This window comes from Falco peregrinus, chromosome 3 (assembly GCF_023634155.1).
Source record: "Falco peregrinus isolate bFalPer1 chromosome 3, bFalPer1.pri, whole genome shotgun sequence".
NCBI lineage: Eukaryota > Metazoa > Chordata > Aves > Falconiformes > Falconidae > Falco > Falco peregrinus.
This window is the reverse complement of record NC_073723.1, coordinates 44,444,257-44,732,614: the sequence shown is the minus strand read 5'-3', so window position 1 is coordinate 44,732,614 and position 288,358 is coordinate 44,444,257. Positions and strand designations below refer to the sequence as shown.

The following is a 288,358-nucleotide window of genomic DNA, read 5'->3' as shown; positions in this document are numbered from 1 at the left end:
CGGATCTCAGCCTGGAACAAGTAAAATATTTCACATGTATTTTTGGGCTCTAAAACTATGACAATTGTAAAATAAAATGTTGTTTTGAAAGAGGGAATGAGAGAAAGAGAAAGAATGAAAGTCGAGCAAGAACAAGAGAGAAAGTGAAAGAGGAAGAGCGGGAGAGAGAGAAACAGGGAGAAACAGAAAAGGAAGAGAAATATTTTCAAATTAAAAAAATGTTCAAAACGAGGTGTTTTAATCCATTCATTCAAGGTATTTTTGAGTTGGGTAATTTATTAAAAGGTACTGTCTCACTGTTTGGTTTTATTGAATCAGCATTTTTTTCCTTTAAAAAATATTTTAAAATTCTAAACGCATTGCTATACAAATAACCCTCTGTCCTTCTTTGAAATGTTCCTTCAGTCATTATGAAAAACTTGAATAATAAGATAGACCACAGTATGTCGGTAACATCGTAAGCTTACAGGAACAGAAAATCAGGGTATGTTAATGGCTTTGTTAACATTGCTGGAAATAAATTCTCTAAATCAAAGGATTCAAAAGCTTTTATCTTTATTAATTTTTCTGATTTTAAGCAAAGAGATAAGGAAAAGGCAAAGATAATTTCTTTATAGATTTTATGGACTGATAGAAGAACATTTAGCAAGGTTTATGCAGTTCTGGTAACTGCAGGCAAAGAATCACAGCTCCTGGATATTTATGATTAAATGCATGTCAGAGCTCAGATATACTGTTTTTGTCTGCATGGTGATTTGCACACAGGCATATACAGATTCAAAAATATGGATAAATAAATACACCCCAGGTACTAACTCTATTAACATTAATCCATTTTCAAACAACTAGCAGTCCATAAAGGCATGTTACATCATGTTACAAGCTTCAGCAATACATATCCTTCATATAATAAAAATGTTTTTGTTTTCCCTCAATTTTGGAGATGGAGCAAGCATTGGCATTGAAGAAATGTCACCAAAGGATGCAAAAGTTTGAGGAAATCCTAAATACAGGAAAACAAGAGATTAGAAGTGAAAATGTCTGACTGTTTTTGCCATCTTAAGCTACAAACACTGCTGCTTTTCCAGATATAACAAATGAGCCTGCAAGATGAAGGCTATTCTATGGCTCATGTGTGGATGTGAAGGAGCAAAGATGAAAGACTACACAAGCTTATCTGCATGGAAACTGCAAAGGTGCCTGGAATATTAGGGGAATACAGAAGCTGAGTATTTATTAGGAAGATTGCAACTGGTCCTGATTAGAAATGAGGACTGAGATCCTGTACAAAGTTAAATGAAGAGAAATAATTCTGCCACGTCAGAAATCTATACCACAATATGGAGAAGCACAGAAAGGAGACAAATAGTTCAGAGAGCAACAGAACTGTGAAAATTACATACAACTTGTTTTGGTTTTTTTTTAATTTATAATGCATTTTCTTCAGTTGCACATGTTCGTTCTTTTACGTTCAGCTTAAGACATTTATGCAAGCAAGTTTCTTTTCAGCAAACAGCATTTTGTGGGAAACCACAAAAATTGCTAGATTCCTCTGTCTCCACATACATGTTTTTGTTCAATTTATTCAAGTACTCATCCTTTCAGAAAGTAAGAACAATCCTGTCCAGCAAGCAAGAATCACAGACAGGTCTCAAGTGAATAAGGAATGCCTTTGAAGAGCCTTTTTCTGCTGAAAACTGAAACATCTGCTGAGCATGTCAAAAGTTGTGCCTTTTGGAATCCTGACTGCAGTGTATCTCTTCTTTGAACCACATGAGGTAGGATGAAGGGCAGAGGAGATGATGCGCGGGGATAAACCTTGAGCTCTGGGACTGCAATTTCAGCGCAGTCTGCTCTGAAGGAGGGGATATGAGAGGCTGCTAAAGAACAGGAAGGCAAATCCTTCCATCTGTTTACGTACATCCAGATCTGGAACTTGGAAAGACCAATAAAGAAGGACAGCACTAGCTGAATCCAGGCAGGAAAAGGCAATGATGACTCCTGTGGACCCATACAAATGTGAGAGATAAATCAGAACAGCCTTATCAATGAAAGAGAAAAATGGATGATCTTTTGAAATACTTCTGAAAATCCCTAAAGAATAAGCAGTAGAAAGTTGGCTTTGAATCTCCTAGAATTATACAGAAACATTACATGATTGTGTTACATAAACACTCATTAATTAATGTAACACAAATCAATGGAATGCACAACAGTATTGCATATGTTCCCCATCCAAAATTCCATGTTTCCACATTGTGTTTCAGAGTTTACATCCTATAGCATGTGATTTCCTACATTTTCCTTAATTTTAGAAACTGTCCTACTAGCAACCAGCTGACAACAACAAGGTGGGGATTTAACCATCAACATTGTTCAGTGTCAGGAGAAGAGTTGTGTGACATGAACCTTCTGCCCCTGGGTGAGATGGGCTGGAGCTGAAACGCCCGAGTTGCACACAGAGTTGCTGTGCCCCCTGCACCTGCTGAGAGCCGACATGTTTAGAAAGCGATTGCAACGGTAGGGAGGGATTAGCAGATATCACGCTAACAGATCATGTTTTCTGAAAGTTCTGGATTAAAAAAAACCTAAGGAAAGCTGGAGAGGTTCTGGAGAGCTGATTTAGCTCTTACTTTTTCTATTTGCTAACAGTGAGAGAAAATCTAATGAAATAGGTAGTCTTAACAGGGCCAAAAATTGTCTGAGCTCTCCCAAGCAAGCAGCTTTATGAAAACAAAGCCCTGAAAAATGCACAGCAAGAACTAAGAATATGACCAAGATGAATCAAGAAAACTGTCAAAAGTCTTCTATATTCTGGCTTCTGATTATGAATTATTTAAAAGTGTCTGGAAAACACCATCTCTTATTGGAAAAATCTGCATCTCTAAAGAGATCACAGCTTTGTGGACAGGACCCTAATTTATTATTTCAATATACCATCTCAGGGGTGCCCAGGTACTGAAACAAGAAAAAGTAATTTTAAGTTTATCTACCCAATTGTTTTTTTCCTTCAAATACGATGCAATAGGCTTAACCACCCTTCCTCCAGACAGTGCCCAGGAAGGTTTGTGAAGACAGCACAGCGCAGGGGGCCTGCAGAACCACACCAGCACCCTCAGACACAGCAACTGCAAGAAAACTGGCATTTAAATTCAACAATATTTATAATCTTCCATCTTATGGCTGGTTCTCACCATGGAAAACTCCAGGGACAGTAACTTGCTGGTAAGCCTGGATTGCAGTGCTGGTACTCAGTCTAGGCTTTAGTGACTACCTATGTAAAGCTCTCTAGACCTGCCTACCTTGGCAGGAGTGGATCAGCATATGTATATATATGTTGCACAGCCCTTCAGCAGGTTGTGTCCCCAGTGCCAGGATTTGGGAAGCACTAGTACAGCTTATTTAACTTCCAGCTAAAGTTTCTCAGTTGCTGGTATAAGAAAGCTGTGGTCGCTGCACTGCAGTAATGGTTATTACAGACACTCTTTCATTGGAAGTGTCTAAGAAGAAACCAGGCACGTATTTCTGCAGGACAAGCACTGGGGTAGAGGAGCAACATCACAAAAATTACATTTTCAGGATCTAATTCCCATGATTCTCTCCACTGCTTTCTACTGCTTATATGATGCAACTCTGTTCATAGAAAAGTAGGGACAGTAGGGACTGCTTAATCAGGACAATCTCATGTATGGGCAATTATCCAAAGCCACATGTTTTCTAAATTCCGTGTGGGCAGAGATGGAGCTTAAGAGCTCTGTAGGGATCAGAGCTGCTAACGAACTTCTAAGGAGAGCTCTGGGGACTGGGATGTGCATAACGAGAAAATATGGATATTCAGTGTGAAGAAGTCTCCCAATCTACTTTAGCACTAGGATAAATTGGGTAGCCTGTGATTTTTCCCTTTTTTCTTATTAGTGTGGCTGAAAGTGGTTCAGAAAGGTGAGACGGAAAATTTGTTCAAGCTTGCTGTTGGGAGGTACTATCCTATAGCCAAATTTACCTGTCGGCTCCCACCTCTTCAGGCTACAGCATCATGTCTGCAGGCTACATGCTTATCTATTCCCATGTGTTACATTTGGACATCATACACGTATATAGTGTATATATATATGTACACGTGTGTGTATATATACACACACATGCATTTATAACACATCTACTAAAACAAAGGAGGTTAAAGAAGCTTTAAAATACTGGGTTTACAAAAGAAGAAGAGAAAAAAATTCCAGAATACTTCATTTATGGTTTGGTTTTTTTTCTGTTGGTCCTTCATCTAAGTAAAAGTGCTTCCTGTAACTTACTAAAACCTGAAGACATTCTTGATATTTACCTTTAGTTCTAATGCAGTTCCTTTGTTACTGAATCAGTTCAGAAAAACATCTCTGTTCAGGAAAGTATTTAAACGTACACTTAAGTACATTCTTAAAGGTAAGCAACTTTTTGAATCAGGCTATAATTTAAAGTAGTATTAATAAATATTCCTTAATAAACAATTCCATTTGATACATACACGTGCACAATGCAGTGCTGCTCTCATATTCTTTCACATTTCTCTGTTTTTACCTCTAAGATGACAAATGGTAGGATATAGAAAGACGGCTTCATGGTTTTGAAAGTAAAGACTTAAGATGGCTTTTAAGAGCCTCATTTTCAGAAGCACACCACTTCAGAAAATTGGGTTCACAATCTGAGCACCCTACATCAGTAATCTTTTCTGAAAGCTTGACATCTCTTCTAGGCAAATCATTATATCCATAGCAGCATACAACCCAACTTCCAGTTTGCCGCTGCAGTTTTGTAACAATTGATTGCATGGTGAGTAGTTATTGGAATTGATCACAACCAGTATGTGCATACGAGCATGCGCACATCTGCATGTGTGTGCATGTACAGGGTACCGGGTACAAACCAGTGTTTCCCATGCAAAGTGTCCTCCCTTCCCTCAAGGCTCAGTCAGACAAGGCTCCATGAGTGTATAAGCAAAGATTTTCCTAACACACTCTCCACCACTTATTTTCCTTTTCTGCAAAAAGCATGTGTGTTAAATTCAAGAATGGAATAAATTCTGTGACCAAGTGCTTCAGCAGTGGTACAGCGGAGGGGCTGCAGAAACAGTCCGGTCCATGGCCAGTGCAGCAAGGGAGGAGGACTGTCCACCAGCCTCACAGGCTGATTCCTACCCCAGTGATACCAGGTGTGTTCCAGAACAGTGCTAGATACTCTCTTTCTGACAGTGGCAGGGTGAAAGCATTTCCACTTTCTCCACCAACAGTCCCAGCCATACGTGCCCTCTGTCCCACTGCTCTCTCAGCTCTGGAGCTGCAGTGAGAAGTTCTGTTTGAGGGCCCACACATAATTTGCAGGGCTCTTATGAAACCCAGGCATTTCCTTCTACAGTCCAGCAAATACTACTGCAACAAGTTGTACTTGCACAAGGACAAAAGCACAAGGAAGGAACAAACAACAGGGAACAGTGTAAGGGGATGGGGGGAAAGCAACACTGTCACTGAGAAAAGGCACATAGGACTGAGAATAGTCACATAGGAATTAAGGCTTCTCCTCTCAAAAAGGTGACAGGGTCAATAGCCCAGCTGAATTGCATCTGCACCAATGCACACAGCATGGGCAACAAACAGGAGGAGCTGGAAGCCATCGTGCAGCAGGAAAACTGTGATATAGTTGCCATCACAGAAACATAGTGGGATGACTCGCACAACTGGAGTGCTGCAGTAGATGGCTAAAAACTCTTTGTAAGGGACAGGCAAAGGAAAGGCAGTGTGGTCACCCTGTATGTTAGGGACTGTTTTGATAGCGTAGGGCTTAATGGTGGTGATGGTAAGGTTGAATGTCTATGGGTAAGAATCAGGGGAAAGGCCAACAAGGCAGATAGCAGGGTGGGAGTCTGTTACAGACCTCCCAACCAGGGTGAAGAGGCAGGTGAAATACACTATAAGCAGCTGGGGGAAGTCTCGTGATTGTAAGCTATTGTTCTCATGGGAGACTTCAACTTACCAGCTGTCTGCTGGAAATACAATACAGCAGAGAGGAAACAGTCTAGGAGGTTCCTGGAGCGTGCGGAAGATAACTTCCTGACACCGCTGGTGAGGAAGCCAACTAGGGAAGGCACCCTGGTGGGCCTGCTGTTTGCAACCAGGGAAGGACTTGTGGGCGATGTGGTGGTTGGAGGCTGTCACGGGCACAGCAATCACGAAATGATAGAGGTTTTGATTCTTGGGGAAGTAAGGAGGGGAGTCAGCAGAATGGCTGCCTTGGACTTCTGGAGGGCAGGCTTTGGCCTGGTCAGGAGCCTGGCTGACAGGGTCTCTTGGGAGGCAGTCCTGGAGGGCAGAGGAGTCCAGTGAGGCTGGGCATTCTTCAAGAAGGATATCTTAAAGGTGCAGGAGCGGGCCGTCCCCACGTGCCAAAAGTCAAGCCAGCAGGGAAAAAGACTGGCCTGGCTGAACAGAGAGCTTTGGCTGGAACTCAAGGAAAAAAGGAGAGATTACAACCTTTGGAGGAAGGGGCAGGCAACTCAGGAGGACTGCAAGGGTGTTGTGAGGTTATGCTGGGAGAAAATTCAAAGGGCAGAAGCCCAACTAGAACTTAGTCTGGCTGCTGCCGTAAAAGACAATAAACAGTGTTTCTATAAATACATTAGCAATACAAGGAAGAGGACTAAGGAAAATCTCTATCCTTTATTGGATGCAGGGGGAAAAACATAGTAACAATGAATCAGGAAAAGGCTGAGGTACTTAATATCTTCTTTGTCTTTAATAGTAATACCAGTTGTTCTCTAGGTACCCAGACCCCTGAGCCGGAAGACAGGGATGAGGAGCAGAACGAAGCCCCTCATAATCCAAGGAGAAATGGTTAGTGACCTGCTACACCACTTAGGCACACACAATTCTATGGGGCCAGATGGAATCCACCCAAGCATACTGAGGGAGCTGGCAGAAGTGCTCACCAAGCCACTGTCCATCATCTATCAGCAGTTCTGGCTAACCAGGGAGGTCCCACCTGGCTGGAGGCTGGAAAATGTGACACCCATCTGCAGGAAGGGCTAGAAGGAGGATTTGGGGATCTACAAGCCTGTGAGCTCTCTGTGCCAGGGAATGTTATGGAGCAGATCATCCTGAGCACAATCACGTGGCAAGTGCAGGACAACCAGGTGATCAGGCCCAGCCCACACGGGTTTATGAAAGGCAGGTCCTGCTTGACTCACCTGATCTCCTTCCATGACAAGGTGACCTGCTTAGTGGATGAGAACAGGCTGTGGATGTTGTCTACCTGAACTTTAATAAAGTCTTTGATATTTCCCACAGCATTCTCATGAAGAAACTGGCTGAGCTCATGGCTTGGACTGGTGTACTCTTTGCTGGGTTAAAAGCTGGCTGGGTGGCTGGGCCCAGAGAGTGGTAGAGTTAAATCCCGTTGGTGGCCAGTCATAAGTGGTGTTCCCCAGGGCTCAGTACTGGGGCCAGTCCTGTTTAACATTGTTATCAACGATCTGGATGAAGGTATTGAGTGCACCCTCAGTAAATTTGCAGACAACACCAAGCTGGGTGGGAGTGTTGATCTGCTTGAGGGCAGGAGGCCCTGCAGAGGGATCTGGACAGGCTGGACCGATGGGCCGAGGCTGAGTGTGTGAGGTTCAACAAGGCTCAGTGCCGGGTCCTGCACTTGGGTCACACCAACCCCACGCAGCGCTACAGGCTGGGGCAGAGCGGCTGGGAAGCTGCCCAGAGGAAAAGGACCTGGGGGTGCTGGTCGACAGCCGGCTGGACGTGAGCCAGCAGTGTGCCCAGGTGGCCAGGAAGGCCAACAGCCCCCTGGCTTGTGTCAGAAACCGTGTGGCCAGCAGGACCAGGGCAGTGACCGTCCCCCTGCACTCGTGAGGCTGCACCTTGAATGCTGTGTTCAGTTTTCGGTCCCTCACCTAAAGAGGGACATTGAGGTGCTGGAGCGTGTCCAGAGATGGGCCACAAAGCTGGTGAAGGGCCTGGAGCACAAGTGTTATGAGGAGCGGCTGAGGGAACTGGGGGTGTTTAGCCTGAAGAAAAGGAGACTTGGCAGGGGACCTTATCCCTCTCTACAGCTACCTGAAATGAGGTTGTAGCAGGGTGGGTGTTGGTCTCTTTTCCCAAGTAACAAGCGATCGGACAAGAGGAAATGGCCTCAAGTTGTGCCAGGGAAGGCTTAGATTGGATATTAGGAAAAATTTCTTCACCAAAAGGGTTGTCAAGCATTGGTACAGGCTGCCCAGGGAAGTGGTCAAGCCACCACCCCTGGAGGTGTTCAAAAAATGTGTGGATGTGGCACTTAGGGACATGGCTTAGTGGTGAACTTGGTAGTGCTAGGTTGACAGCTGGACTTGATGATCTTCAAGGTCTTTTCCAGCCTAAACAATTCTATGACTTTATATTAATGCTTGATAACTGGTCACACTTTACAATGGCCCAGGAACTGTCTGGAAGTTTTGAAGTAGCACAATTTAACAAATGCCCTGAAGAACAGCTTAGTTCAGAAGTGCTCAGACAAAAACAAATCTCTAAATGCATTTGATATGTCAATCTAACCACGTCTACTTGCCCCACAAAAGGGATTTATCCTTTCTTTAGATTTTTAGCTGTATAATGGCAGTGGTGATCTTAGGGACATCCCTAGTCAACTTCAAAATTCCCCATTTGGTATAAATATGCTAGCTTAATAAAATGGGACTGGCCAGAAAACAAGGTGTTTTTTTTAAAAAAAGCACTAAGATTTCCAAATTCATGTTTGTTTCATAACAGAGGAAAAAAATGACACTTCTCATACATTATTGTGGGGAGCAGGGAGTGAGCCACCATATATACACACACCCAGGAGAGCGCCTTACTTCTGCCAAGGCTTGCTGCTACAGTCTTAAACCCAACACAGACTTTCTCCTCTCTGAAGTTAAAAAAGAAACATGCCATTGCAAGCCATGGTTAGTTTGATGTTGCAGCTACTCACATAGTCTCCCCCACTATGAGGACAGCATTTGGCAAGTCCTTGTCTCTTGAGAAATCACATTCAGTTTGTAGCACTGCCACAAAAGTAGACTGGAAACACAGCCCTTCTACTAACACACCAATGAAAATCCCAAGCTAAAAATGTTAAAGATGATGTCGATCCAAAATTCCTTCTACACACACAAAACGTAAAATTGCCGTAAAGACTGCTCTTCATTACAGTTCCATTAAATGGGCTGTCACAATAAATAAGCAAATTTCTTCTTAGAACCACAGCACACAGTTCCAGTTAGAATAATGCAGGTGTGACTTACATTGGGCAGATTTTCCAGCCTGGTATCAAAACTATAAATCATGTCATGTCTAACAAGAATCCTGTAACATTATAATTTAGGCAAACATAGATATTGTTACAAGGAATGCAGATTGGTTTTAAATTGTCTTTGTTACCCAGAAGAAAGTTTGTACTGATGTACTTGCACACATCTCTACTGGCTTCAGTCAAATCTGCAGCAAGATGTAAGCAAGATAAAGGCCATCTGGAACAACAGGAGCTAACCAAAGCCCTGCTTTTAGACCATGGGTCTACTCCCTACTTCTTTTCTTTTTTTTTTTCTGGTCTCAGACAGACAGGAAAATGCAATATTCCTCTCTTATCTTCATGAGAGGAGCCTCTGAGCTGGATTTAAGGTCCTCAATCAAAATCAAAGAATACTCTTGCCTCAGAGATGTTATTCAGCTTTATAGTGATACTGGCAAACCTCCCCAGATGAGGACATCAGAGCCAGAGATTTAGCTATCCCTCATATCAACGATGTCTAGATAATCTCATACAAAACCACTAAAATCTCTCTATCAGATATGGTGAGAACACACAGGTTCACAGGCACTACAAATTTACAGTGGTTATGCACTGGGCCTGCTTGCATTCTTTGGAGCATAGTTTTTTGAGAAGAAAAAGTGAGACAGCCTGCCTTCTGCCATGGTGCTGTTATCGGTATCATTTACAGGCCAATAAAATTTCAGCAGCACTTACACACTTACATTACCCTTATGTTCCCCATATTGACACCTTGCTTTTGTGCATATGAATGCATGCCTAGGTTCTTGTTTGCAATTAGCTCATAGAACACATATAGACTGTGATGCCTTATAGAGCATCAGCTCCACACTGGCTACTGATGAGAAACACTGCTTTCCAGCCCACCCCCTGAGGGTCCCGCAGTTTACCATAGCGTGTGTCAATAGGATAACAATGCCAATGTTTGCTATAAAAAAATGGAAAATCATCCATAGCACAGCCTAAGCACACATTGTAACTGCTCTTTTTTATCTCGGTCGTGGAAGGTCCTCAAGGTCACAGTCACTCCCTGCTAAGCACTGCATACATGGGCTACACTCATGGACCTCTTGACTGCTAACCTGAGATGAAAAAACTGACACATACTGAAGTTGTGAGGAGCTGAAGGAAATTATGGTAAGTAGCAATCACAGCCCAGAACACTCGTAATCCTTGTAAGGTTTCTTGGAGACATCTTGGAGCCATCTTGCTTGTGCATCTGAGGAACAAGTCTTCTAGATCAGTGGGATTTTGGTGCAGGAGGCTAAGTGGAGCAGATAATGTGGTCTTGTAGCTCAGTGACTTCTCATTCCTTCTTGATTAAACCAATCCACTTCCAGTCCTCCTTTCCTCACTTCCTCTGGCTTCCACCTGTTGACTTGTGATTCAAAGAAGTACTTGGGCATCTAACTGTATGTGTGGGAAACTCCTGGGTGTAATATCCTCAGGATATGCTAGTTGCTATTTTTAAGACTAAAAGCGAAGCAAACCCACCCTTTAAAACAAACAAACAAACAAAAAAACCCAAACGAACAACCAAAACCAAACAGAAAAATAAAACAAAACCCAGGATTCAATCCAGCACACCCAAGTTTCTATAGGGCTGGGATTACAGAATCTTAGCTGTAGGAAACCAGTGACAATCAGGCAGAAACTGAACTTGCAACTCCTTTCCTTACAACTCCAAAGTGGTTACCCCATGTAATTTAGCTTGACAAGCCCCACATTTGTTAACTTTAATGACTCCTTGCATGGCTTATCCTTTCTCGGAGAGAAAAAAGAGGGGTGATGGAGATGGAGTTGGCAGCAGAATGGAGAGCCAGGAAGTCTTTCACGGGCCAATACCCTAGGACAAACCATCACATTGCAGAGAGCACTATGGACATGAGCTTCTAAGGCACTTTATAAGGAACCTAGAGCAGAGGGAGGTGCTTTACTTTAAAGGGTGAAAGAAAAACAACTAATGCACTTACTGTAAAATTAGAACAAATTAAAAATGCTTAGTGTCATAACTTGCAGGATGATTGTGAAACCATCATTCCTGAGAGGTAAAGGGAACACCCTCCACTCAGTTCTGTAGTTTACCATCATTGGCATGACAGGACAGACATATCAATCTTCCTTAGACTTGGTTCCCTACAAGGAACAATTTCTCCATCTACCTACCTGTTGGGGATGAACCTCCTCCCAGAGGTGCCTGTCTCTCTTTATCCACTCTAGAGGAGGTCCCGCTATGGCTGAATGGTTTCTAGGCAGCTCAGGTCTGGAAAGGTGGACCCCTGGTTTCCCTAACCCCATTCCCAGGGCCACATCCAGGTGTAAAAAATGCAAGATTCAGCACCATTATGCTGGGCACAAACATAGAAAGAAACACTTTTGATTCCAGGGCCAGAGGCTTAACAGATCTTCCAGCCCAATTTCTAAGCTGACAGTGCTGTCTTTGCGGCTTTAATGACTTTTATGGAGATGCAGTCTCTGCAGCTACTGATAGGACAAAAACAATTTTCTTGGTCTTGCATTCACAGCACTTCCTTTAGAGGTATTATGTCTTTTCCTGGTTTAAACAAATAAAATAGTATTTGGGCTATATGCTTCAGATGATTAAAACACATTCACTTGTGGTACTGCTTATTCCTGCAACAGGGAGTGAATTTTTTGGATTATGCACATAGCTAAAACCCCATAAATTTTGTCATTCATAACCATAAACAGCATGGCAAGCTTGCAAAAGCTATTACGTTTCAGTTACACAAGTGTGTTAAATTACTCAGTCAAACTCAGTCAACTGACATCTGGTATGAACTATAAATTGCTCTCAAAATTCTTTTAGAAAGATTATTATATTATTATTAATTTGCTGTGTATGTCAAAGCGTATCACACACACAGCAATCCTGAAATTAATTAGCATCTTTAAGGATCACACTGAAAAGGCCCACAAAGCCAGCAGAAATAATCTCCAAGATAGTAGCAGGTTAAGCAGTGCTGGCACTTGCCTTCAACTTCTTTCCTTCAATCCATCTTTAAAAATAAAACACAAGAAACTTTTTTTAAAACAATCCTTGTCACATAACGTTAGCTATTACAAATTAGGCTCAAAGACTAAGATTTCATTTGCAATTTATATTCACTAGAAACAAAGCATTTAGAAAAATGACAGTATTTTTTACTCATTTTCTAGCAATTCAGAGCTACCCCGATAAGATACCCAGTCAAATAAAGGAGCACTGAGAACAAGTTAACTATTTAAGCATAATTTTGAACACAGGGCTCTCTTCTGGGTTTTCTGAGGTCCTTCAAAATAGCTAGACAGGAAAGTTGAGTAATATTTCAATAAAACTATCATTCAATAAAATTTCATTCAATACAATTTCAAATAAAATCATTCACAGCATAAAAAACAAGGTTAAATTCAACAATGTTTTATGAACATGCTTATTTTTCAGCACATCAGTAGTCCTGCAGAAATGTTGTTGAAACTTTTTTTTAACTGCTTATTATAATTTTTTCCATAAAAACAGAATGACATTTCACTCAAAGCCCCTTAGCTGAAAGATCAAGAGTAAAAAAATCAGACACTTGAAGAAGTTTGACTATACCAGAGTCACAGTTGTCTGGGAAGTCTCATTGCACCCTCCTTGTGGCATTGGCAGCACAGTCACAGAAATATTACATGAAATACTTTTCCCAGCCGTGACTGCAGCAGACAGCTCAGACAGCAGGAGTGAAAGTAATTCAGCAAACCCAGATTTGGTGGTCCTTACTTCCAGGATTTTGGATTTTGCAAATTACCTCAATGTGTTTAGCATTGTTTCTGGGATATGTTCTAGAAAGGAAGCACTGGATGTCCACTCACCAAGTTATTGGATGCTTCACAGCATTTACCATCCATCTCTACACACTACTGAGTACAACTTTCCATGAATAGAGAAAACATAACCTTTAAATAAATGAAGGATTATTAACTCTCTTCTACCTAGCAACTAAAAATTTCATCTCCAGAAATATCATATTTGAGGCCTTACTATAACATAAAAAAAAAAATCAGAGTTAGTAAGCAATGTCAGCTTGCAGAATGAAAGCACCGCCATTGCCAAGATCGCTGTACTTTGAGGTTGTTTTTCAGAGGAAGAGGGAAGAGAACTAATTTCTCAACGGCTTTACACAGTCTTTGCTCTGTTTTTAAAAGATAAATGGTGACAAGGTTGAGACTGCAGTGATAAAAGCCTTCAAAACTGGCACAGCTCAGCATAACTCATGCAGAAACACCTGCCTGGGTCTGCAGAAAGCCTGAGACCATGCCATAAAAGTGAACCAACCAAGAAAAAAAAAAGTATTTACTTCCTGAACCTCTTCTCCAAACAGCCAGTAGTGCAAAATACAAGTGGTACAGTCAACAAGATGCCCACATTGCCTCTGTGATATGGAAACCAGGAGCCTTTCATCACTACTAGGTTTATCCATACCACTTACTTGAGGCAAATGCAGGTTATCTAAATCGGAGACATTGTTTCCCATCTGGGTCACTATCTTTCTCAGCTGACACTACAGTGAATTTAGGCTATGTTGAAATCAACAAATATCACAGCCTGGTAGGAATTGCTCCATACAGTGAAACAGTTGGAGCCAAGAGCATCCACACTGAAAGTCTGGGTGGGGGTTCTTCAGGCTAGTCCTTAATCTTCGCCGGGGGTCTGCATGCCTTAACAGTTGTAGTAGGTAATGTGTGTTTGGTGTTTGAGTGTGTCTTCTGTGCTTCTTGCACATGGATTTCTTTATCTCATCCCAAAGAAAACCGGTTCATGTGCTCTGAGATCACCCTGTGGCATGTACCAAAACATGCTAAGGTCACACCATCGCTCCCGATCCAAACTGTAATGCTGGCACAGGGGCTGCTGTCACAGACTGTCAGAAGTCCAGGAGCGAACAAGGAAACATTTTGCCAATATGAACATACTCTTTGACTTTCAACCTTACATCCTCTGAATCATACGTAAATAAACTGGCTAACGCAGCCTAAATCAGCCGTCGTCCTCACCCTTCTGCTGGATACATAGGGGAATGAAGGCCCATTTCATTCTTCCGCAGGTTTTTGATACACTACCCTACAGTCCACCACAGACGTGCACTCGGAAGCAGCACACCAGTTTTCAGATGGTGCCGTTGTAAGGTATTGATGCCACAAGCCAGGTTGGCAGTGGGTGTAGCTGCCTGCTCCGACTGGGTGCAAGATGGGGCTCAAAGGACTCACTTACGATGCAATATTTTCTACCTGAAAAAGCGGGTGAGAGACCTTTCTGCGAATATATTCAGTGTTGGCCGAAACTGAAAACTTTGCTCTCACACAATTCCAGCTCTGGCCTGCCCTGCGAGGTGGGCTCGCTCCAGGCTCGGTGGGCTCCCGGCTCGGTCTCCCAGCGCCGTTCTGGGAGGAGGCAGGCGGGAGGCAGGCGGGGGGGCAGGCGCCACGTGCAGCCGGCAGCCCCCGGCCCGGCCGCGGTCCCTGTCCCCCAGCGCGACGGTGCGACCCCGGCGCGGCCGAGCGGGGCGGCGGGAGGGGAACGGCCGCTGCCCGCCGGCTCCAGCCCGCTCGCCCGCCCCGGCGCTGCCCCCCCGCCCCGCGCCGCCAGCCCCGCTCCCAGCCCGGTCGCCTGGTGCCATCTAGTGACCGGTGCAGGGACCGGCGCGGCCCCCGCCGCTCCCCCCGCGGCCCGGCCCCGCACGTCCCCGCGGCTACTGCGGGAGGGAAACCGGTACAACGGCACGCCACAATGAGGCGGCGAAGCAGACACGTAGGTAAAAACACAAAAATTAAAAGAAAGGCCCCAAATCTACCTTCATCTCCCTGCAAACGCAGATGCGAACGTGCCCCAGGAGCTAGGTGGCGGGGTGGAGAGCACAGCAGCCCGGTACCACGTTCAGCTGCTAGATAACGTGATTAGTTAGCAGCCCCAGAAACGCCCCAGCACCAAGGCTGATCAGACTCAAGAACAATAGCAAATCAAAAATTTTACAAATTACAAATCAACATGGCCCAGGATTGAAGCACGGGATACTTCACACAGTGGTGCAGGTGCAGGCAAGGGCAGCAGTGGGTTCCTGTTTATACAGCTCTGGCTATGCCAGTTAGGGTCTCATAGAGACAACCTGTCCAAGACAAGTTTTTCTTACTGGAGTTCATGAACACTTTCGTGGTATGCTGAGTGACACGGTAGCCAAAGTACAATCAATCAAAATATCCAAAACCTATGAGTAAAGCATCTGATGTTAGCCTAGCAGTAATGTGACATTAACTGGGGGGGTGGGTGTTGTTTATCAACTGTCTGGCTTTTTATGCCTATAGGATTTACATTTTCAAGCCCACAATTCAAATGTTTACTGACTCTTAAGTGAAGTGTTTGATTCTTATATATTCAAGTGATGTCGGGCACCGGGGCTTTGTAAAAGGGGATAAAAAATCCCTTCACAATCACAAAATCAGAAGAGTTTGTAATACTTAGTTTGACTTAAAAGATCAGGACTAGGGCAATCAAGTCAGCATGCCCTTTTATAGGAGTTTAAAATTATCCATCCATGGCCCCACACATTCAGGAAAGCCTTTCAACTCGTTCTTGCATAAGTATCAAAATAGTCACACTTCACAGCAGTTTTCAATGAAGTTTACAGCATTTCTCTATTTGTCTGACTGTCAGCAGGCAGTATTCACCCATCAGCAGGCAAATACATTAAAAGAAGGCAAAATTAGAGAGTCGTGGAGAACTGAGAACTCGGCAGCTGTTTCCCCTTGAATTATCTACTTAGGAGTCCCTTCTCTGCATGCTTGACATGGGAACAAAAGAGGCTGCCGTCCCTCCTCCCAGCCGTGGCTGACAACCTATGACAGACTATCTGGCAAGCTGCAGATCCATTACTGGCTTACTGGGAAGGCTCAGGAGACTTCTATGATGCCACTTTCAGGCAGGGCCCTACACCTGCTAAAAGGCTGATAATTCCCATTCGGGCCTCTTGGTGAAATGCCCTCTTGGGGTTTCTGTATGTTTTATTTAGTATTTTCACGTCAAGTTGCTCAAGTGACTGTACAAGGACATGAAGCATGTCTCTGTCTCTTGAGGGACACATCTCCTGAGATCACCATTCAGGGCCCTTCAAGCTGTTCTGTCTTTCATATATAGCTCATCTCTCAGCTGGTGATGAAGGGTAACCTCTTTTGGCACTTTCTTCATCTGATCTGGACAACCCTGGAGTACGCATGAGTTAGCTTCCTGCAGCTCTACAGCCTGATTGACACTTTGTTGCATCAACTGGATCCTCCCCTCGAGATATGAAAGCCTTGTCACATGTTGACAGACCCTATTGTTCCACAGAGTAACCTGGATTTTATTCTGAAAAAGATGCTTTGTCTTGGCCAATATAATTAACGTGAGCAATGGCCTTTCTGGGTGAAACTCTAACATTTCAAGTTTTTCTGAAGTTGCAAAGGCATCAAAAGTAATTTTCAGTTCTTAGCTTTGAAACTGGAAGAATATCTATTTATGTGAAATTTTATTTTGTTGCTTGAAAACCCACTTTGCAAGAACATAAAGAAATGTAGACCGAGCTCTAATCATTACGGCTACTCAAGGATGACCATTAACTTGAGAAGATGAGGGAACAACACAAAGTGTGAAAACACTCATCACTAGGAACCAGAGAAGATTACAGAGTTCATGGAAATCACCAATTATTCAAAAAAAGAAGTCAAACTAGGACTGTTTTTTCACTTTTAACTATCTGACAGGCTTGCATTGCAGAAAATAAAGGCGTATTTTGCATGGTATAGTTCACTTGGCCCAGTGACGGCATTTGGCCTCTGCAGCAGAAATGACATAGTTTGACATGCAGTAGGAGCACAAGACATCTTCCCTGGCTGCCCACAGGATGACAGTGCTGGTCATGCAGATAGCCAAGAACCTGACAGTAAAACAACTGCAAAGAGCCACTACCCGGCAAAGTTGGGCTACTGTTGTATTCACAGCTGAACAGCAGATAGAATAGCAAGTGATGTGCCAGAAAATAAGGGTTCTGCTTCTCCAGAGGTACTTACACCTAGAAGAGCACAGAAAAATCAGAAAAGAGCAAAGCAAACTAAGCAGACAGCCTACACGATCATCCAAGAGAGGTACACTCAGGTGAATGGCTTTAAGTGCAACTACATAGCTACACAAAACCCCTGTATGTTAATGTTAGTTCCCTGAGCTTTTTTAATTACTATTTTAGAGGGTTTCAACCTTGCCACCAGGGGTTCAGAAGGATAAGTCAAGTATCTAGGCTCAAGTTTCCAGAAATATTTCTGATTTTATTTACTCAGTTTTTAGGGGTTCCTGTACGAGGACCTGATAAGGTCTTCAGCACCATTGGACTCAACAGAAAAAAGACTGGAGTAAAAAAAATTACTGTGGAGATATACATACACACACACACACACACATATATATATACAGCCACCATCACAGATGACTGAAGTTATTTGTGCCCACAATTACCTCAGCATTAGACTCTGCTAGGAAGAATCAGTGGTAATGTTTAAACATCCTGAAACACAGAGTCCCAGCAAATGAGCCTACTTAAAAACTTGTTCTACAGAATTCAAGCCCAGGTGATAGATGATAAATAAAAAGCAGATAATCCCAAACTACCAGCAGCCAGGGAGGGCTGAAGTTCCCCTCCAGCTTGTGCTCTGTACCATTCTCCTCTAATGGTTCACCCCAGAGACATCTTGCCTTCTTTCTACCTTTCTTTTGTGTGTGTTCTTCATGTTCAGATGAAATGTCAGTCTTCTATTTTAAGACACATTTTATGTGAGATGAACCTTTCAGTTAACTACACAACATTTGAACAGGCAGACTCTAAGAGGATTCCAGCTTCTTGTCCTAGATGCCCTCCCCCCCACCACCTTATTTAATCAAGCCTGTAAAAAGAAAGTTCACAATGTGATAACTATGTTCATTTTGGTCACACCCCACCCAGCCATATGCTGTTGTTTTTTAGCACACATGGAATTTTTGCATGCTAGCAATATGTTGGAGCTTTTTGGGTTTTAAGTGCTGAAATTAAATTACTTCTGGTGTGAAAACTAAAACCACCTCCAGCAACATGCAAGAATTTCTGAAGTTGTTGCAGATTCCACAATATTTTGGGTGTGGAACAGAGGAGGTGTACTTCTTTCCTGCTTTCCTAAATCAGTTTACAACACAGAGATACTTCAGCTAACTCGCTTAGGACAGATCTATACAGCACACTGCAGTGTGGCATGAACATGGTGCAGCTTTAGGAATAATTAGTCCTGTTGAAGGCAAGCAGACAAAGACAAAGCAGTAACATAGCAACATTTTGCTCAAGATTGGTTGATTAAAACATGCAAGCAGAAAACATGGACAGCTACAAGTTGTTTATTCAAATCTCCTGAATTCCTTGTTTGTTTTGCATAAAAAAGGTAATGCATGATGAAAGCATTAAAAGAAAATCTGTGGTTTTCAGTGAATCAGCTAGAGTTTAAACACATCCTTACGTTTTTCAACGAAGGAGGAAACGGAACTAGTGCTGCAGTTCACTCCTTCAGATGCCAAGTTTTCAGTATGCAAAGCCATTCATAAGTCGTTGCTTATTGCAAAGTGACTGCTGTATGTAGCTTAAATATAATAATTTCTCTTTAAACTTGAAACCTATAGAATGACGGTTAAGTATTTTTGTAAATGTATTTTGCATAATTTGATAACAGAAAAAAACCCTCTGAATTATGGTGCTGTTTCTGCTGGGCTGGTATCTATTTGCTACATATAAAATATATCTGATTGTTCCATTTAAAATTTTTAAACAGTCAGTTGCACCATGTTCAACTTACTATTTATAGCTCCAATTACGCGTATCCAAGAATCTTATAATCTTTACTGTACTTATCTACATACCACCACGGAGATGTATTTAACAAGTACTCTAGGACAGAAAAAGAAACACAAAAAAGGGCTTTGTTTCCTGAGTGGATTAAGTCTGGACCAATCTTTCCTCCAGGTAAAAGACACATTTCAGTAGGAGGCAACCACAGAGCTCAGCTTCTAACACACATAAAAAAAAGATTTTGTCCCACAAGGCTGCAGTTCCTCACCTTTGAGTCCACCCATTTCGAGCTGAGCAGGAACATCTCTCTACTTCTGCCACCTCAGCTCCTCCTTTCTTCCTTCTCCATCTTGGATTACCACCACCACCAAAAAGCACACCTTGATACTGCCACCGAAAAAGACATGAAACATTTCCCCAGCCTCTCCCAGCTGAAAGCCAGCTAACCTACTCCCCCTGCCTGAGTCCTCTCCAAATAATGGGCTGCTCTATGAAATACAGATTTCTATCTCAGTGAAATTTGGATTTCTGCTTCTTCCTTGCTTCTCTCCCTGTCCTGCTGGGTACACAAGACCCAACATCTCTTCCTTCCATCTCTTCACCACGTGAGACCTGCAGCAAGCTAGGAGGTTGCTTTATTTCTCATTTGCTTAGGTTGTGATGCTGCCTCTCTTCCCTTCAGACCACTTCTTCTACCTCCTTCTAGCTTTATACACCTAAAAGCATCTGAGATTTGTCATAGCAGTACTCTTGACTGAGCCAAAACCTGGGGTTGTCCTGTACTATCCTTCCAACACCAGCCATGACCAAGCTGAGCCACGGGCCTCATGAACAAGGTTCCCCCTCTGCTCACAAACGCAACAGAGCTCGCCTCAAGAGCCAGCCAGATTGCAAGGAGTCAGAATCAGTGTCATTAATTATAGTTCTTCCTGAGTTTTTATGAATTACCATCACTATATTTCTGTTTATTGAAAAAGTTTGTTGTCTTCGAATTTGGAAATACTTGCACTTCAGTGACAGTGGAATTAAGAATTATTTCCAGTCAAATTTCCGGTTGCCGTATTGAGTCAAAAAACACAGAATCATTCGCAGGTCATAGACAAATCATTAACTGAAAAAAATAAAAGGAAAGGAAGAAAAAGAATTGTGTCTTTTGGGAGCTATTCACTGACAGTGCTTAGGGTGGGTAAGGGAAAGTATCATTTCCACCAGCTCTGAAAAATGCAATATGCTCCAGGTAAAACTTCTATCACCCTCTGTGGAGTGTGATTTTTTTTTTTTAAGAAGGCAAATAAACACTCTCCTCCCCCAAAACAAACCTTAAATCAAAGCTTCCTCCCAGAAGCTCAGATATTTCTTGTTTAAGCTCTAATCACACACAGCTGTGTATTTTTTAGCCGAAAGACTCACACCAGCTTCCTTTAGTATTCCCCCAGCATCGTGAACCAGCAGGCATCAGTATGCAGCTCTGGGCAGGTTGGTAACACCTGCTTAGGAGGGTCAGGAAAATTGTGCACCCTCTTCCACTTCCAGGAAAACCCAAGCATGGGTCTAAAGTGTTTTGCAGACCCTGAAACATTATTTTATTGGATTCTAAATATAAATGTTTATTATGATTTGTAGTTTCAAGCAAGCAGCATTCTGCATTGGCGTGTTGTGGAGCCAAAGGAAGGCCCACTGACGATATGGCATGATATCTTTCCTCCATTTGAATGTTCAGAATTACCTTTGGACAATTAGACATAAGACTATATTTCCTAAATTTGCATAAAATGAGAATCACACAGATGGACAACACATGCTTCCCATAAGTCCAGTGTGAAAATTACTCTATCACTTGTCGTTGTACCCAATCTTTCCACATTTCTGGCAATTCACATCTTAAACAAACAAGAATTGTGACAAGCAAAACAGATGGTCTCTCCTCCTCCTTTCTAAAAAGTTCCAAAGGCACATTTCCCAAAATTCTTGCTTTATAATGGTGCTGTTCTACTTGTCACAGCAGTTTTGAAAGAACTTTCAGTAATACACAAATAGCAGACCTAAGCCTCTTTTACACCAAGGTCCTTGAAAACCTGCCTGTGAGTATACAAAGGATCTGCACAGGGAATGAGCTAAAGCCCCCAAATCTTCTAGGTGAATTCAAAGAGATTTTAGTCGGGCCATTTAAAGCAGGATTGCTATTCAAAGGCTAAAAGGCAGATTCTGTTTCCATCTCCATTTATAAACTAGACTATTAATCAGTGTTTGGTGCCACCTCCTTATTCAGCATGTGGGAGCTTTACCAAACCTACATATTTGCTAAGGAAAAAATGTCCTGTAACAAAGGGCGCTCCTACAGCAGCACATGAGCCTCTTCATTGGGAGCATTCACAGTGGATATACAGCCAAGAATGTCTTTGCCTCCCATCATGGCCTTACAGCATATCAGCCTTCTCATTTCTCTTTTATCTCCGCTCCATGTGGTCTTCTGCTCAAATGTGCCAACTATGGCTACAGGTATCCACCTCCTATGCAGCAGGATCTGTGCAGTGTTTAGAAGGATTGGACGTGGAGATGTGGACCACTACATGGCAGTAACTTACGAATGAGCTGATGATGGGCAATGTCAGTGTGAAGAAATCTTTGAGGAACCCGTGAACAAAGCCCTCAAAAAAGAATGAAAGGTAAGCAAGAGCAATACAAGCGAGGCTGCAAAAATATGACCAAGAGCATAACCTGTTCTGTCTCTAAGCAACACAGTCTGAAATAGCAACCCCATACTTCACAAGAAACAAGTATTAATAAACAATACAGTTATCATGCCAGTAACCTCCTTAGCCTCTGCAACCATTCACGAGCTTCTCTCACTTTATACAACTGTGTGTGTTTTGTAAGCGTCCACATTAATCAGACTTACAAGGGAAGCTGCAGCCATATCTTTTCATTGCTCCACATGAGCAAGCAGGAGTAAGAAGTCCTTGGTGAGGGTATTGCTGAAGGAATAGTAAGTGTGCATCCCATCAGAAAATGAGATACCAGCCTAGCTCTCCTCTTGTTGCGTATGTGCTCCCACCACTAGCCTATCATAGAAAAGGTGAGGCAGCACTACTGCTGTCTTGAAAGCAAGCAATTCTTGTCAGCTGCATTTTGGGAGAAGCCCGATACCATCAGAGCATATCAGGTGGCATCTGAAAACACCTGCTTAAGGAGTCCTTCAGCCAAGTTAGAGGAGGAAAATCTATTTACTAAACACTAAGGTGACAGAGAGCCTGTGGCAGCCCTCGCCACACAGAGAGAGGCAGCTCCAGGACCCACTAGGTAGCAGGTTGGCAGGTGGTTTTTTTCCAGACTCCATTTGGGGCTCATGTGCCTCAGGGGCCGTTTAGGTGTCCCACTTTGGCTCTAAGCCTTGTTTACAGGTGGGGTATTTAACCCTCTGCCCAGGAAATAAAGGGAGGGCTACATATTCTGTATTATCCTGCAAGCTTGCACCCTTCCTATGTCAAACTTGGATGTGTGTTTTTCTCAGTAAAAGTTTTACACATAAATTCAGATGCTTCTGGGTATTGACAGCAAACAGTAGAAAAGCTTACCTAACAGAACAGTGATAGTGAAAGTTTTCTGGTAGCTGTGCACCACCTAAATCATTGAAGTTATCTCCATAATTAACTGACTGGGTGGCACCTAAGGCTGATTTGCTGGTTGAAAAGAGAGAATGCAGAGACTCTTACTAATGACCAGGATCTGCCACTCTCACTTACACTGAATATCATTTCACTGCCTAAACTACCTCTTCAGTTTTAGTTGACCAAGTCAAGACATCGTTAAATTAGGTTGAGCAGTAATTTATGCCAAAAAGTACTCCCACTGGTACCGCTGGACTATTTCTGGAATAAATTGCTATTCATGTTTATCCCTGCTATTGCTCTCTTCCCCTAAACAACAGAGAACACAGCATGGTCATTTCATACTAAAATGTGTAACACAGACAAGAACTTCTTTCTGAAGTGTTTATAAACTTATATCCAGAGACTGAAGTCTTCTATTTGACCATAAATATACAACATGTAACCACAGGTTTTCCCGTTCCATCTACCCTGGCAATATGTTTTGATCCCAGTTCAAAGCAATCACTTCTGAAGCAAAAAGCTCATTCAAGTTTCTATATCCCCGTCTCGTTGGAGTCTCTGTTTTACACGTCAAAACTACATCTATGCTGCGGAGTCAGACCAAACCCTGCTTCAGCTGCATTTAAAACTAGATGAGGCATCTCTGTAGCCCTTACACGCAAATAACAGATAACTTATAAGACAGGCAATTATTCTAAATATGAACAATGATTTTTTTCTGATGAGACGTCACAAACGGACCTGGACTGCAAAGTGAGGGAACAATAAAAAACCTGTTAGTGAATAGTACACATAATGTATAGGCTGAGCATTTCTTTCCAGGGACATGTATCCCTCTGTTATCATCATATCTGCACAAGCAGAAGTGCAACTACTCCACACAGCTGAAAGGCAGCTATACACAACTTCTGCTTCTCAACAAATACTTTTGAAGTGGAAGATTGAAGGCAAAAAGCAAGGAAATTTCTGGGAACACCTGTGCCATTTGCCATGTTACCTTCTGGTGACCAAACCTGCTGATGCAAGAGCACCCTGCCTAACTTGAAAGGCTTGTGTCCCTCCTGATAAGCGTGCAGGAATCTGCCTGGTTTGAGAGACCCGAGGGCATTGTACAGAGAAGAAACAGCACAGGCCAAGTTCTTTAAAGCTAATCACCACAGTCTGGCAAATGTTTGGCATGCAGCCACCCCCAGCAGCCATTCAAAAATGCCAGGTGGCTCCATCTTGCCAGCGAGATAATTTGGCAGAGATTTTGAAATGAAGCAATTCAAAGTGAAAATCATCTGCCCTTTCCAAACAGAACTGTCTCAAACACTTGATTAGATTTCAATCCAAAATAGATATTTTTCTGTTCAAATTAACCGACTGCAAAATAAGCCATTTATATCTTAGCCTGTCTGGCTGATTGTGGCTCATAACGACTTTCTGGTATTTTTGCACATTACCTTTGCTCAGGCATGGGCTCTATTATGGAAACTGGCAGGGTATGTTGTAAATGAGAATTATATTTTGGTAATCTCAGTAAGTAGGAACTTCATATTAATAAAAACTCTTCTGAGCCACAATGCACAGCTGCCTGCAGCTTCTTGCCACATGGCATCTCATCTTCAGGAGCAAGGCTTACTAGTAGAAAAAAACGAATCCCGTCTGCTAAATGTGAGCAGAGGTAGTTGAGAGCCTGTAACCGGATTTATTTTTATCTATAAAATATTGAATAGTCAAAACTGAACCTGAGCTAGTTTTTTATAAATTTTCTGATCTCAGAAAGATTTCTGATCTTGAAAAACAATTATCTTAATTTTGTGCGTTTTAGTGTCAAATAATTTTATTCCCAAGTTGAAGACAACTTTTTTGTTTGGGAATTTGATTTTATTTACACCTCAAAAAAATTAAAGGTTTTAAAAAATCAAATCAAGCATATTTTAGTTGACCTGATTTTAACTGCCTTTGTTTGTTTTTATGGGTTGGTTTGTTGACCAACTGAATTTTAAAATGTACAACTTTTCACTCCATTTCAAACTGTGAAAAAAATCATAAGATGAGAAAACATTTTGCTAGACTGATCTCAATAAGGGCATTGTGAAGAGATGCAGAGTTTTTTCTCTAGAGGAAATGGTCTTGGAGGAAAATGTAGCTCTGATCCACAAGTTCTAAAACTCCTCTACTAGAGGGAAGCTCAGCTGGAACTCAGAGCTATTCAGGGTACCAGGTGTGGAGGGAGGAGGGCTTAGGCTGGACACTTCTAGATTTCGTGCATCAACCCCCTTTCCTGGGACTCTGATGATGTGACTGAGACACAGTGTCCCATGTCCAGGGTCCACTGACCCAAAACGTTATGCCATTTGACAGAAGAAATGATTTTGCTGTTTCCTGGATGTTAGCTAGTTACACAGCAAAGAAAATACTCCCAAAGACAAAAAGCTTGTCCAGGAAGCAGAAATTGTAACACTTCAAACTGCTGGTAAGTGAAAATTGAAAAGACATGCAAACCTGACAGTGTTTAAGAGGAGTAATGACAGGATTCTATATAGTCCTTGCCCAACTCTGTAACTTAAATATACAAGAAGATCTCTCAGGACTTTTAAAATTGCCACCATAGCTCTAGACCCTGTTAATTACTACGTGCCCCAAAATTTCCAATTAAAAATACAGGAAGTCAAATAAAACACGTAAGAGAACACGCTCAGGATAAATCAGTTCTTCTTCCAGCAGACAGCTGCCTGGACTGTAAGAGGCCAGTTGCTCCGCTCCTACATCCAGCATCCACTGTAAGGTACTAAATATCCTCTGCTAGCAGTGGCTGGGTGTTAGAAGGCATGCAGCTTACCCCACAGTACAGTACCCCTCTCAGTGCCCAACCTAACAGAATTTGCTGGAGGCTGCCAGCCCATCGGTGACCCAGGTCACCTCATTGCCTGCTGACTTGGTGCTTGGGCACCTCTGAGTGTGCTCCGCTGCCCACAGGACATGCCAGAAGAGCCTGGAGGGCATGCATGGTATTCAGGAGGGCTATCAAAAATGACAGGGAGGAGATATAAAATCCCCTCTGGGGATCCCCCAAGATGTCCAACCACCATTGGCACTCCAGACACCAAGCTTATTTCAAAGACGGTGCAATCACCCTTCCTATCCCCTTGTACCTTCACAGCTCCCCTGCACGAGGCTCCTTGCAAGCCCTCATGTCCAGGGTAGTTCACTTCTAGTCCTGGCCACTTTTTCTCTTCCCTAAGAAGTTTTCTGCACATTCGTGGAACTTGGCCTCCTGTCTTTGCCAGAGAGGCCCTGGGAGGAAAAAATTGCAGGATTGTGACTGCAGGGCTCATCCTCCTGCCCCTTATGCTGGGTCACTCCTCCCTCCTTGGGACTCAGTCATTCGCACCATTATCACCTACCTTCTTACATCACCCATCAGTGATGCCACTATGCATGCCTATGTGAGACAGTCACCCAAGTAGGTTAGACAGAATAAGCACTATCTTTTTCTTCCTGCCTTTTCAAATGCAGACATTTCAGAGCTGTAGGACAAGGCAGAGGGGACTGCAAGGCAGATTTCATGCATGCTTTTCCTACACCATTCGCTGACCTTCTGTGTAACATCAGAAGCAGCCACTTAGTTCCTCTACTCAGCTACCTACCTGCAAATCAAGGGATAACCATACCTAGAGGATTCACTACAGTCTGAACATCATTAGGCATAATATTACAAGGATGCTTTTTGTAGCTATTATAAGGAGCCTTTTGTAGTCCATAATACCAAAATATCAGAGATCTACATGGCTTTTCCCATGTTACAGGGCAAAAAGTATAATCATCTCAACCCCATCATGGTTTTCACAGTTACTGTAAGACTGAAAAAACATCTTCATAGGTGTTTAAAGGCCAGCAGGGAGCTCTCTAGGCTTGTCCTCTTGAATAACAGTTTGTAAAGTTTTTTCATAGCGATTCCTTCACCAAACTCACTCATCCATGGTTTAGATGTAGCAATTTTCATCCTTTTTGACTTGCGCTTTTTAAGGAGAGGTGTTAACTTCTGTCAGGCCTCCAGGCAACAAAGCTGCCTTTTTAAGCTTTCCTTTGAGATCTCTTAGAAAGGGTCCACAGAGACCAACAGCCTCCTGATTAAATTGATTAGAGCTTATTGTGTTCACTGCTTCAACTACTTGCATACCTGTCTCCAAAGAGCTATCTCTGCTCACACAGACACAGACAAACCTGCAGAGAGCAGCAGAACTTCTAGCCAGATGTGATGGTTAAGGGATTGGGGGAGCAGGGGAAGATTTTCCCCACCACCGGTTTAAGTGTGCCACCCTCTGGACAGCGGTCTGAATCGTCTCTTCCAGACCACCAAAATCTTGAGATAAAGTTCAGTGGGGCCCAGTAGGTTGCAGACCTGAAACAAAAGCCCACTGCATCTGTGTAATACTGAGTCCTGTTTAGCCCAACCCAGAGCAAAATGCAAGTTTTCTGTTATTAGCTCTATAGCCCATTGCTGAAAACAGATGTGATCCTGTGACATCAAGCATTGCAATTTGTTTTCAGATATTAAAAGTCTATGTAATCTGCTTCCACCCTTGGACTACTGCTCTTCTTTCCGTTGTACCTGTTGCAACCAGAGACGTGAACTGCAGCACCACCGAAATCAGAAGATGTGCTAACAGGCAAGACTTTTGCTGTTAAGGCCTTGTTCCTTTCTAATTAATTTTTTTATTTCTCAATTCATTATTTTGTCCATTTTAAGGTTTACATTTTGCCTCAGATCCCTGCTTTGTCTCAAAGAGAAAGAAGCTAGATAGTGCTGTGCAACAGAGGGTCAATCTCTTTGTGGGGGACGGCACAGAGTATTTTGGACTCTATACCTTGCACTAAGCAGCAAGTCTTTTACAAAGAGTACCAAGGCAAAATGCAAACTGTCTTACAGAGCAGGAAGCCACAAAAACACCCGAATAAAGCAAGCACATGGAGCCTCCAGATGGGCTGCAGACTACATGGAAAACCCTTCTCACCAGGGAGACAAACCTGTACTCCAGCATCATTTTTCTCTGTCCTCTCCTACTAGCTTGAAGCCCTGCAACCCATAAACCCAGCAGATCAATTTAAAGTTTTACTACTTAATAGTACCTATAGTCATATTTAAAAATAGTAAACCAGTGTTCCCAGGCCAGGTCAGACTATTCCTTCTTGAGTGAAAACTCTAGGTTTTGTTATTAGATCCTCATCATGGCATCTTCCTGAAACTTCTTGGAAGCAATGTGCCTTGGTGGGCAATTTTATAAGTGATTGGACTACAAGGGACAGAAATGTGATGGAAATGCTGCATAAACCAGGTTAAAATTGAAAGCCTGCATTTCTAAAAGTGACTTATCTAGCATTTGATAGATGGGGAGAATAAGAAAGGAAGAGACATCCCTACCGAAGAGAGCATTGTCAGAAACATTTGTTATCACTGGACAGTAAGTTGACCAAACACCCTGTTCTTAGGAAAGCATAAGTTGTCTTCTCACTTAGGCTGTGAGTTTAAAAACTGTGTTAAAAGAAAACTAAAATTAGAAAATCCAACCACTCAGTACTTTACAATAGGAAAAGAGCTGCCTGTCCAAATTTCCTCTGTCTATAAGCATTGTGAGATTAAATATTCTGTTGTATGACACAGAGTACATACTGTGACGTGGCCACAGCATCATATCCCAGGCTCATCCACTGTGCAAAATAGCTAACGTGCAAGCTCTTATTCAACCTTTCTGTGTACCTTCTTTTGAGGGATGGTTCAGGCATTATCTGCAGTGCCACAGCCTGATGTTTTATCAAGTATAAAGTTATTCCTTACCTCCTGGAAGTTTTTGCGATGATGTCATTTTACAACTGATCCACAGCCATTAGGAATATGTCTAACCAGTATGCCCCAGAGATGAGAGCAAGGATGCTTCACAGCAGGGAAGCTGAGCCACAGGGATATTTGGGTCCAGTTTAGTTGATTGCCCTTCAGGTGTTTTTCCAAAGTTTTTAACATATTACAACTTCATGTGGCATAGAAACCTAGAACAATTTTTGTATACGTAAGTCCTGCAGCATAATGTCTGAGCTCTGGAGCAGAGATCGAGATCGCACCTAGCTGTCTGAGACATTCCTGAAATGATCTTACAGACAAACCATTTAGTGGCCATTACTACAGAATTCACACCCACTAGTGACTTAAGATTGCACGGACAATGCTGATTCAGGTATTTTCCCACAGTAAGCTTCATCGCACAGAACTGTATTTTTCCTTCTGCATGAGTTGAAGCAAAACTGAGGGTTTCACATCCACTGTAGCCACAGCTAACAACCATGTCCCCCACCCCTGCACCCCTCATACCTGCCCTGTGTCACCTCCCTGTGTCTCCCTCTGCTCCTAGCCATAGTCATCATCTCTTTGCTGCAGGCTAGCTAAGATTTTCAGGCCCTACCAGCTCTTCCAAAGAGTTTTTTCCAGCCTCTGCCTTTCTACCATTTCTTTTGCAACCCAGTGTGACAGATCCCTGTGTTTATCACGCAGACACACTGAGGGGAAGCACCGAGAGCAAGACCAAGTGTGTAAGTTCAGCAGCTATGACCGCCTGAAAGCCAGAGACTCACAATGAAAAGCATCAGAGAATCTGAAGCAGCCAATATTGTTAACAGCTCTCTCTTTAATGGGTGCAGTGGTGGCTGACACAACTGTGTCTTTTCATTTTAACACAAAGATGACAATTATAATTTCATTGTTACTAAGCATTTGCCTCAGTTATACCTTAGGACAATGGGTTCCCCATGGTAGCAACAATAGCACCATAAGGTCTGGTCTGTGCTTCAAATACTAGCAATGATTAAAAGTTCAGAGAAAAAGGAAACAAAATATGCTAGCAAAGAAGTTATTGCTTGTTTAAAATGTGCCTCCACCAAGAAAGCCCACAAAGCTCCCACCAAGCCTTTCTGGCACAGAGGCATACCCTTACCACACTACAGAGACAGCAAGCAGTGCAGGGTTTCCTCATCTCACAGTCCTGGGTAACAAACCCCAGATAATCCTGAGAAGTAGCTTGTGTTCGTGTCTATCCTCTGCTTTTGAGGAAGAGCAAACAACACATAACAGCTGCACCAAGAACAGGATCTGAACTGCCCGCATAACTTCTTAGCAGTACAATACAACTCTCTTCTGTGCCATGCCACATATAAACCACATCGCAAGGCACTTCCCTGTAGCATGTGTTGTAAAGCTCTCTTTTTAGCAAGCTCGAATTTCTTGTCTTTTGGCCTCAGTGATGGAATTTCACCTATTAAATAATGGGGATCTTTTCCTGGTTAAAGCAGGGCCAGGAAGATCTGCTGTAATTTTGTTAACACTGTGCTGCAGAGGGAAAGGGATGAGATGAAAAGGCTGAACTATGTCAAAGATTATTCAGTGTCTGACACTCAGTGGTCAAAATCCAGTACTGCAGTTACAACCGGGCTACAGAAATCCGTGCCGCCTCAGAAGTAACCCAGTTCAAAAGTGAGCCCAGTCAACACACCAATAGAAATATTAGAGAACACGTCATCTGCCATTTTAATATTTTATTAGCATACGGTTTAAAGCTATGGGATCAACACAGCAAGAATTAAAACCAGGGTTTCAATTAAAGGCAACTGAACCTGAATAGAAGGCACAAAACTCAAACACTGTAATTTAATTATTTCTGAATTAATGAAATAATTTCTGTCTGAATAAATTATTGAGAACAGATTTTTTTTTGCACGTTTTTGTGTCTTGAAAAACACCAGTCACATTACTGGCATGTTTTAACAAAACTCAGTGGTGATTTAAGCCTACTATTTGGGGAAATTTTAGAAAAGAGTACTAAAATGTGAATTTATTCCCTCCAAAAAATATCTACATGCAATGTCTGAAGTAATCTTAATGCAAAATAAGCCATTACATAAAAATAAATAGATACAACTAAGAATTACTTATAAAGTTCACAAAGATATTTAACTTGCTGCAAGAGAAATCAGAATGCTGTAGTATAGTACTGCAAGATAGGCAGTGAAATCTTTTGTAGCATAACACAATGAAAAAGAATATTCTAAGACAGAATACAAAGATGTCCCCAAAAGGCCTCTCACTGCATGGCATCAGAGAAGTTTAGACTTTGCTTTGCATCCACAGACCTATGTTCAAGCCAGACTGGTGCTGAAGCCCAGCTAGAGGTGGCAGGGTTGAAAACATCGTCTTCTGAGGGAATCAGCTACATTGCTGCACTAGCTACAAAAAGTGGTGTGACCAAACCACCTAGCCTAGTGAGTAACCTTGGCTGATGGGGCAGGTATCAGAAATACAGGTTTAATCCTGCAGATTCAAGGACTCTTAAGAACTACTCCAACAAAATAGCAGCACAGATCATGAGATAGTCCATACCCTCTAGTGTTACATTTCCTGTAGGGGATATAAGTTATCCAAGAAAAAAAAGATGAAAAATATATTGTAACTGAAAACAGGAGTTTTAGGTAAATTCCTGTAAAATCTGTTTGCATAGCAAGAAACAGGGTTTGGCCAGAGGTGTGTAATGTTGTCCAGGAGAGATATTCTAATAAAGCCATAGGAGATGTCAAACAGGAACTCAAAGTCAGAGATAAATTGGTCATTCACTCCTTGAATTTATGAACTGGAATATTCTGGATTACCTTCAGAGCACTGATGGCTTGGTTTTGAATCCCAGCCACGTATGCCAGAAATAAATCTGTGTATCTTTTCAAAAGTCATGTTTCTTTGCACAACAGGAACTTTTCTGTCTCTGAAATCAAGCTGGTCATGCATGGCATCTTCAGCAAAAACAAATACACTATCTTTAGACCAAAACATTTTGCAAACATGTCTTGTTCTAAATAAAAGGGACTGTGCAACCTGGCTGTTAGAGATCATAGGATGTTCCTTTCTTCAGACAAGAAGCCTCACACTCACAGGCCCTGGTCCTCCTGGGAGACTTTAATTGCACCATTATCTGTTGGAAGGGCAACACAGCAGGGCACAAGCAATCCAAGAGGTTTCTGGAAGGCATTGATGATAACTTCTTAGAACAGGTGATCAAAGAGCCAACAAGGGGACGTGCTCTGCGGCACCTCATACTTACAAACAAGAAAGAGCTTACAGGGGATGTGAAGGTTGGGAGCAGCCTTAGATGTAGTGATCATGGGATGGTGGAGTTCAGGATCCTGAGAGGAGGGAGCAAAGCAAATTAGCAAGTTTCCCAGTCCTGGACCTCAGGAGAGCAAGCTTAGACCTTTTCAGGGAACTGCTTGGAAGAATCCCATGGGATAAAGCTCTGAGGAAAATACAGGTGCAGGAGAGCTTGTTGATTTTTGGGGACCACCACCTACAAGATCAGGAATGTTCTATTCCCATTGTCAGGAGGTCAAGCAAAGGTGGCAGAAGGCCTGTATGGAGGAACAAGGAGTTTGTGATTAAACTCAGATTTAAAAAGGAAACATAAAGAGGTGAAAGCACAGTCTGGTTAAGCAGGAGGAATATAGAGATACCCCATGTGATGGGCTGAGAAAGCTGAAGATCAACTGGAGTTGAATCTGAGGAGTGGCGTGAAGAGCAACAGTAAATGTTTCTACAAGTACAGTAACAGCAAAAGGAAGACTAGGAAAAATGTAGGCCTGCTGCTGAAAGGGGCAAGGAACCTAGTGACAAAGGACATGGAAAAGGCCAAGGTACTGAATGCTTTCTTTGCCTCAGTCTTTACCAGTAAGACTGGCCTTCAGGAATCCCAGGCCCATGACTGAATGTCTGGAGCAAGGTAGACTTACCCTCTGTAGAGAAGGATCAGGTTAGGGAATATTTAAACAAACTGGAACTTACATAATGGTTGCGTGGGACCTGGCAGGATGCCCAGTGCTGAGGGAGCTGGCTGATGTCATTACAAGGCCATTCTCAATTATCTTTTGAAGGTCAAGGTGGTCAGGGAGATTCCTGAGGACTGGATGTTGCTCCTGTCTTCAAGAAGGGCAAGAAGGAGGATCTGAGGAACTACAGCCAGTCAGCCTCACCTCAATCCTAGGAAGGTGATGGCACAACTAATCCTGAAGTCATTTCCAAACACTAGAAGGACAAGAAAGTGATTGGGAGTTGTCAGCATGGATTTACAAAGGGAGAATCCTACTTAACTAACCTGATGGAATTCTACGAGATGACTGGCTCAGTGGATGAGGGAAGAGCAGTGCATGGTGTTTGTCTTGACTTTAATAAGGCTTTTGACACAACATCTCCCATGACAACCTTGTTGTCAAACTGATGAAGTACAAGCTAGGTAAGCAGACAGTGAGATGGACTGAAAACTGGCTGGACTGCCAGGCTCAAAGAGGGATCTGCAGCACAAAGTCCAGCTGGGGACCAGTCACAAGTGGTGTACCCCAGGGGTTAATACTGGGTCCAGTCCTGTAACATCTTCATTAATGACTTGGACATTGAGACAGAGTGCACCTTCAGCAAATTTGCAGATGATGTAAAACTGGGAGGAATGGCTCTGCATTAGGAAAAGCATTGCCAGCAGGTTGAGGGAAGTAATCCTTCCTCTTTAGTCTGCCCTGGTGAGACACATCTCAAGTGCTGGGACTGGGTTTGGACTCCCCTCTGCAAGAGTCTGGGGAAGGGCCACGTATTAGATTTGTATAACAAGGCTGTAGAAAGGGGGCTACAAGGTTAGCTTCTGTGAGAAGCTGCTAGAAGCTTCCCCTATGTCTGATAAGGCCAATGCCAGCCGGCTCCAAGACCTTCAACCTCAACCACTCTGTGATTCTGTGAAATGTGTGGCTTTGACTTCACTCTGGCAATGGACTTCCACACAATCCTGTTGCTTCTACAATCCTTGAAAGGCACTTAGTCAAGGCCAGCACAAACAAAAGTTACAAGAGATGCTGGAAAAAGAATTGATCTTCTTAGCCCAGGAACCCTAAAGGATAGATACCACCGGGGAAAAAAAGAAAAAAAACCCCAACAGTTTCTTGAGAAGCTTTAGGTATTTGCAGCATCCTGAAGAGAAGATTCAGTGCACAAAAGTTAGGCTTTCCTTGAAACATGCTATAAAGTATCTTTATCTTCACTTTATCTTATGAAGTGTCTATGTAAAAAGCTTAAGTAGTCCCGAAGTCAGTCACCCCAGGTGAATCAGGCAATGCACAAATAATGATAAGCCAAATATTTTTCTGAAAATGTCACTGTTATGAATAATAACTCAGTACCACTGAAAGGATGAGTGAGACAATTTCTTGACAGAAAACAATGTTTATCGTTAACCCCTCATTAGGCATGATGAGACCATGAGCAGCAAGACGAAAATCCTCATTAATGTTCAAACAACGTATCTCTGTTGTTTTTAGCTTTTCAGTATACCTACAGCATAAAAAGGGGGAGGTTTATGGTAAAAGTTTTTCTTTTGATGAATGACCTGCAATTGTTGTAAGTGCTGCGTATCCTCAAGCTCTGACTGTCGTACTATTCTACAACGTGCTGTATGTAAGGAACAGATGTAAGAAAAGCATTTACAAGGAAAGCTTTACAAATATTTTAGAGAATTTTCAATGTCTTCTGAGAACTATTTGTTGTAATTTTTTGTATATGAATTCAGGTTCTTACCTTTAGAAATCTATCTATTCAAGTAGAGTAATAACATTTTTTTAAAAGGGCTTAAAGTCTGCTCCTTTAAAAATAACAAGTGATGAAAAATGATGTGGTTTTTTGTATTTTTTGTATGTGAAGTCAGGTTCTTACCTTTAGAAATCTATTCAAGTACAGTAATATTTTTTTTAAAAAAAGGCTTAAAGTCTATACCTTAAAAATAGCAAGTGATAAAAAAATCATAACTTCAAATGTCATTAGGTAGGATCAGGTAAAGCTTTTCTTTTCTTTGTAAACTTTTTTGATAAATCAGAGGTGTTCATGAAAAATCAGAAGCCAATGCCTAGGTACTTTGAACAAGAGAAAAACAATCAAAGAAAATGCAAAATTAATATATCTGCCAAAACAGGACAGAAAAGATGGGGTTTTTTCCCCCCCAGTTTTCATCTCAGATCTCTCTAAGCACAAAAACCTGACATCAGGCATCCTGTGGTAACACTAATATCTTTTTGCTCATGATATAGCATCATGTAGTCTCAGATATAGCGTTGGGTCTCAGGCCTAGGGACTAATATGGACCTCTAACTCTCAGTCCTGGGGAGTATAATTTTGAAGAGAAGATTTAATATTTTGAGGAAAGAAAAAGAATCTGTAACTATTTCAATAGGGATCTTCCTGTATTCTTATCAAAGCAGTTGGATCATTGGCTAGGGAAAGGTAAGATGATGAAAAAGAACACCACTTTGCAGCATGTCCTGTTCCCGCGTACTTATATGTTAAAATCAGACATACATACATGCCTTAACACACACGTATATGTATTATATTCCATGTATCCAACAGCACAAAAACAATCTTCCTCTGCATTAGGAGTTAAAATGCGCTTTGCAAATCAGCCTTCCAGCAACTGAAAATAATGTGACTGAAGCTACAGCTAGACCCCTAGTTACCAGCTTCTGTGTCAAGAAAATCAAGGCTGCTAAGCTCTGCCGTGGTATCATGGGAATATGTTTGGAGGATGCTGTTTCACCAGTAGCTTTTCAGCTTGAACTGACATTTCTCACTATTCATACCCATCAATGTCAAAAATTCTATCAGGTTTTACAGCAAAGTTTCTACATTTGCCTTAAAGGGTGTCAGCCAGCCTATGCTCTGCGCAGTTAGACGGGCTCGGTGGGCAGCAGGACTCCCAGCTGCGCTGAAATGCAGTCTGCACAAACACTCGTGCTAGACACCTAACCATCCTGACAGCAGCTATGCTCAGAGGAGGGCACACTTTTCCCCACACAGCTGATGCTTTCCCTCCCTGTTACTGTGATGGCTTTTCGCTGGAAGTAGGAGTTAGTGTTACTATGATAGAGTGTTTTTGCTTGAGTTTGTTGTAAGGTGTTTAATAGTAAGCACAGGGTTGAGTGAATGTGTCATATGCCAGACTCTGTACACATTGAGCAGAAGAGAGGGAAGCTGAGCATTCAAGCTGTTTTCAAAGTGTGTTCCCTGATGATTATGGGGGGATTGACTGGTTGCATCACCTCGCTTCATCTCACCTCATCTCACCTTATCTCATCTCACCTTATCTCATCTCATCTTGACCTTGTTTTGAATTCAGTCCTCTGGAAGATAGATTCTGAAGACAGGAAACACAAAGGTAAAATTAAGATCCCAAACATTTTTCAGATTGGGTCCTATAAATAAAAAAGCATCCTTGTTTTACACCCTAAAAGCGATACTCATTTAAAACAGCTCATGATAGAAAGGATTTCAGGGCATTTCTAAGTTCTAATGTTTTTTGTAAGTATCCACATATCTCATCTCTACTTGGATAGTGACAGATGCTTCGCTTTTTTGTAAGTATCTTTTGGAAGTATATCATTGTACACCACAATCTGATAATGAAAACACTATATAGGTCCCAAAAGGGCAAGGCATTTTGAGCTTGTACCCTTAAGTGGGCATAATTGGGGTGATGACCATTCCAAGATTTCAAACTGAAACTTTAGTACTGATAACACTAAACTTCAAACCCCTGAAAAACTACCTACAAAGTTCAAGTTGATCTCCAGGTAATGAAAAGCAACAGCTAACTCCAACCTGAATTCTTTATAACAAAACTCAGTTCCATCACTCAGAAGAGGCACATTTGACCATTTGTGTATCCGAGGATGCTTAAACAAGATCCCAAACATGAGATATACTTCTAACACTGCTCCAGACAGAAACTTTGCTTTTATCTCCATGCATGAAACTTCCAGTCAGTTGAGTCCTGTAGCATTCCACTTACCACAAACATCTGGATCAGTTAGATAACAACTAGACCTTTCCCTGATACAGAGAAGAATAAAGTATATAAGACCTCTACCATGGTTAATCAGAGAAAGGGAAATAAACGGTTTTCATCCTATAATTAGAAGCAGACTAACTCCAAAGAAATTAGGAAAAGGGAGCAATTAATGTGATGAACATGCAAGATTATTTTGCTTAGAAACTATCCATCTAGTCACCATGTAACAGGAAATTAATTTTCCACATTTTTTCAAGGTAAAAAATTATCTGACAGAAACAAATAGGAAAGTGGAAGATCCTACTATCAGTTTGGAAAACTTGGGGGCAAATGTGTCATTTTTGCTCCTTCACCTCCTTCAGGAATAAAAAGAAGAGGAATTTAGTCAAGATGAAGGAACATGTTCAGCTATACTCAATCCAAGGCTGCTGAGAAGTAGATCTCAAACTGCAACTGAAATACAAATTTCAACACAGCATCTTCCACAAGTCTTATACAAACTGGGGAGTCTTCGCAGTATATATTGCGGCTGTTAAAAATCACAGCACACTCTTCAAGAACTAGTTTATTGTGCATGTTCCCCAGTTTCTCTGGTGTTAGCACTGGTGGTGTTGAACTCCACCATTCAAAGAACCCAACAAAAAGCCACAGAGCACACAAGCTTGAGGGCTTCAGAGGATGGCCTGCATGCATAAGAAGATATACGCAGTATGGCTGGAAAAGGAAATTCAGGGGTTTCTTTCTGTCTTATTTTTGTGACTCCAGCATGAGAGGAGCAAGATTTTCATACAGGAAGAATTAAGAGGTGAAAGTGATCTCTTCCATCTTTATTTGTAGCATACTTCTCTCTTTCCACTCCTTCCTAATGCTACAGATTTACAGTGCCAATAAAAGCAACAAATGACCTGAATTTACCTTCAAATCCCAGGAAACTTGAACAGCCTGTATCCACTGAAATAGCACTGTTATTGCAACAGCTTTGGATAATAAACTCCTAACTGGACTGACAGAAGTCTAGTCTTTGTTGAATACCTTCTCTAATCATCTCAATACAGAACAAGCTGTTTACTTTAATGTTTTTTTTCTTGAAACACAACAAGACTTCATTGTTGGAATTACTGCATAAATAAGGAGCTGAGAAATAGTCACTAGTGAACATTATTCATGGATGTCGAGGTCCTAAATGATTCAGACTCTGATTCACTCACATCCTCAATAATTATCACCACAAAAGGGAACACATCTTAAAGAACAGGATGTGAAATTCATGTTCTGAAGAATTTGTAAAACAAAAGCTCTACAGATTTTTTTCAAGTTCACTATGAATTGTTGCTGACTTCTAATAGCTCAATCAGGAGCCTTTCATTTTTAAACAGCCATGGTACATGGATTTTTTTTTCATGATAAAAAGACAAAAGAATGGTTAGGTAACTTGAAACTTTTAGAATTGCTTTAGGTCAGTTTAGATCCATTAATGACATGCTTCTGCTTTCATGAGAATATATGGGGTTTAAATCGCTGGATTATTTTGTAGAAAGATGAGCAACTCTGTCTACATCCATAAGAGTCTTCACTCAGCACTGAGCCAAAGCCTTTGGGAGAATTACTCTAAAATTATTTGGAACATCTCTTTGAAAATCAGGAGTCAGTTTTGCCTTCTCTTCTCGATTTTAATGAGTCCTATAAGAGAATTTAAAAATATCTTTTGAAACTCTCTAACACGAACCTAGAGAGCAGCAAATCTGAGATTTGGGTTAGGTAACTGACCAATATTTCTGTCCTCAGACATGGCAAAGATGTTCTACAAATATTAGCTCAAGAGTTCTTTGGAAGTCTCAGATATTTGAACAAACATTGTGTGTTGTAGTCTTATCTCAGAATCCCTGACTTCATTAATTGACTGTACCATTGCTTCTCTTCTCGATTTTAATGAGTCCTATAAGAGAATTTAAAAATATCTTTTGAAACTCTCTAACACGAACCTAGAGAGCAGCAAATCTGAGATTTGGGTTAGGTAACTGACCAATATTTCTGTCCTCAGACATGGCAAAGATGTTCTACAAATATTAGCTCAAGAGTTCTTTGGAAGTCTCAGATATTTGAACAAACATTGTGTGTTGTAGTCTTATCTCAGAATCCCTGACTTCATTAATTGACTGTACCATGTGGCATTATGTTTCTTTGCCACTTGGTGTTTTTCTACCTTTGGTTTTCAGTCATGCAATCAAGAGTATTTTCAACACCAGGTGATCTAAATCAATGACACAGCAAAAGGTAATTTAAGAAAATTGTTTGTATGAACTTTGATGAATATTCCTGAATAACAAATACGGTTGTGCAGAGGAAAATCAGGGCATGAACCATTCTGGGCAAAGAAAGGGGCTAACATTTTGGCAAATGCTATCAGGTAACATTTATTCAGTTTTAACTTTGGTATGCATTTGAACCTTTGAATGCCTATAAAATCTGAAAATGTTTTCTCAATGTGCTTGAGGTATACCCAGGTGTAATGGAGTGATGCTATAATTAAGATTTTCCTCATAGCTATAAGATATTAATCAGAATAATGAAGTCATCATCTAGTATTTTTTGATATTTTCCTGGATCACCAGGAAAACAGCAACAAGTAATTTTATTTACTTCTTGTAAAATGCTTTGAGCAGCAGGTTGGACTAGATGGCCTCCAGGTGTCCTTTCCAACCCGCATGATACTCTGATTCTCTTTCCAGAGAAATCATGAGGTATGTAATAGCGTAAATCATGCACCTGGATCAACATTTGCATAGAAACCTTATGTGTTCTTCCCTAGGTTTAATGATGTTCTACCTGATTTGCACAGGTTGTATAATCATAGAAAATAGGGCTAAAAGAAGAAGGTGCGTGTAGTCTGTGTCCCTCCATCTAGTCCATGATAATCATTTCATTATAAGGCTGGCATCTATAATAATTCAATAATGCAAGTTCTGTTAGTGCCATAGGACTCCAAATGGTCAATTAAAAAGAAAGTTTATTCCATGTAGAAAATATATCTATTTAATTTCATACATTTGACAGTATATATCTTGATTATGAAAAGCTCAGGATGATACAAGTTTCATTTATTCACTAAAGATTATTCCCTAGGAACTGTCCTATCATCATTCAAGAGCAATAACGCTACAGCTACTTTCATTGAGTAGATAGTGATTTCTGATGACTGAAAAGCTGCTGGTTTTGAGTGGGTTTGGTTTGTTGAGTTGTTTTTGCTTGGAAAATATATTCAAAACAGAGGACAGAAAATACATGTCATGATAAGCAATGAGGCAAGAGAGCAAGAATACATAAGGCTGAAGTGCAGGAAATGGAGAAGACGACAGTTGCAATGGTTCAGGGGAGAAAAGTGTTAAGGGAAAACAAGTGATGAATAATGAGTCTCAGATAAAATAGGGTTGTGAAACATTTAAACCAATAGATGTGAAAAAGACCGTGCTAAACCTTTGGCAAGGCATCCAGTCATTCCAGTATGTCTAATCATCAGATAAAAATTCATAATAGTCTTATACAGGTATATGATTTCTATAATTTATTTCAGTAAAAAGTTTTTGACAGCTTTGGGTTTAGCCCCAGGGTTTGGGTTGGGTTTTTTTAGGTTTTCTAGAGCTGGCACATCACTGGGACAATGGATCCTTTCTGAGTGCATCTGCATGTTTTAACATTGTGTTCAGATGCAGGCAGATGTCATCTGTCATCCTGCTGTCTATCAAGGCAGACAACACACAGGAAGATGTGATAAGCTCAAAAATTACAGAGTGAACAGTATTGCTCAGCTTCAGTTCTTCACCAAAAACATAAGCTATCTCTTCCTCCTGTTTTAGCTCCCTATTATTGATCCAAGGAATCTTTGTTTTGTATGAAACACACAAATGTGTTGAATTTGAAAGCTATTCTAAATAGCTATTCTGCTTCTAAACTTCTTGGTCTCATCACATGTTGAAAATAAAATGTATACTGTCTGCAGCCACTTCTCCAGGGATTAGAGAAAAAAATAAACATTCAGAGAACGCGGGAGACTTCTCTGAAAATCATGTCAACTTTTTCATGGGTATTTTTAAATTCAATTCAGATTCATTGTTTTGAAAAATCTTAATTTTGTTTGCACATAACTGTTGCCTTTATGTACACTTCTATTTTAAACAAAACTGCAATGGCTCAATAGCCATAAGGTTTAACAGATTCCTAACAAGAATTTACACGTCGTGTATTTTTATCCAAAATTCCCAATCTGAGTACATCCAGAAAAGATGCACATTGGCCAAGTTTCCCAAACCAGAATCGCAGACCTGAATGTTATTCTAAAGTTAGATCACCACACTATATTTACTACCCAGATCTTGTCTTCTTCTCTGTCTTCCTATTCTAAGGTAGTCAAACAGCAATTCCAAATCTAAACTGTTAGTAAGGAAAGTACAGAATTTACATCCAATACCACAGTTCAGTTCCTCTTCATGTAACATCAGAGATTTGCACCTAGAAAATGTGGACTCAGAAAAATGTGAAGATTTTGACTGTGAAGGATCTTCAGCATCAAATATTGAGCCTTGAGTGAGTTGCACATGCCTTTAGAGACTATGGAAGAACTGGACTTATGCTATTTGCTCAGTTCATGTATATGGAGTATTTTATTCAAGTTGTTTGAGATTGGTTTTACCACGGTGAACTGTGCCACAAAGTGACACAAAAGAAGGTCAGTAAGCAAAAAGAAAGAGAAACAGAACTGAACAAGACACTAATCCATGTTCTCCTATGAAAACTACATTTAAACTACACCTGTCTACAATCATATGACCATCTCTGTTGTTCCTGAACATTCACACATCCCATTTTGTCAGTAAAATAGCAGCAAATAAGAGCTTCCTCTGGTTTTCACATCTGTCTCGGACCAGGGCAGGAAGGGTTGCTTTTCCCTCCCCACCACTGCCCAGGACCATCTCCACACAAGCAAATTGTTCTGCCTCTCTGAACAGGTACAGAACTTGGACTGTCAAGTTTTCTTCCACCAGTTTCTTCAGCTGACAGTCTTTCACCTATGATTCAGCCTCCAGCAGATGAATTCAGATTTGTCTGTAACCTACCTCCCAATTTATACTGTCTGTTGTGTTTAAAAAAAACCAAACAACAACAACAAAAAAAAAAAGAATTTGAGGTAAAGTTTTTGGAAGGGAGCTGTATGGCAGGACAGCTGATGCTACCGTTGTTACTCTCCATGTGACGGTTTCTGCCTCGCTCAGCCTTACATCATTTTCTTTCACTAAGCTGCACCTAACAATTACTTTTGGTGTCTGTTGCAGAGCTGTCAGCCCCACATTAGCTGTCAGGAGGCTGAATTTCACTCTGTCTGTGCCTCATCCCCACAGTCCTGACTGACAGGTGTCCTGCCGTGTGCCCATCTGACTGCCCCAGCACACCGCCAGCCCACTTCCCTGCGGACCAGGCTCACACTCTGTAGGGTTTAAGCCGTGCTCCCTCCCAGGACTGCCCAGTAATGGGAAAATGCAGGATGCAGTGGGGGTCAGCTGCATGGAGAAGGATGGAGCAGCACAAGCTGCTGACAGAGAATCTTCTTCCACCCCTAGACCTCTCGGTACTGTCTCCCCCATTCCACCCCATGGCACTCCTTCCCAGGATTAAACCCACTTGCTACCTCAGCTGTGCTAACCAGCAGCTTCTCTCGCTGGCAATGCTTGTCCCGAAAGCAGCCCTGCCTCTGGGGCACACGGAGCAGAGGGACTTGGCTGCTTCTGCAGCACGGGTCGACGAACTGAAATAACGTCACTGCAGCAAGGGAAGCCCCAGCCATCTGAAGCTCACAGAACCCAAAACTTCAGAGCAGAAACAGCCATTCTTTTCATTACTTGCTTCTTTTCAAGCTAGGCCCTTCCTGCTCTGAATCCCTGTACCTTTTCGCAGCTCGGCACTGGCTCACTCTCACCCTTTTTTTCCCCTTTTGCTCTGTCACCTGAGGCACGCGCTGCTGCACAGCACTGCCTGGGTGCTTCAGACCTACAGCCCAAGCTGCAGAAGGGAATTAACGGGACACGTGCTCCCCCCGAGCCTGTGGGTGACAGACACACACAGCACCATCCCATGGGCCGTATCAGCACGCAGGATGTTCCTCAGGGAAGGGGGGAAGGAAGCCTCACCCACACAGTGCCGCTGCTTTCCTGCCTGAGGAGCTCTTGCACCCAAGGGACCGCATCCAGCACATGTAAGGGATGCCACACATCCAACCAGAGGTGCACAGAGCTCACCTTTGTCCCTTGCACACACTGGCAGCCTGATGCTGCGTGGACAAAGCACCCGGCCGTGCCTTCCTCTCTGCATTATCTTGAAGATGTATATCACAGTGACACAACAGAATATATTTTTTAGAAATAATTTCAGCTTTTAAAGAGATCCAGTATTAAATGTGCAATGACACCACAACAAACAGGATACTCTTAATAAATTTATGTTGTTAATAGTTAAGTATTTTCCAGTAACTACTTGTGGTATAGTCCAGTTCTTTGAAAAACACTGACTAGTTTGGTCTTTGAGATGAAACAATCTTCTTTTGCAACTCTGCAGAAAATGTATGTGGACTCCAAGTACTTCTTTGCACATAAAATCTTCAGTGTCAAGTCCAGCTACATGTATCAAAAAAACCCTCCACACATTATTGACTTCTTGTGCAGATGACAGACCCAAAATGACCCTGCCAAGCCATACTACCTGTGCGACTGAAGTGACTCCTGACGATCACAAGAAACGTGTGTTTCTCTCTATTTTTCACAAGCAGGTTTCATTTGGCTGCTAACCAGCCACAAAGTGAGATATTAAAAAAAATTAGCCAAATAAAATGACATAACAATGCTGCCAGCTTCTCCTTTGTTTATATCTACTATAATCTGAAGCCAAGATGTGAAAAGGTTTTTTCTCCTTTTCTTTGTATATAAAAGTATATACATACACATACACAGATACACACACTTTATTTAAAGACTGTAAAATATCAGATTATTTCTACAAGCTGATCATTAAGTACTTAAAAAGAAAAAAATATAAAAGAATAAATTTATCTTCCACAGCACAGCTGAATTAAATGATATGGACAGGTCCTTCTCTAAGCCCCTCAACCTCTTTGCCTTATCCAACATTAACCTTAGAATTGTTTCCCAAAAGCAGCTCAGCTGTTATGAAAAAAAGTCATAATACTGTATTTCCAGATGTAATTTTGATGCAATTATTTCCGTAGTTGCTTGAAATAGCAGGAGAGGGCCCATTTTCAACATTTAGTTACATTTGCTCATGACTTTCCTAAGAAAAGAATGACAGCAGCAATAAAAATCATATTGGTATTAAATGCTTTCATTGTTTGGATCTTTTTATCCCTTTCAACTGAGAGAAGCAAGGCTAAAGTTGGGAAAAACATTGAAGAAAGCAAGATGTTTTTTCTTCATTTCTTTTTCTGGTGTATGTGAGTGGGTGTGCAAATTACTTCTCACTCTTCCTTAAACTACATTTTTCTTCTCTCCTCTAAATGCAATGGGGAAAACATTAAAACAACTGATGGAAGGGGAGATATCAAATTACATTTTTTTTAAAGTTAAACAAGATTCATATTTGACTTCACAAAATCTACAATGCAGTAGGGATGGAGACAGTTCAGACATGGGACAAGGATGGGACAAGCCATGGCTGGGCAGGCATGATCAGATCCGAATGGCTTTGCCACCCTGGGTCACGCCACTTCATGGGGACAGTACCATCATGCCGGTTCAGAATTAGAAAAAAGGCCCAGACTTGCCAGCTGCGGTCAATACTCTGGCTCTGGTACAAGAGGGTGACAAGCAGAAAAGGCACAACAATGCCCTGGTGGGGTAGCAGGAGAAGAACCTAAAGATGCTGAGAGATCCATACTTGATCTACAAGTGAAGGGCTGTTTGATTATTTTCACCTTAAAAGAAAATGCCTGCAATGGAAAATGCTCTGAGCCCTCCAGGAATGCCCCTGGAGTTTTTGAAAAGAAACCAAACCACCTAACATACAACCAATCTGCAGCAGACCTTTGGTGAATAAAACACTTTTGGCGAGAACTGGTGCTTGTCTGGGCAGCTGAGCTACTGCTGACAGTGAGGTGGAAGTGATTGTCAGTCCATGCCACTTTTCCAGCTCTTGTTCATCTTAATATCTGGCTTTGACAGTGCTCTGCACAGGAGGTAAGCTGTTATCCCATTGCTGGAGGTGGGGAAACCAAAGCGTGGGCATAGATCAGCAATGGGCCTTCACCACGCTCACTGTGCAGCTGTGGTTAAGATGGGAACAGACAAGAAGTTACAGACTCCAAATCCAGCTCATTATCTACAGCTTCACACTTCCTTAAAAGGAATTTGATCTTACGCATCATTTTGAAGGGAAGGATTGGGATTTGCTGAACCCACTGCTCACAGTTCTGAAAAGCAATGAAAAGCATGAGCCAGAAGTGTACTGTCCCAGATGAGGCAGATTCCCAATTAAATTGAAAGAGAAGTAATATTTTAGGAAATGTAGATAAATATCCATGCATATGTAAAATGCATATTACATAATATGTACACAACAGATATAATTATATACAAGGCTGGCATCACATATAATGCATTACATATAGTGTATATAATGTAAGAGGCTAAATATGTTTGTCAGTGAGCTAGGTGAAAAAAAAGGTTTAAATAATTGTTAGGGGTTTATTCTCCAACTAATCTGTGAATACGTGCAGAGGCAAAACACAGTGATCGGGGTGTCTGAGCACAGCCAGCGATGCTTGTAAGACCCAAAACATATGCTAAGCTCAGCAGTGTGGATTACAGAAAACAGACCCTGAAGAAAGATGTCTGAAGATAACACGTTGCAGGGGGTTCAGTTCGATGTTAGAGAAAAGAATCACTTGGGTGTACAGGTGGGAATAACGAAGAGGCACAACAATGCTGTGTGCAGGCCTGGAGGGAGGGCTCCCGAGAAGCAGAGGCACAAGATATCTCTGGCCAACCCAATGTTCACAGTGGGAAGAAAGAAACACCACCACACAGGTACAACACTTTGCCTAGTCTGCTGGGTCATGCTACTACTGAGATACTGCTGTGTGAATCTAAAGGACCAAAAGCCAGAGCATCCTGTTGCTTCCACTGGTAGCTTCCCTGGTGCCCAGTCAGGGTGTCTGTAGAAAGGTAGCTGACCCCATAGCCCCTCTGCACCAGAATAATAGACATGGTGGTAGAAATTGGAAAAAAAAAAAAAAAAAAAAAAAGCAGAGGGTTTGGAGAAAAGTTATAGGACTGACTAATAGTTCCTAACACATGTTATTCCTTACATGAATTAAGTCTAGTGTGGCCATGTGCAGACAGGCTTGTGAGACCAAAATGCTGGTCTGGTGTTTCTAGCCATGTTAACCTGGGCTCTTGAAGCTCACTTTTCCACTCTTACCAGTTTAAAACAACAAAAAAAATAATCTTTGAAGCTTTGAGGCAGCAGTGCCCATAGCAGCTGTGTCAGACGGATCCAGAGCAGAACTGGGCAGAACAGAAAAAAAAGGACAGAACAATCTGAAGAGAGCAAAGGATGTATTTTTCTGAAAAAACCTTCATATAAACTTGCATTACCTTACTCTTAAGCTGCCCAATAAAAAAAGTTTACTGAACAACTCCAGGCTAAAATCATAGTACCAAGAGCTGCAGTCCTCAGTCTTGACATGTTAGAAAGAGAAGTACTACCTCCAGATCTTTCTCCAGACTGAGTGGCTTCATGCAAAGTGGAGCACGAAGCTGTGGCCAAAAGATGTGACTTCTAACAAAGGTCTTCTGAGGGTGAACCTGCAACAGCAGCACTTCCCTGGGGCTCTGCAGCTGCCCTCCCACTTGGTGAGCCTGACCACCAAGACCCATAGGGCCACTGACCCACAGCCCCAGGAAGCCGGGGCACCAGGCACCCCGAGCCACAGCTGGAGCAGGGCTACCATGCAATATTGCGAACCACCAAGGTGTAGGGCAAGCCTGAGGAAAACAAAACAGGATCTAGAAACATGTGTCTCCATGGCAAGATCGGACAGGTCTGTAAATTAATCATTGTAACTCACCATCTGGGTGAGGTCTGAACTTTGCTAAGTATTTCATTGCTTATTAGAAGAGGTCAGAAAAGGAGGGGAGCATTCAGTAGGAGTGACAGTTCATGTTAGTTCCAGAAGTGACTTGCATTTGGGAGTTACCATTAGTTTTTTGCCTCAGCTAAGTGTGAGCAGAGTCCCCAGAGTGGTCTGGTTGCTCTGAGACACTAAATCAAGACTAGGTGTTTGTTTGTTTGTTTGTTTTTAAAGGGGCCAACCAGATGCTGGGTGAAATTCTGGGCTGGCCAGAGAAACTGATCCTGAAGATCTCCTGGTGCCCCATGTCCTCTCCTTCCCGACCTTGGCCTCTGGAGTTACATTCCAGTCCTCTCCCAGTACAGAAGGAGCAGGACTTCTGTCCAGCAGCTTCCAAAGGCAAGGACACGTCCTTTTCTCCAACTGATGAGATGGGTCTGGACTTCGGCACCAGGCACTGAAAAGCCTTTGTGTATGGAGTGGGAAATGGGGTGGGGAGAAATGCAGCTCTGCAACCTCTCATTCCCCTCCCCACCAAAGTCACAGAAGAGGACAGTGCCCTTCTGTTTGCTCCCAGAGAACTGGGCAGGAAAATGCCTCTCAGACACTCTGACCTGTGCTTTTCAGGTGGTCTGCTTCATGATGGGTTGCTTAAATTCTTTGGAAGAGGACTTCAAACAGCAACTCAGGTACCAAGCTTATTTTTCTTCTCTGCCTTCAACCTGCCAAGGACCTTTGTTAATTATAATTTTGTTTGGAGTTTCAAGTAAGGTCGAGACTACAGGCAACTCTTTTCCAGAGTTCATCCCCTCCCCATGCCACCTTCTCACCAAGCCGTGGCCTTTAGAGAATAAATGCAGAGGTTTTCAACAGAGAATGGAAAGAATGAGGCTACAACTGTGTAAGCATCAGGAATACTTTGTAATTCCTGTGTAGCTTTAAAATAGCAGGAAAAAAGGAGTGCAAGAAGGTAATTTAGAAAATCAGCTAGCTATCCTGCAAACACCTCATAAGGCTGCATAGCTAACATGCACTGGAAGAGGTAATATACAGCATATGCCAGAATTTCCTAATCTCAGTCTGGCTCCACAGTATTAGTCCTATTTATAGGCTGCAAAATGAGAATAGACCAGAGTGATTGTTTAGTCTGATATTCTGTGTAAAAGAGACTTTAACATTCTCCTACATTAATTCTTGATTCAAGTCCAAGAGTCAATTTAGCTAGTCCATTAGTTTTCCACCTTTTACAATTTGCATACTCTTAAACTTTCCAAGAGGTTTGAAGATGGTGTATGAGGATTTCAGGCCCGCTGACAATCAGCTTGCACTTCATAGTTGCCTTTCTTATATCATTTCAGAGTAACCCCTGGACCACAGGTGCTCACAAACACAAAAAAGCACATATACTTTTCAAAAAGCATCCACTCTTAATTTTAAGTAAATCAGAGTTCTTAATTGAGGAAGAAGGAGCCCACCCCACTCCCCCCCCAGTACTAAGTAATAAATTACCCTAATGTATAAAAGCTCACCATTTGTCATCTGAATTTCTCTGGTTTCAGCTTCCAGATAGCGTACACTGTGTCTGTTTGCCAGCTAGGCTGAAAAGACCTCCATTACTGTGCTCCTGTCCTGATGTGGGCTCTCAGAGAGTGATCACGTTGCCCTTTTGCCTTCCCCCTTGATAAGTTAAATGGATTAAGCTTCACCCAGCCACACTACAGGGTATATTTCCCCACCCATTAATCATTCCACATTATAATGTAAACAAACCCAAAAGATATTAAATACATTCTTTGTATTTCTCTGTTCATACTTATGTCACTGCCTAGTTTAAAAGACAATTTCATCTGACTAAGTTATAGATCATTAAGCTGAAAAAAAGTTTGCCCGTTACTGCTGTTTTACCATCTTGCCCCATCTTGTCTCATTAGCAGGAACTGATTGAGCATGAAGGTGTTCTCTGGCTGTCAGTAGATAAAGTAGATGCTCTTGGCTTTCATCTGTTCTGAATTCTCCTTGTCTCATTATCTTCACAAGGTCAGATTCTTTGACACCGGGACTGCTTGCTTAGCACTCCATTCTGGTAATTACTTGCCTGGCAACCTTAACCATAAGTAGATTGCATGTATATGGCAGCAATGAAAGTATCAGCATACAGGCCAACAGCCATATATCCATATAACACAAATACCATTAGAAATGTGTTCATTCTACTGATGTAATTGTTATGCTTCTGTATTATTGTACTGCTGCAAGCACGATGTACACATTAAAATGCACAGTTTATATTACAGCACTAAAACTGAAGTTGCAGTTCAGCTCTTTTAGGCCCAGTCCCTTTTTTCCACAAAACTTCCAAATGGCTTATTCAGAAAAGGCTAAGCTGCACTTCACCGAATCTTCTTTTACCCCGTGTTACAAAGACATACTCAACTCCTGAAATTATAAAGTCCATAGAAGAGTTTGGGAAGTTCAGAAGGGTGACATCTATTGCTGGTGCAAAGACTATGCCCACACCAGTGCACAGTCTACTGCAGAATAAATGCTTCCCCTTCAATCTGTTATGATAAAGCAAAAACTGCAGCCTACGATGGATGCCTCTTACAGCTCTCCTTCTTTTTTCCATTTTATGTTCACGAAATTACTTCCTCTATGACAAACCTATACAGTTTATCAACATTAGTCAAATTATATTTGAGCCACTTACTTCTGCAAAGTTGTTACAATAATATATATGTTGTTTATGTTCTGAGAAAATCCATGAAAAGGATAAAAATTTGAATGCTTCCTATTTTGGCAGAATGCCTAAATAAAAATACCTTCATACCACTGCAGTTAAACCAGATTTAAACATATTTCTTGTGCTAATGCAGTTCATCCACTGATCACCTCATTCTTCTTAATGTGTCAGCAATATTCAGATTTATGACAAAGCTTTCAAATCACCTATTCAATGTGATTTCAGAGGTGGTGGAGTATCTAAATAAAAATCTGTCCATGAGACACTGGTGGTAGGTATCACATTGCACTTACATCGGGCAATTTATTGATGGTGGTCACATCATCCACATTTCACAGATAGAAAAACTGGTGCCCTGAGGAATTCAATGAGTTGACATTAATCGTACAGCAGGTTAGAAATAAAAATTAGACCTGCTGCCTCCCAGTTTTGTAATCTAATCAGTCTAGCTTGTTTTATTCTGACCCTTTTGATAGGCACAGCCCCAAGCTCAGGTTCAAACCCACAGACCCCTCTTTTCTGCCAGGAAACCCTGGGTTTGCTTCCAATGCTCTCTGCAGATCACAGCCCTGCCTCCAGGCTCAAAGCATTTTCTATCACTCTCTTCCCTGCTTACCACCTGCAGTCACCAAAAATCCATCCTCAACTTGTAGCAATCTTCAGTAACGGGGATCTTTCCTGAAACAGAAGTCATGCCCTCTTCCCACTCAGTTCAAAAGCCCGTTGCAAGGCAGCTGAGGACACTGTCCCAAATGACCCCACAGAAATCCATGTTTCTTCCCTTATGGCCCTTTATTCTCTAAATGAGGCTCTTCTTAATTTACGAGTATAGAGGTATCTATAGGAGCTGAGTCTGTTGGCTGTCAATATACAATCTGTAGCTTTTTATCATACCTCTGCCTTTTGTCTCAAAATATCTCCCAGTTCACTTTAGCACAATAAGAATCAGGATCAGCCTTAACACCTGAAGCCTCAGCTGCATTCAGCAGAACACCCTTCGGGATGCAAGGTGGCATTCACTGGAACATGGTCTATCTAAAGGCAGCATGTGTCCTGCATCCCCACGATCTGGTCCACCCTTTAGTGGATGCACCGGTGCTGTAGAGCACAAGGTGCATATTTGTGGCACAGAGCACTGCCTCCTGTCATGGACTGAAAATATTTAATTGCCCATTACATATTCACAGGGACACTAACACATTTAAGGAAATTTTTGGTCTTGTGCCTGTTTGTGCAGCTTTTAGTATCTAAATAGGTAGGTTTTAATGTCATCAAAGAGAAAAGACTTTACTATTCCCATCATCACTTAATACTAAAAAGATGAAAAATGTTACATAGTAATGTTGGGACAAGAAGTGAACTGTGGCAGAGGAAAAGTGTCTGCCTGTCTTCCATTTCACCAGGAAAAGCAGCTCATTGTATCCACTGATAGGTTTCACTGGGTGTCACAGAGCTCTCTCTCTCTACTGTTACTTCTCGTCCTAGCACTACAGATCTTGGTAAAAGTCTTTCTCCGTCTTTCTTATAAACCCCCATTAACTACTGAAAGACTGCAATAAGGTGTCCCCAGAGCCTTCTTTTCTCCAGGCCAAACAACCCCAACTCTCTCAGCCTGTCTTCATAGAAGAGGTGCTCCACCCCTCTGATAATTTTTGTGACCCTTCTCTGGACCTGCTCCAACAAGGCCATGTCTTCCTTGTGCTGGGGACCCCAAAGCTGAACACAGTACTCCAGGTGGGGTCTCACCACTGTGCAGTAGAGTGGGACAGTCACCTCCTTTGACCTGCTGGCATGCTTCTATTTATGCAGCCCAGGACACAACTGGCTTTCTGGGCTGCAAGTGCACAGTGCCTGCTCATATCTAATTTTTCATCTACCAATGTACCCAAGTCCTTCCTCACAGGGCTGTTCTCAATCTATTCATCCTTCAGCCTAAATTGACATTGGGGATTGCCCTGACCCAGGGGCAAGGTTTTGCACTTGGCCTTCTTGAACTTCATGAAGCTTACAAGGGCCAGCTCCTCCAGCCAGTCAAGGTACTTCTGAATGGCATCCCTTCCCTCAAGCATATCACCTTCACTACTCAACTTGGTACCATCGGCAAACTTGTGGAGGGCGCACTCAGTCCCACTATGTCACTAATAAAGTTATTGAAAAATACTCATCCCAGCATGCACCCCTGAAGGACACCACTTGTAACTGATCTCCATTTGGACATTGAGCCATTGACTGTATACTCTTTGTATGTAGCCATCCAGCCAATTCCTTATCCACTGAATAGTCCATCCACCAAACCCATTTCTCTCGAATTTAGTGACAAGTATGTTGTATGGGACTATGTCAAAGGCCTTACAGAAGTCAAGATGTTCATATTTAATTTAGAACTGTGCAAGATTCCCTGCTGACAGGCAATGAGGTAACAAAATCTGCTGCTTTCTGCCTCTCAGTCCTTTTAGCCCACGTCCTGTCTTGGTGCTTTTCCTGAACTACAATCTCTGCAGTGGTACTGCTTTCCGCTCACTTTGGGAAGTTCATAGTGTCTTTCCAAACACATATACTTTCACAGATCGGGAAATATTAAACAAAGCCAGGGAACAAGTACAGTCTGACAACACCAACACAGCTTTCCTCTCAACAGCACCAACACAGCTTTTCTCTCATTTCTTAACCCAGTTTTAGGAAAGACAATAGTCAAGTCCATGTTCTAGTCCAGCTCTTATTTCTAAGGCAGGCCAAAACCTCAGGAAGCTAGCTATGATGTAGATACTCATCAGCAAGTAATGGAATATCAACAACTGTGGTCTTTGACCCAAAGAAAAATTATAAGTTATTCACCTGTATGGGTTTTGAATTAATTCATACTAAAATTATTGTCACAAACAATGGAGTCACAGATTTACAGAGGAAGAAATACATGATCAGGCCCCATAGTGGGGACTTTACACCTCTTGAGCTCACTGATTAGCCCTTGTCTCCCATTCCCCTTTGGGAAGTTGAGATCATTCATATTCGTAGTGCAGTGCTGAGCTTGAATGGATCATTGGTCATTCAAGGAGAGGAAGACAAGTCTTGATGAACCTTAGTGCTGTAGTCCTAAATATCACCACAAGCTTTTCTGTGAGAAAAATCTCTATGGTCAAATAGAGGGTTTTTTTCCTGATCTGAAATTAAAACTGTAAATGTACATACTGTGAAAGAAAATTGTAAAAATATATTTCATAAAAAAATACATATTTCAGTCAAATATTTTCTTTGAGATAAAGGAATAGTACTCTTTCATCAGCTGAACTCTTGGCTATTTCCCGGAAAGTCAAACATCCCAATGAGTTCAGTGTCCAAGTCCTACCCAACCCCAAACCAGAGAGCATTAAGAACTAATGTGCTTGCAGGCTTTCTTCACCACTGCATCACATGAAGACTGAGGCTGTGAAGAAGATGATTTGCTCTAAGTCCAGTGACAGAAACACCAGAAACCCTGAAGTCATGTCTTATGTGAAAATTATGTCCCAGAATCCTGCTGCAGGGACAAGATGTCAGCCACAGCAAGAGGTGCAGACCCCAGGACCTCTCAGTCTGATGCTTGCTCCCTCACCAGCTATGGTAAGGTTTGGTGATTGGGCTGCCCTAATGTTGCAAACCCTGGAAGCCCTGGGCTTTTCAACTCCATGGTAATCTAAGCAGTAAGACTGCCACAAAAATTCAGCCCAGGCTTCCATGCAGTTGGAGCAAAAACCGCTGATGTCACCAAAAGCAAATTGTTTCCATGAAATGCTTCATGGAGGTGGGATTTTCCAGCAAAATCTTGTTCTAGTTAGAAATCTGCTACCAGCTCTGCCCTGGAACTGTTGAAGTCAGTGGGATTTGTGCAACATGCTCAATAACACATTGAGTTCAGTGGAAGTTTGTCTCAATAAAAACAAAGTGTATCCAAAGAGATTGTACTAACCTTACTCGTAGCGGTTAAAACTTAGCTCCTGCAAAGAGTATCCACATTAGCCTCATGCACCACCAAAGTCCCACCTAGGACATTTTGTCAGATGTAAGTGATGCATGAGTCCTCTGGTGGCATTCTGCACAAGGGTCAGTTCATCCCACATAACATTGATAAAGTGTGGCCCTGTATCCCTAAGTTTAACCTAGAACTGCAGATCCAGCTATCTCAGCAGATTCCTTAGATGCTGCCTCTGCAGCATGTTAAGAGTTTCCCACCAGTATTAAAACCATTGACCCAGCCCAGGTTGTTTTATTTCCTCATTTACCCAGGGAGAAAGACTCTGATATTTTTTTATTTTTTGTGAAGGACAATATATGACAAGTCTTACTGGGTCTTCTTCAATGTAAACAGGCAATAATTCTTAAGGTCAAATAAACCAGGACACAAGTACGGATTCTCAGGAATGAATAATTAATAGGGATATACAAAATGTCAGAACTCAAGTTTCTAGGATTTGCTAAAACACAGACAAATTGGAATCTGCCAAAACCAAATTGTGTTTAATAACCCTTAAAGACGTGATCCCTGAAGCATCCTGCAGTACTCAAGTCTCCCCTTGTCCAACTTCTTTCATCTTCATTTACACCAGACAAAGACTAGTGAAAATAATGTTTGAACTTTAAGTAATAAAATCAGTTATAAAATCACTTACTTTATCACACATTAAATGCTTTTCCCCACTCTGGCTTTTTTTAACCTTCCTGACTACTTTTAGTGACTGCAGTTTCTAGCAGCACAGAACCACTCTCTGCTAAAGTAGCCCAGTGCCACGGGGGTAGTGCCTTGCAGGTGCAAAAAGAAGCACGTCTTGCTGCGGGCATTTCGGGCGAGCGGGAGTCAGATTCAAATACTCACAGAGTTCAAGATCTGATCCGTTTATTGTACAAACCAGGTAGACTTTTATAAGGCATTCTATAAGCGTGCAATAATGTGGTTGGCTATTTTACAAGCGTATAATAATATGATTGGTTAACAATTGTTTACTGGGAAGATTTCTGTTTCTGCTTGTTCTGGCATGTAGGCTCCTTTCTGCGGTTTCCCAGCTCCTCTTATCACGTCCCGTTGGCCTTGGTTTTGAGCAAACATCTGCAATTTGCTCCTTTTTCTTCATCCCACTGTTCTGGCCGTAACCTCGTCTTATTTCTTCAGTATTTTTCCACTTGCTTCAGAGTTCAGTATAATCATTCAATACAGCAAGAGCCCCAACACCGTCTCTTGCCGTCTGCTCACCAAGGTGATGCCAAACCTTGTGACTGTAGATCACGCAACACTGAGCCCCAGCTACCAAGCCAGAGATGTGAGATAATATATAGGTTCTGGCTAGCTCAGGTAGATTATAGTTGACTCAGAGCAAGGGCAGTGTGGGGTCATATATAGATAGACCTTATGGGCGAAATCACAAACTAGTGTATAACTCTTGGTTTATGCCTCTTATGTCCATCTTTAAACCTGTGATGTCAGTCTGACATTGGTATCAGTCCAACTTTATCATCAGTCCATAAAAACTGAACCACTGCTGAATTATGTACAGTGCCAAATTAGTCTCACTGAAAGTTCAGAATCAGGCCATCTACGAATAATGAAACAAAGGGACAACGTTAAATTGTTGCTATTTATTCCATACTGGACTTCTGGGGACTTCTTGGTCAGATCTATATATCAACCCTTCAACTTAGAGCTCTAAAACCAGAAGATCCCATGGAATTATGGAGTATGAAGTCGCAGGCAGTCAATCTGGATGTGTCCAAACTGAAACCAAGAAATAATGAGGGCAGGACTGTTCAGAAGAGAAACCACACATTTGAAGTCATGTGCTTTCAGGAGGAGAAAAAAACCTACATCACAAGGATGCTGCAAGAAATTTTTTGAGTTGTCATTGACTCTTCAATGTATGCAATTCACCCAGACAGTGCATTTAGGCATCTCTGTTGTACACATTGCATTCAAGGAAAAGCCATTTTCTCATGAACGTCACTTGGCATATGCTTGGGAAATATTTGCAGTACACATCAGCATTAACACAAAGAATTAGTAATTGCCTCAACACAGAATCATTCAGAATACAGAAACATGCCAAACATTCAGAATATCTGAATTCTAAGATGTTTCTCAGCACATGACACTCTTAGTTGATTAGCTGGGCAAATTCTACAGAATTTACCCCGTATTTTTATTGAAGTGGCATAAGTAACAGAGAGGATTCAAGCAGCACCCTGGACACCAAAATCTCTTCTTGCCATGAACAGACACAGTTGGTCAGCCAAACAGCCAGCCAGCCCGTCGATCACATATACAACCTATTTATATATATATAGACAGGAGCATCCTTAGACCTTGAACTGCAAAATTGGAAGCTCCCAGGCAGAAAGCTCAATGAAATCCTTGGAGATTGGCCAAGAAACAGAGCAGTAGCTGCTGGTATTCACTGTCCAATGTCCCACTTCTGCAATGTGGACTATAATTGCCCCCAGAAATGTCCCCAGCACCGTTTATTTCAGTTCAAAGATTAACTGAAAGTTGAGGAGAAACATAAAGAAGCATGAGAGGTGAGGCTGGCGGGCAGAGTACTAACACCTAAGAAGAACGTGCTTAAGAGACACAGTGCTTCTCCATCAGGCTCTCTAGGGTCTATACTAACAAATAAAGCAAGTTTCAGGGCCAAGGCTGAAGCCCAGGATCACTCGCTGTATTGGCACGCTCCCTGGCGCAGTCTGGCCTGTGCCACACAGCAGCTGCCTGCGCTGCCCAGGCACGGCTCAGCGCACAGCAGGTGCCAGGGCGCACGCCCGGGCGGGTGGGTTGCATGGAGCCACCCCGTTTCAAGGGGGACAAGAGTTTAGGCATGTGGAAGTGAATGTATCACGTTGCTTGACCTCAATGCCAGAAGCCTGTCCTGGACTTTTTTTCAGTAGCAGCAAAAGCATGGCGTAGTCAAGCTTTTGCCAAAAGATGCGGGGGGGTTCCACATCCTTCTGTTTGCTCTTGCATGTTAAATTGGCTTGAACTCCCACACTCTGCAGCGGCTGTATGTGCAGTGACAAGTCAGCTGTATCACTCAGAGACCTCTCCATACATAATCTGGACCCCCAGCAGAATCTTTATCCTCAGGTTTCAACAGATAGTTCCAGCAGTTTCTCATTAGCTCCTCTCAGATAGGTGAGGCTTTAGACCCATATTTCATGTTCAGCAGTTTCACGTTTTTGAAGCAAGAAATTCCTCCTCTCCTTTTTCTTGTTCAGGGTCTAGTTTCATACCTTCTATACTTCAGGTAGAAAACAAGGAATGCAGTATTTCCTCTTTTCCTGGTCATTCAAAATTATATAGAAACTTGTGCTCCAAACTGAAAAATTTTGATATAAATATATAAGACTTTCACTTCACATCATAGATTACATGATTTCATTTTTTTACCTAACTCAGGTAATCCTTTTCTGTGTTCTACACTTGATTGATTATCTTGACAAAGGAAACAAACATATTGGAATAACACAACAGTAAACTTCTTCCATACTTGTCCCAGTCAATGCTCTTTGATGCAGTTACACTGGTCAGAGATCTTGCAAGGCTGCTAAATTTCAGATATGGATAATTTTTTTTTTCCAGATGCGTGAGCAATACAAAGAAACAGACTATGTTTAACTTCACCAAATGACAAAAAGTCTAAAGAAAAACAATTGTCTCCCCCCCCCAGATTTTGTATCTTTAACTATTTATGTCTGGATATCATTGCTTCTATAAGCATTCAGTCCTAGTTAAATTCCTAGTCTCAACAACATCCCATTATGAGGAATTCTACCTTCTGTTACCTTTTATTATTATTGAACCTTTCACTTCTCAGATTCACAGAATAGACCCCAATTTCTAAATCTATCCTTGCCTTTCTAAACTGGCTGTCACCATATTTATCATGGAAACTGTCAGTATTAAGGTTGGGAGCAGTCAGATCATCACCCCAAAGACAGTCATGTTTTCTGTGCACCCTCCCAAACTATGAGGGTTTAAAGAATGTTTAGAGATGCAGAATATGGGATGAGTCTGTGACTGGAACTTTGCTCAGCCTGAACCACAGCCTAACAAGCTGCTTAGGGATTAGCCAATTTCCAGTTTGGTGGCTGGGCTAGTCCTAATCACTGCCAGCTATGCCCATGGGGGCATTAGCATTTCCCAGGCAGCTGCAGGTCTGGTCTCCTAGGAGGAAGCTCAGCACTCCTCCCTGGTAGATCTAAGCTATAGGAAGCCCTAGGGGAAAAGAGACAGAGAAGATTTGAATCTGAATGGGACCCATGGAAGCCCTAAGCAAGGGGGAGCATCAGAAACCATGCTTACTTCCCAAGTCAGGGCTTTTGTCCCACTGGTACCTGGAGGCAGAGGTGTGCACAGTACTACATGGGTTCAGGAAAGCACCCACAGCTTCAGTGCTGAATAAAAAGATGGGGAAAGATCTTTTATATCTGACCCTGCAGACTAAACATGACTTGTTTCGCTTCTTTTCACCTGTGACTTTATAATGGTCAGTTGCATCATTTTATTTCAGTTTTTGCAAGCCTTTTAACCCCACTTGATTTTCAGCATAGCCAACAAAGCACCATGGGCTAGCAATCCTATAGGAGTAGCAAACCTTAAAACCAAGCTAAAACCCTCTCTAAGTACTGTTTATTTAATTTAACTAATTATTATAACAGAAAACAACTTTGCTTAGTTGTTTAAAGCCCTTTGAGAGCTGGGAATGCCTGCTTCTTTATGGAAGAACTGATCACTAGCAGCAGCCTGGAAAGCTTCCAGACAGTAGCAAGAATTAGTGAGGAGGAAACATGTGATAAGAATGGGCCACAGATGTGAAAGCTCACTCCCTCACTTTGGTGTGCTGATCAATTAAAGGTAGTTAGCAGTTTCCTGACTGGTGTTGTCTTGAACATCTGCAGACCACAAATGCAGCTGCTTCCCATCTTCTGCCTCCCTTAGAACCACCAAGCTGCTGCTGCTGCTTTATGCAAAGATCAGTCATCAAAATGGGCGTAGCATCAACCACCTTGGTCTGAACAGAGTTTTTAAGAATCAGTAACCTGTGTGTTGAAAATATATTGGCCAAAAGCAGCTTCTAAATTGAATATTTTGACAATTACATTTTATATCTAAGTCATTCATTCATTGTCGATACACTAAACCAGAAGGAATGTCATCACCTGTAAAGGTGCAAGCAGACAGATGACCCAAGAGTGTTGTGCTTTTGGGAGGTTGATGAACCACTTTTTAAGGCACTATGAGAACTAAATTATCAGTAAGTAGAAAAGCATCTGAATCACGCACACAGTTTTCACAGTTGCTGGAAGGCATTATATTACTGCCGCCTGTCTTTGTAGTAATGTCAGCCCTATGTGTAAAGAGGGTAGTGAGAGATCTGTTCCCTGGCTCAAAGCACATACAGTGCAATACCATATGCTCCCATCAGAAGTAACTGTGGGTGCTCACAACTAATCAAGATCAATCTCTCAATTAGGCAGATCATAGAGTTCAAACACAAAGGAAAAGTGGTAGCTCCCAGTGATGCACTTACTCTCTTAGCCATGTTGTTTCTGTGCTGGATTATTGCTGAAAGGCTTTGGTGGAAAAAAAATGTGTTTCAAGGAGGAGGTGTCACAATATGTCATTTATAAACAGTGAATTATATTGCATCATACACATTTATAATACATCCACGTGGACAGGTGCAGATGCATGCAGGCTGCTTGGTCGGTGCTTTCAGATGGCTGGACATAAGCCAGCTCTAGTCTCGAAGCTGTTTAGACACAAACCGGTAATATACACAGCCTGTCACCAGGCCTTATTGACTTGAGCACAGTGCAATGCTAACACAGTTATACAGACCAGAAATGGCTCATGTCTGGCCAGCTTAGAGGATGAGATGACAAATCCCACAGCTACAGCCACCCTCAGAATGGTGCACCCATAGATTTCCCTGAACTCCACCGAGTCGTTAAGATGCCAGCACCTGTGATACAGCCAGTGAAAGGGGCATTTTCCAGCTCAGACAGAATTTAAAATAAAGTCTGTGGTGTGGGAATAAATATCTATATGGGTCTTATCTCTGAGGTTTTGGGGCATAAATATCTATAAAGGTCTTATCTCCCTTAGAGGTTTGTCTTGAATTTTTACAATGTTCATAGATATGCTGATAGAAAAAAAAAAATATCAGTGTTGCATGTCTTTCAAGCATATGGCTCTCCTTAGAGCCAGCAAGGCTTTTGTATGAAAAATGAATATGAAATCTGGGCAAGATTTTAGTATACCAAAGCAAATTTCCTCCAACGCTATGTACAACAAATAAAAAGAGAAAAGAAAACGTGGAAAATCCATAAGGCAATCAAGCTACCAGTGAGCTTAACTCAGGTCCACAGGCTACCTCAAAGAAAAGATACAAAACAAATGAACAAACAAACAAAAATCCTCCTTTGAGATCATGCCAGTCAGCTGGCCAGAAAAAAATGCCAAAGCAACAGTCTACTGGTGCCATCTGGCTACTTTTCTCCCTCCGATGGCTCCCTGCCATATTCCTGACCAGGATATTGGAAGAACCAGATATAGGCCACATCCAAAAAAATCCTCACAGGTTTTATACTGGGCCCAGTGGATGCTGGAACAGGTTTCTGGGAGTCAATGTTATATAAATGTCACGCAGTGCGAACATGCCTGAAACAACTAATAGCTGAGAACCAATCTTACTGTGTTAAAGTCACACTGGGGCTTTACAGCAGTAAAAGCAGCCCCATGTTTAGACACTTCAGGTTTACAGGGTGCAGCATGTAGAAGCACACTGGGTTTTCTCCTCTGCGGCTACTTTTCATTTCAAACTTCCCTTTCAGATCTGAAATGGGGCTGTTGCCTTGAAGAAGATGAGATTTGGGGTCACTTTGCCAGAAACTAATCTTTACCTAAGTTGAAGAAAGCCAGGTTGTGGTTATCAGACAGTTGTATTTATTTTGCTTGATATAAATGTAATCTAGGGATTGAAAGCAAAACACTACATATTCAGAAGATAATTCACAGTTTTAGATATCAACTGAAAATCAAAATATGCACCATTTGCAGTCAGCAACATTCGTGAACCACATGTATGGGGTATGTACAGCTGGTGTAGAATTTAATTTGAATGCTATTTATGTGCTATGCATGCTGCATATAAAGCAGACTGTCAACTGTTCACTTCCAAAAAAGGAAATAAAAGATACAAAAATTCAACCTACAAATCCTAGGAGCTTCAAGTTTTCAAAACAAGAACAATGGTCAGAATAAGGTTTATATCTGTCTTAAATTTTACAGGTTTTTGCCAGTTTAACAGAACCTTTCACTCATTTGGTGTATTTCTCTAAAACACAGTGCAGTTTACAATTGTTTATGTGTGGTTATAAATTCATCTCTCTCTAAGGCATAGGAATGACCCCTGCTTAGTGAATATATATTCCTTGGATTTTTTCCAGCTTCTGATATTTTAATACAAGTAATTTATATCTGAAATAATTTTAGTGCTTTTAAAAATTGTGAGATTGCTAGATTTTTAAGAGAGAAATGTTGGTTATTCATACAACATATACAGTACAGGCCTTTGCAGTGCAAGTATCCTGACGCTGCCCTAATAAATAAGCGAAACACAGGACCTTCGGTTGGAGACTTGCAAAATTTACTTCATGTTCATTTGATCTGAATTAACAGTACAGAAAACTGCAATCCATTATCTGAAAAGCTAGCTCAGAATAACCTAGGAAGAACTGATGCAATTCACTTTGATTTCAAAAAAAGATATGAATAAACCCCGAACTTTCCTTTCCTCCAGTCTCTTTCCCTTTTACCTTCCCTGTAAGTACCAATGGAAGTTAGCCCTACACAGAGCCAATACCAGGGTCACCACTACTGAAAGTAATGATACAGATAGTAACAGAAATATGTGGAAAGGCCTCTGTTTAATCTAAAAGACATTGGATGACCTCCTTTAGAGACCTATACAGAGCTTGACAATAATTATAATAATACAGAGCTATGCAATAATAAATTTCATTAGTGTCAGATGTGCTACATCTGTGCCAGTAAATAAAATAAATCATGGCCATTTGATGACCCTCGGAGCAAATGGAATAGCACCGTTTGCATCTATGTGCCCAAACTCTTCTCCATCCAAAATGAGGTGGCCCACCCACACTGCCTATTGAGAGTCCTTTCCACCTGGCAAGAGAAGCTAGACATTCTGTGCAAGGAATCACGTCCCATGTAGTGACCTCAAGGTGAGAAGGATGTCTGAAGCAATATAATCCCTCCATTGTCCCATGATATTCAAGGAAGTGAGCATCTTTTCCACCACCACTGACAGTGGATATTCAATAAAGTAACAAAGGTATGGGACTAATTTAAGCTGGAATAACAAGGTGTTCAGCTACACTTCAGCTATCAAACACCCCTGTCCTGCTTTGAAGATCATTCTAAAATGATTCCTTTTATGTCTAAAACATCCTAGATGACAAAATGTCCCTCATTTGCAAAAACCATGTTATGATCTGGAAAGTAAAGAATTTTAAGTTGATTTTAAGGAAATTCTGCTTTGGCACAAACACAAATAAAATATGCATTTATAACCCAGAAACTGAAAATTGTTGAATCTTGGCCTTTCTTTCCTCTCAAATATTCTAAGAACTGTACATTCATTTTGTAAAACTCCACAGGAATTCACACTCACTGAAGAAGATGAGTAGCAGAGTAAAGACTGCCCTTCAGGAGAGCAGACTTCAGCTTATTCAGGCATCTTACAGGTAGGATCCCATGGGAAGCAGCTCTGAAGGGTAAAGGAGTTCATGAAAGCTAGCAGGTCTTTGGGGACAGCATCCTCCAAGAACAAGAACAGTTCATGCCAATACTCAGGAAGAAAACAAGTAGATGTACTAGGATACAGGCTTGGCTAAACAGGGAACACACAACAGAGCTCCAATGCAAAAAGGCAGTATATGAGAGCTGGAATCTGGGACAAGCTACAAAGGAGAAATGTATAAATGTTGCCTGAGCATGTAGGGATGATGTTAGAAAAAACAAAGCTCATCTAAAGTTGACCTTTACAAGGGTTGTCAAGGGCAACAAGAAGAGCTTCTACCACTGTGTTAGCAGTAGCAAGTGGTTGAATAAGGAAAATGTGAGTCAGTTCCTGAGTGGAGCCAGTGATCTAGTGACAGTGGACACAGAGAAGACAGAGGTACTCAATGCCTTTTCTCTTTCAGCCTCCCCCAACAAATGAAGTCTTCCAAGCCTCCTTGCTTAGAAAGTTTGAAGAGGAGAACTACCAGCGGTGGTTGAGGATCCAGTCAGGGATTATTTAAAAACTACATGACTCATAGAAGTCTATGGGACTGATTAAGCTGCGTCCAAGGGTGCTGAGAGACCTGGTCAATGTCCTTGCAAGGCAACTCTCTATAATTTTTTCTATCTGTTGTGGAAGCTGGAAGAGATCCGTGACTTCTAGAGAAAGGCAAGTGTTACGTCCATCCTCAGAAAATGCCAAAACAGACATCCACGAAACTACAGGCCAGTCAGCTCACTTCGGTCCCTGGGAAAATCTTGGAGGACGTTTCTGGACACATGAAGAAGAAGATGATGACTGGGAACAGTCAGCATGGATTTACTAAAGTCCTTATGCCCAACACATCTGATCATATTTCACAATTAAATGACTGGTGTGGTGATCAATGTGAGAGCAGTGGATGTCATGTACCTCAATTTTAGCAAGGCTTTTGAAACTGTCTCCTGCAGTATTCTTACATCCAGGTTAGGATGTTTTGGTCTGGAAAGCAGACAAGTAGATGCATGAAAATGGTTGGGCTGGTTAATGACTTGAACTCCACCTGGAGGCTAGTTACAAGCTGAATACTGCAGGATCTGTACTGTTCTGTTTAAGAATTTTATCAATGGCCTGGAGGAGGCAACATAATGCACTCTCATCTTGTTTGCAGATGATACTAAACTGGTGATTGTCCATATGCCCAAGAGCAAGGCCAGCATCCAAACTGACCTAGATAGACTGGAGGAATAGGCCAACAAGAACTTCATGGCATTTAATAAGGACAAAGGTCAAGTCCTGCACCTGGGAAGGAAGAACCCATTGCAGTGATACAGGTTGGAGATGCACTGGATGTGGAGCAGCTCTGCTGGAAAGGACGCCGAGGTTTTGGTAGATGGCAAGATGAACACAAACCTGCAGCGTGCCCTGGCAGACAAAAAGGCCAACAGCTTCCAGGACTGTATCAACAGCAGCAAGGCTAATACATCAAGGGGAGTGATTATCCCCCTTTGCTCAGCACTCCTTAGATGACATGTCGAGTACTGTCTCCAGTTTTGCCCCTCCTGGTTCAAGGAAGACATTTATTAAATGGAGCGAGTTCAGCAGCAAGGCCAGAAGCATGATCAGTTCTCCTGTGAAAAGAAGCCAAGGGACCTGCGCTTGTTCAGTCTGGAGAAGAGAGCATTTCACAGCAGCCTTCCAAGACCTACAAGGAGGTCCTCGAGAAGAGGGATCCAGGCCTTTACATGTGTGTGTGACTGTAGAGCTTGAGCAGGAGTTTGGACTGCAAGTCTGAATTATTCTGTGATTCTATGATTCTATTTTGCCATCAGTATTGATTTAAGATCTATCCATTATTATTTAATATTAATGTATGTATGTGTAGGGCAAGATTATCCCTGCAGGGTGGACAGAAAACTTGGCAATCCTTTGAATATGTATCTCATAATTTCTTTCCACAGAAAGACATACCCTCCCAAAATACAGTGAGCTTCCTTCTCACTTCTTGGCTAGAAGTATTTTACAGTTTCTCTATCCCTTTTTCACAGCAGCCTTCATAGGCTAGGCTTCAGAAGTTTATACACAGGTGTGTTTTTTCTGCACTGTCATTCCAGGTTGGCTGATGTCCCTCCAGATTGCACTGAGCAAATGGGGGATTTTGTCAGCACACAAAGGGCGCATTCTCAATTTTTTAAAACTTTGGAGGTTTAGGGTGGAAGAGGATCACTGAACACACAAAGCATGTGTTTCTCTCTGCTGTGAATTGATTCTCACCTTCCTCACCCATAGAGTTTAAGTCCTTGGAATAACCAACAAAGAGGTATGGTAGGAATAGTAAGGACATGTTACTATTCACCCAGTGCACAGGATTAGGGAAACATCTGGATGGCTGCACCCAGCACTGAGACCTATACTTGAAAAAAGGATGCTGATTAGGATACAGACTGAAAAAGATTCAGAAAACGGTTACAATCCATGGTCTGGAAAACCTGCCTCACAGTGAGAAAATAACACGACTCAGTATGGTTTCTCTAAGAAGATAGTAGAGCTCCAAGAGCCAGGGAAAGATTTCTGTCAGTAAGAAATCTGTTCTGTCAAGTAGGCAAAGGCATAACAAACAGGAGGAGTTAGAAGTCTGTGTGCAGTTACAGGGCTCTGATCTCTGGGATCATGCAGGCATGGTGGGATGGTGCACATGGCCAGAGTGCTGCAAAGGAATGATACAGGCTCTTCAGATAGGGCAGACCAGGAAGATAGGGAGAGGGGTTGCCCCTTATGTGACAGAGAAGCTGGACTACATGGAGCTCAGCCTTGGGACAGGTCAGAGCTAGTTGAGAGCTTAGGTCACAATTAGCAGGCAGACCGACATGGGTGCCATCGGTATCCACTACAGGGCACCTGGTGACAGAGGACACAAAAAAGGCCAGGGTGCTCAATGTTGCCTTTAGCTCAGTCTTTATCAGTAAAACCAGTCTTCAGGAATCCCAGGTCCCTTCTACAAGAGTAAAAATCTGGAGTAAGGAAGGCTTAGTTAGTCTCGGTGCAGGAGGACCCAGTTAGGGAGCACTTAAACAAATAGAATATACACAATGAGTCCTGGGAGAACCGGCTGATTTCATCACAAGATCACTCTTATTATCTTTGTAAGGTCTTGGTGACTGGAGGGAATTTCCTGAAGAATGGAAGCAAGAAAATATCATTCCTATCTTCAAGAAGGGCAAGAAGGAAAGAGCTGAGGAACTACGGGCCAGTCAGCCTCACCTCAGTCACTGCAAAGATGATGATGAAAATCCACCTGGACACCATTTCCAAATAAGAAAGTAATTGGGAGTAGTTAGCATAGATTTATGAAGGGGAAATGTTTAACAAGCCTGGTGGCCTTCTATAATGAGATGTCTGGCTTGGTGGATAAGGGGAGAGCAGGTGATGTCGTTTACCCTGACTTTAGTAAGGCTTTTGATACAGTCTCCCATAACATCATCACAGGCAAGCTGACAAAGTACAAGTTAGATAAATGCACGGTGAGATGGATTGAAAACTGAGTAAACAACTGGGCCCAGAGAGTTGTGATCAGCAGCACAGAGTTCATATTGGTATAATTAGTGGTATACCACAGGGTTCAACACTGGTGCCAGTACTGTTTAGCCTCTTCGTTAATGACCTGAACACCAGGACAGAGTGCACCTCAGCAAGTTCACAGATGCAAAACTGGGAGGAATGTCTGACGCATCAGAGTGCTACCCTTCAGAGGGACCTGGACAGGCTCAAGAATTGGGCAAAGGGGAACTTTGTGAAGCTCAACAGGGGGAAATGCCACACCTTGTACCAAGGGAGGAATAACCCCAGGCACCAGTACATGCTGGGGGGCAACCAGCAGGAAAGCAGCTCTGCAGAGAAGGACCTTGGGGTCCTGGTGGACAGCAAGCTGACTGTGAGCTTGTGCACCAGTGCAGCAACAAAAGCTAACAGTACCCTGGGCTGCATTAGGAAGAGTGTTACCAGTGGGTTGAGGAAGATGACTTTCCTCCACTCAGCACTGGTGAGGCACATGTGTGGCAATGTCTGGTTCTGGGTTCCACAATACAGGAGAGAGATGGACTTACTGGAGTGAGTCTAGTGCAGGGCCACAAAGAGGTTAAGGGACTAGAGCATCTCTTGTGTGAGGAGAGGCTGAAAGAGCTAGGACTGCTCAGCATGGAGAAGAGAAAGCTCAGAGGGGTTCTTACCAACATTTATAAGTATCTGATGGAAAGAAAAGGTTGCCAGACTCTTCTCAGTAGTGCCCACAGACAGGACAAGGAGGCAGTGAGCATAAACTAAAACCAGAAAATTCCATCCGAACATGAAAAACCACTTTTTACTATGAGGCTGGTCAAACACTGGAGTAGCTTGTCCAGAGAGGTTGTGGAGTCTCCATCTGTGGAGCTATTCAAAAGACAACTGGAAATGGTCCTGGGCAACCTGCTATAACAGACGCTGCTTGAGCAGGGGGTTTGGACCTGATGACCTCCAGAGGTCCTTTCCAACCTCAACCATTCTGTGCTTCTGTGAAGTTCCAATAGCTGGCAACTGGCACTGAATACATTGCATTTAGAACTTGTGTAAAGTGTTAATGGTGAGGGTAATTAGACTTTGATGAAATTTTTCAGACTTTCAGATAGCTTCTCATCAGCTGAAGCTTCTGAATCAAGAGAAAATGTCTGCTTGAAAAAGCTGCTCCAGCTCATGCAGGTATTAGACATTATTTATAACAAGAACAGAAAAAAAATTCTGCAGTCTAAGTCAGGCAAAAAGTTAGATCAAAATGGGCAACCTCTAATCAATGTCAGGCTGCTTGTCTTTGCTTCTTGCACTGAACCTGCTCCAGCATCCTCACAGACAGACCTAGATTAAATTATTGTAATGGTGTTTCCTGATTTTAAAATCTGTGAGTAGTTGAACACCAGTTCTCTGGTCTGCAATGCATATTTAAATATAAGTTTTAGCATATTTGAAGTGCACATGCAAATTCCTGTAGATATAGCAGGTGCATTTAAATGGATGTGAATTCCCTGTCAAAATGTAGATGAGGGTTATGTTGTAAGAAATCCTGTGTACAAGAATTTCAGAAGAGTTGATAAAGAAACTCACTGCTTTCTATAATCTGTGAAATACTGGAAAAGTTCACGATGACTAAAAGGTAATATCATGCCTACATCTTAAACAAAATTACTGAGTTGATTGTAAATCTGTCAGCTTGACAAAGAAAGAAGGCTGGGTTTATTAAGGGAAAAAATTACCAATGAGCTGAACGCTGTTCCAAACACAATTCTGGGGCTGCTGAAACCTTTGGATACATAAACAGGGAAATGTCAAGTAGAAGAAAAGAGACTGATGTTCAGGCTCAGCATTCAAGTGGCCAGTCAGGAACTGACCCCCTGAACGAGTGCAGCTGGAGCATGGTGTCCATGCTGCTCACTGCTCAGGAAGGCAGCTAACAGTACGGAAGGGGTTCAGAAATGAATCCGAGAGAGTCACTGAGAGGTGTTTTATCATGATAAACTTAAGGAACTGACTTTAACAAGCGTGAAGTTGGCAGCTTGGTTACATTAGTAAAAGCAAGCTTCAGCCTAACTTAGGAAGCTATAACAATGCTATGCCAAGGAGCTGAAACCAGCCAGATTCAAACCAGGAGGCAGTTGCATGTTTTTAACAGTGAGAACAGCTATCGTTGCAACAATTTCTCTAAGGTCATTGTGCATTAACATAGGAAACTGGAACATTAAAATTTTCTTTCCCATAGACATGACCTAGTTTAAACAAATTAATTCAGTGCAGTCTTATGCATTACACAGGAGGCCCTATTACATGCTTGCAGTGGTTCCTTTGGGCCTTTTAATTGTAATCTGTACTTTATGACTCCCCTGCCCTCTTCTAGACTGTTGTGTACATGTAAATGCTGCTCACACCAGTTCACATGCCTGCAACAGTTACAGTAAGATGAATTGCACACTCCCTCCATGGCACTGTAACCCACATGTTTTATGCTTCAGCATTTGACTTTGGCCCAAAGAAAGAGAGAACAGCTGTTGTTTAGACTCATTAAGAGCCAAGGAGCCCAGCAGAGGTCTGTTCCACGCATTGCCTGTGTGTGAGCGGATCGGTACAGCACTACGGGAGCACAACCCAACAATCGTTTCCAAAAGGCATGTGCCAGTACCATCTCACGACTCACTTCCCCACACCTTCCCTCAGCAGGACCATCACCATCGTCATTGCTTTCCTATGGTTAACACAGCAAAGACCTGAAAATACTTGTAAATTAACTATTAACAGAATTGGTGCTGAATTAAAGACACGTATTTGTCATTTGGACCTCTGGGTCTACTCTGACACAGCCTTTTCCTGACTGCACCATATTTTGGGACTCAGTCAACTCTACCTGCTGGTTGTTGCCTGAAAATGTCTTGTGCAAAACAATTGACTTAATGCCTCTTGTCTGCTCTCCTCTTGGCAGAGCATGTGTCCATCTGGAGTTACAACCTCCTATGACCACCAGGCTACCTCTCATGACACAACCGATATCCTCACAGATATGCAGACTTTTTATCAGGTGATGGCAGCTCCAAGGGTGTTCTCGTTTTGCCTTATCTCCCTCTTTTATTTTTGCAATTATCAATATCTCTGGGTTGTCCCCACAAGCAAAATTCTAAGGTCATGTCAACCCTGTTTCATTGGCACCATTCTGTAACAGAAGCACTATACATAGGCAGAAGTTAACTCTGTCACCCTTTTTTTATTCAATGGGTATGTTATTATTTGTCATAGTTTCCAACAAATGGACTGAAAAAAAAGGAAACTAAAAGTTGCTTAGCTACACCTGCACTTTACTGCAAAGTGCTAAACCCATGTCCACGCAGTTGGGACTGTGTGACTCTGAACTGTGCCTGCTGTTTCAGACAGACCAGCAAAAATTACCTGAAATACCAATATCTCCTGTTTAATTGTAGCAAGGCTGTCTCAGGGATATGAGAACAGGGAGGACAGGGAGGTTTCTCAAACATTTCAGTGAATAGCCTATGTCAAGTTTGGTCTAAAGGGATAAATCTTCCCTGCACCAGCTGTGTCACCTATGGGGATAGTTAGTCTTTCTGTCCTTTTGCTTTAATTGATCTGTATGTTTTGTATAAATGATAATCCTTAACAGTGTTTGAACACTCACCATTTCTTTGCAGCCTTTATAACATCCCTTTCACGTTTCTCTTGGATTTCCAGTTCCCAGACTATTTCTTCTTATTTTTTTTATAAACCTTTTCCTGCAACTGCTTAAGAATCATGACACAGGCTGAAATAAAATCCTGTGAAATAAGTATTGTGAATATTGTGAAATAAAATCCTGCCTGTTCTGGTCCCTTCCTTCAACTGACAATATTTTTTGGAAATATGCTGTTCTGTCTACCCTATGCTAATATCCTTCTTTTTTTCTTCCAGGGTTTCATTCCAGCAGCAGTTCTGGCAGCTGTTGTCCACCTTTCATTTGAAATTGGATGGATTTCTGTTTTTCTCACAGCATAGCATAAACATGATCTAGCACTAGACTTCGTTACATTGCATTTCTATTAACTACCAAACCTCACTGAGGTTTGTATTCAATCTGCAGCTTCACTGATTTGGAGCTGAAAGAAAAATTTCTGTAATCCCAAGGTAGAAGCTGCCAGGCCCTCCTTAGTGATGGGAGTAAATAATATATGGTCAGTCTCTGACCATAAAGGTCTTTACCATTGATTGGCAAGGTAAAAAAATTTAAATCCAAGGGCTGAAACCAATGACTTTGAGTCTGTGTTTGTCCTTAAAATTTGCTAACCCCCTGTACTAACTGGTTTGGCCAGTTCAGTGGGACAAACTTTCCTTCACCATTTGACATCCCAGGGAAATTGTGCAGCCTTCACTTCTCAGCTGAAATGGTCCCAGTGATGAAGGTTTAAGTTTTTTGCTATATCTGCACTCCCAAATAAAGGGGGTGGGGAACAGTCCCTAGTCCCCAAGGCAAAGTGGCACAAACTGATGGATACCCGCATTGCTAAGGCCAGACTCCTCTTCAGCAGGCTGGCAGGGTGTGTACTAGCAACTAAACAGTGTGCACAGCCCGTGCTCAGGCTCACTCTCGGCCTTTTGTTTTCCTTTTCCTAAGTGTGGTCTACCAGCTGAATCTCTAGTGACTATATCTCTTACTTTTACCTCTTACTGTATTAACTTTCCCTTACAAAAGTAAAAATAAATAAATAAATAAATCTGCACTTTATTTAACTTTAACATTAGGTCTTTTATGTGAAAGCTCTTCAAGTCTTGTCATCTGTTGTTTTCAAAATACCTTTGAGCACGATGTAATAGGTGCTCCCCAGGCTGACTGCAGCCACTAGGATGTTCCCATCTGGCCTGCCATCTTTCCTGTAGCAGACAAATGTTCAAGGAATTAAATTCACTGGGACAGCTGAACTCCTTCTCATGCCTTCACAGCCCAGCACAGAGAGAAGCACACCACTATGTGCCCAGCAAAGCTATGGTGAGGACACGAGGGCAGACAGCATTGTTTCTACCCATGCCCTGGTTTGTTTGTTTGTTAGCATCCAGTCTAAAATCTTAAATGTTCCCCTTGCTTTCTGATTGAGCTTCTGGACACACAACCAACTTACATAAGGCAGGGCATAAAGCACAATAACTCCTTGAGTGCCCACTCCCCTTGGCTGAAGCTCCTGATCCCACAATGCATAAGGAGTAATTTACCCAAATCCACATTTACCATAGGATGAAGGTCTGTAGCCACAGCATGTAAACACAGAGCTGACAGGATCCAAATGTGTAGACAGTCTTTCCCTAAGATTTACTCTTGTTACCTTTGCAGTCTCCTATTTGTCTTCTGCTAAGGAGCTGCCCATTACCCCATAGGATTTCTGCAGCTTGTTATTGCTGCTGCCATTCTCCTTGTCAAAATATCTTTGAGCACAATGCCCATCCCTCTTCTGCCCCATTTGTGGTGTGGTCTGACTTAACCCTGAGGGAAGGGTCCTAGTCAGGCTCCTCTCTCTGCTAACTAAAACCCAGTAACATTTAAGCGCAAACACATTTAAAAGCAAACGCTGTGATTTATAAGGCTTGCTGCTGTCTGCCTGCCTTTCTCCTGCCATCCACTGTCTGAAAACACAGAGTTTAGCCTTCTGCAGCTGCCTTGGGAAGAGTTTCATCTCTGCTGGGCATTTTAACCAGTCTTCTGTCTGACTCAAGGTCCTGGGTTTGTTATAGCTGCTGTATCCCGTGTTGTAACCACTTTGCAGGGGACTGGCAGAGCTCTGTTCCTCTTAGGGCTTAGGTCCAACTGCTCCATGTACCACCACACAGGAACCGCTGTGCAGGACAGCCACAGGCTCCCATGGGCTCACGCCAGAGCCTTTAGATACATGTTGCCTATGGGAAGAGGCACAGATTTTTGATGGAGTGCTTTGTGTGCAGGCAGCAGAGCAGGGAAGAGCAGGCAAAAGGGCTCAGAAATATTCAGAAACAAAGGATGAGGCAGGTTCTGGGTGTGTCTGATAGCCATATCTAAACATGCCCTAAGTGGGGTGAATCCCTTGATCGATAAATCCAGGAAATACAGGGCACATTTTCTCAGACTCTTGGCCCATGTGCCCTACTCACTGAGCAAAGTGCAGCTATCCCTCCTTGCTGAAGGCCCGCAGATGAGTAGTTTGAGTGTGGGCACCAGAGGAAAAGATCCTCCCTTGGTTCATCCTAGAACCAATTTGATAATGGATAAGTTGCAAATGCAATAAAGTACACTTTTTCCTGAAGGAAATGCTGTCAGAGCATTAACTGAATGGCATTGAGACCAGCAAAGCTTTTTAGAAAGGGACGTATGATTTTAAGGGTAAAAAATAAAGTGGCTTAGGGACAGATTCTGTTGTGGTTCCCCCAGGGTGATTTGCACATCCCACAGTCTTACCTTGGGATTGCACCAGTGCCACTGAGATCAGCCGCTGGCACCAGCTGAACAAGCACCGTTTCTGCCAGTTTCCTGGTGGGAGTGATTGATTAGAGCTGGTTGAGCTTGCTCTGTCCAGAGCAGGTGTGGAGCAAATTTGCCCTGACTCAGTCAATTAACTTTATCAGAGAATCAGAATCAACAGCGTGAATACGATAACAATGTGTTGCAGGCTCCATGCTTCTCACTGTGCCTGGTCTCACACTGCCAGCATAATTCTGAAGTTATCGCTATAAATGGTGCCGAAATCTTGTGATGTATGAGCACTTGAGTCCAGATTCATCCCATGCATGAGTAGAAGATTTGCGAGCACACTGAAACTACACTCCTCAGCACCCTGAGCTTCATTTGACATGCAGAAGTAGTTATCACTGCTGAAAGCATTTGAGTCTTTGTTTTATCTTTGGGTGGAGTTGTTTTGTTTGTGTTGGTTTTTTTTACTTCAGGTGAGAACTACAGAGAACCTACCCTAAGAAGCAGGGGAATCCTGAAGGAAATTGTATGGTATAGTGCAAAGAAGGGAGGCCAAATTTAGAGCAGCAAAACATGGACTGAGTGGCTAGATGCCCAGATGCCCAAATGTCAAATCTGATGTGGATCATGGGACACGGGACATGCCAGTGTCAGTGCCGGAGCCTCCATCTCCCATCCTTCTGCCATTACACTGGGAAAATCCTGCATAATCTCCTATGGCCACAATTAAAAGGAGGAGGCAGGGAAAATCCCATGCCCTGTTTGGGAAGTCTAAAAAATGTGTCTCATGGATCCTTTGGCAATCCAAGCAAACATCCCCCCAAGTTCAGTGGCTGCTCAGACTCTTGTAAAGTTGACCTCAGTGAACTCACATCTCAGAAAAACTGCATGTCATTCTTCACTAAGCTCTTAATTCAGGGTTATTGACAAGAAGTAGGTAACCAGCCACTACGTTAAACAGGTCTTCTTTCCTGTGTTAACATGGTCTGATGCTATATGTAGATGTGTAAAGGGCCAGGGATGTGAAAAGGCTGCCTATGCCCTTTCTCTGACAGTGCCTCGGCTCACAAGTCCCCAGATGCAATCTTACATGTTTTGTCCATCAGATGCGCCTAGCCTTGCCTCAAGTCACACTGTTTGTTCTCATGCCCATTTAAACTCAAACAAATGTCCAAGTGGATGGCCAGTGAGGGAAATGGGACAATAATGAAGTAAATCAACCTGAAATATGTTCAGATCTCTGTGCAAACACTGTCTCTTCAAAGATGACTGTCACCTTGGTGGATTCAGCCTGCAGGTGCTTGAAGCCCTTTGCCTCCAGCAGTCCTCTCCTGGAATTATCAAATAACTCTGCGAAGGAAACATCAGTAAGTCTCTGTGACAGCCTAAGACTGGACTAAGGACACTAAAAGCTTTTGTCAGCCCTCAAGCATTCTTTGGTCACTTGATCTTACCCTCAGAAAGGAAGTTGTGTGAAAGCTTTGTGGACTTTGTGGATTGACCTTGGTAACTGTGACTGTGCTGCAAAATACTCTGAAAGCAGAAGTTCCTCACAAAATGGAAATGTATGGGGGTTTTTTCTCCATGGATGGCATTTGGCCCTGATACTTATCCCACCCAGTTTGGTTTCTGGCTAAGCTCTGGCAGGGGGTGTGCTAATCCCGAGTTTGAACAAAGTATTAACTAAGGTACCAGCACAATGCAGAGCCACACCAAGGCTGCTGTAGGCACCTCTGTATGTCAGAACACAGTGGCTGGACCTCTCAGGAGACAGCAAGGTCCCTGCCTCATCTGCTCATGCCTCCCTGCTTTTCCTTCCCTTGCCCTGGTGGCTGCAGTGGAGTCCTTTCGTTTGCACCAGCAGGTCTCTGCCCACGCAGAATCAACGATAGGACTGGAATATAGCTGGCAGCATCCTCCTCTCTGGATCAAAAAGCAAGTTCAAATCCCATTGCTATGGTTTGGCTCAAAAATATTGTAAGCGAGTGTCACAGCGCTAATCAGAGTTAGGCACTGTTACAAGGAGCTTTCCTCTTGGTCATGATCTCTGCTGTTATTGAAGGGTCCTGTCACTTTAAAAATGAAGTGAAGCCATATGGTATAGGAAGCAAGCAAGCAAGAGAAAGAAAGAGAAAGAGGTTTTAAAAAAGAGAGAGAAAGACAGAAAGGGAGAAAGACAGGAAGACAAAGACAGGAAGGAAGGAAGGAAGGAAGGAAGGAAGGAAGGAGAAAGCTATGTTACTTCCTCTTTTTTTGTTACGTGCCATTTCCCCAGACCCAGCTGGTAGTCAGAATCATTGTATTGTACTCTAGTGAAGGCAAATAGAAATAATACCTATGAGAAAAGTGTGATTTAAAAAAGAGAAAAGTTCTCCTACCTTGTATTTTGTGTGATTCCAGGCACTGTAACAGTGAAACATGAGCTGGTATCTCTGTTTCTGTGAACACACTATGTTTTAGAGGATGTTACTCTCAGGGCTTCTAAACTTTGTGACATAAACAGCAAACCTAATTCTGAAAAAAGCACCTACCACACCTGATTACCATAACCAGGAGCCCACACCTTTAAATCAAAAGTCAGTTGAGTTGGAAAAGGTTTAAGTTTTTTCAATAAATTACTTTTTATAATGACTATAAAAGTTATATAGTACACAGAGACTTGCTGGAGGGAGATACTTTACTGTATCTGAATTGCTGGGAATACTTCCTGAGACATAAAGCTGACAATCAGACATCTGAGTGTGTTTGAAAAACATCATCTACCAAAAGATTAAAGTATGAATTTAGCAAAGTAATCCAGGAAGGAAATTCTTTGTTCTTTCTTGTTACTTATCATGGCGACTGAAGGGATGTAATGGGAAATGACCTTAGACTTTAATTCAAAAACAGTTGAAATATAGGAAGAGTTTGGAAACAAAATTATTTTTTCACTGCTAAATATATGGATTTTAACTCTCACTGAACTGTATTTCAACACATTTTTGTATTTTATGCCCATGATAAGTTATTAAACATATAAAATTGCCTTATTTATAGAGTATAACAGCATTGCTAGTGATGGTGCCTCCGTTTTTCAGTGTAGCATCTACTTAGATGTGTATAGATTCTAGATGATCTTTTAATTGCAAGGGGAAGAAGGGAATTGCTAAGAATAAAAGAGGGTTGTTATTCTACAAAGAAGGGGATAAAAGCAATGATGATTCTAAATTAGCAAAAATATTGAATTGCATTTTTTAGGAAAAATAAATTATAATTAGGAAAACCTACCTTGTAGCTAGGATTGTTGAGAGAAGGTCATAAGGAAGGTTGAGGGGGAGAAAACTAAGGATGTGAAACTGAGCATATCCTTGTGATGTGCAGCATGGGAAGAAAAGGGAATTAACTAATGAATTTACCCAAACTACTAACAATTATTTTAAAGCATTCCTGGAGAATTAGCGAGCTCTAAGAGGTCTGGAAAGAAAGGCGAGTTTGTTACTGGTCTTTAAAAATGGCAGGGGAAGAAGAAGAGAAAGAGTGAACCTGTCACCTACCATCTGGTAAGCCTAACTTCAGTCTGCAGTAATATAGTGGAAAAAATATTAAAAGGTAAAAATCCTAAGCACTTAGGGGACAACAGATCCACAACCAACAAACAGCATGGATTTATAAGGAATGGAAGAAAGGCACATGCTAGCATTTTTTTCTTCCTATAATTGCAAAGTGGTGACTGAAGGGAATACAGTAGGTGTAATATATGTGCCTACTAACATATAGATTTGGATGTATGGGCTTCAGTAAATTAAATAGGATCTAGCAGTGTGACCAAAAAAGAAAAAAATCCAATGTAATTTTTGGGCTTCTAACACAGAGGCATCGTGTCATGTACCCAGGAAGTGATAGATGTCTCTCTCAGTATACAATACTGATGAGATAGCACCTCAACTACTGCTTTCAGATTTAAGCACTTTCAGTACCAATAAAGGTGAACTGGAAGGAGTTCAAGAAGTGTGGAAGGAAAAGGAAAGGCCTATAGAAACTGTTTGCTGACCAAGTAGTAACTGAAAACAAACATCTATAGTCTGACCAAACAAGGATGGGAAGAGTAAGCTCAGTGCCACATTCCTTACAGTGGAAAGTTTCAAACAGAAACAAAATAGGGTCAGGTGTAAGCGTGAAAGCTGGACAGGGAGTAAATGTTAACTGTACACAGCCAGAGCTCTGACCTCTGCTCCTGCCGAGACCCACCCAGATGTTTGTTGGGAGGTGTTTGAAAGGAGCACAGAGAATGACTCTGAGAGCTGGAAACAAGAGGAAAGCATTTAGTCAAACGGAGCTGTGTGAGACAGAATTCAGGCTGAAGTAGATAAATAAGCATAACAGGCATCTCTGTTGATCCGGGGAATTGTAAGCTACACCAGTAACACTGGTTTGGCCACAGCAGAAATGCACAAGTATGGGGAGCCATGTGCATGAGGAGGGGGATGGCCTGAAGGGCCTAAAGGGGCTCCTCTGGGGAAGGGAAAGAAAGGAAGGAAAGAGAAGAGGGAGAAAAGGGAGGACAGCAAGAAGGAAGGGAGGGAGGGAGCAGGGAGGGAGAAACAAATACCTCAAACTTCCCAGAACCAAACCAGAGCACACTGAACTGTGGTAGGACCCTCTGGTCTTTCTCCACAAACCTCAGTGTGATGCCTTGGTGGGTTTGCCACTGCATATACAGCCAGTGGTGTCCCTGAAACCGGGATATCATCAGGCTCTTCCAGCCGTAATCTTCCGCAGGTACGTTTATGCCCGGGTGTATATATATGTAAATGAATGCATAAAGCGTCCCGAGAGCCTCTTGACTCCTGTCCAAGCAGAGCCTTCAGCTCATAAGGCTTCACCTTCAAAAGGGAGACCAGAGGAATACTTATTTCCTTCCCTATGAACAGGCTGCAGGGTTATTTTACATTTCCATGTTTGTTTGGGTTTTGAGGTTTTTTGGGTTTTGGTTTTTTACTTTTCCATGCAATGTAATATTTCTCCAGCCCCACGTCGGTCGTTCCTCCCACCGCGGCCACCGGCCGCGCCGCCGAGCCAGCCGTGCAATTCTCCCGCTGCCCAGGAGATGGTGCTGTGGATTTTGGATCGGGAGCGCAGCGACCGGGGCCGGGTGGCCGGTAGGTCCCCGCAGAGGCCCGAGGGGACCTAACGGCCACCCGGCGGGTCTCAGGGGACCCTCAGGTGCCGTTGATCCCTTTGCAGCCCTCCAGACTTTCTTTTCCATTACAGCGGTCCCCTCCCGAGGCACAGGGCCAGGGTATCGGGGTGGCATCTCTCACCCCCAGATGCCTCAGCTCTGCCGCACTGGTGGGGTCAAGTCCATCAATGTCGTTTTTCTCCTCCTGCAAAAGGACCGGGGATGGGGAGGGGAATGCTTTCCTCCGTTTCGCAGCCCCTCGGCACACACATACCCCACAAGCCCGGCTGCATACACGCACCCGCCGCGTCCCACCGCCCTGCCCGATCCCCCTGGCCCCGGGGTCGGGATGCTGCGCCGGGCGTCCCGGGGCTGAGAGCATCGGCCCCTTCTCCTCCCCTACACGCGGCCCCGAGAGCCCGGTGAGCTTCTGGGCCCGTGCGGGCTGCTGGAAACACCTCCCAGGCTGGGAATTCACCGGCCTCCTGGGGCTGCCTCTGGACAGACACCTCTGAGGAGGTTTGCACTGGAAGCGAACGTAATGGGAGTGCCATTTAATTTCTTTTTGCTGTCTTTTCTTCACCCTGAACTTCAATAAACTTTGTCTAAGAGTGAAGACGACACAGAAGCAGCTGCGGCAAAGGAGAGCGCTCCCCGACACCGGGCGCTGGGAAAGCCGAGCGGCGCCGGGCTGCCCCCGCTGCACCGGGGGCTCGGTGCCCGGCCCCGCTCAGTGCCCGGCTCGCCGTGCCGGGCCAGGGGAGCTCGGGGCTGAGCTGCTGGCAGAAGGACGGGGAACTCACGGGTGATCCCAAGCCCTCAGCTTGCTGCGGGGGCAGTCCTTGCCGCAGCGGGCACGCCGTGTCTCTGCCCGGAGCAGGCAGGGAGAGGCTGCCTTCATCTGTCTAAAATCTGCCTCGCCAACATTCAGTTCCTGGGCGCCTTTAGGGAAAATTTGGAGAGCGTCCCTCCTCCTGGAGGCTTTTCAGCAAACGGGAAGCGCAGCCCTGGGGAGAGGGAAGAGGTGTTTAACTTCTCTCCCAAGTGGGGGGCAGAACAAAATGACACTCGAGTAGATCTTGCGAAAGACGCCATGGAAAATTAGCAATCGCTGGGGTTGTCCGCTCTCATCTGTCCTCTGGGACCCTCCAGCCTCCTCGCACTCCCTGCCCCTGCCTCCCGCCCCGCCCGGGACGCCCCGTGGCCCGGTCCCGGCCGCTGACGGCGGAGGCTGGGTGGTGCTCCAGCGCGGCCGGCGCAGCCCCTGCTGCGGCTCGGCTCCGGGCTGCTCGTTTCCCGAAATAACGACCCGAGTGGAGTGAAGCCGGTGGCAGAGGGCTGCGGCACAATTAAACCAGGTAACGAGACGCTGGGCAGATGTGTTTTCATTGCGCTGTAAGATAAACGCAGTGTTAAATGCCTGACAACTTCCCAGAAGCAATCAGCAAAAGTTTACGAGTGCATAAACCTCAAAGACCATTCCTCGGTATTTTTATAAGCCCCGCATTTAAAGCTTCTATAAATTCTTCTGCCTGCTTCCAAACTAAAGTTCCTGTAGACTATTAAACAGGCACTTCTTCGGGAGCGGGGGGAGAGGCAGATCACAACAGGCGGGTCTGGGAGAGGCGAGGGGGCTCTCTTTTTGTCTCCTCCGCTTTCCTGTCCCTACACACACACACCCCTCAAGCTAAAGTTTGGAAGAAAGTTTGCATCATTAAAGCACGGCAAGTCACAGGTGAACGCATCGGCAAGATGACTGGGATACATCAATGTCTCAAAAACAGGGGGCAGACCCAGAAGGAACGGGGAAGGGAAGGATGAAGAGTAATAAAAGAAAAAGCGAGGCGCATGAAAAGCTGGGCAGAAGGGGGGACAAGCACATAAACAGACCCACAGACAGATCAGCAGCAGGTAGGCTGACGGCTGGACAGGGCTGAGCAGAAATCTTTAGACGAGGAGAGAGAAATTCCAGTCGCAGAGCGCAAACCTGAGCGAACGCAGGCGAGGACACGAGGAGGCGGCCAGGACCTCCTGGAGGTCTCCGCGATGCCCCCGTCCCCCCGCCCCGCCGGCGCGGCCCGGCAGCCTCCCCGCCCCTCGGGGCAAGCGCGGCGGCCGCAGCCTCGGGGCAACCGGCCCCGCCGCCTGAGGAGCGGGAGCGTACGGCGTGCCCAGAGCTGCAGGCAAGAGGGGAGGTAGCACTAGTGAGCCCAGGGATCAGCAGGAGGGATCGAGCCGGACACCTTTGCCTTCGAAGAAATAAGCTGCTCGGAAATAAATGTTTCCCCTAACCATCAAATTACACCAACAGTATCCGTCATCCTTAAGTGACCACATGAGTTTTACAAGTTGGATATTAAACAGATTAAATAATAATAAAAATAATTTTAAAAAATAATCAGCCCCCCCTATTGCGATTATAAAGCCCTTTGCTTATGATCCCAGAGAAAATGAAGTTGCTAATTGGAAAACAATAAACCTAAAATGCCTTTGGATTAATAATGATGGAGGTTAACAGTGGCATCCCTGGGAAAGGGGGAGGGGAGCGAGGCGCTCGGTGACTGCGCTTGGACGGCGACCAGGGACAAGCGCAGCAGCCAAACGGGGCTGGGGGGGCGGGGGTAAGACACCATCCCCCCCCTCCTTCGGAGGGCTCGGCTTGTGTGTTCGCCTCTGATCTGGAGACACGAGGTGAGGAAGGTCTGTATTGTAGTCATGTCCTCGCTAGATGAAATCTCAGTCAATTACTCTGAAATCTGCAGCTTGGCTTCTTTTCATTCTTTCCAGGTGAAAATTCAAACGTTTTCTGTTGTCGCCTGGTCCTTTCTTTCCTGAAACAAGGCACCCAACTGTTCTGATATTACCATTCAAAAACAGGTTCTGTGGCAAACCTCATTTGTGAATCTATTACAGAGATTAATAGATTATTTCTCCTTTTTCAACTAATTCTCAGTGGGGAAATTTAACCATATGGTAAGGAGAGAATTAGAATTTCATCACATTAGAGCAAAATGTAATGAAAAGAGTCCAACACCTGGGGCCAACTCTGAAAGACACAATTAAAAGGTTTTTAATGAAACCAGAGAAACCAAAAAATTTCATAGCCTTCAGTAATTCTGCCACATAAGAATGATTTACTGGAAGTGTTGGGAAATATTGTTTTTACTGATGTCATAAGAATGAAAACCTGCCACTAAATACTCCGAGCGCTAACAGTAAAAGGGAGAGCGAGCTGCTCGCCTCGAGCCTTGGAGGAGCAGCGGGACAAAATTCAGCCCGACCCTCGGGCTGCCACTTCGGCTGCTGGAGAGCGCAGGCGAGCGTGTGCCCGGCTCCGAGGGGCAGCCCCGGGAGGGGAGCAAGGGGCCGCCGCGCCCGGAGGAACCGGGGGGCCGGGGCCGCTCTCGCCCTGGCACCGGCGGTGGCATCCCGGCGCTGGGGAGCGGAGCGGGGCGCTCCCGCCGAGCGGGGAGCTTCGGGGGCAGGCGAGAGGGGCCGAGCTGCAAGGAGCTGCTCAATCGCAATAATAAAAAAAAAACTTTGGTGGGTTTTGCCCTTTCTCACCCCGCCTCCCTCCTCCCCAGATCTGTTCATTCTGAAGGTAACTGATGGGGCTTTATATTTTTTATAGGGACACAGGGGGGTAATGACTCGAAAGCGGCAATCTGCTACTTGAAAAGGGCTAAGGTGGGGAGGAGGGGAACCTCCCCGTAGTTTGGTCTCGGGGTGGGGGTGGGGGGTGGGGGGGGTGGCGAGAGGGCTGGGGACCATCCGGCTCCCAGGGACGCAAGGTGGACTTTGGCGGTGGGCAGAGGTGGGCACGGCGGTTGGTGTTGGTCCGTTGTGGTTTTTTTTTATTATTTTATTTTTCTTTCCCAGGCGATGTTTTTCGGGAAGACGAGTGGGGGTGGGAGCGGGCTATAAGTTAATGTAAATGCAGGGGGTGGGTGGGCTGGGGTGGGGGGAGAGGGTGTCACTCCTGACTCCATGGCTAAGTTAGCAGAAGTCTGCTGGCAGCGCTCGGAAGGGGAAGTGTTGAAGCGGGCTTTTCTGCAGTGCAGGGCTGTAATTTGCTGAAGGAGGCAAAGAACATCCTTCGATCTAAGTAGGGCTTTTAGTGTGCTCATTGATGAGTGAAAGTCGCCACACATGTCAAGCTAAAGGCAGTTGTTGGGTTACTAACAGGACACAACGTCTTGCAAACATATGCGTTAAGCTGTGTATACAGATGGCAGGGAGAATAATGGAGCAGGCGCCTCTTATAAAGCTCTAGCTGCTGCCTGTCTTCAGACCTGGGAAATGAAACTATTCAGACTCAGGGCCAGATAGCGCCTGGGATTGTTTGTTACCGTTTTAATCCTATTAATTAAAACGTTAACCTGATTGGGTAGAAAGCTCTGTCCCAACAGGCGAGTCTTCTTCATAATAACCTACTCTCAGAGATAATGATGTAAAAGACTCCCCCGTCTGCGGCGGCTGCTGGTTGATGGGTCCGGAAATCTCTTGAAGGTGAATCCAAGCAAGATAAACGGTGGAAGCGGCTCCGCTGGCAGCGCACAATGCCCCAGCGCGGCGCCTGCTGAGGGCGAGCCGGAGCCGCAGCCGCAGCCGCAGCCGGAGCCGCAGCCGGAGCCGCAGCCCGAGCCGGAGCCGGAGCCCGAGCCGCCGCCGCCGGAGCCGCAGCCCGAGCCGCCGCCGCCGGAGCCGGAGCAGGGGCAGCCGCGGCGCCGGGCACCGCGCAGCCCCGGCGGGAGCCGGGAGGCGATTTCTGCCAGCGGGACGCCGGGGAGCCGCCTGCCGCGGCGCGGAGCCTTGGAGGAGCGGGCCGGGAGCTGAGGGGGGCGGAGGAGGCGGAGGCGGAGGCGAGCGGGGCGCCGATGGAGCGGGCGCTGGGGCTGCCCGCAGAAGAGGACCTCTTCCACAAGAGCCTCGCCGCCTCGGCCAAGCGCATGGAGTCCGCCTTCCGCTCGCCCCCGGGGCTCGACCTCTCCCACCCCCGCGACCGCCAGCCCTCGCCGCTCGCCTGCTACGAGGCGGCGGAGCCCGAGGCGCTGCTGCAGCCCGGCGTCGGCGGCGACCCGCTGGCGCTGCCGCCGGGCTCCGTCTGCGTCAAGTACGGCGAGAGCGCCAGCCGCAGCTCGGTGGCCGAGAGCAGCGGCGGCGAGCAGAGCCCCGACGACGACAGCGACGGCCGCTGCGAGCTAGTGCTGCGCGGCGCCGGGGGGGACCCGCGCGTCGCCTCGCCGGCGGCGGGCGGCGGCGGTGGCGGGGGGGGGCGGGGGGCTGAAGGCGACCGAGGGCGGCTGCTCCAACAGCCACGGGCACGGCGGCAGCAAGAAGTCCAAGGAGCAGAAGGCGCTGCGCCTCAACATCAACGCGCGGGAGCGGCGGCGGATGCACGACCTGAACGACGCGCTGGACGAGCTGCGGGCGGTCATCCCCTACGCGCACAGCCCCTCGGTGCGGAAGCTCTCCAAGATCGCCACGCTCCTCCTGGCCAAGAACTACATCCTGATGCAGGCGCAGGCCCTGGAGGAGATGCGGCGCCTGGTGGCTTATCTCAACCAGGGCCAGGCCATCTCGGCCGCCTCCCTGCCCAGCTCCGCCGCGGCGGCGGCGGCGGCGGCGGCGGCGGCGCTGCACCCCGCCCTCGGCGCCTACGAGCAGGCGGCCGGCTACCCCTTCAGCGCCGGGCTGCCCCCTGCCACCTCCTGCCCGGAGAAATGTGCCATTTTCAACAGCGTCTCCTCCAGCCTCTGCAAACAGTGCACGGAGAAGCCTTAAGCGCCGCCGTTGCCGCCCCCCCCCGCCGCCGCGGCACCGGGGAGCGGCGACAGGCGGCGGCCCGGCCCCGGGCCTGGGGGCGCGGGGGCGCCGGAGGGACTGACCGCTGCCCGGCCCCCGCCGCCCGCCGGCCGGCCTCGCCTCGCCTCGCTCTTCTCCTCGGGTCGCGCCGGGACGGGACGGCGTCGGGAGCCGCCGCGCGGGCGGCGACGGGGAGGGGGCGCGGGGCCGGAGGCGCGGCGGGGGGGAAGCCCCGGCCCGGGGGGCGCCGGGGGGGGGGGGTGTCGCTCTCGCCGGGCTCCCGCCGCGGGTCCGGACAAAGGAGCGGCCGGGGGGCGCCGGGCCGGGCCGGGCGCGGGGGGGTAGCGCCGGGGAGAGGGGCGGAGAGAGCCCTCCGCCCCCGGCTCCCGGCCCCGGCCAGGGGAAGGGGACGCAGTCACCCGGGCGCGGAGGTGGATGGGACAAATCAGAGAGGGCACTTGAACATAGGTTGTTTTGGTTTGGGTTTTGGTTTTTTTTTTTAAATTATTATTATTAGCAGTATTATTATTATTCTGAGCCAGGAAACAAACAAACTTGAAATGTAAACTTACTATTTAAGCGACTCGCAGAAACAAAGAGACTGGACCATTGCTATGGAAGACTTTGTATTTTTTATCGTCTCTAAACTTTGATCCTGTGAAAATGCGCAAAGTTTGGTGAGAGTGATTTAAAAAAATCGAGAGAGTTAAAAAAAAAAGACAAAAAATAACCGATCAAAACCCCTACTCCGTGTGGCTGAAAGTATCGCATTTTTAAAAGAAATATTTATGTGCACCTTGTTTCTTTCCACTTTGCAATGATGTATAAACAAGACATGCTATTTATTTGTTATTCTTTAAATGACCCTTCCACGCCAACAATATTTATCATGTGTTAAGGTCATGGGTCTTATGTGCAGTTACTTTAAATGCTTCTACAATTCTGTTTATGGATTAACTTAAACTGTGTGCCAAGTGTTTCAAACGTTTATTTGCCAACAACGTATAACCAGAAATGTTGATGTATCTGAGCTGCTTAGGTTTATGAAAGGTCATCTGGATTTTAAGTTGCATCATCCCTGTATTTAAATTGAGCTTTAATAAATTGCTTCAGTCCAAAAATTACAGGAAAGGTGTATTCTTAATTGCTCAACCAACTGATTTTTGAGAGGGTATTCTTTGCATTATAACAGGTAATAGCTATTTACTTTTACAAGGCATCAGAGCAATAGCTGCTACAAGAACACTTGCCAAGCCAATGTTTTTCCCAGGCGCTGTGTTTTCAAAGGTATAATTTAAACAGCTTTTAATGTGTATGTAAATTATTCTGACTGTGGATGATTATTTAAGTTGAAATACTTTAAAATACTTTAGGCTGATTTACAGAACGCGTGGAATTCTTTTCTTTTTTTCAGGGGTGGGGGGGCGGGGGGTGGGTTATTTTGGAAGAAAAATGAGAGATGAAAAGCAAGAAGTAGCTATTTACCCAAAGTGAGCCTTCAGTTTGAGTTTGCATGGCTGGGTGGCTGTCTCTCTGCCATTTGTAAATTAAGATTTTTTTTTCCTTTTTTTTTTTTTTCTTTTCTAAAACGAGTCCTGCTATTTTCCACTACTTGCAGATAATACAAATTCGGACTGTCAGGTTGGATGGCAAAATAGGAGCCATGATGGATCTGTTGGCAGGTCACGGATGTGTAAAGAGTGATATATATTAAATCGGTCAATCAGATTATGACAGCAATGTACGATCGTTTGTATGTGTATCTATGTCGGAAAGAATCTTTATTAAAATATTTTGAACAAACGCTCGCATTCCGCCGTGCTTTGTTAACTATCTGTCTCCAGACGTAAGGAGATGGATGGCGGGGACGGGTAGATTTCCTCCCTTTGCCTTGCTCAGAAGGCGCCCCGGCACCCCACTGCCGGCTCGGGGTGCCCCAGGGAGGGGGCGCGGCGCCCTTCCCCGCGGTGCCATTCCCCGCGCCCGTGCGGAGCGGCCCCACGCACGCCGCTCGCTGCCGGGCCCGTGGGGCTGGCTGCGCCCCCCCCGCCTCCTCCCGACCCCCCAAGGCTTGGAGCCGCCCCTCGCTCCGTGGGCCCCCCGCCCTGCCCCAAACCCGACGGCTGGGGGGGTGGTGGTGGTGCGGCGGCCCCCCAGGGCTGCTCGCCCTGCGCCGGGCCCGGACCTGGGGGGCTCGGCCTCGCCGGCTCCCCCCTCCCCTCGGGCGGCCCGGGCCGGCGCCGGGTGTCCGCGGAGCCGCCTCTCCCAACGGCAGCACCGCAGGCGGGGGAAGGGGATAAATATTTTCTGCTCCACTTCCCATCAAAAAAGATTAATCAGAACCTGTAACTTTTCAGGAAACATAACTGTAAAGTGCCACGGAGCTGTGGGAAGGCAGCCCAGAGAGGGTGGGCAGATCAGCCCCCAGGCGCAAGGAGAAGCGTCTCTCAGCATTTACTAGACAAAGGCTGGGTGCGTCTAATTATGATTATTAAAACAATTTCCATGACGATGTCTAATATTATGTTAATTTGAAAACAACTGTGTATGAAAACTGTCGACTATAATACCTAAATTCATTTAATGAAACACATCGTTAAGGCAATTAAACCTCCTGGATGTGATTAAGGAACATAATTACGACACTGTTCTGCGCCATAATTGGGTGTCTTTAATCAAGGGGTAAAGTGATCAGCAACACAGCCATTAGTTTGTATTGTTCTGTCTCTGCTGTCCATCATTCTGATTAGGAATTAACCACCGCCACCAGCTTGGCGTGGTGCGTGCGTGCGTGTGTGTGTGTGTGTGTGTGTGTGAATGTGTGTTCGTGCATGTAACACCGCAGGACACGGTTGCTGCAATATTTACCGCTTAGTGTCTCCGGCTACCGAGCAGGCTTCCCGCAGAGGTTCCCCTGGAAGGCGCGGGCGCTGCTCGGCTGTGCCTGGGCGTGGGACGGGGGAAGGCAAGCGAGGTCCCAGCAACCTCCTGGAGCTGCTGGGACCTGGGCTGGGGGGCAGAGCTGTGGGAGGCCCGCGCTCAGCCTCCCGGCTCCCGTGGGAAGGGGCCCGAGGCGCGGGAGGCGGGTGCGGGCCCGGCCGGGATGGCTCCCTGCCCCTTCGGAGAAGCCAGGGCGGCCGCTGCCGTCGGTGTCAGACGGAGCGGTTTCTCCGTTCACCTCTCGTCTGCCTCTGCTTCGGAGCGCCGAGAAAGCGGCATGAAAACGCTTTCACTCCTGGCTGCCGCCCGACTTTGGGCTCTCTTGCTTCCTCCTGGCTTGCTCTGGAGGGAGCAGCAGGGTCTCCGCCGGGCAGAGGTGCTGTCACTCGCGGCCCCTCGCTCCTGTCCCTCTGCCCCTCGCAGCCCCGCCGGGAAGCGGCGCGAAGCCGCTGGGCCGGTCCCTGGGCAGGTCTCGCCAACGCGAGCGCCGTGTTGTGCCGGGGGTGGGGGGAGGAGAGAGGCTCCCCCGCCCCTCTTAACGCTTGATAGATCGCTTAACCAGAAATGAACGTGTCCCCCTTCCAAAGCGCCTCTTCCCCGTTTCCAGCCACCCCATCGCACCGGGATCTCCCCCTGCCTCCTCCGCAGGCTCCCGCTGCCCCCGCCGCTCAGCCCGGCTCCCTTACCCCGGCCCCTGGCCCCTTACCCCGGCTCGGAGCCTGAAATTGTCCCAGCATGAGTGACATTGGCTTTCCTAATGTAATGACTTATGAAAGATATAATCATGTGTTAAATTGAATCCTCCGCTTAACTGTTAATGGTGTGCTCTGGGCACATTTACGTATTAGATGCTATGGTAACTAATTACCACTAGAAGAAGGGATAATACACTTTCCAGACTTTGACAAATAATTATGAGTGTTCACATCCCTGCTAGCAGCAGTTGCAGCGGATCTGCTGGAATGAGTAAGTGAATAAATGAATGGGTAAGTGAACTTGTGTGCATGGAGGGGACTAGATAATGAATAGTGGTCAAGTGAGTTTTCTTATTAAAACCTTTAATGAAAATGTGATTTAGGGTGGAAGGGGGAAAAAAAGTGCGACGCTGCCTCTAAACGTAATTAAATCGCGTAATATAAACATCAGAAACATAAATAAGTTTGTTTTTAATTAAAACACGGCAAAGTAAATTATCCACGTGCTCGGAAACTTTACAGCAATTAACACTGGTTTTTTGTTTGGCTTTTTTTGCTGCGGTGGTGGCGGTGGCGGCGAAGGGGGGTTGCTGGGGGGGTAAAATAAACGAGCCAGGACTCCGCGCTTCTCCCCGCCATCGGTCGTAACTGACCGCACCCGCTGCCAACAGGCCGGAGGGGTCCTCAGGCTTTGCTCGGGGGGCGGGACAGCTTCTGGCCGGAGCGGGACAAAACTTCGGGGAAGTCGCGCAGGTCTCGGCCCCGGCCCCGGCCCCGGCCCCGGCCCCGGCCCCGGCCCCGGCCCCGGCCCCGGCGAGCGGCCCGATCCCCGGAGCCCACCGGAGGCTTCGTGCCGGCCCCTTGCGCAGTAGGCGCTTGGCTCAGGCAGGCGCCGCAGGGGTTAAGCCGCTCCTGCCCGCCGCCCCGCTGCCAGCCCGGCCCGGGCAGCAGCGGAGGCGGGAGCCGCTGCCGGCACCGGGACACGGCGTGGCCGCCCCGGGCCTGGCTCGGGGACCGCAGCAGACGGCCACGCCGCGGAAAGGGGACCTGCTAAGTGAGCAGGGAGCTGCGGCCAGCCTCAGGTCCCCGTGGTCACTCATCAGCTCGGTGTCAGCCGGCGCCCCCCTTCCTCGGCGTGCGCCCGAGGGGGCTTTGCTCTGGTGTGGCTGGTTCTGCAGCCTCGGGAAGGGTTAAATCCTTCCCCAAGCCCCTAGTTGCCCTTGTCCTCTCGAGCTGATTCCGAGACGTGTAATAAAATACGAAGCAAATTTATGGTCTGTTTCAAGCACTTTATTGCTGTATTTTTAAATTCATATATGCACATACAAGAACTATGATCTGTGAATAATTTGAAATGCTATAGGAAAATGATGCATTTTAGATCAAACATAACCGTTTTCTTACATAATTGTCTCGGATTAAAATAAAAAGAAAGATACATTTCAAACAGAGACAAAGCTGAAAATCTAATGACAGCCATAAACTGCTAGACAGCCATAAATTAACATCTTCATCAAACACTGAAGGGATCAGTGCTTATCTAAATCAACAATTATTTCTTCCGAGAAGTTGCAGAACAGATTGCCCGTCTAATACTATTTTTAAATCCTCATAATTTAGGATTAGGGGCGAACAATCGCCTTTCCGGAGTAAACCTCCTCTCCACCAGCCGAAGTCCTCCAAACTCACCTAACACCCAGCCCGGTCCCCTAAGAACCTCCTCGGGAGTCCTGTCCCCTCTTCCCCCTCCAGCATCCCTGGAAGCACGGGTTGCTTGTGGGATGGGGCGGCAGGAGTCTCTCCTCACCCCTCCCCTCCCCACCCCTTCCCACTTGATTTTTGTAGGGGGTCGGGGGAGCTGGGAGCGCAAACCGGCGCCGGGAGCCCGGCGGGCTGCGGGAAGCACGCAGGGAGGCGGGCGGCCCCCCCCCGCCGCGGGACGGGACACGGTGGGGCGGCATCCCGGCTCGCGGCCATCCCGCAGCGGCGGCAGACCCCGTGCCTCCATCCATCCCTGCATCCATCCCTGCATCCATCCCTGCACCCGTCCCAGCATCCGTCCCGAGCACAACTCGCGCCCGTCCGCTTTCCAGGTTCAGCGCTTTAGCGACGCGGCACTTCTCTCAGCTGCAGCTACCTGCCATGCCGATTTCGCGAGAGGCTGCTGCAAAGATTTCATTTTTAGAAGGCAACTGAAAAATACGCGGAGAAGATAGCCGATTCGCTGGCTCACGAGATGGAAATCAGACGGGGAAAGACTTGCTGCCTGTAGGAGGTTAGCGACTAAACTATTTGGAAGAAAGAGGTAGTTGGAAAGATGAACTGATAGGAAAGAAGTCACTGTCAAAAGTCATCACGGAGTGTTTACTTACTGTTTTTTACCCTCCCTGTAGCCAGAACCCAGACTTTATTCAACTTTGCTGTACTTAATAGCTGCTGGCTGGGGGGAAACACACACACCCAAACCAACACATCAGTGTCAAAATCTGTTTAACAAAATCTTGCAAGATAGAATCCTGCAAGGCTCTGAGCAGGAACAGCTGAAGCTTAGGCTTCTTTTGATTATTTATTTTGGTGTAAATAGTTTTGAAGACAAGCACATTTCTGCTATTACAAATGATGTATTCACACAGCCTCAGTACCCACGATCCCAGGCAAGCCTGACACATAGGATAGGCTGCGCAGACACTGTACTGGCTTATACGAGGATAAAGATGCCACTACAGTTTAATTATTTGCTTTCAAGTGCAAGTGGAACATTTTCTATTTTGTATGTGCTTCTATATATGCAGTAACCATTCCTTCATACTTATTATTATTTATAAACATAGATATTAACTTAAGGATCACAATACTTTCTTCAGGGTAGTTTTAAGGGGTGCTTTTGTAATGAGATCATTTTTCTGCTATGTTGTGGGTATCGGGGCACGACTAGCCCGGGTACATAGGCTCGTTTAAGTAATAGGCAGGAAAACACTTTCTATGGTCTGCCAGTTAAAATAGCTCTATTCATATGGATTAAGCATATGTTATGCATAAATTAATGTCTTGAATAATTTTAAAACACAATATAATATAAGTAACACCAAGAAAGCACTTAATGTCAAACCAAGTATTAGATAAAATACATTGTTAGGTCTTAATAATCCGGCCCCCCTCACCCCCTGCTCCCAAATATCTTTCAGACCATCACGGAAAGCTCACTCAGAAATGCGCCTTTATAAACTTCAGTAACTTCTAATATAATCTGGAGTTAAAGCAATTGCACAGTTACAAACACATTTATCAAAACCAGAAAAATGCTGCAGGTCTACCTTCTCTAGGACATATCTTCCACAGCCCTCGCAGACATACCTGACAAGCATTTCTGCATGAAAGAATGAAGAAACACTGATGTCTTTAGGGTACAATCTTCATATTAAATATCTACTTGAAGAACTCGGTAGCTACAGTGATACCTAGAAAAGTCAAGTTGTGCTTTGCTGGCACAGTGCTGTATATTGTAACAATTTTCCTTCATTTCCCCTTTTAAAATGAATGATCTGAGAGGACAGAATATTTTACACTAGGTAGTACATCTTGTACTACACAGAGGTTTGCAAAAGGAAAAGCCTAGGAGCTGTATTTGGGAATCACTGGTGAACTGCAGATCTTTACATTAATTTTGAATGATGTCCTAACAATGTCAGAAGTACCCTTTTTTTCCCCTCATCTGATAAGAACTGGCTTAAGTTTGATGGGGGGTAAACCAGACTTGATAATTTCCTAAATACAAAGGAGTCGCTCCACGCCAGTGCTGAATTAGAGGCTTTTTCTTCCTTACAGAAATACCTTTCAAGATCAAGGAACAGAAAAATGCGGTATGCTGAAGATTAATTGTAAAAATTAAAGCAATAGCTGTGAATCTGCGAGAGAAGTGTAAATGTAAGCTGGAAAAAATACCATAGACAGTCATTCAATATTAAAATAGATATATTCATTTTTATTGTGTCCTTGAAATACAAAATTCACTTAAGATGTTAGATTAATAAAATAATGAAGTTTCAATTTTCTTGCTCAGAAAATCACAATATACCTTATTCGATCTAAAAGTCCTAATGATGGATATTAACTATTAAAGGAGAACCTAACCATTGCTCAGCTGTATACGAAATGTCAGTTTGCACAATTAAGAGCAATTCACAATCTTTTGAATGTCAGAAAGTTCAGTAACAATGAAATAGAAGATCATTTATAATTCTATAAGAGAAATTCACGGACCAGTAGTTATTCACAAAAATAGCAATGCCAAAAATAGTGACATGCAACTGGCTTAAAAGCATAAACTAAAGAACAACTCTTACACGGTTTTACATTAGCACATTAGGACACATTGGCAGAGATGTGAAAGTCTAATTTGCAAACAGGTACACACAGACTTTTAAATAATGTAAGAGTTTAAAAAGTTAACAGAAGCTTATAGCTGTACTGAGTGCCAGCAAGAAAATGGAGAACATACAATCTGTAAATTAAAATAAGAATAACAGAAAAATCACATTTTAGCATTCACATGGGTTCATGATGAATTCACTTTTCTTCTCAGGTGCTATAAAGGGCCATACTGACTCAATAAACCTATTTATATGAGAAAAAAAGGAGATTTTTTCCTTTTTTTTAAATAGCAGAAGAGATTACCAGAATGGTCACAGACAGCGACAACTCACAGTCGGAGGCTGGTACTGACCGGCTGAGTCACATCTCACTCTGATCAGTGACCACACCATTTCACTAGAGGAACAGCAGACAAATTCAAGGGGCACATGTGTGCTCCTCCTGGCTGACCCTGTGCCTGCCGGGTCCGTGAGTGAGACAAGCAGGCCTGGCAGACCTCCCTGCTGAGGTGGAGAGGAGGAATGAAGAAGCACAAGGTCCGACTGCCTCTCACCACTCACTCCTGCAGCACCACCAGCACCTGAATGCTTGCAAACAGCACTGCAAATGTTTCTGCTCAGATGATTTTGGCATCTTCGTGCCCTGGTGACAGACACCAAGAGCTGGTTGCTCCTGGGTTCTGTGGCACAGGAGGTCAGCAAAAACCTTATTGTGCCCTATGTCATGAAACATGCTTTCCTCAGCACAGCACGTTGTGGCCAGCTTGGCTCCAGCTGGGGCCTCCAGGGATGGTGCACCCTCATCCCGTTGTGCTGCTATGGCTTATTGACCTGGAGCACCTACACTGTGGGCCTTCCACTCCCTGCTTGACAGAGACCGAGTCACTCCCGGTCAGATCAGCTGCTGACTTTTAATAAGTCACCTCCTCAGCTGCAGAGTATGTGGACTAGAAGGGCTTAACATTTTCTCCGCCCTGCTCTAGCTCTCGTGACTTTACGTGGGGGTGAGGCTTACCTCCTCTGCAGCTGGGGTATGCTAGGGTAGTGATGCATTGCTTACCAGCAAAACTAATCTACAATGAGCATGGGTTACCAGGGACACAGTTCCAGGAAAAACTGGGCAGGCCCTGCTTTACATTTGATTATTTTGGTCCCTGAGCAAAAAGAGCAACTAACTTTTACCCCAGCAAAATGCTGGCCTCTTGCATGGTGCAAGGGGTCCTCTCCAACCCCGATGCAAGGCCTCCAGGTGCCTTCACAGAGGTTTCCTGCAACTCCTAGAAGAGATTCTGACCCGTGTCTTTTTTTTTTTTTTAATAGAAGCATGCCCTCCAGATTTAATTCACTATTTTGGAGACAATCTAGCTCTTCTTTTAATTTCAGAATAGATACTACACAAACTGATCAGCAATTAATCTGAAATTACTAATGATTTGCATGTACTTTTGGCACAGTCCTATTATGTCCTACCAATTTATGCAGCAGCCTGTAATATTACAATTCAAAATTCTAAAAATAAATATAATCATAAAAAAACCCTCCTCTGTTTAAAACAAATACCTACTGTTATTTTTGCAGTTGCTTCAGGTTTGTTTCAAAGTTGGATGCCAAAGAAAGATCTATCATAACTGTGGCATAAGAAATTTTACAGCTTACATTTAAGCAATAATGGAATACAGTCAACAGTGTAATGATAGCAACATTTCCTCTCTCAATAAACCAGGCTCTAATGTCCAAACTGGATTGTGAGCTATGGCTGAGTTTAGAACAGCTCCTACAGAGTAACTACAGGAGTGAGTAACTTCAGTACAAGAATCTCTCCATAAAAACAAATTTTATTCTGAGTCACAAAGCAATAATCAGCTTTTGCTGTTGATTAAATGTTGAAGCAAAGTTAAAGCATTTAATCAACTGCACAGCCCATTTAATGTAGGTGTACTCTAATGCTGTAGACATTATTGATATTATATATTAAGAGAAAATGTTTAATACATCTCACAAACCCACAATTTTCTCCTTGGAGGATTTGGAATGTGGCTGTGCCAATCTCTGAAAGCCTTTCTACTGAGGCTTATTTAGGGTATGTGCTTTACATGAATAACTAAACAGGGTTCTACATGAATATCAATAAATAATTCTAATCCTTAGTATGTATGTAGCAGGTTCCATTCATAGACCATCAAGTGCTTTAGAGATGAGCAAAATTCCTGATATTAAAAGACACATGCTGGGATATCCCAGAGAGATGTTTTCTGGGAACACAAGGCAAGGCCCACAGACATGGCTACTCTCCCATCACAATTATCCTCTTGGCAACTTCAGACTGGACAGCCATGAAAATCCTCATCAGTTTCTGAAGCGACGGCTGGGAAGAGAGACAGGGTCTAAAAATCTCAAATTCTACGCACTAGGAAATTAATTTCTGAAACAAGAGCTGATCACTCAGTGAAGCAGGCTGGGCAGCCAGTATACAGATAAACTTCTGTGGCTGGCTAGGCTTTTCACTTGCTCAGATTTTGGCCCCAGGGAAAAACTCATTTTCCAATTTGTAAACGGACAAGTCTGTTTCCAAGCACAGGTCACACTACCCTGCCTAGGCATAACTTCGGCACAGAAAAACACTATTAAAGAAGCCCTCTTCTTTTGCCTTTTTGGAGAAATGAATAAGCACAGGAAATGGTCAAAAAACCCACACAGACGTGTTACCAGGAAAGTAGTGAGACAACAGAAGGTAATTTTTGAGACGATAGAATCATTTCAAACAGGCTCATATATTTTCTCCCTGAAGAATATACTTTTTTGGCTCAAAAGCCAAAACAGATAATTTAGGCTTGATCCAGAGCCTATAATCAACAGAACCTCCCTTCTGACTTTAAATGACTGCAGGAAAATATCACAGATCTTAATTTCTTTGCACTGCATTGAAAAAAAGAAAAAGAAAAAAAAGAAGAAAAGCAAAGCATTCACCCTCAGTACATAAAACAGAAGTCAGAAATGTGTTGGCAGCAAGACATTCTTGCAAATCATCTCCCATCACCCTGCACGGCTTCCATCACATCTCCCAAATAAGGGCTAAGACACTCAAGACCATGAAGGGAACACAGTGAATAAAAAGTTAGAATAATAATTACTAAAAATTCTTTCACCCCCCTAGAATAAAGTTCCCCCTTTCCTGCTGTTATGTTTGTATGAGCAGATGCAGAGATGCCTTCAGATGGTGGGTGTACGGGACCTCCCAATCTAACAAGGGGGAACCCTTGTGACAGAGAGGTGCTGAGCCCATTTCCCACATAAATGGCTTGGATTCAGCTTGATGTCACCCTCACTGTAAATCCTACTCAACTCCTGGCCAAGAGTATGGGGGTCCACCTTGTAGGGACGTTGGGCTACTTACGTGGCCAAACTCTTGTCATCTCACCTCACTACTCACAACTCAGGCAGGACAAATTGAGGTGGCATATCGCTGCATCTGATATCTACCTCCAACCCAAGGGCTTTTCTCCTTCGAAACAAAAAGGAGGGAGGTAAAAGCAGAGAGGGAAAAGTAAATGTTTCCAAAAATACAAAGCTGAGTGATGAAACAAGAGAAAACATGGAGATTAGTAGAAGGCATATAGGCAGCCGCTCACTTTCTTAAGGACCTTAGCTTGTAACGAAAGGCAATATCAACGTCTGGCAGGAGGATACCAAGGCCCATACGACTGTTATCAAGTCTGACAGCTTTGTTTTCCACTAGTTCTACATCAAAACGAGCCAATAGCAAGAAAATAAACATTTTCATCTCATTCATTGCGAGGAACCTCCCTGGACACATGCTGATCCCAGAGCCAAAGGGCATTAGGAAATACTTCAGTTTCCTTCCTGCCTTGTAGAACGTGGTTTTCTTCTTGCCATTCTCTATGTATCGATCGAACTTGTACTCCTGAAAATAAAAGAGAGCAAGCGTGATATCTAAGAAGGCAGTTACATGAGTTGCTTTGTTTGCACAACAGTAACACTTCTGAAACCCAGTAAATAAGATAAAGAGGAAGACAAGGAGCTGACAGCTTCTCCTTTTTAGTTGGTTCCCTCGAGTTTCATTAACTCACATTATCTTCTCTGCAAAGAACGCTCCTTAAATCCACTTACTTAGCTTAGCCCTTTTATATGAAGCTCCTTCAACTTCCACATCTCATCCACTGAGTGTCTGGCCTATATTGATTGTAATTAGATTTTGACCGCTTTGTAGCAGGGACAATGAACCTTAGTGGAAGGACAATTTTCTTGTAGAGCATCATACGCATTCAGTGTGGTATATACATCATGAATAAGGATAATCTGCCAAATTCTGCAAATGCCTATGAATAAATTAATGCACTGCACCGATCTTGCTCTTGCAAGCTAGAGCAAAATCCATCCTTCTTTTGCACCCAGTGGTGCATATTATTCAAAAACCAGACCTGATGCTTTGCAGTTCCTTTTCCCTTCAGTTAGAGATGGTTGCTGCTCAATTTGCTACATCTTACCTTTGAATGTTTTGCTTTGGAAGCTGTGTGCAAAGCAGGACAACCACCAGTCACTGACCATTAGAAAGAGGATGCTTTCAAGTAAGGCTTGAGGTTGCACTTGTAACCTACATTCTGTAAATTGAACATCTTTCTGACTATTTTCCAGTAGCAGGATCCCTGTTTAGAGATAATTCATGTTTTTGAATGGAGGAGATCTGGCATCCTTACTCAGTCAACGGCAAATTAACCACTTACAAAATCCTCCTGCATGCTTTGAATAAAAATGACAGACACTTCTTGCTTATGGTCACTCATTAGCATTTGTCCTGCTTTGCATACATCTGCTATAGCAGCAGCCATTTGGAGCTGGCTGGGAACAAGTCAGTCAGACAGAAACCAACCTCAACTGATTAAAAAAACCCCACATCACAATGAAAAATACACTGATACCGATCTGCCCATTAGATTAAAGGCTCTGAAAACCATGTACTGCAGGTCTTGCTGTCAAGAAAAAAACAAGTGTCAGGGGAGGTGGTCTATGAGAAAGGGAACAAGTAAAAGGTGCTCTGGAGGGGATGTAACTTCGGTTGCTGAAGAATGGAAGCTTGTTTCTCTAAATGGCAGAGGCCTGGATTTTCCACAAAGATAAAAGTGATTATATGTGTGTTTCAATGGACAAGTAATTCTTTTCAGTCTCTTTGAACATCCCAGCAAAAAAGAAGCATACCTTTTTTTTTTCTTTTCTTTTTACCGTGCTAAGTTATTGCTTCATTTGAAGCACAGTAACAAATGAAAGCCCAGAATACCACTTCTTCCTTAAAAAAGATTCACTTTTATATCCTGCTGCTCCAAAAAAGCACTGCTAAGTATGAACTGTAATAGCTTAAAAAACCAACCCAACCCAACCCAACCCAGAGCTCTTCACTTTGTTGGAACATTTCCACAAGGTGGACTCCTGGCGTCTGGAGCAATTAAGAACTGTGGTATTGAACATAAGACATACTGGGTTAAACCTTATGCTTTCTTTGTCATTTTAAGAGCCATCTGAGACTTGTAATTGCTTTTAACAAAAAATAAATTGGTGTCTAAGAAATTGGGAAAGCAGAAAACAAGTGTGAGACAGGAATGGCGCCAGTGACAGTGACATCAAAGGCAGGCTTGTGCTGCAAAAGCCCCTTGGGTTGGATAGTGTTTCCTTAAAAGCTAGTTCAGTGGCTAAATAAACACTAATTTTTGACAATCAAGGAACTTTCAGCCATGCACAAGGCCTCCTTGGAAGAAACGGGGTGGCTGATGGCCAGGAAAAGTGAAGACACTGAGCAACAACAGGTGATGAAGTTCTGCATGGACAGCCTGCTAAGAGTATTATGAAAACTGAGCAATCTCCTGTGATTGATATAAGTCTCTCCCTGTTATGTCTTGTATTTAGCTTTGTTTGGGAAGCCACTATGTAGGGTTTCCTGATGTTTCACTCTATGGGATTTACAGAGTTTATTTACTGAGCTCTATAACTAGCTGAATTAGGTTTTAGGGGTTCACTTACCCACTTTATAGAAAATGGACTCATTTACTTAGAGATTGATGAGTGGTGGAAGAGGTCAACAATACATACACTACACTTATACAATACGGTGCCAAAGCAGAAGATAGTTTGAACTTAAATTTATGTATCCAGGAGAAAAGCATTGCTACAAAATTATCTCGTCAAGCTGCCTGTTTTCCTAGGAAAGTTTTCCCTAAATACTTGACAAGCTCAAGACTGCACCTTTCAAAAAAATTCATTTTCCATCTCTATCTGATCCTCAGTAGTTATTGTTGAAAGCACACTGCATATTTTAAGAACCAAACAGAACAGTGATTTCCCCACTTTTCGAGAGGGCCCATGTGCTGAAATCAATGTACTGCAATGTGTGGATTGCTCATTCACTATCAAAAGGATAAAATATATGAACTAAAGCTGTACTGTGAAAGCTGAGCAGAGCTGATACTAAGCAGATATATTCAAGCAATGGAAATATGGTAATATATTCCGGCAATTATTGGATAAGGGAGGGGATCAGTTTCGACGCTGATGCTTTTGGTCTAGGACCTAAACAACAGATGGACTTTTGACAAATCAATAAACGTTCTCCAAAATAAAGTGTTAAGAATAAAATGAGAAAAAGCTTATTTGTTAGTTGTTACTTTTTAAGGATAGAAATACTAATCAACTATTTGCCAATATATGGATTATTTTTTAAAACCCTAATTTTCTCAGTGGGCTTTGTCTCCAGTTTTGTGTGAGGACAGCCAGCAGAGCCCTCCTGGATGTCACTTCCATTTGCACGGGTCCAGTGTTCATCCCAGTAACTATATCTTACTTCTGCTAACTATGACACGCTCCACACCTCCTCTCACTGAGGCTGGTGGAGTTCCCGCACATTGAGATGCTGTCCCACACCAACAAGGCACTTGAATCTAATCTTTCCACTGCAGTCTCATATTCTTACACTCCTGAGAGAGCCTCAGGGAGCAATGCCTCTAATGTGGGTTTTCTATAAACATGTACAAAAATCCAGTTCCCTTCTTCTTTGGCTCAAATGCCAAGGATGGAAATCAGCACGGCTGAGAGACAGACATTTGCTTAGGAAAATGGGGATGAGGAATGGATCGAGTGCTTGCCTCTCAGGCAGCAGAGCCATTTAACAGCCTCAGCATGCACCCTCACTCTTCCTCTGTGGCATCCTGGGCTGGGGACAGTAATCCAGGGGAGCAACCTAGCCAAGATGAGGACTATTCAATTTGCATGCAGGTGGTGAACTTCTGAAGCTGTATTAAGGCTGAGGCAGGGTGGATTAATTTCGAGTCTTTGATATTCATTAACTCAAGCGTCAGAGAAAAATACAAGGAGATGACACAATTACCCTCCGAGCTTCACTGCAGAGCAACAGCTTTACAGTCTCGAGTTCACAACACTCTACTAATTGATCAAGAAGGGGTGAATCCCTACGAAGGGAGGTGAAAAAGCATAAGGCTCAAGTAAGACACTGCTATTATAGGACTTCAGAGAGTCAATGATGCTTTGCGGGCACTTAGCTAAATGGCCCACATTATTTGCTATTTAAACCACCTTCTATTATTCAGCCCTCCTTGGGTATCAAATGATCCACTGCCAAACAAAACCCACATTTAGCCTAAAGTTTATGGTAGTCAATGTGCAATTGTCAATTCCTTTGAAAGCAGTGCAGTCAGTCTCATCACCATATTTCTCTCTTCAGGCCATGAATCCTTTGACCTGTAGGGCCCTAGAAAATACATCTGAAAGTAGGGAGATTTGTTCCACAAGAAGGAACAGCAGTAAAAAAACCAAAAAAACAAAAAAACAACCCACAGATCACAAAAGGCTTGGCTGCTCTGATGTGCCTGGAGTAGGATGAGTAGCACCAGCTGAATGTTTACCTTAGGATCTTCATAGACCTCAGGGTCCATGTGCAAAATCTGCGGGTAAAGGGCTATCCAGTCTCCTTTCCTCAAACCGACTTCTTGATTCCCTTCAAGCTTGAGAACAAAATCCTCCTGGCTGATGCGAATGTTCATGGAGGATGAGCACATTCGTAAACTCTCGTTTAAGGCACTCTCTGCGATTAAACAAAAGTGGAGGGGGGGGGAAGTGTCAGAAATATGGGAGATGACTGGAAGTTATACATGGCTACAGCTGCTGAATCTCGACAGGTTTAGTAGGGCAGGCTAAAGGAAAAAAAAAGGAAAAAAAATCACAAACCAAAGCAAACATAAAGCAGAGACCAGGAGGAGGCAATAAACAATACCGCAGGGTGGGGGGGGCAGCCATGATGCTGAACCTCCCGATGTGATTCTCACTGATGGTGCTGAGAAATTTCGCTGGCTTGTAGGCAGCACTGAGTTTTGGGTGGAAAGACATTATTCAGGCATCATGTTGAAAACAATGCTATCAAAAGACATGAATACATTACACATTTACATGTATTTTGGAGGTCGCAAGCAAATACCAGCAAAAGCATCCATGGAGCTGTCTAGCTTGCCTTTTGAAAGCTGTTGGATGTAATGGCAGGACTGGCTATACGTTGGAAAAATAATTTTTCTTGTTAATTCCATAATCATCCTGAGGATTTAAAAATTTATTTATTTTCTTTTCAGTGACCCACGCTGCCAAATGATAGTGTCTGTTATGGTCAGAGTGAATGAAAGCAATGCATTATTTTCCTGGTAATTTTAAGAGAGAAAGACACTTTTAATTGGCCAAGAGAAAACAAACCATAGTCCTTTCAGGCTTAGGAAAAGCAAGATTTCTGTCTCCACCACCACATCCTGGAAGGCTCCAGAAGCTGAATGTCCTTGCTTTCCCAGTGGCCTTCACCTTTTGCTCCTAGCACGACAGATTTTATGGCTAATTTCCGGCAATTTATCCTGGCAGTTTGAGGAGGAATTCCTTTGGGAATAATATGCATAATTTGCATAAATCATTCTGATAGCATGTATATCAGCATGTAGCTTCTGTCTAGGGCTGCATCTCTCACTTTGTAATCAAAACTGACTATTTTTCCACCAGCATGTATGGGCACTGTTATATGTGACTTGCTTCCTTCTAATCATCAGTGTGAAAAATAGCCTAAAATAGGGTTTCATTTGCACATAATAATCCATTTGTGTCTGCATCTATGTTCTGTGATATCAAATAAGCCTTCTGTAAGTGTTCACCAAGGCACTGTAGCTGCTGCACCCAAAAGGTTAGTTTATTAGAGACAGTAGCTACCCAGTGTGGATGCCTCTGAAAAAAAATAATAACAAACGCTCTTTCACTAAAAATTAAATCTGGTGCAGCATGCATAGGAAATAAAGTGGCCCTGGATGCTTTCTTGCAGGAGGTTTTTCCTTAAGCATGCATTTGTCTAAAGAAATGAGGCTGCGGTCAGCTTTGTGTGGTCAGCACTGTGATTCAATGTGACGTACAGTGAGTCTGTGCATATTCTTTTGGACTGCCTTCGTTACTATAATCAGGCAGAGTCAAATCGGCTTGTTGGTGACGAAGCCAGAAAAGAACCCTGGTTCCAGAAGATGGCCTCTACTGCAGATAGCCACAAGGCACCTGACACGATAGATTTCAGCTGGCAGCGCTCTGGCAACAAAACTTTACGCAGTACAAAGAAAGGGTCCAGCCTCTGCTCCCAGACTGTCCTCAACCCGCAGAAAATGAAGCTGGTAACTCCACACCGGTCCACCATTTGGAAACAGTGGTGACATATGTAGCAACAGCAGAAATCAAATGAGGAAGAGGGAAGGAGGGGGGGGAAAAATTATTAAAGCACTGCTGCAAAATAGCAGGTTTACGTTTTACCGCCCAAGCGATGCAGTCACATCCTATCGGTGGACATCCTCCCAGAAAGCGTGGCAGTCCCTGCCCGCTGCCGGATCCCAAATGACAATTGGGCAGCATATCTTATACAGAAGTTAATCACAATAATGGAGCACAAAGTGTGGCTTAGCGGTCAGATCGTAAATGACAAATCTGTTTTACCTTCCAGTACCAGTTATGTGTGGAAGGCGAGCTTGGCTCTTGCTCTGAGCGATCATGCCGATAATCATTAGATGACAAAAGTAATGAGTCACATTATGATCAACAAAGGAGAATGGAGCTTATGTGGCTTTGCAGGCTCACATTAAAAAAATAGACAGTCAGCTTTCCACAAATGCTGGAGCTATACATTGAGAGGAATGACAACTGCACAATAAAACTGCAGCCTTTACTTGCAGTTGTCATAGTTCAGCAGACACCAGCCATCGCCGCTGACAGACCAGCTGGGTAGCTTGGGAGGCCTTCCATTCTGCACCGTGAGGTACAGTAAATTATCCAGCACGGTAGAGCAACATCTGTTTCTGTGCTTGTGCCGAACAAACAAGGCAATTTAAAGCATACCAAGGGATAACCAAGCAGCAAATGAACATGACCCTCATTTTTTTCCCCCCTTCTTACACACATGAGATGCTAAACTTCACTGTGCAAGCGCTACATAAAGAAGCCAGGCTGTTGTTTGATAAGGTGTTGTCAGAGAGATTTTACATATTTTCTAGAGGGGGTTGGGGGTGGGGGGGAGAGAGATATATCTCATAGTATTGTTATTCTTAGAATCCTCCCACTTCTCTCTTCGTTTCTCTTATACTAAAGCTAGCACTCAGCTTCCAATTCATTCTAGATATTTTTTTAAAAACTGTTTCAATATACTTATAAATATTCAGTCTTTAAACCCTAATTTGCTATACTTAGTTCACATGCCTTCAAGCATTTGTCTTCCAATTTCCACTGAATAAATGCGTACTAATGAGAAATAGAGCAAGCTGCTGAGGCAAAGCTGGGTGACTTGAGACTGGCCTGCCACCAGCTTGTGATAGGCAGGCAAATTGAGTTAAAATGAAAAGTCTTGTCAGCTGAAATACAACATGGTAGCCAAACAGCAAGCTGTCAATCATCCAGCCAAAACAAGGGACTGCAGGTAATAAAAGGTCATTGCGAATCATAAGTGCATTTGGCTTTTGTAGGCAAGTTAATTTTAATTAAACATGATATCTATCTGTAAATGTTTTATAAAACTTATTGTGCATAATGGATTGTTAATTTTACACTAACACATAGCAGGTAATAGGGTACTATAATTATTAGAGTGTATTGTAGGAAAATAGCTATCGAGTATGCAAATATTTGGGGGGGGGGGGGTCATTTACCCACAGGCATCACGGTGTGCCAACAAAAACGATAATCCGAAACAAGTACATTTGCATCTTACTAAGAACTAAATGGTTCTGCCCAGCCCATTCCAGGAAAATATATTCATTTCTCTCAATCCAACCAATGATTTCATAGCTTAGCGTTTGTGTTATGACTATGCACTCTGTCTTAGCTGTTTTTGGGTTCCTACCCTTTCTTGTGTATGAAACAATTTTTCAAGCTGTGCTCTTTTCGCAGGAAATATCTGGGATTCAGCTATGACCTGGGGCAAGAATACTTCACCATATAAATGAATGGACTAATATTAAACAAACGAACTGACTAAACATGCCTAGCATTAAACATGCACTAAGTATATCTCTGCTTTACCCTTCGCATTTCCATTATAACCATAAAAACCAACAGACCATTCTCATATGTCGTTTACCATATTAGAACTCTGTTGTGAGCCGTAAGGACTATTAATATATGTTACTCTGTGCACACAAATCCGTACATTTGTGTTTTGGGAAAAGTCTTACATAGACAAAACCAAGTGTGCTGCCCCAGAAATGTCATGAGAAAAAATAATCAGGGCCAAAATTTGCTAGTTTTGCTGTAGGTTGAAATTTTGGGTGGGTTTTTTTCATTTTTTTAATTAAAAAAATAACATACCTGTGCTTTGAATTTAGAAGTCAATCAGGCCATGTTGTGCTCTAGACCATGTATCTGACCATGACAACAACATTGCTTGCAGAGAAAGGCTTTTTAGCAATTCTTGCTTGTTCTCCATAGCATGAGGAGTCCAAAAAAAGGCTCTTGTTATAGTAGGCCAAAAAGAGGACGGAGAATCAGAGCGCTTAAAACAGGAGAATGAGATGACAAGGTGATGAACATACAAGAATCCCACCTTGTCTGCCTTACTCAAGAGCAGGGACACAAATCTTGATTTCCTATGCTCTGGGTTGGCACAGGGGAGTGGGAAGAGGAAAAGCTCTGTCTCAGAGGTTGGGGTCAGCGAGCTGCAAGGGCGAAGGCAGTACTGGCTCCCAGCCTTCCCGCAACATGCGGATTTTTGGTGCACAAGCAATGCAAACTGGGACCTTTGTCCCTCCTACACATTTATTATCAAAACATCCCTTTCCCCTTTCAATCAAGCGTGACTTTAATTCTCTTATGGTACAGATTTTTTTTCTGTATTATTATTTTATAGGACAGTATCCGGCCCTTTATGACTTAAGGGCCAGGAAGAACTGAAATCTAGGTTCTGTTCATATCACATTACGTTTAACTTGATTATAAAATTTAACAAAAGCTTTACAAGAATATTATGAAACAAGATGTGGCACATTCAACACATAAATTGAACCAAGGTTCTTCAAGATTTTAAGGAGCAGCAAAAGAATGACACAATTAATTTTCTAAACTGTTCATACCATTTTGCACCAGATGGTTTTAGTGAAGTATGTATTTTTATTTTCCTGTTCCTACACTTCTGGGGTACCTTTTTTTGTGTGTCCTTATTTTTCTTTGCCATTATCATCTCAGTCTCCAAATACAAAATAAACGCTCTCTTGATCTTCTTGACGCTTTGTAGCTTTCCTCTTCTCTTATTTTTTGGTGGATGCTAACTCTGATGTGATGTAGTTTTACTGTGTTCCTTAAAAGTACATTACTTACTTAGAATGCTGTGTTATTCTTCAGAAGTGTCCCTGTCACTCAATACCTCCCTTATTTCAAAAGCCCTCTCCATCAGTTAAGAGAGAAATCTGCACCAAAACAGCCATGACTCCAGATGAAACCCACTGACTAGACTCACACTATATAAGATTAACATTAATGCTCTAACAAAAAGTAACTGGATCAAACTCAATTTTATATTTGTACTATAAGAAACAAATCAAATTTGAAGACAGATTCCTGAGACATGCGACATTGGATGGTCCTGGAGAATGGCAGCTATTGCTTAGATCCAAACCGTGCACAGATACTGCACTGCTCTACCACCCTCTCTTGACACAGCTTCATTTAAGAGTGGGACATCAGTTCAGGCCATGAGCTACCAAGACACACAGACATGAGCTACCAAAATCTATAGATTATGAGCTCAGCTTTAACAAGGGACTGTTTCTGATGTTTAAAAAGAGAGGAATATTGAACCTCTCAGCTTTTATTCAGCTGTTGCCTACCCTACTAACACTATGTATGGAGCCTTTCAGATGCTTCAAGGTTAGGTTCCTACCTGCTACACCCCCTCTCCTCCCTTGGGCTAACTTTAGCATTTATCTTGCCAGCGCCTGTACACTAGCAAATGAAATGAAACCATCAGCTGATGCTCTGAAAGCCTATCCAGCTCCTGGATCAAACAAATTCCAGTACAGGCAAGGGTCTTCCTCTGAACCCCTGATCCAGAACTGGAATATCTGTATCTCCCTCAAAGCTCTCTATTTTGAATCAAGGTACTTTTCTTCAATACTGAAAACACCATTTCTGCTCTGCAAAGCTTTACCTTCTCATATTTTGATTGGAGGCATTCGCTCAACTGAAGCCCGCTTTAGAAGTCTTTTTGTTTTGTTAAGGAGACAGAAAGAAAGAAACTGCTTGTGAAAAAAATTACATTTGCAGTTTAAATACATTATCCTGCTTTAATTTCAGAAAAGGGTCTTTCTTGGCAGTACCATATAGAAGTATTTGAAATGCATTAACACTTCGGCAGATGCTCAGAATCAAACAACTTAATAGGCATCAACTTTTTTTCAAATAATTGCAAAGCTTTGATTTAGCCTTTTGCATACCTTGCATAGTTAATTACCTAGGCTTTAGTGTTTACATGCAATGAGAGTATCTACAGCTATAAACTACATAATTTATAATTGATGTAAATGGGTGTTATTATGTCAATTAGGCAGCTGTGTCCTCCACCTTCTCAGTAAACAGAAATGAGTGATAAAGTGAGTTTGCTGGGAGAGCCCTTCTTTTCTTCCTAACAGATAAAAATAAATTACCTAGGTAGACCAGGTTGTCCAATTGTTCTCTGGTGAGGTGGATGTTATATGTGGGCCCTCTCTTTTGACCTGTTGAGTGCAGCAAATGGTCAATCTCGTCACGCACTGCTGCAAGAGCTTTTGGGTGCCGCAGAAGATAATACATGGCCCAGAATGTAGCTGGAATCGTGTTTCCCACAGAGGCCCACAGGAAGGCAAAATGATGTGCTGGGAGAAAATAAGTGAAAAGGAAGATTAATAGCGTTTATTACACTGATTAGATTTGCAGTGTGCTAATTAAAAGATGTTAGGACACAGACCCAGCCAAGGATCAGTGAATGCTAATGAGGACCAATAGGCTTCTGAAGTCTAATTTTCTGCTTAATGAGAATAGTTTGAAATGTAATGTCGGGGGGGTGTGTGCGTGTGGGGTGGGGGGAATAAGGGGAGGAAATGCAGCTCAGTTATAATCTTTCTCATTATCACCATTAAGTATCTTGTTTTACCACCTCAGCACAAAAAAAAAAATCAATTATCATAGAGGGTTGTTTCAGAGTAAAACATTTTATCATTAGCCAATTAGAAAGAACATAAAAAAATTTCAAGGTCGCCATTTTGCCTTTTTATTTCAAAGGTCTATAGTAAATTATTTTATTTTAGACAAGCAATCATTCATAAGTTTCCTACCTGCTTTGTCATAATCTCCAAGCAGCTCATATTTCTCAAATATATCTTGTCTGGCTTGGACCACTTTTGACCCTCCCAGCCATTTTGTCATGTTCTGAAGTAAAAAATGATGTATAAGCTCCTTCCGAACCTTCTTGGTAGCTCCTAGCAACTCAATTGGTATGTTTGCAGCTAAATAGGGAAAGCTGGCATCAAACTTGATAAATTTGTCTCTGATTTCACTAATAACTTTGTGGCCATCTGCAGCAGGAACTCTTCCATATAGTGTTATAAAACTGGCTTCAAACATTACAGAGCAGCAGAATTTGTACATTTTTTCTGTTTCCCAATCTGTTGCTTGTGAGCATTTCCATTCAAATATATCCTGGAGATTTTTCATCATGTGGTCAGAAATGATATCCAAAGGCTTGCCTTGTAGATACTGGTAGATTCTGTGCAGGTTTTCCTTGAGATCGGGGAATTTTCCTTTTGACAAAGCTGGGTAGTCAAAAGTTTTGGAAGCCATTTTATCAGCGAATTCATGAAATTCAAGTTGCTTGCTATTTCGGATGACATAGACATACTGAAATGGGTCCATGATAAAGGTAATATATCTACCTGAATAGAAGAAAAGAAAAAAATATAGACATGAACTTTAATAATCTGGTGACACTTTCAGAAGTAATGACTGAAAATAAGCCATTGCCTGGAAAAAAAGCATCCAGAAAATCCCCAAAGAAATTTGCAAAGAAATAAAAAAATAAAGAAAAAAGAAAAAATGAAGAGGTAACAAGTTTTATTTAGATTCCCTTTGTCAGGATGCAGATTCCACCTGTGTATACTTTTATAGCTCTTCTAAAATCAGCATGAAGCCATTTCCATGTAGACTGATCAACTGGTTTTGCCAACAGTAGGGTGTGATCTCTGTAGTTGTGGCACTCTGAAATAAATCATTTATTACTCTGGTATAATATGAAAATACAATCTAAAGTCATAGCAGCATTTGAAAATTGTGGGGTTTTACCAGCAGAAAGGGAGAAACACGCACATTTCACCTGCATGGAAGGAAGTGAATGATGATGGCTGAAATGGAAAATACACCACCTAGGCAGCTTTTCTTCAAGCAGATGACACAGAAACCCCAAAACCTGCCAGTTATGGCTTTAACTGCACACTGCAACCCCCCAACATTTAAAGTCTCTCTTACAACTGTTTTTCTCCCCCCTGAAGTTTTGCTAACTTCTCGTTAAGAATGTGCTTAGTATCCGTAAAACGACTACCTTAGGATCTGATTTTGAAGCCACAGCTTACAATGGAGCAGGCTACCATTTTTAACATGGGTGCCATTTTGGGATGCACACTGTCTTAGTGCTATCATCCACTGTGTCAGTGTACCGACAACTTCCTACCTTTCCCAAGGAACTTAGCGAGGTCAAACAGCTGAACCTTCAGCTGCTTGTACAGAGGGACAGGACAGCATCATCTGATGCTTTTTCAAGCTGCCCCTGCCAGAAAAGTCCTGTGATTTCTCCCCGATCTTTAAGTCCACTACTAAAGAAAAGCGTTTTGGTGAACTATTATGAAACAAAATGCTAATGGCCCCGAAGTTTGATTAAAACTTAACTCTTTATAGATGGTTCCCATGTTAAGTCTAAATTTAGATTTCCCGATCCTTAACTTGAATGGAGAGGGGCATTAGGGAAAAAGCGTACCCATTAAAATGTACACATCCTCTGTGAAATATCCCAGTTATAAACTCAGGAAAACAGTAAAGACTCCAGCACTTAACAGACTAATTCTGTCTCACTAAAGGGACAAATCTCCTTTGGTTTTAATGGGAACACTACACACTTAACTGAGGACCAAATTTGGCTCTGTGACAGATGTCCTGAGATAATGTAGTCACTACCACTAAAAATGTCAACAAGTATCCATGGTTACCATATAGTTATATTTGAATTATCATAGTTACTCCATATTCTGACTTATATATACACACAGTGCTCTATGGTAAATCTGGATGTGCTCTGGACTTCCTCTGAAATTACCAGCTGCCATAATTTTCCTCCCAATTACATCCACTGCAATCCCAGTGACCCAGTAAGGAAACGTATGGGATAGTGACAGAATTTGACCTCCTTTTTTTGTCAACAGTGTATGAAGTAGAAAGTACAGTTTGCTTTACTGTAACATAAACAACCAGAGACATAATTAATTTTTAAAGAATAAATATATCAAGAAACTGGCATGAAAAAGAGATCCTGAAATCACAGTCCTCTTTTCTGATCATTTCTTCCTTCCCAGACCACAGAATATGACAGGAATTTTTAGTCTCAGCCTCTCCAGGATCTTTGTTAAGAGTCCTAGGATTGCTCTCCCTTTCCACCTTTCACCCACCTTCATGCTCTTTATTGAGGCCACCATCTTTGCTATAAAAGCTTGGAAAGAATGCCCATTGGAGCAATTATTAATAAATAGATCTGGAGTGTTATTAACCCTAAAGATGAAAGCTGGCTTCCTAACTTTGCATTTACAGGGTAAACAATTTAAGTTAAGATTTTTAATTAATATTAATTTAAACCATCTGTCCACCATCTGCTTATTTCTGATGCAAAATATGAGTTTCTTTGTGATCTTTAATCAGACACTTAGCAAACGCACATCAATTCTTATAATTTTTAAGTAAGAAAATGATTTTCAGCAAATGAGTTTTCAGACAAACAAACTATTTTAGCAATAATTTTAAACCAAAACTCACTCAACACTAGCACATACTTTGGAAAAAAAAAATCTCTGAGAGAAGCAGAGTATTACAGATCCTGATTTTTATTATTCTCATCAGGTTCCTGGTAGCAAAAAGTAAGTATGTACCAAAAAATAATTCATTTTGTAGAACCAGTTCAGGCTCCAGACCACATCACTGGAAGTCACCAATATATATAAACACATAAACCAAAATACTTTTGTTACTGCATGTAGTAAAGGTCTATATAGTGAAATAAGTGGAACCCCTCTATAACAAAGGCAGCTTGTTTATATACCTCACTGAGAATCTAATTTTAGATCTCTTAATGAGAAAAAGACTAAAATCTAGGGCTAATTAATAGTAGTTAGAAAGTTGTTGTGAGTGTGGGTTTGGGAGCTTTTAGCAGTTACAGTCCTACTCACACACAGATGCACTACACGGCTACACTGGTTACCCCAGCCTCTTCCACCCAGGAACAGATTGCTAATTACAAAACCGTGCCCCAACACCTCCTCTACCCTGAGCAGCAAACATCCAAACAGGAACAACCGTCCTCATCTCAAGTTATGATTTTAAATTTTGGAAGTGTCAATATGGTCCTTAATCTTGCTTTTTAAATTCTGTCTTTGTCCCCAATGAGGTCTCTTCCCTCTGACTGTCCCTGATGGTGTCAGAGACCAACAAATGCCAATCTTTCCTAAAGTCTCCAGCTTTTATTTGGCATTTTAAAATGCAGCTTCCCCCCTCCCCTCCCATGTCCTTCCATTGCAACTAATGCCAAGAACTATCTCTTAAAAGTAGTCTTTTCTGAAACCGAAACAAATTTTGATGCTCATAAATTTCCATCAGGGTATCGGTAAATGCCAGATGAGCCAAAAGTGGAGGCATACCACACGCTCCACAAATCAGGAAGCCTTAAATATTGAAGATATTTATGTAGAAACCACTGGGGACCAACCCTTTCCTTGTTGAATTGTTAAAAAAATCCTTCAACACTAAAAACTAAGTAGAAATGTCCATACAGAAATGCCACACTCCACATCCCAATAGTTTAAATCCCTGAGCTATTTTACTTAGTACCATAGAAACACGACAAAGTAAGAGATGTATCCTTGTTTCTGTAAAAAGTCCTCTGAATTTTTAAAAGATATGGCTACAGAGAATTCTTACATCCCCATCCAATCCTTCAGTCTGCATTACACTCCTGCTGCAAATAGCCTGGTTATCTCCATTTAGTTTCTACAGTCTCCTAGAAATAAAAGATTGATGTGGAAAATATGAAAATTGTCAACTTTGGTAAATCTGAGCACAGAAGCCAGTATTTGTATGATAGTTAAGAAATTACTCTAATAATGCATTCTGGAGCTTTTTAATGCTAATGATGAAAGACAAGTATTTCAGATGGCATCTAATGATGGATGTTATTTCGGTAATGCTTGCAGCAGGCTTCAGCTTCATAAGGAGTTAATGTAAATTACCTTTTGCCTAAGAGAGAAAAATGTGATATGTTACTGTAGGTGTACCATGATTTAAAAGAAAAGAATGACTTCGCAGCAGTATTCGAAAAGGCAAGTGTGCTTAGTAAAAAACCCTCAGATTATTTTATTGAAAGTTGAGTTAGTCTCAGAGAGAGTGTTGAAAAGTTCAGTATCATTCCTAATAACTTGTCAGGAAAAGGAGACAAGGTTTAATCCCGAGAAACAATGACAAAACTGTTTCAAGTTCTTTAAGGTCTTACCTAGCCGTCTGCCTATGCTGCTGAGCCTTAACAAGCAGAGGGGCTGGCTTGGGAAGTAAGATCATCTCAACACCACAGACTCTCTCTCCCTCTCTTTCCCCTCCTTATTCTTTTTTTTCCCCTCTCTCTCTCTCTTTTTTAAAGGCAATCGCATTTACGTAATCGTCCTCTTATTAGGGAGATTCTGCTGAACTGCTGACAATGATGTACAGTGGTGCTTCGCTGCCGTGACGTTTGGGGAAAATGATTCTGCTGCACCACCACACAAAACCAATTAGAGAACTATTTTCTGCGACAGGTCAGGAATTTACATTGTTTCTCATAGAAAGATGTGCTTTTTAATTTCTTTATTAAGATGACATCCATGTCCCTTGCAACTTTTAGGGATGACAATCATTTGCTCATCACATGGGAAAGTACGATCAGCGAAATCGCATTACCAGTACGGGGCAACGCCAGAAACTCCGAGCATCGTTCCGCATTTTCCAAATGAACTAGTTTGAGAACCAATAATTAGAACAATATATATTGATAGAATTTTTTGACAGGACCTTTAGACACTGACCAGGGGCATAAAGCAATGATAGTCCATACACAACAGGCTACGTTATGTTTGCCAAACATATAAACATCATCTTTGTCAAATCAGTAAGACATATAGAAATCCTGTATGTCTTCGGGACATGATAGGAGGTACTAACTAGCTTCAGCTTCTTCCTTGACTTGTGGATGACAAACTGCTTCTCTTGATGGTCAGTAATTTTATACCAAAAAAAGAGAACTTAAAGTGGCATCTCTGTTATGACAATTTCTCAAAATCAAAGATTTCCCTGCATAAGGCTAAAATGATACTGAGAACTCACTGCATTTACCTCAGTCTTTATCAAGGAAGGCTTCCTTAGAATACCTGAACACAGGGAGATTAGCTGAAATGGAGTTTTGTTTAGCATGCAAATGGAAATTTGTGAAACTGAATTATATTCATAGATTGCTTAAATATACAAATGTCTAAACATAGCTTTGGATAAAATAATGAAGAAGTGAAAGAGAAATAAATATTTGATTAAACACATTAAGGATTCTGAAGCATGGCTGTATCTGGTTTTATGAATGTATTAAGGTAGGCTCTGAATGGTAATTATTAATCTGTATTCGTAAGAAGGCACAACTGTATAGAGTGTGAATGTACATTAACAATAAAAAAGACTGTATTTCAACGAAAGTTGGTCTTGTAATGTGTCAAACTCACTTTCAAGATGGAAAAAATCTGAGCATACCAGTTTCCAAAGAAAAAACCCTGAATGAATAAAAAAATAATCACACATTTAATAACAGTAAAAGTGCTCTTTCAAAGGATTTTCCAAAGGAAAAAAAAGAACAGATTTGGTAAGAGGAAGACAAATTTTATTAATTAAACATACGGCTTGCAATTTAATTAATTTAGTTGTAATGAAAAAAATTATTTTTATTGAAAAATAGTACTTATTTGGAAATATAAAGATAATGCTACTGCCATGAAATTAAAAAGCAAACTATACACTTTACATTTTTATTTGAAACTCCCTAAAAATATAGGTATAGCTAAAAATGAGATAGACTTAACTCTAAATTTGATCATCAGTACAAGGATATTGGCATATAAAGAGGCAAAAGATCCATTACATCCACCTACACAAATAAGAATTTGCCTTTTTGTCAACAGAGGAAAACACTGGATTTTAAATTGATTTTGGTAAAAAGTACATCTGTATATATGTGTGTATATTTATGTAAAATTATATATTTAAGTTTCATTTAAAATTCCAGTTTCATTCTATGTTTTTCTTCTACAGTTAAGCGTCTATGTGAAATCACTCAAATGTTTCTATTCAAGCTAGTGTAGTAGTACAGCTATAAATACAGAAAACAGCAAGGTTATATCATACTTTATTATATTGTTATTTTCAGCAGGCATGATCAGAGTAAGAGGCTGGCAACAGGAAGTTTCTGTGTTCCAGTCCTGATTGTATCACTGAGTCAATATGTCATTCATTCCCTTGTGTTCCTGTCAACCAGTTGTAAAATGTGTGAGAACATATTCTGCACTTTTTTTCTGAAGTGTTTTCTAAATTTAATCTGATATTTTTCTGTGCGGTGTCAAGATGATGTTAGTTTGCCCTTCTTTAGGAAAAAAAACCAATACACAATTAAACGTGCTGGCAAAATCCATGTTCATACATTACATGCCTACAAATTCTGTCAATAAGCATACAGACCTATAGCTGTATATAAAACCCCCTTGCTCATAATTACATCCTATGGATAATTATTATGCATTCAATACATGTGAATTTAAGTAATTTTTATCGGCCTATGCTAAGCAAAAGTTTTTGGTTATGGAAGATTCTCAACTAAACATCTGAATTAGTATTTAACTTCACTGATGGAAACAATTAAGAGAAATGCTAAAATATTTCTCACCAGCAATATGTACAGTGAAAATATCTCCAAGTTTCTTTTGCTGATCCAGTAAGAATTTGAAAGCATCTTTTCTAAAAAGCAAAGCCATCCCAAGGTAAGGAATCCAGCCATTTATTAGTGGGGGCTCTCCAGTCTTCCTGTTAAAGACAGAAAAAATAATAATCAGGAATTAACTTTGCCATGAGGGCAACTCATCTTTATATCTATGTATATATTACACTTAGTCCCACCATTTACATATATAATTCTTGCAGTGTATAATATGTTGTACAGAAAGTTCTTCAGATATGATGGCAGGTTAAATCTAATCACACCTCTGAGCACAGAAGGCTCTGTGTGGTGATTAGGAAAAATAAGTGAGAGAAATTGAGATGCATTTAACTACAGGTCGTCCAGTTATTACCATCAAGTTATGAACACAGAAAAATGACATTCGGTAGAAAATCTCCCAGCAAAGAGTTGTCTCATTTTCAATATTTGGCGTGTCAGAGGAAGATGTATCGGAAGGCAATTATGACAGATTTAGGTAAATAGGACGCTGACATACCACACAAAACAACTACCCTTACAGATAAGGTTTTAAGAATTTCAGTTTGCCAGCACACAGAACAGCTACTATTCTAACTAAATATCTTTAAAATACAGAATAATAATAGAGGCTGAACATTTACCACAATAAATCTTAGCCTCTGAGTATTTATAGTCTCCTGAGCTAGAAACGTGTATTAACAGTTTAACATGAAATTCTAGATAATGATATTTACATCCTAGTCTAAAAAAGCAGCTATGGTGTATTAGTTATGTTTATGGAATAGTATAAAATACCTTTTAAGAATCGAATAAGTTACATTTTTCATTAAAAAGGAAAAAAGATTTCCACACTGTCCTATTCCTGACTGCAAGTAAATGTCTCTCCTTCATGTGGGTCTTTAGTTGCTTGAATCTGATTTACAACAAAGAAACATAAAGCGTGGTTGCTCTGGAAAGGATTAAAACAAATATTCGTGAACAACTCTGCTGCTACATCCCATCTGTGAAGGTGACTTATACTACATGCAGAACAACTCATTCTGATTAAACACAAGATATTTACTAGCTTGGATCTAATCAAAGATCAAGGGATCACAAGCTTTACTACTATCATACACAGCATGGATTTTTATGTAGCTGGATTAACCCTATCATAGTCACATTCTCCCTTGAACTGCGGTAACAGAAATGAAAAAAAAAAAAAAAAAGGTAAACATGATATGCTGTATTTACATTTTTTATATTCCTAATTAAAACTTTCCGAGCAAGAAATTACGAGCCAGAGATTTATCCTCTTTCTTTTAAAAGTTGCTATGGATTTAATTTACAGATAAACAGATGTGGCCAAACCAAGCTGCAGATCTCAATCTCTTTCTGTTTAACTGACTACTAATTCTGAACATTAGTTTTCAAGAACATTCTTTTGCCCTCTGGAAAAGCAGTAAACCTTCTGGTCCAAACCCGACAATCTCATAGCCGACACATTTGCTCTGGCTTTTTTGTTTCTTTGGTTTTGTGGCTTTGGGATTTTGTTTGTTTGTTTGTTTTGAGGTGGTTTTTTTTTTTATTTTGTGGAGAAGATAAAGCTCCTCTTTTTTCAGTACCTCCCATAAACCATCAAATTACCCATCCTAGTGGTCAAATAACATATTTACTCAAGTGGTCCAGAAAACTCTGTAATGGTTAATTCTGTATTAAATGAATACAAGAAAAGAACTAATCTGAGATTACACGAGAGGGATCACCAACCCTGGAATTGTAACAGCCAACTCGATACCCTCAATTATCCCCTCCAAACCCATAAAGAATCTGGATGATTTACCCATTTCCCAGCCCTCCAGACTATAAAGTCCTGAGAGCGGCTGCCTTTCACTTCCCGGGCTGGACACTACGCCTCGTAAGTAGCATCCTGACAAATATTTAGATAGGCTTTTTGTCATCTTCTAATTGAATGCATCTAATTTCATCCTCCATGTTCTGTCATTCGGTCAGAAGCTGTATTCTTCACAAGCTCTCCACTGGGTAAAAAGAAGGCAGCTCAGAAATCCAGGGGAAAATTAACTTAATGCTCCAAGTCTGTGGGATCACATCAGGGAGACATTTTGCTATCGCAAAGACGTGAGGGTCATCGTTCGCTTCAGACATGTTTAGCTCAGCAGCAATAAGCTTAACACTGTTAAACACCGTGTCAAGGCTACGCGGCTTTCAGAGGAAAATATAACACCAGTTCAACTTACGACCCACAGCAGACTGATAACAGAAATGTGTCTTCATTTCTAGCTTTCCTTCTCTTTGGAAGATGGAGGTCATCTCTATGACTTATTGATGTCTGCTAACACACAGCAAAGAAAAGAGTGCTGGGTGTATTTTAGTGCCTCTCAAAACACAATGCTTCACTGCACTAACTTTTAAGCAGTGCAGCGCAGCTCACCCTGGCTTCCTGAAGGATTCTCACCCACATCCTGGGTGCCTCCAGAAGTTCTCATCAGCTTCAGATGCTACACTGAATGATTAAAAAAGCCCACAGAGACTTTTACTGGTTAATTGATTTGTTTATGAACTTGGACACCAGACACACACTTCACAGCCATTGTAAAATTTGATAATTAGGCAAATATTACAAATGTTTCTTTTTTTCATGAAACTATATATTGTTGTACTAAATCTAAAATCTAAAAATTAGCTAAGAAATATAGAAGAGCAATATGAAGAGTTTTGATGGCAATTTAAGATTGCAACTTTTTTTAACTGAAGCATTCAGAACATCTTACCAGATTACATTTTATTCAGACCTAGTGTAATTGCTTAAATTCTAATTCACGTAACATACCTTGTAATATTCCCAGGCCTTTTTGCTCCACATGCCTATGTTTTTTACAGATTGGGCTAATTTTGCTTATATGCAGGGATATCTTTACTTATCTGAGAAGCTTCTGTGAAGTCAGTAAGACTTAACAGACAAATTTCTCACACATGTGAGTGAATTTTACAAATAAAGCATCAGCAACATGTCCAATGCAATCTATAAGTAGACGGATCAGTTACAAAGTGGAGGGAAAGCAACATAGTTGTATCATCCATCATTGTTAAATGGATAATTTCAAATGGCATTATACAAAAATCAGCCGGCTACAAATACAGTCCATAAATAGAAAGAACAGACTCTGATAACTGTATTTTTTCTTTGCTTTCACAGTGAAAAGATACTTTCATGTTAGCAAGTAATAAAGTTGCAATGTCTACTCCATCAAAGAAGCAAAGTTTTAGAGTTTGTTTAGTTTTCTTAAGGTGATATTTTTCAGCTCACCCAAAACACAGAGGTCACTGACTCAGGTGTGATTATTTAGCTACTAAGGTAAGGCAGTATTAAAAAATGTGGATATCTTACCTATGCCTCATTTATGCTAAGCAGCAGTGATACAATAAAGCAGGAGAAAAATGGGCTGCAACATAAATCATGTGAAAAATAGATTAAAAATATTTTTTTAAGAAATTCAAGGTCTCTAAACACTATGTTTTCAATTAGTGAAAGGGAATTATTTCAAAAACCCAAATAAGATCATTTGTTAAGCTCTCTGAACATTAACATTTTTTTTATTCAATTACAGAGAAAACACCCTTAAGATTCACAAGAAAACAGACTTTGGCAGCATTACATCTTATAGAAGTGTTATTGCTTTACAAAAGCACACAAGACTATTCTTTTGCTGGTTACACCATTTCAACATCACTGCAGTGTAGGGCATTGGATCAGTGTAAATGAGACGAGAATCCTTCTCATTTCACTGGTTATTTGTATTCCAAAGGAGCAGATGCCTTCCAAATTATGCAAAAATCCACAGCGCATCTCGTACTATAGCAGATGAACAGGTTAATTTTTCTCTTTGCACATAATAAATCATAAGTGCTTTAACACCCATAGTCGCATTTCATGAACATAAACCTTCTGTTTAATAATGTCTGTTTACAACTAGAATCAGACATACAGTAATCTCTTGCCTGGGATAAACATTAATCCAGATCTGTCTAGAAAAATTATACAATTCATTACCATAAGTAATCTCTATTGTGCCCTGTGCTTAACCTTCATCTTTTTTCCTGTCCTATAATCTTGCAAATCCACTGGTGGTGTATGATTGGCATCTGGTGTTAACACAGCCTTCACTGCACACAGCACAGCTGAAAAAGCCCTATGTGAACATGTCACTCTGCAGGGTACCGCTGGTTCAGCTGACCGCTTCTCAACAACTTTCACCAAAGGGTGAATAAAACTCACAAGCCGGGGAGAAAAGGGTCTAACAGTATCATTTGCCACAGAGGGGTCATTTTCACTTTCCAAGCCATTGTCACCATCCACAAACATTAAAGGTATCGGTCTGATTTTCCTATAGCATCTGTGGTCAAACACCACATACCACATCCAAGCTGGAACACTCCGTGCTGGAGGACTTTAAGGAATGGAAATGGATAGGTACAGAAGGAGAACAAAAGCTATTATGGACATGTCAAAGCAGTTTGAGATTATTCACAGGCTCGATCACAATATTTAAGCAACAAGACATGACAGACAGTGTCTTTCCAGGAGCTTATGAACACTCTTAACTGTGAGGAAAAGAATGAGGCCAAAGGCTTCAATCCCAAGAAAGGTAATCCCCAGAAACGTGGTGTCTGGAGTGTCGTCTTGTATTATGAGAGAGAGAACAAAAGAAACTTAGGACAGGAGAAAGCCAGTAAGTCTACCTTCCTGTATTTTTAATTTAGCAGTAAGTTTCCCCCTCAGACCTGCTCAGAACATTAGGTATTTTGTATCTATGAGGACAGAAGAAAATACTATCTTCCCACATTTTCCCACAACACATTTTTTTTGATAATTGTCAAATTTTGCATGCCTTAAATACCCCATCCAGATTATCTGCCTCAGTGATCTCCTAGAGCTCCAGTTTCCAGGCTCAATACATGCAGTATGAAAAAGTGTTCCCTGCAGAAGAAGCCAGAGGACAGTTTTAGCAATATACAGCCTTCTACCTTTGAATTCTCAGCTTACATACCTCCTACGGAGGTACGGACCAGATGCCACTCCTATCTGATCACTATTTGGAGGCTTACAGGGCGTAAATGGATGCATCAGGCCAAGTCTTGACAGACAGATGCAGACATGGATTGACTCGGTGAAGAAGAAACAAGAGCCTCAGAATGGAAAAACCTCACACTGCTGCCTGCCACCTATACATTTGCCTAATAAACTGGATCACTCATAAAACAAACCTCAGGAAAAAGTAGCAGATGCACTTTTGAGCATACCAAGGAGAGAAGAGTTTATCTATGCTCCCAAAAAGAGCAGTACAGCAAAGACAGAGTCTAGTGGTATTGTGAAACAAACTGGAAGAAATGGTGATGAAAAAACCCCAACCAGCCAGTGAATTTTTACAGTGATTTTTTACAGAAAAATGCAATCCTTTTGTTGAAAGTTTTTCATGTCAAGAACTTCTGGGATTTTAATAAAAAGATTTTTTTTTTTTTCTGTAAAAGCATACAAGTTTTTTTTGGTAGGATCTCTAACCTGTGTTGTGATCCGTTCAACACAGCAGCACTTTCTTTTTCTCTCTTCCAGTAATTTCATTTGGGTCATCCCCAAATATCCAAAAAACACTGATGCTCAACAACTCATTCAATAGCCCTGAAATATTGCTCTCTAGGAGATCTTACTCCTTTGCAGTTTTTCAGGCTAAATTATCTCAACAATTGTAGGTTGACATTGTACGTACCAACTTTTTACACTTCAGACTTGTGTGTTGAAGGACACATGCATAAATTCAACCACTACCTGTAGTGACTGGTTGGGATATTGCCTAAAAAGCCAAAAGGCAAGTAAGTACCATTGTGGAAAAGTAATCTGAACAGTTTTAAAATATAAACCCACTGAAAAAGCCCTTTTGACTCAGATTTTATTAGAGGCTGAAAATTCCCAGAGAGGTCCTACACAAAATGTAATGTAAAGTTTCATAACAGCTGGGGCAGGAGTTACAGCAGAAACAAGACCTGACCAATGTGGCAATAATTCAGCAATACTAAGAATCAATATAAATTTAGTGCTTACGGCTGCACCCTTGAAATCCTACTTTGTTTCTGCTCTGGGTGAGAACAGTGAGAGCAGCCATGACTACTCAAGACTGCTCCTGACTAAGCCCAAGGTTATTCTATCTCATTTCACATTTGAGATCACTTGTCCAGCCCAGGGCTTTTCCTTTCTTAATTCAGCTTTAATCAAAGAAAAATAGGCTAGGAAGGGATGACAAGATGTTACTTATACCATGCCTTGTATCCCAGGTAGGGTGCTGTGCACCTGTATCTTCCCTCATATTTGTCTATGCTGTTCTTGAAGATACCCAGTAACAGAGTCTCTACAGTCTCCCCCAGCAATCTGTCCTTATTATCAGAAAGTTTCTCCTTACATCTAACATCTATCTTCATGTCGTACCTCAAGCCCACTGCTTCTCATTCTGCCTGCAAAGGATAAAAGAATCAATTATTTCCTTCACTTCTGCAGGAGCACTTAATGTATTTAAAGGTACTGATCATGTTTTCCCTTACTCTTCTTTAGGTTAAACAGCCTCAACTTCTTCCAGTATTTCCTCATACCTATTTTTGAGACCTCTACATACTTAATGTCACTCCTTTCTTGATTTTCTAATGTTAGCCCACACTTTCCTCTATGGCAGTGTCCTGCACTGAGCGCACCAGAGCAATTACCTCTTCCATCTTGAGGGCGACACTCCTGGCTTTGCCTCCCAGCACAACCTCGGCTTTCTGTGCAAAGTCACTGCCGTGTTGATAAAAATCCATCTTGGGAACCATTACAGCCCTCAGCCTATTTCCAGAGAAAAGATCGTGCTCCTGTCCAGATGCTGTTGATTAGTCCTCTGTGTTTTCCAGTTCGCCATTTGGAACACTAATCCCTCTTCTGCAGACTTGCAGCCGCTCCTTTTTTGGTATTATCCACAAAAATAAACATTTTTTTCTCCTGTATTCATAATAGAAGGATGGGATCAGAAAATGGAAGTCCACCAGTATTCCCTTTTACCACTATCAGGAACATATTTATGCTGCATATTAACTGACTTTACCTAAGAGAACCCAATGACTCTCGCCTAATATTCATCTCTTTCATAAGCCATTTCTGCACTTCAATATACTGCCTTGCTGCAACACATGTTAAAACTGTACGCAGTAAGTAGCTCATAGTAGGAAATCATATTAACCGCCTGGCCTAGAAATGACAAGTAAAGTGTGGATAAGAATGTCAGCACTCCCCACAGAAATGTATTCAAACAGGCAGAAATCGTTCCTTACGTAATAAAGAGCAAACAAATAAATTCAGGAAATCTCAGAAACAGTGATGGGACATTATCATGTTTAAAAAACCCTGGTAACAAGGAAAGAGAGGAGAATGTTAGATGGAAAGATATTGCCACTTCTGTGTGCAGGTGTGCAGTAACTGTATTTTGTATGTAGTATATAATTTCAGAAGTAAAAAAAAATTATAAAAATATTATTTCCTATAAAACTGTATGAATGCTAAAAAAATGCAGATGTCCATCAGAACAAAAAGGGTAAAGAAAATAGACTTTTCATTTCATGTAACTGAGCTGTCCAAAAGTTTGGTATCTTGGTTAAGGTGGACATCTTTTAAGTTCTCTATAACCACTAGAGAGAAAAGGAGTGAAAGGGCTTTTTGGAAGGACTGGTCTTTATTAATGATACAGATAAGTTAAGAGTTGCTCACTCAGATAGACAGCGAGGATGACTCCCTTGCATTTCCCTAGTTGTCATGTCTTCCCACATTTGTTTTTTTTATGTCAGTTTTCCCGGCCCACTCATCTGCAAACTTTTTTCTCCTTCTCATGATCCCTCTGTGTACTTCCAGCCTGGCTGCCCATCCCTCTTGGGATGTGTCCATGGACCTGCCACCACCATTGAGCCCCTTCGCTCACTCACTGTTAACTTTCTTCTCAAACCAAGCTCCTGTTCAGATCTGGGGAGCCTCTGCTTTAATCTTCTGCAACATAGTCTTAGTCCAAATATTGTCCACTAGGTTTCACTTCCAGTTCATTCTCCGTCAAATCCCTTCTTGAATCCTCACCACCGCTGTCACCACTGTGGACCACATACATACTGCACTGGCACAGAGGATGCACAAGGCTGCTGGTGGGTCTTGCCCAGTTTCCCCACCATGCTCTCCTGTCTGTCTATACTCATCTGTTGTCACCTGTCTTGAAGATAAGAACAGCTTCTCTACAGTGTATGTCTACACTGTTCATTGCAAAATTGATCTCTGTTTGTGAGATTGACTAGTATTGATCAAATCACTCCCCCTCTCCATTTCCCCTTCCAGGGAGTATTAGCCATTTTCAAGAAGTGGGCACAATTCACATGGAATGCATAGCTCTGTGTGTGTACATGCATTTATGCACAGATTATGTGATTATAAGCATACTTATTTCTATATATGCATATATGCAAACAGAGTAATTTCACCATGGGAAAGATTGAGTAGTGTGGCAATTTTTTTTTAATGGTAACACAAACTTTTAGTTTTATTGCAGTATTTCATTTTATTGCTGTAAAATTCTGATGTTACAGCCATGGTGGTATTGTATCAGCACCACCCTTTTGACCCGAGTGCATTATATACTGTTATAGGGCAATAACAGAACACCGCAGAAACCTGTTCTCTCCCTTGCTCTGTCTACCATGCACAGGATTTTCAAATACCAGCAGCCCACTCCTGATTTATGGAGGTAATTAGTTTAATGAGAAAAACGGGGCCACTCACTCTGTCTTAAAATCTGCATGCACATAGCTTTAGATGGATAAAATATTCTGCATTTTATCTTTAAAAAAGGATGCAACACAGCTATGAAGTTTTCAATTAATGATTTTGTGACTCCCACAGTTATGGCCATGCATTCCCCAAGTGGAAGCACAGAAGAACATGGCGATCTGCAAGCAATTTCCCTCCTCTCCCCCAAGAGCTTCGTATGTCAGACATTTCATGAATCGTATCACAGAATGAACAGTCAGGACATACATGTTTTGCTCAAAAATGTATTGAAAAAGTCCAAAGTATAGTCTGAATAGCTGAATAAATATGGAACTACCCCAAGTACCTTACTTAGTTCACTTATTTGTAAATACAGCTTGAAGTTGGAATTGTATACTGAGAGAAGGTGGCTAATCCTGGCACTAATGCATATATCACAGGAAAATAGCAACTGAATATAGTAGAGGTGAACGTTTCAAAAGCCTTAATGTTTGTGAGATGAATATACAATTAGTAGGTCTTCCTCCCTTTCAAATTATTACACATATTTGCTTCCCAGATCCTTGTTTTCCCTCTTTTCCTTCCAGTGCTACTGGAAGTCTATTGCACATATTAAGAGAGTTTTGTAACCAGACTTTCCATTACACATTCATTCTCTCTTGCTTCATCTCCTTGGGCCACCGGCCTATATTAACATATCAGTTTCTCCGTCTGAACTGATTTTGTTCTCTCAGCAGAAACTACAGGTGATTTATTTTAGAAAAATGCATGTTGCAATCTGTGCTCTCAGTCTTTTGCTCCTCACTAGTTGCAACAACTTTCTCTTTTTCTTCCCTCTTCCTAGATGTGCTTCTGTGCTCTTTCCTCACATCCCTCATCTTCCAAAACTCCCCCACTCTGTTTTCCATTTCATTTGTGCCCTTTCTTCTCCTTTTTCCCTGAGCTCTGCTCTGGCTCTGCCCCTGCCTGCAATAGCACACACGGGTCTTTTTCAAGCCAGACTTTCTCATAGTTCATAGCTGGATAAGTACTGTCCCTGCCTTAACAAGCTGCCACAATTAGGGAGCAACAAACCTGATTACTTGCAAATTTATTTTACTAGGGCTGAGTGGTGATACTTTTCACATTACCATGCACATGAGCAGCACCCTTCTATAATTCATGTTACATGCTATGTAACACCAACAGGATGGAGCATCTAGTCTGAAGTGAGCAAATATGAAGTGCAGTATTTTACTGAGCATTCCTGGGTAGGACTAGCCTGAAAGCAGACCTCTCATTATAAGGGAAATTCTGAAGTATCTTAAAACATTTTTATTTTTAAGGATTAAAAAAAAAAAATATTTAAATATATTTCCCACAAAACAGCTGCTCCTCAATTTTATTTAGCAAATATCAGAATGAAGACAGTTGCAGCCTTTCTGTATGCCCACAGCTTTTCCTAGGATGCTGAAAGGACTAACAAGAGGGATGGTTGTGCCCTCTCCTCCCTGGGTGGATTTGTGGAGCAGCCCACAGCCACCCACAACCCATGCAGGCACCCTGCGAGCTGGGCTGTGGGTTGTGCGTCTCACAGGCAATCTCTGTCCAACCTCCCCCTTGGGGTACTCCCATCTGCTTTTCCCTCTCCTGAGCCTAAAAATCTGCTGAGCCCGCAACAGATATAGTATCTATTAATCTAAGAGCTTCAGTGTATTGCCTAAAAACAATAGTCTGATGCTTGGAAAATATATTCCTTCAATTGCTCTGTGGCTGTCCTTAAATATTTATGTAAACTCTATTGTGTTTAAGGGCATAAAGGTTAACTCTAAGTGTAGCTCCCAGCCTTGTATTTGTAGTGAGTCCTCTGGAATGTACAACATCCGTGTTGGTTTTAGGTAACCTAACTAATTTCAGTTTTAGGTAAATCAAGAATACATTTTCATTCTGCAGTCATGGAAAGTAAAATACTATTAACTGAAGATCATAAGATGGAACAGTAACTGGGACATTGTAGATCTGAACATGTTCTAAATCCCTCTGCTGTGAAAGATGAAGTAGAAAATACAAATACAATTCTCAATTTTTTTTAATTAAATTGAGTAAATGTCAACTTGGGGACTGTAATCAGAGACATTACAATTGAAAATGAATACTTGTTTAATTGTTTTCCTAAGTTGTTTCCCACACAAAATAAAACCTGGCTTATAAAAGATCATCTTTCTAAAAAGTCCAAGACTTGCCTGTCCTAGATTTGCTGAAATACATTATCCTTTATTTTTCTTTTAAAAACAGATATTGCCCAATTCCAAAATTTCATATTATTATAGAATTGTTTAGGTTGGAAAAGACCTCTAAGATCACCAAGCGCAGCTGTTAACCCAGCACTGCCAAGTCCACCACCAAAACGTGTATCTAAGTGCCATGTCTACACATATTTTAAATAGCTCCAGGGATGGTGACTCAACCACTTCCCTGGGCAGCCTGTTCCAGTGCCTGACAACCCTTTCAGTGACGAGTTTTTTCCTAATATCCAGTCTAAACCTCCCCTGGCACAACTTGAGGCCATTTCCTCTGGTCCTTTGCCTTGTTACTTGGGAGAAGAGGCTGACACACCCCTTGCTACAACCTCCTTCCAGGTAGCTATAGAGAGCGGTAAGGTCTCCCCTGAACCTCCTTTAATCCAGGCTTTTGGCACATGGGGACGGCCTGCTCCTGCACCTTTAAGATGTCCTTCTTGAAGAATGCCCAGCCTCACTGGACTCCTCTGCCCTCCAGGACTGCCTCCCAAGGGACCCTGTCGGCCAGGCTCCTGACCAGGCCAAAGCCTGCCCTCCAGAAGTCCAAGGCAGCCATTCTGCTGACTCCCCTCCTTACTTCCCCAAGAATCAAAACCTCTATCATTTCGTGATTGCTGTGCCCATGACAGCCTCCAACCACCACATCGCCCACAAGTCCTTCCCTGGTTGCAAACAGCAGGCCCACCAGGGTGCCTTCCCTAGTTGGCTTCCTCACCAGCGGTGTCAGGAAGTTATCTTCCGCACGCTCCAGGAACCTCCTAGACTGTTTCCTCTCTGCTGTATTGTGTTTCCAGCAGACAGCTGGTAAGTTGAAGTCTCCCATGAGAACAATAGCTTACAATCACGAGACTTCCCCCAGCTGCTTATAGTGTATTTCACCTGCCTCTTCACCCTGGTTGGGAGGTCTGTAACAGACTCCCACCCTGATATCTGCCTTGTTGGCCTTTCCCCTGATTCTTACCCATAGACATTCAACCTTACCATCACCACCATTAAGCCCTACGCTATCAAAACAGTCCCTAACATACAGGGTGACCACACTGCCTTTCCTTTGCCTGTCCCTTACAAAGAGTTTTTAGCCATCTACTGCAGCACTCCAGTTGTGCGAGTCATCCCACTATGTTTCTGTGATGGCAACTATATCACAGTTTTCCTGCTGCACGATGGCTTCCAGCTCCTCCTGTTTGTTGCCCATGCTGTGTGCATTGGTGCAGATGCAATTCAGCTGGGCTATTGATCCCACCATGTTTTTGAGGGGAGAAGCCCTAATTCCTATGTGACCATTCTTGGGTGTTTCCATGGTTTCTAACACATCAGTAAGCCTTGTGTCCTTGCTGCCACATGGATCTCCATCCCCTACCTCCACTGAGACTGCAGACTGAAGGACCTAGCTAGCACACCATCCCTGAAACATTGGTGTGCTGTCCCCAGGCTTACCTCTAGTGAGCCTGGGTTTATCCCTTTCCCCCTTCAAACCTAGTTTAAAGCTTTCAGTAAGCCCTGCTGAATCCCGTGCAAAGACCCTTTTCCCCTTTGAGACAGGTGTACCCCATCTGTTGCCAGCAGGCCTGCTGTCATATAAACTGACCCATGATCAAAAACCCCACAATCCTGCTGTGGACACCAGGCTCGGAGCCAGGTATTGAGCTTCTGGCTCATTCTCTTTCCTTCCCCATCATTTCTTGCAACTGGAAGGCTAGAGGAGAACACTACTTGTGCTCCCGATCCCTTAACCAGTCATCCCAAGGCCCTGAAGTCTCTCTTGATTGTCCTTGGACTTCTTGTTGCAACTTCATTGCTGCCTACGTGAAAAATCAATACTGGATAATGGTCTGAGGGCTGTACCCAGGCAGGCAGCTTTCCCTTCACACCTTTACCCTGGCCCCCAGGGAGGCAGCAGACCCACCTGAGTGGGTTTGGTCTGCACACTGGGCTGTCTGTTCCCTTCAGAAGGGAATCTCCTCTGACAACAGCCCACCTTTTTTTCTTTATGGAAGTAGTTCTGATGCAGGGCATAAGCCAGCTTAACCTCAGCAACACCTCCAAGTCAGATGAACTATCGTACTCTATTGTTGGGTTCCACTTGCAGAGCCTCATACCCGTTGTGCACAGGCACCTGGGCTGGTGGGGCAGGCACAGAGAAGATGGCCCGCTGTGCCGGGCAGGAACTTGTCCCACTGTCTCCTATTCCTTCAGTCACTGTGCTCAGCCAGGTGGAGAGAGGATAGAGATTTCTCCATATCATTCATCCTGCCTGCCTGTCCGAGGGAGGGCAGGGGGTGATCCCAGTGGTGCGTCTCTCTCTCACGCTCCCTGATCTCCTCGTGCTCCCCACCCCCCACGGGGCTCTGTCACTAAGTGGGGGCTCCTGTCCCCAGGCACACTCCCACATCTGTGCCCGCTGCTGCGGCTGGTGCTGGTATAAAAGCAGGGCACAGCCGGCAGCCCGGCTCCTGGCTGGCAGCGTGTTGCCATCAGTGCTCTGCCGGGGCAGCTGTGTCAGTTGTGGTGGGTGCAGAGCTGAGAGAGGCCATGGCTCCCTGCTGGGTGGGTACCGCTGCGCCCTGGTTGAGCTGGCAGGGCTTCAGCGCCCCTCCTGCATGCCCTTCTGTGCAACCTGCATTGCCATGCCCTTGTTGCTTGTGCTCCCCAAGGGCTTCTCTTATAGGTGTGGGGGGCTTGGCCACCATTGCCCCTGGCCCTGCCTGGGTCCCATCAGCTGCTGCTGTGCAAGCTGGGGGGTCCTGGTGGGTCTCTCAGCTCCCTCTGAGGTTCTCCTGTTCGGGAACCCGCTGGGCACCATGCTACAGTGCTCCCCTGTTGATGTACAGGGACCGGGGCCACTTGCATCAGCGACCGAGTAATTCCCTACTTAAGTTCAAGGGTAGATCTAAACTCCCTGGTGCAGTTAACCATAATTTCCATTTTACTTAATGTAAGTAAATAATGTAAATTATGTAAGAGGCTTGAATTCGAAAGTTAATAATTTTGTTAAAGCAATGTTCAATATTTTCCAACTAGCTGTTCCAGTGGAGTACTATTACACCTGTTTTAAAGCCCCACGTAATTAAATGCTGATTCCCAAACAACAATTGAAGCAGTTGTCTATACACAGGACACAAAATTCATTGAAGTGTCAAAGCTTCACGAAATCTTAAAAGTTTTAAACATTTCTATTGGGGAGATAATGAGCTTTACAGGTTCTAATGAAAAGAAAGTGGATGCAGCCAGAGAAAGAGACAGAGTTAGGACACCTCATCCATGTTAATATTACTGTGCAAAAATGGATGCAAACTTGGGATCATGGCCAAGTGCCTCATCCATTCATCATTCCCCTTGCTGAAATGCCTCTGAGGCTGGCTATACACCCACTCATCTGGTACAGAAAGCTGTAGGTGTAGGTATTTTAGAGTGCACTCAGGGGTGCTCTCTTGTGTGGTTAGCAAACTGACCTGGCAGCTAGCCCATTTGCACCTCAAATTTTGTCATATAACTGATGCTGAACAGACAGACACAACAGCCCAGATTTCTTCCTAGAAGGACCTCAATGTTGCTTGCCAGTAGATAGTTGGATCTGTAGGAAGTCTGAAAATCCTCTAGCTCAGGTTGCTAGTAAAGTTCATATGAGATGTTGGGTCTTGTGCATGCCCTGGACGTCAGACCCTGTTGGCATAAGCCACCTCAGAGAGATCATTGATGCAGCTTGCAATCTTATTTCCATCTGTATGCCCGAATTCCAACGTATGTAATTCCCATTGTCCCAGTATTTGAATATTTGGAATTCAGTCAGATTCTGCAACTTTTATTTGTTCCAACTGAAGGCCACTGTGTCTTATAAGTACAATGGACTTCCATTATACCAAAGGGTAGATATCAACAGCATCATAAACAGATGGAGAAATGTGCAAAATAAGGACTCACTGAAGTCAACACTAGCCTGACTATTCAGGCTAATGATGAAAAGATTTCATGTTGTGTGCTGCACCGAGAAGAAAGGTATGGGGTATGTCCTGAATTTCATATTAAAATCTACATGTTGTCCTGTTGTTAATGAACAATTGGTGACATCATAGGGATGGAGAGGAGTGCATCAAAGGCATGGCCAAAGGTTGTGCATTGGCCATGCTGAATTTTGTTCTGAGGGTAGGCAGGAATCCTGAGTAACAGGTTTTCCTATCTATAGCTCTACTTTGGTTATAAACTTGAGTTTTTACAGAAGGAATTTAAGTTCTCCATCACAAAAATGGTTCCATTTATATGTTGTATTATGTACCTTTGGCTTTATTATTTTTCAATTAGAAAAAACCCTAAGAAAATGAAGATTAGAAATGAAAGGTTATCAGTAAAAAAATTTAACATTTCAATTTCTAGCACTTGCACCATTCTGATCCAGTGTAGCCTTCTGTTAATGATACATCTGTCATTTTATTGACACCCTTAAACAGCTTTATTCTCTTTTCTAATTAAGAGACAAAGCTGATTATGTCAATCTATGAAATAACATCTGAGTGCTTTTGTTATAATGTAAGAAGCCATGAATATGACTATTGTTATGCTAAAACAAAAAACTTGGGAATTTTAACTGGAAAACCCAAGATAGGAAAATATATAAAGGCTAAATTAAAGCAGATTCTTCCTATTCATGCAAAATGCACGTGATTGTATTATATAATTAAATGAAGATACTGTGTGAAAAATTAATTCACAGTAATAGAAAACATAAAGCAACAATGATACATAATATGCCTGACTAAAATATGTGAGGAGAAATCATCAGATCATAAAATATCTCAAACAAATAAATGACAGACTAAGCCATCAATCCTCAAGGAAAAATTAAGCTATTAAATAAACCAAAATGGTGGCATGTCAGGACATGATTTCAGCTCCATCCTGCTGCTAAATCAAAGATACCTGCTCAGTGGGCTCTCCCATGGAAAGGAATACATTTGGAAATATTCCCTGGTACTGTCCTATGCATTAATTGGGAGTGCAGAGAAAATCCAGTTTTCACCACTTCCCCCAGGCTACCATAAATATTCCTCTGTTTTGTGAACCAGAACTAGCTGCAAAGACTGCTCAACCTAGTGAACTGGTAGGTGTTTTTAAGACAATAGTGTGGATGGGATGAAATGCTCACCATTGTAGGAAGGTCTTTGTGTTTGGATAGACACAGATAAGAGACTGGAACAATCTCCCACATGCCAGCATTAATTGCTGCAATCTGTACTACCTAAAAAGGCCAGGGAGAAGACACAATATCAGATGATCTTCAACAATTTATAATGTTAGCAGTTTTCAGACTCTAAAATAACATGAAACAGTTTTCCCCTCACTTGTGATTAAAGGCAACAGACAGAGGTTATGTGTCTCTTCTGGCAGCACTAGATCTTCAGGACCACTGCCGGTGCTGAAGCTCCTGGCAAGAAAGCACCAAATCTTCTCCAAGGAACTCCACTGATCCTGTGTAAGAGGTTCCTGCTGATGGTACTGGGTGTCCTCAGGACAGAGCTTAAAGTACTGCAGCCTGACACAGCTCTCCTGGCATCAACTGAGCTAAATGAATTTACACTCTGAAGATCCAGTCCTCAGCTGCTGAATGTGTCAACCAGTGCTGACACACATCCAACCAACACATACATCTTTCTTTTTCCTTTAAAAACTTCTGTTGTAAATAATCAGAAGAAGCCAAGCCATTATAAGCTACAGTATCAATGGCATTAAATTTCATTATGGATTTTAGCATTTCTGCTTCCTCACATGCACACCACACCTGTAGTTACAAACTACCATTCTCACACAATTTGCTGGTCAAGGGATCACGTCCCTTTGCCTCAAATAACTAGAGGCAGTGAGTGGCTGTGTCTGTGACCTTCTGTCTCTGTCTTCATGGAGGTTTAGTCAGTGGGGATGGTACCTCCTTACACTTTTACTAAAATAGATCTGGATGTATAAACTGTATCCTTTGCATTGGATGTGCGGGTTATACATATGTTTCTGCATGCCTGCAGAGATATGCAAGATAGGAGATGTCTACTACTTAAAAGGTTCCAGAATGTATGCCCCTTGGCTTGGAAAGCACCATGATCTGCTAAGCCACAAACATTTTGCTCACACTGAAGTAGCAAGATTGGGACATTAATGAAGAATTTGGAAACACATCACTCTTAACTGCAGCTTCCATCACATATAGGATCACCTCAGAGGTGACTGACAACAGCATCAAAACATCCAAATCTAAAATGTAATTATCTGGAGTTAGGATTACTGAACAAGAAATTATTGCTGATATTTGACATTTATATTCTTTGTAATTTTCTTCTTAAAAGAAAAAAAGAAAGGAAAAAATCCAATCACAGTCTCATGTTTTTCTCCCAGTCTGGGATATGCACTTAGTTTATAAGAGCAGGTAGATAAAAAACAATTGAAATCAAGAGCTAGACTCAATGGTATAAATCCATAGCAGCATTAATTTAAATATTGCTATTGCTAGGCCAAATGATGCCGTGTAAAGGATAATACCTGATTAACACTGGTACACTAACAAAACTGACTGTGGCGGTCACAGAATATGAACACCTGCCAACGTGTAGGACCTACATACCAGTCACCATCATGATGAGATTCCTGGAGAAAGAGGACTCTACATAATCTGAAGAACTCTCAAAAAATGCCTTTGAAAAGCAGATTATTGAAAATAAACCCTACCACTGCACCCAGCCATTGCCCAGCCACAGAACTTCTCTTGCCTGTGCTGGGATCAGTTCCCACCAGTCAGCCACTGGACCTCTGCCAGCCATAGCAGAAGCAGAGGTCTTCCAGCAGAACAGGCACCACAGCCGTTTCTATGCTTTCCCTTCTCTTTTCCCCCCATTCCCCCTCACTCCCCTCCCAACAGCTCCTGTGGCTGGGCTAGAGGACATGGCCAAAGGAAGAGAAGTACAGCCAAGACTTTGCTATGCCCCAGCAATCCCTCTCTGCTGTTGCAGGGTCACTGGCAGCCAGAATTATTTAGAGCAGCCTCCAGGCCATTCTAACTTGCAGTGAGGGACTTGACTGACTCATTGCTGCTCCAGGACTGTGGGAATATAAAGCTACCTTAAAGCCATTTTCAGACATCCCTGCTTCTGAGCTGTACTATTTTACCCTTGCCTGTGACTGAAAAAAACCCTGAAAGCACAGGTTGTTTACACATCCTGCAGCTGCAGCAATGGGGTGGTTTCCTTTGCCTTTCTTGTGCCTTCATTTTTTCTGTCTGTTTTGGCTTTACAGATAGCTCTGATAGTGTTCATAGCCCCACAGTCCATCTGAGATAGTGATTCATAGCAGTCTCTGCTCTGTTGATTGGTCTTCAAAAGCTGAGGCTCCTGTCAGCTGCAAGGCTGCAAGAAGACATGCTGCGCTGGAGTACGCTGTCTGCAAACAGGACAAGCGATGTTCTTGTGGTTCACATGCGTGCTGTGCCCATCAGGAATAATTTTGTAATTTAGTGTCCTAATTTTTACAGAATCAAATGAGAGTGATAGTCTAGACAGAAGAGAGATCAACTGTTTCATTTCATTGCTTATCAGCTTTGCGTATATTTTTACTCTGGAGGGACTTCAGTTTAAATTCCTGCATTGATAATCTATTTTGTTAGTGTACAGAAAATATCACACTACATTTATTCTACTAATTTCTGTAGTATTCATGCACTTAATTTATAGCTTCTGTGTTCTCTTCCTTTGTAGATTTGCCATTTTAATTTAATGCTCTTGATTGCATATTTTTCACACTTACCCTCTTTGTCCTCTTCTTCTGTAATACCTTTAACAAATTCAATCTTTTTATAAAAAAGTACTTCCATTTTTTAATATTATTGCTTCTTCTCTATCACCATCTAGATTTTACATTTCATTAAGCAGACAGTTTTAATTTTACTTTTCTCTGACTGTTCCTTTCATTAGACTGTTTCTTGTCTTGACCCTTTAATTTTATTTTTCTCTTCTGCAATTTGCCTTTACCCTGCCTAATCAATGTGCGTCTCTTTTCAAGTGTGGTTTTATTCCCTGTTACTCTCCTTGTGAGTTCTCTTTGTTGCTCAGTGCTGACAGTCTTCTTCCCCATCCCCTGTGAGTGACAGTGACAGCATTTGAGTGGTAGCTGGCAGATTTAGGGACAAGAAGTATCTGTCTGAAAAGATTTTATTTGGTTTTATTTTTATTTTAACTGTAAAATCAGACCTCTCGAATCCTAGAGCACCAGGGGGCATTGTTTCATTTAGAAAATAAAAATTGTCATGATAGCTATTAACTTCCCAACAAGTCCATCGCAATACCAATCAGAGCCAAAGGAAAAAAAATCAAAATGGAGCTATTATGTCAAATGCAGCAGTGAAGGTGGGTTGCAAGTCAAATGTTTTAATGCTTAAAGATGGGTATTATTTTGGAAAGCTGCTCCACAGTGAATCAGAAGCACTGTACCCCTGATCTCCATCCCTGTACATCTCAATATTCAACTATAGCATCCAGGGGGAAATAAGAGATTAGAAGTTACAATGACAGGTCCTAAGCACAAACCGCAATTTAATCAACGGGGAAATAAGAGATTAGAAGTTACAATGACAGGTCCTAAGCACAAACCTGAATTTAATCAACACTGGAAAATATTGACTGAAGTATCTAGAAGGAACAAGCAGTGACAGCCATGGGAAATTACACATAAACATAAAGGAACAGCCTGAACTGCCATTAAAATGAACGGAAATGTAAAGCAGCAGGAGAAAGTGGAGTATCCCCCAGGATCGGGCCCAGTGGTTACATTTTAGTGAAATAATTAATAGGCTATGTTTCATAACCAAGTGCAGGGTAATAACAAATGTAAGTGCAGCTTCACAGCTGGCTAAACTCACAATAGCAACAGGCAACTCTATTACCACTAGTGAAACAATCCTGTTTGCCAAAGAAAAAGAGAAAAACAAGGCAGCAAAACTGTCTACAATTATGAGGGAAATCATCTATGTAACAACTTAACTAATGCCCAGAAGCCGAATGACTCACAGCATTAAGAAAATTAGAAAGGGTGCTCAGTAGTATTATATAATTCAGGACACGTACATTACAATATCGTGGTCTTAACATGCCAGCAACAAATTTAGGCACTATGCAATATATGGCTCCAAACCCTGCAGAACACAAGCAAATGCTTAATTCAACCACACTGTAGAATTAAGTGCACAACTATTTACAGATTACGGATCTAAATGTCCAAAGGTGAGTTTTTCTGTTGTTGTTGAGGTTTTTTGTTGGGTTCAGTTTTATTTCCATGTGATTTGATGCTTGGGTAGCTCGAAGACTTCTTGCTATAAGTGTGTTTATAAGGAAAAGATGACACGTAGCTACCTCTGAACCACCTGCTGCAGGTGATGACCTCCTTATTGAACTGATGGACAGCACTGTGTGAAACATGGACTCCGCCCACAGTGCCAAGTCTTGCTACAGCTCTGCTCGCTCAAGTCATCTTGACTCAAGCCAAGAGCCAGGCCACACAGTGACCTTAAAAGAAAGTAAGAACAAGCTTGATGTAATTCACTTAATCCAGGAATCTGGGACAGTTTCCAAATAAGGGTTAAAAAATGACCCTTTTTTGTTTGAGCCCCATTTCAACTATAACAAGGAGAATCATGGGTTCTCTTGACAAATACCTGCTGAAACCCACAGGAGCTCCTCCCAATCCAGATTTCCCCTTGGTAAAGGCATAGCCCAGGAGATACTGTGTGTGCCACAACATGAAGTCAGCTGGAAGGCAACAGAAATCAGATACCAAGTGCAAAACTTACACAGCAAAGCTCTTACAGAGCAACTATTTAGTAAATCTCCACTTCTTCACGTTGTCTTCAGCTTTTGAGCCTCTGCTGCTCCACATCCCAGTAACAGGGCACAAGCTGGCACATGATACTCTTCCTCTGAACGGCACATTGATTCTCCATATGAAAGAGAATCACACAGCAGACACTTCATGGTTTGCTGCAAAGACTACTTATGATCAGAGAAATATATGTCTGTACACACACAAATAAATCAAAACCCAACATATCAACCACAAAAACTTCCTTTTACCTTTCTATATTTCAGGCAAACTTTTTCCTACTACATGCAACAGATCTGTTTTCTTCATTTTTACTAATAAAGCTCATATTGACCTCTCTCCAAGCATACATTCACATTATATATAAAAACATAACATTATTACACACACCTATACAGAGCTAACTAAGTTCCTGCCATTTTTGTTACTATCAGTTTTGTATTTTACCTACTTGTGCATTATCATTTTACTGTTACCACTGATATGACTTATGCTCGTTTTCTTGTTATATTATAAGCAACCTGTTGAAGTCTAATTGAATATCAGATAAGTAATTGAATCTTGAGCTTCTACTGCCATCTGTAATATTAGCAAAATACTGTAGGTAAATTATAACCATATACCCGATTGGTTAAGAGTTTACAGTCCTTCAAGAAAATGTTCAGCACAACAGCTTGCAGTAACTCTGTGTTATTTTCCATATCTACTATCAACAATATATTTTATCTATTTTCTTGTAAATGAGCTTTTTAAAAATTAAGTGTTTGTGTTTATTGTTTCCTTAGGTTTCCATTAAGGTTTGTTTTGGAAATAGTATGGCCAAGTTTGAAATATAATGTTTACAATTAACAAAAATTAATTCAAAGAATGCTTACTTGCGGAGTTAATGTATTTAAAACACAGGTTAAAGCTCCAAAGGAGGTGGACACAGCATCATTAACCCATCACCTAGATACAAATCTACAAGTGAAATCTGGGAGCATCGTTACAATGTAAAGCCTATGAATACATTTAGGGCAAGTCTTAAAATCTCTAGCTGAAGCATCCTTTCAGGATATATAGAGACAGACCTTCTGTATCTACCCATGAACACAGACCCACATCTTCAAGAACTGCTTGGAAATCTCAACCTAAGCAAGTCTGTAGGGCTGCAGCTACATTACATCTGCCATTTCCTAGGCTGTAATGATAAAGAGAATGTTATTGTTCATTTCAATTTAATGTGTGGATAATACTGTCCCTAGGCACCAACTTTCTACCAAGGAGGTTAGATTATTGTAATATCCACATAATTAATTGCATTATCAATTTTCTTACTTTTTAAACATTTGCTTTTGGTTAGAGAAGATTATTGCATTGCTTCTAAAAATGTCTTTACAATTAATTATCTTTCACTGCAGCAAGCAACTAGGAAATGGATATTAATCATATAAGACTTTCTCAAATTGCTGGGATTATCTAATTTTTAATTACAGGTGGCATAAATGGTTATGAGTCTGGTTGTTTGTGTAGGAAATGTGGCAAAATACTTACAGCCTCTGTAATATGCTGTTTTGTACAGCATTCAGTCCACTTATTTGTTTACATAAAATATTTTATGTTTCCAGTCTGCCTTGGAAAGGCTCTTCAGCCTTCAATATCATCTATGGGAAGTTTCATCACAGAAAACAAACATCAGCCATCAGTTCAACTCTGCCTTACAGCTAGCTAGTGAGTCAGGGATGTCCTCCTAGGGGCTTTAAACAAGTTGTGCTCCCTGCTCCCAGAAAACACAGAGCAATGCCTGCATCTCATTTTAAAGACATCACTGACATATTAAAGGCCCGTGTTCTTAATTAGAAGCTATTTTTGACTCAAGAATGGAGCCGATAATCCCAGTAAAATGCCAGTTTTCTAACCATCAGAACATCCTCAGTCCTGGGTTGGTAGGATGCTCATCTCCCCTGCCCAGCTTGACATTGTGGCTGAGTGGAGGCATGCTTGGTGGTTGCACTGGCTCCATCCATGATGCGCCTGCAACACCCAGTGGTCAGCTAGTGGGTCCCTTCTCTGAGTGAAAGCACAGCAGACACCTTCCCAACCAGCCAGCTGGGCAGAGATGCCTGAGATAATTTCCTGGGAAGGGGAGAAAGAGAAAGGAGAACAGGATGAAGAATGAAACAGTGGTTTTAGCATTCATCATGCTAAAAAAGAAAGGAATAGATTTTGGAGTCACTCAAAGATCTAGCAAGGGCCAGAAAACAAGAGAAATAAAAATGCTGAACTTCAGGGTACAAGAAGGCAATATTGTTGTAATCAACTTGGTCCAGATCTCATAGGCTTTAAAGGGCTGTCCTTTAACTAAAGCCTGGCAGGGTGTCTGTGGAAACCATACTGTAGGAACTAGAAGTTTGAAATGTTAACCAAACAATTAGCAAAATCCATGGATGGAAAGTCTAAAAAAAAAAATAAAATACTGCTCATAATCCAGAAAACACCTGAGTCACAGATTTGAATAATCTGGAAGAGGCAAAAGGCACGTGTCTGTGCATACTTCTCCTGCCGTGCACTCCCTGGCACGCACCCGCTGCTGCCCCTGGAGTCGACACAGAACCCAGCTAGGGAAGCTGTTAGTCTCATCTTGACCATTCTGACTTCTAAACATAAAATGAAAAACACAAAATGTTAATAAATCAGGCTTCTGACTTGGGGAGGAAAGGAAGGAAGCCAGAAACAGACATAAAAGAATATATAGTCTTCATTCAGATATACCCCTAGACCAAATGCTTGCCCGTTCTGTATTAATAGATCATTAAAATTTACTTGCAAAAGAAAAATACTAGATAAAAACATGCAAACCAATGTATGGTTTTTTGCAGCTAGCGAAGAAGAGGTCTCATCTCACAGACACAGTATTAAAACTGTACTGCTTCACATGTGTCCTCACTGCACTGCTCACAATGTTATTTTTTTTATAAACTCATTCTTATGTAGCTTTTTACTTCATCAGTTGAAGTTCTGACTGAAGTTTTAACCTTATTCAAGCCATATGCAAGATTTATCTGATTCTTTCCTTTCTTTCAGGTCTTTGTATTCCTGGAGAGTTTGTGTGTGAATACTTACTTGTTCATCTTAAAAATAAGCAACTTGTGGGTTATATAATGACAGACTATTAGTTCCAGCCAATATGACCTTTCAGTGCAATCAGTGCTAACATGCAGCCTTTCTGCTGCTCACACCTGTACCACCTCCAAGGACTATCCACAACCCACCTCAGAGGATACAGTGAGGATTCTGATGTCCAAATCTGCTTTATTTTTCTCAGAATGCACCTATGTCTTTCTGATGCTAGCACTAATACTAGGGACGAAGCCGTCTGATTCTTGCAGGTGATAGTGACTGCAGCTGTCTACAAAAATATTATAGGGCAATATTCCCACCCAATAGTCTTTGCTTTCTTATATTGTCTCCTTCATCTGAGACATCTCCTGAGTCAAATACTGTCTATAAATGAATGGAGAGGACTATGACTTCTTGCCACTAATTCAGCCCTTCAGCAACGACATTTTATGAAAGTAGACAAAGAGAATAGATAAAACGTTGCTACAAAGGGAGGAAGAGTGAAAGGAGGAAAGACAAGAAGACAGGGATTAAACATTATACAGTTAAAAGCAGTAAGGTACAGGAAAAGGAGTACGGATCATATTTCCAAGTGTACTTGAAAGATTACGCAAGAAAAGAAACTGCAAGGAAAACATGGCACGAAGTAAGAGATAGGAGGAGTACAGAGAAGATGCGGGATCATGTAATCAACCCATTTCACAACACTGCTCTAATGAAAAGCAAGATTCTGGGCAGAATTACTCTGAAGTAATCTATCCTAAACAGTTTGTACACCATTAAATGTGCTAGCTGGAATTTAAATTCAAAGCCTACATCTCTTTCACAGTTACTATGGAAGCGCCTACCCTCTGTATATTTCAGATCTACAGTCTTAGACTTGGCCTTCTTTGCATATTAGATTATAATAAAACGTTGCCACTCCCTCCTGAAAATATCTCTGAATATTGACCTTTCCCTTCTTTCACACAAGAAGAAATCTCATCAAATGTCTATGTCATATTGCCCCTCAAAGCTACTGGACATGGTTCCGTAAGGATTCAGTTCTTCATTATGAGCCCTTCAGAGATGGGGTGTTTGGTGGGGAAGGAGGCTGCACCTACCCTTTGACTTTCTTCTCTCCCTGTGCTGGGTATAAATTTACCTTCTCTACTGCGAAAACTCTTCATGGCTTAGCTGTGTTCTTGGGGAACAGAGTTTTAAACTAAAGCTCCAATCTGTCAACAGTACTCAGGCGTCCCTTTCTTGTTACACTACCCGTGGTTGGGAAGAGACTGCTCCATGCACCCAATGCCCAGGACAATGGCACTTGAGAGAACAGCAGGGATGTAGCCCCCTCACTGGGGCCATTTGATATACGCATTCCCGTACCACTTTATAAAGCTAAACAGTGCCAAACTAAGATGTGTCTGCTCCCAGTTTTCACAAATGGTTCCTTTCTCACACTGGGTGATGATGGTCAAAAGTTTTAGCTATCGTAGCCTGGGTGAAATGAGTTCGTGGCTCATTTGTATCTAACGGATATATATCAATAAAACCACCATTGCAGAACAAAGGTCACTGTCCATGGCAGACGTACACGCCTTCACCTTTACGTGTACACTTAAATAAGTTCTCGTGCAGAGACCTCTCTGTGCTGAAAATGGGTAGGCCTGAATAACCGACACCACGCCGCACCAATTCCATGGAGTTACAAAGGACTCCAGGACTGTCTGCAGCATTTGCCACAAACTCTGGAAGTGCATAAACAAAAATTAGTTCCACATATACATAATTTTCTGCATTCATATTACAGACTGTGTCTGTCCCTGGGTTATGCATCTTCAACAGTGTCTTTGCTGAGGATAGGACCATAAGACTCCATAAGAAAACGTGCCACCTGAGATCTTTTCCGTAACAGTACAAACTAGACTTCAGTAACATTCATAAATATGACAACTAACACTGTCAAAGACTACCAAGTGTTATTTTAAAGCAAAAGACCAGGGTGAAGAGAGACTATTAATTCTTGTCCAGGATAAAGCAAGAAGTTCCACATTGTTTTGAAATGGTAGATCTAAAACTTAAATCGAAAGTAAGTAAACAGAAACAGGGAAGCAATGACATTTCCATTTTCCCCCATGATTATTTAGAAGAGAAATATCTAAAGACATAGCAGCATATATAAACCTTTATGAAACAGGTAACTCTTTGGAGGAGTACATAGGACAGACATACTAGAGAGAGTTAGATAACACGCTACTCAAAATAGACCAGAGCTAAATATGCAGTCTCTGCTCACTTTCCAAACTTTTTTTTTTTTTAAATGCTGACCAAGCTCAGCTGGGCAAGACCTGCTTAGTGTAGTCATTTTCACATTCCCACTGAACATATCAGCTCTGACAATATTTTTTTTAAATTTCAACAGCAGAGACTACTACATAATTCCTTCTAACTCAGCCAAGAAAAAAAAAATCAACCTTGAGAAACTAAAAGTGCAGATATAGTATTATATGAAATTGCACCAAATTTTACAACAGTCCGACGTTCCTGATATTTTTATCTTAACACATCAACGGTGATAGAAGCTTCTTTTTGCTGTCAAAGTGATCAAAGAGAGGTTGAGAAAGAATCTATAAACAGATGCTGCCCAGTGACAAACCTTAAAGAACAAGACTGTGGGGCCAGATGTTTGAGTGACCTTCGGACTACAGAACATGTTGGCATGGTGTTGATTTAGATAGCTGTTGGCAGGGGCTTTCGATCCAGCAGCTGAAAAAAAATATCTAAATTATGGAAATATTTTTTCTCATCTTTCCCCTAACTACAAAAACTGAAACTACTGGTCAGTGGGGCTGATGGCTGTCAAAGAAGTTGAATTCACCACACAACCCTGCCAGTAGGTATCACATCAAAAAGGAGTTAGCTGAATGAACAAGAACATCTTCAGGCTGTGCCATTTTGCATCCCCCTCAACTTTCAACAGCTGTTTCTTGAGTGAATACAGATGCAAAATAATTATATGAAATGTTTTCTGTTTTCAATATACTACATAATGTAAATATGGAATCTATGAATACCTATGGGTAATACAGCATAAACCACCATCAGGAAAGGACTTGGGAAGTGGAATAGGAAACAGATTGACTAATCAATAATGGTGACTTTCCTAAATTATGTTCTTTATACACCTGATTTGTAGAATTAAAATGGTATTACAAAAATACCCCAAACAACCAGAGATAATTGATCACATACATATTGTTTATGACAAATACTAGAAGACCCTGGAAATTTTTATTACATGAAATATTAGTTGTGCTGCACTCTTCCAATTCTCAGTCTCAGCAAGCCCTTTCATTGTTTAATCAGATCAGAGAAATTGCGTATTACAAAATGCAAAAAGAAAACAAAGTTCACAATCCAAAATTCCAGCAGATACTCAAGTCTGAGCTACTCCATGCTACTAGAACAAATGGAGAAAGCAGAAAAAGTCTTGCTTTGTAACATTAAATGTGATTGAAGACTGTACAGTTCTTCTTACGCTTTTAGACGTTTTGTCACTTTACCTGGAGAAATATACACTGCTTATTCTGAATTGCTGCTGATGTCCAGCACTTGTCAAAACCGCTATCTGTCAAGCACTTCACAAAGTGTTGCAAAATGACAGATCAGGATGTCTGAATAGATGGAGCCCCAGGAAAAACAGAACAGATAGAAAATTCATGACTCTAAACTACATCAAAGCGACTTCTGTCAACATCATGTCAAAAGAAGGAAAAAAAGAACTGTTCATTTTAGAGGGTTTTTTTCATTATATAAACACTTTTTTCACGTATGAGCTAAGTGTAAGGAAAAATTAACTTGGTGTACAGTATGATCATTTGAATGTGCCAAAAATACTCTTTAAATAATCCAGGAATAAGGAAAGTTCTAACAGTAGATACTGTCTGGCAGTTAAAACCAATGACATCCAAAAGAAACGCATGAAGAATCTATCAGCTTAAAATAGGACAAACCATCTGGCTCCAAAGAAATAAAAGTACTCTGCTGTGCGTGTTTGTTGGGTTCACAGAATCCTACAACTGGATTAATTTTGTATTTCCTCTCCAATCAGTTTTGATCATCTCTACTTAGCCTGCCGATTGTACAACCCTAATGCAATGTTATATTCCAGGCAGGAGATTTAGTAATATCAAGGCATTACTTTAATTTAAAAAAAGAAAAAGAAGCACCACCAGCATCGCTGGACCTTCCATTACAGATAAATCTTTTAAATAGTTCCTCAAAGCAGACAGAAAATAAGTGGGTTATGACACATGACTATATATATTCAAATTATACATAATCAAATTTTGAGAAAGAATCACATACGCGGAACAATACTACTGCAGATCTAAAGCACTTTCTGTATCGCATACCTTTCACTGTAGGCACTCACCACCGGTACTACATTCAAAGAAGTTTACTAACACTGTATCCATCTCTTGAAATGATGAGGCTAAATGACCCGGTACAATGGTTTTGGTGGCTTTTAGAGCATGGGGAAATATGAAGCGTGCACACACGCACAAACTTGGAAAAGGGAAAGCGGCACTTCATGCATAGTCAAGTAAGCATTAGCAAAGTATGGCATTTACATCAAGTTTGGAACTTCAGATTTTCCACATTTACTGTCTCTGGTGTCATCTTTGCTTGCTGGTCTGCAGTTTGTGGAACCATATAGAATGAGTTGGATTGGAAGGAACCTTTCAAAGACTGTTCGGCCCAACCCCTTGCCCCAGGCAGGGACGTCGCTCTTCCACCCACTCAAAGGCCCTATAAAGCTGCTGCTGCCACTGCTGCAGGCTCTGACAGCAGCAACCACTGATCCAGAAACCGGCACTTGCTCAATGGTGCAAACACGCTCCAATTTTCCTCAGAGAAGCTGCCCGCTAACTGTTGGCCAGCAAAGTTTTGTTGGCTTCAAAACGTTTGCAAGATACAAATGAGCAGGAAAAGAACTAGTGCCTTCTGGTTCAGAAAGGTGCTTTAGGATGTCCTGTTGAATGTGTACACACAGCTGGGAATTGCAGTCTATTAATACTGGAGTACAGCGGAAGGCACGTCTGCTTCTTATTGTACGCAGAACTCAATATATCTTGCTTCCTACTTACAAAAAGATGTTTATTACCTGTAACTGTACAGAGGTGTGTGCTTCACAGCAGCAGTGATTGGTAATAAGCCTCCTTTTCTCATTTACATTGATAGCAAGCATTAGTGAAGATATATGCATTTCATTTCATGGTTCAGAAAGAACAAAGTATATGTATATGTGATAGCAGTGGGTGGTTAATGAAATGGTCTGACAAACATAAGCTAATACATAATCATACTAGAATGTGGACTGGAACACCTGTTCCTGCTTCACAGGCTTACAATTCTTAAAGAAAAGTTACTATTTGCAAGAACTGAAATCACTACTATTTAGACATCAATATGCTCCGAGGAAATTTTAGTCATTTTTTGCAAACACTAAAGGGGGGAATTTTAATGATATCAAATCTCTTTTGCTTGTGTCCTATGAGTAATGAAAACTTCACACATGCATGAAGCTCCAGTAATTATTTTAAACTGCCTTCTGTTGTCCCCCTGAGGAACACGGTGGTATTTGTTTGATGCAGTTTAATTAGTGTCAGGGTAATTAATGCTATGCTATCTACATGAGATCAAAACCCTTTCTTTGTAACACTCTGGTAACTAAGAACTAAGAAAAGGAAGTGGTTTGAAAATGTGAAAGCTTGGCAGGATAGATTCAGAAATGAACCGAATTACTCAAATATGCATTTATGCACCTGAAATATTAAACACATCCAGCCAAGTCAGCACCTTCAAGTGTGAGATTGGGATCATAACGCATTAGAACAGTGCCGTAAGACAGGAGACCCACTGCCTCCAATGTAAGTGAAATGCTTTTTCTATGGATGTAATCAAATTAAGTGAAACATTCATGGACACCACGCACCTTGTAAGGAGTTTAAATCCTTTAATAATGAAATTATATACTTTTGCACAACCGGATCACCATAGTTATTTATAAGCAGCATGTGGTGCTACCATGTGCTGATATATTTTTCTAAATAAAAGCATCATTTGAGTTTAATGAATGAATGTGATTCTGCTTTAATGCCTGAATAAAATTTGCATTTAATTGAATGTTCAGTCTCCACTTCAAAATAGTGCCCTCTACAAAACGGACCAAGGAGGTACCAGAGTGCAGAAGTTGAGAACACACAGAGAAATGCCAGACACACACACTGAACACACGACATAAATCCTTTTTAACTGTTTCTTTGGTAATAAGGAACTGCGGTATAAATCTTGCAACACACAAACTCAGGCTGATTACAGGCTTAAGGAAATAGCTACAGTTATCTTGACTGGATAAATTATTATATCCTAGAGGTTATTCTGTTTTTTCTGGTAAAGCTTCAGCAGCAAACAGAACAGAAAGAAAGAAGGAATGAAGGAAGGAAGGAAGGAAGGAAGAAAAGGAAAGGAGAGAAAGAGAAATCAAGAAAAAAAAGCTTCTGATTTTTTTTCTTTGCAACCAAAGAAATTACGGGCTTGCCATAATGCCTTTGACACTATTACTTTGAAGAATAGAAAATATTTTAATTTTAGAGCCATGCACATAGCCTGGAAAACATGTTTTATGCAATAATACAGAGTTTCTGTGAGGCTTCTTGCAGAAAAGGAAACCCTGATTTGAAGACATAGTGGCTTGGTCTATCACATGCATGTCCTGAGGGTGCAAACAATAAGAGCCCTGTTCAGAAATGGCAAATATTCTGCGAAAAAACACAAGCAGTCGCCCTGCAGCAGTCTGCAGATTGCGTCGGTACCCATCGCCATTAAATTCATGTTTATCTTTATCACAAGAGATTTCACTAGCCTATGCTGGTGGCACAGCAGGGTCTGTGGGTCTCTGCTAAACACTGCTTTTGAGGTCATCCATGACCGAACACCCCTGTGGATCAGCTGACCAGCAAAATATGCTCTTTCCTCTCTCCAGTTCTGCTTCCTGCAACTCGGTTGTTTATCAATTAAAGTGATAAATACAAATGACTTTAAAAAGGCAGGCGATGTAGTAAAGCAACCTGCCAAAAGCCTGCCATAAGAACCGCCCGCAAAGTTCAACAACTGTGAAAGAACTATTAAAAAGGACACACAAACAAGTGACCTTGACTGACAAGCGCACTTCATCCCAGCAATAAACAGCGGCGGGGCTGATAAGTGTTCATTGGCGCAGAGAGTAATTACCTATCTGTCAGCGTTGCTGGTGTGTGCGAAATAGTATAAATGAAACATACATAATGTACAGCAATAATATCGGGCATGCAGAACCTAATGCATTATCATCATTCTCAGGGCTCAGGTTTATGTGGCTGCCACCACTGAGTAAATGCCTTCTAGCCATGATAATTTCATTCTAATCTCTGTTCCATATTATAATTTTCATAGCTAAAAGATACTGAGGAGCAATACGTTTCAATCAAGGGCTAAATAGAACACAACCTGTAACTGGGTATTTTATACACCTATATATATTTTTTTCTTTCAAAAAAAAATTTAGTCAATTTATGAATAGACTGAAATAAGCTGTAAATTTATGGATGACAAACTCTGTCTGTAGCAATGTCACAATGTCTGGAGACAGGCTTTACATATCTTGTACAAGGGATGCCAGCTTTGTCTATCATATCTCACAAAAGAATTCAACCCTCTGGAAGAATAAAGGTTTCTGTGCCCCCTCCTAGCACATTATCAAACAAGGTTAATTTTTACATGAACAAAAGAAAGGTCCTACTGAGTTAAAAATAATAATAAAAAACTTTCAGGCAATGTATGTTATTATGTTAAATGCTGTTTAAAGTGCTATTTTATTACATAACCTTTACAGCTAGACCACCACTGTGGTGAACAAATCCGCCTGCTTCCTCATTAGTATCTACTTTACAGCAAAGCCTTTGTATATTTTGAAATTATTTGGGGAATCTTTATGGAGAGGACAGCGATTTAAAGGCATGCGCAGCCTCCCCTCTCCACCTTGCCAGGAAAAGGGGGAGAGAATAGCACTTGCTGCTTTATCGAATTCATTTGACTGGATTTCGGTATCGGGGGGAAAAGCGCAGTGGAACGTGTGCCGGAGCTTGCGTGGCAGCGGCAGCCCCCGCCTGACAAACTGTTGCGCCGCTGGCCTCTGGCCACCATGCAGGCAGGGTGTGCAGGCCTAACACATCCGTGCTCAGCGAGCTTCAACATGGGGCTTCAGCCGAATGGGCATGCTCCGCCTGCACCCCAGGGGGAAATGGTGCCCCTGGGAACATTCTGGGGTGCAGGCGACATCCTGGGGCACGGCGGTGTGCTGGGAGCCACCCTGTGTGGGGGGGAGGGGAGGGAGGGAGGGGGTGGCCAGCCCAAGCCAAGGGCAGCCTGCTGTGGCCCCCGTCCTCACCGGCTCCCACCCCACCTCCAGAGGGATTTCCACGCACCTACGCTCGCCTCGGCCAGCCCCCACGCGTGCCAGGACTCATTACACTGACACCCTTCCTCATTAGATAAGCCACGCACGTCTGGGAAGATAGGCAAATGTGAAAGCTCAGTGATTACATGAGCAGGGGTGGGAGGTTTGTGCAAACCTTCATTTCAATTTCCATCAGCAGCCTGTCTCATCATTTGCTTTTTTGACCTTCCATCTGTGAGAAACTCAACTCTCTTCCAAGGCTCACCTGGACCCAGCCCTGGTTTGCCCAAATTTCCCCAGCAGTGTCCGTAGCAGCAGGCAGAGCCTCCGCCGGCCTCCTTTGGAAAGCAGCCCGCGTTCGACGACAGATTTCACGAGCAACCCCTCCAACAAACCCAGACGAAGCTTCAAGTGGTACGGAAACCTGAAAGCCGGCATGTTTTGCCTGGCTGGGAGTTTCACTAGAGAAATTTCACATGGCTCTAAATATAACTCAACAGCAATATTTATTTTATTTAAATGTCTCAGAACATTGCATTTGACAGAAGACAACAGACTGGAAAATTGCTTATACAAAATGCAAGAGGTAGTTGCAGTATTTTCTGGCACGTGGCACTGCTCTGCACTTCACTGACACCCGTATGGCTGCAGCCGCCCCTTGCCCTGTCCCAGCACCGTCCCGCTCTCTGCTTTCTGACGTGAGGCCTTAGATGATCATATTACCAACAATTATCCAAGACCCAGGAAATGGGCAGACACAGGGCAGCATTTTGGCTGCTGAAAGTTCTATTTTTACTATATGCCAATGGCTGGAAGTCAGTAGGGTGAAACTTTCTGCTCAGGTCAGAGTTGGATCCAAGGATGGACATAGCAAAAATATGTGATGAACTCAGCCCATAAGCAGGATGCTGGTGATCTGCATTATAAATTTAATGTTTCCAATACCAAAACATTACACATTTTTTGTGATGTTAAAAACAGAACAAAGATACCCAAGGCAGGTTTCTGTGTCTACCTCACAGGATTAAAAGCGTAGCCCAGAAACCTATTAAGCTACTACTCCTGGATTTACAGCCAGGATGAGTTTTAGAGGAACAGGAATTTAGAAACAAAGGGCTTTTTCTGTCTGTTTTCAACAAAATGAAACAGCCTCTTGAAGAGGGGGAGGGAGTAATAATGGGAGGCTTTTTTCTCTGAGAAATGAGATGAAAATGATTTTTAGTCCAGCTCAGCATGCTGGAGTGAGCAAAACAAACCCGGAGCTATTCCATCCCACTTGCATCAGTTTGCTAAGCTGAACCGGCATCCTAACTGGAATACAACCCCCTGCTTTGTGATGCTCGCCGACATCCAGACGGTACACAAAATTTAGTGCCTTGCTCCCGAGTACCACTTGCAGGTGTGATAAAAAGGAAATACAGCATGCTTAAAGGCAGCAAGAGGCAGGGTCCCCAGGAGCCACCACCCCAGCAGAAGCCTCCTCTTTGCAGATTGTGCATCAACCCCATGAACAGCCAAATCATTCAGAAAGCAAAAACATCCAGGGCTCAATACATCCTGTCCCAGGCTGCTGGGGACTCTCCCCCCAACTGTTCTCCAGTCCTCCTTTGTTTCTTTTTCAATCCTGCTAGATAGGGCACTGTTCGAACGTGATGTGCATACCCCTGTAATAGCCGGTGCCTAAAGGATAAAAAGCTTATTACGCTTTCAGCTAAAGTTGTTAATCCCCTAACAAGCTGAAACAGAATGTGCTGTAGTCTCAGAGGCCGAGGGTTGGACAGGCAATCATCACCTATGTAGGAAGTTGTTGCTACAATGGCAAGCAGCACGGTTCCTTTTGACTTTCTGAGAATACAAAGGAAACAAACTCCAGGAACGACACTTTAAATCTCAAATTAGAGGTATGTTGCTTTACCAAGCATAAAGTTAGGAAGCATCAGAATTAAAGCTACCCTCAGTTGCTGTATACCATTTTATACGTTACCAGCCAGTCATCTGCTGCAGGCTTGTGTATGTTCTCTTCTTCCACAGCCTTGGTGTATCATAAGGATAGTTTTCAGGAAGCAAATTAAGACTATGTAGTAAATGAGGCTGTTTTCAGAAAGGCTCCTGCCTCTAAACGGCTCTCAGGGTCAGAGATTTTTCCAGCAAGAGAGAGGGAAATTAAATGGTTTTAGGGAACTGGAGAGAAGCACTGGTGTGGTCAAGGGAAAGGAACAGCAAACCAAAACCTGTCCTGCGCCCCCCGCTCTCCCAGACTTCTAATGTCACATGTAGCAAGGCCTTGAAATTAACATTTTGACAGACGTCTTTAACACGTGTCTCATTCTTTGGATGCAGAATTTGCGGTACCTGGAGCCTGAACTTAAGCAGGCTTGAGGCACTTACAGCTGGCGTAGGTCTAAAAGGGTTTGGAGATGCAGTACGTCTAGCGGTAAAACAACACGGCTTGCAGACGAGGTGGAGGGCTAGGAATTAGTTAGAAGATGTTATGCTGTCATCTTTGCTCCATCAGCAGTTCACCACACAGAAGTGAGTTGCCTGAAACTATCTCAGTTTCCCCATCTGTAAAACAGAACTAATAACAATCTTATATCTCCCAAAGGAATCATAAGGATTAATTAAATTCACATTTAATGGTCTCTAAAATCCTCTACTGAAAAGTACGAAAAACCCCAGCTAAGTCTGGGTTGGTTTCAGTTGCTAATGCAGTGAGGCACGTTTCCAAGAAGTTCTTAAACCATCCTCACCTCCTCAATCACGAACCAACCAACCACCTGAAGAACAAGATATCAGTGGCTATTATGTGGCAATAAAAAACTCATTATTGCTTATAGCATTGGATCTAACCTTCAGGACTACCTGTCTTGAAAAGAGCCAGGAGGCCTTGGGAGGCTCACAGTGCCCTGAGACCTGTTAGCTCTGCTGAGCCCTGCAAGTTCTCAACATGGCGTGAAAGGGGAGGCACCACACGTGAGCGGATGGTGTACTTTAGAGACTACAACTTGAAAGCCCAGAAAGCTAAAACTGTAAAGGTACTCTGCCCTCTATCCGTATTGGAAAAGAATGCCAGGAGTTAGGTTATTCTGGTGCTTTATATTTAAGATAGAATAGTCAAACTGTGGGGGTTTTAACCCTGGTAAAAATAAATGTTCCTAGCTGGCCTGTTCCCCAACCCTAACATGTGAAAAAACAAGGAAATGCAATGGAGGAGTCTGTTAGCCTTTGATGTTCCTTTTCCCAATACATGGCCCAAGCGGAAAATATGACTCTTTGTTAAAGTAATGCAGTACATTAGTAGCTTCCCCCAAGCCTAATGATGCCAGGATACTACTGTTTTTATTTAATAATTAATACATTCTTCAACTATTAGTATTGCAGAAGCAAACAAAAGTTCAATTAAAATTTGAAATCCCTTGTAGTAGGTGCCTTCATACCTGCCTCTCATGTCCTTTTGTGTTACTGTCAAACACTGAATTTCCCCCAGTATAAATTTTTCTCTTGGAAACCACTGGCATCCTCCTTCCTAAACAGCCTTGTCAGAGAGTGGACTAAGGCAAATTACATTGAAGCCAAGAATATGCCTATTCTGGCTATATACTTATTTAAAGTCAAGGACATTTTAAAGAGCAGCTCCGAGCTACTGTAGAGATGCCAGCCTATGATATCTTGTGAAGTATGTCTGTGGAGTAAATAAAAATAATAATAAAAATCCAACATGTAAATTATCTGTAATCAGAGACATTACCCATTACACAACAACCCTGAAAACCCTAGCTGTTAGTCTGAAAATAAAATACAATACACTACAATTAAAATGCTCTAATATGCATTATCCTTCCCCAGAGATTAATTATTTAAGAAATTACAAATCGGTATTTTTTTCACTAGGTGCTTCATACAGATACTTGAATAGTTCCTTCTACTCAAGTAAACTGAATTACTCCAATGAGCAAGAGTGGCAAAATTTGGGCTTTTATTAACAAATATCTATGCTTCTCTAATTCTCTAAAAGGTCCTTTTCTTGTCCATAAAGGCTGGCTTATGCAGCTTCAACAACGGTAAGAATTCCTGACTGACTAGTGAGATGTTATTTTTCTTCCAGGAGAAAACGATTAATAAAATATTGCCTCAGCAATGTGAGATGATAATACATTTCTAAAATAAAATAAATACATAAAATAATATTTATTTCACACAGTTAGAGATACCTACTGAAAGTCATATCTCATCTTGTCCAGGATATAGGTGTTCTGTCACCTATACCATGTACCAGATCGTAATTGCAACAATGAAAAATACCAGAGCTTTTCTCCCAACTTTTATGTAACATTATTCAGATCTTTGTAACTTTCTGATAGAAGAAGACTGTATGCCACAACCAAACATATACACAAAATGTCTGAGTTATGAAGCATGAGAGAAACATAAACATGGAACTGTTTCATTTTTATTAATTTATGACATGGTAGCATTTGAATGTATGTTTTATGGTTGGATTTTTGAAAAAGGCCTCACACAACGTCTCATTTCACATCCACATTTTAACAGTGTTAAATTCAAATCTGCACCCATAGTATGCGGAGAAGTAGGGTTATCTTATCAATATAGCTGGCTGTGCTTTCAGAGCATATGTTGTACTGAACATCCAAATGACATTAGCTACATCCAAATCTAGCTATTATGTGAAAGGGAAAGATTAAGGGTTTAAGGTTTTTAAAAACAGACATTTCCCTTCTTTAGTATTTTTATTATTAAAAAAGACTATGTGTACACACATACAGACATGAAGTCTTATATAAATAAGAGACTAAAGAGCTTCCATATTCCTGTAAGAATGCCCATACTAAAACAGTTGCATTCATTTCAATAGCTGTGTTTTGAAATATTTTAATTCAGTCAGGACAAAGCTCTTCTTATAAAAATGAATGTTGAAAATGTATCGGTTTTGTAAATTTACAAAGCAAAAATCCCACACTCTTAAATTGAATATAATGGAAATGCTTTCCAACTGAAGAGAGGCATACACAAGAAACCATGGCCGTGCCCTAGTAAAGATATTGTTTAAATCACTCATTTTTTATCAGCCTGCAGCTTGGCATGGGTTTGAACCCAGTGGCTGGAGGTGAAAGATCTCTGTACTAATTTACTGCACCACTGAAATGCATTCTAATCCCTTCTGTGACTCCAAATTAATTTCAATCTGGTTTTGTAATTTTTTTCTTTTACATCCTAACATATTCAACAACAACTTTTACTAACACTGAAGATTTCTGCTCTTTCTTTTTTTCTCTGTAAGTAAAAAGAATCTGAATGGATATCAACATCACTCATGTTCCTGAGATAGCAACACATTTCATCCTCTGTATCTGAATCTAATGCAGCGCAGTAGTTCACATCTACAGTCATGCAGGTTACCAGGAGCAGTTTGCACTTACTCCCTGTTTTCAAAACCTTTGAGAGACTTGCACAGCATTCATAGAAGGCAGCCTCCTCTCCTTTAAATGTCATCCATTCCCGACAGCTCTGCTCCTCAGGAACTCTGAATCCTGAAGGATGACTTTTGTGCTTTCAGAAGAAGCCTCCTTCAGTACCTGGCTTCCTCCACAACAAGCCTAATACACAACCTGTTAGCATTCACACTAAGGGGAAAAAACAAACTGGATCCTACCCCTTTAGGAAGAACTATCAGGGTAATTTTTCCTTAAAATGCAAACCTTTTTATGTTTTCCTTTTCTTTACAAAAGTACATATCTCTCTATAAATAAATATGTATATATAATCTCTCTTTCTCAATATCTATGTATATAGTATATATGTATAACCAATGAGTTTTAATACCGTAGTCTTGGGCACTGTATGGAAATATGGAGGAATACTTGTGATTTCTGTTTCTCCTTGAGCTTTATGATGATTTCTGATGACAACCTACCTTGTGCTAAGTTCCAATAAATCATTATATCAGTCCAAGAAGTTCCTAACTTTGTCATTACAACCACCAGAAGAAACAGCCTGAAGACTGCCATGGATTTACAACAAACATTTCATATGGTCTGCCTTCAATATACCTTTTTCCAACTGTGGTCCATTTTGGTATCAAATTTTATTTTATTGTTGCATGGGAAGATGACTGAATTCAGTTGGGGATATCCTGGCCACGCTGAAGTCAAAAGGAACGCCTCCAAGAAGCATGCAAGCTCTTAGCTTCCAGGCCATCTTGAGGACAAACGGCAGTGGAAACGAGATGTTATTGCACAAAGGCCAGAGGCACCTGAGATGACAGTCTCCTTGGATCTTCAGTTTAATCTGCAGTCACTCCTCTAAGCAAGCAAACCCCCGCAGCACTGGCGAAGGGCAATTTGAGTCCAGGGGGCTGTGGCTAAACATCTGGACCTGGAGAGAAACTGGGAATTCCACACTGCTTGGGACTAACCTCCCTCTGCAACGGCAGAAGGTAAGAGATTTCTTATTCACTGGGTCACCCAGTTAGCAGAAATGAAAAGAGTGGTATTTGTGAGTTAAGGCAGGATGGGCTGGGTCACCAGTGATGCTCTGCCGATTTACGCTGCCTATTATCGAAGGAGCTCCACTAACTTTCAGCAGCAGAGGTCCTGTCCTATTTATCGAAAAGCTTTCGGCATCTGAATTTTGTGCACATTTATCTCAACTGCACTTCCACCTGACTGTGTAAATGGGCCTAAGGCAATCTCTTTACATGTACATTTATTCAATGCGTATGCCTTATACAAAATGCACACAGCAGCAGAGAGGTGACAGACATGTTAAAGCTCCTCCTCTTATTAAGTCTCCCCAAAAAGTAATCAAGCCATTAATGGTTAAAAAAAAATAGCACATTCATTAGATTTAGGAAATATAAAAGCTTTGCAGGTAATATGCAGCTCCTCTTTTTTCTTACCGTATCTTGAAAATCCCCTCCTCCCCAGACTTCATCACTTGCAGCACAAAATTATGATGACACAGTGAAGACCATCATCATCATCATCATCCTGATTTAGGTAAAAACCATGTTTATCATATCCAACAGCACACTGCTGAGGTCCTTCTGATAAAAAAAGAAATTAGGCCTCCACACAGGGAATACAGTGCCTGTCTAATCTTTCTTCTTCTGTTACTGTGTCAAGAGGCAGATCTTTCCAAAATACAGATCCTCATTGGACTCAAAGCTATTGCAGGAAGCTTTAAAATTAGATATATGGGCCATTCTGCTCAGCTCCTCTGAAGTCTTTAGGGCCTTGTGTGCCTGCCAGATTACAATTTGCCTCTGGCAGAGGCCACTATTTTTTGAGTCAAAACTAAAATCTGTGTATAAGAAACTAAGAACTCATTTTCTAGGTAACTATTCTGATGATGCCTATTTTGTCAAACAAAGTCTGAAGTATCAATTAGAAATAAAATTATAAAAAAATATCCAACCATCAATTAATGAATTAGGGCTTTCTCTTTGCTATCCGTATGAGGTTGTTTAAGAAGTCAACTTTAAATTCAGTCAATTAAGAACATGATTTAAAAGCAGCTTCAGGGGCCAGACCTACCCCCAAGCCAATTTACCAACTTTGTGGCTTTGCAATCAGATTTGTGCATTTTTGTTGAAAAAAAAACAAAACCAAACCAACCTTCCTTCTCTATCAAAGGCACAAACAAACAAATGTCAAATCTGAATAATGTTGCACTGGCTTCAACAGGCTTTGGATCCCTTCTCACCATTTCCTTCAGGGAAACAGTGTAACAGTTTGTAAACAAAGTACTACAAAACATAAGTAAATGGAGAAAAAAATATTTTCCTTTTTTTTTCAAGACAGTAAACTGCCTTGGAATTATAACAAAAATGCAGCTTAAACTGCTTGTGTCCTTTATTTTTGTGTTTAATAGTCCTGAATGTTTATGGAAGGTTTTAGCTAGGGATGCTCTTACTTTATATTCTCAGAATGAATTATTCTGACTTTGACATTTAGAGGAATTTAAAAGTTACTGCTTGCAAGTAAAACTATAAAAAAGACAAGAAATAAACAATACTATTAGAGGTAATCAGTAGAACAAACTCGTTGTACGTTTTTGGAGCTATGTCTATAACCTAAATCATTAACCCATTGCATTAGGCAATGCACAAAGCCAAAGCAAATGAAGAAGGCACTTTCTTCCTCAAAGATCTTACTTTAGACAATAGGCAACAGCTGTTTAAAGGCAGAAGGAAATGGCAAAAGCATTCAGTTAACATCAGTTAGCAGTCATCTTGGCACATAAGCAGACAAACCATTTCTTGTGTCGTCAGAAGGAAATGCACACTCTGACAGTTGTTTCTCAAGGGCAATATCCTCAATATCCTTGAAGATGAACTGGCATTCTGGGCTGATAAGGAAGGCTATGTAAACACTTGGATACTGTATGAAAGGTTAGTTGAATCAGTAAGATGAGAGACCATGAGAGACTGCAAGAATGAGACAAAAGCATGTTGCATTTGATGGATTCATCACTAGTGGTCACATGCTGAGGTGCAATAACGGAGTCATAAGAAAGCAGGGAACTGAACAAGCATGTGAGATATACAGACGGACAAGAAAGGTGGTCTCTTAAAGACGTTATGCAAAATAATCTGTAAGATTTGGCATAGTCTGGCTAGAAGACGCGAGTAGATGATAATGATGTCTGTACCACATGCCCAATTCACAGGAAGACTGGTGGCAGGGACTACAGCAATAGGGAAAAGGCCAAGAACAGTGGGGGCTGGAAGGAAGGTTGGAAGAATGTAAAGCTGCTTCTTATAATGAGGGGAGAAATCAGAGAACGAGGCACACCTATTAAAATCAAGTGTGTGCATATTTATGCCTTTAAATAAACCAGTTCAACTCTACTACTGGTGTTTAGGGAGTTAGGAGCTGTATTTGCCTGCATAACCTAGATGATTATCTAGTGCAAATTTTTGGAAAAGATAACTCTTTAGTGTCAAAAAGATTGGCTGTTCATCATATGACCAGTAATAAATGTTGAAGCACTAAGTACTTACTGTATGGCATGCAACCTTGTAGTGAACTTAAGAAAACCAAATCCAAACTTTCCTCATCAAGGATAACAACTATCAGTCAGAGATGGAACAATACTCTCCAGAAGCCAGTATTACCTGGGAAATTATGAAAGTGCTATTTGAAATGTTCATTCTGGACCTGCAAAGGTGAGTGACTTGGGTTCAGGAATTAGCCATAGTTTCCTTAAGTTCTGAGGACAAATTATTATAAACATAAACCAAAGAAATGTTTCTTTCAACCTTCTTAGATAGCTGCTCAAGCTGTAATTGAACATCAACTAATACCTGAGTTGTTAATGCTCTGACCAAAGGAGACCTCCAAATTGCAAAAATTAAAAAAGGAGAAACAGAGACTACATTGCTCAAGGGTCAAAATTCTGTATCCAGATAGACTAAGCACATTGCATGTCTTGACTTCATTAATTTCATGGAAAACCTGTACAAGTCAGTCCACCCTGAGAAATGAGCCCCATGGTCACTAATTAACCCCTTCAGTGGCTGTTCCACTACTCACGATTCCTTCCTAATCTCTACTAAATTGACCTAGCTTTACAGTTTATGAACAACTGCCAGGTAATTTGTTTGCTTCTAGGTCTTAGTAGACTTGATTTTTTTTCCCAAGCTTTTATCAACAAACATTAAACAGCTGTTGACATATTCTGCATGAAAATACAAGTTTTTGCAAGATGCTTCCTAATGTACATAATACCACACCCATGTTTTGCATCCAAGGGATCAGACAAGGGACAGTTTCTAATCTGGGCCCAGTTTCTGAACCACCTAGATGATGTCCTGTCTTTACCAGCTATAATCCGTGTCAGAGTAGAAGAGACAATATACAGCCAAGTGGATGCAATGACCATGTGGGGTATGCTCTGACTTAAGTTAGAACACAATATATCAGATAAAGAGAAATTATTATGATTACAGGAGTAGAAACAACCCCGATATTTATACTAACAGTGTCCATTTCAATTCTGCTTTAGTTCCTCCCAGTTACTGGGGCTTTGAGCAACCTGGTCTAGTAGAGGGTGTCCCTGCCCATGGCAGGCGTGTTGGAACTAGATGATCTTTAAGGTCCCTTCCAAACCAAACCATTCTATGATTATCACGTTCATTCTGAAATTTCCTGATCTTGATTTCTGTTTGAACATACTTTTTAAGGAAAGCTTGAGCATCAACAGCTCAGTCATCCATGAGAAGTGAAATAAAGTCTTGCCATAATGAAAAAAAATCATTGCATCCCTGCTTTAAATAGCTCCCTAGTCAAGATGGCCACAGTTGGAGAGCCAGCATTTGGCAAGAAAATTTATCTCAGTGGGAAGATATCTTGGCTTGTTTGAAGGAAAACTTGCTTTGATTTGGTACCTTCTTTTCAGTACATACTGAAAGTTCACGATACAAGGTCTGCTGGAGTGAAATCTTGTCACCGACTTGTTTGGTTTTGTACCAAGCCCCAGTAACTAAAGAGCTATTTGGTACATAAGCCCACTTCAGTACTCCCAAATGTGCACTGAAAAGCATAGGGAAGTCAGTGTTGTGAAATGGCAGGAATACCAAAGGTTGAAGAAAAAGCTCCTACAGTTCTCAGAACCTAAGCAGAAGTATTCCCGTCACCTTCCATGATCTGAAGAAGTTGTAACAGCTGAAAGAATGGCTCCATGGATGTTTGGCTGCACCAATTGCTTGCATCTTAAGTATTATCTTACCTACTGCCAAATGGATTTACTTCAACATCTCAGGAAACATCTGCCCAATAATGAGCAAAGACCTACCGATCCCCCCTCCCCTATTTTTATGTGTGTGGTTTTGCTGCTATTGAAATAAAAAAAACCAAACCCATATAATCAATTTCAACTCAGTCAGATCCTGTACACTCAATTTTGGAAACTTTTAAAACCAAAGCTGTAGTACCTTGAAAGCACAGGCTCCAAGAGAAAAAGCTGATCTATCTTAAATGATAGTGTGACTATCACATTTTGGACACCCTGGAGTTTTCTAAGCCTCAAACTTCTCTATGCCTTTGGGCTTTGTCCTCTTACATATCAGCCATACAACTGTTGCATCTGAATTGATAAGGAATGGTTATGATTCTACATACAAATCCACTTACACTTCTACTTAAAGCTCTGCTACCCAGACCTCTGTATGTGCGCTGCAATTCTGCTGTGAGAAGAAAACAAACAGAGCAACTGTAACAGTGCTGCACAGTGCTGGGGCATGAGTCGCAGAACTGGAAGGGTGGCAGGAGCCAAGAGAAAACTGCCCTCCTGATACCAATCACTTCACCTGTCAGTCTCTGAAATGAGCCACTGCTTAGATGAAATTAGGGCTTAAAAGGATGTTAACAGCCTTGTTTGTTTCTGGAAGACAAACAGTGTAACTCCTTCTAATATTGTTTCATTATTCCTCATCAAAGCAGCTTCACTTTTCAGACAGAAAACTTGACAGGCAGGTTGTGCTGCCTATAATCATGATTTTTACAGAGGAACTAAGACCTTCTTTTAGTGGAAGCACTCCTCCAAAGAAGAAAACGTGGGAGAGGTGGGATTTGCCCTGAAATTTGAGGAATAACTCATTTTCATCACTGGATCACTGGATGTGTCTGCTTATCCTAATCTTATACCCTTTTTCTGTCTTTGGTCTCCTTATAACATGCTCTACCCTTTCCTCCCTTAGACCTGTCAGTCTGCCAAAGAGTTGCTTTGAGGTAAAAATTCACCAAGCTATTCTTTCCAGGGCAATATGTTTCTACTTCCCCCCAGTATATTAATAGAACTAACTGCAAATTACACCTTAACAAGCATTCTAAATAAGAGGTGTACTGACAAATCTTTTAGTAGCATAAAAACATTTGGGTCCAATAGAGTATAAATCAGCAAGTTTTTTGCAATCTGGATATCAGTAGAGAAACCAAGCTGCCATGCCCAGGAGTACTTCCCTTACAATTAACTTAACGCTGGAATGGCCCTGCCATTTTTAAATGGTAAAAACATTTTCTAAATGTTATGATGTATTAGTATTTGTTTCCGAAATATCTTGCAATGAAATCCAGACCCCAGTAGAAACTGTTATTTTTACAAAACACACCTTACAGGTGTGTGGGAAGGGATAGAGCAGAATGTACTTCTTCCCTTGTCAGCAGTGTACTAAAACCAGTAACAGGCAGGCACTGGAGCTAAGCTCCATCCTAACAGGCTATCCACCGAGCCAGTATCAACAGTTTGAATGGAATACACAAATGTGGAGTTCAGGACATAAACACACATTGGTCTCCTAAACAGGCACTATACAAATCCAAATCATACAAACCAGAAATTACCACCATAAAGGGCAATTTCAAATATACACCCTTGACTTCCAGTTGCACAGTAACAAGATGCTCAGAAACCAGGCTTATAAACGCAGCTAAAGCCTAAGACCTGCAAACACTGGATGGAATTGCCACTTCACTGATGACAAAACTGAGCACCTATCTAGTTAGAAACGCACCTACACCTTCACACTGAAGAACTCCAAAAATGCAGTTTTCCTGAAAACATCTGTGTTAAAAATCTGTGGGTCTCCAAACGGAGGAGTATCTCAGGTGGGACGCACCAAAGGCACTGGGCACACCTGCAAAGTGGCCTCTGCCGAGGGAAGCAGGGGACAGGAGGAGTTGGGGTGGGTGAGCAGGACCTGGAGCAGCTCCAGCGTTACTCAGTGGTTCTCCATTTCCCTCGTACATGCATGCACGAACAGGGACAATGACCAGCCTCATCCGGCAGGGAAACAAGGCCCGTTGGGAACATTTATATCATGGCTTCAAACAAAGCCTGCAGACGCAGCCTGCCACAGGAAGGGTTTACTGTTCATACCACAGCCTGTCATTGTAAGTGACTGTACAGATACTGCATAGCGATAAATTAACTAAAAGACAATCACCCATGCTTAGGCTGCTTAATTTCAGAGACACATTATCATGGCTGTAAAATGCTTTCTGAGCATAAAGCTCAGAACTGGTCTGTGCCTTAAGGCACTTCTGCTCTGCTTGAGCCCTACCTACCTACGACACCAAAATGTATTTTGTGACAGTCCAGATCAGTTAATATTTCTGTGCTGGTCACTCCCTGATTTTAAGGCTGATGGCATTGCATTTCCAGTTCTTTTTAATGAAGAGTCAGAACTGTGATGAAATGAAAAACTGTTGGCGTTATCTTCTATAAATATTATGAGAGCAGCTGTTTGACTGCCCAGGTTTGCTCAGACACCTGCTTATCTGCATGAGTTTGCTCAGAATCAAAGCAACTATAAAAGCAAATATGTAAAGGAAAAGTTAAAAAAGTAATGACAGCTTACAGGTACACAGCTTCAGAGAAGACAAAAGTATCCATAGTTGATTTTCAAGCTACAATCCTCCCAAGATCAAGCCTGCGATGGGACAGAAACTTGACGTCTTCAAAGACTTGAGAAGGGACAGGGCTTTTTCTAGACATGCCAGAAAAATCAGAGGGTATGTCAGTGAAACAGCCAACAACTTGGAAAAACTGAGAACCAGAAAGCAGGAGTATGTTGTGGGCTGAACAGGCTCCTCCTTCCAACTCAGACATGAGAATTAAACTGGACCCATCTGAATTACACCATAGAGATCACATTTAGGTAAATGAACATATGTATTTTTATATATACTATTTTTTTGCTATTGTGAACCTTTGGTCCAGTGTGCTTGTTAGTTTTGGAAATAAATATTTTTTGCTCTGAAATAGTAGTTTTGAGTAACTTCAATCAGCTGCTTCCAAAGGAAATGTCTGGATGGTCCCATAGCACTGGGTCTGCTGACACTGTCAGGAGTCTGTAAGAAGAGTAATATAATGTAGGTCTTAATTTGAGAAATGTCATTGCAGCTAGCAATTCTCCGTAATAATTAATATCTACAGCATGCCCTCACAGATGAGGAGGCTAAAATATTAACACAGATTTGAAAAAAAAAAAAAAAAAAAAAGACATTCTACTTTATGTTCATAGATTAAAGTAAAATATACATCATTAGTACTGGAAGCTAACTTGATGTGCAGTTTGGAAGTCTGTGAAGAATATAACCCGTTAAGACTATGCCATAGACTAAAGTATTAATGACTGACTTCTGCTAAAGGAATTCTTTAAGTGTACACTAACTCCAGACTGCACCAGCAGAATTACACACTTAAAAGAATGGAGTTTTCCATGACTCCTGCCTACCAAAATTTTGATTGAAATCAAAGTGGCAGCACTGAGAACACAGGGTTGACATAACAAATGCCATAGCCAATTTGAACAATTATGAGCCCAAATCTGCCATCATTTACATATACATGTGATTCCAGCTGGTGAGCTCAAATTATGTATGCGCAACCAACAGAGAATACTTTTTTATATATCTGTAAGTTTCACCACAAAAAATATAATGTAAATTCAAGCAATAGCATTTAAACACAACAAACTGTGCTATAAGGAATATGCTGAAAACCACCTGGTTCCATGTATTTCTCCTAAACACTGGAAGAGTTTGATAATGATGTGTAGTTTTGCATATAAACTTGCACTGTAAATACAAAAAGAATGCAAAAGGATGCACTAAGGATGTAAAATGTAGCAACAAGTCAACTTTTTTTTATACCTCAGCTTGTTGTATTGCGGTTTGCGCTGCTCTCCTCTGTGGGTATGCAGCTCAAACTGATGACAGCAAGGCTTCCCAAACGGGAGCATGACTTGTGCAAGTCTCTCCAGTGTCCAAAACAGAACAAAATAATTTCTGAATATGACTGATTCAGTCTGGAATCTGAAACAATCAGAGATGAAGATGATCACACTGTGCTTCTCCTTCCAAGTGCGAGATGGAGGAAGTTGTGTTTACACACTTGCTCAGGCAAGCTTTACCTGTATGAGGTCTGACAGTCCAGCAATAGAGCTTGAGCAGCAAGGCAGCTTCTGGTGGGTCTGCCTACACCACCATAGCTCTCTACAGCCACAGAAATATCTACCACACCTGTAATAGCCACCATGACGACTGCATCATCAGTGCATAATTTTAGCAGCCTAGACAGCACATAAAATGAGATGACACAGTCCTCCAAATGCCAGGAGTTTTCAAAGTGTAATCCCTGAATCTTTGAGAATCAATGGGTTGCATCTCAGATGTCTGCAAAGGTTAACTGAGAAAAGCAAGTCTCTTGCAACCAGGAGAGGTCTGCACCTCCACAGGAAAAAGACAATAAATGACCACAGATCAAATACTTTGAAAGCATCTAACTTGCTCCATTTCAGCGGGGTGAAGGCACTAAGAAAAAGTGGTCTCTTGGAATCTACATGACAATAAGTCAGGGAAGTTTGCTGCTCTGCTTCCAGTAGCATTTCTTTCACCCATTCCTCTCTGGGAAGAGTTGATAACGCTGTCTATGGTTCATCTACAAGTGCTTTCCACTAACTTAGCTGAGAGATCACAACTTTTTCAAAATGGAATTTCTAAACTCATGAAAAAGCCAGATCTAAAGAACATTCATATAATCTGTGGTTTAACACTTGGATACTACTTTAAGACACTACAATTAATTATATTTTTCTTTATTCATGTTTTCCTTTACATGCTTCTTCAATAGTATTACAATATTGTTTTGTAAAAAGACCTATTCTTAATTGAAAAAACCTTGTGAAAAGGGAGCATCTTTTACTAATAAGAGCATATAGTTTGAAGCTATCTTTTCATTAAAATCATAAAGGCCAACTGCAGTATTTCCCCTAAAATGGATCACTGCATTTCTATGTTTCATTGTGAAAAAGTATAAAATAGCCAAAAGAGTGTAACATATGCCTATCGGCAAAACCAAGGCATACATAACCTGAGACTTTCTGAGATCAGTGTGCATGTCTAGCAAGATAAACCAGGTGCAATACAGTATTCTTCCATTTATGTTACAACCTTCTTTTATTACGTTCACTGAACACTGAGTGTTTCAGCAGCAAAGACTTGCAATACCACCAGTTTGCATTTGCTAATCAGCTTTTTCCCAAGAAATGGACAAAACAAGTCATGACCAAAAAATGACCATCCATCTCATGGGGAAGGGCTGCAGCAGAAACATAGCATGTAAAATGGCATAACAATATGCGACTCTGACTTGCTATGCTACAGCATACCACTTGCTCTTTTGCTAGCATACCTAAAAACATATATTGAGAACAAATGGTGCATTTGACCTTACTGACAGTAGCACCGGAGGGAATCCTGTGTTGTTTCAGAGCTGGTAAACCTGTATATATCATAACTGCAGTGCAATTTGTCCTTATTTTTCTTCAAAAACAACCACCCCAAACCTCCCAAAACCCCGTACGACATAAAAACAAGTCCTTTTTTTCATAGCACTGGTATTTTAAAACGCTATGTGTTAGTACATATACATTGACACTTTCTGGAAAGGAAATAAGGACTCGCTTGACACCGTGAGGGTAAATTAAGTTTATGCATGTGTAAATAAAACCCACAAAATACTATGTTTATGGTGTGATATGATAAATGAAATCAACCTTTCATGATTCATGATGAATAAATTTACTGAATTACATTTTTTTACCTTATGAGCACACGTATTAACCCATGTAAAGAAAATGATTCCTTGGCACTATACTTGGAAGAGAAAACTCAAAAGGGCCCGCCCCTGTAACCAAATAACATCTAAAGCGGTGCACACTGGGGCAAGGGTGGGGAGGTTAAACAGCAGCAAGGGGCAGATAGAGATGAGACTGAAAGATTTCCACCCCTTTGAGTCAACAAGGGAGTGTTCCAGCTGACATATGCAGCCTCTGCTTGCCCTTTGTCATGTCTGTGTTTCACCTCAAAAACTGTCAGTGACTTGTCAGAATCAATCAGAAAAGCTAATGCAATTCTGCAATGATGTACAAGTTTGGACAGCATGACATCAAATTTCTGGTAGTGTGTGTCAAGTACCATATGAAAACAGATGTCCTCATTACTCCACTGCTTTGGTACAAAAGAGTACATCTTACCTTTTTGACCCGTATCTGGCAATTGAGGGATTATAATAAAGGACAGCAAGCTATACAGCCTCTAGCCAGTACTTCTATCATATACATCGAATTCTAACGCTCCTTATCTTCCAGCAAAATAAGTTTACTTTATCAAGTACAGTTTTCCTACTGGATGCTGCTTTATGTTCCAAAGACTTGGAAGTCAGACTGTCAGCGCTCTGCTGAACAGAGACGACCCACCATCTTGCTTAATGTAACAGGGGTTTCCAGAGCTTGAGTCATTAACTGCTACAGCTTGACCAGGAACGCCAAAGCCTGTTACTGAGCAGTTGTGCAGCTCCTGGATAGAGCCTGAGCGTTAAGCACGACAAGTGACCCGCGATGCAGTCTCACCAAGGGGTTTCATACATATCAGTCCTTTCCTACAGACAAAATGCTTGCTCCTAATACATTCCATGGTCCTCAGGTGCCACAACTGCAGGTGATGCATGGAGAAGGACCTACGGCTGCCAATCTATCTGAAATACAGCCAGTATTTTAACTGCACATTTTATTTCATTATATTAAATGATGAACAGCACTCTTCCAACAACCTTCCCTTTCACTAAACCAGGGCATACAAACCCAAACTAGTCTTCTCTAGCTACATCTCTCCTCTTTGACACCATCACCAAAGCTCTACTGATGCTATGTAAGAGAAGAGAGAATTTTCTGGGGGAAGGTAGTAAGAGTTAGGGTGCCAGCTGACTCTAACTGCTCAGGAGTCTTTCGCCCAACGTGTAATTGCTGAAACTGGTGAAATCCCCAGGTGAACTAGTCCATCCAAGGCAAAATACAGATAACCATGCTTTGGGACATCCTTGTGGGAACAACAGGCAGATTGTCTAATTCCATTAGTAGAGGAATTAAGGCAACTCTATAACCTGAGGTGTATTAGCAACTAAAAGAGGCCTGATACAAAACCGATTTAAATGTAAAAAGAATAAATTCCTACCACATGTAATTAGAGTGAGAGGAATAATTTTATCTCATGAGGGAAATGCAAGCACCCCTCCCTGTGCCAGGTAATACCTAGGAACAGACTCATAATTAGATGCCTTAGGAAGAAGTGCTGCTCTCCCTGCTCAGAGCACACTCTGGAATCTGAATCTTCCTAGAGAATTCCCTTTGTGCTAACAGGGAACGGCAAAGTGAGTCTCTGAATTACTTTGTTTGTTAGTTGTGCCTCTTCCTGTCACTGGGCTTTTTGAGGTGTACAGCCTGCTGCTATTTAGGTTGTCTATACAGCCACAAGCCCTCTCTGGGAAAGAGCTGGCAGTGAAGCTTCTGTGTAAGGATAGGCACTGGCAAGGGAATGAATCTCATCTGCAAGAGCTCATATTATATCCCCCAGCAAGGAGATTTGCTTGCACAAAGCCATGTGGCATAGCATAATACAATAATATCTGGAGTTTTGTATCACTATTCCTGTTCAAATCTCTAAGCGTGTTACAAAAAGAGAAGCAGGAACCAGTAAGAAGATCTCGTTCATGGGAATATATGATCCCTGCTTTAATAACAGGCTATGCTACCACCAGAACACAGTATTCTTCAACAGCAATGGACAGATTAATGTAATAAGGATGGAAATATCAGTTGCAGTCAGATGGAATCAAGCCTTTGAATTCTTTCAGTTAGTGGCTTATCTGCTGAGAGAGATAAGAGATCCTGCACAGTACAAGTGATGGTTATTAATTTTTTTGTGATTTAGATTGAGGCTGCAATTAGTGCACTCACTCTCACAAGCACCTGAGCAACTCGGACGCTAAACAACTTTGGTCAACACTAAATTAGCCTGACTGTTAATTTGCCGTGGAACTGGCTTCATCTGCATCCACTCTTCACAGGGATTATAGTAGCTGACTTTCCTCAAAGTATTTCACAGCTTCTTACTCTAAGTTCAGCCCTTCCAGCTACCCACATCCCAACAGAGTGATACACACATTTTATTCCACTATGACATCTAACACACTTTGAGTTAAAGCATGGTTTGCAAGAGTATGGTAATATCAGCATATTTAGCACATGAACAAGACGAGATCTTTATGGCTATGAAGACTAGGGTTGGCATATTGCATTGCATGTACATAAACGGCTTCTATACCTCATGCAAAGTCAGACCTTAAATACATACTGGTGCACAGTTTAGAGGCACATAGCTACAGTACAGGATTCTTTAGTATACAGTAAATGCACCCATTTGACCTCCCACACCTTGTACAGTATTTCGCCTTTCTGTGCCACCCCTTCTCACCAGCCCAACTTGTTCTAGAAGATGGACAAAATGCAGGTCTTTGAATGAAGAAAATAAGAAGTATTTTCATCCCCACCAAATGCAGAAGTGAAGAATGATCAACAGTGTTCAGTGCAGTGCCAGTTAGTAAAGCAACTGTATCAAATATTAAGCCTAAACAGAGAATTTTTTCAGGCATAATAAGCATGCATCAAAAAGATCTGCCCACCCTCCCCATGTACTGTATATGAGCTGAATTTGCTTTGATTACTATTGCAGATTAAAAGCTCATCATTACAGGAGAGGAGTTTTTTTGGCATTCAATCTGAGAATGACCTCCTATTCCATATGCACACTGCACCTTTCTCTGCTCTCTTTCCTGAAACACACGCCAACAACATGGAGTATAAGAACCCAAGCAACTTGCCTACCAGAGCAAAATACTGCACAGCATACAAAAACATGCTGCTGTTTAAGTTGGGAGGGACCTTTTGAGATCGTACAGTCCAACCCACCTGCTCAAGCAGGGTCATTTACAGCTGGTTGTCCAGGACCATATATTGGTAGATGAGAGACTGTCTCTAAGATGTCTGGGCAACGTGTTCCAATGTTTGACCACCTTCATGGTAAAAAAATGTTTCCTTGTGTCCACATGTAAGGACTAACAGAGAACACACCACACATGACAAATACTAGCCATGCTACTTCACGCACCACTGTAAGATGTTCTGATGCCTTGGTGTTGAAGAAGAGTAAGAACCTCGGAAGATTAGAAGGGACAGATCTTAAGTGACCTTCATGCAAGTGGACAACGGACATTCCCAGAGAAACCTCTCCCGTTTTCCCACAACCTTACCCTCTCCCTTCCGCCATCCATCCTGAGAGTACCCACACCTGCACTCCCCTGCATTTTCCCAGCTGGTCAGGGTTCCTCACCCTCTCTCTTCCCCTCTTGCCTCAAGAATTGTAAAACTCCAGGATACACAATGCATCCCTAAGACCAAATACCTTCCACTGTATCTGCGTGACACCTCCAAAGTGAGGCCACTAGCTGCCACACTCCAAGTATTGCTGCTCATACAAAACCAGTTCTAACACAAATATTTAACCATTTTTTCTCCTTAAAATTGAAATGAATGGCATTTCTTCAGTAAATATGCAGAATATTTTAATTGAATTTTTATTTGCTCTTCTGTTCACTGAGATCTCTTTGGACCAAGCAACAAACGAATCTGGCTCTAGGACTGCCCTATCTGCAAAATAAACCTAATTTCTCATTGAAAAAAACCCTCAAAACCCTAGGTTAATATTCTGATTTCTTACTATACTGGATATGAATCTTTCTATGGTTCTTTTGCACTTGTGACTCTCACCTCTCTCACAAAAATATTTTACTAATTTCCTCAAACATTAGCAGAGGCTTCCAGTTGTTAAAATTGTTCCTTCTGATATTTGCTTTGTAAAAACATGACCAAGGACAGCACAATTTAACTTCCACAAACATCAAATTTTTATAATAAATCAGCAGGGCAGCAGATACATGTATTATGAAGTTAATGGTCTGTCAAGATATTAACAATGTTGATTCCTGAAGAGAAGTCTAGAATTTAAAAGACAAAACTGGGTTTATCGGATAGGACAGATTGCTGCTTGTCTGACCGACTTAGTCTGTGTGACAGAGCTACAAGCTGCCTTTGGGTTCACAAGTCCTTCAAACCCGAAGATTCATGGTAATAGAAAGCTTTTCAGCATAAAGCATCCAACAATCAGAGTTAAAGTTTTATTTATTGGCTCTGACCATCTACTTCTGTTATCAACCATAAGGGCCCATACACTTCATCAACTCGCAACAATAGCCGCAAGCTTGGACAATCTGTCTTGTGTCTTCATTGGGTAAAACTTCAATGGAGCAGCATCGATTAAAGAACAGCCCACGCATAAAATGGAAACTCATTAAAATAAACTTTTTCAAAGGGGGAAGAAACTTCAGTTCCAATTGAATTGAACTGTTTTTATTTCGGAGATGAAAGCTCCATTACCCAGCTATACATTCATGTGCTCTTGGCTTAAGTGCTTTTTATTTGACTTAAACTTTTGGTTTCTTCCCATGTCTTTTTGGAGGCTTGAGAAACATAATAGGAATTCAGAGCTTATTGAGCTTGATTGGAACACAGTATCTGTGAACCTCATCATAATACCTCCTGGACCTTTATGTTTATCGTCTCACTGTGGCCTCTTTTGTGGGTTTTCCTGGCCTTTCCTACAAGAACAATTGTCTCCTTTCACACGTATTTGCAGAGACGTTTTTTATGCTTTAAACATTTTTAAATGAGCAGCCATAAAATAATGAAGAAATAAAAATAACGCAGGTGTAGTCATTTACATTATAGATGGAAGACTTCATAAGCTGCTGATGTCAAGCTAGCTTTTCTAAAGTGTTTCTATGAGAACTGACTTGCAGCTTACTGCCTGAAAATCTCACCTTGAACTTATTATGAGGGCAATAATAATATGAAAAAATACAGATGGTAACCTGTGCTATCCGGAAACTTCAGTTTAAACAGCAAGCTTAATAGATGGTAGATTACTAATTTATATCAAAGCTAAGTAATAATATCCAAAATGCTTTGATTTTAGATGACTGAACACTAAATGAAATGAACTGTATTCTCAGTTACTTACATATACTGAATGTCAAAAGAAATTTGTTTAACGCTGCAGAGCTATACAGAAATATTCACTGACTGTACCACCAAACACCCCGCACTGCAGAAAACGAGCCTGCAAATGCTTTACAAAATTTCATCCCACTATGTGCTTTTGTCTTCATATATACTTCTATGAAATGTAAAGTAATCGAACTCTATTAAAAATACATTCAAGTATTTCTTAAAGCTTTCTTTTTAAATAATAGCACAGAACTTGCATAAAAATTAACATACAGAAGATGAAAATATGTTTGTGCTTCAGATTCACCACCGGTATTTTTTTGGCCTAAATTCTGGTTTTGGGGTGAAAAAAAATCAAATCACCTTTGATTTAAGCCAGACACAGATGCACACAACAGAACTCGGTTCCTCAGGTTTACATATGGCCACACAAAGGCAGAGAAAACACAAAGGTCTATTAATGAACATCTCCCTAGAACACAAAAAATGTACTTCATACAGCACATTATTTAAAAACAAACAATGTGTGGGAATCAGACAGATTTAAGACCTGCATTATTCTAAATTTTTGCATAAAGACTCAGTGTTGATTATAAATTAGTTTTTCTTATCAATGTGTTCATTCTCACACATTTAATTCCTGAGGCTGATAGACATTAGTCTAACACTTAGACAAGACAAGGAGAGTCTGAATGCTCAAGAGAAAACCATGCAAATCTGGGAGTCTGGGACTCCAAAATCTGATCATTAACTTACAATTTCTGTATTGCATTTGTCCTTAGGACAGTGAATGAAGGTACAGTTCACACTCCAGCTAGGCAAACCCCGATTAGCTTTCATTTTGGTACTACAGACAACATCAGTGAAAATATACCTAGGCTGCCCCCAAGCCCATGTGCTGACCACTATGCTGCCACAGCTTCCCTACCCTCCCTTGCTCTCACTCTAGCTAAATTAAAAGTGGCATGGTTACGGCACCCTGCGCTTCATTTGCTGCACAGAGATGCCAATCACTTAAGATATGCTTAAGTGCACCAGAAAGCCCACTTTCTCCTTCTCTGCCTCAGTTTCACCTGCTGTAAATTTAGCCTGCTCCATGGAGATACTGCACTAATTGGTTTGCACTTGTACTTAATGTAGTCAAAGAGTTATATAAAGATCAGTTTCCAAAAACATTTCTTTTAAGGGATTCTGTAGATGTTTTCCACTCTAAAAACATTTTTAAACATTTAAACAATTTAAAATGCAAAATGTCTCAGCATTAGAAAAATCTATGTCCTGTATTTTTTATTTAAAATCTCAATGTAAAAGGTCATTTGAGAGAACAGCCCCACATTACTCAGGCCACCAGAATCTGCAGACAGGGTTTTTCTGCACAGAAAGTCATCCGAGAGTAGGGTGGAAGTTTGGGTACACAAGAAATGAGGGATCAAGTACAGATATGTTAGATTGCTTTGCCACTTGACATTTTTTCATGTAAAATTCAAAAGGCAATTTAGAACAAAAAAAAGCATAAAATATAGAAATGTGTAAATGGCATAAAAATAAATTATAAAATAGGTAGATTAAATGTATGTGAAAAATACAGCATGATTACTTGTCATGATAAGTATTTTCACAGTATTTCTTGATGGACTTTGCAGCTCAAACACACTTATGTCAAAAGTTAAACACAAACCAAAGCAAAGTCTATAGAACTGAGCTATGCTTCTTCATTGCTGTTCCTAGAGTTTATGTGCAGTATAATTCACAGGGATTGCTACTCCCTATCAGACATTCTCAAGCCAACTGGAAAGCCTTTAAGAATAAAGCAGAATAAGAATAAAATAGGATACAGAATTCTTGCTTACACTGTCTTCACAGGCCATTTCATTATTTTACAGGTGGTTGCAATCTGCTTACATTTTACGAAGATATTTGATATGGTCATACTCAGGTTCAAAAATGCCTTTTATAGCCCAAAACTGAATGCTGTAATTTAAAAAATAAAATACGAATACATCAAATTACTATAGTTTAACTTAAGACTATTCTTTTTTCCTGTTCTCACCAAATACAAACTTGTATCATGCACGCAGACAAAAAAATATTCAGAAAACTTTGCTTGTACTACTATCGTAACTGCTGGCACGGAGCTTTATCCCAATTAGACCTTAAAGAAATGTACTGTCCTATTATCTGAGTGTGTTTTTGGAAATGGCAATCAAAGAAATATTCTAACATGAACAAGTGTTTCTAAGTGCTAATTATTCATGGTATCACTTGCTGATTGGTGCCTGCGGCCATGAAAATTTATTTCTAGGCTGTATTTACAGTAAAACCAAAAGTGCTTAGTGGCAAGTAGCTTAATCAAATTTAAGAACAGCAGACAGATAACATAGGAGAATTTTTTTTTTTTTGTTGCTTTAATCCTCTCATTTGGTTTTGAAACATAAGGCCCTGTTCACTTCATTTAAGTCTCACAATGACTGGAAGCCTGATCAATCTGTCTTGTGTCTTCTTAGGGTGAAACTGCAATTGAGTGGAAGCAACAGATGAACAAAGCCCACATTCAAATCTGTAGCTCATTAAAATAACGTTAAAATAGGGTAAAATCGCAATTGTAAGTGAATTGTAGTTGGCTTCTTTCAGCTACATACATTTGATTAATAAACCATACATTCATTAGCCATGAACTGCTGGTCTTTAAAGTAAATTTAAATGAATGACCCTGCTTTTTTGATCTTCAGACAGTTTTGAAAACATTTATGAAATAAAGCTTAAAAAAATAGGTCAAGGGCTGTTTCCTACAAGCCGCAGAGCTAATGGGATACGATCCGTCAAATCCCATAATCAATTCACATTCTGATACAGAAACTTAGAAAGCTGCAAGTTTACAAGAGACATATTGTAAAACAGCTTTTACAGAGGGAAAAAAAAGAAGTATTGTTAATTTGCTTTAAACTCACAAGCAGTCCAACACTTCCAAGAACATATTTTAAAAAAATACTGTAAGAAGACAACCTTAATTAAGGTTACAGCAACTCAAACAACAATGAGAGAAGACAGGCCTGGAAGAAACCCCCTAAGACATGGAGCAGCTTGCAGGTATTTATCCCAGACCGTCCTGTTCAGAAACCTAAACAAGGGTGTTTCTGCCTCGAAACATGGGTAGAAGTCAACCTAGTATTTTTACACTGACTTTCCCTCAGGATCATCACCGGGATTAACCCGAGCTGCTGAGCTAGGAGGTTGCTGCTGGCAGACAGGCTGCAGCCTCTCTGCCACCACCAGTAATGCCTCAGCCTCGTGGAGAGACTCAGGGCAGCACAGGCACCAGTACTTCACATCTGGACAATCCACATCCCCCTCTACCCTTCCGCTTTGACTCTTAATCTTGAAAAACACTCAGCACTGTTGCAGTCAAGTGGGCAACTCACTGCAACAGGGTTGAAAATACAGTGGAAGAAAGTACCTACAGCCTGAAGTGCCTATGAGCAGAGCCACATGCCTGCAAGGGTTACTCCTTGTGCAGATCCAAGTAAGAGCAAAGCACACAGTCCTAGCAGCTGGACAAAACTTTGGGGCAGGGGTCCCCACACCAGGCACCTCTGCACAGAAGAGATGCTCTCCAGGTGGAATGGGACTCTTAATTGGCCACCTGGTTTTGTTTCCCAGAAGAGCTCTTCTTTCTGCTTTCCAGAGAGAAGAAAACTAAATGAAGAATAGAGCTTTGTCCTGCAAACAGAAACCATTGTTGGAGGACAAAAAGAATTATCAGGAATTGCTCCTAAAGAACATTAGTGTATTCTAGGGACATTTCAGTATTCCCAGGAATTAAGCAGACGTTTCCCCTTCCTTCCCACAGGAATAATTCCAACAGTCAGCTATTGTTCTTTTACGAATTCACCATGGAGAAGACACAGACTGGAGGTCATGGTGATAGTTGGAATAAACCATTGCTAATCCCATCCCTGACACAAAATCATCAGACCATGCTTTTAAAGAAGATGAGCAAGAAAATAATTCCTAACTCAAATTCAAGACTCAGCCCCAACACCTGAGTCAGCCATCCACCAGATCTGTTTGCCTGTCTTCCTAACACTGCTGGGGTATTGCTCTACACAGACTATTATACTTGTTTTACGTTTTGGGGGCTCTCTCTGAAGCTCTAACATGAAACAATTTAGGCTGAGATTCATTTCCCTTAAATTAAGCAATCAGTAAGGATCCTAATCATGCTGCATATCCTATACAGCTGATAGAAAGTATCCCTCCTAGCGCCTAGTGCCAATTCAGATGCTCAAGCTCTGAATTCCTCTATAGAGGTACCTGTCTTACGCCCCTTGACTGCAGAGGGACAGCTACAGTCTTCACTTAAACTGGTCAGGTACACTAACTTAGTAAGGGTGGATGTATCTTACACTTCATTTACCAGAATTTCACGTTTTACTTATAGATGAGTACACACCACGATGGCTTAAGGTTGGTAAAGAGCAGCATGCCAACAGTTGCCAGCCTGCATCCCATGTAGTACCAAAGATGACAGTAAGTATCCTGTAAATTTAGGTATCGGAATGTAGACATCTAAAGATGTGCTACCTATGCTCTCCTCCCACTCCCAACAGTGACCAGTGCAGTCAATGGAGCCTGAACGGATTTATTTCACCTGAAGTAAACAAGCAGGACTCAATTCAGCTGCCTCAAGACAGGGGTCTATCTAGTACTGTGACATGCTCCACGGCATTTATTCCACATTCACACAGAGTTGGCAAGTCTAACACTGCCATAGAGGGAGAATTACATCCTTCTGGACCCACAGCTGGAGGCCATGCAGGACAGACATCTCTGTTTAGGAGAATGAATGGTGCCCTTTATGTCTTCATTACAGCATGTGTCTGCATTGTAAATGATTTCCACAAAACCATTAACAGCATCTCAGGAGAGGTGACCACGGAGAGAACAAAACCAGAGTACAAACTTACACTGGAACTGCTCTGAATACCCATTTGGATGCACAGCAGACTCAAAGGGCTCAGCACACTGAGGTACAAACACCACCACTCAAACAAGGGGTTTGTGCATGCATCCCACCAAGCCTCAGGTAGGGCTCATGCTGAAAACTGGACATCACATATAGACTATCTGGAGCAGAAAAACACTCCCACTTCTCACGTGGCAGCATTGATTTTACCCTTTAATAAAGCAAACACTTTGACATGTTTCCTCACAGTATCTAAACAGTGTCAACACCCATTTTAGCAAAAGTTACTGCAACTGTGGCAACCGTTTTTAACTCTCCTGTAATACATGCCATAACATGGTGATTTCTCCTAAAGGTAAATCATCCAGTATATCTCAGTTCTGCAGGACATGAGGAATCTGAAGTTAAACTCTTTTAATCTCTTTCCTATAGTGGCAATACAAGTCAACCCATTTAACCCTTAGTGAAATTTCTCATAAAATTAAGAAAAAGTTAAATTTTACTGCTAAGCCATTTTGAAAGAAGCTAAACAAAACTCTGTTTCTTTTTTAAAATTATGCCAAATACCCATTTTACTATAACCACCATCTATGGGTTATCACTGTATTTGAATTATCGCTATGTTATGTAATTACACAGCATTTTCCATTGATATTTTATATCACATTTCTTGTGTGTTCAGTGCAGGATAGAAACTAGCTTTAAAATAGAAGTGGAGGTAAATACCCATCAGCTAAAACCAAAGTGATGGGAGCAGGTTTTTGACCTAAAATCTTTGAGATTCTGGAACTATACTGATATTTATAACCTTTCATTTTTTTTTAATGTGTAAACTCTTAATTTAGCCTCATTACTATCATTAAACATTGATTCACTCATTGCTGGTATGAGAGGGTTCATGTGTCATTTGAGAGGAATGCCTTTACTTCAAGTTGAAGGCTGAGTACACATTCCTCATTTGATATTTATTACTATTACGCTTGCATATCGAGGACTGAATGTGCCGTATTTGTCTGCAGTGAATACTGAATATCAATTTTGTTAAATAAATCTATACACAAAAGTTTCTATGTCTTTAGAAATGCCACATCACCCACCTTCCCAAATATAGAATTCATACAGGAACAGAGAGGTCAGCAATTCCTCTGAACAAAACATGACAAAGCTACCTGAGAGCCAACTCGCCTGAGGAAAACAGAAATAACTCCCGTTTTGCTGGCGACCAGCTCTGTTTTAAGGGCCCACCCCACTCAGTTACATGAGATGCTATGGCAGTGCAGCCACTCAGAAGCTGCTTTCACCGGCTTGGAATGAAACCATGGACAGATGAAGATATAAAACAGAGAATGCATTGTCAAATTAAACATAAAGCAAATATTAGTAAGGGGAAGGTATTTTCTGAGATGAGTGGGATACATGACTTGGTAAGCATCTAAAGCAGAACTGGATGAGCATGCGGGACAAAGATTGCGACAGGATGTCTTCATAACCATAAGCAGTCTCCTTTTTAAAAACTCATTTACAAGAAAGTAGGATAATTTTTTTCTCAGCATGAATGGGTCCATATCTGTTGGCTTATACTTGGAAAACTGGAAAGGTAACTTCCAGGACTAACAAGTTTCTGATTAAGACCAATTCAGAAACGGAAATTCTGCATGCTGAATTGCTGCATAAAACTCCTTCTTGTGACATACAGCATCCATAAACTGCAACTGAACTTCATTTCCAAATACTGAAAAAAGATTTAAACTCAGGAATAGTCTGCTTTGAAAAGATTACTGTGCTGATTTTTTTTTTTTTAATAAACACACTCTTCATAGAAATCAGGAGCTGCACAGTACAACTACCTGAAAGGAGGTTGTAGTGAGGTGTGTGTCAGTCTCTTCTCCCAACTAACAAGAGATAAGACACAAGGAAATGGCCTCAAGTTGTGCCATGGGAGGTTTAGATTGGATACTAGGAAAATTTTCTTCACCGAAAGGGCTGTCAAGCACTGGAACAGGCTGCCCAGGGAAGCAGCTGAGGCACCATCCTTGGAGGTATTTAAAAGATGTGTAGATGTGGCACTTGGGATGTGAGACATGGTTTAGTGGTGGACTTGGCAGTGCTAGATTGACAGTTGGACTTGATGATCTTAAAGATCTTTTCCAACCTAAACAATTCTATGATTCTATGAAAATTCTCATTTCTTCCTAATGGCAATACTGTAGAAAAGCAATACTAGGGGGTACTACACACCTTTACAGATACTGAGGTTTGGAAACGATTTTTGAAAGAAGCAAGCTAGACATAAAATCTTTCTTTTCCAGGAGAACCGCTATTTTAGGTTAAAAACTAAACCAACAAACCCAGTAATTCTTAATCTATCTGGAACTCTGCAGAGCATCTCCAATAGTCACAACCAGTTTAAATGGAGAACTGGAACTGGCTGCAGAAGCCAGTGGTTTACACAGAAAAAAGGATGATTCATATGGGAAGGAGGTTACTAGTGAAGTACTTCAGGGACTGGCTTCAGGATTAGTCAGGTTTAATGCTTTCACACACAATATATTAAATGTGAGGATGTTAATGAGAGCATGAAGTTGGGACTCACTGGCAACAAAAAGGACCAGAAACCACAACGAAAAACGTGGGACACCAGGTGCTTCAGGACAGAAAGAATTTCTGCTGGGTGCTGGGCTTCCACAACTGAAAACACACAGGAGGCCAAGGACCAACAGCTATTCATTTCTCCTAGTAATGAGACACAGAAACAACAGTATTATCAATCCACATATTGTCAACAGAAGTATTTGTATCACCCCCTAAAAATCTCTGATGAAACCTCACCTGGAATTTCAAAGAAAATTTAGTGGACAATAACAAAATAAAAAATAAAAAATAAAAACAGGAAAGATGAATTTGTATGGTAGAGGAGTGAGACCAGATCTTTGGATGTGAAGATATACTGATTTAACATAGTAAAATTACAGCTTTCTAAAAATACACCAGGAAGAAGTGGAAGGTGAAACGAGCAGATTTATTCAAGCTAGTACTAAAGTGTGGGCATAAAAGTCTGAGTGCAAATTACCTGTGATCTCATTTGGCATTGAGATGAGAAGCCTAATTTTTTAAAAAAACTTTTCCCCTCTTTCTGTTTCTGTTCTCTCAAACAGAAGAATGATGCTTGGGGCCACAAGTCAGGAAATTTGTTTGTGACCTTACAAAGATGAAACTCCTAGGCAAGCACTTAACTTGGCAAGTTGAATCCTTTGGAGAAAGACAAAACCTAACAAATCCAATCTTCCAAATTTTACAAAACTTGTAGTAAATGACAGTTTGCTGCAGAAAGAGTGTAAATCAAACTCTGTAAGAGAAGTCCTTCCACGTCACAAATTAGTCTTGAAAAATCAGATGCCTTGTCATACAAGTTTCGAATTCACGTGCCAAACTGTGGGTAGCAGGCAGGCCTGCCTTCCCACCATGGTGAAAACCTGTCTCTGCCTGAAGTCCATGGGTGACATGAGGATTCTTAGTAATCTGACAGCTAAAAACGTGACCCACCTTCAAAAAAGAAACATATGGCTTCCAGCACCCATTTCTGACAACATTTTGTCCTTATTCCAATTTTGTGCCAAATTCTCTAACTCTACTACATTTTCGCCTAACATATTATTCACCTTGTGAAAGGATGTTAATCAGTATCGTTGTCAAAATGCTTCTTTGGGAAGAAAATTTTCACCAGGAAAAAGAGACTGCTTAAAAATCTTTTTTAGGGGATTATAACAACACATGTTAAAACAAAAAAATAAGGAAAGAAATAAGATGGCTTCAGATGTATGCATTTTTATACTAAGATGACTAAAACACTAAAGAAAACAAAGCAAATCAGGCTTTATCTCTGTGTGCCCACCCCAAAGAAATATTATTTATATAAGATTATAATTTCCCCATCTCCATTAGGATTTAAAGACCTGAATCTTCCATTGCTCTCAAAAAGAAACTCCCACTATTTTTCCCTAATAAAAACCCCCAGCTAAATAATGTTCATACACAGACACACAATACTAATGGTTCCACATTATTTTTTGCATCTATCACTTTTACAATCCATGTTTGTATGGGGAAATGCATGGCAGACATGGGGACCCCTGGGTTGACCAATGTGAAGACTAATTCAGTCTGTGACCATAGGTGAACGATCACTCAGATAACCGTAGCATAAACCCACAAGCTTTAAAATACCCATGTGCATCTCCACCATTTTTCTGATGAAAACTGGTCATGGGAAGAGGTTAAAGTGTAATACACTACTGATATATTATTTTTCCAAGGCACTGACTTCTGTCTATCTACATACTCACATTGCTCTCCATCTGAAGGACTATAACCGAACACTGATATTCTGTAGTTTCTGTTCATGTAATTCCATTTGAAGTAAAGCAGATGCAGGAATTGCACTTGGTAAAATCTCCGAAATTAACTGAAGATAATTTCACACTGCCAATATTTGGTGCAATTGAGTAGCATTGGAAGTGGGCACTGGAATCAACCACTGATGGCATATAAAAAAAGGAGCGTAATAAACACCTACATCCAGAAAGCTGTGTGAGAGCAAACAAAAGATTAAAAGAAGAAGGAAGCTGCTAATGGTTTAAAGCAGCTGGGTCTCTTTCAGGATGGGAACAGGTCTTACCAGTATTTTGTACAGTGCACAGAACATAGCTGAAAGCATCCTTGAGCAGATGACTTTGGTCTCCACCACAACACGAGATGAGACAAACATGAACCTGAGTCTGATGCGAAGGGTGAAACTTTGAGCAGACTTTCACAGATGCCACATAGAAGTACCCGAGAGTGAACAAAGATTTCCAGGATTCCTCCAGCCCACCCTTTCGAGGAGGTGAATACGGCAGGTGCCTTGGATCCTCATCATCCCTGAACTTCACTGGTGGCACAGCATCACCCTCTGTCTCTCTCCTGCTCAGAGGTTTGGTCCTCTGGCAACCAGTGAGTAGGTGTCTGATACATTTTTTTCAAACTTTATGGCAAGGATTGCACTTTGTTAATACTGCCAGACATATATGATAGCTGTCAAGCTGGTGAGTTATTTTAACACTTGGAGAACTGGCTCTGAAACAGTCAGGTAGCAAACTGCTAATGAAAAAGATAAGCAAATGAGTCAAATCAAACATGCTACACTGTCTGTGTTAATGTTGCTTGGTATGTCTGGAAAGAAAAAGAAGCCTTTCCAGTGACCAAATTAGTTTTTATAACATGCAAGTGCCTTCCTGTAATTCATTAACTGACCTGACTCACATGTCTCCCCTGGGGCTCACTCTCATCTCCAGGGAGAAAACTGCAGGTGCAGTATTTTGTAAGTACTTGGGGTTTTATTCCTCCTACCCACCTCCAATTCTTCTCTGTGGAGTTTTCCTGCCAACCACCATGGACCTACCTGCACTCAGAGGGGTAGAAGGTTCTGAAAAATATTATTCTTTATTATTTAGTAGAAGGAAATGCTTAGAATAGTTGTATACACTGTATGTGCTTAAAAATGAACCATCTAAGGCAGAATTTGGTCCTCAGGGAAGTGGCCACTACTTGACACTTGTATGATATATTGCTTATCTGCTTTACCATAGTCTTTTGTTTCCTAACAACTACATGATCTAAGTGAAGACTTCATTAAAAAAACCCACAAAACAACCCATAAAAGCAGGCCAAATCAGAGAGCAACCAGTACAGGAGCACCACCTCATTCAAGGAAATCAAGTAGCTTTTTTTTTTTTATATCAAAGAGTTATTAATCAATTGACAATTCATTCTGCTGCAGTGACTGGACATTTATACATCAGATGGAGAGTTCTGAAGACTAAAGTAATTCAGATAAGAAGGAAGACCAGGAAGAAAACATTCATATATACTGCTAAAAAAATGACTTCTGAAGAAGTTAATGATGGCACAAGGGCAAAGGGACAATATAATTATTTTTACTGATGTTTTTCACTTTTTACACAGAGGCTGGCACTGGTTTAGTAACAGTTTAAGTTAGTGTGGAGTGTCCCTTCAGAAAATTATGCAAGCAGCTTGAAAAGAGAATACATGTGAAAAGCCACTCTAAAACTGTGAAAGGAAATGCGTTGCAGCTGGTGCAGGTGATCATCCTTTCATCCAGGCTGCCATCCTCTTCTTGTTTGCTTCCCTCCTACATGCACATATACGTCATTGCTAATTTTAAAAAGACATATCTTTGAATGTATTCCCTCTGCAGATTCTTTACTACCTCATCATTTCCATCCATGAATCATGAAGAGACAGGAAAAAAGACTCTTAGACAAAGAAATACATATTAAGCTTTATGCGACTGTGATGACTTTGAAAGACAGCAGTCCCCTAACCACAGTTGTTGACAATTACAATACATTTTCTAAAGCATAATTACAACTTAATTGTAAGTTTAGATTTTGTAATATCACAAATAAACAAAAAAGATGTATCTATGTATTGTAATTGGCTGATCATACAAATACTTATTAAATATAAACACATATGCTTTTGTAGATTTGTTAGAAAGATTCGTTAATTGCTTAATGAAAGATGTCTTTCAGATACTAATTCCTTCATTTAGTTCGACAGATTAAATTTTATATGAGGAGATATTAGCATGCATGCAATGAAGTGACAAGGACAACTAAAAAGCTTAAAATGTTAATGGATGAAGTGGAGCTTTCTCAGTTACTCTAAACTAAAAGCTATAATCTTCATTACATGCACTAAAGATCATCTTTTCCCCTGCTTTCTGCAGAGATAAGACAGCTATATTTAACACAGAAACGAACACCACAATATGTTTCGATTCAGCTGCTATATTTTCATCATCATAAATAAATTATGAAAACTTTAAACAGTGCATGAATGATTCCACATAGAAAACAACAACAAAAATGCAATTAATTTTTATAGAAAAGAAAATTGATAGTTGACATCCAAGCAATCCAATCGCTCTTATATTTCATTGCAGTAGCTTTAGATAATTATCTTCTTGATAAACTCTCTCTGCAACGTGCTTGCGGAAAAAAAAACTCCAAACAATTGACTTTAATTACTAAAGCACTACAGGGTTAATGTCAACCATTGCTGTAAAAAGCAAATTACTAGCAATACCAACAGTCCAGAGCCTTCCTTTTTGCTATAGACTGGAGTTCAATCTGGCATCATCTTTTCTCTTTCCCCAGTAGGGTGCAGGGAGCCCTCTAGCTTCCATGCGGGTTTCCTACTGTGGTACATATTGGCCAGCATACAGCTGCTCTAAACAACTATTTGCATCTACAATGCGGTCATCCCACCACCTTCTTTTGAGATCAATATGATTGGGACAAACAATAGTTTGATTTTGATTGCTCTATAGTACGCTTGGGTAGAGCCTCTGAATGCAAGCGAATCGTTCAGAAACAATGGGCTGGTTCATCATCCAAAGCGTCCCTTTTCAAACAGCTGCCTCTGCCACACTCACCCTGACAAACGTCCAGAAAAACAGATGGTTTCAGCATTCATGGGCAGTTTAGTGAAAGCCCTGGAGTCAACTATTCAAGACATTTTATCATCTAGCTGATAATAGAGCACTGCTTGGAGATAAAAATTAAAAATACATTTAAAAACTCTATTAATTCACACCCACGTGCAGCTCCCCTTGCACACACGCAAAACAACTTCCCTGTGCCCTATAACACTGCAAAGTGCAAGTGCTAAAGGAAGCTTCACTCTTAATCCCTTCTGTGGGACAGCCACATCACTATGAAAAATGACAATCAGCGGGTAATCTCACAGACCACATACACTGCAATATCCACAAACAAAAGCAATGAATTAGTAATTGAATGGGAAGTTTTAACTTTGAGCTGCTGGGGGTTTGCTGTGGATTAAACCAGGTTCTGCTTTTTTTTTTATTCTCGCTTTTTTTGTTGTTTTTTTGGGGTTTTGTTTGTGTCTATGTGTACATCTAAGAGACAGATATTTTTTGCTTGGTTTTTTTTTTTTTTTTTTTTTCCAGGCCAGCATGAATGCTTTCGAGGCATTGTATTGGAAAGGCGCAGGATGAGTTGTGGTACAGATTCTGCTCATGCCTACAGTTAATCGCATAATTTCCACCCAAGGCACAGGTATTAGCAGCCTCCAAGGCAGAGAAGCAGTGGTACTACAAAGCCAAGGGTCTCTTCTCCCTTGAACACAGCTGTGCCACACCTTGCACTGGAAGAACGTGAAAGACAGGCTGACGTGCATCTATGACCGTGGCTCCTCAGCTCCACCAGCCACAAAGCCTGATCTAGGGCTGATGAATGGGCAGTACTATCTGTACTATCTGTACTATCCTTCCGGGATGTCTGGGCAGTATTATCCTTCACAAGGATGCAAGACTACTTCCACTTGCTCCACAAATCCCTACAACTTTGGGGAAACTTAAACTCCCTCAAACCACGATGGAAAGTCTAACTCTTGTTGAGGCAGGATAGGAGGATTTGGCTTCCGGGAAAAAAAGGAGTTATATTTATTACTCTTCACTTAACAGCTTACAAAGATTTATTATCTACTGATTATTACTATTTTGTCAGTGATCATACGAACTCTGCAGCAAAGACAAATGCGCCATACCTGGCACTGCATCCAGCAGCCACTGAGATGAGCTGAGCTTGCTTCGCAGTTAATCTGGACGTGCTTACTCTAACTCTACCTTTCAGCAGAGCACACAGGAACAAATACTGGGAACTTTTTAGTAGGTGTCATACAGCTCTAAAGAAAAGCAGAGAAACGGGAAGCAAGGGCCAGCAATCATTTTTGCTGATACCTCAATCTCTAAATCATAAAATTCACCAGATGTGTCTTGGAATTGAAAAATAAGCATAAAAAAGGAAAGAAAGAAAAATTTGACCATATATGTAAATATGGACTTATTTCTTTCTTTAAAATTTGTACTGTCTAAAAACATTGCTCTCACTCCATTGCATTTCAATTCAGGAAAAAAAAAAACTCTGGATCCAAGCAGAAATCTCCAGCAAAGAAAACTTTACAGAAGGAAACCTCTGAGTGTTGAAGGATGGTACCAACTTGTCAAAATTATGATACTTAATTCCATGTGGCCATACACAAAAATAATCATCATGTATAAATTAGGTTTTCTCCACACTACTAACGATGTCAGTTTTGAACGCTGCCTTCTCTATTTCCCCAATGAACTCATCTTCCTTACTGCTGTACTTGTACTGAAGCCACTCCAAGTATCTGCTTCCTCGTTCAGATCTTTTCTGATGCCTCTGCTACGACATCTCTAAAGATGCCTCTGTTATGACATCAACTAATTGTGACTGAGATGAGCATGTTATTCAGATAGCCAATACTACAGTTAGGACTACAAAAACATAGGACTCTCACAGACCTCAGGAGACTGTCTAGATCCTCCCGATGCATAAAAGGGGTAAGGGGAATAAGTATTCTAGGCAAACCTAACTCCTTCAACCTTTCCTTTGCAATCATGCTTTTAAAATTCTTCCTTTCCTCATGATTTCTTTTGGAAACTCTCCAATTTATCTACATCTTTCTTTATATGCAGTCCCCAAAACTGGATTCAATACTCCAGCTGAGGCCTCACCAGCACCATATGGTGCAAAATAATTACTTCCCATGTCTTACACATGACACTCCTGTTAAAGAATCCCGAAAAAAAGACGTGCTTTATTTGCAATAGCATGTCCTTTGTGAGTTATATTTCACTTGTGATCTCCTAAAACCCCAGACACTTTCTGCCTTCCAATTACTTCCACCTTTTGTCTTTGTGCATTTACCCTATCTTTTCCAAGGGCAGTATTTTGTACTTCTTTACTGAATTTCACCTGGCTGCTTTTTATATAGATCCTTCTGAACCAATTCATTCCTCCGAAGTGTTGCAAACCTCCTCCCCGACTCAGTGTCCCCGCAAAAAAAGAAAGTGTATTTTCTCATTAGCATTTTGAATGACGGATTAGAGAGCAGAACTTGCCATGGATGAGACCAGTGAGTTGCGCTAGGTGAGCTGCCCCTGCTGCAGCTGGGAAGAGCACCACCAATAACTTCTCTTTGAGAACACTTTTTTCAACTGCTTTGCAGCCACTTACATGGCGATTTCATCTAGGCCATATTTTTCAAGCTTGCTTATAAGAATGTCATGTTGGACAGTGTCAAAAGCCTCACTTAAGTCAAGATACATCACATCTCCTACTTCTCTGTTAACCACCAGACCAGTTACCCTGTCAAAGAAGGAAATGAGATTGGTTTGACACAATTTATTCTTGACAAATTCATGCTGGCTGTTTTTCATCACCTGATTATTGTCTAGGTGCTTATGAATTGTTTTAACATCTCTCTGGGGGATCAAACCAGGGCCAAACTGGACCTGGCAACTGGAAAAAGGAGTACCCAGGGAATTAATGACAAGGCATAAGCCTGACTTTCTTCAGCCCTGCCAGGCTGCTTCTGTTTATGGCAAACATAGCTTATGCTTTAAGATCAAACCAACAAAACCTGGCTACCTTCTACAGTAGGACCATCTTGCAGTTAACTGCTGTAGCTGCACCAGATCGCTACTGTGCAAGAACCATTTAGAAACACTCCAGATGATTCCCATCCCAGAAGCTGCAGGGCTAGAATCCTGCTCCCACTTTCCCCAATGAGACCAGGACTTTGGTCTTGCATCCAGGGATGAATTACCTCAGACTTCTGCTGCTCAGATGTTCAGAGCTGGCTTTACATCTCTTACTGACAGGTTATTGCAGTATGAAGTCACTGGTTTTCTAACACATTTACGGGAGTCTTCACACTGCTTGTAACAGCCTTTGAACCAGGCTTCAGGACACAAAATATATCATCTTTCTTTGTTTTCATAGCCTCTCTCCCAGAAAGGTCCTGACCTTGTTTGAGACTTTGGGTGGTACTGCAAAACCGATGGGGAAGTTGTAAATCCCACCTCTGTGTACAGAATGAGAAGAAGTTGGGAAATTAGGAGATTTTTAGCCAGAAAAAAAAAGGGGGGGGGGGGGGGGGGAGGAAAAGAAAAAAACAGCAATCTGGGAGCATTCTGTTGCCAATTAAACAAACAAACAAACAAAAAAAAAGCAAAAAAGCAAGCCCTTTCCCTCTCTGTTTTGCTTCCAGTTTAATGTTTCCCTAGTCAGCTTTCCTGGCTCTCTTTCTTTTGCTAATGTTCAAGTGAGCTATTCCTCAGGCACAAGTTTTTACGCAAAAGACAAACAAGAGATTCTTTTCTTCCTTCCTTCTATCACTTCTTCTCAGGCTTCCCCTTAATTTATTCCTTTTTACCCCTTTCGGTCTCCAACACACTCATCCTCCCCCACAGACTCGTATCTCATCCTCTGCCATGCCTTTTTCTCTCCTACTGCACAGGAACTACTTCTTAGTTCCCTTCCAAATCTTCTTAACCATACAGACTTTTATGCAGGTATTGAACTAAGTGTTGAACATCACCTTGCAGTCACACCTGGCTTACCTCAATTCAGCTTCCCTTACTGTTGTTTCCATTCATGTCTCCTACAACACGTCTCAGCCTTCACATCAGGGAGGTTACAGAACATCAAAGAGAAATAGCACAAGAAGGGCCATGGAAACAGCCATTTCAGCACCTCTGAAGACAAGCGAGTGTAGATGGGGAAGAGCACAAGAACTCGCAGCACAGAACGTAACTTCACCAGAGAGAAACAGACCTGAAGGACAGTTCACACTTGACTGTGGTAACGGCTGTTCCTCAGCTTTATTTAGATGGGTGGTTTTGCAACTGCTGGAGACCCCAGGTGGTCCACATACTGTTTCTAAGGAGGCTATGGTAGACAGCTAATGCATGCTACGTGGCAGCCTACATGCACCATGGTCCTAAGTCTTAAAAAACCCAGATAAGCTAAAACAGCAGTTCTGATTTTTTTGAAGGTGGTACTGAAGACATTCAGTAGGACCTTGTTCCAGTACTCCTCGATGAAAATTTTTGACCTACTACTGAGCAGGCCATTCCAGTTCATCTCTGTTTCCTCTATGGCCATCTGTTTGTCTTGTTTTCAAGATGCAGTTTCTTGAAGAAGAAATTATTTCCAGCTTTTACCATCCTAAGCACTAATATAATAATAAATAGGTCTGCACTAGTGTGCAGTGACACTAATAACATAATTAGATTCTCTAATCTCTATTTATTTGTGAAAATAGAATTTGTGTAAAAAATTCACATAAGAATTTGTGTTAAAAAGTATTTTGTTTTAAGTCTGTTCTATTGTTATTCTGCATAAATGGATTTCCCCCTGCTTTTGTGACAGCCTTGCAGGAAAATATACCAGTAGAATTACAGAAACTGGCAAGATAACATAGAAATAGAAACATTTCCTGAAACCACTAGCTCTTTTTTTTTTATGAAATGACTAGGTTTCAAGTTGATGTTGTCAGTGGAAGTAATCTTGAAATTTACACTACAGCAGTTTCACTATCTCAAGTCAAAGGCAGAGACTGTAAAAGAAAAAGTCCTTTTTTCAAAGCTTATGCATTAAAACTTTGAAACTTATTTGTTGGTTTGATGAAGGTCATTGTGTTATCCACAGAAATCCTAGTATTTTTATTAAGACCATTAAGACTGTTTGTACCCATATGGCTACAAATATTTTGCTGCAGTCATCATCATAACAGAACAATACATGATAAAGTTTTAGATTTTCTATCCAGTCTAAGTGCTGTGAAATCCGTTCACCTAAAAACATTAAGCAGTAAGTTCAGTTTTTATACTTAGTGTTTCATAGGAAACATAACACTAGATCATTCAGGGTTAAGCGCAAGATTATAATAAAGTATATCCTATATATTTGGTATATGATATAGGCTGCATATGGACAGTTCTTCCATCTGCCTAGATGACTACAACAAAGAAACAAGCAGATAAAAATTGCAGTTAATTTAGTAACATGTACCCACATAATAGCAAGTCCAATTTTGATTGAAATCATTTGAAGGTTCTAACATTTGCATCTCTTCAATCAGCTTTCATTTCTCGCAAAGATTCATCATCTTAGTATCTAGCTGGATTGCACAAAAATATGGACCTCCATTAATTTCTAGAACAAAAAATTGAAACTAATCCCAGAGACCATCTGGAAGGCACGAGTAGCATAAAAATTCATCTCCTTGCCTGTAAGGCCACATCACTTTATTAAAAAGAACAAAAGTAATCACACAAACTTGGTTTCATTTTCGGTTACAAGTGCGATTCAAGGACCTCTGTACCTCACACATGTCTAGGCCGTGGTTGTAATGAAGGCAATGTGGCAATCAAACTAAGAAGTCAAAAGCCTAGGAAGTTGGGAGCTGATGGCCAATATCTTTCAGAGCATTCACGTCTTCTAGCTGCAATAGTTCTGAAATGTAATGAAGACTTTCTCTTGATGGATATAGAGAGGACAAAGTGAATGTGAACTGCATATTTTGGGACAAATCTTCAAACAATTTTTGATCCTAATTAAAGGTGTCTATGTGAACATCAACCTTGCCAGAAAAAAAATGGAACTGTCAAGCCACAGAAAGAAATGGTAGGTGACATATCCCTTGTCTCATGTTACTGCTACTTACATGCATAGCTTCACTGTACCAAGTTTGATCATACACACACAAGAGTTCATGTATGTATATGCACACTTACACACAGGTTCACAAAAATTTCTAGTCTTTTACAGCATCAACATATATGTTTTTACCATTCATCCTCTTTAAAAATAAATCTCATTACAAGACTTGAAAAGTTGTATACCATAACAAGATTAGAAAGGTGTTTATATTCATGTTTTTCCTGAAAAGACTCTGCATTTTGCTCCAGGGTAAAATGTATTTGGGGAAGAATGGGCTCATTCAGAATAAATGCTTCTTTAAATCTGCTTTAATTTTTTCTGTTGAGTTAATCAGATATGACACTGATTTTATCCTGTATTCAGAACCTGTTAGGTATTCTGTCCAGCTGAAGTACAAACACTGTTTCAATTACAGAGGAAGGCAGGTAGAAATTAAAAGAGGCATTGCTCCTTTAGGTTTAAAGTCGCTTGGCTAGTCAGATCTTCAAGAAGAATCTCTGTTACCGAGCTGAAGATTTAAACAATCGTGACTTTCAAGAGTGTGTTTCCACCCCATTAGTGATATAGTAGTTCACATCAGAAAGAACTACTGCACTTTACAGAATTCAGCAGAGAAATGATTCTTCTCTAGTACTCAGTAGTGGCAGTATTTCAGTTTTTTTATGCCATGGTTTTTACAATCTAAACACAGAAATTAAATGCCTGTAGTCATAACTCATACCCTCCAATTGCTTTAAAATGGACATTTAGCTCCTCAAAGAGGTTGACAACGTCTTTTTAAATTATGACTGCTGATTTATATCACTGTAATATGACAAAGTAGACTTACACTCCTCAAATCTGAAGATAGAACAAATATACTTTGCACACAGTAACAGCAAAGGTTCTTCAGAAATAAAATATGCCTGCCCTCTACTGACCATCTAAGAAACTCTTTTAAAAAAAACCAACAGTATTTGCACCAGTAAAATTTTTAATCAAATTTTAAATTTAATTTACTTTCCTCATTCCAACTGTCTCATAATGTCATGTCTCCAAATTAGATTTCCAGTCTTCATGTACTTGTTGCATCCTTTCAGAAAGCTCAAAGCCTGTCAGTTTGCACAACATGTTATAGGCATCCAAATCTTTTTTTTGTGTGTGTGTGTGTTTGATTCACTGGTCTCCTGAGAAAACCAGGGGGAGAGAATGGAGTAGCCCAGAGTTTAAAATCTGACTGTCTGCCCAGAATTGTTAATGTAAAAGACTCCTTTTTTTGCAGCAGCTGTTACAAATCAAGAAGCAATTGTACTTTGGACATTCACACAGAATGAATTTATCCTCAGGAGAGCCTAGAAAAACAGAAAAGTGTTTGCAAAATTCATCGGATACCAAATTTCCAGGATATTTTTAATCCTGTTTGAAACGCTGTGCACATGTGCTATCAGAATGGCCAGTTTTTAAAAGTCACAAGAAAAACAAAATCCTGGCTAACATGTATCTGGCTGGTTCTGGCAGAGACACACAAGGACACATCTGGATTAGCCACCTCCTTTTGAGCTGCAATTTGTCTAATCTGTTTTAGACTTGGTTAAAATGAGATGAAGCAAGCTTTATAAGTGTTCCCTTCCCCCAAACATGCATGCATGTCAGATGAACCACCAGGAAGGTACTTTGCATTATTACTTAGGCGAACCACAAGCAAACATAACCCACATTGAGGAATAAAAGGAACAAAGGAAATACTCCTAGCAGATCCAAGGACACAAGCTGCTTCAAAGCACAAGAAGGAGGAGTTCAGTCCAATGAGGACTTTACCCTTGGACTCTGGGGATGAATGGCATTCCAGGTAATAACCTTACCACCATTTCTTTTGGGCTAGGCAGGACCAGTACTGCCTCCAGCAGAAGCCAGTACTAACTGCTGCTGTTTTCAAAAGCTCTCAGAACTTGCCTGTGCACAGCCAATATGAACAAGTTAGGATAAGAACTCCAAACAGACCAATTATTCCTGACCAGTTCTCCATGTATGCATTCAAGGATTAAGAAAGCATCCAGAGCAAAAGTTAACCACCTGATCATACAAACAGGACCCAGACCAACTCATAAGTGCTATTAAAAGCCAAAGAAATAACATATAATTAATCCATTGCTCTTGCCATTGAAAACCCATATTCACTTGCTGTAGTCCTGTACTAATGCAGGACTACTATACCATGCCTTACTTTCTATATTAATGCTATGACTTCCTACATTCACCAGCAAGTGGATCCATTCCAGTGCATGTTTTCATCAGGCTTTGCAAGGGAGTTGGTATCTTCAAAAACTGTAGAACCTTTATAAGCACAAAATTCTGAACAGGTGTATGAACAGCATTGGGGCAGATCAGTGGAGAATTTGAAAAAAAATAATCTATTGAGGAAGCAATTTTCTTTTCCTATGTATATCCCAAATTGTGCTATCGGGGTAATATTTGGGTAAATAACCTGAGAAGAAAAAAAGCAACTGAAGTTGTATGTTTTAATAAGCCATGCGGATAGTGTGCCCTTTTCTGATTGTATCTCTCTCTTTATGGTATACAAAGATACAGAGAATATGTAGAGATATATATTTTCCCCCAATAAGAATAATATATACCTACATCTTTTGGGAGACATACAATAATGGTGCTTCTGCTACTGCTGCTAGACAGCTGCCTAATGCTTGCCTGCTACTGAGAACCAAAAATGGTTTGCAAACAGCAACTTTCTGAGGCTGAATAAAAAGAAAAATCTCTGGAATAGAGTATTTTTAAAATGGAATCACCTGCTCATGAGTGAAGAACAAAAGCTTTTATAACCAACTCTCCCCCTACCTGGGCATTTGAATACTCTCCCATCACTCCAATTTATAGAACCCTGTTTTGAAAAATTTCTCTGCTGGGAAGCTGAGGCTCTGCTCTGGAAGTCCACACATCACAGGCAGCAACACCAGTGCCATGTAGTCACTGGAAATCAGTCCTTGTAGATATGAAGGTGAAAAGGAGATGACACACTAGCCATACTTCTATCACCTATTTAAAGATGAACCTTCAGTATAAAACCCCATGACAGAAGTGACATAGCAGAATTAGTAAATATGAACAATATATGGATTATAGTCGTATGGATTACCTCTGGTTCTTATGATAAGACCAATAATTCATGACTGAACATGTTTCAAATAATAAAAAAAGTCATGTTGATCAGATACTGATAATTAATAAAGCACACATGATGCATCTCACACAAGCCCAAAAGGATTACTTATCCATGTGGAGACAACAAGCAGCAATTAATCCTCACAGTATTTACAGCAAAATTTCCTTTGGGAATTTTTCATCACTCTTTCTTTAAGAACAGCCACAGGCAAAAAAAGGTTAGTGTTACCTTACATTAAAATTAATCATGACCTTTTAGAAAACCTAACTACAGCAACACTGAAAAACTGAGTCCAGAGACATCTTCACTATCTATTTCTTTCCTATCAACTTTGCTATAGATACCATAACAGAGACAGATGCACAGTATCAAGAAAAGCAGTTCTGAGCGCTGCCGCTGCCAGACTATTGAGCCTCACAATGTACATAAAAAAGTGTTACCCCTGAGGCAAATAAACATAGCAAACACAGTCCTCCAAGAAATACTACACAGTATTGGAAGTTCTATGCTATATTTAAATGTTGTCCTCTCATTTTAATAAGGAAATGTTGGTGCTGCGAGAGGAAATTACTCTTCCTGCTAATTTAGAACAGGCTGTTGATTTTTGCAGTAGGACTGCTGAGTGCCCTTTTGAGGTTCCCCTAACCCACACAGCCTTGGAGAGGCAGGACCTGTCTTTGGAGACAGAGGGTGAGCATAGCAAAAGGACACAGCTCTCTTCCTGGCACTGGAGAACTCTGCATTCCCTTGTCCAGTAGATGATGTCCTCTTTCACCTTAACACGGAGACAGGAGTCCTTAGGGTCTTGTACAGTGAGGAAACATGGGGTTTCAGAAGCGGAGGACCTAGGGAAGAGTCAGGTATTGCCACCAGACACCACCTCCTTAGCCAGATAGATGATTAAAGAAGAAATGCTAACCTGCACTCTGCAATTTATTGCTGAACACTTCCCAGATAAAAAAAATAAAGGTGCCTCTTTAAAAACATCTTTAGCTCTTTCTTTTTTCCTGCATGCCAGAACACAAGACCAATTGCTGTAATCTCCTGTCTTTAAAAAAGAAAAATCTATCATGGTAGCTTTCACTTAATGTTACAGGTTTTAGTTCTGATCTTCAATTTCTTCCTTCTCCTTCTTCATTTCAGCTTTCTGAAACCATCTGCTTTCTGTTAAGATGAATTCTTAAAATCCTGTGAGCTGCTCATATGAAGCGAGTAAAAGCTGGATTTTCTAAAAGAGGCAGAGATTTGCAATGTAAACAACCTATATGCAGCTTATATCTTCATTCAGGTTTATAGCAAGTGGGTGGATACATTGCATAACTACACTTCAGAAGGGGTAATTAGGTGCTGAAATATGCATTTGCTTGTGTAGTGAACCAGCCGCACTAATCCATACCAGCACGCATATTTCTGTGCTCATAATGGTGTTCCTCTACTTTCTGAAAACGTGATCTCTTATGAGAATGAATATTCAAGGTCATAAGAGCCTAAAAATCCCTTTCACCATTGCCTGTAACTTCTGAGCTTTGCTGTCTCTAGTTACTCTTCACCACTTAGGAGAGGTTGAGCCCCACTGAAAATATTTACAGTGTGGTTAGCCAAGGTTGGTAAGGTTTATGAACTGCTTCATAAATATTAAAAAATAATAACACAGCAAACTGTATCAGATTTGCTTTCTTTAGGTACATTACATATATAGCAAACAAGCAAGCTGCAGCCCAGAAACAGCCTCACTGCCTGGGAGCAGCGTGTGCTCTAACGTGCCTGCTGACACCACGCAGGCAGGTCACCGCCACAGAGAGAGCTGCACCGAGCATCACACAGCGAGCATCACACAGCCTCGTCAGCTCCTGCTTGTTTAGAGAAGTGTTTCTGTTCCCACTGTGTTGTTTCTACTTCATTGCAAATTAATTGAGATGGTCTGCAGGTTAAGACAGTAAATCAATAAACGTTCAGTTGTGGTGACCAGTGTCCATTATCAGATCCAATGCATGGGAGATGCCCTTGCCAAGGGGTCAGACATGGTTCCTGTGGCATCTAAGTTTGGCTGCAGAGCCCAGCCCCACACCAGTCCAGAATCCATTAACTCACTTTAACAGCATCTTTAAAGTCTCTGTCTGTTCCTCCGTCCCCTCATCAGTAGGTTGCGGACAACAGTGCTCTCTGGCCCCGAAAACCTGTGATGACAGGATCCTCAGAAAGGAGGTGAAAGATGATTGTGTAACATTACTAAGCACTGCTTTGTTCTTTTTGAAGCAGACGAAGCATAGGTCATTTTAGCCTTTAATCACAACTGTGTCTTTTGCTCTGACATAATGGCCCGGTTCAGTCTAAAGTTACTGATGAAGACTATTTTTAGTCACCAGAACACACTGAGAAATCATTTTAGGTCTTTTGCTTTTAAATACAGACAGCTACTTCTCCCTGCCTGAAAGGAGTGGATCACATTTGCAACATGGTTTGTCCCTCAGCATTTTGATCACCTCTGCTTAGAAGACCTCAATGCCACTCAGAAGTTCCAGGCAAAGGACAAGTTCATATTCATATTTGAACCGTGGGGTTAGGCAGGATCTGTAGATCTGATCTTGCTTTGGAGAAGAAGGGGTACAAGAGGGATGGCTACATTTTCAGAATTTGAATTGGCAGGTATTATCAAATATATACATGCAAAAATGTCATGTGTCCTGTTTCATAAGTGATGTACACAAGTAACTGATTCTGGGAAGAGACCAGCTGTGAGTGGCAGCTGTGAGGGGATAACGCAGGCATGGTAAATATAGGTCTCCAGAACAGAACCCCAAATCCTAAAGGGTGACATAATCTAACGAGTTCTGGATCTTAACCCCATTTAGTTCTGCATAAACCACACAAAACCCAAACAATCATTGACCACACAGTGTCTGAGTCATTAAAATGCCAGTGGTGTGATGTATCTCTGGAGACACTCAAGCGGCTAAGAGTTCAAGCACAAGGCAAAGCACTCCTTGCCAAACTAATTGGTCACCGTAAAAGCACTAAATTAAGTTGTTCAGTTTCAAAGGAAAAATCGGGGAGTTGAGGGGGAATGGATTGTTAATAAATCTGCCCTCTAATGAGGATATTCTATTACAAAATAATGTTTAAGTATATTAACCTGTAAAAACAAATTGCTGATGGGTTCATGGGTTGAAAGAGATTTTTGGGAGAACCATTGAATATGACAGACTACTGACAACAAGGAAAGGAATGAAAGTATTAACTGAAAATCAGGACTGCATTTTTTCCATTACATTTTTTTACATTCATGCTGGTGTACAGGTACTAATTTATGACAGCATTTACACTTTGTTCCCTGTTTTATGAATTGTACTTTGAACCCCTTTTTCCCTCTTCACACTGTGCCAAAGAAGCCCTGCTTTTTTTTTTTTTTTTTTCCTCACATATGCATTTTTTCATGGTTTTAGTTATAAATACACATACTAGGTCTTTGGGAACTTAATGGATGACTGAAGAATCAGTGGGACTGTAACATCAGAGGCCTGAGCCTGAGCAATGTGAAAAACAGATTTTTAACCACACTTCTGAATGTTACTTTTCATTCAAGCCCAGTTTATTCATTCATTCTATAAATTAGATCATAACAATCAGATCAGATGCGATCTTTCAAAGCAATTATTGTGTAACTGCGGTTGCTATTCTGGGATATTCAAGAATTCTTGTAAGGCAATTTTTGACCACAAATAAGTAGGTCGAAGCCCTAACAGATATAGGGAGGAGATGTGAGGATGACTTAAGGACTGGAAATTGGAAAACAGTGAATATAGAAAGAGAATGCTGCAATACATACTTGATTTTTATGGAGAGTCTAAAACTAACCCAGGAATGCCAGACCTGACACTAAGGAGACTCTGAATATAAACGTCCTCTGACTGAGCACTATGTTCTGTCTTCTCTGCCAGTGGTGAAGAGAGAGGGGGAGATGCCATTGTTCATGGCAAGGTTCCAACACCGGAGCAGCTATCAGCAATATATATTGAAAGGAAGAAGGTGAATCATTTCTCGCTATGACAAGAACTGCTACGTTGCCATGAATCCTTTGTTAAAACAAAATTTCTTTAGTTTCAAACATTTTTAACAAGCAAAATGTTCTAAACTGGTATTTTAGAATTTGCATAAAAGGAGACCTCTTGGACACACTTCATCATTTCAAAATATACACTTTACACCTAGGAAAATGTATCAAAACCACAAATGCTTTGGTCAAGAAGTTTCACCCCTCTTGAATTGACTGATGATATCATATGTTCTAGGAATATTTTTATCATCTGGCATGTTGCTCGGCACCATATGGCACAGCACACTGACAAGAGAGAAAGGACTAGTTTTAAATATTATATATATATAGGTAGATAAAAATAAATGTTACACTTCTATAGAAGTATAAAGACACTATTGCACATTTCTGTATTTCTTATTACAGTAGGGGCTCATTGTGGAAGGTATGTTTTTTGTCCTCACACTGAAATACAGAATTAAGAACTATGGAAGTGAAGTGCAGAATAGTTTCAAAAAAAGAAATGCAACCCTTCAAAGAGAGCTTGAACTGAATGCAACACTTATTTTCTCACTTAGTAATGGTTCTTTTTCCAAGACTTGTAATTACTGTAATAATGACATATTAACCCTTTCTCTTAGAATTAATTTCCTCCAGTTAATTCAGATAGACATATTTTATAGGGACTTATAATTTTTATATAGAGCAAATGCTCCAGTTGTGTTAGTACTGGATGGGTTGAAGTCTGCTTGTTTATCCAAGAAAACTTTTTAAAGGGAAGCTCATGCTATTTTGCATTAATATACATAAATATTACTTCTTCATTTTTCATCATAATTGAGGTAAAATGACATCATGAATTGTATGAAATACTGTGCTGAATATTTATGTAGGTAGAGATTATAATTTTTTGTATTTGGCAAAGAAAACGTTAACTTTTTTTTTAGGTGAGGTCACTAACTGGGTAAGATGGAACGTTTAGCCCAGAAAAGCCTTCACCATTTTATTGAAAATCGAAAATCCTCTTTTTCTCTTCCTTTGTGAAATCTTCGGGTAGTTCTTGGTTTGAGCTCAAATACAGCAAGATCTCATCTTATTCTCTGACACAATGATAACCCAGAATGTAAAAATTTGTCTACAGAAACAGGAAGTTTAAACATATTCTGTACTATAACAAAGGCAACCAAATGTCCGTGGCCTCCTCTTAGTCATCATCTTCTGCTGCAATTTCTCCTTTCATAATCCACCATTTTAGGAAGAGGATTCTAAACTGAGCACAAATCTTCTCACACTTTTAAGGACATCTTCCTGTCCATTCCCTGTGCCTCCACCACACAAACATCTGTCTGTGTTAGGGCTTTTCCAAGATACTTCCAGAAGGCCCAAGCCTGTAGGAAGCCTGACCCCAATGACAGTGTTCATTTTCCTCCCACGTCCAGACAAAAAGTCTACTCCACCTCCATGAGATGCCTGTGCATATGAGACAGTACTGTTCAACTTTGCTACTGTTCAGATTTTTATTAACCCATCCATGCCCACAAAAAAAATGGTGCTAGCCAATCCCACAAGCTGCACTGCACTGTCCTCCTGCCCACCTGTGCTGGCACCGGCACGCTCCCCATCCTTCCACCCAGTCTTCTCATCTCGTCAGGAACAACTTTTCCTGGTTCCAGACCCTGGAAAAAGTCTTTCTCCTCCTCACCAAATATCCACATAATCTAAAATCTTAAATTAAATTACTGAGTTTGTCTCATAATTGTTCCTATTATAGTATATCTGGCATTAGCATAGTACAGTGTAAAGACAGCAGAGAAAAACCCAAACCTGTTAGTGGTCTGTTTTGAGTGTTTTCAAAATGTCACCTACTCCTTAGAGTTGAAAGTTCAAAAGAGCTTGAAATAAATGGTTAAATGACATACATTAACACAATATCAACAGCAAAGCAGTCTGCTTTGCAAGAACAACAGCTGCCCTAACTTCAGCCATTTAAGACCAATGAGGCTGCAGGGCGGTCAAAGCAGAGGAACTGCAGGGCTCAGAACAGGCGCTGGCAATCAGCAGGGCAGACGCTGATGGGTCTGAGAGCTCCTGAAGGCTGTCTCTGTGCTTGCTTCATGCTGTGGCTGCCCAGCTGTGTTCCCAAGCTTCAGCTCTTTGTGCTGGACCTTGCATCAGAGGCATGGTGGGGTGGAGGTTCATGGCTACGTATGGTTTGCAGACCCCATGGCCCAATAAAGCGACGTTATTGCCCAGTTTCATTGTAGTCTCATAGCTACAGTTCTGTGCTTGAGTGGTTTGGGGATGAAGAGCTGATAAAGAAACCGTGCATCATTATTAAAGCTCTTCTCACACTTCAGGAAAGCACTCATTCCCATGCAACTATTCAGTATGTGAAATAAAATTATTTTGCTCTAAGGGGCTTCTCTTTGGGTGCCAGGCAGACAGTCAGAAAACACCATTAAAGTTTCCACCTCTTATCATCACTAGAGATACTCTATTCAAGACTGAGTAACTATGCAAACATACATAGATGAAATAAATCTTTGGGCTGGAGGCTGCTATTGCAGTAATCAGTAATCATGTCCTGGACTATGTCCAATGTGGACAGTTCCAAAGTCAACAGCTTTAAAGAACAGTTTCCAAATGCTAGGGGAAAGCTTAGTAATAGTAACTCAGGAGGGCAAAACTAGAATGAGAAAATGTGAATGAGATTTAAAATCCTTCAAGAGGACTTAGATTTCCATTAGCCAAAGTGCCAAAGTTTAGAAAACTATACAACCTGGGTCACTAAAGAACTGAAAAAAACCCCCATTTACTGTGGACAGAAACGGATACCCTATTTTACCTTAAAGACTATACTTTCTATCCCTTATTTTTAATGGCTATTCTCTTTTGTATTTAATCCTGTGTAACAATCTTTCTCAACCCCTGAGTAAATTAGTTTGTTGTAACTAACTATGGGCAATTGGAGCCACCACAGGGTAAAGTTCAAAACATGGTAATGTGGTTGGTAGGACTAGAGATGAAAGAATAAGGACATTAGAAACTGTGGAAACTATGAAAAGAAGGAAAACTGAACTTTGTAAGAAAGCATATTAGCTTAGACATATGGGCAAGGATATTAGTAATCAGCAGGCAGGGCTTGAATTTCAGCTGTCAGACAAATAGGGTTTGAGCCCCCAAAATCTCTTATGAAGACACCATCTCTAAAGAGGGAAGCGAATCAACCACCATGCAGGTAAATAAAGAAGCCTTCAAAGATTCAGTTAAGTCTTAATTTAAAAACCTGAGCCTTAGCAGGCTTTCATCTTACAGGAGAAACACATAGCAACCACCAGTGATGAGGAAATGACAAACCCTAGTTATAAATGTGGTATTTTAAACACAAGGATGAGGAACAAAAAGGAACCAGCTTTCAGGAAAGCCAGGGGGATGTCTTCAAGACGCACACTCTCCAAAAACACATTGGCATGGCACCGCCAAGTGAAATGCTAAAGCCTGCTTCAAGCAAAGGGTCACACTAGATGCTCTCACAGGCTCTTGGATCTGTAATCAAAGGGATGCTAAAATCAAACAGATTGTGCTCAGAACAGGCCTAAGCATAGCAAGGCAGCACTTCTCAAGGCAGAAGAATCATCTTCTCAACAACAGCAACCTGGAAACAACAGCTCTCCGTCTATTATTAATTCCCAAATTATTTTGCCCTGAGTCCCGCTCCCTGCCACAAAACCCACCATTTATTCAGTTCTCCCACACTGGGACTAATACATCCCCTTCTCTCTCAAATATTTGCTCCTGATCACTTTTTCACCCAGCTCCAGGGACCTCCAATTCCCTGCAGTTTGGTTAAGTGAGGAGGAGAGGCAGTTTCACAGGCAGTTATGATGCTGAAGTCTCTGCATGGGTTCTAGCTACCATCCAGGGTTTGCATTAAAGAACACCAACCATTTCAATATACAGCTTAGTAAGACAATATCAAAGCTGACTCCCAAATCAAAGTCTCAAGCGCGCAGTTACAGAGCAATGGAAAAGAAGCCAAGTTATCCATAGGACCATCTTAACTGCAGCATTTAAGGAAGGATTTGGTACACAGCAAGTGTATCTCAGCAGGCTTAGTGGGCTTGAAAAACTGGCCTCTAAGGATTATCGTTTCTGTAAGGGCCTCATTAAAACAAAAATTACACTTTTCTACTGACTGCTTTTTCTTAAACTCTTTCTGTAAATATTAACATTCAAAGTAATATCCAGAATAAAACCTCATCTCCACTTCCAGAATATTTGTAAAACTACCAATATAATTTTACTATGAAAGGACAATTTTATTTATTTATATGATTTATAAACCTTGGGAAGACCTCAGTCTAGACAGTTTATCAAACCAGTTAGCGTGTGAGAAGCCTGTTCTCCAATTTTTACAACTTACCTTAGCACAGTAAATAATGCTGGTGTGCAAACAGCTACGTCTTCCATCAATTAGTTTCTAAAGTGGTGGAGGAAGGCTAATGAATTGCAGAGTCATATAGAAAAATAAAGTAAGATTATTTAATTCAGTATTACGTGTGCTCAAACTTGTTTTGTTTCAGACCATAAACTTTGGTGCATCTAGTACAGCCAAATACCAGTAGTATCCAGGTTAAACAAGAAGAACTGAGCCTATCAGAGAACCAAAACCATGAGAGGTGGAGATCCATCAACTCCCCACAGTGACCAGTGACGCAGATGGTCAGGATTTTAATGACAATGGCAGGATTTCTCCTGGTAAAATTACTGGTAAAACCTCATTTTGATAGATAACACCACCATCATCAGGCTCAAGGAATTTTATTTATAAAACCTATGTAAAATCTTACATGAGAACCAGAATAAAAATTCTCAGTGGATCTAAGCGGTTGTTCAAGTGAATGGAAAATCTAGCTGTTCGCTGGAATGAAGGACAGATGCCTGGTAGCTAAAGCTCCATGAAATACTCTGCAAATCTATGGGTATATATTAGCAACAGAATAAAACACTCCCCTCCAACTTCTGACAAAACCGAAAACATGGAAACAAAGATGTAAGTTAAACAACTCCCTTCTGGAAGAATGCTAATTAACTTTTATAGGTTACATTTTCTTGATATACCGAAATCAAAATGACACAGCCATTTGTTTTCCCTGGCAAAGTCATGCACATCACTGATTATTCAGGTTTTGAAAACCGTGTATAATACATACTACCACCTACACAACAGCACAACGCTGACATTTCAGCACGGAACATGTTGAAGCAGTATTTCTGTACTGGAAAAAAGAACAACTAACAAAGACATTTCCTAGAAGGTATCCATCGAAGAGAAGAGAATAATGTATAAAACATGGGCCTTCTCTTGAGAGCCTTAGGTTACAGATGCCGTTTACACCACATCATGTTCCCAACATAACAAATCTGGCAGAAGCACCAGGTTGAAAAATGGAAAGCAATTTTGTTTTGATTTTGTGGAGCAAAAAAGACTTACAACTTCTTACAGTAATTTTTGTGAGACAGAGTACATTGAGGGGAATTACAAACAAATTGCCTGAGTGCCTTTGCTCCATATTCTTTCTTACTTTAAAAAAGCGTTAATTAATGGAGGCATCACTTTCAATAAGCCAAGATAAGATGACTGTATTCTTAATGCCACATCAACCATCTTCTTGTTGCTCCTGCTCATGAGAAAGCCTTTACTTTTCATCCGTGAGAAAATCCAAGTGATCCTACAAAACTGTACATGAGTTCCACCCAGATAACTTTCTAATTACTCAGGAAGAATGGACAGTGCCTCCTTACATAACAGCGTGCTGCCTGCTGAGCAAGGGAGGCACTCCCTGCTCTGCAGGAGCCAGGTACACTAGGTATCACCTGAATCTCTGCTGTAAATGGGTGACTTGAGTGAAGTCAGCAAAGTCCATCAGTCCAAAAACAGTGCGACGGGCACAAAAACCAGGCTGGATCCTCACAGCACTCCTGGCACTAGCATGAGGGTGAGGAACTAGCTATGTTTTCTCTGAAAAAGTACACACCAGGTGCCCTCACAGCCAAAGCAGAGAAACATGGTAGATGATCCAGAACAGAAATTCCAAGTGTGGACTAACTCCTTGCTGAACTCTTGACTAATCAGCCTGTAAAAAGGTTAAAAGTTTCTGATAAGGCTGTGTGACTGTATGATAATAAACTGCATTTTCCCATGAACTTTAGCAGTGAACACTCAGCATTTTTATTTCAGTGAGGTCTTGTTGAAATAGCAGTGATTTGAGCCCCAATGTGGTTCCATCACTGCAGGCACAGAGCGAAGATGACCTGCTGGTACCAAGCAGCAGCACACTCAGCCACAGATGACTTGATTTAGAGATCATCAATACGGCACACACAACAGGCTTCCAGCACTGCCATAGCTGTGGCAGCACAGTTAAACCACAAATCTAATGAAAGCCAAAGACTGCTAACAGTTTGGTTCCCTTAACACTCTTTTTGTTAAAAAAAAAAAAAAAAAAAAATAGAGAAAAATGGGAGCTCAGAAGATCATACATGAACTCACAGAACACATTAATTTCAACACATTAATAAGAAACTCACTTTAAAGGAGTTGGCCTTTGCTTCCATTTTCACCCAAAGATCTCAAAGTGTCTGAATTGATGATAAATGGCAAATGACACTAAAGAGAATGGTAAACAATATAAATCAGTTTTAAGGGAAAAAAAAAGATCCTTTTAAGTTATTGTCATAAAGCTGTAGGCTGAGAAGACCTGTATATTAATATTATTTAAAAGATATGTGTCATGAAACATTTCTCAATTTAGCTAAGTTTCATTTTTGACACCAAACAGTTTAGCCAAATGAATGTAAAGCTTACATCAAAATAAGCACCTAAAATAGTATCTTTAGGAGTTAATCCAGAGTTAAAGGAGAATTAACTTATTTACAAGCATTCATAATATATCAGTTATGGTTAATTAGCGTGGTAGATTGCAGGAATGTTTGAATCTGATAGTAATCAAAGGATGGTTGGGGTTTTCGGTCTACTACTCTCTTTTGATGCGCTTTTTTTGTTTCCAAAAGCTTTACCACCTATTACACCCCAATTAAACTACCTACCCTATGTCTTTTCCATCGTACACCCAGGAGTTATTTTCCCATTTGCTTATAGTCCTCATTAATTTAGGAAAAACTGCCTAGCTAAAAAAGGAACAACTCCGAAGTTGAAGCAGAAGTTGCCAGTTCAGAACTGAACATGAGGATTAGGAGAAGTGATACTCCAGACAGTAAGGAAAAAACAGCAGAGGACTTACACTCTCCATGATTGCAATGGCATAAATATGATTGCTGATGAGGCAAATGTCCTTTCTTTTGGAAAACATTAATTAAGCTCAGTGTGGCTCTGTTTACAGGGTAGGACAAGGATCACTTCCCAGATACTAGGTCCTGTCACACACCCTAAGCCCATGCTGGGATTTCCCCCAGCCTCCCTTCCTTCTCCTCTCACAGCTGGTTTCTGTGGGAAAGAACCCATGCACATTTCACAACTGAAAAAACCCATTATTTTTACTACCCACACACATTTTTTTTTCGTACTGGAAGGAACTACCTTTTACTAAAGTCACCAGAAGAAATTCTTAAAAATTCAGTGATAACAATCTGCAGCCAGCTCTGGGAAGCTGAAGGCTACCAGAGGAGCTCTCATGGAACAACTCACTCACAAACTCAGGATGGATTTTGTTAAAGTATTGTCTCAGTTTCCAGATGCTCAAAACAAACAAAAAATACTATGATGTCACAAAATCTTTGTGGCTTAAAAGCCACTTAGTCACTTTCACAACTATAAGATCAGTTTTGCTATCATGATTACAGAAAATTCACATCTGATGTCATCCACAGCTGGAAGACAGAAGCCCTTGACTGTTCTGCATCTTACTGTTTACAAATGAAAAAAGGCTCTAAAGGCTTCAGCCTTCTCAATCACTGAAGCAGAGTACTTTTGTTCTGTATAAGTCAGTAGAATTACATCTTCCCATCTTTTTTATGAAAGGAGAATAAGCTTCAGATTGCTTTTAAAAGGTTAGTCTCCCACTGGGAAACACCAGATTGGACTCCTCAGCAGATATGGTTAAGCTCCAGTTTACGGAGAGAAAATTAAGGGGTGGGTTTAGCAGAGGACAGTGAGTGTGCCAACTCTGGCCAGCCATCCACAGCTGCTAGCATTACAGACTCAGAAAGGAGTTTGAGAGACAAGTCACTGGGAAGCAGTGTTAGGAATGTGAAAAAAACAGTTGCCTCATCATCAGGGCCATGCAGCCAGTATAATTCCATGCAATCCACACAATTCAAATATATGTAATACTGCATATGAAAGGAAACCTAGAATCAGCCCCAGCTTTTTAAGCTGTCAACCAGCATGGGTATGCAGATGGAAGTGAAAGTTCTATTTTTAAGTAACTCAGCTACCAGCAACAAGGGGTCTCATCATCCATGACCTTCTAGGCGATTAAAATTGCATTCCAAATACTGAGTTGCAAACTCTTCAAGAACCAATGAACGAAGGCATTTTAACTGTATCAAAACTGAGTTCTGAAATCTGTTCAAAGCATAAAATTAGTACCACATGTTTTCCCCAAAAAATCAGTAGCACTAAGGTGAGGAATTCCTACTGTATATTCTGTATCAAACATCAAACCAGACATTCACATTTGCCTTAGCAAGAAAGTGCTGACCTGTCAAAAAACTTGAGCTACTGCTCTACTTAGAAGCTCAAGTCCCACTAAAATCAGAAGATATTCAAAGGCTTAAAAGGAAGCCACTGCTTCAGCAGTTCACTAAATCAGAACACAAAAGGAACTCTTATGAACCCCAACTAAACCTGCAAGTATCCCTTACATGGCGAGGTGAGTCACCATGTAAAGACATTGAGCTGGTGAAGGTGAGGTCCAGCAGAAGCAAAGAACTAGTGCGTGGTCAGGCTGCGTGTCTTTAGCATCAAGATTTCCACTCCCTCCCATACGGCCTGGTCCACCCTACTCATCAGTAAATGCCATGTGAGCAAACACACCTCGAACAGACACACTAAGCTGGTTCCTCAACCTGAAAAAGTGATAGCAGCAACGCCTCCTGTCCCCAAAGTACTACTGCTTCTGCAGGCACAGCTACAATGGTGGGAAGAGGTACAAATTGCAACTCTGTCTCATGAGGCCAGGTCAGCAAAACCTTGTTTAAGGTGTCACTGAGAAACTCAGTGACTGTGACTCTCCCAGAAGCACCCTGAACTACTATGTATTTGCATCCTGCAAAGTAAAAACACAAATCTCCCTCTGTAACAAAACCCAAAGCCACTTCTTGGTAGAAGCAGGACCCACAAACCAGAGCTCTCTTCCCTTTTCAAAAGCCCACAGTAGCAGGATTTGCTGTGATTTTGAACAGTTTTTCTTACTGCAAAAGTATTTCAGTTGTCACTGATGTGTTATGAACCACAAAAATGCTAAATCTATACACACCACTTACGGAAGAGGTTATTTCATTTGGCGATATGATAAAGCTGCAGCCACCATAGCAGCTCTGTGCTGTGAGTCAATATCTAAAGTAAAATCCTGGGCTTCCTGAAATTAGTGGAAAACATCAAATGTCTAAAGTAAAGCCAAAAAGTCATATCGGACACTACAATAATATAGAGTCTGATAAGAGTCTGTTATCACTCGTTAACATGAGATTAGGAGAATTAGAGGCCTAAAGGTTAGAAAACACCAGCTGTAGTAGATATTTTATAGGGAGGAAGATAAGCACAGTGAAAAACAAAAGGGACTACGGATAAAGAAATAAAATGCTAGACTGAAATGACAGAGAAACTGCCAGAAAAATCACGGAAGACTTAAATGCACTAATTTTTTACTCTGTCTAAAACTGTTGAAAATCAGTTTGATCAGCCAGTCAAGAAGATTACGCTGGTGTCAGGGCAATGACAGAATTAAATAAATGAAGAGAATAATGATGGATCTAACCCCTTCCCTGGGTGAAGGAGGGAGTCCTGCAGAAGGCAGGTGCTGCAGGAAAAGCAAGAAGCTTTCAAGCTACTCTTGACCATGTCAAAGATAAGAAGGCACTACAGCATAGGTCAAGGGCAAAGTTTCAAGCTAGCAAAAAAAAAAGTCCCAATACACCTTCACTTAACATAAACCTAGTGAAATTCACAAAGATCAATAATTACGAATTCAATGGTTCAGTCAACTCTATTTGGATTCAATGTAAATTTTCTTCAAAAGCCAGAGCACAGGTCTACCTGGGATTCATAGAGGCTGTCCACTCCTATGTATGTTTGACCAACACCTGCCATCTCATTCCTGGGGCTTGGAATTCATTCACTCATCTATTTTTAGGAAGTTCATAAAACCTAATACTATCTTCATGCTGAAAATAATGATATGATCCTGTGGTACGTGAGCGCTTAGGTTGATGATCATATACTGATCAAGACTTGGGGAAGAAGATGGATACACATGGATAACTGGAGGAGCATGTTATTTGGGAAGGATAAAATGCTGAAGTACCTGCCCCTTAGGTCTGCAGAAGTAGCAGGCTCTCAGCATGATGTGAGCTGTTAAGGAAGTGATGATACAAGGATGAAGTGGGATGGGGAGAAATCAGCCACGACCACAGGACAGGGGAGGAAGCAGGATGAAATTTCTCTTCCTGCTGCATGCTGACCATCCTAATTTGCTCCTTCATTCTCCCTACTGCTGACTGGATATGTACTCCATCATGACCTGCTTTTGGGTTTCATCCCATCAGTTGAGGAATAAATCCCACACAAGGAGAACAGAGGGGAAATAAAGGACAATTAGAGGCACTGGACGTTAAGAAGTCACTCACATCTGCTGACAGCTATGCTGAGGGTCCAGGCGGAATTGCCAGGTGACTTGCCAACAAAAGCGCTTCATTTTTTTATTGTCATTTTGTCTACAGAAAATCCCCTTACAGGTTCCAGTGTGATAAAAGCAATTAGCAAAACCCACTCAAATGAAACAATGAAGGGTCTCATTACCCTAGCTTACCCCCTGAGCAGAGCAATGGGAATTCATAGAACAGTTTCTATACCGCGCAGTGAATTTTGTGAACAGTGAAAAAGCAAACTGAGAAATCAGAAAAAAAAAGTACTCTAACACCTAACTGAAAAAAAGGGATGATACAGAAGTATGTGGAAAGAGCAGAGTGATAAATACAGACTTTATCTTTTACTGACATAAATCTAGCATTACCCACCAGCCAGACTCTGCAGCCAGGTTGCAATGACTATCAGCAGAACTGTGGTAGGGCCCAAGGACCTTATTTATATTACAGAATCCAACTGTGCTGGTTGCCTTCCATATAAAGAGCAGTTTTCAGAAATTTAGCATACAAAGTCATGTTTATTGAGGCTGCTTTGATCAGCCCAACCTTGGAAAATGAGAGAGATGTCCATATTCTGTACTGGCTTGCAGTAAAATTCATACTTTGGCAGAGAACTAAGTGATCTGTCCCTTCCACAATTTTGAGAAATTAACTGACTGCCATGAGCAGGGAGGACTTTCCAGTACCTTGCTGCCTTTAAAGAGATTATTTTATATTTGCCACCAAAAGTAAAAAGAAGCATCTGATACAGCAGAGCTGAATCTGTAGCAGTATCTGATTGGTGTGCCTGCGACTAAATAGGATATCAGAGGTACAAATGGTCACGGGTGGTAACAGCAGGGATTTTGTTACCCAAAGCCTTGGGTTCTGCCCACTGAGAAAAGCTATGGGACATGGCGATGTCCTGCATGTGTGGGAATCCTAGGGCAGCTTTCACTTTGGAAGTCACCATCATCACAATGCACATGGAACTTCCATGTTCCTGCCACCTCCAACATTTCAGTCTTTCATTGAAAACTGAGCCCAGTGTGAAGTCTTCAATTCAATGACTGAAGGATCAAACCCATATCTCTGTTAGACATTCCTAACACCACCAATTACCTACAAAGTTACAGCTATAAGCATACTGTTGGGTTGGGTTTTTTTCTTACATGACCTGATGACAGAAACCATCTGATGTTCCAAATCAACACACTGTATTTGTGCTGAAAACAATTACAAGAAAAATCTTTGTGGGCTTTTGTTTTGATGAAATGAGTCTTATCATTACAGTTTAAGTTGGCTTATCGCTCACATTACCATTGTATACAGTGCATTTGAGTCTCTGGAACTGTTGAAACACAATTTGGAGTCGTGAGATCACTCATACGCCTGGCTCCTAAATAAGCCTCAGAGGTATTATTAATCACAAAATACACTGAAACAGTGTGCAAAACAAAACAAAAGATTTATTTACTCTCTAAGCAAAAAATTGAAGCATTGGTTCATGAGGTCCCATCTGAATTATCTGGTCTTTTATAGCCTTGGTTAAAAAAAATGGCTGCTCTTCTCCTTTCTCCCAAAACAAGCATGCAAGCATGCAATGCAGAGACTACAAAGCAGCAACAGGCAGTAGACACACATTGGTCCACCCAAATGTTCTTGGGGCTGGGAGAAAGGGTAGACAGCAAGTTAATTCTGTCTATACTAACTTGTCATTGAGGCACAAATAAAGCCGCATCAGATGAGCTTGCCTGCACCTTTAAGCAGGTATTTATTTGCAACAGCAGTATTCAACACTTTGAACAGGAGATAGGTTTGTTTGTTAGTTTTGGATGCAGTCTTAGGCTGTCTTTCATTACTTTTAATTAAGCCTTTTCAAGGTTTAAAAGAACATATGCATCCACTAATGAGAATGAATTTACCTCCCCTTCTTAAGGCAAAAGCAGAATGGTAAGAACAGCCTATGTGATAAGCACTGTACTACTCATCACTCAAAAGAAAAAACAAACCAAAGGTAGGACATCTTTCTGTGCACAATTTCCAGTACAATTGTGTTCAAGCACAATTTACTGTAGCTGATGCGGAAGGCACTGCTATGGCCTAGACTATGCAGGAGATAAAACTGGATGGGTCACAACAACCGTGCTTTATTGGACATCTGTCCCTGAGGGCAAAACATGAAGGTATGTAGGAAGCCTGAACTTTCTTCTGAGCCCAACAGACCATTAATGCTTTTGAGCATTGTCTATTTTAGCTTCTTACCGTTGCAGAGCCAACAGGAGTGGCATGCACAGTTCTATTTTAAAGTCTTCATAACAGCAAGTTTTTAAGGCTCTACATTTATTATAGCTGATATGGCTCTATCTGAGCAAGTCTACAGGTTATGAAAAAAACTCCTTCACTCATAATGTGGCAATGTCAAACAAAGATCTAGAAGCATTTTTACTACATAGGACACAGAAAACTAAACAGCTTACAGAAAAAAAATAATTCTGACTCATTCAACATATGCAAGATTTCTTTGAAGCTTAATTATCATTTTTGTATCTTAAAGCAGCAATGCCAGAAATTCAGCTGTCTGTTCAACCACAAACCAGACACTGCACAAGCAGCTGTTTCCCAAGCCACTGAACGCTGAAATACATGGGGAACCTCTCCAGTCCTGCTGTGAACAATTCTGTGTTGCCCCTTAGCAGCAACAGATAATTTAACCTGGCTTTAAAGGATATTATGTGCAAGCTGCTAGGACACAAACTTCAAATTTCCCTCATTCAGTCCTCAGAAGGAGCCCAGGCTCTGAACCTGGCTCGTTGCACTTGTTGCAGGGTCTGAAAATGAATCTCCATCAGTCACGTATGCCCTGATGGCAACTGTTACTGAAAAGCCCAAACATCTTTTGTGTACTGTCATGCACTGTAAGCTTAATTTTCATCACCACATACACACATCTAAGTCCTACTGCTGCTGAATCAGAAGCTTTCAGGCATGTATTTGGGGTTAAGAAAAGCACCATGTACAAGCCTGCTCCCCCAGTACTTTCATTTTTCCTCCCTGTTTTGCTCAAGTATCAATTCTGTGGGTTCATCGTGTTTTTCAAGTGGTTCTTGGATGACTCCTGAACTGAGAGACATTTTCACTTCTCATACAGCTACACAGCTGCTCCTTTTAAAATGGGAATCACACATGAACATTGCAGTGCGGGCTCTGGCAACATGCCTCACCCTCAGCTGTAGGGCTTGGAAATTTGCTATTTAAGCAAAACAGTCATCATGTTGAAAACTAACCTAGACATCTGAAAATCTTTAAAAAATTGGAAAAAATCCCATCCAACAGAATAGCAGAAGTTTTCAAAAAGAATAAGGAAAAAACACATAGTCCACTGGAAACATTTTACGAATACTGGTACCTACCGAAACAAATGTAAATCTTCAAGGGAGGCTCTTTCTGTCTTAATGAAGTATAAGTCTGAGAAGAGTACATATCACAGATCAATTCCTGAACAAGTGAAGGAAAAAATTATACCTTATTATCAATCCACTGAGTTATTTTCAGAGAAGCTTCCCAAATGCAACTCCCAAAGCTTCTCATGCTGAAAAACCAGCTGGAGAGAATTAGTACAGCTATGATCTATCACACACCAGAAGCTCTGAAAAGGAGCTACTATAACCTAAAAACCCATGCCAGCACTGAAGAGGAAAACATGGAGCAGTACCTCCCAGCTAGGGAAGTGATGACCAAACACTACTGTAGCATCGGTTGAGTGGAGCAACAATGGAAATCACTTAAATGCTCTTGGAGCAGATACCAGCAATTGTCCTCCCTTCTGTAAGCATCCTTGCAGCCCTATTAGAAAGTTGGAAATCATCTCTCTGAAGCCTTCAGAGACTAACTACTGTAATAAACTGTGATTAAAGGGGCAAATCCCCCCTTCTGCCAGCATGCATATGACGGGGAAGAAAGAGTACAAAAAGACTAAAATACTGACTTCTCAGGAACTTAATTTTAATGACCAATTCTCTGTCAACTGTCTACTGCACTAACAGCAGTAGCTCCTCTTGTTATGGAATAGACAGGTTCGTATTGGTTTTGTTTTTGTTTTTTTAAATTACTGCCACAGCTAATAAATTGCAAAACTTCTGCATTCTCATACGGTGTTGAACTAATACCATCACTTTTTTTTCCTAAATACTACCTCACCTTAAAAAGTAATGAAAATGTGGCAATTTTCTATGATCAGTTTTTCAACATATTATTAAAAAATTTCATATTTTGTTCAATCTTTTTTTGCAAGGCTAGTGACATCAGAATTTGTGATGACCGCACAAGAAAAAAACTGGGAAAAGGGCTTCTGAAAAGCAAGGAATTGGGGTAAGGAAAGAGCAGACCACGAAGCGGTTTGCTGATTTTTCTGGAGAGGCACAAGAAATCAGATAGACAACCACACCTCGCTGTGCTGCACTGTCTTAGCCATCACTAGCAGATTGATTCACACAAACATGGGTGTAGAGTGAGGCTGTCAATAAGCAACATGAGTAGCTCGTGACAATCGTTCACAGGCTCTCCGGCAAGTCCCTGGGATGCCATGGACCAGGAAGGAGATTCTTCTTCAACTTCCCGCTATGGACATGAGCCTGCAACATGCAGTGTTGCAATATGGGTTTTTGCTGCAGCATCAGAAAGGGACAGCTTAGGACAGAGAGGACATTCTAACATCCCATTTTAGCTTCATTTTACTTGTCTGTCCCTCCTTCATCTGCCTCCACAGGGCCTGCGCAGGCTGCCCTGTCAGGACACCATGCGATACTCTCCCAAGTAAACAGGGACAGATCCACTGCATTCAGCTAAAACCTCCTACTGCCCAGCCTACAGTATGAAAGCGCATTATTTTTTAAGAACATCAGAATATTGCTTAGGAAACTACAAGATTAAATCACGAGAAGCACAACCATAGCATTTTTCTGCTGATTTGAATTACGAATAGAAAGTACGAGCAGTTAAGAGGAAACAAGATATGTTCTATACAAGAGCCAAGATTTTTTTTCCTGACATGTGCCAAACAAGGAGAAGAAACAGAAGAATCTGGCACCATTAAAAACAGTTTGTGGAGAAAGGAACTGAATATCTACAGCCAAGCTCCATGTGGTTTGTAAAGAGGAAACTTTTGTTTTATGGGACTCTCAGTCAGCCAAAATTCTCCCAGACGGCGTGCAAATGGATATTAGCCTAAAAACCTACATGCATCTTGTAGAAGGATCAGTAAATGGTGGGGAAAGAAAAGGAGCACTACTCAAGTTTTAAATCAGAATTCAAAATCTGCCTCATGGTTGAAAAAGTTAGTTTACCAGACAGCTATAATGTCATATATGGTAAGTGTGTTGGAAAGGAAAGGCAGCAAGTTAAAAGTACAAAACTAGAAGTCAGGAAAATGAGTTCCAACCCTGGCTCCAGTACCAAGTAGCTCTATAAAATTTGGATAAAAGAGAAAAAGACTGCCAAGTTAACTGAGATTTTCCTTAACTTCATATAGTGTATTAACATTGCACTTACGCTGTTTCTTTTAGCTTCTATATTTCCCCCACTCCCTGGCATTATGATGCACTAAGTTTAGTAAGAGAGTAAATGGAGTACTGTGAACACTTATATTACTTTACCAAACCAAGCCCTGCCCAACTTCTTAATCAAAATACTTGACTGAAAAAAACCCGAAACAATCTTTATGGGGCTGTATTCTCATAACTGAGCAAAACACTAAAGCGGCTGACACGATCCAACAGCTTAGCTGAATATTGCAAAAAAGTGTGGCATTTCTGGCTTAAAACAGTAACTAGAACTTGTACTTCAGCACACAGGAGAAAGGGAATGGGCAGGCAACAGTTCCTCAGCGCATGCTGAGTGGTTATACCATGGAAGAACTTTTTTCAGATTCTCTGACAGTTGTCTGAAGGCCCTGTGAAGCATTCAGCCATGTCACCCATAAATCAAGAGGAGAGCACATTTACCTTCTATTTACAGCAGGGGAACTGAGGCAGAGTCCACAGGCAAGACTGCAAGGTCAGGAAACATCCAAGTCCCAGCATCCCAAAGAAGTCAGTCCTCAATGGGGATGCCAGAGGCCCAGGTAGCTCTGTGGGTCGGGCTCCAGTCTGTCCTGCAGTTGCCTGATGATGCAATTCTCTGGTTATATCACCAACAATTAAAACACATCAGGTGGCAAACTTTGCCATCGTGCTTAAAGGTGAAGTAGTTAATAATGCCTGTGAGAGGATACCAGGATTAAGATTTGCCCCTTGGTGTCTTCCTTCACACAAGCCTTTACATGGAATGTTTCAGCTAAAATTTGCCAACTATCATGCCTTCCTCCTCTAAATACAGTAGTAAGCATGAATCTCATTTTTGAAGCAGTCTGTATTTGCTTGGGTCTTCCTCATTCGTTACTTTACGTGCCTTTGGAGGAGGAGCAGAAGGGTTAATCGTTCAGCACTTTCTGTAAGCTATATGCATTTGCGTACAGTGCTCTAGGTGGACGGATGCTCCATGCTTGAGGTTGCACTGGAACAATAAAAGGAGCTGAAAGCAATTCTCTTTAATTCTCGCTCTTTAATTTTATTTCCTCCAAAGAGTAATGAACAGAAGAAAGACAGACCAAGCACTTAAAGGGGAAAAAAAAAATAATTACAGGCATTTTTCACAAAAACACTGGAAGGAAAAACCACTGTAAAAGTAAAAACCATTGTATTTTAGTGAGAAACCTGAAGCTAGCAGTTCTTATTGCCACTACAAATATCTCCACCCCATACACACATACATTCACCAAGATGGCACCCACCCATGGGTTCTGGATGCTAATCAAGACCAGACCAGGTACAAACTAACACTGAACAACCCCTGACAAAGTAGGTCAAGAAAACTGGGAAGAAAGGAAAACTGTTGCTAGGTGGCAGTGTACCTTAAGTAAAGAATACTGTAAATCATACATTATTGGAAAAGTTTGTTATCTGCTAAAAGAGGTGTCATCTTCAATGTCATCTTGAAAGACTTGGTAGAAAGCAGAACCCAAGATGTACATGATACCCAGGATACATATGAGAAGGATGAGAAGCAGCACTGAAAAAAAATAAGAAAAACTTGTTTTGAGACATGCTCTTTGTACAAGACCCATGGTGTAACGGCTCTCCAGATCTATTAGTGCCATAAGAGAACCCAAAAGCCACTGAACTGAGTCTTGTACATCTTGAGAAAGCTATGGTTTCGCTTACTTTGTTTTATTTGACCTTCACTATGCTCTTACCAGGAGAAGCTTCCACCACATTTTGGCACAGCAGTCAACAGCTGACAGAAAACCCAAGTGTGGTGGCAAGAAAGAAAGGTTTTTTAAGGCAACTTAAGAAACAGAACTATTACTTTTCTCCCTTATAACAGTTTCAGTCTCCAGTCTTAATCTTTTCACAGTGGAGTAAGAGTGGACAATGACATTGAACATAAGAAGGTCATGAAAACGCATGCGCTTCCTAGAACTCCAACCAAAAGGATGGAGAAAAAGGCCTCTGCAGACAGCCAAGGTAAGAAGGGAGAGGCTAGATTTTTCTGGTATCCTTCTCTCTGTCCTTCCTGATGTTCCCTCCAACTGAAAACTACCTTAACATATTGCCTAAATTAGCAGAAGTGGTAAAAAAGACAGGCTGATGACATCTTGTGAACTACAATTCGCTTGGTAAGAGAGCTGTTAGCAAGCTCACAGCTTGTCACAGAGAAGGATAAGATGTTCTTGAAGGCAAAGACGAAATCTATATTCTTTTCAAGAGTATCTGTCTGGGTTCAAAAGAGCAACTTTTTGGAAAAGTATCTTGGATTAATGTGATTGTATAGATTGGAGCTATTTTAGAGGATAGAATAAGAGAGAAAAATTAAAGATACTTTGCTGCAACAAGGCTTTAAATCTGTAACTCAGGCCATAGCAAAATCCTTCCTGAGAAATTTATCAAGTAATTCTTCTTATGCTGACTTTAATCTATGATTATACTGTTTAAGCCTTTTTTATACCTTGTTCTGACACATTAGAAACTGGTCAGAAATAATATATTAGAACATATGTGCCCCATCCAACCCAGCGTGGGAATTCCTACACTGCTGTACAGTAAAACCCACACAGGTTACATGTGCCATATAGTGTATTCATTCCTCGCAAGCAATGACTGTGAAGCCCATACATAATAATTAAAATACCAACCTTACCAACCTGTAGAGTTGCAGAGGGAATAATTTTTACAAACTCCTTCATTGGCGTAGCTCACATAGGACGTGTGTTAACTTTCCAAGCAGACATAAACCTCTGATGAGTATTTCCAGGTTGGGTCTGTATCCTCTTTATCTGACAGAACTTTGGGATGCAAACCTCAGGACAGCGGGATCCAATTTCAATGGATAGATACAACAATCTTTGTTCCATTTCTCTCCGCTGTTTCCTTCCCCAAAACTGGTGGTTTTAATTTGTGGTCAGCCTGAACCTCTTCCTCTTCCTGCTAATTTTCAGCATCTGCCCCGCAAAGAGGGAGGCAGAGAGTGTCCCAGACTTGTCTCCAAACTGTTGGTTACAGTTTGTGATCAGTTTCAGCCATGGACATGCAATAAACACTAGCAGACAAAAATAAGCATAAATTTGAGCAAGAAAAAGTGGAATAGTACCACACCTATAGAAGTCACTAGGAGCCAACCCCTGCTGACCTCGAGGGCTCTTCCCTGACAGCATTACTTGCAGAAGCCAAGCAGGAGTTGGCTTCACCTGCCGTCTCACCTCCTGCTCTGTGAGACTGTGCACAGCTAATGGAAAAACGGTTTGAAAACAAAAAAAGCCATAAAGCTGGAGCCGAATTAGGCATTTTACAAAGACAAAAGCAAATAATCTGTGCAACCTCGGGACTAGGAACTCATCAGGTTTTGCCATAGCAAAAATACTTTTACGTGGTGGCACAAAGGAAGCTTGCTCTAGCCTATATAGGCTTTTCTTCATTAAACAGTACAAGGGAGATCTTTCTGTAGCATGCAGAAGGCACTGAGCCTCATTTGACACTGAAGTTTAACTCAAAATAAAATTTTCCGTGATTAAGGAAACTTTTGTTCTACTTCTGTTTCTTCACCATCTGTGATACAAAACCTGGCAAAGTCTCCAGTTAGTTTCCTTTGTGTTATTGCTGCCACCAGCACTCAAATGATAAACATTTATACGAAAGGAAATTCCTCTTCCTTTCTTTGCAGTCTCCAAAGAGTAGATCTAAATACTTTGATAAGAAAACCTGCACTGAACTCACCCTGAAATCTTGTTATGCCAGATTACACCAATTGTACTACAGAAAAATGCAACAGCATATTAAGCCAATGCAACACCCCTCCTAACAAAATCTTTTGTCCAGTAATGAGCACTCAGCCTGAAAGGAAACAAAGCAGAAGCATCTCACGTGAGGAAAGGTAAAAACCTGTAACACCTGTTTAAGGAACATTAGGGGTGGATTTGGGGAGTTTTCTTCTCTGGGACATACAACCCTTGTTACATGCTGGATGCATAGCTCTCAGAGCCACGTAGGTGCTTATGCCTCACCTCAGTTGAGCAGGAATCATCCAGCAAAGAAAACTTAACGAACTCTGAAGTACAAGTTAGCACTTTGTGGTGTATATTTACTTACTTAAACTCTTCATTTATACATATACAGACACGGCTACTGTTGCTATCCTGATGGAATCCATGCATGGCTGTGGTTATTAAATTTGATTATTCTGGTAAGGCTTATCTTTGTACCATAAACACAACAATCCACTTATACAGAGTCTGCACACTGGTGCAAGCATACCAACATTAGGGCGACATACTAAGTTCTATAAAAAATGTGCATAGGTGAAGTGGCAACTTTTTTTTCTAGCAGAGACAAGCTCTACAAAACCAGAATTGTTCATGTTTCTGTTCAAATGGGTATGTTCCGGGACCAGGAATGTAACTTTGTCTTTGGCATTTACTGGGGCAGCGATTTACCAACAGCCTCTGTGTCACCAGGTTCCCACATGGTGGTTGTGGATTCCTGGGGAGGGTAGCACCGCCTGCTGCTGGGTTTGTCAGGTTCAAATAAAAGCAAGGGAAAGAAATCCGACATGTGGAGGACACATGGGATAAACAGATAAGGGTCAGATAAGCAAGAGGAGATCACAAACTTGCAGCAAATCTGAGGAGCATGAACTAAGCCTTATCCCCATGTTTTAATCCACTGCACCCTTACTATGGCTTTTCTTCCTGCAGATCAGAACTGGCTGCTGAAGGCTGCCAGGCACCTCTCAAGACCATGTACATTTTCTTTTCTTCCTTTATGCTAAAAAAATTAGAAATTAATTGCACATTTTACTGGAGCAGGATAGCACTTCAACACCAGCACCTTATGCTGAAGGCTGTGCTACACATAGGTTGATGGGTTTTTTCCATTTTATTTTCAGTTGCTTTGCAAGTTTGCACAGGATTTAAACAAGTAGTTTATTAATCAAACAGCAGTTTGGGTTTTTTGGGCAAGACAACAGCCTTCTTGCTGTGGCCTCCTGTATAATATCATTCCGTTGTGGCACAAATGTCCAAACAATTTTGCTGCGGACTCTAAAAAGCGCACTTAAACTCTATAGCCACAAGGGTTATGAATATAACTCAAAATGGGTTCTTTAGTCCTTTTTTCCTACCACTCACATCTGGCTGAAAATTTTAAATGCAACAGCTTTGCCTGTTTCCATTTTCAGAAATCCAGCCTTTTACAATTCTACTGGAATTTCTACTAACGACAGGTACAATTTTAGAATATGGTTGGGCCAGTATGACAGCTTCCAGCCCTAAAATGACACTCAATCCCACTTGGCCTCACTGCTCCCCTGTTGTTTTCTGTGCTGACCTCTTTTAGGGAACTAAACTGGCAGGAAACTAAACCTATCAAAAAAAGTAAGTACTTTTTTTCTGGTTTAACTCCCAGAAGCAGCTCACAGGGGGTCAGACAAGCAACAGGGAGGAGGAGTTGAGGAGCAGCAGCTATCCATTCCATAAGCTGAGCTGAAACACGAATCCACATCCCGCTGGAACGCTGGGATAGATGCCTTTGCTTAAGAGACGGATTGGGCTTTCTAACTCAAACCACACTAATAACAGTTCCAAAACAGACATTATGGAAATAATCCATCTCTGTTTACAATCAGTGACCACATGCCTTCTGGCATCAAAACAAGAACTTTCACTGTTTTTCTGTTATTTGATTCATTCTATACATGGTCCCAAAGTTAGGGTTATTGGTCTAAAAACTGCCAGACTGGCTTTCTGACTCTTCATTTTAGACACTAGTACTGCAATTTCTTTTTTGAATTTGTATGTCTACACCTTCCAAAAATAACTTTTAATGATTAGCAAAAGTAACTGTTTACGATTCAGAATTAAATTTAGTATTTGCTATGCATTTCATTATGCAAATTAAAAAAAAAGAGCAAACAATACAGTGAATACTGATCCCTCCCCTTCTTCACTCCTCCTCCACCAAGCCTTTACACACGTTTATTCATCAGACACTGAAGAGCACCAAGTGTTGGCAACGTAAGTGAAAAATACCCAGGAAAAGTTTGGCCTATAAAGAAGCAGGTATTGTTCAGAAACAGAAAGAACGGTTCCAGAGAGTGCTTCTTTCCCCCATCAACCCTGCAACTGTCCCAAAGCCTGTGTCTACCTCCTGTGAAGCCTTAGAAACTAAAGGTAACAACACCGTGGGAGACACTACGGAGAAGTCACCAAAACGTCCATGACCGGAGTTATAGGGGCTCTGCTATACCCCTGCCAGGGACTCACAGCACAGCGCCGTTCATGCTGCAGCCCAGCCGCCGCAGCTTGTGCCCACCTCGCCTGGGCAGGTGGGTCGGCACCCCCAGCACCCCGGGGCAGGCTGGCAGGGGCTGCACACGCTCCCTGGTGCCACACACGGCACGCACGACATCCAGCTCTTCAGCCAGCCTAAGGGTCGCTTATACGCATACGCCAGAGTGCCAGGGGCCGGGCTGTGGGCTTCGTCCGCCCCTTGCTCCTCCACGCACCCACGAAAGGCGAGACCGGCCCCCCGGGGCGCCCCGGCCGCGCCGAGCACACACGTGCGAGCGGCGGCCCCCCCGCCGGCCAGGAGAGGAGAGGAGAGCAGCGGCCGCCCCGCACCGCCCCGACCCACCGCGCCTCCAGCCGCGGCGCCGGAGCCCCCGCCGAGCGGCAGCCCCCCGGCGCCGCGCTCGCCCCCGCCGCCGGGGCCGCCATCCCCCGGGGCCCCCGCCGCCCCCAGCCCGGCGGGGCGGCGGCGGCGGGCGCTGATAGGGCTTCCCAGCGCGGAGGGGCGGGCGGAGGGAAGCGCGGCCCAATGCGCGGCTCGGCGGCGCGGCTCCCGCCTCGCAGCCCCGCTCCCCCGGCGCGGCCGTGAAGGAATGCGGTGGGCGCCCCCGCCACCCCCCGCCGCCCCGGTACCTTTTCCTCCTGCAGAGCACGCACACGGCCCAGAGGAGCAGGGCGGCGGCGGCCGCCCCGCCGTAGGTGCCGAGCTGCAGCGCGTCGGGGCCCATGCCAGCAGCGCTCGCCTCGGCGGCCGCTGGTGCCTCGTCGCCGCCGGGAAGGAAAGTTTCGCCCGTCCTCCCGCTCCCCGCAGAAGAGGCGCCCGGCCGGCCGGCCCTCCCCGCCCACCCTGAGCCCAGGGGGCTGGGTTTGGCTGCTCGGAGCCGGACTTGGCGAGCGGGCCCGGTGCGACCCGGCCGGCTCCTCCCCGGGGAGCGCCCGGCGCGGGGACGGCGGCGCCTGCCCGCCCCCGCGGCCTCCCGGCGGCGGAGGGGAAGCCCCGGCCTTCGGCTTGCGCGGGAGGGCTGCGATGCGGCGGAAAGGTCCCAGGAGGGAGCCCGGGGAGGGGGGTCTCGGGGTCGTGCCGCCGCGCCGGGAAGCGGCCCTCCCGCACGGCGGCGGGGGCTCGGTGCCCTCACAGACGCGGCCCCGGGTGGCAGAGCGGCCATGGCCTGTCCCCAGCGCGAACGGTGCTGGGCTGGGGCCGGCAGTGGCTCCGGCAGCCCTTTGACTTACACTTGGGTTTTGGTACCGATACCCGATGTGTATCCCCTGCTTAAAAAACAAGAAGCCACCTCACCCACCCCTCAAACCCAGCTTCGTAAAGCTTAACCTGATGTAGGCTAGATGAGGCACGAATAGTGGAGGTTGGCTCCTGATGTTGTGCCCTGTGAGAAGCTGGGTCCAGTCCTCCCACCGTGCCAGCCCCTCTGGCGTGTTACAGAGAAGGACAAGAGAGGAGGAGGTGAGAAACCCAAAACTGAGGCAATGGAGAGATCCTCAGCTTGAGGAAGCCTGGCAGGGTGGAGAGGGCCAGAGCTGTGGGGAGTTTGGCACTTCATGGTGGGGCGGAGGGCTAACAGCATCCCGGGACAGCAGTGGTACCTTACAGCTCTGCTGCCATTTCATACAAGGTACGCTCAGAAGTATTGCTCTAGGTAAGGTACTGTACCGTTCGGCGCAAATTCACGCTGAAAGATGGAGTAAGATGCTTCGGTCTCTGGAATTGTGTGGTTTGATTGAGTGAAGACAGAAGTTCAATACCTTACTCATTCTCAGCTGCATGCAGTATCACACGTTACGTGTTTCACAATATTTGGTGGTTTCATCTTGGAAACAAGTTGTACAACGCTCAGTTTTCTGAATTGCCCTGTTGTAAGTTTTCTCTGAATTGTAGAGACCCAATATTTCTTAGAACATAAAGAATTAGTTTGCTAATAACCTTCCTGACTTCAGCAGGTCTCATAATTTTTAGGGGCCTGACTCACAGCTGAGGGTGTGCAGTTGACAGTGCAGTGTGTCTTTTTCCTTAAACATTCCTGTTGATTTCCATTAAATACTCAGAAATGCCATTGTATTAGTTAGGAAATCTAATTAACATGTCTAATATTAAAGTGTCTCAGAATCAGGTCACTACTGCTTAAAACCATCAGCTGTGCCTCCTGAGATCAAAAGATCAGACACTGCTATTGCACAATAGGATGCACGAAAGGAAACTGTAAGAAAAACTTCATGTTTTACTTCTAGCTCTGTCAGGCTTTTTACAGGGAACTGTATTTGAAATCCCCAGCGCGGGAATCCCAAGGAGTTTCTTAGCTACTAGTACTGGTAATTCTTGGAAAAGGAGTAATACAGGACTGAAAAGCATTGTGCTGTAAGACATTACACAGTGTAGAATATGACTCATTTTACAAGTGACCTCTGCTGTGAAAATTTAGTGTTTCACTTCAGTATACTGAGAAATAACTGTTCACATACAATTAAATAGCTATGGCAGCTAGAGTAAGCTCTCATCCAGACTCAAAACATCAAGAAAATCACTGTAGGTCTGGCAGAGGGTGTGAAGAGGGTTACATTTTTCAGTTTGCACTTTTCATATTTGCTGAAAGTTACTCAGATCAATTGCAGATAAAAACCCACACGCACACCAAAAAGCACCACACCACAAGCAAGACTGTGTTATCTTAAAATACAAGGAACACAACCTGAAAAGTCCTAAGTACCCTAGGAGTGCTGTGTATTCTTCTCTGTCAAGCCTTTAAAAAGCTCAAGAGCATGGATTAATTTCTCCTCAAACTAGTAAAGGAACCTCCAAGAGTCAGAATCCCAAACCTGTTGAAGTTTGGTGTCATATGTAGTATGAACTACCTCAGTGCAGATCTAGCTGGAAGATATTTGCACATCGTGTACACAGTTAAAATTGTAATAGGTGTATCTGTACATATTGGCATCTCAGCTAACTGGGGAAAGAAGGGGAGGCTGAGCAGTCCCCTTTAACACAACTGTAGCAGAAAAGAAGGTATTTATTTCATTTTCAGGAGGTGCAAGCCTAGTCTTATACGGTCTCCTGTTGAAAAATGACTCTCCTAAGAACTGGGGGGATTTTCAGTTTCAAGCTGTCATGAGATCTTTATGGAATTCTCACTGCAGCATGGTCATAAGTGAGCAGAAAGAACGCAAATGTTGTTACATTTGGAAAAGGATAACATTACTCTCCAGCTGAATACTACTGTGTCCTGTTATCCATAGTGCTGGGGTGTAATGGCTGTTGTTCCATGGCAGTAGTATTGGCTCCTTTGCAAATTTCTGGAAGTGCAATTCACATGCTTAGAAAGCTGCTAGAAACAACTGCAGGGTGGAGAGAGGTGAAGGCATTTGCATATCTACACTGGGTTGGGGGGAGGGATGGAAAATTTGTAAGATAAGCTCGGAGGGCTTTTCAGTTGGAAGACACCAAAGATTTCAGAGAGGTTCCTAATACCATGGTCGTAAGCCTAGATAGATAGATAGATGCTCAGTTACATTTCTCCTGTTTAAATTGTGAACATTCTGTACATATGCTACAGTTCAAAATGCATACTGTGTGTATGTTTCATACTGCCAATGTTGTAAGATGATATAGATCATATTTTTTTGTCTTATGAAAATGCAGAAGACTCAAAATAAACTTCGAACAGTATATACTGCAATCTGTACTGTATGTTACACATCACAGTGTGATTTTGCTATATGCAGCACATGGACAAATGCCTGTTCTGCTGGGTAGCTTTCATGTGCACAAGGATTTAAACTACCAGGCTTAGACAAGAGCAGATTCTCCATCACTGAAACACCAGTGACATATGTGTTATAAGTGACGGCAGAAACAAGGCTTATTTTTCTACTCACCCAGTGCTACTCATTGTAAGGCTAGTTTCAACAGCTTATAGCTTTGCTCTGCTGTAACCATTGCACTTGCAATACTGCAAGTCCATTTTTGCCTTCAGTTTAAATGCACATGAAGTATTTCAACCAAAACCGTCTATGTACTTATGTGAACAATGCTAAGGAAAAATACCCGGTGGTAACATTTTTAGTGATTTTGAGAAACGACAGTGGCATCAGGCTTTGAAATGGGGGTCAACAAATTAACCTCTCTGTCAAAGATAATCTGTCCAAATTTATTTAGGTTATAAGCCCCACAAGAAGAGAGGTTTTGTATACTCTAGTGACCCGCTGGACCTTTGGAGCTTAATTCCGTGAAGATGCCACTGGAACTGGGTCTGCTTCCAGCTCTTAGCTCAGCAGCTATTTTCTCTAAAAGTGAAACTCTGAGCTAATAGAGATCAGGCTGAATTCAGGGCAACGAAACTAAAAGCCTTTTTGTTCACTGCTCTCAGTCTCCCTTCCTGCTAGAATACAGGCAAAGAGAAGTGCACTGATTTAAGTGTAGGATGAAAAGGCTACAGACCTCTCAAATCTCACTCACTAGATTTAAGACTGATACATGTGATTCTCACTTTGTGTTCTCTCCGAGAACAGATCAATCTGCATTTAATGCTTGTGTAAGACAGTGCTGCAGCCTCTCTCCCATAGCCTCCTTTGCCAATCACAGCCAATCGGCCTGAGCTCTGTGCAAGTCCCCATGCTGAGAGGGGCAAGGAGTCCCACTCATCTGCCCCTGCACTTCAAAAGTTGTAGTCCTACTTCCCACTGTTGTGTGTACCAACATGCCAAACACATACCTGTTACATGCACCAACACATGGACTTGTATCATGTCAGGGAAAAAAAGAAGCTGAGAGGTCTACAGGGACGGGGTGGTGGAGTTGCCTGGTAGAGCTGGGGAACTGAATAGGCAAAGAGATCATGAATGGGAGCCACAGAGGGAAATAGAAAAGAGGATTAGGAACAGATGCGTGGAAACTGGGGATGAATGAGCAAGATGAAATCGGAACCAAAGGAGAGGAGAGTAAGAATAGGAAAGATTTTGAGGAGGAGTGTGACAGAACTGACACCGCCCCAGTGTAGAAATTAAGATGTGGAATTGCCATATGACTCAGAGGTAAAATCAAAGAAGAGAGATGGAACTGGAAGTGTGTGGGAGTGACAGTACAGGAGAGCTGAAGCCGAGAGGACTGAGGTCAAAACCACTGGGATGGTTCCTACAATTTACAGGCTGGGTCTCAGTGGGAAAGAAGAAAGGGATTTGGGTCAAAAACTGATACTGGGAAAGGATAAAAGCAGTGGGCAAGAGGATCAAGAGAAGAAGGGACCGAGAGAAGAGGCTACATCTTCCTGGCTGCAGTTTTATCTTGTCTAAGATGGTACGACTGCAAAGAGCCTCAAAAGACATGGTCACATTTCTCCTTGCTGCAACCTGTGCCACAAGTCATGCAATCTTCCCTTGTATCTAACAGTCATGTAGGACTGGTTACTTCCTAGTATGGCAGAGAAGTCACTCACCGAAGGAGGAGTAGCATGCCACCAGATAAGCCATTGATTCAACTCATCCTGAAGCCATTAGTCACTAGCTTGTGCAAGGAGATGGGCTGGCATTCTAACGTGTGGACTATGGGAAAATGAGACATCCTGTTCTGGGAGTTAAATGAAAGGGAGCTGTGCTGCAGCATCAAGGTTCTCAGCCCTGGTGATGCTCAGAGGGATGCTAATATGATCCCATGTGGGAGAATTTTCACATTTTCACTCCGACTTTTAAATGAGAAAATTTTAATATATACGCATATTTATAAGGAAGTAATTTAAGAATGAGCTTTACAGATAAATCTAGATTATGTAGACGAGGGTGGAGAGCTCCTGCTTTTTTCTTGTAGCTGGAAACTTGGTGAGGCAAGGAAGTGATTGCAAGAGCAGTGGCTGTCCTGGCTAAGCTCACTAAAGACTGTCCTTGAGAGTTATATTCCACCCCTTTTAGTGTAAATCATATAACACCATACCACTCATAGGCTAATTATCCGATAGTCCCTCATCTTCTGCAGGCTCAGCCTGAGAGCCTGAGTCTTGATTTGCCAAAGTGCTAAGTGTTGGGGCTCTTGCTGTATTGAATGATTATACTGAACTCTGAAGCAAGTGGAAAAATACTGAAGAAATAAGACGAGGTTACGGCCAGAACAGTGGGATGAAGAAAAAGGAGCAAATTGCAGATGTTTGCTCAAAACCAAGGCCAACGGGACGTGATAAGAGGAGCTGGGAAACCGCAGAAAGGAGCCTACATGCCAGAACAAGCAGAAACAGAAATCTTCCCAGTAAACAATTGTTAACCAATCATATTATTATACGTTTGTAAAATAGCCAACCACATTATTGCACGCTTATAGAATGCCTTATAAAAGTCTACCTGGTTTGTACAATAAACGGATCAGATCTTGAACTCTGTGAGTATTTGAATCTGACTCCCGCTCGCCCGAAATGCCCGCAGCAGCTAAGCACATCAAAAGAGACATGTATCTGTACATATCTAGATGTAAACAGCAGTGGTGCCTTTGGGACTTGCCCTTTGAACCCATAAAGACCTCTCAGCATGAAAAAACCCAGCATTTAGCTTCCCTACTGATGAGCAGGGATGAAAATATTAGAACTGGTGTGCCCCCCGCCCCCCCCCCCCCCCCCCCCCCCCCCCCCAAAATTTTGAAGAATGACATATTCCCTGCACAGGATTATGTAGACAGAATTTGTCAAAGTTCTGATGAAAAATAAATGAAACTATGTTATACTTACCTTCATTAAAGGCTTAAAATTCTGGGATTTCCTAACTTTCTAATAGCTGACTTTGTAACCTTCAAAATGTGCTTTTTACTTTTCATTGCTATAATTCAGATATATTTGCCTTGGGAGTAGTACAGTCTTTGCTAGCAACAAATATTTGGGGCAAATAAAGAATGTTTGTACTACTATAAAAACAAGTATCATGTATAAACTCATTAACTGGCAGGTGTACATATATAAACAACATCTGGACAGTTTTCATTTCTCTGGAGTACTGAACATAGCTACAGCACAAATAGGAAGAGAGGGAGAAGAGAGAAAAAGGATTGGGTGGGAAGGGAACATAAAATTTCAGCTCTTATAGTCCTGTCCGTTATAAGAAAGAATCAGCTACAGGGTGAAATACCCTGATCTGCAAACATGAACAGTTCAAGAGAAAGTCTTAAGAGTACACAGTTACCCCAAGAGAAAAGAATGAATGATTAGCAAGTGTATTACTGATGGACTGTGATGTAAGCATATTATGTGAGCCAAATTGTAAAATCCCGACAGGTTTGTCAACAAGGATGATAATACTCCTGGCTTCAATGCAACTGGGAATCCACCCACAATTTCTGAAACCCCACACAGGGAAATGCAGGAAATATACAACACAAACAAAAGAAAAATCACTGGCTGGGGTGCCATTCTAAAACAATCAAGCTTTTGTGTCAGGAATGCTAACTGCTGCAAAACAGGGCAAATAAATACATATAGCAGGTACATTTAAAAAATAGAAAATGTTTAAAAAGGAGACTAGACCTTCTAAACCGAAACAAAGTCAGTAGTACACTCAACAACTTGTGAGCTGTCTTGGCAAGAGCAAGCAAGGTGGAGCAGTGCTGAACAGTTCAAAGTGCAAAGAAAATTTTTGAAGAGCAGTGGTAAGAATTACTGCATACATAGAAGTTAATTAGCAATAAAATACAGGGTAATTATCAACTAAAATCACATTTTATGTCAAAAAATGGAGATACACACAAATTCTGAATGCATGCTTGTGTGTTCGTGTTCACACTGAAAACAAATGCAGTTAACAAGCAAAGTTTCAAGAAACAAAAACTCATATAGGCTTGAAATGTGACTTGAACAACTTGACTCAGAGGATTTCTAAATCTAGAGTTGATAATGATTCCAAGGTGCTAACTATACTCCTGCACAATCAGTTTTTTTTTTCTTATTAGTCACTTCTGGACTACAGTTTATCAATACATTAGTGCTACAGATCTTTTAAACCAAAACCATGCCTTTAAATGTGATAAATTTGTGTTTGAGTTTTGTTAACTTACTGCGTTGCTTGTTCAACTGATTATTACTTTGCATTAGTGGTCTTGCTGATCAGTCATGTCATGATTAAGATATTATTTAAAGGATTTGGGTTTATATTTTATTGTACTGAATAATTTGAATTAAACCTAACTGAAAAACAAAGATCAAATATCATAGCACAGCAAATTTGAACAGTGTATGGAGAATCTAAAAATTGGCTTAGCAAGCCAGTTTTTCAGAGTTAATGTGTGACCAGTTAAGTCAAAGGTACTTGAGATTGCTTGTGGCATACGAAGGCATGGACCCCAAGTGAGATTCCCCATTGCATACATAAGTGCTGGTTATAGACAATCGCTTATCCACCCAAGTTCTGCCCTGGCATGTGCCTATGTGGAGCAAAGCACCTTTGGAGCCAGTTCATGCTCCACAGAGCTGTTTACTCCCTCTGTGTTCATCTGAGGAGGTCTCTTCTTCCCCAATACTTAAGATATGGGAAGACTTGGGCACGCCCCTCCCTGCAGACAGGTGTGCACAGAACTGATTTGCAGGTAAGCTCAGAGCACTACATTTTAAGACATACTCACTCTGCAACCTGGCACCCAGACAATGAACAAAGCCTTTTCTCAGAAAGGGCCCTTACAATTGCTCAGCACTTCTTATGATTGACTTTAAAAAAACCCAAAACAGATGTACTTCAAGATGACTTGTATGCTGCTTCTTTGTTGTCCATTAGTCTCTGGGTTTATTACCTTTACTGTTTATTCTGAGAACTCTCTTGATTTGAAGCCAATACAGAAGTGTTTTGAGTCTCAAAGTGTAGGGTTTTGATGGCAGTGTACCCGAGGATTAAAATCTGGAGCTGTTCTCTTCCACCTGTCTGTGACCTCTCTAACCAGTGCTTACACTCTTAAGGCGAAGAGATTTGATTTGCTCATGAATCAGCCTCTGATGCATCAGTTTGCAGTTGTCTGTATTAAAGTAAACCAAATCTGAGTTAGGCCTTTTAATGAGCAATGCTCTGCTCGTTCATGGGGACATGTACATTCTTGCCCCAGAGACATCATAGAAAAGCTGAGACAGGCACTAATGACCCATAATTACATCAGTCAGCTGATTTTCATCTTGTGCTGCAAATCCATCAAAGCCTGAAGTTGGCCGGTGAAGGTCTTGGGGTTGCTGTGCATGGGGCACACCTATGGAAGGTGTTTTTATTAAAAGAATTAGGAAAGGGGTGGGGTGGAGTCTGTACTTCGGCCTCTATGCTAAATAGATACTTTTGCTCCATTAAATTTTCTGTAGCTGGATAAAGACTGAGCTCAGGCAGGTCTAAAATCAGACCTCAGAAGCTACTTTATCTTAATTTCTCCCTCAAGTAAAGAGTGGAGCCAGCACAGATCCTTTAAAAAGGGAAGCGGGAAATATATTTGCAGCCAGCATATGCCCGGAGTTACCTTCCAGGTATGTGCACTTTATAATGATATTAGAAGGCACTGGAACTCCCCTCTACACATGTACTCAGACTGGCCTCCAAAGGGAGATGATACTTTCCTGGGTGTCATCTCCATAGACAGAACTGATGCTGCTAAGATGTAGGAATAGAAAAGAGGAATAGAAAGTACATGCAGCCCTATGACTTCAAGCACTGGGCTTTCAAAATAGGAGAGAACATGTAATTCCCAAGCAGAAATACTGAGTTGGATTAGGATTTGTTCTTTAGCCTATACACACTTGCAAGTGCGATGGTAAAAGCAACGTGGCATTTTGGTCACCTACCTGCTGACCACGTAACCTCTTAAAAAATCTCCACACATCAGCATGTAATGCAGTCTGTGGGTCATCACATTAAGTAGTTGATGAAGGGAAGGGAGCAGGAGGTGGAGACATTTATACCCTTCTGGGTATCTAGAGCCACTCAGAGACACCTTTTCAGTGGTTCATTTGTGTGTGGACACTTGTGCTATAACCAAAATTAAATGGTGGAGTTTGAGCTGATTATAATGTTGAAGTGATGGAAGGAACACTTGAAAGTTATTCTGCTTTATGTCTATAGCACAGCCAAGGGAATGCTTGATTACTAGGGAAAAGGAGTTTGAAAAACGAAAACTGCTTGAATCCATTCAGTTTCTATCAAAGCTGTGAGCCGGAGCTGTGTGGAACTCATTGGTTATCGCTATGTGTCTTTTGCCCTGATAACACAGACTTTCTAAGGCCAGTTAAAAATGGCTGCACTTAGAAAACCTTGTCTTCGAAAAGTGTTCTGGTTTTAAAAATATTCTCTAGAAGCGTGCTTCTGGCTTAATAGTCAAGGCCTAGTTAAAACCTGTAAAAAAGTATAGTTTTCTGCCTGTGGGGCAAGGTATTTGAATTTGTGGGCTTGTCCATACTTTAATTTAAATGATCAGTTCATAGTTTGAATTATACTCTGCAAAGGCTGGAGGAGCTGCAATAATATATTATCAGATGCAGATGTCAGAGGTTTAACCAAAGCAACAGGTTCTCCTGGTCATATCACACACTGCAAAAGTAGGCCGAGATGGAGATCACAAACACCAGTTAAACAAATGGCTGCTGCCAATAGTAAGCAAGTGAGAACACTTGAACAAACTCCTAAACCAGAAAAGAAGTATTTCAAAAAGGGAAATAATTGTTTACCTTAAAAGACATTCATCATCCTGTGATTTTTTTTTTTTTCCTTCCAGGAGTAAAAATTTGTAGTGAGTGGGATCAGACATTTCCTTGATGCAGCCCTATCTCTTTACAGAGAGCGAAGGCCTGATCTCCAGCTCAGACTAAAACAGGGTGTTTCCTTCATTTGCATTTCCAAGCCCTTCTCCAGCCATTATTTTTTTCTTCTGCCAGGTCTACCACTTCCTGCTTTTGCTCTTTGCTTGATGTTTCAGACTGTTTCTCTTCTGTAGATCAGAGGTGGCTGTTGCTTCCAGACACACCTAATGGTATCTTCCTGCCCAGTTTCCCCAGTTCCAGTTTTTGGGTGAGCTGTGTTTTAGGCTGTGGCTTCATTTCCTTCCCCTTACTCCAGATAAGAAGCATCACTGCTCCTATGCTTGTAGGAGGAGGCCCTGTGGAGGTCAGCAACCAAAGACTTGTCGTCCCTGCATCCATTGTCTATTCTATTCACAAACACTAAGTGGTGATAAATATATTTAACAGGCCCCTGTAAATTTCAAAATTATATCTATTCAGAATGTAAATTGTTATATTTCCTTCCTTATTTTGGAAAAGGTTCCATTTAATTGAAAAACAGGTCTTTCCTATTGCTTTTTGTGATAACTTACAGAATTCTCTATCGCCTCAGACACAATTTTATATTACATAGCATAATGATGGTGTGATTATTTTCTGTTGAATTCTGTATTAATTTATGTTACATCTAATTACATTTCTCTAATACTACATTGGACTTATCCCTAGAATTCCATGCATTTTTTTCTAGGTAAATTACAATTAGCCTTTAAAAAAGTAAAAGAAATTCCTAATTAGTGGTACCAAATTCCTGATAAATTCTGTTTTTCTTGAGCTTCTCTCAAAATTAAAGTTTACTTCGACTTGCATTTAGATTTCTAACCCCAGGACTTTAGAGGAGAATGAAAATTGATTTGCTTAAAGAATCTGTTTATATCAGTTACTTGCTTAAGTATCCCTATCAATCATTTCATTCTATAAAACTTTGTATTTTTCAGTATATATATGTTTTAGAAAAAAGTTGGTCTTCTTCCAATATATCACTTAAGCACATGTTTAGCTTTAAAAGCCTGAACAGTGTCACTGAACTCAAACTGAGAGACTACTTAAGTTCAATGACATAGTGAGGAGCATCTGCTGGAAATTTTGCACTTGTAACAGATAACTATTTAAGCTCTGAAAACAGCACCAAGGACTTGAGCCTGTAAGTCTTTCACATTTAGAACTCCTACCAAAGTCAGGGGAAATCTTCATGAAGCAGAAAAGTGTAATAGTGTAATTATTCATCTGCTGGAAGATGGCATATTATTCTATCACCTATTAAAATAAAATTGATACCTTTACAAGTTTCTGTCTCAACAACTTTGAAAGCAGTAAAATATGTGCAGGAATTGTTAAGTATTTTTTTCTTTTCTGAATCTTGAAATTTTGTCCTTAAAAGTTTACAGAAAGTCAAATATGAGGGAAATATTTTCTCCACTGCAATGGTATCCATCTTCTCACACAGTGTTTTTGTAAGCAAAAGCTCAGGGAATGATATTAATGACAAACTACTAAATAAAATGTCTCAATTCACTTTTATTTAAAAAAATGTTAACTGACAGTACAACAAAGCATTTTGCATTGTAATTTATTGGCAATGCAACATGTTGAGTTTCAAGTGAACTCTTTGTCTTCTAGAGCAGCCTGGAGAAAAGACACTCTGAAAGTACACTCAGATGTGAATAACTGTGGTACCTCTCACTTATTAACTGTGTAACAATTCATGTTAGTTATTGCAGATATGAAAATAAGGAATTGTATTGAAATTGTTTGCAAAAGTAACTTTTCCCTTTCCAAATTAATATTCCTGCTCTAGATGACAGCAGATGGAGTGAGGCAACGATCAGGTCCTTCATGATCTGGTACCGATGGGTGTGTCTCTCTGGGGTCTCCACTACAGCTATGCCAGGTTACATCAGCTGAGGGTATGACCTAGAACTCTGAAACTCGGGTATCATTATACTGGCTGTCATGGGTGGCCTGCTCTTTTTGTCTAGGCAGTGGTTGGCATCAAAGGCAGTAGTGTAAGCAACAAGATCCTTGCAGAAGCTGGAGAGTAATTTGTGTGAGAACTAAGCCTCCTTCTTTTCCCAAGGGAAATTTTGCTTCTGCTTGGAACAATGAGAAAGTGCAGTCCTTCCCAAACACCTGATTTTACCGTAATATATAGTATTGCAACTATGGACATAGTTGTTATTATTACCCTATTAATATGCCCCCCATACGCTTTTATAGATTTTGCTCACGTGAAATACCTGATGATTGTTTTTATAAAAGGTCTGATCCTGCTAATCACTTGACCCTTAGCCTTCATCTTGAAAAATTTTGTGTTCATATTTAGCTTTGAGCATGTGAGTCCAAAGTGCACCCATGTTCTGGCTCCAGCATCTTGGCATAGAGCTGCTCCAGCCTGGGGACTGGGTGCCTCAGCTCCACCTTAAATCTTTGGGTCTGGTCCATTTGACATGTTCTAAGTGTTGTCCTTTTGAAAGGTGCCAGATCAGTGGTCCTCAAGGCTGAAATCTTCTGTATATTCACAAAATAGCAACAACATGGACAGTAGCAATGCAAGGTTTATCACACATCTTAGCAAACAGTGCTGTGCAGGAGCTATGTCAGCCCTGAGAAGGTGCTTCAGCCATTGGGTCATTCAGCTTGATCCAACGAGTCAAGAGCCTCAATTCTTCAGCTTAGACCAAGCTGTCCACTAATTTATTTAACAGCTCTATGAACAGCTGCCTAGCCCAGATAGTGCTTATTTTGACTAAGAGGTAATAGAGTTTCAATAAAACGTGGCACTAGATTCCAGACTATCCAGAACAATCAAAACAAGTTGTATCTTTCCAAAGCTCAGTGTGCACTGTCCTCCTCCCTTGCTGAAAGGTTCTCAGTGCTGCAACTTGGCAGTCAGCAGGTTATTGCACTGAGAGAGAAATTCAAATTCAAAGACCATCCCGAACTTAAAATGTCAACAAAACACCTGCTCTTCCAGTGTCAGGAGACCACTGATGAACCATAAATGCCATTTTTAATTATGTACAGATTACTATATGGGAAATTGAAATCAGCTATGTCAAATTTTTGGTGTAAACTTATGAAACAGTGAGTACTTAGTCTGCCAAGGCATGCAGGAAACCTGCCTTTTAAAACAAGTTACTGGTAATACTCCACAGCAACAGACCCAGTGGTTCCTTGCAGTCCTTCCTGTGGCAAGCAAGGTATTGATCCCTAACATCTTCACTGTCTTAATCAGCCTCTCTTTTTGATGTATGGCATTTCGAAAAGTAGTAACTAACACTAGATCAAAAGCAGATAGTTCATTTCCTCTGATGTTCCCTTCTGATACTGCTTGCAGGATGAAAATGCTTGGGGGCACAGGATTATATTAACAAAGTGCTGCATGCAGAAGATTCAGCCTTTAGTGCTAATGTGCAGACAGAACCTGTGTCCCCTTAGGTTTACCTGACTTTTGTTGATCAAATTTATCTGATACTTGAATTGTTCTTACAGCCTTTGCTGGATCTCTGTGTTATACTGTAATATAATAATATAACAGTATTATTAATATAGTAATATGTTACATAGTATTATGTAAATAGTAATTAATATTGTAATAATAATATAAAAACCACAGTAAACTCAAGCTGTGTCTTGGGATGCTCAGGTTGGTCATTAGGAAACAATTCATCACCAGGAGAGTAATGCAGCAGTGGCAAAGGTTACCCAGAGTAATCAGGGTTTAGCCCACCCTTGGAGGCTTTCAGCAGCTGGCTGGAAGAAGTCACATTTAGCCTGATCTTGAGTTGATGATAGTTCTGTTTCAAGTGAGAGGCCGCACTAAAAAATGTCCATAAATCCCTTCCAACCAACATGAAACATTTGCCCTTTTTTACTGACATTAACATTCTGCTTTGGAAAAGAAAAGCAATTGTTAAACCTGGATATTTAAACTGAACAAAAGTTTTTTTCAGCAATGACTAACAAAAAAGGGGAATGAATATAGATTCTAATATTGATATATTAAAATTAAAATATATGACCTCAGAGAGCTACAATGGGAGTATCTCCCTCCGCACCAGCCCACAGAGGCTTGCACATATGGTAGCCCACTTTGCATTGCTTGGAAACTTTATCACAACATTTGCAAAAAGTGATTTGTGTTTTGGGACAGTAATTCATTTTTTAGAAACTTTCTTTTTATTGACTGCTAGAGATGGGCTGAAGCCAGTTGTGTCTGAAATGAAACCAAAAGCCTCATGAGCAGATGGCCTAGCATGTTCAGCAAAAGTGCTATCTGGAAATGTGATGTATTCTTCACTAATGAAGAACCTTGAGGACTATCCTCTCTGTTTATCATCAACCTCTGAATGTGTACCATTCCCTTATTCTCACAGGCACTACTGCAAATGAGGAATAACAAGTCGGAATAGCACTAAGATTTGAAAGTCACACCATGTTTATATTTTTGTTCCATATTGAAAACATTAGATTTGGGGTGGTTTTTTTTCCCTAATATCTAGCAGCACAAATGCTTCTAAGAGTTAACTGGTCCATATATACACAAACTGAAATATATCCATTTGTGAATTGAAACCACACTGAATGAACATTTTACTATCACTTTCACTTTCCTTACTGTAGGCTACTTCATCTGATTTTTTCTCCAATTTATTCACTGTAGGAGTGGGGAGGAAGAAAAGGAGGCACAGTTTCTACATGTGTTCAGCCAGTTTCAAGTTTACAGCTGCCTTCTCCATCCACCTCTTTCCTCTGGTTAATGGCATGTTTGCTTGGCTTCTACTGCCAGACTCTCAGCTTGCCTCCTGCCACATCATTACCTGCCATTTCAACATAGCCTATTATGTTCAAGATCAGGCCACTTATATGTGTTTTAATATGCAAAGATGAATATGTAGGTATCTACAGATGAGGTAGGTAGTTAAACTCCCATTACGGTCAATGGAGACAGTTACCCTCCAATGGACAGACATTACTGTCCTTAGCTCTGGGCTCCATGTAGTGTAGCTCTCCAGTGAGCACCAAAGGGAGTTGGACACCTAAAGCAGATGCAGACCCCTACAAAAAAACGCTTAAGCTTAAGGTGTCTCAATATGGAGCTGAATCCCACCCTGGCTGATTGCCAGCAGTACTGTCTCCAAAAAAATCCCATTCATTTTTTATCTCTTTCCATTTCTGTTCTTCTGCTCCTACATGTCTTGTTTAATTCCTTGTTTTGTTGTCTCATGCCATCATTTGTTCTGGAACAATGTATTAAAAATCTGCTCTTTAATGACAACCTTTGTTCATACCTGGTTTAACTGCTGCTCCGATAGCACGACTTCTTCCTCCTGACAGTGTTTAACACAAATCATTTATCCTCTTACCTCTGTTTCATATTTAACATACAAACATGTTTGGTTGGTTGGTTTTCTGAGAGAGGGAGATTATAAAATTTAGGTTCTGTTGAAGAAAAGTGAATTTGTCATGACTGGTTAGTTAGTGTTTTAGCTAACCATTTCTAAACAAACACTGCCTACAGTCTTGTTAACATGCCTGGTCTTCAGGCATGCTGACGTTTACAAGCCTTTAAAATCAATGGGAGCTGTGGAAGCTTAATCTGTCTCCTGATTTCTGTGATGGGTTTTCTCTATGGTGGTTTGTGACTGTGTCTATATGAATAGCATGGCAACAGTAAAGCAACCAAAGAGTAGAGCTTGTACACAATGCACAAAGGATGACAACAACACTGGAGAACCCTCACATTTCCTCAAATTTTTCTCTCTGAACAAGTAGGAGAAGACTAGCTTACACAGAACAAAACTGTGGGCTATATTCTGAGCTTCATTGCCCTGGTTTAGATCTGGAGTGATTTGATTTACTTTACTCCAGCCTAACTGAGATCAGGATCTGCTCATGTAATCAATACAGTAGGCATATTGACCTAAACCTTCTGGAAATAAATAAATACTGTCAAGAATAGTCCTCTCGCAAGGAAACAGAAAAAAACACCTGACTTTAAACAGACTTTTAAAAAATACATCTTTCATGAAACCTCTGGGGAGCAGGAGTTCTTTCAGTCTCCCGGGGCATAGCAAAGCAAAGCAAGGTAAGTTATCTTGACACCAAGTCCTCGAGCAGCAGATCTTTCGGGGAATGAACAAAGTGCTCTGTAGAGCCAGCCTGGCTTATCATCAAAGTCTTCGGTATCCTTGAAAAGTACAGCTGGGGTTAGGGAAGCTGCAGAGAACACTCCTGTTACACTGATGTGCTTCTCCGAGCAAAGGAATCAGCATGACTTCAGTTTCAGGGTATTTTTAGTGCTCCTTTCCTCCTGAGGGGGGGTTCTATCATAACCTATTGATTTGCATGGAGCTTATGGTGAGATGTAGGTGTTTTTTTGAATTTTTTCTTTAAAAAGGGTGAAACATACTTGAAGATTTCCCATGCTTTTCAAGAATTTTCCTTAGTACAGTACCCCTGTATAAATTATTTCCAGCAGTCCTGAACTTTGAAGTGGGACTCTTTATCTTACTAGTTACTATGTTATGCAAATAAATATATGCATATGCATGTGTAAAAATCTCAGAAAATATTTCTTTCCTCTGTTTTGGGCATCTCAAATAATTCATTGACACTTTGGGAGTCATGCGAATTAATGAGAACAATGCCCAGTTGACCAGTCTGCCAGGAGAAATAAGTTTGTATTGTAAGAAAGGAACAAAGATTTTTTTTTTCCTCCTGGAGTTCTGATTCCTCATCAAATAGTAAGTTACTTTTGATAGTTGTTCATTTTTAATCTTGGCCATATGGAAGCATAGTGGAATGATGTTTTGGACATTCTAGCAATCCAGGAATACAAAAAATGAGGGAAGCAAATGTCAAATCCAGAAAACCATACAAAAATTGTTTTTTCTTCTAAGATTTTCCCCCTAGAGAAGGTAAAAAAGAGGATTTCCCAAAGGTATCAACTATAATTCTCAGAAGTCCTGACAAGACTGTGCTAAGCGACTGGAAGCAGGAAAACCCCTTGCAATCTTGGGGTGAGTCAGTAGGATTTTGAGGGGTGGGTGTTCTTGGTTCGGATGAGGATACTATTTTTTGTACTTCCTGCTGTAATCCACGTTTACAAGTAGCCCATTAGTGCAATTTTGCATCAAAGCTCCCCGAATTTGTTTTATTTTAAATCATATTTGTATAAGCTAAACTAACAATGTACGGACCGGAAAACTCGGTGGCTTATGTTTTTCATTTGCATGTGCTGGCAACAGAGGCGTTGCCTTCCAGAAAAGGAATGTGAATTGCTAAGGAGAAGAGACATGGGTAGCTGTGCCCTCCTCAGTATTTTCAGGCTGCTATTTCTGAAAGAAGCAATTCTAAATTGAACATTTCATCTGTTTATTTACTACATGCAGGAGCCTGGTTTTCTCAGTTGGTTGTTAAACAAAACAGCTGTCTACTACACATCTGTTTACAAAAAATATTAGCAAATTGTGCAATGAAAGATTAGGGAAGCTTATTTTAATATGAAATGAGATAATGGGACAATCTTAAACCCAGGGTTTGATCCCGAGTCTCTGTTTTACTCTGAAAAACAGTGCTGAACAGGTAATGCTTGTTATCTTCCTGCCTATCAGGCTAGACCACATGGCAGCAGCCTTGGGGAAACCAGTGATCAGAAGACAAGTCAATGAAACATTTCTCCCAATTTATAACAGCAAATTCATGATTTTTTCAAGTCGTTATTGAGAAACCTAAGCACAAGATTTGAAGACCGGTGACAAGGGGAAACATTGCTGTGCACGATCTAAGCCACTACACCTCTTTCACCAGGGACCGAGATAGGCAAATTAAGCTTTCATTTGCCATGGACTAAGCATGTATTCATAGATGGTTATTGCCTTTCAGCTGATGTGAGACAAATAGGAAAGCTGCAAGAATTTGATGTCCTGAGTTTGAGCCCTGAGTTCTGATTTGAGCCTGGCTTCTACCTGTGTAGCTTCTCACTGCGTTTTTTCATTTCTGACACACTTTTTCATGAGTTGAAAAGAATTTCTTCACTTGTGAAGGATGTTGTGCTAAAAAAATACTTGCAAGGTGCTTTGAGGATGTAATTAACTGTGCCATGACCCAAACCCTATTTGAACTAAGACCTATCTGGGTGCTTTCTTTTCGGTGTTTGAATTGTGACAGCTTAAAAAAGCCCCAGTCATTAGAAAGATCTCAGCAGCTGATCTCCAAAAATCAGAGCCATTGAAGACATTGGCAGTACCAGTTGTGTTCAGATGGGTATCAAAGCAGATCTGACAGAGCTTACTTGAGGCAATGAGAAGCAGTGACTTTCAAAAAAATCCAACAAACAACCAAACAAAACTACCAAAGAGAAGAAAAAAGAAAAAAATGCCAAATCAACATGTTAAATAGAGATCAGGAGACACCCTGCCTTCTCCTGTAGGTAAGCTTTCTCCTTCAGCTGAGCTCTGTGAGATCCTTGCCTAAGATGTCTGGACTTCCTGCAACGTGCAAAGAGTTGTATAATCAAGCTGGAATGGCTCTTGCTGTGACAAAGTCTCCAGCTGTGTAGAATTTCTTTACGATAACAATTATTTTTTAAGTATGAAATTCACTCCTTTTTGTTATGGAAAATTCCCACAGCTTCTCATTTCTCAAGGGGAATTCCAGGCACATCAAGTGAAAATTGTTTAAAGGAACAGCTGTTTTCTCTCATAAATTATATGACAACATCTTAATAGAAACACAACCCGCTTGTATATACTTCTGTGCTTTCACCCATTAATTACAGAGAACATTAAGGTTCTATTTTACTGTGCTTTAAACATCTGGTGCCAAAAGAAGCAGCAAGGAGAAGGGAAGTGTGATTATGTTATTACACTCAGCAGTCCCAAAATACTGATCAGCACTCATCATTGTCTGCTGCTTCCATATGAAGCGAGTCTTTAATGCACAACTCACTGACTATACATAGATATATCTTATCAAATGGATATTTAAAATAAATATATAACCATAGATACCATTTTATCCTGTTGTGCAGCATTTTTTAATAATCTCAATTTATAATGGTTAACAAAAGCATCATGTGGTCTAAATTCATCCACCTTTTTGATTTGTAACACATCCACATTTAAATCTGGTGTCCCTGAAATACCCGCAAGACTTTCTTAGAATCCAGTACTACATCGGGAAGGGTGTTACTGTCAAGCTTTTAGTTCAGTCCTGTGTTCGTCAGGCTAAATGACCAGCAGAGGCAGAACAATCAGCCCTAACCCAGCGGGAGCGATCCCTCCTTCACTTTTATAGGGACCACAGCCAAGGCGCAGTGTTGAACACTGCATGATAGTTGAGACTGGACACTTCGACCTGACTTCCCGGCCTAAGATGGCCACAGCAATATCAGCCAGGTCTGCGTCCAGGAGAGAACAGCAAATGATGGTGAATATCCGTAGGTTTCTAAGGGAAGGATTCCACTTTATTTGAAACTAAAGCAGCTCCAAGTTCCAGCATCTGTTTTTATGCTTTAAATTACCCCAAGTAGTTTCTTCATTTTCCAAAATTGCACTTCCTTAAAATGCTTCCTATTACACTATCACATTTTACTGTGCATTAAACATCTGGTATCAACAGCCTAAACAACAAAAAAGCATGATTATGCTGTCAGACTTAATAATTCAGAAATATTAACCAGCTCTTATACTATCAGGAGTTTTTCATGTGAAATTGGCCCTTGATGTGTATTTTGCACTTATGAGACTTTGCACATACCGGCATAAGATAACAGTGTTCAATCTTTCATGTAACTAACAGAGTTAATTTGCCTAAATGAAATCACTTTATCAGCAATACTCTTGCCCTGCAAAAACCAAGGGATTATCGTAGTTTGTTAAAACATACCAAACTGTGATCTGGAAAATGGGGGCGGGAGGGACTTCTTCTGTGCAATAATAGATTAGGAAAGCTATTTAGCCTTAAGCAAACTTGAGAGCTATGGAGGCTGAACCATGTGGAAGGAGACCATAAAGCTTCTTGCCTGTTCAGTAACCAAATGACTGCTGCTTAGTTAGCTGTAAGCTTCAGTTTGAGACCTTTTGCTCCCATATTTAATTAAAACATCATTGTCATCTTCTGTGAGTACTGAGCTGTAATACTGCAGGTCTATTCAAGATCTGTTTCTTAATTGGTCTTAAATAGGTTAATTGCAATTCAGAGAACAAGTCATTACCAGTGGGATGCAAGTGTATGATGCAATGGGACAGAGCATGAGCTATTGGCTGAAATGCCTGATGAACAAGGTAGTTATTATTTTAAGGTTATGATTGGAAACATTTTTATTACATAGATTTCCAGAGTTTCTTTCACCAGCCACCTCCTCCATCCTACCTTTGCTCTGTGAGATCTACCCTTGCAGCTGTTACAGACTTCATGTCCACTGCTTGTGCATCTCCGCACTAATGAAGTGGCTGGGAACCTTTAATGAATAGGACACCACCAATAATGGGCATTTTAAGAGACTTTTTTCTTCTCCTTAGTAATCAGTGGCAGTCTCAAGACAACAAAACCGATCTGAGTACCTGTGAGGTCTCACTGCCTGCAGAAAACAGCTCTTGGAACCCCCCAGGGCATCTGTGTGACAGTGGTATGAACCCAGGATTTAATGGCACTGTCATTACATTATGAACACTTTTGTAATCAGAGCATTTCAAAATGAAACCACAAGCATTTTCTAACTTGTCTAGTATCACTTGATTGAATAACTCTGTGCAGCTTTTTTTCCCCAGTTATACAAAGAGATGCTATTAATATATTAACACTTCTGTGTGGGGGGCTCTGGATAGCCAGCCTTTTCAGGTAATCTCCTTGATATAGTGTTGTGTATGGAAAATGTATAGTTATATAATCTTCAGAAAGTCAAGGTAATTTAGGCATTCAACTATGTAGATACAGATTTTGCATGAATGTTTTAAGGAAAGTTGCATTTTTAATCCTTTTACTGTCTTCTAGTCTTGCCAGGCACATAGTAACATCCCCTGGAAATTGAACAGCGCATAATGTAAACCTCTTCAACAGGCAACGAGACTACTGTCTTCCCTAAGTAACCTGAAGCACCAGGGGCTGGCATGGTCTTTGGCATGAGGAAAATGAAATAGCTGACCAACTTGTGTGGTACTTGCCTCCACCTTTGCTCACCTTGACTTCAACCTGCAGGTCCTGGTGCAATTGCACCGTGTGCCCACTCAATGGCTATAGTCCTGGGAAGCACAATATTTTTTTCTGTACATCTAAGGGTTTTATACTGCTGCCAGAAGTCCTGGCACTATATGAAGGCATTTTCAACAGCAAAGTGCACAGAGGGATTCAGGGAATCTCCAATACCTTTAAGGCCAAAGCTGTGTTGGGGTATGGCTTTCTCAGAGAAGAATTTGAGATGGAGAGAGTGAAAGATGTTCAAGTGGTGTATTGCAATCTCTGGGGCTGAAAGGCTTTCACATGGCTTTTGCAACATTTCCTAAAGCTATTTTCCTCTGGACTGTTATTCCTTAGCCAGATACCCTGAATGCAGAATGCTGCATCCCCAGCTTCACTCTTAGCTTTGTGGTCAGCGTAGTCTCTGAAGAGCTCAGCTGGCAGCAGGATTCGTAGATGCAAATTTGATACAACTGGGGGCTAAACCATGGATTATTTGCAAAATTAGGACAAAGGTCTTAGTTGGCATTGAAAAACTGTATCAAGGTAGTAGAAGACACGAGTGCAAATCCATATTTAGTAAGTCCCTGTCTCCTAATTTCCTGGCTGGTACTTTGCTGGTTGATACTAGCTCTGGACAATAGAGTTTGCTGTCAAGATCAGATAGATCTATGTTCTTCCCCTTGTTCTTGCATTTGACCTAAAGAGCTTGTTTTTGAGGAGGTACAAAAAAGCATATTTAACATGCCTGAGCAAATACCCCAAGCATGCAGGCAGTGGCACTGGAGCAGGTGGATGGCAAAAAGAAGGTTATTTTTAGGACTTTGCAAACCCAAAAGCTGAAGACTCAAAGCATGTCACAAAACCCAAACAGAAGGTTTTAACTAACTAAACAGTCTTTACACATCCATTTAGCTGACAACAGTTATTCCTGTGTGCAATATCAGGATTCTAAGGAAGACTTAGTCTCAGACTTTCCAGAGAAGTTGTAGACAAATAAACTAGTCTTGAGTCTCATTAGTCTTGAGTCTTTCTGCAGTGGGGGGATCAACAACCTCAGAAACTGTAATCAAAACAAATGATAGAATTACTGCTGATCACTACCCAAAGGGTTTTAAGAACATGCACAAGTCATGGCTTGCAGGTAGAGATAGTATCTGCCATCAGAACAACTGAAGTCATTGAGAAAGCTACAAGCTTTTAGGCATACAAACATTTTCCCAGCTCTAAAAAAATCTCCTTTTTCAAACAGACAAGGGTAACTTCTGAGCTAAATACAAATGGAGAACACTTGGCTGGTTGCACATTACCCGTTGATATAAGGCCACATTTTAATGTACATTTAGGGGCACCCTATTCTCCAAATAACCTTTCTTGTATCAATTTATTATTTGCGGAATATACTCCTTATTAGTCAAGTCCATGTGACTATTAATCTCTTGCTGATAAATATCAACACTACTTGATCATATATGAGACACTAGTCACATGCGAAGAACAAAGGCTTCATGTGAGGTTAGGAACAAACATGCAAAATTACTGCAGTAAGTCAGCTTTTGGGGCTAGTTGAAGAGTCAAGTAACTTGGACACATCAGTATCTGTGTGAAGGTCTTTTCTATATTTTTCCCACACTTCTGTTCACATTTCATCAATTTCCACTGTCCTCCACTGACAGAGATGATTGAAACTTACATGGCAACTTGATAAATACCTCTTCTTAAAAAGATCCCAAGACTGATATAACATGACAGAAAGCAAATCTTTACACTTGAAATCTAAACAGCCTTCTTGTCCCAATTCTTCCAACTACCATAAGCTAACAAAAGGATGAATCCAGGCTTTTGAATAAGCATGGGATTTCACTCTTACTAGACCAACAAATTATTTCCCATTGATAATACTTGAAATATAGTAACTATTTGGAAAAAAAAATAAAACAAACAAAGCTTTCCCTTCAGAAATCAAGGGTACCTGGCCTTATTCCCAATCCTGTTTTGGCAGATGTGGGCCATCTGTGTTGTCTGAAGGTAAATACAAGGCATTTTTATATTTTCATTTGGCCTTTTCCATTCATCCCAATTAGTCCAGATGTTGGTAACATTTAAAAGGAAGCTGTGTATTACAGTACAATCTATATTCTGTCTTGTATTACTTACAGCTGTAATTTTGTGATTTTTCAAGCCAATTAGTTTCCTATCGCTCTACAGATTTCTTGATTTTCTGAATTATTGAATATATAATTATATTGTTAACTTAGAAACAAACCTATGGGCACCAAGACATAGATTGTCCTGAAGGACTGGAAAAGAATCAGGGGAGAAGACTCAACTGAATAGGAAAGGCAAGTAGGAACAAAATACCTTCTTCAGAGAAACACTCTTCTGGTCAACTGTCCAAAGAAGGAAAAAAATAAGAAAGCATAAATTCCAGCACTGTAAATGTAAACGCTAATAAAGAAAGCAAAATAAAATACTTACAAATAATCTGATAAAAGCATAAAACCAATAACAAGAATGTTTTTCATAGCAGAGAAGAAATTATGTGAAGTAAGTTTTGAGGGCTAACAAATCACTCAAGTGTGAAAAGAGACGTCAAAGATCATAAAGTCATAGCAGAAAAGCTGAATAGATTCTCTATATTGGTAGTTGCTCTAGAAGAAGACACACAGGTTCCTGTACAGGAATTTTTCTATACAGGGAACAAGTTGTAGCAAGAAGAGATCAGGTGTCACAATGAGAGGAGAATACCCTGAGTCTTGCAGGGATGGGAGCTGGAACCTCTGCTGTCCAAATTATAAATAATTGGGAAAGAAGGGTGGTAGAGTTGCAGATGATTCAAAACCATTCATGGTAGTAAATGTCTACAAAGACTTACAAAAGGCTCTTGCAGTACTGAATGACTAAGAATAATACAGGAAATTCAATATCTGTAAATGCCAAATAATGCACATAGGGAAAAACAATTATAAACTATAGATACACAGTGACACTCTCTAAAATAGCTAATACCACTCAGCAAAGAGATCTTGACTCATTGTGGGTATAAAAATGTCAGCTCAAAACTCAGAGGCAAACACCCCCAGCAACTCCAACAACCCCGCCCCCCCCCCCCCCCCAAGAGATTGTTAGAAATTATTGGGAAAAGGATTGAAAACAAAACAGAAACATCATGAGCCCCTCATGTGTTCCATGAGCACTGCATGCGGTTTCGGTCCCCTCCATATCAGGAAGGCTATGGCAGCAGCAGAGTGTGAAAATGGCAATCAGAAGAACAGAGAAAGGCTTCCTTCATGAACAGGGATTAAATAGACCCAGCTCCCCTCCCTTTGGAAAAGAAGAGGTCAAGGGCAAGTCTGTAAAGTCACAAATGGCGTGGTAAGAACTGGAAACAACTAGTAATTGTTTTTCTAATATGAAAATCAAGAGGAAAACAATTGCATTATGGCCAGCAAAACAAGAGGTTGTTTTTTTTGCATGGTAATTAAATCATAGAGCTCATATGATATTGAGGATATCATAGAATGTATGCATTGGTGTAACAAGAGGAATGTTTAAATGGAAAGATGCGGCTGGCATGTCCAGCCCATAAAGTCCATAAGACTGCACAAAACGGGAGAGGGTGTTGTGGTGTGCGTGCTCTAGCAGTGTCATATTTGCTATTAAAGGTCAGCTACTGGATACAATAGAACTGTGGCCTGGCCCAGTATGAGAAGATGAGTCCAGCACATCTAAGAAGCTTTCCAGGCTTTCACCATCAGTAGTTAATATGAGTCTGTGCCTGTCTGATAGATATAAGCATCTAGCACTAACAGGGGATTTCTCTGTTTGTGAAACAACTTTAAGAAACAACACTGCCTTTATGTGCCACATAGCATCACTTGGTAAGAATAAATAAGAGGATTTATGAAAAGAAAGAGACTCAGTGTGAGCATCACTGGCCTCATTTGTGGGATTGGAGGGAGGTGAGGAAATCTCAGAAATTTCATCAAACAGACTTTTCTTTCACTCTTAATACACAACCAAACTCTGTAAGGCAGTACATCCTGCTGTAAGTTTCATGTCTTACCTATGTCTGGTAATAGGCACAAACATCTCTCTTTATGGTCTCTCTTAATGATGGGCATTCTTCATTGCAGACAAACATTTTGCACATTTCTGGTTTTAGCGACATTATAAATCTTACCTCATGCTTAGTGCTCTAAAACTGCTTGCAGCAGGAATGGGGAAACAATGGTTGTAGAGAACATTATGCTTCAAGAAATTAAACTAACATAGTACCAAAGCCTTCTGAGCAGTAATTTTGCCGTGTCCCAATATTTGGGGTCTTTGTGCCATGTTATTTCCCACATCTGGGCCTTGGCAGGTGGAGAGGTGCACTTAACTTCCTTCAGCTCTGTACCATTACACTGTATTTGTTTTCACTGTTTGCACAGATGTAACTGTAAAAACTTTACTCTAATGAGAGCTGTGAGAGCTTGGGAAAACCCACCTGGAAAACCAGCTTGTTTTTTAATATATTTTGTTCAGAAAAGCTCACCAAACTTGTAGGCTTAGGGAGAGCTTAAATAAAACCAGTGAAGAGTTTTAAATGAGGGAGAGGGGAAAGGGGCACTAAGCACAAAACTGTAATAAAAAGACCAGATGACAAACAGTTCATGGGCAGTCAGAAGTGGATGCTGCCAGTCAGCATTGATTTGTTAGGTGAAATGTATAAAGAGTGGAGAACATGACAGTGGAACCACCAAAAGGTTGCACGGGAATTTGTCTGACCTCTCTGCCTTGTCTGGAAAGGACACCTGCCCGCTACACTTCTGCTACCCTGCTGAGCCTGTGGGACTCCATGCAGAAGTACGCCAGACTGAAAAATGACGGCCTGGGACTAAGCATTCAGTCAAGTTCACAGATTCAATATTGACATTTTGTCTTCTGCTGACAAATGAAGAGCAGCTTTTTTTCGATGATAGTTGTGAGACATGATGGCTTTGTGGCAGCAGCAGCATAAATACTCCCGGCCAAAGACTGGCTTTCAAAATACCCATGCAGTTCCTCTCATGTGGAGCAAGACTGTACAGATGTGTGGTAGAAATGAAGGGGCTGAAAAGGCTCACCGAGGGGTCCTTTGTTCCTGGCAGTGATTCACTAGGAGAGCAAAGTTTCAAAGTCCGGAATGAGTCTAATGTGCTTAACAGCTTTCCTATCAAATCAATGGGAGCAGGAGCACCTCTGAATGCTGTATGTACAGCATTACTGTTATAAGATTGGCATGCTTGGTGGGAAATATTGCAAAAAATTCTGTGATAAGGTCACGGGTTGAGGAGGGAACATTTTTTGCTGTTGTTTGATTTGGGACAGCAATTATTCCCAGCACTCTAGCTGTCTCAATACTATTTTAATTCCCATGAATCTTCGTGTTTTCCAAGCGGAGTGAGGGCCAACACTTCAAAACTGAGCTGGATGGCAAGTGATAATGAAAAGAAGGGAAGATTTTCCAGCAACCTATAAAGTTCTGAAGACTGAAAAATAGAAACACTAACACTTCCCACCTTCTTTGGAAAATAAGGTGCATTCTGAGATGAAATCTATAAAATGATAGTATACCTTTCGTTTTTGCAAAGATTATTTTTAAATAAAATCCCTTCTTTATTTTGTGCAGGGCATGACTATTCAGACAATTGCTAGTGACAAAAATGGGAGACCCAAAACTTCAGTAGTTTTAGCCCTTGAGGGAAAACCAAACTAAATTATTACTATTTGTAATACAGAATTAGCCAAACAAAGGCATGATACACACTTAGAAAAAGGCATCATTACCCCAAGGAACTTAATGTTGATGAAGACAGAAAAAAATATTCAAAGTATAAGGAAAGAGGGTTTTCTTCCATCCTAAGTAGACAGAACTGATAAATTCAAACCCAAATTTGTCAGGTTTTTACAATGCGTGAAGTATTCTACATTGCTCTTGGAGCAGATCATTCTTAGCTGGATGATTTCCTTAAGGTTTGAAAACAGGTTTGAAACCTCAGATTTTCACCCATGATTTGAGTAAATGTTTTTGCAGGAGTAGCTCAGTTACATACTTACTACAGTAAGCAAAATGAAAAAGCAACAAAGAAGCCATAGTTAAGAGGCCAAGTCCTGATGCAGTACAAACGGATGTAACTGTCTGACTTGTTTTGCTAAGCCAGTGTGCACTTAGCTATCTGGGAAGGTTTTCTATCTATCAAGTACCTAACTTGAATTTAAAAGCTAGGCAGATTTATTCCTCTTCCATAGCTATCTGAAGCTTCAAGATGTGTTTTCCGCAAAAGGGTACATAAACTAAACCATAAGGTCACATCATCCTGTTCAGAAATCTGCCACCGCTGATACTCTGATCTGCCCTGGAATCCTTGTTCTTCTCAGTAACCCTTTTGGGGAAAAATCCCCTGAAGTCTTAATATAATTTATGTCTTGGCATACTAAAAATCTTGGTTTGCCTTTTGTAGATTTATTGACAATTTCCCCAAAGCACAGTTTTGTAAGGCTCTGGCAATGTCTGTAATATGGAAGTGAGAGCATCTGTTATTGGAGGTGGATGTTTTTCTGGCTATAGCTTGCTCCATATCAAGATATGAACTCCATACCCGCATGTGAACACCGCATCATTTTAATCTGAAAGAAAAACATGAACAGCCAGGAAAGAGGCATGGTGGTCTAGTCCCTATGCCAGCAGAAGAGAGCAAGAGGAGCCTGAAGCATGCCCATAGTGCAACTCAGAAGGTAAGTAAAGAGACAGCCTAAGGAAGATACAACTTGTACTATGTAGATGTGATGCTCACAGAAGAGTTACAATGGACCAAGTGAATTTAGTTATTACTGCTCCCCAGAAGTTGGCAGGATAGTATCTATTTGGTGATATGAACCTGTTACTTACTTGGTTGTGCAATGGCAGGGAAATAGATATAAGCAATTACGTAGTGCAGCTTGACTCATCTTGTTCTTCAGTTTTACAAACTCAGGATGGGATTTGTAGTAACTGGCCTGTAATATCATGACTGGCTTTCTGCATCATTTCAATGAATAATAATTCCACTGCAGTCAATTGAATTACATACAAGTAAAATTTGTCTGTATTAACAGACTCTAACTCATTCGCTTCACCTGCATAATCCACATTTTCAGTGATGCAATTTGGTAGAATCAAGTACAATGTGAATCTTGTAGCTATTCTGGAATACACACCAAATTTAATCCATGTGCTATTGAAAACATCTAACTGGGCATTAAGGAACGTATTTTGCAACCAAACATTTATGATAGAAATGAATCATCAGCAAACAAATCTGCTTTACTACATCACTAAGTGCAACGTAATACCATGTAATGTTACCAGCGACAACTGGTACTCCTACTACTAGTAATGGCATAAAATTCTTTGGTATTAAAGAGAATCAAGCTCCCTAGAAATTGATTCACCTATCAGAGGCATTTCCTTTAATCTAATTTATCTGTTGCTGTCAAAGATATGTATTTTTAAAACTTTATTTCTAGAAAGCCATTAAGTGATTAAAACCAAATAAGAGGAAAAAAGACAGTTGGTAGAACAACATAAATCATAATCAAAACCATCCTGGTAGTATAACACCGCCAGACATTTTGAATGGTTTGTGAGGCTCTGAAGAGTTCCACGGTAGTATGGCTTTTTAACATCCTGCTCAGTAGTTAAAGGGTATTCAACCCGATCTGCCTTTGTTGATAGCTGATCTTATTTGACATTTTAACAAGGTTCTGTATTTGCAGAAGCATCTTATGGCACCGCTTGCACCATCAGAGTCTATCACAAAAAACATTTTAACTGTTTTGCAAACAAACTTTCTTCCAGTTAATAATTAAACAGAGGAACAGCTTGCAGTATATGCTTGGAACTAATTTTACTATATATAGTTGGAAATGACAAGAGCACATGAAGATGTGACTGAAGCCTGGTAGCATTTAAATACTCAGTACTTCCTCTGTTACCTTGACTAGTGTAAAGTTGGTTCCCAAGGTAAAAACTAAGTGGTCTGCTGGCATATGGTATAACCTCCATTTGAGCGCTAAAAGCTGGATACTGTTTTTGTGAAACAGATGTTGTCGAGTGCAGCAATGCACAACTGACTCTATCTAACAGCTGGGAATCCTTCGTGACCCATATAGCTAGAAATAAACATGGTCCTATGCTTGGCAAAAGTGTAAGGAAGCAAATTTTCATTTGTTAAAGGCTTATCAAAATGAAGAATAAATGTTTTTAGCCATAAACTGATTTTATTCACAAGAGTAATCTTTCCAGCAGCTTATGCGATGGCCTCATAATATTACAGGCACCCTTTGCCAGATGAAGACTGCAGTTGCACTGACATATAGTGCAGATGGAAAATAAACATCTGCCTCAATCAAGAGAGAAGACCAAAGACAAGGTTGACGAATATTATCTGGCATGACTATCTTTGCAGGAAAGCATATAAATGCTACAGGACCAAAACCACTGGCATCGTCTGGTGTTGTCCTTATGTGGTTACTGACCATGAAGAGAGATGATTAGTATGCACTCTCCAAGGAGGAGTAGTGCAGATGCTCGGGATGATATGATTCCAACTCACTAGTATGTGTTTTGCTATAGCCATACTATGCTAGCAACAGAACAGTATAAAATTTTTTTCCTAGTGTTTCAATGACATATTGTATCCTCAAATGTACTTCTTTTTGGGGGTGGGAGGTGGAGGAAAAGGAGGCTTAGCAGGAATTATGTTGTTAAACATAATTGAAAAATGGATATAATGGCAATTTTCAGCATTTTTTTTTCTTAAATCACATTAGGAAAAATATTTCTGTCCTGCTTTAAACAGAGTTAGTTTGTAGAGGAGTTAAATGTGAATATCACTCAATTAACAGCAAACTATTCAATTGACTCCCATTTTTCCTTTGGGAGAGAGAGCAGCATACACTTAAAGTAACTCTACACATATGCACGTATGCACATACCTAATTCTGAGGTGGTATGGAGTTCCTTTGATTCTCCCACAAAGGATTACATGATGCAGGATGGATGCAGCTTTGCAGGCTTTGTTATTCTAGAAGGAGTTCTTTGTCAAATTAAAATAGGAATCTTACCAGTTTCTGGTCATTTTGATGGTGTCTGTTTTCATATTTAATTTCTGGCTATATAAGTTCAAACTGCCTCTCTTTGCTCTGGAAGAGAGCTAGTTAGGAGTGGCATATTAACTATTATTCAGTCTTAATTATTGCTTTTGTTCTGGTAAGAATTACATGCATGATGTATATGAGCTAATTTAGTGTGAAATTTATTAGACAGAAAACAAGTTTAATATGAGGATGCGGGCATAAATTTAAAGGTTGGAGATCTCCAATGTAAACAAATCCTGGAGAACTACAGGCAAAGTGCTCAGCAGAGGAAAAAATATGGGATCTGGAGTGTAAAGCATAATATTACAGGTACCCTTTTCCAGATGAAAGCTGAAGTTGTATTGACAGCCATTTAGCTACATATAAGTCCAAAAATCTCAACTGATGGTAGTCTGTCAGACACAGTTTTTAGGATATGTATCTCATCAATGTGATAATCACATCAATGTGGCCATTCCTATTTGTCCCTGAAGTTGCATTAGGATTCAGGCTTGGATTTCTTAGGTGCCTCAGGAGCCAGGGAAGGCTGTTGAAGCTGCGGGTATTAAATATCCACAGTACAAGCACAAGGAATTGGAATGGGCATCAAATGACATCTGAGGCTGAGGCAACAGCATCGTCTCCTCTGTCCTAGATGAATATTTCTATTAGAAAGACCTTGTTCAGGAATGTCCTGTACTACCTGCTCTGCTTGCACCTGACTAATATTAGGGAGCTCCTCAAAGGGACTCAGGTTTTGAGTGTAGTCAGAGCTACAGGTTCTGGACAGACTTTTAGACCCAACTTCGTTGTTTCTCCTTGCTAGCACAAGTCTCATGGTTATTAGAAGGTATTTTCTTTAAGCTCCAGATCTTGGAGCCGCAGAAGAATCTCAGTTTTCTTTAAGAAATAATTTACTTTATAAAAATAAACTAAAAAGTGAGCTTTCAAAGTCCAGAAATCAGAAGGAAAGGAAAAGGAAAAAAGGAAAAGGAAAAGGAAAAGAAGCCTCACATGCAATCTTTTCTTCACTTTGAGGGTGATGGAGCACTGGCACAGGCTGCCCAGAGGCGCTGTGGAGTCTCCTTCTCTGGAGATATTCCAAACCCACCTGGATGTGATCCTGTGCAACCTGCACTGGGTGAACCTGCTGTAGCAGGGGGTTGGGCTAGATGATCTCCAGAGGTGCCTTCCAACCCCATCCATTCTGTGATTCTGTGATCTCAGAGTCCTTACACCAATCTCCTGGTTGTCATATCTGCTTTGTTTATCTTTTTATCTTACAAATAAAGCTTCTCCCCTTTCGGGAATGTTCTGGGAAGTCAGCATTTGACTTGCACAGTTTAATGGGTGCACAAAGCTATACACAAAATTACATTTCCCTGCCACACGCCTTACAAGATGTATCAAACAATGGAATGCTAAAAAGGCAACTACAGCATCCTTTACCCCTCATTGTTGCAGTGCCAACACGCAGGGTGCAATCCATAAAGCACTTGCAATTTTCAAGATTTTTTACCAACACTTCTCAAAAGTCAACCACTATGGTAAGAAAAATGTGTAGGATAAGCTAGAACTGGCAAAGCCTCAGTTTGAGTTTGGGATATTAAAGAGGATCTGGACCTTTTCCCCAGTTTTGTTTTTTTTTTTAACAAGGGTTATTTCAACTGGTTGCCTCCCACCTCTCGCCTGCTATTCAAACAGCAGCATGTTTCATTTAGGCAGTTTTCTTCCCTTATGTGCTGTTTTTATTTCATAGTCTAGCCCTCAGACTTGTCTTTCCAACTGTAGCCTCAGCAGACATACTCTCTAATGCTCTAGTCTTAAAAAATTAATTTGAAGTAATAGACTAAAACAAGCTTGTTAAGGATGGTGCTAGCGGAGCCAATCACTAAAAGCTCTAGTTCCAAAAACATATACGTGTCTATATGTGTGTATGGCACAGGAGAAATAGGAAAGTGACTTTCTCTAAATGTGCATGGAGGTTCACAGGCTATGGCAGACTTCAAAATGGACAACAATATCATAACAGTACCCCAGATATCACCCAAAATGCCTGTTCCACCAACTGTCTTTTTTCGTGGCAACTGTTTGCAACAATGTGAGTATATGTACGTGAGACAAAGGAAAACTCAGAACGTCAAGTAAAGGAAATTAAAGATGGGGGTGATACTCTTCTCCCACTGACATCATTAGTGAGGGCAGAACTGCTCCAGTGACTTCTCTAGATATGAATAAGGAATGACCTTCTGGATCGCGGTCCAAAATAGCCCTAAACTTGTTCAAGCACTAAGAGTCCTGGCATATTCTTTAAACTACTTCTGTCACATTGCCATTTAGCACTTTCTTGCTGCAGTTAAAGCACTCACCACAATTCTTGCTTCTCAGTCTTTTCCACATTTTTTGGATCTATGTTGTATTTCAATGGTTTTATCATTTCAGTCCCAGACTAGTTTTTCTTTCTGATACATAGACTGAGAATCGACAGGCTGAAATGGTACAGCCAATCTCCTATATTCGTCAGTAAAAACTTCCACCTGGCAAGTACTGTCAAGATGCGATCTTTCCTACTTACCTAGAACTTCAATCAGTTTTAATGTTGGAGTATGGACACAGGATTTAATCCTTTGTACAGTTAATGCAGAAGACTTAAAATGGGTTCACGTGTTTGAAGTTATGCGTTATTTTTGGTTTTTTTTTAAAGTAGCTCTTTTCACAGCTTGAAAAATAAGGGGAAATTTTGTTATAAGTTTGCCCTGTCCTGATATTTTCAGAATAATTTTCTTCTTTCAAAAATTTAAAATTTTTCTTCTGTTTTAGTCTTCTATATTCCATAGACTTTCTGTTTGATACTAAATAGCAGCACTGAAAAACCATGCTGGGATGCTGATAGAGTGAGATGACAGATTTTTCTCATCCCTAACATGTTAGTAATTTGTTTGCCCTAGTATTTCTTCATAGGATACCAGTCTGTTCAATGATAGTGGGTTTCTCACATGATACGACATCAGCCAGAGATCTATATGGTTCATACCTTCATCAGCAATATCTCTATTTTCTATTGAAAACCAGGCATTCAAAAATATCCATAGATATTCCGTAACATTAACAACCTTCTCTTGATGGGACTGAAAGTTAATTATGAATATATTTAAAACCGTTCTGTGTATTTACAGTTCTTACATCATTTTTACATCTTTAATGTTTTCAAGCAACCTGAAGACTGGTTTCATTTTGCTCAACACTACTGTGACTTATTCCTTAATTTTAGAATAAAATGGTCATCTAGGCCCCTATATACTCAGTGGAAAGATAAGTGCTTCCAAAGGACAATATACTATACCTTCCTAAACACTGATTTTCAGAGCAGAGGAAGTGCTGTGTTCAGGTTCAGCTGTCTTAGACTAGAAAATTTATGTTTAAGCAGCTTAAGTTAACACAGACAGATAAGTATCCAGCTCGACACAGCATACCACAAGACAACACATGTGGAAGCCACTTTTCTGGTTCTTCATACCCTCCTGCATTGGTAACATGGCAGGTATTGGGTTCTTGCTTGTCTTGATATTTAAACATGGAAAGGATGCAGGATGTTTTCTTTGTTAGGTGTTTCATATGCTTATAAATATATATATATATATACATGCACAATATATCTAAAATGAAAAAAAAACCAGCCCTGGGTAGGTGACCTTGTGGCCTTCCTAAGTACATTTTTTACTTGAGACTGCTTAATGCCAGCATAAGCACAAGCTGCACCTAGGAAAAACATTGAATTATTACAACCACAAAATGGAGTGTTCCCAACTCAGTCTAGGCCTAGTAATGCTAGGCGCATCACTCCCAAAGGAGCAAAGGAAAGCGGACAGAGTCTGTGCCCTTCAGCAGGCGTACTGAGTCATTTTCACAAACTTCACCTCATTTCTGTGCACAAACAAAGAGTCTGTGCCCTCTCTGTGGGGAAAGGCACGGACGATGCCTGTAACACACTAGCTAAGCTTTTTCATGCAGCTTGTTCAAGCAGCAGGTAAAACACTGGTTAAAAAATATGGGAGGTGTTGCTGCCTCCATTTTACAGATGAAGACCATGAGGCAGAGGTGTGATGAGCTGCTTGAAATAATGCAATGAGTTAGTGGCAAAGCCACATTTAGGAGGCCCATTCTTCAGTGCCTCAGCCCTGAAGACCATGGATCTCCTGGTTCCTACAAAGCCACTGTTTGTTAATTATGTTGGTTTTGACAAAAAATACTTATAGATGGTAAAATATTTCTGCGTTACTGCCATCATAAGATATATATGAAAACCTAAACACAGGGGAGTCAGTTCTACAGGCTGTTTTGATTTCAATGAAATAAAGACATTAATACAAGAATTTCAGGGCTATCAGAAATTCCTTTTATAGGAAGAAAAGGAAAAAGCCCAGCAGTAACACATGGAAGCATAATATTTTATTTTTAGAAGAATGGTAATATTTCTTCACAAGTAACACCTGATTAAGCAAACTTATTGAATAAGGTCCATTATATCTGCTTGAAAAAGCTATAAGTTGAGACATTTTAAGATAATCAGATTGTAAAAGTGCACTAAATTCTCACCATTAAGCTACCTTACCTTCATTGAATCCTGAATTCTCATTACAACTAATCATATTTCCATGCAAAGTAAAAATAATTCAGTTACTTGAAACTGGGTATATTCTGCTGTCACTACTCACCTATATCTCCTACTAGCAGTAATGGCAGTTAGACACAAAATGGGAAATGTATATATTTATATATCCCAAGTTATTTGCAGGGTGACAGGTACAGCCATTATTTTGGTGAGCAGAAAAAACAGGAAAGAAGCCTATACATTCCAAACACCAGTTTATCTTCACACTGAAGATTTTAGACAAAACATTCATTTATCTGCAATTGGCAGCATAGCTTCACTGAGGATGGGATTAATCTCATTTAATCTAAGTGACCAAAGGTTACATACCTAAATCTAAACTAGCTACCTAGAGATGCATTGAACTTTTCACTGCCTGGAGAAGTGAGATTGATTTTAGGAGGGGTTGACTATGTCTCTCCCTCTTCAAAACAGCATAAATTTTGAAATAAAAACTAGGTGAGGCACCTGCTAGGGTAGATATCCTTTAAAGAAAATGTAACAGCTTATGTGGGTGCGTCTTCATCTGAAGCAATGGAAGTAAGAACGGGGGCAGTCTCCAATTTCCAAGTGAAAAATGAGAGGGAGAGAGGGAGAGAGGGAGAGTCCATTTCTGAAGATTGATACAGGAGAGAAAGACATATTACTTGGCAAAGTCAAGAGATGAGATGCGTAGTAGTTATACACGTGTTTGCGGCTGTGGAATCTCTTTCCCAAGGTCTGTCCTCATCTGGAGTTGGTCAAACAATTACTTGCAAACAGGATTTATTATTAACCTCCTTTTTTTGAGCCAAATAGTTTCGGACACTTTAGCTGATATCTAAAGAAAGTCAGATACAACATTCTCAGCTGCTTACAGATCTTGATTTCTATATGTCTCACGTGATTGGGTGAGTGATACTTTTCCTGAAGAAGGGAGTCTTTAGGCTAACCCCCAAATCTGCTGAACTTCAAAGATGGGTTCTCAGTTTAAAAATTAATTCACATTTCTACTTTATCTAAGATATTTCTGACATTTTTCTGCCGGTTTCCCCACTGAAGTCTGAAGCTTGGTCCTAACATGGGGTACATCATTTATCTGCTGAAAGAATCTCATCATCTGCATAAGACTTCCCAATGTTTTTATTTGTATATTTTGAGTGTTGAATTCCTCAGTTATATTTCAGTGTGGGATTTAGCTGAGCAATTAATTTCAGCTGTCTCTGAAGATCTGATATCCATGTGATGCACATTGGTTACTTGTATTTATTATTTCTGGGAAACTTCAACTCTGCAATGGGTTTTTAGCACTTTCAGAAAGGCTGACACAATAAAAAACACCTTGGTCTTACAGGGTGTTTTCAGGGGTTGTACTCAGAAATGAAGTTGTGAAGGACACTGACTCTGGTGGTGTGCTTTTATAGTCTGTCTTAGTGTAAATAGAGCTGCACTGTGTTGGCCATACAGCTTCTGTGGTGGAGCTGACACATTTATTTTTTTGGCTAAAAAGAAACATTTTTACCACTGACGTGGAGCCTTCCTGTCCTGCAGCATGGCTGAAAAGAAAGCCAAGCTGGTTAAAACCAAAACAACACAATGAAACGAAACAGCGTGCAGCTGCCTCCTCAGGAATATCCCTGTAAGGCAGACAAATGGATACATTTATTTTCCCAGATTTATTTGCTAATGTAAAGATCCCAGTGCAAGCATTAGCACTTCAAATCATTATATAGTTCTGGGGCAATCTTGAGAGGAGTTGAATTTCATGAAAACAAATTAGTAATTTGAGATTGCAGTAAGTGTAGATATAATCTTGTTCCCATATATTTCATGACACAGTGCAATTCCTTAGCTCCATAGCTGAGCATCACCTTGCTACATTGAGCAAAATACACAAAAAATATCATGGCTTTCTTCTAAGTTTGCACCTCTGTTGACCAAATAGTACAGGTAGCAATTTTCAAATGCTTTTGAAGGAGTAGATGAAATAACTGCATACTATTTAGCAGGAGAAAGCACCATATTTATTAATTTAAAGAGGAAACAGGACATTTTTCTCTGCTATTAAAGATCTAGCTTGCATGTCCAGCTGGTACCAAGTGATTGTACCCTTAGTGTGAGGGTTGCAGCCCTGCTGGAGCCAGCAGAAGGGACTGCATTGCTCAGCAGAGCACAGGCCAGCCCACCACCAAGGGCACGGCACAGCACCCTTCCCACCTGCCCATAGCCACGCTGGCTGCCTGTTGCACCTCTTCAGTCCTTACTACGTGTGGTATTGGCTCTTGCAATGACCCTGTCCTGACTTTGCTGCCTGAATTCATCCAGGTGCAGTCGCTATAAGGCATTGCATGTTACAGGCTGGTGACTGGGACGACTGCACAAAGCCACTTCACATTGCGGGCAGGAAGGACATGGCTTCTCTGTAAGGGGGAAGGCGGGATCAGGCTTTCTCTCCACAAGCACTGCAACTCACTGAATGTCCATGCCACAGCCTGGGCTTGTGTCCATATGCTCTGGGCTTAAGCACAGACTCATTATAACATAGCTATAGCCAATGAAACCCAAGTCCCTCTAGAAAACATGTTAGAAAGGCTCAGAAATCTGCATATAAAACCACAGCATATTTGTAGTCATACCTTTTTAATGTACCATCCTGAAGCAAGGCGATGCTGATGGGCAGGATGGTTTTGTCAGTGCTGTGTGGGTGGGAAGGGTAATTGAGACCTCCACTGAAATGTGATCAGCTCATATTGTTTGTCCTGGCAGGGCAGACCACTTCAGCCAATGTCTCTAATAAGGTTCTGGTGCTTTAATTTGGACAGTCTGTATGGGTAAATAAATCCCACCCTGGGATATCTTTAACTCTGATTTGTATGCTCTACATAGGTTAGACATTGCCTAAGCCATATAGGTTTTCATGTTGCTGCACGGCCTGTGACACCGCAGTCTCTGAGATGTTGCATGGTACAACCTAAACCTCTGCCTTCTGTTGTCTATGCAATGCGTTCCAAGCCACCTCCAAAGAGAGACAGTATCATGTCTTTATAGGAGTTGGGTTCTTATTCACTTTTTCATAACTGTAATAATCTATAGAGAAAATGGGCAACAGAAAAGCTGCATCCATATACTGAGAGACAGCTTGAATGTGTGTGGAATGTACTGTTCAATTCACTAAGCCTGAATAAATAAAATTGCATGGAGAGATCTCAGTATCTAAAAAAGTCCCCTTTAAAACTAACCTCAGCTTTGTTTTGCAAGAACCTGTCTGCACAGCATTTTAGCTCCAATTAGAAAACTACTTTATGAATACTGCACTCAGGCACCAATGACAGGAACACAAATTCGTTGGGTTTTGTAGTTTGAGGAGGGCACTGTGAACAAATAGCAGGAACATACATCAAGCCCCAACTGCTGACTAATCTGCATTACAGTGAGGATTTAAGCATGCAGATAGACAGTCAAGAGGCCACAGCTTTCTCTGGCATGGGAACAAACAATCATAAAATACATAGTTCAGAAAAAATGCAGTTTCTTTTACTGCTTCTTTTCATGAATTAAGCTGTTCATGTGCATTGTAAAATCAAACGGGGATTTAATAACTTCTGTCAATATGGATGAGACCTTTGACTTACACCAGGTGTGTCAGACCTCAGTCCTTGTTCCAGTGCATTTTGACAAATCTACCACACAATTTTTGTCCTTCATTTCAAAACCTTTCAGAATGTCTTACTTTGCCTAGAGTAATAATGCATAAACAATGTTTAAATAGAAGGGCAAAAAAGTGAGCCAGTGATGAAACACCAGGCTCCAGCAGAAGGGTGAGTGAGCACAGAAGTTTAGCCAGCTGTTTCTGTGAAACCCAGGAAGAAAAGCAGAATGCCACTTGACAATTTTTAATTCTTCTGGAAGAAACAGTTGGAGATCATATGCTCTCTAGCAGTTAGAATACCAAAATAAGTACTCCTTTTGCCAGCAGCAGTAGGAAAACACTTTTTTTGTCCCTTCTGTACTTTGTACCATGTTTCCTAAAATCACATACTGATATCACAGCCGTGTTCAACCTGTGAGATTTGAGCAGTAAATTGAGCTAAAATTTGATGGTTCTGCTGTCTCATGGGACACAGCCTCTTTGTATCATTTAGAAAGACAAAAAAATAGAAAGCTCATCTCATTTTATACAACTGATATACTTTGGAGAAAACAGTTCTTCAGAAGTGCTTTTATGAGTCCTGAGAGTTAGTCATGTCTGGCAAGGATGGGGAAGCCAAATGTAGTTTTTTGGGTAAAAGGGAAATAGTCCTGCTTGGGCTCTTGGAAGTTCCCAAGCATTCCCCTGGTGAATGACTGTGCTGGAGAGCCACAGACATCCTCAGCGTGTGCCACCAGAGCTGGAAAGCTGGAATCTTAATCACAGCTTCCTTCATTATATGTTAGTCACATAAGACAAATCATACTGCAGCTGGGATGTGATGTTTCTCAGTGGCCCTTAATAACTTCTCACCTGTGACTAGAACAGAGAATCCAGCTCTGAAGAAGTCCTTCATAGCTTCTTTCTAGAGAGTGAGGAGGCAAGTGAGCTGAGGATGGAGACAGAAACACTGTCTTGATTCTCTGGAGCCACATGGATAACCCAGATACTTTTTCAGCGCTAGCGCCTGTGTCCATGTTGTTACAGTAAACAGTGGCTTGCTATATGAATACTTCCTGAAATTTCTCTGTTTTTTTCAGATCTGCCGTATTCTGTTTTGATGGGGGCAGTAACTGCAGCTTACATAAAGGAAGAACAAGTGAAATCATACGATTTCTGATTATGGAACACAAAAGTAAGAACATTTTTGGCAACATTAATCAAAGAGTTCTTTGACCTGTCTTTTTGTTCATTCAGAGGCTGACTTCATCCTCTGACTCAAGCCTTGGATTGCTGCTGGTAATTACTGAAGCCCATTTAGCACACTCTGGATTAACTAAGGCAGAGACCCAGTGTAAGCATCAGAGTGCTGCTTACGAGGGCAAGCTGATCTGATCTAGAAGACCATGTAGGAGTATGGCAAGTTGTCTAGCATAAAGAGGACTTGCCTTGTCAAAAAACTGATCTCAGAAAATGTAGACTTTTTCAAAGTCAGCATACAGCAGAAAATCAGCAGAGTGTGGGGATGGGTGAGGCGGGGAGTTTTGGAAGGTCTACTAAGCTGCCTGCTAATGAGCATTATTTCCCACCACCCCCAGTGAAGGTTGGCAATGAAGACTATTTTCTTTCAAAAGATGCCTGCCATCAGGTAATGTTTTCTCTAAGCTTCCAAACGTTTGCTTTTTCTTGACATTCCTCTTGAGATACTATTTCAGGGTTAACAGCAAAGGACAACTTCAGACTTAAAACATCTGTGGAAATGGACACAGACTGCAAACACTGCATGCTACAGGATGGCCAATTAGTACCACAAAACTTAAGAGTCAAGGGAAGCCACTCTTTTTTAGGGCTTTTATCCACATTATGCATTGTCCAGGTTCACTATCCAACATTGCTAAATGATGCTACTAGTATTAAGAAGAGTCCTTCAGCAAATATAGTCTGTCTGCTATTCCAGCATTTAACTGCAAAGGTGGATCAAAAGCGAGCATTTCTTGTTTTGTAATCCATACTCTTTTTCCATACTCTTTTTTTTTTTTTTTTTTTTTTTTTGGCATTGCCAAACTGAGGAATTAAAGAAACCAATCTCCTTTAATGCAGTAACTCCTCCATCTCTCATATCCCTCCCACCCCTGCCCCCACATTTTCTTCATTTTCATGCTATAATCGTAGGCCAACTAGCTAAAATGGCCACATTATTTCCTTGAATAAGTCTCAATAAGGTTTTTCCAGAAGCTTTTGACAGAATAAAAAAAAGCTGTACGGGGAACGTCACTGTAACAATGTAAATTGTATGCTTGCATTTTTTATTAATAAGGCAAGCCTCTCCAAGGGACTAAGTTACATTGTTTTATGAGATTAAATTATTAGACCTGGAACTGAGAGGGGCCTTGTCCCATTGTTGAAGAGGCTACTGGGGAGCATGGAACTGCAGGAAGCATTGGCGAGTCATGGTGAGATCTTATTTCTCCATAGAGAACTAATATCCCAGCTGCTCCAAATGCACCTGAATGGGTACTAGAGAGACGAGGAAGCTAACTTGTGGCAGATGGGACCAGACCAAATGGTCAGTGAAATGAACACATTCAACTAATGCACTAACCATCTCTAAACTGTTTTCCATCAATAATTTAAGCTGTTATGTCATAGTTTGTTAAAAATTATCTTTGATTAGTTGTGTTATTAATACAATATGCATATTACAGTAGTGTCACATTTTCTATCCATCAAAGTCAGAATAAGTCAATATGAGTGCATCAATAATTTATATTGGGTGTACTAGTCAATTTTCTGCATGCAATAACATTGACTGCTGGCAATTACTGAATGCAACTGGTGCTTTTACCTCTATATTCACATTTTAAATTTGGTCATATTTATTTTCCAAAATACTTGTAATACTGGATTATTTGAATTTTGCTGTTGATTTTTAAAAACTGAAGTGTTTTTTTACATAAGTCTCCAAGCGGAATGAAGCAGATACTGTCTGTGATATTTCAGAAATAAAACCAGAGTGTACATGACTTACTGCATGTTGTTCCCATAAGATCTAGCAACAAGCAAACCCCACAGCTGCTTTTTCTTGTATGTGTGTAAGTAGAAAGCATTATCCTTAATTTAAATACATTTACAGTATCACAGAACAGAATCTGAACCACTGATTTGCAATCCTTATGCATTTAGTTTTACATAAAATAGTACCCCACTGAAAACCTTATTTGCATGACAGCCTCAGGGGAAAAAAGTTACAGCTTGTGTAGGGCTTCTAAATATCCATATCTTTTTATTTTTTTAGGATGCCATCAGACTTGCATGTGTAAGGCAGTATCTTCCAGAATGCTATGGAAATCTACCTTTAAGGAATTAGGCCCCTCATCTGGGAAGAACAAGTCACTCTATTGCCTGTATTGCTATGCACAAAGCAAAGCCAGAGCTGAGCGTACCAGTATCTGTGTAAATGCTAAGAGAAGCTAAGACCTGTTTAAAACAAAAATTCTTTACCTATGATTCAACAAGATGTGGGAACTTGTTTCTGAAAGCAAGTTGTGTATGTTGATAACCTCAAGCATTTTGTCTTTGTAACACTTTTCTCTTAGTTTTGGATTCTTCCATGAGGCTTCTCCTTTCATCCATTCAGTCAGACTTTGACTTTTGGAAACTTGGAACACTTTTTATGGATTAGGATGGGAAAATACTTGTGTGGTTCCATATCTTACATAATAATTTTGCACTTCAGTAAAATAAAAATCTGTCAGAACCAATTTCTTTCCTTTGCTTTTCCTTTTACAGAAAAAGACAAGGGACAGATTTTAGAGGCAAAAGACACAGTGGTGCAGCAGTACATGGAACAGGCTGCTGCAAATCAGATTTTCCTCACAGAGGATTGAGAATTACCTTTTTCTAGGCAATAAAAGTCTTCAGAAGCAAGTTCACTGGGCATACAAAACAGATACCAATAATACTAGTGTTAACCTATCTGCCAGTTTTATTTTTAAAACAGAAATACAGATTCAGATATTGGTTTTCTTTTAGCTAAGAAAATGAGGTACAGATTAAGAAAAAAAAAAAGAATGAATCAACACTGCTTTCTTAAATGACATAAGATAAATTTACTGAAGAACTCTGGAAGGTTGGCTACTGAAACTAGTTTCTGGCCATTTCTGTCTCAATATACCTCTATAGCAGATAGCAAAGCAAAAATTCTGCTGTTGTAGGCTCACTTCTTGCATATTTTGATATCATAGGCACAATAGAGGAAATAATTTAATATGTTTATTGGATGAAGAAGAATTTTAAAATGTAACAGAAATGCTTTGGCAGTTTCAGCCTATACTCCAGTGATAAGGGATCTACAAGTCACTGTAGTAGCTCCGAGCAGCCTCGGGATCCACCCTGGTTACAGCTGCCTTCTGCTGCTGAGGCAGTAGATATGCTTGAAGTGGGGTTAAGGTGCTTGGCCCCCATTGCTTCCCACCTGCTCCCTGAACAGCTTGTTTTCATACCATCAGCCCTATGCTTGGTGCTGTTGTGCTCTTTTCACTCTGAATGGTCTTCATACTCACAGCCACAAAACATGACAGAGTTCAAGATACCAGCTGACACTTTTATGCCATGGAGCTTCAAGAACTCAACTTAAGGAGCTTGTTCTAGCCTCTCTTTTACTGCGGGGATATGCAATTTCCCAGAAGTCATCTCCTTTGTCGTTCTCATGTCAGGTGTGACCTGAATTTCATACAAGCCTCAGGAACCTAGTTTGCATGTTAGAATTCCCCAACTTAGGAGGAACACATCAATAGCATATACCATCACCATCATGTTCATCAAAAGCAGCATGTATTTCCCTATGAAGGTAGACAGGTATTGTGCAGTAGAGATGTGCAACACAACACCTTTCTGAGAGATAGAGTCCCTTAGTCCCATGTTGATTGCTTTGACTGCTTTTGAGTATACCAGAATCATCTTGTAAGCCACTTGGAGGCCCTGTGGTATGAATACCAAGAAAGGAAAGTGAACTATTGCTATCTACATCAGACTAGTAGTGCACACCATACCAAACTTCCATTTTTCCAGTCGTACATACTGTTTAAAAATATTTAAATATTTTTTTTTAAAGCTTTATGACTTTTCATTTCTGTGGATTATGAAAGCAAAAGTGCAAGCAAACAGAAATCACCTGCAGAGTAAAATCTGAAGTTGTTAGGATTTTTAAAACCATTAATTATAACCAATTTAAGAAGGAATATATCATCTAGGATGTAAAAGTAAAAACTGAATCCAATAAAGGGTTTCATATCTAACTTCTATAATAAAAAAATTGAGATCAACAGCCTGTTCTAGTCATCATCATGAAAAGCCACTGAATTTACAGAGAAGCATCCACTCAGGTGCAAATTTTGGCTAAATAGCAGAGTGTTCCTGTTCTTCTAGTAGTTTCTATGGATCACCAGACAGCCTATGGATCACCAGACAGCCTGAAATCAATCTTTCCAAAGCATAGTGTATTTTGAATGCAATGCAGTAGTCACCTTGGTCACAAACTCAGGATAGTTGCACCTGCTTTGAAGCTCCCTCTGAAACTTGCAGCATGGGAAAAAAGACAGACCTAGGAAGAGAGTAAATGATCTAGAGCAGAAGTCTGCACCTCTCCAAAGCCACTATAAAAGCAGATGGCTTTATGGTTTGAAGTAGGTGGCAGTTGTACTAATAACCTCAAAATTAACCTAATTAATTTATGATTGCGGAATCAAGAGTTCTCATAGCAAAGGGAAATTAAGTATTCAGTGAGAAACAGCTATTTCTATTCTTCCTGTTTGCTTATCTGAAGAGCATACAATGCCAGTTCTGGATCATAGTCAGCAGCTATGAAATGCTGTCATTTCATCAGGATTGTACATTTAAGTTGAACAATCACAGAGAAAACTGTAATGGAAATGCGTTCTTAAAAGAATTCTTCTGCCTATAGATAGTCTAAAAGATTATAGAGAGTATCTGAATATTTTGAAATATTTCGTTAACTGATCTCAATGTATAAGTGTTCTCTTCCTCCTTTCCACAACAATGTTTCCACTAAACATCTGCTGGTATGAACCACACTATAAAGAGGAGCTATCAACAGAAGGGATTTTAATAAACACTGTTCTTTGTTACTTGTATTTTAATGACTGATATAATTAGAATGAAGGTTAAGGGAGTATTTGTTTTCCTTCCCCTCAGGGTTACTTTGAAACAGTTTGACTTGCAAACAGCATGTCAAACTCTTGCAGCTAGAATCATAGAATCATTTAGGTTGGAAAAGACCTCTAAAATCATTAAGTCCAACTGTTAATCCAGGAGTCCCAAGTCCACCACTAAATCATGTCCCTAAACACTGTTTTTTAAACACCTCCAAGGATGGTGATTCCACCACCTCCCTGGGCAGCCTGTTCCAATGCTTGACTACCCTTTTAGTGAAGAAATTTTTCCTCATACCTTATCTAAGCCTCCCTTGGTGCAACTTGAGGCCATTTCCTCTTGTCCTGTTGCTTGTTATCTGGGAGAAGAGATTGACACCCACCTGCCTACAACCTCCTTCCAGGCAGCTGTAGAGACCAATAAGGTGTCCCCTGAACCTCCTTTTCTCCAGGCTAAACACCCCCAGTTCCCCCAGCTGCCCCTCATAAGCCTTGTGCTCCAGCCCCTCCACCAGCTTCGCTGCCCGTCTCTGGACACGCTCCAGCCCCTCAATGTCCCTCCTGCAGTGAGGGGCCCAAACCTGAACACGGCATTCGAGGGGCGGCCTCACCAGTGCCCAGTGCAGGGGGACGGTCACTGCTCTGGGCCTGCTGGCCACACAGTTTCTGACACAAGCCAGGGGGCTGCTGGCCTTCCTGGCCACCTGGGCACACTGCTGGCTCCCGTTCAGCCGGCTGTCGACCAGCACCCCCAGGTCCTTTTCCTCTGGGCAGCTTCCCAGCCGCTCTGCCCCAGCCTGTAGCGCTGCGTGGGGTTGGTGTGACCCAAGTGCAGGACCCGGCACTGAGCCTTGTTGAACCTCACACACTCGGCCTCGGCCCATCGGTCCAGCCTGTCCAGATCCTCTGCAGAGCCTCCTGCCCTCAAGCAGATCAACATTCCTGCCCAGCTTGGTGTCATCTGCAAACTTACTGAGGGTGCACTCAATCCCCTCGTCCAGATCATTGATATAAATATAAACAGGACTGACCCCAGTACTGAGCCCTGGGGAACACCACTTGTGAGTGGCCACCAACGGGATTTAACTCCATTCATCACCAGTCTCTGGGCCCAGCCACCCAGCCAGCTTTTAACCCAGCAAAGAGTACACCAGTCCAAGCCATGAGCTCAGCCAGTTTCTTCATGAGAATGCTGTGGGAAACGTCAAAGACTTTATTAAAGTTCAGGTAGACAACATCCACAGCCTGTCCTCATCCACTAAGCAGGTCACCTTGTCATGGAAGGAGATCAGGTGAGTCAAGCAGGACCTGCCTTTCATAAACCCATGTGGGCTGGGCCTGATCACCTGGTTGTCCTGCACATGCCATATGCTTAATACTTAAGCATTCTGATGTTGTACGAGTTAAAAAAAATAAACGGTTAAGCAGCAACAGCACCACCCAGGGTCTTTTTGCCAAGTGATTATAGCAAAGGACTTTATGGAATCTAGCAGTCCCAAACCTTGTTGCTACATTATCCACAACTGATCCAGCTTTGTAACACCTCTTCCAGAACCCAGGCAATGATGATACATGTTCCAGAAATGTCATGGTGCTTGGAAGATCAGGTTTTTCAGGAATTCTTAGGGTCTAGTCAGAGCCTAGCTGTGTGTCAGTATTCATATTCACTTACATTGATACTTAAAATTGTTAGTTCAGCAAACAGCTTAAACTAGACATCATCTTCCACTAATTCAGACAAACTGGCATTAGAAAAAGTAAATGTTTTTTCTAAACTTCACCATGAACAGGTCAGAGACTGTGTTGTATAGTCCTTCATGCCAGCCATCTTCATGATAGAATCAACGGCAATACAAGATTGATTCAAGGTGAAATGTAGATTCGTAACTGTCATATTAGTCAGAATACAGATTTCATTCTGTCCATATATTTCTATGTAGCTCTGTGTCAGCCGGGGGAGGCTAGGTGATGCCTGATTTAGCAAGCAATTACATCTGCATGTATAGACAGTACTTGATCTGTCATAAAACCTGCTGTACAAAGACAACTCTTCAAAAAAGTTTTAAAGGGTTTGAACCAGTTGAATGAATTCATATTAGGCCAGCATTTCTAAAGTTGTAGAGGACTCAGGATTTGGGGTCAGTCAAGAACCAAATCCTTAGGCACTCAAAGATTGGCGAAGCACTATCAATCCGTATAGGATCTGGTGTTGGATCCAGCATCATACCTAACTTTTAGGTACCTGACCTGCAGAGTCAGAAATCCAGGTTTTTCTCTTCTGCATGAAATCTCCTCTATGAGGATGTGGAGAGCTTCACACTTTTCTAAGTGTTGCAGAAGCAGAGCAGTCCAGAGAGAGCTACCATTTGGCCCTACCAAGTATTTATACTGAAGTCTATCTAGAAACCTTAGATATACTCCTTGTATTAATAACATTAATAACAAGGTTAATAACAGTACTTAAGTCCAAACCCTTCAGGAAGTATTAGATGAATCTTGCATGCCAGATAGAGTTACTGTGGACAGGGAAGAGCAGATACTGTGTTTCTGGAGTGGATGGTGCAAGCAAGGTCTACTGGTAGTAGATAGTGTGCTGGTAAGAACATTAGGGAGGAAAACATCCCTGTAAACTAATAGATAATTTTGAGAACCAGATCCATTACAAAGCAACTTGAATCAGCTAGCCAAATTGCACATATTATAAATACTTTTACAAGGCTGTACAGTCAGCATAGGCCAAGGAACACAGCCTGGCAGAAGTACAGAAGTGCTCGTAGCCCTGCGAACAAGTCAACCTATTATAGCCATTACAAAGGAGGTGACAGTGTCCCATATCCAGTGGGAGAAAGGCAAGGACTTGGGAACACAAATAGATCATGTTCATTGTAGAAGCCTGGAGAGCTGAGGTGGGATTGCTGTTATAAACAGACCAGACAGGACAGCAAGGGATGCCACAAAACATGTTGTCAACAGTCTTCTTCACATACTAGAAATTTTGAGTGATTTGATAATCGAATATGGAGTCTTTCACATCCACATTGGAGGATCAAGCCCAGTGCCTTGTACTTGTGGTTGGCTGGTCCATAAGAAAAATTGCATGTGTAGTGTGAGTACAGATCATGGTAGAACATTTACTTCACCACATCATCTTGGTTCACTTTGTCAGGGTTGCATTGCCTAGACCCGCTTCTATGAAACTATAGCCATGAGCTGAAAAGACTTATTTTTTTCTGTTAAAATATTTAATCTATTGAAATAAGAACCATCATTTGTTAGTTCGTGACATGGGTTTTGGTAATCAGGATATTCAGTCAATACTGTACTTTACCTTATGCAGTAACGACACAAATAAAAGCAGATACTGACAATAATTTTTGCAAAGCAGAAATTCTGTCCCAGGATTTTGATGACTTACATTACTGGAATATTACATAAGTTAAGCAGGTAAACATCTCCATCTTTTGCATGACACATTCTGATACACATGTCTAAGGCAGATTTTGACTATACATCAAGGAAGAAACAGATACAGAGATGATCCATTTTTTTTCTACTGAGGCAGTATTCAATGTGTCAATGCCAATTGTGAATTGCTTTTGTTTCTATTTGATACAAAAAATACTGTTTATAAAAAGACTTGGTATGAACACCTCTAATCTGAAGTCACATCCTTCAAATATAATAAACCTTCTACTTGAGGTTTGGGGGGAGGAGCAACATACATTACTGAGAAATTTAAAACAGCGTGTACAAGCTGCTTCATAAAGGTGCTCTGAGAGCTGGGTGAAACCAGAACCATCAGAAGTAACAGTACAAATCTGGTGGTGTTTTCCTGTTTGTTTTTAACAGAAATACTTCAGCTTCCCACCTTACTACGCACTTTTATTCCATTTTTCTTTCATATTTAAGCAATGGCTTTTGCTTTATGTTTTTGAACAGGTATAATTGTTTAGCATCAAAAACACAATTAGAAGTTGCTCCTTGATGTCAAGATGAAAGTGACTGCAGTCTGAAGTAAGCAGAATTGACCCCAAAATAGCATTGAGGAAATGGCAACTTCTGGGAACATTTCACTGCAGCCAAACCCGCCGGAGCACCTGCCCACTGAGATTAGAGCCTGGGGCCACCTCACACTCCACCTCTGGTCTCAGTTCCTGAGCTAAGCTGCTCTGGTATGCAGCACATGGCAGCGCTTGCTTTGTGAAACTGGATCCTAAAAATAAATAAATAGTGGCAATGCCAGGAGGAGCTTCAACAAAATGGCATCCTCATGCTCAGCTAATGGCTGCACAAGTCTCACACGCCATGTGCTCGAGCCTTGATAGCGAGAGGTCTGGTTCCCTCCCAGCAGATGATTGTTGCCTGGGTCAAACCCTGTCATGGTGCCTGTGCTGCAAAGTCCCTTTGAATTTGCAGTAAATTAACACAACTAGACATAAACATAAGAGAATTAAATGACTGAGTTTAAGTTCCTGGGTTTAGATAGCAGCTGCCCTCTTGGCAGCAGATTTCACTGTCTGTCTTCTCTGGGAGCAAAGGCTGCATTTAGCAGGATCCTTTTCAGATCTGCCTGAACCCTTTGCAGAGAAAGCCCTCCAGAAACATGAAGGTTTCTCCAGCTTCATCCTCATCCTGCAGGTGATCACTCTTTCCTTGGTCCTACAAAAATCTGGCTAAAATGCTATAACAGCAACAAACCTGAACATTAATCATTCCTAACTTTTAGGGATTATATTACACCAGTGAATCCCCACTGAAATATTTATGGTAGTGCTAATTTATAAGTAAATGTTACTAAAAGCATGTGAAGACTGGAAATGCCTTCCAGTAAGATCCAATCAGTAATACCAACTGTTATTGCTATCCCCAATGCTTGTACAGGCTCTTGGACCTAATAACATATAATGCTGCCATTCAGATTTAGATTAGTATTTCTACACTTTCATTTCATGGGACATTTTAAATTGGGTGAAGGACAGGTGCTGTTACGGTTCAAAGAGCTCAAAGCATGGCTGGGGTAGGGAAAATTGATGTCCAGGGTCTTTAAAAAGGAATTTCATTGGTTTATCCAACATTTGAATTTGTTGTACACAAATATAACTTTACGCCAGGCCAGTGGTGGTTTGACCCTACTTAATAATCTTAAACTCATAGCTGAAATAAGAAAACATAATTTTGCAAGAACATGATGATCTACCCAGCTTATTTTCTGAAGGGTGTTTGGTAAACACAGCATCCTATTTTAGATTTTTTTTTTCTCCTCTTACAGAGTGGCCCAAAAGGGAAATTCCAAAATTTACACAAGAAAAACAATCACTGCATTGCCATTGTGTAACACTGTGACCTTAAAAAAAACCACAGTCACATTTAAAAAAATTCTTTTCTTTGGATTTTTCTACATGGAAGGCTATAGTTAGAATATTCAGCACATTTTTGTTGTTGTTAGAGACAATCTGGTAGCCAGGATCTCACCTGGTACAAACTGGCATCAGTCTCCTAAGACTGATTCAGCCTCCCTGGTTTGTAGTGGCTGGAAGTCTGTGGGTTTTTTTTCTCAGTTATCCTGTGTTGGTTCTCCAAAGTGATCTGCAGGGCTGCTCCCACTGGGGAGCCCTGCACTTCTGTGGGTCTGTGTCCACTGGTAGCATGCAGCTGGCTGGGTGGGCAGTCGGTCCCTGTGGCTCTCCCTGGCCCTCCAGGTTCAGCTTGGCTTGGAAGCACTGCTTGGGTGGTGTCCAGCTCAAAGGTTTTCTTTGCACTTTGCTGTAAAGCAGCTTAGTTTCTGCTATTATTTATGCTGTAGCATCTTCCCTCATATACCTCAGGCTACTGGCATGAAGAAGCATCACTTAAAAAGTAATTTAGCAAATAAGTATACTTTCCCTAGGGTGCAAATAAGAGGAAAAGTTGTAGTAAATAGCTAATGTAAGCAAAAGGTGCCTTGGGGGAACCCTAAGAATCACTTCTTTGAAACCAGCAATAACTTCTGGTGCTATTGGTCCTGAGGCAGCAGCAGTCAACATTGTTTAAAAAAGCTCCCTTATGGTGTACTCATTAATTAACTGCACTGTTTGTTGATTCTAGATTGATTCAGTTTTTTCTCAGGAGAGTGTTTTTGGAAACTCAGTAATGCCTTGATGCAGAATTTCATCTTCAGGCCCTAAATTCCCAGGATGCTGCTTTACTGGGACATATAGAAGATGAAGTAAAAAAGGAGAATTTGTTAGACAAAAATGATAATCAAAATATTTTAAATTCAGATGTAATTTTTGAAGATTTTCCCCACAGAGCTAAAAAATTACCTGCAGCAAAGTTTGACTGACAGGCAGGCTTTATCAAACAGAGAACAAGACAAATGGCATGCAAAACAGAGAGGAAAGTATTTGCTCCTAATTACTCGAGAAAGCATTTTAATTAAGTTGTTTGCCAATTAATGCCTAATTTTTAACATTCCATAAATATTTAAACATGTTTCATAAACTTTTGTTCACAGGGAACACTTGTGAATGTTGTTAAAGAGATTCTTTGGGATGATCTCTTAATGCAACACACTTCACAATTTAAGTTTTATTTGTTCTTCTGGTGAATAAATGAGTGAAGAAATATGTCATTTCATGTCAGAAATGGCATATCAATATGTCTATATTGAATCTATATCAATATTTGAACTATCCTAGTGTGAGGACACTCCTTCTATTGTATGAATGAGAAACTGGGAATTATGTTGAACTTGAACTAGAAACAGACTAGTGAAATGCAAAAGCAGATAATGCAGATGCCTCTCCTTTTTCATGCTCCTCCAGACTGATCACTCAGAGCCATTTATAACCAGTCCTGCTACTAAAAAGTATTTCAGTTCAAGAAAAAATAACTAAGCAAAAATAAAAAGCTAGTGGCATGAAGGGAAACTGGAATGATCTCAGTAGTCCTGAAGCTTGATTCAGGTTGCATTTAACCCCCACACAGCTATACCCTTTGTCCGTAGGGACTTTCTCAGCTTACAAGCTTAAACACTCTCTCTCTCAGCCTTGTTAGAGCAGAAACCTGCTCCTATGCCCATGTCCAGCAAGAGTGGAAATGAAAGTACCCAGACTCAAACCACTGCTCTCCCCATCTCAGCAAGGCCTTGGTTTTCTGCACACAGAAAACAAATGCCTCTTTCTCATCATATTTTAAAGGCTTCCTGTTTTTATGGAGCAACTGACTCTTTAGTTAAGACTTCACATGGGCACGTTATCTGTTTATTTATTCATGTGTTTGTTCTCTCCAGAACTTTCCTTACTTGTACAATATTTTGTTTGCTCAAATGACCACAACTTCCCTTATCACAGAGCTTTACTCTAGACTTTGAAACCCAGATCCTGCCTCACGCCACAATTGCTATCATTAGTCATTTATGCCTGGAACAAGGCTCTGTCTGACAATGTGGAAGAGAGACAGCTTGGGCCTAAAACACCAGTGGGTCTGGAGCAAAAAGAACACAGGTATTGGGGTTTATGTACAGATGGGCAGGGGGACAGGACAAAATTGTGGAGGAGGAGGAGGAGGAGGATGCAGCTGGGAAGCCCACTGCTGGGTGAATCAGTATGGCCTCAGCACATCTCAAGGGCTTTCCCAGCCCTCTGCATCATTGGGTCATTTCTTGCAGAGACTGGGTCCATGCTGGCCCCCTGCCATCCAGAGCTGCTGCTCAATCTGTTTGCTCAACATAAAATGGCAGCAAACTCTGACCTCGGGGCAGGAGGGGGCCGGGTCTGGAAGGCGGCACTTCGGTTTCACCTCCATCTCACCAGAGCAAAACCAGGGATCTGCACCTTCCCAGCTGTGATTGCCTAACGGACATCACAGACTGTCAGCTGTTTCTTTGACAGTATTTACCTTAAAAAGTTTTGTTCCTAAAGGCTTGTCAATTTATAGCTATAATCAAATGAGAGCTCAGTGGAGCTGACTGGTTCCACAGCACTCAAGTTTTTCTCAGTCTGTGCATCTGTACCATAGAATAAAAGCCTGGAAATTATGTTTTCTTGGATATCTCAGCCAAATTTATGACTAGTCCTCTTTTCTTGCCCATTTCTTGCTGTCTTTCCTAGTCCCCTTCTCACTCATCTTTGGGGCAATTTGTGCCTGCTGTGAGGCAACCCTCACCTGTCTGTGGAGACAGCTGAGCTACCAGTTGTCCTGGTTTCAGCTGGGATAGTTATTTTTCTTCTTAGTAGCTGGTACAGTGCTGCATTTTGGATTTGGTATAAGAATAATGTTGATAACACACTTATGTTTTAGTGGTTGCTAAGTAGTGCTTAGTCAAGGATGGCTGGACTTGATGATCTCAAAGGTCTTTTCCAACCTAAATGAATCTATAATTCTAGGATTCTAAGTTTCCCATGCTGTGCCAGCGAGGAGGTCCATAAGAAGCCATGAGGAAGTATAGCCAGGACAACTGACCCGAACTAGCCAAAGGGATATTCCATACCACAGAACGTCATGCTCAGTATATAAACTGGGGGGAGCTGGCTGGGAGCCTCTAGTCATGGCTCAGGGACTGGCTGGGCATCAGTCTGCAGGTGGTGAGCAACTGTATTGTGCATCACTTGTTTTTCTTGGGTTTTATTCCTCCGTGCCCCCCCCCCCCCCAGTTGTTGTTGTTGTTATTATTATTCTTGCTATTATTTTATTTTACTCTATTTCAGTTATTAAATTGTTCATATCTCAGCACGTAAGTTTTACCTTTTTCTGATTCTCTTCCCATCCCATTGAAGAGGAGAGGGGAGTGACTGACCAGCTTCGTGGTACTGAGTTGCTGACTGTGGCTAAACAGCAACAGAATGATGTGTTTGCGAAACAGAGTAATAAGTTATTAATTGGTTTAGAGGGTAACTTTTGCAATCAGTACTCCTAAAGTCATAAGGGAGTAAAACAAAACAATTCCAACTAAAATTGTTTATTCAGAAAATGCCTTTAAAAAGAAACAAAGAATACTGCTTGTTCAAACTGTTCCTATTACGAGAAAGGAAGACCTCAAAGGAAATTTTCCCTAGCAGGGGAGTTTCTTTGTAACAGTCACCAAATAAAATCTAGTAAGCCCATTAAATTAAATACTTTTTCTGCTTTCTCCACTGATTTTTAGAAACAAGAACAAGAAAGGGGTGACAAGCCCCTGAGAAAGAAAGGGAAAAAAGCAAAGTTGTAAGAAGGTAAAAAGCAGAGAGAAGCCCTATGAACAGGTAAATAGAATAAAGGACAATAAGTGTTTGAATGAAGGTTAGCACAAGGGAGTCCTGAGGCTGACGTAGGCTCCTGGGTTCTGCCATACTATGAATATTAAACAACAGCTTAGCTTTTCCTCTGTCTTGAAATAAACGGCTCCTCTCAGAGTTTTTGCCCATGCAGATGCTAAGACAGGGCCCCTGATCGCACTTAGAGTCCAGAGAAGGCACACATCAAAATAAGCAGCACTCCCTTTTTTTCCCCCACCATTTGTAGTGGAGTGTTACCCTCCCAGGAATCAGTGACTTCTGACCAGATTGCCTTCAGAAAGGGGCACAGGTATTTCCACAAAGGTCCTTCAGCCAGGCCGAATAGGACACCTCTTTCCAGAGCAGCAAGACCTCTGTGACCAGGGAACATTTCACCTCTGCTCTTTGGAGGTGCAAGAATTCACCTACACTTTCTAACAACATCTCACTGCTGAACTTAGCTAGAAAATTATGTTCATATATGACTACTCACAGAGAAAATATACTGTCTGGCTGAATGGCAGGAGCTCATAATATCTGATAACCTCGGTGTTTCACAGGGGATGTGATTCCTGCAGCTCCCAAGTGTGTGGGAGGAACTTGGTAGGGCTGGGGAGACTGAGAAGCAGTTGTGCTTGAGCTCAAAAGCGTGCCTTCCCCTGAGGACAAATAGAAATAGTAGAAATAATAATACAATAGAAAGAGTAGAAATACATAATAATACAACATTAACAATTTTTCTTTTACCAGTGTCATGTGGAGCAGTCTACTGCTGCCAGCAGCACAGGTGTACTGCAGAGTGGGGACTGGAGCCCATGCTCGGTGCATTTGGGACAATTGAGCTTTTCTTCTATTTCCTGGTTTGAATTTCAGCTGCAAGCAATGAACAGTCTCAAGTGAAAGGCAAGCACAGGGACATCAGTATCTGTGTGTCAAGCACAGATTTACCACTAGGCAGACAAGCAGGTTTTAATGTCAGACAATGCCTGACTGAAGTCTTTCTTTCTCCTGCAAGAGCTGTATGAAAGAGACAAGTCCATTGCTTGAGGACTTGTTTTCTGAGTCTGGATTTTTCTGATGGCAGTAAGCCAAGACTTCAGGTTTTAGAGGACTGATTTTGCATAGTCTTTTGAGATGAAGTCATACTCAACATAACCAGTTTGCAAGGTTTTGATAGCATATGTAGGAAGGGTATTTCCTTTCTGTCACACACTGTGTTCATGGATGTTGTTTTCTTAAACTTTGTTCTATCACTTGCTGAAATTGCAAAATTCAGGGGATTTAAGGAAAGAAAATCATAGCGTGTCCTTGTTAACAAAGATCATCCAATAATCAGTTTGATGGCTAAAGCTCAGCGTGGGAGCAAACCAGGGATCTTTGGCCCCTCTTACACATTTGTTACCTTTGTCTGCATTAAAGAAGACAACTATGAGAATCTGGAGTAACTCCAAACATTTGCCAGCTGGTTTTGAATGTTCTCAGCTGTGTGTGCTGGTGGATAATCTTAGACTTATTTTGTGCTGTTTGTTGCTGCCAGATAGTGTTACTGTTTAATGACAGTGTTAGAGGCAGCAAAAGTAGGTCCAGCTTCTGAGCTAGAAATAAGCCTGTATAGCTGTGGCTGAAAGTTAATTCAGTTTGAAAAGAAAAAAAATAATCCTCCAGTGTATTCATTTGGCTGCTTCTCCTAATACTTGTGGGAAAATAAACAATTTTCAAACCTTAGTTTTGATTTTCTTTCCTTCCATTATTAAGGCCAGTACTTTTCTCTGATGTGAAAAAACCCAAAAGTACAGACTAAAAGCCCTTGCAGAATTTCTGTCAGGTCAGTCTGATCACCAGGAGAAGTTATCTTGGTTGCTTCCCTTAACATTGCAACAAGTTTTGATGATTTTCCATCCAGGCTCATGGAATTTTTCTGATCTACTCCTAGATCCAAATAGAAGATTCATAGGTAGTCAAATACTCCTGTTTTCTGAACACTTACCCAGCAGTTCAGCAACCCACTATTATTCTCTCTTAAAAATAAGAAGTTGCATCTTGACCCCTAATGTCACAGTCAGCTTCTTCCCAGCACAAGGTCTAATTAAAGACACAAGTCATCTGATGGAAATTTTACCAAGCTCTGTGAAAAATATGCATCAGAATTTACTTAGAAAAGGCAATGTTTTTATTCAGTGAATTAATTCAAAACAGCTGAAACTCTTAGTTAAAAATACTATGGGTCTGTTCAATAACATATACTTCGTTTTTTTATCAACTTTTATCTTAAAAATATCTCCCAGTTTTGGGGGTTTTTTTCCTCCTTCAAATTCTTCTCACACTTTCAGATATCACTTTCATTTGCCTTATAGAAAAGTTCCACTCTCTTATTTTAAATATGGAAAGTAATCAGTAACTCGGACACTATTCACCTGTTCACATCTCTTCAATCAGTCTGATCTGTGGAGCATTTACACCACTAAAACCTGTAGTTAGCTGCAAATAACTATCACACATTTCTAGAAATGTCTAAAAAATCAGCTATGTTTTTGCTGTCCAAGTCTAGAATTGATAGCCTGGCGAGAGCCCAGTTCTTGTAGACTCTGTCCTTCTACACTTAGAGCTTGTGGACATCTCTCTACAGCTAGATTCCACTAGAAGATAAAAACATGTCACAAGCAAAAGCTCTTCCCAGCAAAGATCTATTTTGACCCAAATCTCAGCTGGTTTTGGATTGTTGGAATGCTTCATTTTGCTCCCTGGAAACAAACAAACAAACTTAAGTACATACTGACTTCAAATGATTACAAACGTGTGATAAATTAGAAAAAAAAAAAAGGTTCTACCATGTGCTTCCCCAAAATATTCACAGAATTTTGAATCTCACAGGTACTATTCCCACTGCATCGAGATCCTGTGGATCTGTTGGGTTTGGACTGGGCCTGCTGTTTGGAGGAACGATGTAGGCAGAGCTGGTTTGGGCTCAGCCAGGCCCTGCCTAGCCCCCTGCCTAGCCTGTGGCATGCAGGTGGTTTCCAGGAGCAAGCTGGCTCTGTCTGGGTGAAATTCAGGGGGTTTATCTTCTCTGCCTCACCATCCCAGAGCCTGTTTTCTTCCACAGAAAGGCTACCTGTGTGCAGAGGCCGTGTGCTTCCAAGCTCCTCCCTGCTCAGAGGACTAGAACCCTGGTGTGGGCATACACCTACGTCTCAGTTTACATGCAGCCTAAGCAGGGTTTCGAAGGTCTGCAATAACTCTCATGGTAAGTAATTGAGACAGTTTTTGAGAAGGTCTAGAAGCACCCTTACAACTGTCATTTCACTCTTACCTCCGCGACGCTTCCCATGGAACAGCCAAGCACCACCATGAAGCAGCACAGTGTTTTACAAGAAGGAGATAGGCTCAGAAGGACTTGAAATTATAATTCTGTGCTGTCCTCATCTACCTGACACAGGCTTAAGAAATGAATAGTAGACTTGTTCAAACAGAGCAGGAAAATGATTCAGTACTGTGCTGTTTCAGCCCACTGCGTAGACACCGTGAAAGCTCCTGTGTGCATCTGGTGCTCCAGAGATGTGCAGCTGGTGCAGGGGGTAGGATGAGCAGCAAACAGCTGCTCTCTGAGGTACGTTCCCCTCGGGACTGAGCATATCTCTAGTCAGAAATATGTCAGGGAGTTAGTGCTAGCTCAACCAGAAGTTCCACCCAGCTGAAACAGCCAGCAGGGACTGCCAGGGGAGTCACACCACAGAGGGACGGAGAAGACAACGAGCAGTGCAGGATGCCTCTGTGTGAGTGCAGCCTTGCATTGCAGACCCTCAGAGCATAGCCCATGTAGACAACAGGGGCCAGCCCCCACCTGCCCCCCAGGCATTCCTCATTGCCCTGCTGCTAGTCCTTGGCACAAGGGAGCTTCGTGCCTGGCAGCTCAGACCGTTCAGCACAACCCTCTCCTTTAAAATGGTGGTCTCACTTGCTAAGAAAAAGCCCATGCATCCACAGGGAGACTTGGAGTCCACACCAGAGGTCCTGACCTACCAAGAGGCCTAGGGGGAATTTAGGGACCCACTAAATGGAGGATATGTGATGAACCTGAGCCCCCACGTGCCAGCTTTGACTCCACCCCAGAAGCAGGGGAGAAGGGAATTGCCACCTTCTCCAGGTCCTGTCATTTAATAAACTTGTGCCCTACCTGACTGCTTGAAAGGAGACCACATCCTTGTTTTCATGAGAGATTGCTGTGACCTGATACTTAGGATTATTCCTGTCAGTGATATTCCCTTACTTGTCTGGGCTTCAAATGTTGTGCCATGCCCCTGCTGGCTTCTGGCAGCTCCTTACTTCTAGTAGTATCCCTTTTGAACTCCACTCCAAGACATTTAACTCATCCCGCTTACTGCATTTGGAACCCAGTGGCTTCCCAGTCTGAAGGCCTCTATCATTTTTAGCTGCAATACTACGCTCGGCCTGTAGGCCAGAAGTATAAACCTGACATAAACTGGCAGTTTATCCTTCCCCTTCCTTAAATGGGAACTTCTTTTACCTCCTTCCTGAAGGAAGCTGGATCTCCCATGGAATAAATGCACCCTTGGGCAAGTTTAGTTTCCCTTTTAGATGGGCTTAGGCTACTGTAACAAAAGGATCTTTCTAAAGGTGTCATGGCTTAGCAGTAGAAAGAGTCCTTGTGAGAAGAAAAATGAAAATCCATGCCTAGCTTTGCTGTAGCATGTAGTTTTCAGTCACTAACTTGCAGAATTACAGTAAGGCTCCCACATCCTGGTTCTCAGTAGAAGCAGACTGCCTGGTCCCACACATAGCATGGACTTACTTCCCACCTTTTTCTTGCTGGACTCTAGTAAGTATGACTATTTAGTGTTGTCCATTTTGCAGAGATATAAAAGACTAAGAAGACACAGTGCATATTCTCCTTGTTCCTCAATGTGTCTCCCAGGTCCTCCTTGTTTTTAAATTGCTTCACCCACATCCATTGATATATAGGCAAACATATGTCAAGATAAATCTTTCACCTTGTCCTCCACTGACACATTACAAAGATAACAGCTGCCACTAGATTTTGATTAACCTTTTTAGAAGATCTTTTGCTAACCTGCCCCCAACCCAAATCTCTTACTGCTGAGTGTAATTTGTTCCACATCCAGACAGCAAAAAAATCTATGTTCTGGTGAAATGTGCCCTACATAAATTAAGAACTAAGAATTTTCATGTTGGTTTTAAGAACTAGACGTAAAAAAAGAAAAAAAAAAAAAAAAGAAAGATGCTGAGGCATCTGAAAGTGCAAAGAGATCCCCCACCTGCATCACTGTCCTTTGAAACCTGACCCCTGAATCTCTTAGGTGCATCTAGAAAGTGTTTTATCCCATGTCTGAGTATGCTATATTGCTGTCTGGACTTTGCTAGTGAGTACAGTTTTAAGATACAAATGGTATTTAAGCTTAGTTGTGAAGGCAGGCACACAAATACATTTTTATATGTCATCCACTTCTGCATGGATAATGATCAAAATCCTTAATATCCTAATACTAGCCCTCTTTAAACAGAGATTTACACACAGATTTATTTCAATTTCAGTTGATAATGACTTGTAAGAGTCTCAATGTCTTTGGAAAAATCAGCGTTGTCAGTTCTCCACTGACCCCCATAGTCAAGAGCACCATATCAGCTTGAAAATGGCTAATTTGTGTGGCTGAAAAGAACATTCAATCTATGTACATATTAGGTCAATTATTTAAATAAATATTATAATAAGTCTTCCTTTTAAGTATGCTTGGAATGATCTGGCTCTGTTATTTTCACAAAATATCAGCTAAATATTTATCGCATTGTTGTTTGTATTTAACATAACCTGCAATTGGCACTGGGGGTTAACAGATTTACCTTTTGCATTAGGGGAAACCAGCATGTGGGTTGTATTTCAGCTACAATAAGTGGTACTATATTCATGAAATAGCAAAAACTTTTGTGCAGCATAAGTTATTTTGAGGAGAAAAAAAATCAATACGATGTAGAAAATGACAAGAGTAAACAGGGATATTAACTCCTGGCACATCTTTTGTTCTGGGCTGTAATATTCATATTAATATTGCCCCTTTTTAATAGCTTTAGAATGAATTTCTTGCATAATGGCATTTTAGTCATCATGTTAATGTCAACAAACAAGGCAGATTAATGCTTATAATCCTGAGCTGTCTCACACTCTGCTTATTAGAACTGTAGGCAGATCTTCATTAGGATGAATGACATCTGAATCTATAAGCTCGTCACAACAGAGGCACCTTCTTGCTGTGGTGTCACCCTGCAGATGACAATGTCGGCCATTATGAATGACACTCCACAATTCGTTACTTCCTGCCTCAAATTGCAGTTAATCTTTCATCCAAACTGTACACATGTGCAGCTTTAAGTGGGCTATCACAGCAAGTAGCCAGTAATGCTGCAAGCACATGGAGAATGACAGAAGGTAAATTGCTTGTCAGGAGGTCTGTATTTCAATTCACAGCATATTCCAAACACGTTGTGGTGAAAGCGCTCCACAACAGCTGCTTTCATTGCTAACTATTTTTGATGTAAATGTCAATAAAGCTCCAGGCCCTTTCATATTTTTGGCCAAGACTGTCCATCTTTCCCTATGCAGGCTGGCAGGTTGAGCTCCATTTATCTACTCTTAGGAACATGTCCTATAATAATGATTGTCTCTGGAGACCGTTTAGAGTGATTGAAAGCAGTGATTGGGACAATAGGCTGCTGAATTTCATTGCTGGATTGAGTTGACAGGTGACTGCTTTTATATCCTTTAATCTGGAAGAGAAGGAAATAAAAACACAGTTATATCTTATCAACAGAGAGGCATCTACGGATTGCAAATCTGTACCTTCAGCTTACCATTCTCATCAGAACAACTTAATCACGAATTATTACAGGACTCTCATATTTCTCCAGTGGTCAGAGGGTTTTCAGAAGAAGGGAAGATGGAGCAGGTATGTTTTGCCTCACTGGAAGTGAGAAGTAGGGAAAGAACAAGTCACAGACTGTACAGTTCTACCAATAGAAAAGTCAGCTGCTGCTTTTAGTAACCACAGTTAAGATCTCCATTTTGCTTAATAAAAATCCCAAGTTGCTACAGAAAGAAGGAATTTAATTTTTAATCAAAGAGGACATGAATGTTATACATTGCCCATGAATTTTAACATACTGATTGTAAAAATGTGCTTTTTTTTCCCCCTTGCATTTCAGCAAAAGTTCTGTAAACTCACTAAGCTTACTATGGATTTTTTTTTTTCTTTTATGAAGTTGGTAATTAGCACACTGCTGGGTTTTGCAAAGGAGATGGGAAGATGATTAGGTAGAATTCTGAAAACAGTATGGCAAATGGTCTAAAATATTCACTCCGCACCAGCATCTGGCTCTTTGGCAGACCCCAAAGACAGTTGTGCTGGCACCTTTGAAATTCCCTGTGAGTCCTTGTAGTTGCCCATGGTTACACAGCAGCTGGGCTCTGGCTTCCCTGTCTTCCCTGCTACCATGTCCCCCCTACCTCCATTCACCTTTGCTTCTGTAAATCATACACACTTCTACCCATTAATGATGCCCATGTTACATCCATTTCCCCCTCTTATTTGCAGATTAGGGGTAGAAGGTAAGTGAGAGTTTACCCTTGCCCACCTCCCTTTGGCTAAATCTACACTGGTGTGGTTTTGTTTACATTTTACACTGATTTTTATTTATTAGAATCTCAATCTCTACAATACTGAGCAGCTTTCTGTAGCTCTAGGCAATGCTGACACAAGTTGTGAGAATAATATGATCAAAAGCAGTTAACTGCCCAGCCCTTAGCTGTCTGAATCAAATCTCTGACAAAAACCTAATTCAAAAAACTCCACACTGTACTATCCACTCCATGCCAAGTTCTAGCCTTCAATTAAAAAAAGAAAATAACTGAACACTTTTTTTACTTTGGTAAGCCTTTAATAACAGCAGGTTTATTTCAGAATTTTGAGGGTATATTGGGTTCACACAGCAAGGTTTTGGTAGTGGTGGGCTACAGGGGTAGCTTCTGTGAGAAGCTGCAAAAGAAGCTTCCTAGCCTATGTCAGATGGAGCCCATGCCAGCCGGCTCCAAGACAACCCACCACTGGCCAAGGACTCTTCAGGGGCTGGTATTGGGACCAGCTCTGTTTAACATCTTTGTTGGTAATACACAGTGGGACTGAGTGTGCCCTGCTGAGTACCGATGACACCAAGCTGTGTGGTGCAGTTGGCATGCTGGAGGGAAGGGATGCCATCCAGAGGGACCTTGACAGGCTTGAGAGGTGAACCCGTGTGAACCTCATAAAGTTCAACAAGGCCAAATGCAAGGTCTTGCACATGGGTCAAGACAATCCCAAGCACAAATACAAGCTGGTAAGAGAATGGGTTGAGAACAGCCCTGAGGGTAAGGACTTGGGGGTGTTGATGCATGAGAAGCCCAGCATGGCCCAGCAATGTATACTTGTAGCCCAGAAAGCCAATCTCATCCTGGGCTGCATCAAAATAAGCATGACCAGCAGGTTGAGGGAGGTGATTCTGTCCCTCTACTCCACTCCCCTGAGAGCTCATCTGAAGCCACCAGGACATGGACCTGTTGGAGTGAGTCCAGTGGAGGGCCCTGAAGATGATCAGAGGGCTGGAGCACCTCTCCTATGAAGACAGTCTGAGAGAGTTGGGGTTGTCCAGCCCAGAGAAGGAAAGGCTCTGGGAAGACCTTATAGCAGCCTTCCAGTGCCTAAAGGGGCCTGCAAGAAAGCTGGAGAGGGACTTTTTACAAGGACACGTAGTGATAGGACAAGGGGGGATGGCTTTAAGCTGAGAAAGGATAGATTTATATTAGCTGTTAGGAAGAAATTCTTTACTGTAGGGGTGGTGAGACACTGGAACAGGTTGCCCAGAGCAGCTGTGGATGCACCATCCCTGGAAGTGTTCAAGGCCAGGCTGGATGGGGCTTTGAGCAACTTGGTCTAGTGGAAGGTGTCCCTGCCCATGGAAGGGGGGTTGGAACTAGATGACCTTTAAGGTCCCTTCCAACCCAAACCTTTCTATTATCTATTATTCTATATGTGAGAGCAACCACTCTGCAGACACCCAGGTCAGTGCAGAAGGAAAAACAGGAGGTGCCACAGGCACTAGAGCAGAGATTCCTCTGCAGCCCATGGTGAAGACCACAGTGAGGCAAGCTGTCCCCTGCAGCCCATGGAGGTCCATGGTGGAGGACCCCATGGTGGAGCAGGTGGATGCAGCTGGAGGAGGCTGTGACCCCATGGGCACTGCTGGAGCAGGCTCCTCGCAAGACCTGTGGCCCTGTGGGGAGAAAGGAGCCCAGGCTGGAGCAGGTTTGCTGGCAGGACTTGCGACTGTTCCTGAAGGACTGCACCCTGGTGGAAGGGACCCATGCTTGAGTGGTTTGTGAAGAGCTGCAGCCCATGGGAAGGACTCATGTTGGAGAAGTTTGTGGAGGACTGTCTCCTGTGGGAGGCACCCCAAGCTGGAGAAGGGGAAGAGTGTGAGGAGTCCTACTCCAAGGAGGAAGGAGTGTCAGGCACAATGTGTGATGAATTAAGGGAGCTCGATGCATTGCTTGAGGGAGGAGGTAGAGAAATTAGGAGTTAAGTTAAGCCCAGGAAGAATGGAGGGGTGGTGGGAATGTGTTTAAAGATAAAGATTTAGGCTTTATTTCTCATTATCCTACTCTGATTTGATTGGTAATAAATTAAATTAATTTTCCCCAAGTCCAGCCTATTTTGCCCATGATGGTAGCTGTTGAATGATCTCCCTGTGCTTATACCAACACATGAGCCTTTCACCTTCTTTTCTCCTGCCACTGTCCAGCTGAGAAGGGGAGTGATAGAGTGGGTTTGGTAGGCATCTGGCATCCAGCCAAGGTCAACCAACCATAGAGGGGAAAATATCTACTATGTGACAAATATTCATAGGAAATTTTACTTCTCCAAGGAAATAAAATCAGCTCTTTTGAATAAGATTCGCATTGGAGAGTCAATGCAAATTTTCTCTGGAAAGAGAAAAAGAAGCAATTCTTTCCAATCCTTGAATAAAAATTTTGTACTTTTGCTTGAATTAGTGTAGCTGATAGGTCACCAAAGCAATCCTTTCTGGTTTAAGACCCTAAAATCAGTTTGGAATGTTTAAAACGTGGTTAAAACTATAAAGACTAGGTGCTTCACATCAGATCCTGAGTGCCATCTTCCCAGTTTGTGCAGTTACACAAGCCAGGGACAGAAATACTTGACATCTTTCAGGCCGCATGAGGAGGCTGGAATGCCAAAGGGCATTATGTTTTTTCTTTTTAATGAGATATAGTTTTTTAATAAAGGAAAAAAAAAACCACCTGAATTTTTGGTAAATATATGCAAAGAAGCTATTACAAATTCCTTTGTTGGTTAAACTGACAAACTATAAAGAACAAAAGGAAATAAAAAAAAAAAATCAAAGAAATAGAGTGTCCAGGAAGAGAGGATACATGAAACAAATAACCCCCCCTTTGTTTACATACAAATGTTCAATTTCTGTGCTATGGGAGGTTAACAGTTGGATTGGAAGAGTCTGGCAAGGGCAGCCCATTTCACACAACTGATAATGTAGATGTCACTCAGGCTCTATGTCTTTCCTCATCCTTACCCCAAAGAAAATTGTGCGAATCCAGACCTCAAATCAGGTTGGGTTTGGGTGTGGGTTTTTTTTTTTTTTTTCCTTTAAAAAGGTTCCATTTCTTGCTAAAAAGAAAACTGGATGAAAGATTGATTGCATTGTCAAGAAATGCACTAAAGGACAGCAAACCCCATAATATTTAGAAGTTAGGAAGTTTTCTGCATGCAGTAACATCCACTAAGACATAAAAATAAAAGTTACTGAGTTTCACTACATCACTACAGAGCCAAAGCACTACAGTGAAAATAAAGAATCCTGTTCTAATTTATTATATTAAAAAAGGTTATTTTTATTCACAGAGTTACAGAAATATGTGAGCTTCCCATCAGCAGGGAGAGGACTGCCACTGAAGAACACTCTGAAAGAATGAAAAACAGGGAAATTAATACCAGATTATTTAAACAGGGAACTTAAACTCATGTTGATCATTTGTAGAAAGAAGCATGATTGTTCACTCAAGTAATAATTTTTAGAAAAATATTGTCCATTACTTGCACTAATTGTTCTTGGAGTGTTTTTGTGGCCAAGCTACCAAAGAAATCCATCTCTGGTCAGCCAAGGCTATTGTCTATTAATTTTGAAACATCTTCAAAGTGAAGAAACTCTTTCCTGGCTTGCTTTTTGATTTATTTAACTTCCCAGAACATGAGTCAGATGTCTTTTCTAACCAGTTTTCACCTTGATTCTCTCTGTTTATCCAGAGTCGTATATAAAAGATTTGACATATGGTCCCACGTACATTGAACAACTTGGGTTTACTAAGATCTTTTGTAAAAATGTAAGATTAAGTCTGATGTTCTGCTCTGCAAAGTGGTACTGGAAAAGGTGGGTAAATCTGTATGCTTAGATCTTTATGAAAGTGGAATGAATGTTTTATACGAGTCCAAAATCTTGTGGACTGAATCAGTCAAAAATTTTATACAGTGCCTCAAAATGGACATCCACATCCTGGATTACACTCTGGCTCACACATGAGCAATTACTTTGACTTTCATGGGTCTGCCACAATACCAAATAAGGGGTGAATTCAGACAGTAGGTGTAAAGCAGTGCCAGAGCCTTCTTCAGCCGCTTCACCCGAAGGTACAATTCATTGACACGGAAGGGATCCTGCAGAAAATATGAACACAAAATACCTTTTCTCACTAACAGTGTCATTCATAGCAGACTTTTCTCTTACTTCTGTCAGACTCTAGAAGTACTTGCTGGAACATCTAGGTCTAAAGAGTCTTGAGAAATGCAGATATAAAGATGATATTAGTCTGCTGTGCAAAGGGTCTAAACTGGAGAGGTCTGTGTTGGCTAGACACTTCCCTTTTCATTCAGAAATAACCTCGTTTTATACATTTTCTGTTTCTGAGGGTGCTAAGAACTGCCTTACCAGCTAGTGTCCTCTGAAGCCCAGCTGGGCAGACTGGAGAAGAAGCCCCTGGAGGGTCAGGTCCAGTAGCTGTGTTCAGAGCAATTTGGACATGCCAACCCAAAAGGGCATGGCAGACTGGCCAAACTGAAAAGTCAGCAGCCTTGAACAGGTTCTGCGCAATGGGTAACCTGAGTTCCCCAAACTGATGGGAATCAGACTACATCCCCTTGACAGTGCTGTAACAAACGAGCCGTAGGGAAGGCTGGTAAAACAAGGTTTATTGCACAGGTCATTTTAAGTGTGAAGTACAAGAGGAAGCTCTGGAGACTGAGGTGGGATGCAGTTTGGCTATCTTGTCTCCTGAGCACAAGCTGATGGATGTGTTTCCAGAACCTTGGCCATATCATACATATCTTTCAGGGTTGATGTGCATGTCTAAACCAGACACAATCAGGTTTTCTGAATGTTCAGTGTGTCCCAGGCAGAGCTGTTACCCCAGACAGGCTGCCAAATATCTGGAATTTCTAGGCAGATTTTCAAGATCCTTAAACTCTATCTGGACAAAATCTCTGGCAGGAAAAGAGAGTGTATCAAGGGAAAAGTTCAATATACAGTAGCATTTCATATAGTTCCAGTTAAAAACAGTATGACTTTCTGTATGGAGGCTTAGATCACATAGGCTGCAGCTAAACTGCATGTTGAATATGTAGAAAGAGTAACTGGAGAGGAGGGAAATGTATTGCAGAGTTTGAAATGTTGCAGTGGAAGGAGAACTATGCTCTAGCAGAATTCAGTTCCTAAATATAATTTAAAATGTTATGTTTTCAGTGAATTTTAAAGACTTTTCTGGCTTGAAATTAGTTTTTCTGTAAAAGGGAAAAGATCCTACGTATGACTTGTTTCCAAATTTATGGTCCTTTCCTTATCTGCATGTTATGTTACATAGGTTGATTTTTCCTTCTTTGGGATTGCTCTGGCTTAGATAAACCCTCTTTTGAACCTATGGAGAACTCATTCAGTAAAGATTTATGTTAAAATCACTATCACAGAATGAATGTCTACCAGGACTAGATGACATTTGTGGTCTTTCATGGAGGTGTCAGTGGGGTGGAGTATGTGAGATAACATGTGTGTATGCATCCCTCTCCTCTGGTGAAAAGAACCTGGTATCTATTGAAGATTTTGAACTATCAGTGTTAGTAACAGCCTAATCAACAGACCTCTTCATCACAGGAGCTAAGATCTAATATTTCTGTTGTTAACAGAGATTCCCCTTTAATAGTTGCAGGTCTTATTTTTTTTTTTTTTTCAGAATATCATTCTATTTTAATTTCAATTTATCCCATGTAGCTTTTGGCACCTCACTGGGGTAAGCTAGGCTCAGTGGAAGGAGAGAGAGGCAGCTCAGGGATGTGAGTCTTAATGTACCAGCACAAAACCCAATCAGCCTAAGTTGTAGGTCACCTAGATTGCTAACAGTCACTTCAGTTACATGTCTAAGGTTAAATGGGATGAATCACCCTCAGACAGGCTAAAAATGTAGATATAAACCCACTTCACCACTCCCTGGCATACTGGAGTGTCATGTACTAAGCTGATGTGAGATGTTATCAGCCCTGAAGAGTGAGTGATTTATAGATATTCTATACTCTGTGGAGCACTGTGTGAAACAGCAGCCTGGTGCACTGTGCCAGATCTACACTTTTCTACTGAAAACATTTTTCTGAGGAAGGCCAACGTTCCTGGCCTTTCCAGGATTGGAACCCACTTGAATAACAACTCTTTAATATAAATCTACTGGCTTTAAATGACTCCTGTGTAATTGCATTCTTCAACGAAGTCCAAAACGAAAAACTTCAGTAAGGTATTAATTTTGTTAAAATAAACTCTAGTTTATTAAAATATTTAATAATCCAAAGAATGCTCATAAGACTGGCTTGGAAGTCTGATAATAGTCTGCATCACATCAGCAATGCTGTATCTGTACTGTGGCACAGGAAAATCATGGGGCTTTTGGTGAGCATATTTATCTTGCAAAATTAGATGAATTAATCTAAACTTCTTTAAAAGGAGAGATGCAAGGCATAACCTGAAAAATATCACAAGCAGTAAAGCAGATCTTTGATATATGAGGATATGAAAAAGTCTGTTAGGCAAAGTATGTAATAAGGTCCTTTTATTTACAGTAAAGTGACTTTTTATTGTCTATAATTTTCCCCTTTAATTGTTCACAATGGAGGAGTTAATGTTCGAGACAGGAGTTCCAATTAGCTCACATCAAAAAGTCAGGAGAGTTTGTCTCCAGAAAGGTGCATCACTATCCTGCAGTTCCTGTAATTCAGCGTAGTGTCAGACACATGTCTTCTGAAATCTTGAGCTAGCTTAACCAAAACCACATCTACCAGTCTTACAACAAATCATTGAGGAAGCAAATTTATGCGATAGTGATTGACTGTTACACAATTAAATGTGATGACATGAGGTATCAGAGTAACATGGAAAATTTGTCCATTGCTATATGTTATGTAAGGGATGATTCATCCCCGAGAATATCTCAGAGAAGAGGTGCAACTCAATCATCTTCATGCCAACTGCACCTCTGACATGATTATTGCTCCTTTGAAAGCAGCTGAGTTCTTTTCTAGTGGCATCATTAATTTGTGCTATTATAAGGCCAGTATGAAATTTATGAAGACGAGTTGGCATATAAATACACGTCCAGAAGGAATGTGAAAAGGAAATACGTTGAAGTATGCATGATTTCAGGCATCTATTTCATTGAGTAGGGCATGTCTTGAAAAGAACATTTATGAAAGTGTTCCAAATGGTGATTGCTGGGGCAATGGTGGTTTTTTTTTCCTCCATTTTTTAGATGTTTTATTGGTTGCTGTCATTGGCATGATGGTAAGGAAGAAAATGAAGAAATGTAAAAGGAGAAGCACAAAACTGACAGCCCATCTTTTCTAACATTGATAAATATGTTTACTGTTCTAATATCCTATAATATATTGTTACAATGGGAATTTCAATTGGTTCATCCTTTTACACTCTTGGAGAAGGTGAATTTGCATAGTCTTTGTTGGAACAGCACATTGCAAGCAACCAACATGCAGTCTGTTTTCATGAACAGACAAGAGATTTGACCTTGTGACGGCTGTGACTGGACTATAGTTTTTGACCCCAGTATAGATCTGTGCTGGAAATGCGCTGGAAAACCCAAACAACTATTTCACTAGTTTGTTTGATTGCAACATCCTTACGAAGTTTTCCTGCTCTGATGGTTAGTCACTTTGCGGTTACCCAGTCAGAGTAGTAACTCTGTAGTTACTACTACAATTACTATCTGAAGTAGAAGAAACATTAATAGATAGAAAGCTTTAAGTTGATAAAGCTGACAAAGTTTTATAAATGTGTTGGGTAATCCCATGACCCACTCACAGAAAACCTACGAGAGAGAGAAAAGTCACTCTGTGAAGAGTCAGGAAAAAATGTAAAACCCAGAGAAATGCCAGTTAGGTTCTGAAGTTCACAATGTCATGCCTGGGTCTCAGGTGGACCCTGTGTATGAGGCTGAATTGTAACCTAACGAAACAAAGCTGTACTGCATGAATACCGCAATAACTGACACTATATATTCATTACTGCTTGCAAGGGCTTTTGTTTCCAAGAGATGTACTGAACTCTGATTAGAATTAGTGGTAGAAATAGGGGAGAAGAGGTGTCAATAATGTTTCAGGCACACTTTTTTTTTTTTTTTTTTTTTTAAGGGCATAAGACAGAATAAGAAAAATTTTCACAGATTTTGCATCCTGCTGGAGTGTTGTTGAACCTTTTGCATCTTCAGTGCTGTGGACATCACCAATAAACCATTTCAGTCATTTTAGAATAACAAAGCTTCTTGCAGTGGTCAGAAAGACCAGTCAACAGATGCTGCACAGATAACACAGAATGAGTTCCCTGCAAAACAGAGAAAAGTTTAAGAGCCACCAAGAGAAGTGGCATGGAGATAGCTACCTCCTTGCTCAGTGTATGGGCGTGGATGAGTCAAATGAACATACAGCAGGAAGCTGGCTCCTAATTTTCCCAGTGCACAGGCTTGTGTTTATTAGCAATTCCTCCTCACTTCTGTGCAGGCACAAATTCCACACTGTTTAGCCGGCTGCTGGCAGGATGGTAGGTTGTGATGGGCAGGGAAGGGTTGAGAAGTGGAGTACGGGAGCCCTTGCTCCAGGACAGTGGCACAGGGTTGTGAGAAGTGAGCAGCCAGTGCTGCAGACAATTGCGAGCAGGGGGGAGAGCACACACTTCTCTCATGGCTCCCTTTGATGCCTGGATCAGATCCTCTCTTGGACCAGCAAATTCTAACACCTCTTCTGAAATCAGCTCCAACTGGTGATGAGCTACATCTGGCCTGTGAAATGAAAATAGCAAAACCTTTGATTGAGTCCAAGTTAAGTGGATCTTCATCATCTGCTCAGTCAACTTTTGCCAAGAGGAATGATACTATGACAGTATTCTAATAATTTCTGAGGTGGATTCCCTCCTTTTTTCATCCATCTGAAAAGAACAAACTGCAAACACTTGGAAAATTTACTGCTCTGTGAGGGAGGAATTTTGCTCTTCATTTTGAATACAACCGTGGCATTTCACTGGGTGAAATGGAGTGCTGCATGGAAGCCTGATTCAACATAAAAAACAGACCTTGGTGTTAAAGGGGGATTGGATTTTTTTAATGCTTGTTTTTGCATCACTTATATTTCACTATTTTTCCTATAAGCAGTTTTTATATTTGACAGGACTTGGATATTTTCTTTTCAAAGAGGTTTATGTGTAGATAAACTAGCCTGACAGAAAGAATGATCTCCCTTTGCCACCTCTACCACAGGGCAAATAAAAACTTGTATTTACTAATACGTTCACCACTGAGGTTATCAAACAAACAGAAACTTTGGCACTTAAAGGGAAGTTGTACAATGATCGTTTGTGCTATTCTGCAAATTTTCTGGAAAGCATTGGATTTCCGTAATTGCCTTACAGTGCATTGACTCTCTAAGTGCTGAAGTTTATTAAATGACTCCAACAGAATTTTCCATCTATCAGTCTTTCAGTACATGAGAAGATTTTCAGCAGCCATGCAAAGCAAACACCTGAGTCTTGTTTGCCACAGTGCCTGTCCGCGGCAGGCACAGAACATGCTGATTCTGCTCCCCTCCTGGCCTTTCAGTTTCTGTGTAAGTCCCAGTATTTTTCCAAATGAGGAACCCAGATATCTACACACTGATAGGAAAACTCTGCCACCTCCTAGATATGGGAGGCTGAAACTCCCTAAAACTCAAACTCTCTCTCCCTCTGG

General features: G+C 41.4%; 2 protein-coding genes and 1 long non-coding RNA gene across 4 annotated transcripts; 2 read left to right on the top strand and 1 right to left on the bottom strand.

Moving 5' to 3' along the window:
• Positions 1–81,478: 81,478 nt before the first annotated feature.
• BHLHE22 (basic helix-loop-helix family member e22) lies at positions 81,479–83,449 on the top strand. The gene is given in 2 exon segments (XM_055800961.1): positions 81,479–82,792; positions 82,794–83,449. Coding segments are annotated over 2 exon segments (906 nt in total). The 5' UTR covers positions 81,479–82,403; the 3' UTR covers positions 83,311–83,449.
• A 7,471-nt stretch (positions 83,450–90,920) lies between these two features.
• On the bottom strand, positions 90,921–217,074 carry LOC101918669 (cytochrome P450 7B1). 2 transcript variants are annotated; one of them, XM_055799227.1, is made up of 6 exons: positions 216,824–217,074; positions 113,136–113,272; positions 106,213–106,809; positions 105,547–105,753; positions 99,262–99,440; positions 90,921–95,258 (listed from the first exon to the last, which is right to left on the bottom strand). In XM_055799227.1, exons 1-6 carry the CDS (start codon positions 216,916–216,918, stop codon positions 94,962–94,964), a joined length of 1,512 nt encoding a protein of 503 aa, XP_055655202.1. In that variant the 5' UTR covers positions 216,919–217,074; the 3' UTR covers positions 90,921–94,961. The 2 variants fall into 2 exon arrangements, with proteins under 2 accessions (XP_055655202.1, XP_027634278.1); XM_027778477.2 differs by lacking the exon at positions 216,824–217,074 and adding an exon at positions 116,554–116,579.
• Positions 217,075–269,092: 52,018 nt separating this feature from the next.
• Positions 269,093–272,670, top strand: LOC129784208 (uncharacterized). The gene is made up of 2 exons (XR_008746658.1): positions 269,093–270,933; positions 271,696–272,670. It is a non-coding gene; the product is annotated as an uncharacterized LOC129784208 (long non-coding RNA).
• The last annotated feature ends 15,688 nt before the right edge of the window (positions 272,671–288,358 follow it).

What these genes read in the sequence shown, in the direction of transcription:
- LOC101918669 (XM_055799227.1), bottom strand. Translation starts at nt 216,918, where the DNA reads ATGGGCCCCGACGCGCTGCAGCTCGGCACCTACGGCGGGGCGGCCGCC. An exon ending in TGGAGATTATGACAAAGCAG is followed by an intron (nt 105,754 to 106,212) that starts GTAGGAAACTTA and finishes ATTTTCTCCCAG; the next exon opens with CACATCATTTTGCCTTCCTG. An exon ending in AGGTCTATGAAGATCCTAAG is followed by an intron (nt 95,259 to 99,261) that starts GTAAACATTCAG and finishes TTTTATTTTCAG; the next exon opens with GAGTACAAGTTCGATCGATA.